The sequence below is a fragment of the Myotis yumanensis genome, unplaced genomic scaffold (assembly GCF_028538775.1).
Source record: "Myotis yumanensis isolate MYYU_CA2020_CCGP unplaced genomic scaffold, mMyoYum1.0.hap1 SCAF_16, whole genome shotgun sequence".
Classification (NCBI taxonomy): Eukaryota; Metazoa; Chordata; class Mammalia; order Chiroptera; family Vespertilionidae; genus Myotis; species Myotis yumanensis.
Genome location: NW_027223767.1, coordinates 935,014 through 1,222,284, shown reverse-complemented (window position 1 = coordinate 1,222,284; position 287,271 = coordinate 935,014). Strand labels below are relative to the sequence as shown.

Sequence of the window (287,271 nt, the reverse complement as noted above, 5' to 3'; positions counted from 1 at the left end):
TCTTACCACTTCTAGTGGCTTCAGGCGAGTCACTTGGCTTCTGAGTCCGTTTCCCTGTCTACAGAACGGGGGAATTGTGGCACCTTTCTGTAGTGGTCATAGGGCTGTTTAGTAGTATGGAAATTGAGGTATATAATTAGTATTGTTGTAAAATAATATGGTGTTAGTCTAACAAAGTTAAACCTTAACTGTTTACAAATAAACCACAGAAAGTTTTAAATGCCCAAGTGTTCATCTGTGGAGACGGATTATCCCTGGGTGATCAGGTGATTTGAGCAGCAGGCAGAGGTGGGCTTGCTGCCGAGTGGAGGACGCTCCTGGGAGCGGTGCGTTTGTATTGCTGCAGAATTCGCTGTCGTAGTGGAGGTCCACACAGCCACTCCCTCCAGCCTCCCCCCGGCTGGGTGTGAGGACGACCAGTCTCTGAGCAAGTACGAATTCGTGGTGACCAGTGGGAGTGCTGTGGCTGCAGACCGAGGTGGGTGCTTCTGGGCGGCGCCTGCACCACGAGATTGGGAGAGGGAGTGCGCCTCCCCTCCTGGGCTGACCCTCCTCCCCCGCCTCCTGTGCCCCCCCCTGTTCCCAGTGGGCCCGACCATTCTGAATAAGATGGAAGCTGCTCTGACCAACCAGAATCTGTCTGTGGATGTGGTTGACCAGTGCCTCATCTGCCTCAAAGAAGAGTGGATGAAGTAAGTACTGGCCACTGGACTCCTGGGGCGTTCATTGCTGATGAGAGGGCTGGATTGCCGGCAGCAATGTGTCTGCTAAGGAGAACCAGAAGCTGTTTTCAGAGAAAGAGGTGAGGCTGTGGCTACCGGAGAGCAGTTAAGAGCACAGGTTAAGAGTGAGTTCAATCACCAGCTCCGCTACGAATATATTAGCTGGGTGACACCATGCAAATGACCTGGTGCCAAGCTTCAGGCTGCTCCTCTATGAGACAGGGGTGACACCTGCCTCCAAGGGAAGCATTTATTTTTGCTGCTTAATTAACACTCCGGTGTGGGGTGACTTTCCCGCCAAAATATAAGATGGCGCGGGCAATTATTTAGGTTTCCCGCGCAAAATCAGGGATTTTTATGATACCTATTACCCCAATGGGTATGAAACGGTTCGCATACGCAGGTAGGTATCTTTGTGAATGGCAAACAAACAAATATTTGGTAATACGCAGTTACAATCGGCCCGAGTTTACACGTTTCCCGCACTCCACCGCAAATCTATATGAACCGAGTTAAGACGGCTCCCGCGGAGTACGCGCAATTCACGCGAGCCGACTTAACTCGTTTCCCCCACTCCAAGTGTTAACTTTAAAAATCTGAAAGTCAGATAAATAGGTATTTCTGTTTTACTGAAGCAAGTTACTTTATTTCCTCCTGCCTTCTTAGTAATTTTTTTGTCAAATTTAATTAGTAAAACATTATCCTGATTTCAAATAATACAGCGAAGCTTAGGATCAACCAAATTCTTTGATGAATTTAAGGGAAAATTTTTTTTCTCCTTTTTTCCCATTTTGATACACCAACCATATTACCCAAGGCTGTCACTGATGGGCAACTAGAGACCCTAAGGTTGCAGGTGGTCTGCGGCCCTGCTGTGCTGTCCCTTCTGAGGGTTTGAATTCCAGCTCTGCTTGCAGACCAGAGCTCAGTGATTGTGCTGTGGCATCTGAGTGTTTTGTTTGGTTTTCTGCAGCAAAGTGAAGGTCCTTTTCAAATTCACCAAGGTGGACAGTCGGCCCAAAGAGGACACGCAGAAGCTCCTGAGTATCCTCGGAGCGTCTGAGGAGGACAACGTCAAACTGCTCAAGTTCTGGATGACAGGCCTAAGCAAAACCTACAAGTCCCACCTCATGTCCACGGTCCGGAGTCCCCCGGCCACAGAGCCTCGTAATTGACCCACCATGGAAGTCAGTCTGGGATGCCTTCTGGGAAGTGGTGATGGCCGTCCTTGCCATTGCACTCCGAGATTGGGTGTCTGGTGGCCGTCATAGGCTGTCCCATCCTGCACTGCTGGCACAGAGCTGTGTCCGAGCAGGGCATGCAAACTGTTGGGGCTGACCTATGCCTGTGTGGTGAGTTCTTGGGATCATCCCACCAGCTGTTTCCATTGCTCCAGCCTGAAGAGGACCGTGGGAGACTTGTGACAAGGACAGGCCCCTGCACCAGTGCACCCCTGTGAGAGAAGACGAAGGAAACTGTGTCTCCTGTCGCTCATGGACTTAGATCTCAACTTTTATAGGGAAGACACGTCAGGCCAGTCCTGACCTGGGCATTTTAGCCACAATATCATAACTTTCTCTTGAGGTTAACAATCAAAACTTTCTGTTCTGAAATGCAGCAAGAGTTCTCCAGGTATTAAATGCACACATGTAGTATCGCTACAGTTGTGGATTTTCAAGACAGGTGCTGATCCTTAGTCATTTTTAGTAACCTGGTTTTGAGTTAGGGCTCTGGGACAGGCTTTTAGAGTAAAGAGGAGGTATTCCTCATCAGTGGGTCCTTGGGAACTCATGTTCTGAAGTCATGTGACTACCAAGTCTTCTGGCCATGCTGTCCTGGTATTGCTCTGAAATTACCCTATAGCTTGAGGTCAAGCCCCTGATCTTTGTTACACAAAGATGACACTTTGCCGAAATGTTCATGGAGCCATTTGACTTGCCCAGCTCACTGTGTGCTCTTCCACGTCACTTTGTTTTTATTGCTTCTTTACACACTCACATTTGGCTGCAGTTAATCTTCAGAGCATGGTGACTTAAGGTAAGATCATCTCATCCTCTCTGCATTTTTATAAGGGTTCATGGTTTGGAGGGATTTTCCAGTAGTTTTGCTGATTTGTTTAGTTTTTGTTTGTTTATATTTAACATGAAGACTAAGTATATGACTAGGTATCTGTATTATGTAAGAACATCGAAACAATAAATATGTATTTTTATAACATATTGACAACATGGTTTCATAACTAAAGTTTTCTTGGGATCAATCACAGAAAATATGGTTAAAATAACACCAGTAATGATATAATTATTTTGGAACTTGAGTCTGTTAAAGGCTTACAACTTCCAAGGAAAGACCGGTAAACTGGTTAATTTTGGTCAATTTCAGCTCTTGGCACAGCAGCAGCTACCCCTCCCCTACTCCCAGCTGCATGGCAGGCAGTGTTCAGCAGCTTGCACACAGCGTGGGAGCTAGGATGGTAAAAGGGACCCTGTCCTAACTATTAGAGATCTGTGCTCCCATCACTGATTGCTACTTCTGATCACAAAGGTGCAGGCAAAGAGATTGGCAGCCGTTGTTGTTGCACCTCTCCCCTTGTTGCAAGCCCCTCCTCTAGCTGAAGTGACTAGTGGGAGACTTACTGGGCTGTGCCCTCCTCCACCCACTTCAGTTTTTGCTTTTCTCCTTTCAGGAGCCAGATATGAAAGACTATGACATTCAAACATAACCACGCATATGGGGGAAATTAGAAGGTGGCTGCATACCCACTGTTTACTCAGAAAGGACATGAGAAAAACAAGTTTACACCTCTGGCCTATTCTTGACAAAGAGACAGCTGACAACAATAAGTGAAAAAAACAAAAGCAACAAAACATTGGGGAGGAGTATCTGATTTTCAGTTAATACATTACTAGATGTGTTTTAAAAAATCACAAGGCATACAAAGAAATAGGAACATATGGCCCCATTCAAATGAAAAAATAAACAGAATCTGTCCATTAAGAAAAAGACTTAATGACAAATATATTAGACAAAGATCTAAAACAATTGTCTTAAGATGCAAGAACTAAAGGAAGATGTGGAGAAAAGAAAAGAATGTGTGAACAAAATGAAAATACCAGACAAAAGAAACATAAAAATAAACCAAGAAGAAATTCTTGATCAGAAAACTACAATGAAAAATTTACTAGGATTGAAAGGCCAATTTGAACAATTAAAAGAAAGAATCAGTGAACTTGAAGATAAAACTATTGAAATTTTCAAGGCTGAGGAACAGAGAGAAAAAAGGTTGTAGAAAAACTAATAGAGCTTAAAAGACCCATGGAACACAATCAAAAGGACCAATATACATATCATGGAAGTCCCAGAAAAAGAAGAAAGAGACAGGGGAAGAGAATATTTGAAGAAATGGCTGAAAACTTCTTGAATTTGATGAAAGATACAAATATAAACATACATGAAACTGAACAAACTCCAATTAATATTTTAAAGGACCTACACCAAGAAACATAAACTTTCAAAAGAGAGCAAGTCTTGAAAGCAGGAAGAGAGAGGTGAATAATTACATACAGGGAATCCTCAATAAGATTGTCTTCAGATTTCTCATCAGAAACTTTGGAGACCAGAGGACTGGGCTAATATATTCAGAGTGCTAAAACAAAACAAAAGTCAGCCAAGAGTTGTATATCCAGCAAAACTGTCCTTAATAGTGAGGGAGAAGTCAAGACATTCCCAGATGAAAAGTGAGGTAGTTCATGACTGTTAGACATGCCCAGCAAGAACTGCTCACGGAGTACTGCAAGGTGAAATGATTCATTCACCTTGACAGCATCTCAAAGCCATGTAGACATGTAAGGTCTCAATGAAAGTAAATGCATAGGCAATTACATAAGCTAGTATTATTGTAACAGTAGTTTGTAACTACTTTTTCTACAACTTAAGAAACAAAGAAAAACTTGGTAATGTAAAAGCTAATATTACTGTAACTGATTTGTAACTGCAGGTCTTGTTTTCTACATCATTTAGGAGACTAATGCATTTAGAAGAATTAGTTTATGTTTGTGGGTTTCACTGTAGAAAGATGTAATTTTGTGACATCATCAACCAAAGGGGGATGGAACTCTATCATGAATGACACAGTAACTATCTGGTCACAGTTCATGACCAACAGACTACTTCAACAGAAACAAATGGTCCTTGATATCCTTCACCCTGGGAAGGCAACAGTACCCAAGATAGAAATTTAGGGAAAACTAGCCAAAGTATATAAGACCACTCAGATGTCATCTTTGTGTTTGGATTCAGAACCCATTTTGGTGGTGGCAAGACAACTGGCTTTGGCATGATTTATGATCCCTTGGATAATGCAAAGAAAAATGAACCCAAACATAGCCTTGCAAGACATGACCTGTATGGGAAGAAGACTCAAGAAAACAGAGAAAGGAACGCAAAAACAGAATGAAGGTATCCAGGGGGACTTCAATGGCCAACGTTGGTGCTGGCAAAGTGAGCTGGAGCTGGGACAACAGGAGTAAAGATTCTTCAGTGACTTGATCTGGGGTGATTGTGCAGATTTTTCATGAGATTAATAAACTAAGAACTTTTATGTGAGAAAAACAAAAGGCGTAGGGATGGAGCTATAAAATTTTTGTTATTGAAGTTAAGCTGCTAGAAATCAAATTAGATATTATACTTTTAGGATGTTAAATGTAATTCTTATGGCAACCACAAAGAAAATAGCTATAGAATATATACAAAAGGAAATTAAAACATTTTACTACAAAAAATTTTAACAAAAAAGAGTACAGAAAATGAGTGACAAAAAAGCTATATAGCATATAGAAAACAAAACATGACAGAAGTTTGTCCCTCCTTATCAATATTTACTTTAAATGTAAATGTATTAAACTCTTCAATTAAAAGACAGAGACTGGCATAATGATCTAACAAAATATCATCAACAAGAGATTCACTTGATATCCAAAGGCACAAATAGGTTGAACGTGAAAGGATGGAGAAAGGTATTCTCTAGAAATAGTCACCAAAAGGGAGCAGAATTGGTCATACTAATATCAGATAAAGTAGACTTTAAATCCAAAAAAAGTTACAAGAGACAAAGAAGAACTAAATATAGCAAGAAGATAAAACACTTATAAACATTTATGCACCTAAAGACAGACCATCTATATAAAAGCCTAATATGCAAATTGTCCCCACAGGAGTTCGACCAGGAGGCTGATCACTTGCAATGATATGCACTGACCACCAGGGGGCGGTGTGGAACTAGGGAAGGGCCCCAGCTGGCAGTTGGCAGCCGGGGAAGGGAGGCCCCAGCTGGCAGCCAGAAGGCCCTGATTAGCCCTGATCGGCAGCCAGGCCTAGGGACCCTACCCGTGCATGAGTTTCGTGCACCGGACCTCTAGTCAAAATATATGATGAAGCAAAAACTGACAGAATTGAAAGAGAAACAGCTCTACAATAATAATTGCCGGCTTCAATACCCCACTCACAACAATGAATAGAAGAAGCAGACAAGATAAGAAAGAAAATAGGGAGCTTAACTTAATAAATGAACTAGATCTAACAGACACATACAGAACATTCCACCCAACAGCAGCAGCATACACATTCTTCTCCAGTACACATGGGACATTTTCCAGGATAGACCATATGTTAGGTCTAGAGACCATATGTTAGACCATATGTCACAAATTAAATCTCAGTAGCTTTGAAAAGAGATACACAGTATTTTCTCTGACAATATGAAGTTAGAAGTAAATAAGACTGGAAAATTCACAAAATAGTGGAAATTATGCAACACATTTTATGTATCAAAGAAAAGTCATAAGGGAAATTAGAAAATACTTATAAGATAAATGAAAATGAAAACACAACAAACCAAAATATGGGACATAGTGAAAGTACTGAGGGTGAAATGTGTGTGTGTGTGTGTGTGTGTGTGTGTGTGTGTGTATACTAGAGGCCTGGTGCATGAAAACTAGTACACTCAGGGGGATCCCTCATTCTGGCCTGTGCCATCTCACAGTCTGGGAGCTCTAAGGGATTGTCCAACTGATGGATCGCCCCTTTGCCACCGCTGGTCACTGCCGCCCCCTGATTGCTGTCCCCTCCCTCTGCCTGCTGGCACGTGCCTTGGCTGGCCTGGCGCTGCCTGCTCACCAGACCCGCTTCCTACTGACCAGTCATTCCGCCGTTCAGTCAATTTGCATATTATGCTTTTATTATATAGGATGATCCCTTGGATTATGTAAAGAAAAATGAACCCAAACATAGACTTGGAAGACATGACCTGTATGAGAAGAAGAAGACCTCAAGAAAGGAACTCAAAAACAGAATGAAGGAATCCAGGGGGACTTCAATGAACTTCAATATATATATGCTTACATTAAAGAAAAGAAAAATCTCAAATCAACAATTTAACTTTACCATATAAGGAACTAGAAAACAAAGACAAACTAAACCTGAAGTCAACAGAAAAAAAAATTAGAGCACATTAAAAAATGATTTCTGGAACAGTTGAGGGATTGGTGCCTGGGTGACATCTGAGACAATAGCTTATTCTATACTAGAGGCCCGGTGCACAAATTTGTGTACTAATGGAGTCCCTCGGCCCGGCCTGCAGGATTGGGCCAAAACTGGCTCTCCAACACCCCCCAAGGGGTCCCGGATTGTGAGAGGGTGCAGGCCAGGCCGAGAGACCCCACCCGTGCATGATTGGGGCCGAGAGAGATGCAGGAGGTTGGCCAGCCAGGGAGGGACTGTGGGAGGGCTCCAGGGCATGTCTGGCCCATCTTGCTCAGTCCTGATCGGCCGGACCCCAGCAGCAAGCTAACATACCGGTCGGAGTGTCTGCCTCCTGGTGGTCAGTGCACATTATAGCGAGTGGTTGAGCAGCCTCAGAATATCATTAGCATATTACACTTTGATTGGTTGAATGGCTGACTGGTCAACTGGACACAGCATATTAGGCTTTTATTATATATGACTATAGGCCCAGTGCACAAAATTCATGCACTGGAGGTGTCCCTCAGCCCAGCCTGCACCCTCTCCAATCTGGGACCCCTTGGGGGATGTTCAACTGCCGGTTTCAGACACCCCTCTCACAATCCGGGACTGCTGGCTCCTAACCACTCGCCTGCCTGCCTGCCTGATTGCCCCTAACTGCTTCTGCCTGCCAGCCTGATCACCCCCTAACCGCTTCCCTGCTGGCCTGATTGACACCTAACTGTTCCCCTGCTGGCCCGATCACCCCCAACTGCCTTCCCTTGCCAGCCCGATCACCCCCAACTTCCCTCCCCTGCCAGCCATCTTGTGGCGGCCATCTTGTGATGATGCGAGGGCCATCTAGGCTTTTATTAATATAGATTCCTGTCCTTTTTTATGTAGACCACTCTTTATATCTTGCCTCTCTCCTTTCTCTTGTCATTTAATTTCTCCACTCAATATTATCAAGTACCTATTATATGCTTGGTATTGTTCTAGGGGCTAGCAATACAGTTCTCTACTCTCTTGAAACTTACCATCTTGTGAAGAATATAAGGAATAAACAATTTAGACCTGGCCAGGTGGCTCATTTGTTTGGAGTATTGTCACGTACACCAAAAGGTTGTGGGTTTGATCCCCAGTCAGGGCACATATGGGAGGCAACCAATTGATGTTTTCTCCTCCCTCTTTGTTTCTCTCTCCCTTTCTCAAAATCAATGAAAACATATTTTGTGTGAGGATTAAATAAATAAATAAACAAGTTAAGTGGAAATATTCACTATGAATAGGCCAAGACAGGGAGCATTGAGCGAGAGCAGTGCAGTGTTGTACTGGAAGGTGAGGGAAGGCAGATCACATCCTAGGGCAGATGAAACATGAATGATAAGAAAGAGCAAGCTGTTTCTCCCCTATGCCCTTTTCCCTTCACTCTAGCCCACAGGTTTAAAAAGATTAGAGCAGAGATAAACAGAATAGAGAACAGAAAAACAACAGAGAAAAATCAATGAAATGAAAAGTTCGTTCTTCAAAAAGGTCAACAAAATGGACAAAACTTTAGCTAGATGGACTAAAAAAGAAAGACAACTCAAATGACTAAACTCAGAAATGAAAGTGGGGACATTACTACCTATTCTACAGAAATAAAAAGGATCATAAGAGGGTACTGTGAGCAATTATATGCCAAAAAACTGGATAACCTAGATGAAAGGGACAAATTCCTGGAAACATAAAACCTACCAAGATTAAATCGTGAAGAAATAGACAAATTAAATAGACCTATAACTAGTAAGGAGATTGAATCAGTAACCAAAAATCTTCCAAGAAAGGCCCTGAAGCTGATGGCTTCACTGGTGAATTCTACCAAACATTTAATACCTTCTCGAACTTTTCCAAAAAATTGAAGAGAAGGGAACACTTTCTGACTTATTCTCTGAGGCCAGCATAACCCTAACTAAAGCCAGAAAAGACACTATAAGCAAAGAAAGGTACAGCCCAATAGCCCTTATGATCATTGATGCAAAAATTCTCAACAAAATATGAGCAATCAGAATTCAGCAGCATATTCAAAAGAACTGTACCCCATGACTAAGTGGGATTTATTCCTGGAATGCAAGGTGGTTCAACATACAAAATCTGTCCATGTAATACACCACATCAACAAAACAAAGAAAAACCCCCACATGGTCATCTTAATTGATGCAGAAAAAGCACTTGTTCATGATAAAAACACTCAACAAAATAGGAATAGAAGACAACTACCTCCACATAAGAGCCATAATACAGCAAACAATCTATATATATAAAAAGCCAGCGACTGGAACACCGTGATGACCAGAATCATTCTGGTCACAGTCGCTATGACGCCCACTGTGGCCAGTGAACAGGCCTGATTTGGGGGTGGGGCCAACCGGCCAACCTCCCTCGGCCCCTCCCCCCAGCCAGCCCTGCCCCTGATCAGCTTCTCCCACCATGATCGAGGGTGGGGCTGCTGGCCAACCCCCCCATGGCCCTTCCCCTCCCCCAGCCCTGCTCCTGATTGCCCCCACAACCCCAACAGGGGTAGGGCTGGTGGCCAACCTCCTGGAACCCCTCCCCTGGCCAGCCCCGCCCCTGATGGGCCCCCACCACCCCAATTGGCCTGTAGCCCCACCCCCCAGCCAGCTCTGCCCCAGATCACTCCCACACACCAATCGGGTGGGGCTGGCCATCCAACCTCCCATGGCCCCTCCCCTGGCCACTGACCCCCGATCGGCCTCCCCCACCCCAATCAGGAGCAGGGCCTGCCAGCCAATCACCCACGGCCCCTCCCCACAGCTGGCCTGGCCCTGATCTAGCCCTGATGGGGGCGGGCCGGCTGGCCAACCTCCCACTGTCTCCTCCTTCTGACTGTCCCAGCCCTGATCCGCCTAGATTGGGGCTGGACAGCCAGACCCCAAACATGCACAAATTCATGCACTGGGCCTCTAGTTTAGTAATGAAAGAATGAAACTTTTCCTTTGAGATAAAAAATACTATTCAACATAGTACTGGACATTCTAGTCAGAGCAATTAGACAAGAAAAATAAATAAAAGACATTCAAATGCAAAAAGACATAGTAAAATTATTTCTTTGAAAAAAGACATAGTAAAATTATTTCTTTGCAGATAATATGCTCTTATATGGAAGAAATCATAAAGACCCCACAAAAAGTTGTTAGATCTAATAAGTGAACCGAGCAAAATAGTATGATACAAAGTCAACATGCAAAAAAACCAATTACATTTCTAACTTAAATAATCTTAAAAGGGAATTACAAAAATGAGTCGATTCACAATAACATTAAAAATAATAAAATAATTAAGAATTAACTTAATGAGGTGAAGACTTGTAAAATCTATACTAATAAAAGGGTAATATGCAAATGGTTGGGACGCCCTCAAGCATAATGGCCGATCAGCTGGAGGCTGCATGCAGCAGGCACGGTGGGCGGGGACTTGCAGCGTCAGGGACGGGAGTGGGGCGCAGCGGAGGCCTCTGCCATGGCCTGGCCCTGGGGTCCACAGGCCTCCCCCGGCTCTGGCCTACCTCTCTGGGACAATTCATTGAGGAGCCCTGGATGGGTGGGTGGGGCCTACCTCTTTGGGGCGATGAATCTCGGGGCTCCCGCACTGTGACAGGGCACAGGCCAGGCTGGGGGATCCCCCCGCCCAAGTGCATGAATTTTGTGCACTAGGCTACTTAGTAAAGCTATAAAAGATTCATAAAAGAAATTAAAGACAAATAAATGGAAACACATCCCATGTTCATACATTCAAAAAAGTAATATTGTTAAAATGTTAATATTACCCAAAGTTATCTACAGATTCAATGCAATCCCTATCAAAATCCTAAAATTCACATGAAATCTCAAGGGACTCCACATAACCAAAACAACCTTGTGGGGGTGGGGAGGTGGAACAAAATTGGAGGACTCACACTTCCAGATTTCAAAACTTAATACAACGCTGCAGTAATTAAAACAGTGTGGTATTGGCAAAAAACAGACATATAGACCAGTGAAATAAAATAGAGCCCCAAAATAAGCCCTCCCAAATATAGTCAAATGATTTTTGACAAGCATGCCAAGACCAAATAATGGGGAACTCACAGTCTTTTCAACAAACAGTGCCAAAAATAATGAATATCCCTATGCAAAAAGGTTAGATGCTTTCTAATACCACATTAAAAAATTACTTAAAATGGATCGAGAACATAAATGTAAAACCTAAAACAATAAAACTCTTAGAATAAAACATGGTGCCAATCTTTTAAAAAAATAATTTTTATTGCTAAATTAAAAATACTTTTTCCAATTACAGTTTGTATTCAATGTTATTTGTATTAGTTTCAAATGTAACAGCATAGTAGTTAGACAATCATATACTTTACAAAGTGTTCCCCCCAATATTTCCAGTCCCCACCTGGCACCATACACAGTCATTACAATAATATTGACTTTATTCCCTAGGCGATACCTTACATCCCTGTGACTCTTCTGTAACTACCAATCTGCACATCCTAATCCCTTCACCTTTTCATCCCTCCCCCTCCCCTGTCAACTACCAGTCTGTTCTCTTTAAGTCTATTTCTGTTTTGTTTATATTGTTCTTTAGATTTCACAAATAAGTGAAATCATATGGTATTTAACACTCATTGCTGTTGCAAATGTTAAGATTTCATTCATTTTATGGCTGAGTAATATTCCATTGTGTATATGTACGACAGCTTCTTCTTTTCCCCTTTTTAAAGAAGTATTGGGGTGACATTGGTTAATATGATCATATAGGTTTCAGGTGTGGGTTTCTGTGTTAGAAGATCTATGCATTGCACTGTGTGCCCACCACTCAGAGTCAGATCTCCTGTCACCTTGTATTAGGGCTTGCTTCACCCCCACCAAATTCCCTCTGCCAACCACCACACTACTGTTTGTGTTCACGAGTTTTGATTTCATACCTCAATTATGAGTGAGATCATATGGTTCTTAACTTTTCCTGACTGACTTATTTCACTTAACATAATGTTCTCAAGGTCCATCCATGTTGTTGCAAATGGCAGTATTTCATCCTTTCTTTTAAAAAATATTTTTATTGATTTTAGAGAGGAAGGAAGAGGGAGAGAGAGATAGAAACATCAATGATGAGAGAGAATCATTGATCAGCTGCCTTCTGCATGCTCCACACTAGGGATCAAGCCCACAACTCGGGTATATGTCCTTGACTGGGAATCAAACTGACCTCCTGGTTCACAGGTCAACACTCAACCACTGAACCATGCTGGCTGGGCCATCCTTTCTTATGAGTAACACTAGTGGCCCGGTGAACAAAATTTTTTTTATTTTATTTTATTTTATTTATTTATTTATTTTTTATTTTTTTTTTAAATTAAATCTTTATTGTTCAGATTATTACATTTGTTCCTCTTTTTTCCCCCCATAACTCCCCTCCTTCCAGCTCCCACCCCACCCTCCACCCTCACTCCCCACCCACTGTGTTCATCCATAGGTGCATGATTTTTGTCCAGTCACTTCCCGCATCTCCCACACCCCTTTTTCCCCCAAGAATAGTCAGTCTATTCCCTTTCTATGTCCCTGATTCTATTATAATCACCAGTTCATTCTGTACATCAGGTTATTTATTCACTTGATTCTTAGATTCATTTGTTGATAGATGCATGTTTGTTGTTCATAATTTGTATCTTTACCTTTTTCTTCTTCTTCCTCTTCTTAAAGGATACCTTTCAGCATTTCATATAATACTGGTTTGGCGGTGATGAACTCCTTTAGCTTTTCCTTATCTGTGAAGCTCTTTATCTGACCTTCAATTCTGAATGATAGCTTTGCTGGATAAAGTAATCTTGGTTGTAGGTTCTTGGTATTCAGCACTTTGAATATTTCTTGCCATTCCCTTCTGGCCTGCAAAGTTTCTGTTGAGAAATCAGCTGACAGTCGTATGGGTATTCCCTTGTAGGTAATTGAGCCTCTTTCTCTTGCTGCTTTTAAGATTTTCTCTTTGTCTTTTGCTCTTGGCATTTTAATGATGATGTGTCTTGGTGTGGTCCTCTTTGGATTCCTTTTGTTTGGGGTTCTCTGCGCTTCTTGGACCTGTAAGTCCATTTCTTTCACCAGGTGGGGGAAGTTTTCTGCCATTATTTCTTGAAATAGGTTTTCAATATCTTGCTGTCTCTCATCTTCTGGCACTCCAATGACTCTGATATTAGACCGCTTAAAGCTGTCCCAGAGGCTCCTTACACTATCTTCACACTTTCGGATTCTTTTTTCATTTTGCTTTTCCAATTGGGTGTTTTTTGTCGAATCTTTTGTTTGATTATTGTACTCCTCTGGTCTGCTATTGGGTATAATATTCTTTATTTCAGTCCGTGTATGCTTACTTTCTAATTTCTTTATCGTAGCATCGAGGGTCTCATTAGTTTTCGTGAGGCTCTGCACAAATTTATGGCAAGCCCTCAAAATTGCGATTCTTAGCTCCATATCCTCCATTTCTGTCATGTTTTTTTGTCTCCGCATCTTTTATGCTTTCTTGGTGCACCCCCTTGTGGTCTCTGTGCGCAGTCTTGTTCTAGCCAAGCCTTAATTGTTGTAGTTAACACTAGAGGGATTTGACCCCCAGGCCCACTGGCTATAGGAATCAGCTGTAAGGAAAACGTCTGCCTTCTGGGGAGGCGCTAATCCAGCCTTTGCCTGAGGCGATCGGCAAATGGCTGTGCGCAGGCTTTGGGCGGGGCGGGATCAACAGGGCGGGCGGAGGGAGCAGTTATGGCCACGCTCAGTCCCGTTCCCAGAGGCTCTGCTTCTCAGAACCCCGGCAGCCGCTGCAAACCTCGGAGAGAAAGCTGCCCTCAGGTTCCAACTGATGCCGGATAATCCCGCTTCTCCCGTTTGAGTCTGGGTCCCTAGAGACTCGCCCGGATCTGGAGCCCAGAGTCTGAGACTCACTCCCGACAGAAAACGACAACCGCGCCCTCAGCCACCAGCCCGCTTTGCGCGCGCACCTCGGTACCTTTGTATTTTCCACACTGCGCCGCCTCTGAGCCTCGATTTGCTGTTCTCTTTCCTTCTAGTTGTAGAGTCTCTCTTCAGCCAGCCTTCCTGTGGTTCTGGGTGATGTCCGTTCAGTCTTTTAGTTGTATTTTTGAAATGGTTGTTTGCGGCAGCGGTCTCCGGTGTTTACCTACGCCGCCATCTTGGTCTCTCTCCGGTGAACAAAATTTGTGCATGGGAGCCGGGGGGGTCCCTCAGCCCGGCCTGCACCCTCTCCAATCCGGGAACCCTCAGGGGATGTCCAACTGCCTCTCACAGTCCGGAACCGCTGGCTTCTAACCACTTGCCTGCCTGCCTGATTGTACCTAACCCCTATCCCTGCCTGTCTGATTGCCCCTAACTGCTCCCCTACCGGCCTGATCACCCCTAACCGCCTCTGCCCTGCCCCACACCCAGGACCCAGGCTTCCCTCCTCCAGCCGGCCATAGGCACTCAGGACCTGGGCTGGCTTCACCCAGGCTGACTGCAGCTGCAGGGGACTGTGGGCGGGCAGCTTTGCCCAGGCCACAGCCGCAGGCGCTGGTGCCCGGGACCGCGGGGCAGGTGGTTTGTCCCTCTCCCGGGCCACAAGTGCAGCCACTGGCACCCAGGATCATGGGAACTGTGGGGCATGCGGATTGTCCCTCTCCCGAGCTGCAGGCACAGGCGCAGCCACTGGCACCTGGGACCATGGGGTGTGCAGCTTGTCCCTCTCCCCAGCCCCAGGTGCTGGCGCCTGGGACTGCAGGGCAGGCGGCTTGTCCCTCTCCCGGGCTGTAGCCTTGATGGTCCCCATTCCTCTCTCACAAGCTCATTTATGCTGGCTGGTCCCCATTCCTCTCCCCAGTATTGAGCGTCTAAGCCATTATGGCGTGAGGGCGTGACAATCATTTGCATATTAGCTCTTTATTATATAGAAGCCTGGCTGGTCCCCATTCCTCTCTGGTGAACTCATCTCTGCCTGGCTGGTCCTCACACCTCTCTCCCCAGTGTTGAGTGTCTGAGCTATTACGGCGTGAGGGTGTGACACCATTTGCATATTATCTCTTTACTAGTAGCCCAGTGCACAAAAATTTGTGCACTCGGGGGTGGGGGGCATCCCTCAGTTATTAAACATTTATCGGCACAACACTGACCACATTGGTGGTGGTGGTGGTCTTGTCAGAATGTGTTATATTATGCAGATGAAAATCTATTTAAACAGATTTGATGTAGATATTTTCAAAGATGGAAGAATTGTCCCTGTGAACTATTTTAGTTGATTCATATCTTCACTAATTGTCATCATTGCAAAGTTTTCAGTCCCCATATGGATTGCTGGATATAATAGGTCATGCGCTGTCCCTGTCCTTTGTAGCCTTTGTTACCTTAAGGACTCTAGTTTTCCGCCGAAACTGGTTTGGCTCCGTGGATAGAGCGTTGGCCTGCGGACTGAAAGGTCCCAGGTTCGATTCCGGTCAAGGGCATGTACCTTGGTTGCGGGCACATCCCCAGTGGGAGATGTGCAGGAGGCAGCTGATCGATGTTTCTCTCTCATCAATGTTTCTAACTCTCTATCTCTCTCCCTTCCTCTCTGTAAAAAATCAATAAAATATATTTTTAAAAAAAAAGGACTCTAGTTTTCCATTTATATATTTAAGTACCAACCTTACCAGCTTAAAAATGTAAGCTTTTAACACTGCTCTCTCTGTTCCATATCCTTCCGATGAAAAGTGGAGTTGGGTTGCAGCAAAGGAGAGAAATTCAGAAGGGGAATATTGAAGTAATGACTGCAGTAGGAGAAGAGGGAACCTATTTCCCTGGCCACAGGCGCTGGCGCCCTGGACCACAGGGCTGGCAGCTTCTCCAGGTGGCTGCAGCCTGGGACCTCGGGTGGGTGGCTTGTCCGTCTCCTGGGCTGCAGCCAGCCACAGGTGCTGGTGCCAGGACCAAAGGTAGGCGGCTTCTTCCTCTGGTGGCTTCTTCTTCTTCTGTGCTTCCAGGGCGGGCAGTCAGTTATGTGTATATGTGTGTGCATGCAAACATAGGCATGTACACATGTGTATGTGGAAATCTGCTGGGCAAGGCAAAACCATAGAAGAGTTGCCCCCTATCTCTTGAATCTTCCAGAGATATCCCCCACTTTTTTATTCTATCACAACTGGAGAGTCAGTATTTGCAGCCAGCCAGCCAGTGACTCTCTCAGTGTCTATTTCTGACTTCTTCTTTCCCTGTCTGTCTTCCAACCCCTAATCATATTTCCACCTGGATGCATCATTTTTACTCCCAATATGCTGTATAGAGAAGGAGTCAGGATGCTGTCTTCCCATGAATAGTACTCAGTAACAAACCAATTGCATTTTAGTTGGGCAATGCCCCTACCCACCCTTCAAATCCCTTCCACCATGCACTTCTGTTTCCCTTTTTGTTTATTGGATTGTTCTGCTGCTCCTTCTCCTCACCCCATCACCCCTGGATCATAATGTAAAATTCTTTTACCATGTCAAGAAATTATTAAAAATACAGGTACTTTGAAAAAAAATACAGGTACTTCTCTGGACACCGGTGGGGGGGGGGGGTGGGGGGTGGGGGGAGAGGCGGCTGCCAGCGGCCACCTCTTCCCTGCCCTGCCGGGCTTCTCCGATCACCAATCACCGGCCGGGGGGCACAGGGAGGAGGTGGCTGCCGGCGGCCACCTCTTCCCTGCCCCGCCAGGCTTCTCTGATCACTGATCACCAGCGGGGGGGGCGGGGGCGGGGCAAGTGGGCAGGGAAGAAGCGGCTGCCAGCGGCCACCTCTTCCCTGCCCTGCCCGGCTTCTCCCATCACCGGCCGGGGGGTAGGCAAAGGCGGCCCCGGTTCTCCGATCACGGGCTGGGGGGCCACCTTTGCCCTGCCACCCGGCTCTTGCCTGCCTCCTGGGTTTCCGATCACCGTCAGTGGCAGGTGGCTTCTTCCGTCCTTCTCCTTTTGCCTCCCAGCATTGCGCCTATGTATGCAAATTAACCACCATCTTTGTTGGCGGTTAGCCGCCATCTTTGTTGGCAGTTAATTTGCATATTGCCCTGATTAGCCAATCGGAAGTGTAGCGAAGGTATGGTCAATTACCATGTTTGTCTATTATTAGATAGGACTAGAAGCTGGGTGCACAAAAATTTGTGCACTGGCAGGGGGGGGCGGGTGTCCCTCAGCCCAACCTGTGCTCTCTCACAGTCTGGGACCCCTCGGGAGATAACCACCTGCTGGCTTAGGCCCGCTCCCCTGGTGGCAGATGGCATGCCCGATCCCGCGGTGTCTGCCCCGTCTCCCCCGGTTGCATATGGCAGGCCTGGACCCCAAGCTGGGTCGGGCAGCCACTCAAATAGTGCTGCCGCCTGCCCTGCCCACCCCAACCACCCCGCCCCACACACAGCAGGCCCAGATCTTATACTGGGGCGGGTGGAGGCTCAGGATCACACTGCCGCCCTCCCTGGGCCGCACACGGCAGGCCAGGAACTCTTTTTCAGGCAGCCAGCGGCTAGGGATCGCGCTGCCGCTAGCCCCAGGCGGGGCGGCACAGCGGGATTTGCCTGCAGTATGCCAATTAGCCATCTTTGTTGGCGGTTAATTTGCATATCACGCTTATTAGCCAATGGGAAGCGTAGTGAAGGTATGGTCAATTACCATGTTTGTCTATTATTAGATAGGATTATATAGAATTCCATTGTGTATATGTACCACATCTTCTTTATCCAGTCCTCTATTGCAGGACACTTTGGTTGTCTCCATGTCTTGGCCACTGTGACTAATGCTGCAATGAACATAGGGGTGCATAGAGCTTTGAGAAAAAGGTTTTCCAGTTTTTTGTGTATATACCCAGGAGTGGGGTTGTTGGATCATATGGTAGCTCTACTCTTCACTTTTTGAGGAATCACTAGACTGCTTTCCATAGCGGTTGTACCATCTACATTCTCTTCAGCAGTGAATGAGGGTTCCCTTTATTCCACAGCCTCTCCAACACTTGTTATTGCTTGTCTTGTTGATAATGGGCACTCTAACAGGTGTGAGGTGGTATCTCACTGTAGTTTTGATTTGCATTTCCTAATTGCCAGTGAGGTTGGACATCTTTTCATAGATCTATTGGCTGTTCATATGTCTTCCTGGGAGAGGTGTATTTTCAGGTCCTCTGCTCATTTTTTGGTTGGATTGTTTATTCATTTGATGTTAAGTCTAATGAGTTCTTTATATATTTTGGAAATTAAACCTTTGTCAGAGCTACTGTTTGCAAATATCATCTTCCATCTAGTTGGCTGCCTGTTTGTTTTGTTGTCTGTTTCTTTTTCTGTGCAGAAGCTTTTTATTTGATATAGTCCTATTCATTTATTTTTGCCTTTATCTCCCTTGCTGTCTTATGGGTACTCCTTTGTAGGTAACTAACTGTTTTTCTATTGCTGCATTTAAGATTCTCTCTTTGTCTTTTGCTCTTGGCATTTTAATTATGATGTGTCTTGGTGTGGTCCTCTTTGGATTCCTTTTGTTTGGGGTTCTCTGTGCTTCCTGGACTTGTAAATCTATTTCTTTCACCAGGTAGGGAAAGTTTTCTGTCATTAGTTCTTCAAATAGGTTTTCAATATCTTGCTCTTTCTCTTCTGTAACCCCCATAATTTGGATGTTGGTACGCTTGAAGTTGTCCCAGAGGCTCCTTACACTATCATTATATTTTTGGATTCATTTTTCTTTTTGTTTTTCCAGTTGGGTGTTTTTTGCTTCTTCGTATTTCAAATCTTTGACTTGATTCTTGCGATCCTCTAGTCTGCTGTTGGAACTCTGTATAATATTCTTTATTTCAGTCAGTGTATGCTTAATTTCTAGTTGGTCCTTTTTCATATCCTCGAGGGTCTCACTAGATTTCTTGAGGGTCTCACTAAATTCATCAGCAGTTTCTAGAAAATTCTTGAAAAACCTTATAACCGTGATTTTGAACTCTATATCCAGTAGTTTGCTTCCCTCCATTTCTGTCATTTGTGACCTGTTTCTTTGTCTTTGCATTTTGGCTGCTTCCCTGTGTTGGTAGAGTGGCTTTGTGTGCTAGGTGTCCTATAGGGCCCAGTGGCTCAGCCTCCCTAATTACCTGAGGTAGACACTCTTGGTGCACCCCTTTGTAGGCTGTGTGCACAGTCTTGTTGTAGTTAAGCCTTGATTGTTGTAGGTAACACTGGGAGGGATTGACCTCCAGACCAATTGGCTGTGAGAATCAGCTGTGTCTACGGTGGGAGAACTTCTGTGCTGGAGACACCCTTCTGGGGAAAGACTTGCTTCATTGGGGCTTTGGTGCTCACTGAGTCTGCCCCCTGAGTGTGTCCCTTATGGATCTGAGGAGTTTTAATCTGGATGGTCCCACTCTGACCACTGGGTACACTGGCACTTGGATCTCTAAGGAGGTACTAATTTAGCCTCTGCCTGAGGCTACCCAGCAGGAGCTACGGAGAGATCTGCAGATTCCTCTTCTTTGTTTGGGGTTTGGACGTGCCCAGATGAGGCCCAGATGTGAAGCACTGCAAGCTGCTGTGAGGCCTTGGGCCTTCTTTTGGATGTTCTGGATCTCTCTGATCCAACTTCAGTTTTTTAGGTAATTTTAGATTGCAGAGGGCCAGGCCATTCATATGCAAAAGCCTCTTCACCCAGCTTGGGTGGGGTGGGGTTTCAGGGAATCCACAGGGCAGAGCAAACAGCTATGGCTGATCCTCAGCCCTGCCCTAAGAGGCTCCGGGTCTCAGTGTCCCGCGGTAATCGCTACAAGCACCTCTGAGAGAAAGCCGCCCTCGAGTTCCGCCCACTGCCAGACAGCCCAGTTTCTCCCTGTAAGAGTCTGAGTCCCCAGAGACTTGCCTGGAACTGGAGTTCAGAGAAGTCGGAAGCTTGAGACTCCCTCCCGATTGAAAAAGACAACCACGTCCTCAGTTGCCAGCCCTTTCCACGTGCGCCTCTGTACCTCTGCACTTTACTTCTGCACTTCCTCTGAGTCTCAGTGTGCTTTTCTCTTTCCTTCTAGTTGTAGAATTTTCACTCAGCCAGCCTTCCTGTGGTTCTGGATGATGTCCGTTTTGTCTTTTAGTTGTATTTTTGAAGTGGTTGTGCGAGGCAGCAATTTCAGATGTTTACCTATGCCGCCATCTTGGTTTCTTGCCAACCGAAATTTTTAATACTAAAATCAGTTTAAGATAATTATAAAAATATATAATCTTTAAATCTCAAGTATATATATTTGATGGTTTTTCCACATTGAATTTCAAGGCTATAACCGAGGGATGATTTTTGAAAAGCTCCAAGGGCCCAGAGTGATTCAAAAAGTTTGTTCTCTTCTTAAAGGAAATATTTTTGAATTTAACCAATTTAATATACTTGAAATCACATGGAAAGCTTTATCAAATAAAAATTAATGAATATATTTTACTTATATACATATTTCTTAAATGTTATGAAGGTTTTAGCCTCTAAGAAAGGGCAAAACAAGTTATTTTGTTTAATGTATCTTAAAGTACATCAGTGGAATTTTAAGACAGAATTTTAATAACAAAAGCCCTAGCCACCTGCATTTTAAATTAGGCTGAAGGTAGGGCAGCGTTTGTGCCTTGTGAATCAAACGTAAATATTTACTAAATTCATTTGCTTTGCTTTATTAATAAAAATACCTACTTAAAATTACTTAATAAATTAGCTGTTAAAAATATAATCAAAGTTTCATATAAATTAAGTTATATGAGAAGCCAATATCTTTGTAAGCAATTTAATCTTAGGAAAATCTAAAAAAATTACTGAAGGCTTTCCATAATCCCTCTGTTTATGCAAATAAGCTGAAAGGGAATGCTGTTTAAAAATATTATTCTAAATTTAATAAAAAAGAAATTATAAAATTTTGAAATCTCCTTCACTAATATTTACAGAATAAACTAAAAATTGTTAAAATACCAAATATTACTGTAATAATAGTCACCATGATCATAAGGGAAGTTTAATGTGACATGGCCTGGCACTGTCAATCAACATCCAAAAAGCAACCATGTCTGTTGCTTGGTGTGAAAAAGAAAGACAAAGATTTTTCCAAGTTGAAATTCTCTAAGTGTGGCCAGAAATTACTCTGGAAGGAAATAAAGAAAGGTTTCCTTCAAACATCTGAAGAACTGTAAATAAATATATTAGGCCTAATATAGAAAGGTAAATAGTTTGTGTTTTTGCCTCCCTGAATAAAACTAATGTGAAGTTACTCAAAGACTAATAGCAGAAGTTTAATTAATGTCACTTACTGTCGATAACCTAGGACAAGTAAAGTTAAAAATAATAATGGAGGAGAAACCAAGATGGCGGCATAGGTAAACACCGGAGTTTGCTGCCTTGCACAACCACTTCAAAAATACAACTAAAAGACAGAACGGACATCACCCAGAACCACAGGAAGGCTGGCTGAGTGGAATTCTACAACTAGAAGGAAAGAGAAAAGCATACCGAGACTCAGAGGAGGCGCAGTGCGGAAGTAAAATACTAAGGTGCGGAGGTGCATGTGGAGCGGGCTGGCGGCTGAGGGCGGTGTTGTCGTTTTCAATTGGGAGGGAGTTTCAGGCTCTGAGCTCCAGATCCGGGCGAGTCTCTAGGGACCCAGACTCATACAGGAGAATCGGGACTGTCTGGCATCGGTCGGAACCCGAGGGCAGCTTTCTATCCAAGGGGCTTGCAGCGATTACCGATTACCGGGACATTGAGAAGCAAAGCCTCTGAGGGCAGGACTGAGAGCAGCCATAACTGCTAGCCCCACCCTGTTGATCCCGTGGGACCTGCCCCACCCAAGCCCTGCAGGAAGGCTTTTGCTGGATAGCCTCAGGCAAAGACTAGATTAGCACCTTTCTAGAGATCCAGGAGCCAGGAAGCCCAGAGGTCAGAGTGGGACCATCCAGTTTGCAGCTCCGTGGAACCATAAAAGACACACTCAGGGGGCAGACTCAGTGAGCACCAAAGCTGCATTGAAGCAAGTCTTGCCCCAGAGGGGTGTCTCCAGCACAGAAGTTCTCCCACTGCAGACACAGCTGATTCTCACAGCCAATTGGCCTGGAGGTCATTTCCTCCCAGTGATACCTACAACAATCAAGGCTTAACTACAACAAGACTGTGCACAAAGACCACAAGGGGGTGCACCAAAAGTGTCCTCCTCAGGTAATTGGGGAGGCTGAACCACTGGGCCCTAGAGGACACTTAGCACAGAAAACCACTGTATCAACACAGGGAAGCATAAAAAATGCGGAGACAAAGAAAAAGGACACAAATGACAGAAATGGAGGAAAGCAAACTACTGGATATAGAGTTCAAAACCGCACTTTTAAGGTCTTTAAATAATTTTCTAGAAACTGCTGATAAACTTAATGAGATCTACAAGAAATCTAATGAGACCCTTGATGTTGTGATAAAGAACCAACTAGAAATTAAGCATACACTGACTGAAATAAAGAATATTATACAGACTCCCAACAGCAGACTAGAGGATTGCAAGAATCAAGTCAACGATTTGAAATACGAAGAAGCAAAAAACACTCAACCAGAAAAGCAAAATGAAAAAAGAATCCAAAAATACGAAGATAGTGTAAGGAGCCTCTGGGACAGCTTCAAACGTACCAACATCCGAATTATAGGGGTGCCAGAAGAAGAGAGAGAGCAAGATATTGAAAATCTATTTGAAGAAATAATGACAGAAAACTTCCCCTACCTGGTGAAAGAAATAGACTTCCAAGTCCAGGAAGCGCAGAGAACCCCAAACAAAAGGAATCCAAAGAGGACCACACCAAGACACATCATAATTAAAATGCCAAGGTCAAAAGACAAAGAAAGAATCTTAAAAGCAGCAAGAGAAAGAAAGTCAGTTACCTACAAGGGAGTACCCATACGACTGTCAGCTGATTTCTCAACAGAAACTTTGCAGGCCAGAAGGGAGTGGCAAGAAATATTCAAAGTGATGAATGCCAAGAACCTACAACCAAGATTACTTTATCCAGCAAAGCTATCATTCAGAATTGGAGGTCAGATAAAGAGTTTCACAAATAAGGAAAAGCTAAAGGAGTTCATCACCACCAAACCAGTATTATATGAAAAGCTGAAAGGTATCCTTTAAGAAGAGGAAGAAGAAGAAAAAGGTAAAGATACAAATTTTGAACAACAAATACACATCTATCAACAAGTGAATCTGAAAATCAAGTGAATAATCTGATTAACAGGTGATTATAATAGAATCAGGGGCATAGATAGGGAGTGGACTGACTATTCTTGGGGGGGAGGGGTGTGGGGGATGTGGGAAGAGACTGGACAAAAATTGTGCACCTATGGATGAGGATAGTGGGTGGGGTGTGAGGGAGGAGGGTGGGGTGGGAACTGGGTGGAGGGGAGTTATGGGGGGAAAAAAGAGGAACAAATATAATAATCTGAACAATAAAGATTCAAAATATATATATATATATAAATCATAAAAAAGATAAGTCCTCCAATGATCAAAAAAAATAATGAAAATAAACTTTATTTCAGATTAAGTTAAAATTGGCTAATTGAAATAAGTGAATATTCATAAGAAAACTTAATTGTACTGGACAAAAACTGTTCCTGAAGTATTAACTAAAATTTTTTACTGATGGTTCAAAAATTGCTTAATATGCAATGAATCCAGAGCAGTCATATTTCTGTGCAGAAAAATTAAAATTAAAAAAGTTATCAAGACTGCATTGCAAAATTTCCAAAAGCCTCCTAATATTTAAATAAAAAAGGGGGGATAGTGGAATAATGCTCTATAAGTAAAAGCCTTAATTGCTTTAAAATTTTTACTTGAAAATTATTTTTCATTTGTAATGCTAATAACAAGACACCCATCAAAACACATATGGTGTCAAAATAAGCCAAAGGAAAATTGTTTGGGCAAAAATGAAAAGGATTCTAAGTCTAATTTATAGAAAATGATTCCTTTATTAACCTTTGGTCGAGAATATGTTTGTATATTTCCAGAAAACATATGGATTCCTGCAACAACGGATCCCAGAGAGGAAGTGACCGGACTGCTCCAGCCACAGAAAAGCAGTGGCCCCCCAGGAGACAAGAAAAGAAGCAGTCCAGAGATGGAGATGGTGAAGACGCCTTGCCATGCTAGCGGTCAGCAGCTGTGCATCACTGCAGGTTGCCCAGGACCAAACCAGAGAAGGTCGGACCTGCATTGCCACCATTTGTCCACCATCCAGAACTGAAATACCATTGCTGACATGTACACATAAAAAATGATTGGACATTGAAATTGGGACTCTAAGAACTGTTGGCTCAGAAAGAAATTTACTACAAACTGATTCCTTTGATGCCTGGCAGCAATTTAAAGGACATGATAGAACTCTGTCCTTTCCATTGAATTTAAAAATCTTAAAACATACATTCTTGTTAAATTTAAAAAATCAAAAAGGGTGAGATGCCGGAGACCAATTCCAGCATGACAGCAGGGCTGCATCTGGGAATGGCTGAAGGCATTTCCCCAGACCTGAAAAGGGATTGTTGCTTGGCTGCCAGACAGCTAAAAGGTATCTTAATCTACATGTTATTGCTTCCTACTGGCCAAACACATGAACAGCCATAGGCTAATTCCCCCATTCTTACAATGGACTCTGTACTGAAACCCTGACCCTTTGAAGTGTATATCTCTGCCTCGCCTCAGGACAAATCGTGTTAATAAAAAGCATAGGATCCTGAGACGAGGGGCCTTAGACTTAAGATCTGAGAATTTAGATCTTGGATCTTAGCTCCGTTAGCTAAGCTCCTCTGACCCCCAAATGCCTTTCAAAATTATATTTCAACTTTGGACTCTTTAATCTACACACAGCCTTCTCCAGATTCCTGAACCCTTCTTGATGCTGGGACAAGAACCCTGGCATTTTTTTTATCCATTCAGCTGCCCTATGTAATTTAATTGGAGCATTTAATCCATTTACATTTAAGGTTATGATTGATAGGAACTTACTTATTGCCCTTTTAATTCTGTATGCCTAGGTTTCTCTATTTCTATTTTTTCTATCTATATCTACCTATATTGATATCTATCTATCTATCTATCTATCTACCTATTTTTACTCCTCACTCAAGGATATTTTTCCATCAATTTATAGGGAGAGTGGACAGACAGTCTCTATTTCTTTTCTCATTACAGCAATCCCTTTAGCATTTCTTGCAATGCTGGCTTGGTCATGATAAACCCCTGTAGCCTTTCTTTTTGTCTGGGAAGTTCTTTATTTCACCATCTGTTTAGAATGTTAGCCTTGCTGGATATAGTAATCTTGGTTTCAGATCCTTGCTTTCCATTACCTTGAGTACTTCATACCATTCCCTTCTGGCCTGCATATTTTCTGATGAGAAATTAGATGACAGCCTATGGGAGCTCCTTTGTAGGTAACAGTTTGCTTTTCTCTTGCTGCCTTTAAGATTCTCTCTTTGTCTTTAATATTTGGCATTTTAATTATGATGTGTTTGGGCCTGTTTGGGTTCTTCTTGTTTGGGACTCTCTGTGCCTCCTGACTTGTGTGACATTTTCCTTCACCAGGTTAGGGAAGTTTCCTGCCAATATTTCTTCAAACACATTCTCTATCCCTTGCTCACTGTCCCCCCCCGCCACCACCTTTCTGGCACAGCTGTTATGCAAATATTGTTGTTTCATGTTGTCCCACAGTTCCTTTAAGCTGTCCTCTTGTTTTTTACTTGTTTTATCTTTTTGGTTTTCTGATTGAGTGATTTTTTTTCTAGCCTGTCTTTTAATTCACTGATCTGATCCTCAGCTTCCCATAGTCTGCTGTGTATTCCTTCCAATGTGTTCTTTATTTGTGCTGTGTCATTCTTTATTTCCGACTGTTCTTTTTTCATAGTTACTATATCTTTTCTCATGCTGTTGAGCATATTTACCATCATTATTCTGAACTCTGTTTCAGATAAATTTCTTATTTTCATTTCATTTATCTCTACTTCTGGAGAATTCTCTTGTTCTTTCATTTTGGAGTTATGTTTTTGTCTCCCCATCTTGGCTGCCTGTTTGGGTTTGTGACTATGCACTAGATAGGTCTGCTCTGATTCCCAATCTCTAGTGCAGGATAGTGTCAAATACTGTTTCTCACTAATTAGATCAGGTAAAGACCCAAAGCCTGCAGTGACCCGACTCTGCCTACAGACTGATTGGATTCCATCTTGATTAGTCCTCAGACTATCGTCCACAGGTGAGGTGAGAGGTTTCCAACATGGTAGGGCAATTACTTCTGCCTGGAGTTTGTTATTCTCTAGCCACTGAGCCAAACCAGCCAGGGTAGAGTTTGTTATTCTCAGTCTCCTAATGGACTTCAGAAACTCCACACCTTGGGGAAAAGGGTTTTCCAATAGGGTGGGTCAGCTGTCTTCCCCCTGGCAAAAGCTGACTGAATAGCAAAGATCTGCCTGAGAAAGATGACCTCCGCAGCCTGAGGACATGTCTCAGCACAGGAAACCAGAGTGTCTGCCTTCTGAGCTTTAACCTCTGAGCTCCTAACCCTGGCTTCTGCTCAAACAGCTCTAGTCTATTCTGCCTTCCTCTGCTAAAGCCCAAGATGAGTGGCTTCACACTAAATTTTGTGCATTTGCTTTTTAAGAATCTGCCTGCATTTCCAGCTCTCTCTCCCTGGCAGACAGCATCTGTCTGCTTTTCATAGCCAGATGTTCTGTGGGCACTTTTCTCAACTTTGGTTCTCTGTGCTGGGGAGCCAAGATTGGGGTTTAGACCCAGAGTTCTCAGTGGCAACCCCCCACAGTTGAGATATCTCTCCGGACCTTCAGCTTCTGTCTGTGGGAGCCCAGTTTGCCCTTTCGCAACTCTGCCCTTCCCACCAGTCTCTATGTGGTTTCCACTTTCCATCCTCGGTTATCAGGGTTCTCTTCAGCTAGTCTTCAGTTGATTATTCAGGGTGTTTTTTGGTGCTGAGAGGGTGTTGGTATTGCATCCACTTATTCTGCCACCTTTTTAAAATCTCCTCCATTGATTTGTTTTTTGAGTGCATTGAGCTGCCTGCCTGTATTTTCTTTCATCTCATTGCATATTTTCAGAACTGCAGTCTTGAAATCTTTGTCATTTATATCACATAATCCCATGTACCCCTACTTGCTTTCTGTGGATTTATCATTTTCTTTCTGAGCATCCTCGTTACCATGGTTATTCATGGTATTTACTGTTCTCCTTTATCTTGACATGTATATCTGTCTGTATTAATGGCCTTCTCCATGGAGTAGCTTTCTCTAAAGAGGTCTTTCTACTACTTTTCAGTAGATGGCTCTGAATCACAGGCTCCCCCCGCCCCCCCCCCTCCCAAACCTCTGTGATCTTCCAGAATTGACCTCCAGGGCTCTAAGAGAGTACAGCCACCCTGTTTGGGGGTGGGTTTGTTTTTTCCTCACCACAATGGAGACCTCTGCCCTCCATGGGGTTCCACCCCTAGTACCCCATCTGGGGATCAATCATAGAGGGAAACAGCAATTTTATTGCAGTAGCTCTTGGTTTACAGATAACATGCTCCTCAACCCTACTCCAAGGACAATGGGAGGTGAGTTTGGAAGTCCAAGTGGTTCCAGGGCTCTGTGGTTCTGTTTCTTTGTTTGAAACACCACCACCCCGTGCTCTGTCAGGTGTCTGCTGTCTTAGTCACTGTTCACTCACTTGCCCTGCTGGACTCCTCCTCCACCCCCTCCCCTGCAGCTCTCTGTACCTCCTAGCTGAAGGACGTGATTGCTTCCCCTGGCTTCCTTCCCTCTCCAGGACAAGCCCTGGCTGCAGGTCTACATCTGCAGGACATCTGCGCTTTCCTCCCTTCTCGTCCCCATTTATTCCTAGTTGCCCACCTCTAGATGTTTCAATGTGCAGGTCTCTCAGACATGCTTCTGTATTGTGCAGGGAATTCTTTGTTGAATTATAGTTGGTTAACTTGTTGAGATTTTAAGTGGGGAGGTCAAGGGGATCTCTCACACTGATTTTCCTCTGACGTTACTCTCACAACTTCTTTATTCAATCAAATATTGATGGACATAGGGTTGCTTCCATATGTTAGCTTAAGTGTACAATATAGTATTGTTAATTATAGGGACAGCATTCTACAGCAGATCTCTAGAACTTATTCATCCTGCACAATTGAGACCTTTCTCCTCCAGCAGCTCTGTTTTCTCCTCCTCCCATTCTAGTCTCTGATTCTATGAGTTCGACTCATACAACTGGAATATGTAGTTTTTGTCCTTCTGTGGTTGGCTATTTCACTAAGCATAATGCCCTCCAGGTTCATCTATGTTGTTGCATATTGCAGGATTTACTTTCTTTTTAAAGGCTAATATTCCATTTTATGCTTATACTGTAAGGATAGGAAAAGGGCCTTTCTTTTTCTTTCCTGTAGCCTTCCACAATTTATGAGAAGCACCTGGTATTTAAACACCAAGATTGTTAGCTCATCTGACTCAAACAGCCCCTCTGTTCAAACTGCAAGACAAGATAGCTACTCTCAAGACTACATTCTTGCATACCCTTCCTCCCTGTTGTTTTCAGAACTCAGGGATAATTTGCACCAAGGAGTCCCTAGTTAGTAGAAAGTTCCCTTCTCTCCCCTTCAAACAAGCCTCTTTTGAAATCTTCATAACTTTTACTCTAAGCATGTTTTATAGGCTTGGGGGAAAATACTGATAAGACACCTCCCTAAGACATCTGCTGGACTGTCTCTTGGAAAACAAAACAAGACAAAACAAAACTATAACTTTTCAAGATAGCCCCTGATGTCGGCTCAACTTCAGCCCCAAACCACCCCCCTTCCTTGCTATTTAGCAACAGCCAGGGCTTAAAAGGGGAAGTTGCCCTTTGTTTCTTGCCCTGTATGGACTAGCAGTTCTTGTCCCTTTCCCTTCGTGGAAAGTAAAATAAACACCCTCTCTGCATCTCTTCTTTTAGTTGTAAATTCTTTCACAGCCTGAATCACTGGCCAAACTCTGACATATGCCACCACATTTCCTTATCCATTCATCTCGCAGTGGATATTTAGGTTGTTTTCACGTCTTGGCTGTGAGTAGTGCTGTACTGAACACTGAAGCACAGCACAGGAGTGCCAGTATCTCTTTGAAATCCTGATTTCCGTATTTTTGGATAAATACCCATACGTGAGATTGTTGGATTAGCTGGTAGTTCTATTTTAATATTTTAAAGAACCTCTACACTTTTTTTCATAGCTGCTGAACCTTGGCATTCCCACCAACAGTGTACAAGGTTTCCAATTTCTTCACATTCTTGCCAATGTTTGCTGCCTTTTATTTTTTTTTATAATAGCCTCCTAACAGGTGTGAGATGATATGTCATTGTAGTTTTGATAGTGACATTGAGCATATTTTCATAAACATGTTGGTCAATTGTCGGTCTTCTTTGGAAAAATGTCTATTCAGGTCTTTAGCCCATTTCCCCTGCAATGTTGGCTATAGTGTACTGTGTTTCCAAAGTCACAAAAACAGATAATAAAATGCATAAGTAGAAGAGGAAATATTATTAAGTCAAATGCCTGACAGAAAATAGATTTGACTAAATCACATACAGTTCTGGTATTTTTTTTTTTTTACCAGAAAAAAAAATTGTTAATGCAATTCAAAGAGTTTCTATTGCTCATCTTAATAAGATGACATTTGGGGGCAGAAAAGGAATTCTGAGATTAAATGTCTTAATTATTTCAGAACAAAATGTATCTGCCTTAGAAATGGATAAGTTGTTGCTCTCTAAATTGCATCTGTTATGTTGGGAGAGTTTAAATCCTTTTCTTTGAAGAGGAACATCAAGTGTGAATAATTAAATTGTCACTAAGTACCAAAAAAATCCTCTAATGTATGTTTTTTAAAAATAATTTTTTAATTACAGTTGACATTCAATATTATACTAGTTTCAGGTATACAGCATAGTGATTAGACATTTATATAATTTACAAAGTGGTCTCCCCAGTGATTCTAACACCCACCTGGCAGCATACATAGTTATTACGATGTCATTGACTATATTTCCTATGCTGTACTTATACCCCCTGACTAGTTTATAACTGCCCATTTGTATGTCTTAATCCCTTCACTGTTTTTACCTATTGGCCCAATGCCCCTCCCATATGGCAACCATCAGTTTGTTATCTGTATCTCTGAGTCTGTTTCTGTTTTGTTTTTTTATACTGCACAAATAAGTGAAATCATTTGGTATTTGTACTTCTCTGTCTGGCTTACTTCATGTAGCACAATACCCTCTAGGTCCATCCATGTTGTCACAAATGTTAAGATTTTATTCTTATTAATGGCTGAGTAATATTTTATTATGTCCCACATCTTCTTTAGTCATCTATTGATGGACACTTAGGTTGCTTCCGTATATTGTAAATAATGAACATAGAAATGTATGTATATTTTTCTATCTTTTATAATTAGTGTTTTGGATTTCTTTGGATAAATACTCAGAAGTGTATTTGCTGGGTCATAAGGTAGTTCTATTTTTTAATTTTTTGAAGGATCTCCATGCTGTTTTCCATAGTGACTACACCAATCTGTATTTCCACCAACAGTACACAAGAGTTCCCTTTTCTCCTCATCCTTGCCAACATTTGTTGTTTATTGGTTTATTGATAGTAGCCATTCTTATAGGTGTGAGATAATATCTCATTGTGGTTTTAATGCATGGAGGCTAAAACAAACAGCAATTAGCATAACAGTGCAAAAGAGACATTGGAAGGCCAATGGACTTTGATATTCAGCAGGGCTGAATTTCAGCACAAGACCTGCTGTGATTGCAATGGCTCGAGGTGATTTCCCGACCTGATAATCTTTACATTGTTTACCAAACTTTACCCTTGATCTGCCTGTATGCATTGCTAAAGGGCAAATGTGTATCCAGAGTGAATAGAAAGCAGATGGGACCCAGTCTCGGTGTGCCTCTTCAGGAAAGAGGTCTCCACCTGGCCCCTGTGCCTTCTAAACTCATATTTCCTGTATAGCATTTTCATTGTGTGTCGGCCCCTCCTGCAGATCCTGAACTTCCCCGTGCAGGTTGTGGCAATTGGCTCCTCAAACAGGAGACTGAAGAAGATGCGCCTGAGCAAAAAACGAAGTGAAAAGGAAAAGTGGAGACTCAGTGGAAAGGTGGAAATTCAGTGGTGCACAAAGCCTGTGCCAGCTTCGGAGTCACGTTTGAAAGTGGACGGGGACGTTTCTGGAATCAGCAGGTTATTAGGGGGAAGAATTTGAGTAAAAGGCAAAAACATTATTGTAGACTTTTAGCTTGCATGCTCAAGGATAAAGGAATTAAAGTGTCAGAAAGCATTCTCTTACAGTTTTTGCATATTATCATGGAGTATAATCCTTGGTTCCCTGATGCTAGTCCATTAGACCTTGATCTCTGGAAACAAGTAGGTAGAAATTTAAGGAGAAATTGGGCTCAAGGAAAATGAGTGCCCTTGTCATCTTTCACTATGTGGGCTCTTGTTCGAGCTGTGTATTTCCCACTTCATATTGAGGATCAAACGCCTGCAGAACGCCAGGAGGATTTATCACCGCCCCCTCCTCCTCCTAAGGCAGAGCCTGTACGGCCCCGATCCTCAGCCTCTGGTGTGAGGAGGCTCATCGACTAGAGAAAATGGGGCTAACAGTCCGTTTACAAAAGGCTCCTTAATGCTCTGTCTGAGAATCACCATATGACGCCTCGGGACTGGCGGGTTTTAGCTAAAGTGACTTTAGACGCCAGTCAATGCGGAGCGGAATATGCTAAAACCTGTAAACAACAGGCTGTTTGTGGGTGTTCACTGGGTCCCCACCTGGGAGCCCTCTGGGCCACATCTGGCTCTAAGTCCCGGGACATGTAAAACATCGGAAAGATCCATGAAAAGAACTCTGATTTATTAAGTCTTGTCTATGTGCTATGTGTATTTGTCTATTGATTATTGTTTTATCTGTCTTTGTTGTTTGGTTTAATTTGTTTATTGTTAGTCTTTTAAGCATGCTTTTGATTTATCTTCATAGAAAAGAAACAGTAGGTGGCCAGGCCATTACTGAATTTCCTCAGAGCAAACAGGATGTGGGGTGGGGGGAGAGAATATGAGTGGTACACATGGCCGATAGCGCAGGTCCTAGAAAGATTCCCCTAGACAAAGGGAAGTAAAGGAAACTAAAAAAGGCCCAGCCCATTAATGCCTAGGTCTCTTTGTGACCCTGTAAAATGGACGCCCGCTCTCGGAGCGTTATTAAGCATCTCATTTTCACCATGTTTTTGTTTCCCAGTCTGTCATTTGAAATTTAAATGGATGAGCCATTTCTCACAATCTGTGGACACACCCAGGACTTCTATGCCCATGAAGAGAAAAAGGCTAGCTCAAGGGAAGGTGCGCCCCACCCCATGTTGGGTGGCCTTGTAGCCTAAGCCCCATCTCTTCACAGATGCTATGGAATAAGCCTGAGACTGCTTTTCTTTGGAAGGTGGTGAAAATGACACAAGGAAAATATACAGGCTGTGTTTGGGAAACAAGATTAATGTTTCCATGATAACGGGCAGTTCTTGAATAATAATAGACCACATTCCAAGGTTGCCTCCCAGGTCCTGGGGGCACTCCTGTTTTTATAAAGAAAAATAAAATAAAATAATACTTTTGTTACAGAATTTACCAGGCGACCGAAAAATACACAGGAGTACCCGGGGATACAGGAAAAACCCATTTATTTCCAGATGCACTAGTACCGTGACTCAGGGGAGCCTGTTTCCAAATCCTGAGCAAACTGATATGGAGGAAGTTTTCTCTTTATACCCTTTGGTTTCTTTGTCCCCAAATAAGGATCAGACTTCCAGACCTTTCCTGAGCTTTGCAAAAAGCCCCGGGTGTTGGGATGGGGGCCGTGAGACCACACCTAAAGGCGTGGCCTGGCGCCATTGCCGATAACCCCCTCTGGGGGTTGTGTAGGGTTCGTGGTTTACGGCCTCTGGAAAATGGGAGTCTTTAGGTAAACAGGTCTTGCAAGACCAGATAATTAAGGAAGGGGCAGGGACTAGACCGGTGATGGCGAACCTATGACATGCGTGTCAGAGGTGACACGCGAACTCATTTTTTTGGTTGATTTTTCTTTGTTAAATGGCATTTAAATATATAAAATAAATATCAAAAATATAAATCTTTGTTTTACTATGGTTGCAAATATCAAAAAATTTCTATATGTGACACGGCACCAGAGTTAAGTTAGGGTTTTTCAAAATGCTGACACGCCGAGCTCAAAAGGTTCGCCATCACTGGACTAGACTATAGGCTAACAGGAATGTGCATTAGGGATACTGATGAACTAGGTACAGGGTCAGGCTGGTGGTTTCCCCCCAAAAAATGTCTTATTTTCCTCATCACTTTAACATTAAAGCCACTGAAAGCCAGTGAATTATCTCTGTTACAAGAATTTGCCAAGGAAAATGCCTTGGCTAATAATAATTGGCTTTAAAATCTCAAAGTGGTTAAGGCAAAATATATATAACTAAAATGAAGGGTATATGGTAAATCTTTTTCAGTGGTAATTATATATGCCTAAACATAGTTTTCCAAAGTCTTTGGTAACTTAAAGCTTTGGAGTTTGCTGTATTAAATTTAAAAAGTTATTAAATATCTAGGTATTTTGAAATGACAGGATACTGAAACATTAATCTGAGTTTGCCTCGTATGAAAAATCTAGAGGATAGATTTGAATCTATTAATTGAATGTCTTGTATTTTATTTGAAATATCTCTTGAAATATGGATATATTACTAATCTGAGAAATGCTAAGTATTTAACTTGCCACCTACATCTGAGGCTTTTAAAAGTTAAAAGTTCAAACTAAGTCGGGAGAAATTATATGGTTGTGATAATAGAATACATGAAGTATGGAAATTCGTTTTTGAGGAAAATAATTATTGCTGTTTTCTCTGAAAAATTAGTAGCTCAAAATACATTATAATCTTTATGTGTATGTGTGTCTGTGTACTATGTGTGGTAAAATTTCAACTTAGGATATAATATTTTATTGGCCTGATTAAAAAAGAGGATTAATTCTATGGTCTGAATCAAATTTTTAATATTAAAACCAGTTTAAATTTAATTGATGTCTTTTAGAATAATTACAAAAAGTATGTAATATAATCTTTGGGTTATATATATTTGATAGTCTTTCCAAGTTAAATTTCAAGACTTTAACTGAGAGACAGCTTTGGGACATTTCAAGGGCCCTGGAATGATTCAAAGATTTATTCTCTCTCTCTCTCTCTCTCTCTCTCTCTCTCTCTCTATATATATATATATATATATATATAAATAAATATATATATATTTATATTTATTAGTTAAGGTATTACAAATGTGTCCTCATCCCCCCCCCCCCATTAACCCCCAACCTCCCCACCCCCGCACACTCATGCTCCCATCCCCCTGTTGTCCATGTCCATTGGTTTGGCTTATATACATGTATACAAGTCCTTCGGTTGATCTCTCCCCCTTACCCCCGCCCTCCCCTACTTTCCTTCTGGGGATTGATAGCCTGATTGCTGTTTCTCAGTCTTTGGATCTGTCCCTTTTCATCAGTCTATGTTGTTCTCTATAATCCACAAATGAGTGAGATCATGTGGTATTTATCTTTCTCTGACTGGCTTATTTCACTTAGCATAATGCTCTCCAGTTCCATCCATGCTGTTGCAAAAGGCAAGAGTTCCTTTTTTTTTTTTTTTTTTTTTTTTACCGCAGCATAGTATTCCATTGTGTAGATGTACCACAGTTTTCTAATCCACTCCTCTGCTGATGGGCACTTAGGCTGTTTCCAGATCTTAGCTATGGTGAATTGTGCTGCTATGAACATAGGGGTGCATATATCCTTTCTGATTGGTGTTTCTGGTTTCTTGGGATATATTCCTAGTAGTGGGATCACTGGGTCAAATGGGAGTTCCATTTTTAGTTTTTTGAGGTAGCTCCATACTGTTCTCCACAGTGGCTGCACCAGTCTGCATTCCCACCAGCAGTGCAGAAGGGTCCTTTTTCTCCACATCCTCTCCAGCACTTGTTTGTTGATTTAACCATTCTGGCAGGTGTGAGATGATACCACATTGTCGTTTTGATTTGCATCTCTCGTATAATTAGTGACTTTGAGCATGTTTTCATATGTCTTTCGGCCTTCTGTATGTCCTCTTTCGAAAAGTGTCTATCTAGGTCCAGTGCCCATTTTTTTATTGGATTGTTTATCTTCCTTTTGTTAAGTTTCATGAGATCCCTGTAAATGTTGGAAATTAAACCCTTATTGGTGGTATCATTGGCAAATATGTTCTCCTATGTAGTGGGTCTTCTTGTTGTTTTGTTTATGGTTTCCTTTGCTGTGCAAAAGCTTTTTATTTTGATGTAGTCCCATTTGTTTATTTTCTCTTTAGTTTCCATTGCCCTAGGAGCATTATTAGAGAAGAAATTCCTTCGGCATATGTTTGCAATTTCGCTGCCTGTGGATTCCTCTAGTATTTTTATGGTTTCCCGTCTTACGTTTAAGTCTTTTATCCATTTTGAGTTTATTTTTGTGTGTGGTGTGAGTTGGTGGTCTAGTTTCATCTTTTTGCATGTATCTGTTCAATTTTCCCAACACCATTTATTGAAGAGACTGTCTTGACTCCATTGTATGCTCTTGCCTCCTTTGTCGAATATTAATTGGGTATAGTGGTTTGGGTCGATTTCTGGGATCTCTATTCTATTCCATTGATCTATATGTCTGTTCTTGTGCCAGTACCAAGCTATTTTAAGAACAGTGGCTTTGTAATACAGTTTGATATCTGGTATTGAGATCCCACCTACTTTGTTCTTCTTTCTCAGGATTGCTGCAGCTATTCGGGGTCTTTTTTTATTCCAGATGAATTTTTGGAACGTTCGTTCTAGATTTGTGAAATATGCCGTTGGTAATTTAATGGGGATTGCATTGAATCTATAGATTGCTTTGGGTAGTATGGACATTTTGATGATGTTGATTCTACCAATCCATGAACACGGTATGTTCTTCCATCTGTTTATGTCTTCCTCTATCTCTTTTTTCAGTGTCCTGTAGTTTTTTGCATATAAGTCTTTTACGTCCTTAGTTAAGTTTATTCCTAGGTATTTTAATTTTTTTTTGGTGCAATGGTAAATGGGATTGCTTTTTTAGTTTCACTTTCTGTAAGTTCACTATTGGTGTAAAGAAATGCCATGGATTTCTTAGCATTAATTGTGTATCCTGCTACATTGCCGAATTCATTTATTAAGTCTAATAATTTTTTGACGGAGTCTTTAGGGTTCTCTATGTACAGTATCATGTCATCTGCAAATAAGGACAGTTTTACTTCTTCTTTTCCTATCTGGATGCCTTTTATTTCTTCTTCTTGTCTGATCGCAACAGCTAGTACTTCCAGTGCTATGTTGAACAGGAGTGGTGAGAGGGGGCATCCCTGCCTTGTTCCTGTTCTTAGGGGAAATGGTTTTAGTTTTTGCCCATTGATTATGATGTTGGCTGTGGGTTTGTCATATATGGCTTTTATTATGTTGAGGTATGATCCCTCAATTCCCATCTTGCTGAGAGTTTTTATCAAAAATGGGTGTTGGATTTTGTCAAATGCTTTTTTCGCATCAATTGATATGACTATGTGGTTTTTTTCTCTCAATTTGTTTATGTGATGTATCACATTTATTGATTTTCGGATATTGTACCATCCTTGCATCCCTGGGATAAATCCTACTTGGTCATAGTATATGATCTTTCTGATGTACTGCTGGATCCAATTTGCTAGGATTTTGTTGAGGATTTTGGCATCTATGTTCATGAGGGATATTGGCCTATAATTCTCTTTCATTGTATTGTCTTTATCTGGTTTTGGTATTAGGGTGATGCTGGTTTCATAGAATGAGCTGGGAAGTGTTCCTTCCTCTTGGATCTTTTGACATAGTCTGAGGAGGATAGGTTTTAGTTCTTCCTTGAATGTTTGGTAAAACTCCCCTGTGAAGCCATCTCGTCCTGGGCTTTTGTTTGCTGGAAGCTTTTTGATGACTGCTTCGATTTCCTACATAGTTATTGGCCTATTGAGATTTTTAGATTCTTCCTGATTAAATTTTGGAAGGTTGTATTTTTCTAGGAATATGTCCATTTCCTCCAGGTTGTCTAGTGTGTTGGAGTAGAGTTGTTCATAGTATTTTCTAACAATCCTTTGTATTTCTATGGGGTCTGTTGTTATTTCTCCTCTTTCATTTCTGATTTTGTTTATTTGGATCCTCTTTCTTTGTTTCTTGGTGAGCTTGGCTAGAGGTTTATCAATCTTGTTTATCCTTTCAAAGAACCAGCTCTTGGTTTTGTTGATCTTTTGTATTGTTTTTTTGGTCTCTATGTCGTTTATATCCGCTCTGATCATTGTTATTTACTTTCTTCTGCTTACACTGGGCTTTTCTTGTTGCTCTCTTTCTAACTCTTCGAGTTGTAGAGTTAGGTCATTTATTCTCATTGTTTCTTGTTTCTTGCAGTAGGCTTGTAGAGCTATGAACTTCCCTCTCATAACTGCTTTCGCTGTGTCCCATAGGTTTTGGATTGTTGTGTTTTCATTGTCGTTTGTTGCCATGATGATTTTTATTTCTTCTTTGATCTCTCTGGTAACCCAGTTGTTGTTTAATAGCATGCTATTTAGTCTCCATGTGTTTGATTTTTTTGGGATTGTTTTTGTTGTAGTTGATTTCCAGTTTTATGCCTTTGTGGTCTGAGAAGATGCTTGATATGATTTCAATTTTCTTGAATTTGAAGAGACTTTGTCTGTGATCCAATATATGGTCTATCTTTGCAGATGACAAATGTGCACTTGAGGAGAATGTATATTCTGTGGCTTTGGGGTGAAATGTTCTGAAGAGGTCAATTAATTCCATCTGATCTAGTGAGTCATTTAGGATTGATATTTCTTTGCTGAGTTTTTGTTTAGAGGATTTGTCCAGTGGTGATAATGGGGTGTTAAGGTCCCCTGCTATGATTGTATTGCTGTCAATCTCTCCCTTGATCTCCTCCAGAAGATTTCTTACATATTTGGGTGCTCCTATATTGGGTGCGTATATGTTTACCAGAGTTATTTCTTCTTGTTGGACTGCTCCCTTTAGTATTATGAAGTGGCCTTCTTTATCTCTTTTTATGTCCTTCACTTTGAGATCTAATTTGTCAGATATAAGTATTGCTACCCCGGCTTTTTTTTTTTTTCACTTCCATTGGCCTGAAAAACCTTTTTCCATCCTTTCACCACCAGTCTGTGTGCGTCTTTTTTTCTGAGGTGAGTTTCCTGTAGACAGAAGATATATGGGTCATGTTTTCTTTTCCACTCATTTACCCTATGCCTTTTGACTGGGGCATTTAATCCATTTACATTTAAAGTTATTATTGATAGAAACTTGTTAGTCGCCATTTTTGTTCTTTACTGCTGCGTTCCTTCTTTGTTTCCTATTTTTTCTTTTTACAGCAGACCCTTTAGCATTTCTTGCATTGCTGGTTTGGTTGTAATAAACTCCCGTAGACCGTTTTTGTCTGTGAAGCTCCTGATTTGACCCTCAATTTTGATTGATAGCCTTGCTGGGTACAAGTATTCTTGGATTCAGACCCTTCTTTTGCATGACTTTGTATATTTCATTCCATTCCCTTCTTGCCTGATGTGTTTCTGTTGAGAAATCAGTCGCTGGTCTGATGGGGGATCCTTTGTAGGTAACTTTCTGTCTCTCTCTGGCTGCTTTTAAGATTCTTGCTTTGTCGTTGGTGTTTGCCAGTTTAATTGTTATGTGCCTTGGCGTCGGTCTTTTCGGGTTCATTTTGTCTGGGACTCTGTGAGCTTCTTGGATTTGTGTGAGTTTTTTCTTCTCTATATCAGGGAAATTTTCTGTTATTATTTTTTCAGACAGGTTTTCTATTCATTGCTCAGTTTCCTCTCCTTCTGGCACCCCTATTATTCGGATGTTGTTTCGTTTCGTATTGTCCCAGAGTTCGCTTAGGCTCTCCTCCTGCTTTTTAATTTTTTTTTCTAGAAGCTGTTCTGCTTGGGTATTTTTTCCTACCTTGTCTTCTAGCTCGCTGATGCGGTCCTCTGCTTCTTCTAGTCTACTGTTGATGCTTTCTATTGAGTTCTTTATAGCAGTGATGTAATTTTTCATTTCTTCTTGGTTTTTCTTCATTTCCTCTTGGTTCTTACACATATTGTTGAATTTGTCTTCCATTCTTTTCATCCACCTTATGACCATTTCTCTGAATTCTTTCTCTGACAGATTGCTTGCCTCCATTGCCTCCATTTCGTTTACTTCCTTTTCTGATGATGCCTGTTTTTCTTTCATATGTGGGTTGGTTCTTTGTTTCACCATGATCTCTCTTCTCCAGGTGTTTGGTTATATAGTTCTCTCTCTGCTGCGTTGATTTAAAGGCACAAAATACAACACAACAAGGCACAACGTACAAGGCACTGAACACAAATGTAATCACGATATTAATAACCCCAAATAAAGGTGACCACCCGAGCGAAGAGAATTAGGGGATAAAGGAGAAAAAAGAGAAAAAGATTAAAGAGAAAAAGAAAAAGTGAAAAGGAGTGCAGAAATGAGATTGGGAAAAGGGAGAGAAGAAAAAAAAGTAAGAGAGAGAATGAAATAGAGGTGGGGAAGAGTTTATTTGTATGGGGCGAAAACTCTAATAGAACCGCAACTAATCCCAATGACTTCCAGCAGCATATCCCTGGAGATTAATGCAAACTACAAACAACCACTAATATCAAGTGAAGCAAGGGAAAACAGAAGCACAAAAATAACCAGAGAAAGAAAAAATAAGCAAAACAGAAAAATGAAAATGAAAAACAAAACAATCTCCCAAAAAAGCATAAAAACCCCCAATATACTCAAAATCAAGCAAACACCAGTAAAACGACAGAGAGAGAGAGAGAAAAAAAAATTGGATAGTGAAGAAAGATAAGAGAGAGGTATATATGGATTTAGAGCAAGGGATTGGAAATTAGATATATAAGTAGGGTGAAATTTAGACAGTGGGTAAAAAGAAGGAATAGGGAAAATCTAAAGCAGGAATAGAGTAAGAGAAACAGGACAACAAAAGGGGAAAAGTGAGGAAGAGAGTTTTGTCTTAAGGGTAAAGGTGAGATAGAGAAATGATGCTAAAGGAACGATGAAAATAGAGTGTAGAACACTAATCCCAAAATAAAATAAAGAAAAAGATAAAATGACACTTTAAAAATGGTAAAATGATAGCAATAATACTGGTTAAAAAATGTAGTAATTAAAAAGGTAAAATCAGGTGATGAAAAAAAATAATAAAATAGGTTCTTAATTAAATGGTGAAAAAAGAATTAAAAAAGTAAAATAAAATAAAAATGTGCAGTAGTGAAGGTGCTTCAGATCTTCTACTCTTCCTTTTGGCACGCCTTAGTCCTGCCAGGCATTCAGGAGAGTGTTGAATTTCCCTGCGATACACTGTCCCTCGGTGCTGTAAACCACAGTCCTGATTTTAAGGCAGGTTGTATTTGTTTACCAGACCGCCTTTATTTGTGTTTACAGAAGAGTCAGTTCGTGGCTCTGCCTCTGGGTGGCAGTGTGTCTGGATTGACCACTGAGGCTATAAGTCCTCTCTACCAGTAGGGTTTATTTTCTCTATTGTACTTGAAACTGGTTTGGGAAAGTCCACTGCTCAGAGCTGGTTCTTTAATCATTACTCCCCACTTTGTTTCCCAGGCTCCCCCAAAACAACTTTCCCCTATAGGCTCTGTGAATGACCCCAACTGGTGAATCCCATGCACTGGGTTTAATAATCAAACACACAGATCTGTAACAACAAGAGCCTGATACAGTGTGAGAATTTGCAAGCCTCCACCTTCCAGGTCTGCACGCAGTCTCCACGCGCCCACTCGCCCCTGGCACCAAGCAGCCAGCAGACTGGCAAAATCCGAGGCTGCTTTTTTGCATCCAGTCCAGCTATGGGCTTATTTTTAGCGTTCCCTCTGCCAGCAGCCCTGTGGGACCCCTTCCCCACTCGTGGGTCACGCTGGTCCCAAGGGCCTCGGACTCTGTTGGGCGCAGATTTCGCCCCACGCGTGGTCCTCTCTCCAACCTGAATTGCAAACCACACCTTTAAGGGAAGTCTAACCTGTCCATGAGAAGAAGCAGTGCTCCTCTGAGTTCATGCAGTCGTGCTGCTTGAGATCCCTTGTTTCCAGGTCAGTAGCTGATCTCTGGATGCCGGTAACAGCCACTCAAGTTGGCGCGGTCTCCGCGGCTGAGCGGGCGCACCGAGAGAAATTTCAGCCGCAGTCTCCAACTGCCCCCTTTTTCCGGGAGTCCTCTGTCTTTCCCAGCTGCAGACTGTCTCTCAACTGAATATCCTCTGCCTATTTGGGCTGTATGTTACCCGTTTCAGCTGCTCACCCTTATCGGCTCCAGGACAAGGCACAGGACACGTCCGTCTATACCTCCGCCATTTTCTATCCCCCTATTCTCTCTTCTTAAAATAAATATTTTTGAACTGAATTAGGCAGATCTAATATACTTGAAATCATGTGAGAAGCTTTGTCAAATAAAAATTAATAACTGTGTTCTATTTATATACATATATTTTACATGTTATAGAGGTTTCAGCCTCTAAACTTGACAGGACAAGGTTGCTGAATACTTCTTAAGCAAAACCAGAATATTCAGCAGTGGAATTTCAAAACAGGAGCATACATAATGCCTCAGACCCTCACCCAGCCTGCTCTTCAGATTGGCTAGGGGGCGGGGCGGCATCTGTACTTCATGGGTTAAATGTATAAGTCTGCTTACTTTGCTTTTTCAATAAAGGTGCCTACTTTAATTACTTAGCAAGTTAGCTTTTTACAATATAATCAAGGTCTCATATAAACTCATATGAGAAGCCAATATTTTATGAGCAACTGGTTCTAGTAAAGTCCAAAGTAAAATTTGCATACATATGCAAATAAGCACTAGCCAAAAGAAATGCTGTTTAAAAGTAAATTTAAGCTTAATAAGGAGAAATTTAAAAATCTCTTCTACTATTATTTACAAAGTAAACTAAAAGTTATTATTCAAGCATTAAATCTTACCATTACTGAAACATCATAAGGAAAAAGAAAGTTACTTTTATTTAAGATGTATGCATTGCAATATTGGCCAGCATGTCTCTCACCTACCTGTTTTTCTGAAAGGCAACCAAGTTGGTTGTTCTGTTTAAAAGAAAGTAAAAGTCTTTAATGTAGCAATCTATGGCAAGCCCACAGGAAAAGTAAACTTTAGCAATGTTTACCCAATTAGAAAAGAAAATCCCTAAATGGGACTTAAAGATTGCTCTGGAAAAGGTACAGAAAGTAACGCCCTTCAGATATCTAGAAACTGTAATGAAAATCAATGTATTAGACCTCAAAAGGTAGAAATTCAGAAGGATTGCCTTAAGACCTTAAATGACTTTTAGAAATTATTAGAGGACATTAATTAGTTAAGACCTTATCTCTAAGGGAGAAATGACAAATTTATTCAATATATTTAGGGAATCCTTAGGAAGCTTTTATTAAGTGTATGCAGGGACCTACGGAATCATTTTCTGATTTCGTGACTCGCCTCACTGGAGCAGTGAGATGGCAAATACAGCATGTAACAGCAGTTTACAACCATCTAAAAAAATATAAATGCCAAGCGGTTTGGGACCATCTAGTAAATCCTATCTTCCCTAACCTGAAGATACTTAAGAGTAAATGATTTGCATTTTGCCTCCCTACAAAGGTTAAATAGCTTATGTCAATGTACTCAGGGAGACAGATATCAGAAATCCAATTAGTGTCATTTGCTGCCCACACCTAAGGACAAATGAAGTTAGAAAATAAACCTTATTTCAGACTAATTTAAATTGGTAAATTAAAATAAGTGGACATTCAGAAGAACTTAATTGTCACCTACTAAAAACCAAATTACTACAGTTTTTATATTACACCCCTATTTTTATACCAAAAAATACTAGGCAGGAACCTATTCCTGGAGCATTAACTGTTTTTACTGACGGCTCCTCTAATGGCAAAGCTGCTTATCATACAGTAAATTCAGACTGAGTCATCCAGACTAGTCACACTTCTGTGCAAAGAATTGAATTAGAAGCTATCAAGGCTGCACTGCAGGATTTCCAAGAGCCTCTTAATATGATTTCTGATTCTGCCTAAGCTACTGGCCTGGTAAACAGAATTGAGACTGCTCGATTAAAATGGCTCAGTGATCAAAGTCTATTTGTACTATTTAAACAGGTACAGCAAATTGTACAGCAAAGACAATATCCCTTTTATATTACATCAGGGCTCATACCATCCTGCCTGGTCCTTTAACAAAAGGACATGTATATGCCGATCAGTTAGTTGCTTTATTACAACAGGCCACAGAATCTCATCAGCTTTTACATCAGCCTGCCAAAATGTTGTCTAAACAATTCTCAATCAGTCAACAGCAGGCTAAACAGATTATCAAGGAATGTCCCACTTGTATGTTACATATGCCTCAAAGGCCTAATACAGAAATTAACCCTCGAGGATTAATAAGGGACCATATCTGGCAAATGGATGTAACACATTATACTCCTTTTGAATGCATGTCTCTGTAGATACCCTTTCAAAAGTCCTTTGAGCCACTGCATCTACAGAAGAAATGGTGAAACCGGTCATTAACCATTGCCTAACTGCTTTTGCCATCGTAGGAATTTCAAAACTTATTAAAACTGATAATGGACCTGCATTCCCAAAGACAGGCAATTATAAAACATCAGTAGCTAAAATCCCAACTTGAAAAACAAAAAAGGGGGAATAGTGATGCTGAGGAAATCTCCTATAGGTAGACTACACCAAGACTTAATTACCTTAAATTTTTTCACTTGTAACACTGATGGCAAGACACCAATGAAATTACACTGTCGTCATAATAAGCCAAACGAAAAAGGTTTGGTTAGATGGAAAAACCCTGAGTCTGGTTTATGGAAGGGTCCCAACCCTTTATTAAAATTTTGTCAAGAATATGCTTGTTTATTTCCAGAAAACGCCAAGCCTGTGTGGATTCCTGCAAGGAACATCAAACTCCACATGAAGCCATGGAAGGAACTGACCAAACTAATGAGGACCTTGCACCTGAAGCCTCATCCTGTACCTGTGGTTGCAGACAGATGACTACTCTGGCCCCAAATAGCAGAAGCCCCAGGAAAACTTACAGACTAATTCCTTAGATGCCTGGCAGCAATTTAAAAAGGATATGAAAGAACTCAATCCTTTTCAATGGATCTCCCTACATTTGCCTCTTAGCATAACCACTATTGTCTATCTCATTCTTGGTCTTATATGTTTATTTATAGTCTGCACATGTGAAATAAAGAGTCTTAAAAAGACTTGAGCCCTACAGAAGACATATACCTTTCAAGATTTATTAAGAAAACAAAAAGGAGGGAATGCTGGAGGCTAAAGCAAACAGCAATTAGCATAAAAGTGCAAAAGAGACATTGGAAGGCCAATGGACTTTGATATTCAGCAGGGCTGAATTTCAGCACAAGACCTGCTGTGATTGCAATGGCTCGAGGTGATTTCCCGACCTAATAATCTTTACATTGTTTACCAAACTTTACCCTTGATCTGTCTGTATGCATTGCTAAAGGGCAAATGTGTATCCAGAGTGAATAGAAAGCAGATGGGACCCAGTCTCGGTGTGCCTCTTCAGGAAAGAGGTCTCCACCTGGCCCCCATGCCTTCTAAATTCATATTTCTTGTATAGCATTTTCATTTGTACATGGGCCTCTCTTTCAGATCTTGAACTTCACTGTGCAGGTTATGGCATTAATTTGCATATCTCTGATAATTAGTGGCATTGAACATCTTTTCATAGGTCTACTGGCCCTCTGTATGTCCTCTTCATACAAATGTCTTTTTGGATCCTCTGCCCATTTTTTAGTTGAATTATTGTATATGTGTGTGTGTTAATTTGGGTGAGTTCATTGTAAGTTTTGTATATTAACCCCGAATTGGATGCATCTTTGACTAATATCTTCTCCTATTTTGTTGGTTGTCCTTTTGTTTTGTTGATGGTTTCCTTTGTTGTGCAAAGCCTTTTTAGTTTGATGTCGTCCCATTTGTTTATTTTGTTTGTTTCCCTTGTCCAAGGAGATATATAAAAAATATTACTAAGAGCAATGTCGAAGAGTTTACTATGTTTTCTTCTGGGAGTTTTACAGTTTCAGGTCCTTCATTTAAGATTTTAGTCCATTTTAAGTTACTCTTATGTATGGTGTAAAGAAGTGGTCTAGTTTTATTTTTTTGCATACAACTGTCCAGTTTTCCCAACAACATTCATTGAAGAAACTGTCTTTATTCCATTGCATATTATTGCCTCCTTTTTCATAGTTTAATTGATCATTAGGCATGGGTTTACTTCCTGGCTTTCTTTTTTGTTCCTTGACTTATATGTTCATTTTTATGCCAGTACTATGCTGTTTTGATCATTAAAGCCTTGTAATATAGTTTAATATCAAGTAACATGATACCTCCAACTTTGTTCTTTTTCTCAAGATTGCTTGGGTTATTTGGAGTCTTCTATGGTTCTGTGTAAATTTTAGAATTATTTGTTCACATTCTGTGAAAAATGTCACTGGTATTGTGATAGAAATTCTATAGATTGCTTTGGGTAGTATGAACATTTAAAAAATGTTAATTCTTCCCATCCATGAGCATGGTATATGCTTTTATTTATTTGCATCTTCAATTTTTTCTTACTTTTTAAAAATTTTTATTCTTATTTTTTTAATGGAAGGAAGGAGAGAGAATTTATTTTTTAAAAATATATTTTTATTGATTTCAGAAAGGAAGGAAGAGGGAGAGACAGAAACATCAATGATGAGAGAGAATCATTGATTAGCTGCCTCATACATGCCCCCTACTGGGGATCAAACTTGCAACCTGGGCATGTGCCCTTGACCAGAATTGAACCCCAGACCCTTCTATCCACTGAACCAAACCAGCTAGGGCTTCTTCAATTTCTTTCTTAAATGTCTTATAATTTTCTGATTACAGTTTTTTTGTTACTAGGTGTTTTAGTTTTTTTTTATGCAATTGTAAATGGGATTGTTTTCTTAATTTCTCTTTCTGATAGTATATTATTGGTGTATAAAAATGCAACCAATTTCTGAATATTAAGTTTGTATCCTGCTACTTTACTGAATTAACTTATCAGTTATAATAGTTTTTTAAAATGAATTTTTAAGTTTCTCTATTTTGTATCATGTCATCTGCAAATAATGACAGTTTTACTTGGATGCCTTTTATTTCTTTTTTTTTTTTTGTGTCTGATTGCTTTGTCTAGGACTTCCAAAAGTATGTTGAATAAAAGTACTAAAGTGAACATTTTTGTCTTGTTTCTGATCCTAAGGAAAATGCTTTTAGCTTTTCACAGTGGAGTATGTTGTTAGCTATGGATTTATCATACATGGCCTTTATTATATTGAGGTATGTTCCCTCTATTTCCACTTTGCTGAGAATTTTTATCATAATGGGGGATAGATTTTGTCAAGTGCTTTTTCTGCATCTAATTATATAATTTTTGTTTTTCATTTTGTTTATGTGATGTACCATGTTAAGTGATTTGCAGATATTGAATCAAACTTGCATCCCAAGAATAAGTCCCACTTGATAATGGTGTATGATCTTTTTAATATATTCCTGAATTTGGTTGCAACCAAATAAGTGAGATCATGTGATATTTATCTTTCTCCGACTTGCTTATTTCACGTAGCATAATGCTTTTGAAGTCTATTTTGTCGGATATGAGTATTGCTACTCCAGCTTTTTTTTCTTTTCTATTTGCTTGGAAAATTTTTTCCAACTCTTCACTTTCATCCTGTGTGTGTCTTTTGTTCTGAGGTGGGTCTCTTGTAGACAGCATATAGTTGGGTCATGTTTTTGTATCCCTTCAGCTACCCTACACCTTTTGATTGGAGCATTTAATCCATTTACATTTAGGGTTATTATTGAGAGGTACTTATTTATAGCCATTTTAATTCTGCATGGCTAGGTTTCTCTCTCTGTTTCTTCTCCTCAGCAATCCCTACAGCAATCCTTTTAGCATTTCTTGTAATGCTGGCTTGGTGGTGATGAATTCCTTTAGCCCTTTTTTTTTTTTTTTGGTCTGGGAAGCTCTTTATTTGACTGTCTATTTTGAATGATAGCCTTGCTGGATATAGTAATCTTGGTCTCAGATCCTTGCTTTCCATTACCTTGAGTACTTCATGCCATTCCCTTCTGGCCTGTAGACTTTCTGATGAGAAATCAGGTGTCAGCCTTATGGGAGCTCCTTTGTAGATAACAGTTTTCTTTTCTCTTGTTGCCTTTAAGATTCTTCGTCTTTAATTTTTGGTATTTTAATTATGATGTGTCTGGGCGTGGGTCTGTTTGGGTTCTTCTTGTTTGGGGTTCTCTGTGTCTCCAGAACTTGTGTGATTTTTCCTTTACCAGATTAGGGAAGTTTTCTACCATTATTTCTTCAAACACCTTCTCTATTCCTTTCTCCCTTTCTGCCTCTTCTGGCACACCTACTATTCTAATATTGTTACGTTTCACATTGTCCCAGAGCTCCCTTAAGCTGTCCTCTTGTTTTTTAATTGTTTTTTCTTTTTGGTTCTCTAATTGAGTGATATTTTCTTTTCTTTTTTTTCTTTTTCTTTTATGCTACAGTCTTTTATTTACTCTGGATTTAATAATTCCCTTGCAGGTTCTTTTGCTCAGTTCTCCACATGTTCATTACTATTTCACCTCCAAATTCTTGCCCAGTTGTGTAAATCTCCCTCTGATACATTCAAATGTGGTGGATACTCTGTGAATTTCAATCTTGAATGATTCTTTCCCAGGTTCTTCTGCTCTGCTCCGATGTGAACGGGCTGCTATTTGTGCCTGATGCCACCTGGCTTCCTGGAGCTCCGCCTCCCCCTTGAGTGGCAGCCCAAGTTTCCTGGACCCCTTTTATTCTGCGATTTTGATTGAATACAGTAGCTTCCTGAGAAAGGATGCTTCAGAGGTGAACTTTTGAGATGTGTCATATCTGACCAGGCAGGGGTTCAGTTCAGAATGAATCCAGCGCTCAGTTTTGCATAAAGGTGGCTGGTCGCGAGGAATGGTGATGGTACCATTCCTCTTGGTGAGGTTGGGGTCAGTTCCTCAGTGGCCTGCACGGAGACCTATACACACAGAGCTAAATACACTGTGGGGTCACCACCTGTCAGGTTGAATTGGTCCCCCAAAGACGCTGAGGTCCTAACCCCAATACCTGTGAATGGGACCTTATTTGGAAATGGGGTCTTTGCAGGTGATGAGTTAGGATGAGGTCATGAGGGTAGCCCCAACCACTGTGACTGTGTCCTTATAAAAAGGGGAAATCAGACACAGAGACAGACAGACACGGGGGAAGAATGCCACGTGGCCATTGGTTTCTGCTGCCACAAGCTGAGGAACGGGATGTCTGGCCTCCAGGACCTCGAGACAATAGCTCTGTAGTGTAAGCCGGTCACGTTTACGGTCCTCACGCACTGCCCAAAGCATCACCTGCTTGCCTCCCACCCGCCAGGCTGCTCTGCTGGCCGGTCTGTTGGCCTGTCCTGGATGTTTCCCAGCCCAGCCATCAGCGGGCGACATCAATAAGACGGGTCAGGTCCCCCTGGCCCACAGGCAGAACGTGGAACCGTAGCTCTCTACCAACAGACCTGAACCTACCGTGCTCTCAGCACAAGAGTATCAGATGAGGCCCAGCTGGTGGGGGCCGCCCAGCCCAGGCCTGGAGAGCCAGGTCTCCTTCCAGTTCTGTCACCAGCAGGGAGGAGAGCCTCAGTAGCTGCCACCACTCAGGCTCCTCCCTGGGAGGTGAGGCCTCTGCTGGCTTTGGGGAGGGCGTTCTTGGTTGTCATGAGAACTGGGAAGCTTCTAGCATGTGGGGGGATGGAATGCTAAGCACCCTGCGGCTGCAGACACAGAGCCTGCCCTGCTGGAGTCCAAGGAGGCCTGTGAGGCTTGTGATGTGAGCTCTGACCACTTGCTTTTCTAGGAAGGGCATGTCATTTGTGTGTTCCTCAAGTCCCTGCTAATTTAATGTCATTTGCATCTGCAGCCTTTTAGGCTATTTAACTTGTAAATTTCCCTCAATAATTCCAGCTACATTACTTTCAGAGTCCTGATTGCAGCATTTAAATTTTTTAGTATTCAGTGCACCTCCCTCGAGGTATAGGCATCATCAAGGGAGTCAGAAAGGCTGGGCCCTCCAGCCCCCTGAAGGCTTGGTCCCCGGGGATTATGCACAAAGGGGTTGACCAAGGTGTCTGTAGCTGAGCAAGTCCTCAGCTGCTGGTGCAAACCCTGCCTCACAGTTCACAGGTTTCCCCTTTGTGTCCCCACAGCCCCACCCCAGGTTCATCCCGCACCCTTCCTGGTCCTGCTCTGAGTCTCCGGGCTGGCCTTGGCAGCTGGGCCCTTCCTGAGGCTACCTAAGGACCCCAGCCACCACCTCCAACCGCACCCCTCCCCCCACCCCTCACCATACCCTACACACACACACACATCCGCCATCTCATTGGCTTACAAAAAGACACTTGTCACTTCAGATAATGGACACTTTAGGAGCTTGGTAACAGAAAAAAGGGGGCAGATGCTCTAACCGGTTTGGCTCAGTGGATAGAGCGTTGGCCTGCGGACTGAAGGGTCCCAAGTTCGATTTCGGTCAAGGGCATATGCTGTGGTCCAACCCCAGCAGGTCCAGGGGTCCCCAAAGGTGTTGGTGGAGTCGGTGAAGAAGGAATGACACGGAGACAGCGTTCAGTTGATCAGCAGCCTAGCCAGGATCTCTAGCGAAGTTCTGGTCAGGATCTCCAGCAAAGTTCTGGTGTGGTTCTCCAGCCAGGTTCTGTCTTGGTTCTCCAGCCAGTTTCTCCAGGTTCTCCAGCCAGGTTTGGTCGCCATGTTCTCTAGCCAGTTTCTCCAGCCAGGTTCTATCCAGGTTCTCCTGCCATGTTCTGTCTAGGTTCTCCAGCCAAGATCTGTAGCCAGGTTCTGTCCAGGATCTTTTGCCTCGCTAGGCTCTGTCTCTAGGTTCTGTCTCTAGGTTCTGTCTCTAGGTTCTGTGTCTAGGTTCTGTGTCTAGGTTCTTCAGCCAGGTTCTCTAGGTTCTGTTTCTAGGTTCTGTGTAGGATCTCCAGCCAAGTCCTGTCTCTAGGTTCTGTGATATTTTCAACTCTGTCTTCTAATTCACTGATTTGATCCTCAGCTTCCCCTAATCTGCTGTGTATTCCTTTCAATGTGTTCTTTATTTGTGTTATGTCATTCTTTATCTCAGACTGTTCTTTTTTCATAGTTACTATATCTTTTTTCATACTGTTGAGCATTTTTAACATCATTACTCTGAATTCTGTTTCAGATAAATTTCTTATCTCTGCTTCATTTATATCTCTTCTGGAGAATTCACTAGTTCTTTCATTTGGGGGTTGTTTCTTTGTTTCATTTTGGTTGTCTGGGTTTGTGACCATGTATTAGGTAGATCCTTTATACCTCTCAATCTCTAGTGCAGGACAGTGTTAAAGGCTGTTTCTGACTAATTGGATCAGGCAAAGACTCAAAGCTTCCAGAGACTGCTTCTGTCTACAGACTGATAGGATTCCAACTTGAATTGCCCCCAGGCAGTCGTCCTCAGGTGTGGCAAGAGTTTTTTCAACAGGGTGGGGCAGTTGCTTCTGCCTGGAGGCTAAGTGTTACTTTTAATCTCTCTTTTTTTTTTTCTTAAATATATTTTATTGATTTTTTACAGAGAGGAAGGGAGAGAGATAGAGAGTTAGAAACATCGATGAGAGAGAAACATCGATCAGCTGCCTCCTGCACATCCCCTACTGGGGATGTGCCCGCAACCCAGGTACATGCCCTTGACCGGAATCGAACCTGGGACCTTTCAGTCCGCAGGCCAACGCTCTATCCACTGAGCCAAACCGGTTTCGGCTACTTTTAATCTCTTAAGTGGCCTCAGGACAAGGTGTTTTCCAATAGGGTGTGTTGACTGTCTTCCCCCCAGGAAAGTCAGATGTCTATGTGGGAAAGATGTCCTCTGCTGTGTGAGGGAATGGCTCAGCCCAGGGAACTTGGGGTGTCTGCCTTCTGAGCTCCATCCATGAGTCCCAAGTCCTGGGTTCTGCTCTCACAGCTCCAGTCCACTTCACCCTCCCTCTGCCAGAGCACAAGGTGGGTGGCTCCACAGGGAATTTTTGTGCCTTGGCCCTTTAAGAGGGTGCCCGAACTTTCAGCTGCCACTCTGTGGCAGACAGCACCCCACTGCTTTTCACAGCTAGATCCTATGTGGGTACCCTCCTCAGTTTGGTGCTCTCTGCTGGGGAACCCAGCTTCATGATTAGATCCCAGAGTTCTCAGTGGCACCCCCTCACAGCTGAGATATCTCTCTGTGACTTCAGTTGCTATCTGTGGGTGCCCAGCCAGCCCCTCCGTGCCTCCGCCTCTCCTCCCAGTCTCTATGCAGTCTCCACTTTCGGTCCTTGGTTATCAGGGTTCTCTCCTGTGAGTTTTCCATTGATTATTCAGGAAGCCCTTCCATATTTCAGTTGTAATTTAAACTTGTTCCTGGGAGCATGTCCGTGCAGCATCCTCCTACTTTGCCGCCATTTTCATTTCGATAATGAGCTCATTTAACTTTTTATTCTCTTGGAAAACTTTCAGCTTTCCTTTGATTTTAAATAATAGTCTTGCCGAATAGAGTTATCTTGGTTGTAACTCCTTGCTTTTCATCACTTTGAATATTTTGTGCTAATTCCCTCTGGCCTGAAATATTTATGTTGAGAAATCCACCAATAGTCTTATGGAAGTTCTCTTGTAGATAACTGTTTTTCTCTTGCTGTTTTTAAGATTCTGTCTTTAACCTTTGCTTTTTTAATTATGATATGTCTTAGGGTGGGCCTCTTTGGGTTCTTTTTTTAAAAATATATTTTTTTATTGACTTCAGAGAGGAAGGGAGAGGGAGAGAGAGATAGAAACATCAATGATGAGAGAGAATCATTGATCGGCTGCCTCCTGCACATCTCACACTGGGGATTGAGCCCACAACCTGGGTATGTGCCTTGACTGGGAATTGAACCAGTGACCTCCTGGTTCATTAGGTCGATGGTCAACCACTGAGCCATGTTGCTAGCTGGGCTTTGGGTTCTTTTTGTTTGAAATTCTCTGTGCTTCCTGGGCTTGTGTGTCCATTTCCTTTAACAGTTTAAGGAAGTTTTTAGTCATTAGTCGTGCTCTTTCCTTCCTCCTGGTAGCCCTATCATGTGAATGTTCTTATGCTTGGTAATGTCCCATTTGGGGTGGGATTATTTTTTTTTTTCAAATTGAGTGGGGGTTTTTTTTGCAATTGAGTTGTAAGCATTTCTTATAATATTTTCTAACCCCTTATCTGATATATGGCTTGCATAGACTTTTTAAAAAGGCTTTATTTTTTAGTGCTGTTTTAGGTTCACAGCAAAATTGACAGGAAGATAGAGATTTTCTTCCATATACTCCCTGCTCCAATACATGCATAGCCTCCCGTTATAACATTCGTATGGGGATTCCCTTGTAGGTAATTGAGTCTCTTTCTCTTGCTGCTTTTAAGGTTCTCTCTCTGTCTTTTGCTCTTGGCATTTTAATTATGATGTGTCTTGGTGTGGTCCTCTTTGGATTCCTTTTGTTTGGGGTTCTCTGTGCTTCTTGGACCTGTAAGTCCATTTCTTTCACCAGGTGGGGGAAGTTTTCTGTCATTATTTCTTCAAATAGGTTTTCAATATCTTGCTGTCTCTCATCTTCTGGTACCCCTATAATTCTGATGTTGGTGCGTTTGAAACTGTCCCAGAGGCTCCTTACACTATCTTCACATTTTCGGATTATTTTTTCATTTTGCTTTTCCGGTTGGGTGTTTTTTGCTTCTTCGCATTTCAAATCTTTGACTTGATTCTTGCGCTCCTCTGGTCTGCTGTTGGGTGTCTGTATAATATTCTTTATTTCAGTCAGTGTATGCTTAATTTCTAGTTGGTTCTTTATCACAACATCGAGGGTCTCATTAGATTTCATGAGGCTCTCATCAAGTTTATCGGCAGCTTCTAGCAAATTATTGAAAGCCCTCAAAAGTGCGTTTTTAGCTCTATATCCTCCATTTCTGTCCTGTTTTTTTGTCTCCGCATTTTTTATGCTTTCTTGGTGCACCCCCTTGTGGTCTTTGTGCGCAGTCTTGTTCTAGTTAAGCCTTGATTGTTGTAGTTAATACTAGAGGGATTTGACCACCAGGCCGACTGGCTGTGAGAATCAGCTGTGTCTGCAGTGGGAAAACTTCTGTCCTCTGGAGAGGTGCTAATCTAGCCTTTGCCTGAGGCGATCCGGCAAATGGCTCTGCACAGGGCTTGGGTGGGTCGGGTCGCATAGGATCAACAGGGCGGTCGGAGGGAGCAGTTATGGCTGCTCTCAGTCCCGTTCCCAGAGGCTCTGCTTCTCAGAACCCCAGCAACGGCTGCAAACCTCGGAGAGAAAGCTGGCCTCACGTTCTGACTGATGCCAGACAATCCCGCTTCTCCCGTTTGAGTCTGAGTCCCTAGAGACTCGCCCGGATCTGGAGCTCAGAGTCTGAGACTCCCTCCTGATTGAAAACGACAACCGCGCCCTCAGCCACCAGCTGTCTCCACACGCTCCTTTGTACCTTTATATTTTCCACACTGCGCCTCCTCTGAGCCTCGGTATGTTGTTCTCTTTCCTTCTACTTGAAGAATCTCTCCTCAGCCAGCCTTCCTGTGGTTCTGGGTGATGTCCGTTCCGTCTTTTAGTTGTATTTTTGAAGTGGTTGTTTGCGGCAGCAGTCTCCGCAGTTTACCTATGCCGCCATCTTGGTTTTTTTTTTTAGAGGAATGTATTCTTTGTTCCTCTTAATCTCTAAGGGAGAGACAGAGCAGAAGGACAAATTCTCGGTACAGCAAATCTCAGTAAATAGTTACAGACTTCTTGATAAGCCATGAAAGGCTGTTCTCATTCTACAAAAGTTGCTCTCATTCTACTGATAACCACCATCCAAACAAGTCTGGGAAAACTGTGTGGGTAAGGGTCCCAGCTTTGCTAACCCCTTCAGGTGCAAGGACCATGTCAGCTTACACCCGGTCTCCAACAGATCCCCCTTCCTTGTTTTTTAGGCGAAGTTCATGTAGTCCTATTTGCAGGGATCGGATGCTGGATCCGATGGTTCGGAAGCAGACTGGAAGTAAACAGAGAATAATGAGAGCAAGGATAACAACAATTAATAGAGACCAAATAAAAGACTGTAATCCATGAAAGGACATAAGGCTTTGAATTTCATAAAAATATTCTGTGCTACTTTGCTAGGAGGCAACAGAGCAGAACCTGCATCATTAATAGCTTGAATCTCTCCATGTAATCTACTGATATCTAAAGTAAAGTTAGTCTGTTCCCAAACTCCTAACAGGTGGTTGCGAACTCGATCCCAATGCCACATAGTACCATTATATATCTTGGGGGTGACACAAATCCAATCAAACTCAGCATGACACCGAAGGGTAGAACGCACTTTCAAGCTGTGCATTTGATCTCCTATAAGGAGCACATCTTCTTCTAGTGCATTGAGCCTTTGTTCTATTTTCTTATCTATGAGCTCTTGAGCTCCTAAGGCATCCAAAATGTTCTTCGCCAAGCCATCCACAAAATGAGCTGTGTGTATTTCTTGGGTTAAAGCTATGGCTGCAGTAGTGGCAGTAGCAATGAGGGAGACTAGAGCCACGAGGCCAGCAGTAAGCACTCCGATGAACCTCTTAGGGCGGCTTAGCAAATCATTCCGTTCTTTTAATACCTGGGAGCCTGTATCCCTGTACCAAGGTCCGGTAATATTAACTGGAGCATGACAAAGGAAGGCTGATGTAATACAACCACCTCATAACCAAAGTTGTAGTTAGACAAGTTGCAATGAGTACAAGAAATTGTATACAATTTTCCCTTAAGTACAATATCTACAATTCCAGTAAGGAGAAGGTAAGGAGTAAGACCTGTGATCACTGTAAGGTTATCATGATGCAAAGAAATGCTACCTAAAGCAGCCATAAGCTTAAATATTTCTAACTGTACTCCTCCCCGCTTGGTGGGAGTATCTCTTCTACCCAGCCTCCAGGGGTCTCTCTAGCCTTAAAACTACTTCTGCTAGATAGCGGGTTGGGATAGGACCAATCAAGTAACTGAAAGGAATTGTTAATGGGAGTATGTACCACAGCCAACTCATGACGGCAACGCCACCAAGGTGGATACTTCAGAAATAGCCTGTTTTCATTATACAAACATGGAGGCAACTTGGGCGGGATGCCCTGAGAGACAGTACGGGTGATGTTAGGCAGGATAGTAAGGAGCCATTCTCGTCGGATCCACCCCTCATGCTCTTCGGGATCTCCACCTCTGCTAATGCCATGGGTATGCCTTGGTGAAGGTTCTACAGTAAGACAGTTATTCCAATATTTAATGGCTGTAAAACATATGGGGACCCTGGTTGACCTTCTCTCATATCTATAATCTCCCACCCAATGAGGAGTAAGATAGTCTGCACTTGGGTGGCCCATGATATCTGTATCATTAACAAAAACAGGAACACTGGGGTCATCCCAAGTAATGGCCCTGAGAAAGGGCGGATCTGGAATGTATGCCCAGTATGGAGTCTGAGCACCACAGACCTGAACAGCCAAAATTGACAGCAGGGCTAGAAACAAAGTCTCAGCAGTTCGTTGTGATCAAAGTAGCACAAAACTTCTGGAATGCCGTACTTGTGTAGGCTGGACCATTGTCAGTTTTACTGGTATGGGGGATGCCTAGGAAAGTAAAAGCTTGTAAACGGTGAGCAATAACATGTTTAGCGGCTTCTCCTGTATGAGGGGATACAAAAATAAAACCAGAGAAAGTGTCAACAGAAACATGGACATAAGTTTGTTTTCCGAAAGATGGGATATGGGTTACGTCCATCTGCCATAGTTGGCCTGGTTTGTAGCCTCGCGGATTGACTCCTTCTGTGGGAAGAATGAATGTGGTTAGAGGGCATTGAGGACAGAGTTTAACAATTTGCTGAGTCTGTTCCTTTGTGATTCGAAACTGCTGACGTAGGCCAGTGGCATTTTGATGATGGAGAGAATGTGAGGCTTTGGCTGCATCTAAAGGAGATAATGTTAGATAGGCAGTTTTAGTAAGTTGATCAGCATAAGTATTTCCCGCAGAGAGAGATCCAGGTAAATCTGTGTGAGCTCCTATATGGCCAAAGAAACAAGGGTGAGAACGTTTCCTGAGTAAAGCTTGAACCTGTAGTAAGAGAATAATCACTTCGGATCGGTCAGTGTCATGTAAATTAGCAGTTTCTAAGTGAATCATAATATTTACAATAAGACGAGAGTCTGAGTAAAGGTTAAAAGATTGAGTGGAAAGTTTGCATAACACTTGATGTACTGCTTCGAGCTCCACGCGTTGTGCTGAAGTGTGGTTAGTCTGAAAAACAAAGGGTTGATTATTGATAACTAGGGCAGCTGTGCCATTACTAGAACCATCAGTAAATACCAGAACTGCATGAGAAATTGGTTGAGTCTGGACTACCTTGGGGAAAATGAAGGAATGTTCTGTAAAAAATTGTATGAGTTTATTAGATGGGTAATGAGAGTCTACTGTACCGTGATAGCCCAGGAATGAGAGAGGCCATTTATCATCCATATGAAATAGCCATTGCCTTTGTTGAGCCTTGTAGGGTACCACGATGGTATGGGGCTCTTGACCAAAAAGTTCCAGAGATCTGAGACATCCTGCAAAAATAAGATCTGCTACTGCCTCTGAGTAAGGATAAACTACCTTTTTCGGGGAGGCATGCGGATGAATCTACTCCAAGGGTCCCTGTTGCTATAAGAGGCCGGTAGTATATACTGGCGTAGCCAATACTAAATACAGCCATGGCTGTGAGTAATCAATTTTTTGTACAAATTGTTTCTTTAAGGCAGCTTCTATGTGGCAGATAGCCTTGCGGGCTGCAGGAGTAAACTAGCGAGGGGAGAACGGGTCGCTATCCCCACGAAAAATATCAAATAAAGGTTTAAGGTCATTAGTAGTTATGCCTAAAGTTGGCCTAATCCAGTTGATATCCCCTAAAATTTTTTGAAAATCATTTAAAGTCTCTAGTTTGTCTATCCTGAGTTGAATCTTTTGAGGACGAATTTTTCTTCCTTCTATGATATGTCCAAGATATAGGTAAGGGTCTCGTCTTTGAACTTTTTCAGGTGCAATAATTAACCCAGATTTAAGAAGAGCCTGTTGTAAGTCATCATACACTTGTTCTAATTGACATTCCGTATAGTGAGCTAAAAGGATGTCATCCATGTAGTGTATGATATAAGCCTGAAGATGTTTCTCTCGAACTCCGAGAATTGCCTGACTAACAAACTTTTGACACAGGGTAGGGCTATTAGCCATTCCCTGAGGCAATACCTTCCAATGATAGTGGTGCATGGGTTCCTGAAAATTAGTAGATGGGACACTGAATGCAAATCGTTTGCAATCAGAGGGATCCAGAGGAATAGTGAAAAAACAATCCTTTAAATCTAGTACTAATAGCTCCATCCCATTAGGGATTGCTACAGAGGAAGGGAGATTAGGCTGTAAAGGTCCCATAATTTCCATAGTCTTGTTTATTGCCCTTAAATCCTGTAAAAGGCGCCAATTTCCTGATTTCTTTTTTATGATAAAAATAGGAGTATTCCAAGGACTGGTAGTCTCTTCTATATGCCCTAGCTGGAGTTGTTCCTGTACCAACTCATGAGCAGCTTGTGTTTTTTCTTTGGAAAGGGGCCACTGCTCTACCCATACAGGGTCGTCTGACTTCCAAGATATCTTGTCAGCTGTGTGGATAACAGGAGAAACAATGACCCCCCCTAAAATTTTCCCTGAGCTGGGGTGGTAACAAGGGCAACACCCAGGACAGACAGAATGTCTTGTCCCCATAAATTCACAGGGGTCCCTGGCAAGACATATGGCTGAAATAACCCAGAGTGACCTTCATTGTCTTGCCACTTTAACATTTGTGAACTCTGTAAAGGAGAGTTGGTCTGACCTATCCCTTGAAGCTGTGTCATAGCTTCTCTATAGGGCCACTGTTTAGGCCAGTGGGCTAAGCTTATGACAGAAATATCTGCTCCTGTATCTAAAATCCCTATAAATCTTTTCCCTTGTATAAGTAAAGTTCTCTCAGGCCTTGTATGAGAAATAGCTTGTACCCAATATGCCTTGTCCGAGGAGCCAAAACCCCTAACCCCCAGGCAGAGGGAGCAAAATCAATTGAGCAATTTTCATGTCTGAGGTGATGGTGATGATATCTCTGGGGGCAGAGACCATAATTTTAATTTCCCCCTCATAATCTGCATCAATTACTCCTGGGAAAAATTTGTAATCCTTTTATAGTTAAGCTGCTTCTACCTAGTAAAAGGCCAAACATCCCTTTAGGAGTAGGTCCATACACTCCTGTAGGGATGGCCTGAGGTCCCAATTCTGGAGTTAATACATATCGCCCTATGGATCCAAGGTCCAACCCGGCACTTCCGGGGGTTGCTCGGAATAACTCTTGTATCCGTTTTGCTCCCTGGGGCAGGCTGGGTGCTGTGCAGCTAGCTGGCCTTGAGACGGCACAAGGACAGGAGGGTAAACAGACAATGCCCCTATTATTTGCTGGGGCTGGGCTGGCCCCTTTCAGGAGTTTTCTGACTGCCGCTGAGGCAAGGAATTTCCCTGGACATCTGTCTTAGATCTACACTCATTTGCCCAATGTTTCCCTCTTTTACATTTAGGGCACAGTCCAGGTTGTTTGGGGCCTCTCCCATTTCCTTTATTAACCCCTTTATTAGAGGGACACTGTTTTGCCATGTGTCCTGTTCCCCCACACGTAAAACACTTGTGTGTTTGACTTTTCTCTGTGCTAAACTGTTGCTGAAGAATTCCTTCAATGGTGGTTCCCATTAATGCGGCAGCAATGGCGACTCCTTGCATATATGAGGGCCAATATCTGCGCAAATGCGGATATAATCTGAGAGAGTCCCCTGTCTTTGATAGGGCCGCAGTGCAGCTTGGCAGACAGTGTTGGCGTTTTCATATGCCAACTGTTTAACTATTAACATGTCAGCCTCTCTATCCACCACTACTCGGCCAACAGCCTGTAATAGCCGAGAGACAAAATCCTGATACTTTTCATCTGGCCCTTGAATAATTTTTGAGAGCTCCTCTGTTTTCTGACCAGAGGTGGGTAACTTTTTCCAGGCTCTGATCCCAGCTCCATTAATTTGCCCATAAGCTTCCTGGGGGTATTGAATTTGATTATGGGTATTAGCATAGACTCCTTCACCTACCAGCATTTTATAAGAAATATTAATCTGGGAAGCTCAATTACGAGCAGCTTGTTCCTTAGCCTTTTCATCATATTCTGATAACCACAAGAGATAATCCCCTCCTGATAAACAAGCCTTGGCAATAGCTCTCCAATCATTAGGTGGGAGAGCCTCTGAGGCCATAGTTTCCAAGATGGTTAAAGTATAAGGGGAAGTAGGCCCATACTGAGCACAGGCGGTTTTTAACTCCTTCAGGGTTTTAAAAGGAAGCGGGTCATAAGCACGCTCACGCTGTCCCATGTGAGGGTTCACCTGTTCCATAACATGGAAGGCGTGAATGCCCAATTCCTCACCACACTTTCGTGCTTCCTGCAAAGCCATCTGGAGAGGGGAAAGTGGAACTGGTACTGCACAAGGCAGTGGAGAGCGGCGGGAATGGCCCCCGCGGCTTCTCTTTTTCTTGCCAAGAAGCATTAATGTTTCTAAAAAGTGTTCTAACACATCCTCCATATCACTGCCCTCTTCAGTTCCAGCAGAAAAATATTCTTCCTCCTCTTTTGCCTGAATAACACCTGTATCATCATCGTGATAAAGAGCAGCAGCTTCCTCAAGATCCTCCTCATCTTGAGGAGTTAAATTGCCTTTAAAAGTTACATTATTTCTTTTTAATATACTGTCTTTTTTAGACCCCTGTTTTGTGCCATCACACTGCTTCTCTTTTTTTCCTGGCTTAAGAGACGGTTGATTATGGTCATGCCTGGGATCTAAACAATCCCGTATCAAATTCCATAAGGAAAATGCATCAACCGGGGTCTTACTTGGCCCAAGGGCTTTATAATGATTGCGCATTTGTTCTCCAACTTTCTGCCATGTTTCTAAGTTAACGGTTCCTTCCTCAGGAAACCAAGGGCAGACCTCCGGAATGAATTTTTAAAAATTTTCTACTTGCTTGTCATTAACCTTAGTTCCTTTACTGTTGAGCATAGACTTTAACATTTGCCCATAAAGGGCATTTTCCCGAGATTCTAACTGTCCCATTCTTTACTCCCAACTATCAAAAAATTGCTCCTCCCTTACCTTAACGAGTGCACTCTCTATCCGGAGGAGTTCCTCACCATCTGCTTCCCAAGTCCTCAGGTCCCTGGCTTTCAGGCACCAATTTGTCAGGGCCAGCCTGACAGGTTGAACCGGGCTGAGGTAGGGAGGTGGGAATTGAGAAAAGAAAGAAAGACAGGAAAGCAGGATCGGGAGGACTACAGTTCATTTGAGGAACTTCAGCAAGTTTATTAACCACGCAATGCCTTTTATACACAAGACACTGAATAGGAGTATGCTTTGTTCCTCTTAATCTCTAAGGGAGAGACAGAGCAGAAGGACAAATTCTCGGTACAGCAAATCTCAGTAAATAATTACAGACTTCTTGATAAGCCATGAAAGGCTGTTCTCATTCTACAAAGGTTGCTCTCATTCTCCTGATAACCACCATCCAAACAAGTCTGGGAAAACTGTGTGCGTAAGGGTCCCAGCTTTGCTAGCCCCTTCAGGTGCAAGGACCGTGTCAGCTTACACCCGGTCTCCAACAATCTCTCTCCCCTGCAGTGCACAGCCTCAGCTGTGTCCTATTGGGTTTGGGTTTTTTAAATTCTTATTTTTATTTATTCCTAGGTGTCTCTCCTGTCTCTTCCTAATGTAATATTCAGCCAATGATTTCGGTAGAGGTTGAACCTAAATACTTCGAGCCTGGAAGACCAATCTGTCTGTGGGTTGGGTAACACTTACAAAGCTCTCTTGGCTTTCACTTTTCCCTGGGCTTGTCTGGTCTCTCTCACTCATGCATGGCTTCCCATTTAGCTAGGAATGTGTGAAGAGCATAGCTCAGCCTTCTATGGCTTTCTCCCAGGATCTCTCTGTCACATTTATGGCTGGTCTGCTACTCACCCCATACTCACTGCAACTTGGAGTGGAAGCTTGGACTTGGAAGACTGAAGATTTTTTTGGTCCATTCCCACCACTATTAGCTAGCAAAGAGTAGGGTTTTGCAGCCAGTCACACAGTGTTAAGCCTACCAATTTTCCAACCAACCTGGGGGGTGAGGAGATGGGAGAAGCTTTAGTCAACAGGCCACATTTCCTGCTACTCCCATCATAAGCTCTAGCAGTTTTTCAAAATTAAGGAACAATGGCCTCTGTGGGCACTTCTATCTGGGAGAAAGCTTCCCTGATGCTAGACAATCAGTTACCCCCCTTATGTCTCTGGTGCCTTTCAGGCTGCTGCCTTAGCACTGGAGCTCAGAGGGAGTGAGTCCAAGTAAGTCTGTGCACAGGCCCTTTAAGAGGAACTGCTTAGGACTCTAGCAGCCCTCCATTTCTCTCAGCCTCAATCCCCACTGCTTTTTATAGTCAGAAGTTATGGGGATGTCTCTTCCTGGCACCAGAACCCTGGGCTGGGAAGCATGGTGTAGGCTTGGGAACCCTTGCTCCTTAGGGAGGGGGGGGGGGCAGATAGCCCTCCTGATTTTTATCTGCCACACGTGGGTGTGGGATCAGCCCACTCTGCCCCTCCACCCTTCCTGCCAGTCTCAGTGTGGCTTCTTCAAATCCTTAGATGTAGGACTTCCATTCAGCTTGACTTCAGGAGTTTCTGAATGATGGCTGTTCTGTAGCTTAGTTGTAATTGTGGGAGGAGACTAGCAAAGTGTTTATCTAGTCCACCATCTTGACCAGAAGTGAAATAATTTTAGATTTACAACAAAGTTTTAAAATAGCATTAGAGTCTCCACATTCTTGTCACCCAGTTTCCCTTACTGTTAGCATCTTTTTAAAAAAAATATATTTTATTGATTTTTTACAGAGAGGAAGGAAGAGAGACAGAGAGTTAGAAACATCGATGAGAGAGAAACATCGATCAGCTGCCTCCTGCACATCCCCCACTGGGGAATGTGCCTGCAACCGAGGTACATGCCCCCGACCGGAACCGAACCCGGGACCCTTCAGTCAGCAGGCCAATGCTCTATCCCCTGAGCCAAACCGGTTTCGGCACTGTTAGCATCTTATCTTACTATCAATGGAGAAACTGACATTGGTACATTACTATTAATTAATTCTCAGACCTGATTTGAGTTGTGCCAGTTTTCCCATTAATGTCATCGTTCTGTTCCAGGATCTAGCCAGTCCAGGGCACCACATTGCATTTAGTGGTCCTATATCCCCATTCTCCTCTGGCCTGCAATAGTTTCTGAATCTTTTTTTTTCATGACCTTGGCCATCTGGGAAAATACTGGCCAGGTATCCTGTGGAATGTGATAGCATGTCGTCCAATCTGGATTTCTGAGGCCTTTTCCTCGTTACTGCACTGGGGCAATGGGACTGGGAACAATACCACAGAGGCAGGGCTCCCTTTTCATCAGTGTATCGGGTACATGACATCTACATGGCATCTCTGGTGTTGCCAGCCAGCACTTAGTTAAGGTGGCATTTACCAATTTTCTCCACGTAAAAGTTATTTTCCCACTTTCCTTACCAGTCACTAAGTCTCACCTTCCCTCAAGGAGGCGGAAGATTTGGTTCAACTTCCTGTGTGGGGCAGGAGTATTGACAGATATTATTTGAATTCTTCTGCAAAACACTTCAGTCTTCTTTTTCATTTCTTTTAATAAATATACATACATACACACACACACACACACACACACACACACACACATTTGTATTGATTTCAGGGAGGAAGGGAAAGGGCCAGAGAATTAGAAACATCAATGATGAGAGAATATCATTGATCAGCTGCCTCCTGCACACCCAACTGGGGATCAAGCCCGGCAACCCAGGCATGTGCCCTTGACTAGAATTGAACCCGGGACCCTTGAGCCAAACCAGCGAGGGCCTTTTTCATTTCTTTAGCCATTTACGTCGATCAGTATAGACTCGTGTACATTTATTTTGTACTTGGGTTAGAACCCAATACTGCAGTAGTCATTGTGCTCCTCAGATTGTTCCCGATTTGGCCTCTCGGGGTTCCTTAGGCTGGGCCCCGTGTCCTGTGGACACACTGCTCTCCTTGTTCTTTTCTGAGCAGTTCCTCACGTTTGGGAAGTACAAGGTAACTCAAGCTCATCTTATGTTTCCCCTGCCCTGTCCGAGAAGCCATCATTTCTCCCAGGAGCTCAGGTTCCTCTTACTGGAGAGCGGTGTTCAGAAACCGAGATCTGGGAGCAGGTGCTGGAGTCGCTGCTGGGTGTCACCTGCATCAACACACACAGGAAGCTACCGAGTCCCCGCCACGGGACTAACCAGCCGCCGCTACTCCTCTCTAACGACCCCCCGCCCAGCAGGGAGAGGCCGGCTCCAGCCCGCGCACCCCAGCCCTGCGGTCGGGGCTCCAGCCCTGCTCCCCTCCCCACCCCACACGCCGTGGGCAGCACAGGTTCCGTGTGTAGTTCCTTTTGTGTGTAGCCTGATAGTTTCGTTAAAACAAGTTCCCAAAGTTACTCAGGTCAGCTTCTTCCATCCAGGGGTCTGCTTTTTTAACAGATGAAGGCCATGGAGTCTCAGCCGGTTGCAGGAGATTGTAGAGGATAAATCATTTCCACGTAAAGACCAGACTCAGGAAAGAAGAAACAGAAACACACCCGTATCCTTCCTTCTCTTTCCTGTGAAAGGTGACAGCTCCTCCCAGCGACACCGGCCGTGCTTGCTGAGACCGGCCGGGACCTGCGCTCCTCTGTCCTGGCCCAGCAGAACCGCACCGTCCAGTACCGAGGGTTAGACTGTGCGGGGCTGGGAAGCACAGGGACCTCGCGCGGGCGGGGCGCACATCACGCCGCTGCTGCTGCTGCCGCTGCCGACCGACGTGCAACGTGACACCCTCCAGCTCTTTGACAGCCTCTGTTGCCAGACCTCCGCAGCTGCCCGCGCCTCCTCTAGGCGAATGGTAGGTGCGGACGGAAACCCGCACCGCTCTGCAGCCCCCAGGGTGGAGGGGCCGGGCTGCTGCGGGGCGTCGCGGACGGTGGGCGGGCTGTAAGGCTGGCCGCAGGCTGGCGGAGGACACGCAGGTGCAGGCGCGGTGGGCGGAGAGCGTGGTGGGCGGAGAGCGTGGTGGGCGGAGAGCGTGGTGGGTGGCAGCAGCACGAGGCGCTGGATGCGCAGGCGCAGGTGCGGTGGGCGGAGAGCGTGGGGGAGGCAGCAGCCCCACGAGGCGCGGGAAGCGCAGGCGCAGGTGCGGTGGGCGGAGAGCGTGGGGGAGGCAGCAGCCCCACGAGGCGCGGGAAGCGCAGGCGCAGGCGCAGGCGCGGTGGGCGGAGGGCGGGGCGGTGGCAGCACGAGGCGCGGGAAGCGCAGGCGCAGGCGCAGGCGCGGTGGGCGGAGGGCGGGGCGGTGGCAGCACGAGGCGCGGGAAGCGCAGGCGCAGGCGCAGGCACAGGCGTGGTGGGCGGAGGGCGGGGCGGCGGCGGCACGAGGCGCGGGCGCCCGAGCGTTGGGCTGCGGCCTCGGCGGGCAGGCGGGCGGCATGGCGCGGGTTCGCTGGCAGATGGTGGCGGTGGCGGCCATGGGCCTGGCGCTGGCCCTGGAGGCTCTGCCCGCTGCACTGCGCTGGTTGCGTGTCGGGCGGCGGCGGAGGCCGCGGCACGAGGTGCTCTTCTTCCCGTCGCAGGTGACCTGCACCGAGGCCCTGCTGCAGGCCGCGGGGCCCGGGCCCTCGGCGCCCCCCGCGGGCTGCCAGTGCAGCCTGCCCCACGGCGAGAGCTCGCTGAGCCGCCTGCTGCGCGCCCTGCTGGCCGCCCGCGCCAGCCTCGAGCTCTGCCTCTTCGCCTTCTCCAGCCCGCAGCTGGGCCGGGCGGTGCAGCTGCTGCACCAGCGCGGCGTGCGCGTCCGCGTTGTCACCGACTGCGACTACATGGCCCTCAAGGGCTCACAGATCGGTCTGCTCCGCAAGGCAGGTAGGCGCGGTACCCAGGCTGGCGCGGCCCGCTGGGGTCCCAAGCCCCCGGCTGGGAGGAAGGTCTGGCCTCTGGGAGCGGAGGCGGAAGGGAGAAGGTCAGAAGCGCCCATGTGGGGTCAGGGGCCTGAGTATGGGTGACACCCCATTTAGTTCCCAGGGTGGCTTTGCGAGGTCAGGCAGGCTTTAGCCGGTGAAGCTCCAGGGCCATCGGTGAAGGGCCCCTGCCCTCCCGTGGGGGTGCCTGGTGGGTGTGAGCCGCCTGTGTGTTTTCCGCCAGCGGAGGGAGTTTCTCGGGGCTCCCAGAGGCCGGGGTGCCCGGGCCACCCGGCAGGACCAGAGTCTCCGGGAACCCCCACATTCCCAGGGGACCGAGTGGGAACCCTGTGTCTGGTAGAGCTGGGGGTGTGCCCGGCCAGTGAGTGAGTGACGGCTGCCGCTGAATGAGGATGGCTCCGCCCGTGCCCTTGGGAAGGAGGGGAATGTGGGGGCCAGGCCCCGGTGCGCCCCCCGCCGAGCCGGTGCACTGGGGTTGCAGCCCGGTTGGCATTGAGGGGCTGGAGGAGGAAAAGGCGTTGCATCTTAAATACACTCGTGACTTTTGTGCGGGGGCTTCTGAAATGAATAAAAATGATATTCTAAAAAGTGGGACTCTAATTAATTTAGTTGGTGAGAAGTTAATGTCTTTGCAGCCGCAAAACACCTGGGAAGCCACATCTGGGCTCTTGCTAGGGCAGGGACAGGCGAACGGCAGGCAGTTCTTTTTTTCTCAGACCAGATCCTGGTCTCGCCTGTGAGCTCCTTGTTCCGCCCTCGGCCTGGCGCGATGGAGAGCCCTGCAGGGGCGCTCCGTCTGTGCGTGCGGGCCCCATGCATCCCCGCTTGTCTCTGGGCGACCCAGGCACGTCGTTCCTGCAGGAGCACCTTCCCACCCAGGCCTGGTCGCCCGGGAGCTGCTGCTCTGCGCTGTGTGCGCGCGAGAGTCCCCCAGGCCCCGCGGGCAGAAGCCTTTCCCGCCCGCTGCGCCTGCCTCCGCTCGGCTCTCCAGGTGGCCAGCACTGGACCCTCGGCGCCCATCCACCCTCCATCCTCCGGGCAGCCATGCGTTGTCCTCACCTGTGGGTCCTTTACGGGGGAAACGCTGGCCTGGGCCACTTTTATTTCGTTAGCTTTTGGAGAATCGTGAAATCTCAGGCTTGGAAAGGGCACTGCACCAGACTCCATCCAAGGCTGGCGGCCCTGCCATCATTCATGGTCACCTGTTCAACAGGTACCTTTGTGTCAGGATTTCTTGGATCGGTTTCAGGCGCCAGGGACGTGGGGAACGAGACAAGGCCCGGGGAGCCTAGCTGAAGCCTGAGTTCCGAAGGCGGTGAGCAGGTTGGGAATGTGTCAGCCGGGCAGGGGGTGGCCGCCAGCAGAGCTCAGCCATGTGCGGAGCGTCAGGAGCTCCTGCTTGAGGAGCAGGTGTCCCGGGGCCAGAGGTGAGGTAGGAGGAGTTGGGAGGGCGCACAGGTGTGCCAGGCACAGGCCGCCTCCTGCAGGGGCATCGGGGCCCATTCAGTGACGGAAGCCTTCCGAGGCCGGCAGCAGGGTGCTCGGAGGAGAAGGGGGTGTGGAGCGAGCCCGAGGCGGGTGGGAGAGCTGCGCAGCAGCGTTGGAGGGTCAGGAATGGCTGTTGTAACCTGTTTTGAAGGTGAATCTGACGGGGTTTGCAGGTGGGTTGCCCGTGCAGCGGGAGGAAAAGGGGTGGCCCGGTGAGCGATGCTTTTTAGTGTAGGTCTGTGTTGCATGGGACATACTTCCCTTCAAGTTATGTGTTGTTGATCTGAAGTCCCAATTTAATTTGGACATCCTGTATTTTCATTTGCTAAGTCTGACAAACCTATTGCAAAGCAGCCCATTTTAAACTTGTTTTAAATCACATTTCCAATGGCCTCATTTGCTGAGCAGATATTTAGGCACCGTTCCAGGGTTATCGCCGAGTGGGCAGGGCCGCTGAAAACGGGGAGTGGGGGGGCGGTAGGCAGTGCGCTGAGAGGAGCTGGCGGGGTGGAGAGGCAGAGAGGCACTCGTCCTGTGGGGGTGCTCAGGCTGGGCTCCCCTGGGCAGACCTGCTGCTTCGGGACCCTCAGGCCTCGCTGCCACACGCCCGGGGCTGGCTTCTTCTATGCCCCTTTCTCCTCAGGCTCAGGTCCTCTCCTACAGAGTGGGTGCAGCTCCCAGCCAGGGGGTGTTTACTGGGGTCCCGTCCCATGCAGTAGCGACTGTTCCACAGCGTGGAAAGTCCAGCAGTGACGAATGGGCAGTGCTCTGCAGGCTGGGACAGACTCCGGAGTTGTAGGTAGGGTGCAGGGTGGTTTTCAGAGGAAACAGTAGTATCTGCATGTCTGCCATGGTCCCTGCTGCCTGGAGGACTGTCTGTGTCCCCTCCTGGGCCAGAATGCCCCCGGGAGCTGGTGTGGCAGGTCACTGTCAGACTCAGCCACCATCACCTGCCCAAGTGACAAGATTTGCCCTTTTCCCATCAATTTGGCCACAGATAGCAAAGTTAGCAGCTGCTAGTAAATGGTCCCCAGAGCTGCAGTGCTTGAGGGAGAGCTGTGGGGGGAAGTGAAGGAGGAGGGAGAGCTGTGGGGGGCAGTGGAGGAGGAGGGAGAGCTGTGGGGGGCAGTGGAGGGGGAGGGAGAGCTGTGGGGGGCAGTGATGGAGGAGGGAGAGCTGTGGGGGGCAGTGATGGAGGAGGGAGAGCTGTGGGGGGCAGTGGAGGAGGAGGGAGAGCTGTGGGGGGCAGTGGAGGGGGAGGGAGAGCTGTGGGGGCAGTGGAGGGGGAGGGAGAGCTGTGGGGGGCTGTGATGGAGGAGGGAGAGCTGTGGGGGGCAGTGGAGGAGGAGGGAGAGCTGTGGGGGGCAGTGGAGGGGGAGGGAGAGCTGTGGGGGGCTGTGATGGAGGAGGGAGAGCTGTGGGGGGCAGTGGAGGAGGAGGGAGAGCTGTGAGGGGCAGTGGAGGAGGAGGGAGAGCTGTGGGGGGGCAGTGATAGAAGAGGGAGAGCTGTGGGGGGCAGTGGAGGGGGAGGGAGAGCTGTGGGGGCAGTGGAGGGGAGGGAGAGCTGTGGGGGGCAGTGGAGGAGGAGGGAGAGCTGTGGGGGCAGTGATGGAAGAGGGAGAGCTGTGGGGGGCAGTGGAGGGGGAGGGAGAGCTGTGGGGGGCAGTGGAGGAGGAGGGAGAGCTGTGGGGGGCAGTGGAGGAGGAGGGAGAGCTGTGGGGGCAGTGGAAGAGGAGGGAGAGCTGTGGGGGGCAGTGATGGAGGAGGGAGAGCTGTGGGGGGCAGTGATGGAGGAGGGAGAGCTGTGGGGGGCAGTGGAGGAGGAGGGAGAGCTGTGGGGTCAGTGGAAGAGGAGGGAGAGCTGTGGGGGGCAGTGAAGGAGGAGGGAGAGCTGTGGGAGGCAGTGGAGGCGGAGGGAGAGCTGTGGGGGGCAGTGATGGAGGAGGGAGAGCTGTGGGAGGCAGTGGAGGCGGAGGGAGAGCTGTGGGGGGCAGTGATGGAGGAGGGAGAGCTGTGGGGGGCAGTGAAGGAGGAGGGAGAGCTGTGGGGGCAGTGGAGGGGGAGGGAGAGCTGTGGGGAGCAGTGGAGGAGGAGGGAGAGCTGTGGGGGGCAGTGGAGGGGGAGGGAGAGCTGTGGGGGCAGTGGAAGAGGAGGGAGAGCTGTGGGGGGCAGTGAAGGAGGAGGGAGAGCTGTGGGGGGCAGTGGAGGAGGAGGGAGAGCTGTGGGGGGCAGTGGAGGGGGAGGGAGAGCTGTGGGGGGCAGTGATGGTGGAGGGAGAGCTGTGGGGGGCAGTGAAGGAGGAGGGAGAGCTGTGGGGGCAGTGGAGGGGGAGGGAGAGCTGTGGGGGGCAGTGAAGGAGGAGGGAGAGCTGTGGGGGGCAGTGGAGGAGGAGGGAGAGCTGTGGGGGGCAGTGGAGGGGGAGGGAGAGCTGTGGGGGGCAGTGATGGTGGAGGGAGAGCTGTGGGGGGCAGTGAAGGAGGAGGGAGAGCTGTGGGGGCAGTGGAAGAGGAGGGAGAGCTGTGGGGGGCAGTGAAGGAGGAGGGAGAGCTGTGGGGGCAGTGGAAGAGGAGGGAGAGCTGTGGGGGGCAGTGGAGGGGGAGGGAGAGCTGTGGGGGCAGTGGAGGGGGAGGGAGAGCTGTGGGGGCAGTGGAAGAGGAGGGAGAGCTGTGGGGGGCAGTGAAGGAGGAGGGAGAGCTGTGGGGGCAGTGGAAGAGGAGGGAGAGCTGTGGGGGCAGTGAAGGAGGAGGGAGAGCTGTGGGGGGCAGTGATGGAGGAGGGAGAGCTGTGGGGGCAGTGGAGGGGGAGGGAGAGCTGTGGGGGGCAGTGGAGGAGGAGGGAGAGCTGTGGGGGGCAGTGGAGGAGGAGGGAGAGCTGTGGGGGGCAGTGGAGGGAGAGGTAGAGCTGTGGGGGGCAGTGATGGAAGAGGGAGAGCTGTGGGGGGGCAGTGGAGGGGGAGGGAGAGCTGTGGGGGGCAGTGAAGGAGGAGGGAGAGCTGTGGGGGGGCAGTGATGGAAGAGGGAGAGCTGTGGGGGGCAGTGGAGGAGGAGGGAGAGCTGTGGGGGGCAGTGGAGGAGGAGGGAGAGCTGTGGGGGCAGTGGAGGGGGAGGGAGAGCTGTGGGGGGCAGTGAAGGAGGAGGGAGAGCTGTGGGGGGCAGTGGAGGAGGAGGGAGAGCTGTGGGGGCAGTGGAGGGGGAGGGAGAGCTGTGGGGACAGTGAAGGAGGAGGGAGAGCTGTGGGGGGGCAGTGATGGAAGAGGGAGAGCTGTGGGGGGCAGTGGAGGAGGAGGGAGAGCTGTGGGGGGCAGTGGAGGAGGAGGGAGAGCTGTGGGGGGCAGTGAAGGAGGAGGGAGAGCTGTGGGGGCAGTGGAGGGGGAGGGAGAGCTGTGGGGGGCAGTGGAGGAGGAGGGAGAGCTGTGGGGAGCAGTGATGGAGGAGGGAGAGCTGTGGGGGGCAGTGGAGGAGGAGGGAGAGCTGTGGGGGGCAGTGGAGGAGGAGGGAGAGCTGTGGGGGGCAGTGGAGGAGGAGGGAGAGCTGTGGGGGGCAGTGATGGAGGAGGGAGAGCTGTGGGGAGCGAGGCTGACTTGCCCTTTTGCAGGTATCCAGGTTCGACATGACCAGGACCTGGGCTACATGCACCACAAGTTTGCCATAGTGGACAAGAAGGTGCTGATCACCGGCTCCCTCAACTGGACCACTCAAGCCATTCAGAACAATCGAGAAAACGTTTTGATTATGGAGGACGAAGACTATGTGAGGCTTTTCCTGGAAGAATTTGAGCACATTTGGGAAGAGTTTAACCCTACAAAGTACACCTTTTTCCCACAAAAGAGGAGAAGTCACTGAAGCTGTGCTCTCACTGTGTCTTGGAGTCGGAGGGGAGGGTTTAATGTCAGAACTTCCGGCGCCTCTGGTTGAAACCAGACCAAACGTGCCAGGACCAGCCCCAGAGCAGCCAGTGTGCTGCCTGGAGCTGCGGCGCTGTGGTGTCCGACTCGGCGTTCTGCTTGAGATAAACCTCAATGTCAGAAAAAAATCATTCGGACTAAGTTCTCCTTCATTAAGATACTGACGGGACCTCAGTGCTCAGTGGTAGAAAGGGAGGGAGCTCCTGCCACGATGGGCCCGTGCGTGGACCGAGCTGGGGTTTCCCTCCCACCTGAGCCCGCGCAGCCACTGGACGCGCTGGCAGGAGCCTGGCTGGCACCGTGGGGCTGCTCCTCATGCCCTGAGTGGGTGCAGTGCCTGCTTCAGGGCTGCAGCCCTGGGACCCCTCTCCTGAGTCCAGGGAACCTCCTGCTCTGGCCAGCTCCGCCTGTCAGCCCTTTTGGTGTCTCCTGGAATGCTCCCTCCCCGCTTTGTACTAGCCTGGCCCCCGCAGCCCGGCCTGGCAGCACCTGCCGTCGCCAGCTCCTCCTGGCTGATGGGCCGGTGTCCGTCAGGAGAGGGAAAGGAAGTCAGGAGGGAAAGCAGATGAGCTGGGCGTGGTGGGCGCAGGGAGCGCCTCCAGGCCCCGCCCCACCCCCACCCGTGAGCATTACCTGCCCAGCACACGTGGAGGTGTTTCTGCGGGCAGCTCCCTGCGATTTCCACGTGGCCAGGTGTGTGGTCTGCCAGGAAGGGCTGTAAGGGACAGAACCTGCTTCTGCTTCCGTAGGCTGTGCTTTCAGTGTTTAATGTTCTCGCATCCGAAGCAGTTTTGTTGTGCTTAGAAGTGGCCTTTACTTTAATAACCGTGGACTTTGCCAAGTTGCATTTTTGGGTCCATGCGATCATCCACGAGTTACCCAGAGAGAAGGCAGTTTCGGGTTGTATCTGACAGATCTAGTTTATCCTCAGCGCAGGGTTTACACCCACAGGGAAGTAGGAGGCCAGGAATCTGACATACATTGTGAGATATTGCAGGTTACTTTATCAGAGCGCGTATCTTTACTGTGGGTGGCTCAGATAGCACCGGGCGGCTTGTACCACCTGTCCTCTCTGCGCTGTGCAGCCTGCGCTGAGGCTTGTGTGTGTGTGGTGTCTCCTTCCCCGTCGCTCACAGCGCCACCCAGAGACCATGGGTGCTGCACGTTTCTTCTTTTTTAAAGTTAACCTTTGACTTACGGTGTCAGGCAAGTAAATGCCAAGTTAATTTTTCTTATTTAATTGAAGCTATAAAGTATACTGTGTGGATCAGAAATCGCAAGAAATGGTCTTATGTTAAATGTGCTTTTTATCTGAGTCTGTACTCCAGCAGAGCATGTTCTGGAAAAGGGAGAAGGTGTACAGTGTCCTGGATGCCACACATTGAATAAATATGTTCTCATTTTGGAATGTTAGTTCTGTGTCTACTTTTACTCAGCCATTCAAATTGGGGCTGCTCTCTATTAAACAAGTGAAACTTGGGGGGAGGAAGCAACATGCGGCTCTTTAGAAACTGTTGGTGAGCATGACAGCCTTGCAGGGAACAAGGCCTGAAGGTGTTCCTTGGGGATGTCCCCAAGTGTTTCCAAGACACCCCCACTTCCGGTCCAACTTCCAGCTCATCTGCCGGAGCTGTGTGGTTGAAGCATCCATCTTATATAAAAACTGCTGTTTGAAATTTTAACCCTGCATTTTGGCTTCTGTAAATACTTGCTTGCTTAAATAATAAGGAAAATAAGACTACTCCCATTCCAGAGAGGCGGTAAATCTACCCCAGACGAAGTTATCAGTGCTGGCGCCAAGTCAAGCCTTTGGTTGAGGTCTCAAAGCCCCAGCACATAGGGCTCTTTAAGAACTTGCAAAGGGGACCGGAAAAACCCCATATTTGGGAGACAAAGAAGGTAAAAAGATATAAATAGGGAAGGTTCCTCCATGTTGGGGCCCAGAATTTGAAGTAGTTTTCTCTCGGCCCACGCAGAATAGTAATAAAGTGTAACTCCATCTTTCTAAGCATTGCTTGGTTCCTCTCTGGCCTTCTGTAACATGGTGGGCACCCGTGCAGCCCTCCCCTAGCTGCTGGTCTGGGAAGCATGCTAGGGTTCAAACATGGAGCACAGCTCAAGTGCATCTGTAAGGGTGTGCACAGAAAGGATTGAGCCAAGCTAATTAGACTGAGGTCTTATCCTATTTATATTGCTATCTTGTTGTTTTCATCATCTTTCCAGTGGTGGGAAGAATTTTGGATAACAGTTAACCTTTCTGAAAAGATCTTGCATGAAAGAAAATTCCCTCTGAAGGCACAGAACTGAGGAAGGACAGCACTGAAATGTACCTCCAAACGAGGCTGCTTGCTTTACACCTAGATGAGGTGTTTGCACAGAATTACTGAAGCCCCTGACCTTTGGGTTGGCCGCCCCTGCTCTGACAGGAGCGGGGTGCCCAGGGCACCAGGCCAGGCCAGGGCATGGGAGCTGACTGGTATGTCCGGTCAGTCAGATAGAGTTCACATCAGGGTCCATGAAAGCAAATTACCAAGTAGTTGATCTTTAGATGATTCAGGAGCTACATCAGGCCAAGTAAGTGGCTTTGCACTGATAGCAGTTACTGGGGGGCTAGTCCAGCAATGGGCAGTCACACTGAAGAGACCCTAGAACTTTGGGTTTGCCCTCTGTCGATGGCACAGCCTGAGTGTGGACGGAAGGCTGGGAGGGGCTTGTGTGCTGTGTGCTCTGAAGCTGTTCTGTGCCTACAAGGCCCTGTCATGGTTGCCCCTAGAAAAACTTGAAGTAATTTCCCCAGGAGGCTAGGCAGTTCCTTTTTGAGGAGTCAAGGACACCTCCCCCACCCCAGAGACTCATGTTTCAGTTCAAGGTTGTCATTAAAACTGGGGCAGCTTAACAACAACTCTGATGTTGTGCAAAGAGAATCACACATCGGCACAATTAAGTTTAAACTATTTCAAACTTTTCCAACCCTTGTGATTTAAAAGTTGTCATGGTAGTAGATACGGCCATAGAGTCTGCCAACAGCTATCACAGCAAGAGTGTTTGAATGAACCAACACAACTACATTGTATTTTATTTTTTTAAATTAAATCTATTGTTCAGATTATTACATTGGTTCCTCTTTTTTCCCCCCCATAACTCCCCTCCACCCAGTTCCCACCCCACCCTCCGCCCTCACTCCCCACCCACTGTCCTCATCCATAGGTGCACGATTATTGTCCAATCTCTTCCCGCACCCCCCACATACCTTTCCCCCCCAAGAATAGTCAGTCCATTCCCTTTCTATGCCCCTGATTCTATTATAATCACCAGTTCATTCTGTACATCAGATTATTTATTCACTTGATTTTTAGATTCACTTGTTGATAGATGTGTATTTGTTGTTCATAATTTGTATCTTCTTCTTCCTCTTCTTAAAGGATACCTTTCAGCATTTCATATAATACTGGTTTGGTGGTGATGAACTCCTTTAGCTTTTCCTTATCTGTGAAGCTCTTTATCTGACCTTCAATTCTGAATGATAGCTTTGCTGGGTAAAGTAATCTTGGTTGTAGGTTCTTGGTATTCATCACTTTGAATATTTCTTGCCACTCCCTTCTGGCCTGCAAAGTTTCTGTTGAGAAATCAGCTGACAGTCGTATGGGTACTCCCTTGTAGGTAACTGACTTTCTTTCTCTTGGCGCTTTTAGGATTCTCTTTTTGTCTTTTGCTCTTGGCATTTTAATTATGATGTGTCTTGGTGTGGTCCTCTTTGGATTCCTTTTGTTTGGGGTTCTCTGCGCTTCCTGGACTTGGAAGTCTATTTCTTTCACCAGGTAGGGGAAGTTTTCTGTCATTATTTCTTCAAATAGGTTTTCAATATCTTGCTCTCTCACTTCTTCTGGCACCCCTATAATTTGGATGTTGGTACACTTGAAGCTGTCCCAGAGGCTCCTTACACTATCTTCGTATTTTTGGATTCTTTTTTCATTTTGCTTTTCTGGTTGGGTGTTTTTTGCTTCTTCGTATTTCAAATCTTTGACTTGATTCTTGCAATCCTCTGTCTGCTGTTGGGAGTCTGTATAATATTCTTTATTTCAGTCAGTGTATGCTTAATTTCTAGTTGGACCTTTATCACAACCTCAAGGGTCTCATTAGATTTCTTGAGGGTCTCATTAAGTTTATTGGTGGTTTCTAGAAAATTCTTGAAAAACCTTATAACCGTGATTTTGAACTCTATATCCAGTAGTTTGCTTTCCTCCATTTCTGTCATTTGTGTCCTGTTTCTTTGTCTCCGCATTTTGGCTGCCTCCCTGTGTTGATAGAGTGGCTTTGTGTGCTAGGTGTCCTATAGGGCCCAGTGGCTCAGCCTCCCCAATTACCTGAGGTAGACACTCTTGGTGCACCCCCTTGTGGGCTTTGTGCACAGTCTTGTTGTAGTTAAGCCTTGATTGTTGTAGGTAACACTTGGAGGAATTGACCTCCAGGCCAATTGGCTGTGAGAATCAGCTGTGTCTGTAGTGGGAGAACTTCTGTGCTGGAGACACCCTTCTGGGGCAAGACTTGCTTCAGTGGGGCTTTGGTGGTCACTGAGTCTGTGCCCTGAGTGTGTCCCTTATGGGTCTGAGGAGTTGTAATTGGATGGTTCCACTCTGACCACTGGGTACACTTGCTCTTGGCTCTAAGGAGGTGCTAATCTAGCCTCTTCCTGAGGCTACCCAGCAGAAGCCAGCTGTAAAGCAATGCAAGTTGCCCCGGGCCTTTCATATGCAAAAGCCTCCATGCACAGCTTGGGCGAGGCGGGGTCCCAGGGGATCAACAGGGCGGGCGGAGCGAGCAGTATGGCTACTCTCAGTCCTGCCTTCAGAGGTCCTGGCAGTCGCTGTGAATGCCTCCGAGAGAAAGCTGCCCTCGAGTTCTGACCTCTGCCAGACAGTCCCGTTTCTCCCCATATGAGTCTGGGTTCCCAGAGACTCGCCCAGAACTGGAGCTCAGAGCCTGAGACTCCCTCCGGATTGAAAAAGATAATTGTGTCCTCAGCCGCCAGCCCTCTCCGCATGCACCTCTGCACCTTTGTATTTTACTTCCGCACTGCACCTCCTCTGAGTCTCGGTATGCTTTGCTCTTTCCTTCTAGTTGTAGAATTTCCACTCAGCCAGCCTTCCTGTGGTCCTGGATGATGTCCGTTATGTCTTTTAGTTGTATTTTTGAAGTGGTTTTGCGAGGCAGCAATCTCCCGTGTTTACCTATGCCGCCATCTTGGTTTCTCTCCTACGTTGTATTTTAAAACACTATAGTAGTTCTATTTTTTTTTTAAAGCAACTGATTATTTTTAAAATGACACTTCATTGAGATTCATATATTCTTCACTGAGATTCATAAAATGCATCCTTTTAAAGCATGCAATTCAGTGGTTTTTAGTATTTAACAGAGATGTGCAACTAAACACTTTCATCAACCCAGAAACTGACTCATTAGTAGTCTCTCTCCATTCCCTCTGATCCAGCCCCTGGCAACCACTGGTCTGCTTCCTGTCTCTGGGTTTACCTGCTCTGGAGATTTCACAGAAACAGAACTAACAATATGTGGCACTTTGTATCTGCCTTTCTTCGCTTACCGTGTTGTAGCATGTGTCAGTACTTCTTTTTATAGCTGAAAAATACTCAATTCTGTGGGTGTATCTTGTTTGCCCATTCATCAGTTGATGGACACTTGGGTTATTCCCACCTTTTGGCTGTTACAAATGATGTTATAAACATTCACATTTGTGGGACATATCTTCATTTCTCTTGAGTGGAATTGTTGGAGCACATAACTGTTTAACCCCTTGAGGAACTGCCAGCCTGTTTTCCAAAGCAGCTGGACCATTTTACATGCCTCCCCACCTGCACTGTGTGAGGGTTTCTTTTTCTCCGCATCCTCACCAACAAAAAGGTATCTGACTTCAATCATCACCGGCCTCTGAGGCGCTGTCTATTGTGGTTCTGACTTGCATTTTTCTGATGACTAATGATATTGAGCATCTTTTCATGTACTTACTGGTCATTTATATATTGTCTTTGGAGAAATGTCTATTTGTGCGTGTTCTCTGCCCATTTTTTCACTGGGTTGCCTTTTTATTGTTGAGTTACAAGAGTTCTTTGTATATTCTGGATACAAGTCCCTTATGGGAAATATGATTTGTAAGTATTTTCTCTGATTATTTGGATAGTTTCTTACTTTTTAAGTTTTTTGCAGCATTTTAATTTTTTAATTTAAATTTTATATTGACACTATTACAGATATCCCCAATTTGTGCCCCCTGACCCCCACCCCGCCTTGCCCACTTCCACCCAGCCCTGCTCCCCACCATGGCCCTCACCATATTATTGTCTTGTCCAATGCTATGCATATATATGTTCTTTAGCTAATCCCTTCCCCTTCCTTTCTTTAGTCCTCCCAGCCCCTTCCCCTCTGCCATCTGTCAGTCTGTTCCATGTATAATGCCTCTGGATCTATTTTGTTCATCGGTTTATTTTGTTCATTAGATTCCACATGAGTGAGATCATGTGGTGTTTGTCTTTCTCTCACTGGCTTATTTAGCTTAGCATAATGCTCTCCAGGTCCCTCATGCTGTTCCAAAGGATAAGAGATCCTTCTTTTTGATAGCAGCGTAGGATTCCATTGTGTAGATGTACCACAGCCTTTTAATCCACTTGTCTGCTGATGGGCACTTAGGCTGTTTCCAGATTTTGGCTATTGTAAATAACACTGCTATGAACATAGGGGTGCATACATTCTTTCTGATTGGTGTTTAGGGATTCTTAGCATATCTTCCCCGAAGGGGGATCACTGGGTTGAATGGGAGTTCCATTTAAAAAATTTTGAGTAAACTCCATATTGTTTTTCCACAGTGGCTGCACCAGTCTGCATTCCCACCAGCAGTGCACTACGGTTCCCTTTTTTCCACATCCTTGCCAGCACTTGTTGTTTGTTGATTTATTGATAGTAGCCATTCTGACAGGTGTAAGGTGATACCTCAGTGTAGTTTTAATTTGCATCTCTTTAATGATTAGTGACGTGTTAAGCATTTTTTTCATATGTCTATTGGCCATCTGTATGTCCTCTTTGGAGAAGTGTCTATTCATATCCTTTGCCCATTTTTAAAAATTGGATTGTTCGTCTTCCTGGTGTTGACTTATAATAGTTCTTTATATATTTTAGAGATTAACCCCTTATCAGAGGAGTCAGTGGCAGATATGTCCTTCCATACCATGGGTTCCCTTTTTGGTGTCTTTTGCTGTGCAGAAGATTTTTAGTTTGATGTAGTTCCATTTGTTTATTTTCCCATATATTTCCCTTACCTTCAGACATATTGGCAAAAATATTGCTCTGAGAGACGTCTGAGATTTTACCGCGTATGTTTTCTTCTAGGATTTTTATGGTTTTGACTTACATTTATCTTTTATCCATTTTGAGTTTATTCTTGTGTATGGTGTAAATTGGTGATCTAGTTGCATTTTTTTGCACATACTTGTCCAATTTTCCCAATACCATTTATTGAAGAGACTGTTTTTGCTTCATTGTATGCTCTTGCCTCCTTTGTCACATATTAATTTACCATAAAAGCATGGGTTGATTTCTAGGCTGTTCTGTTCATTGATCTGTATGCATTCTTGTGCCAGTAATAGGCTGTTTTGATTACAGTGGCTTTGTAGTATAGCTTAATATCCAGTATTGTGATCCCTGCAACATGTTATTAACTTTGATATAATTCAATTTATGTTTTTACTTTTGGTGCCATATCTAAGAAACCATTGCCCAACTCAAGGTCACAAATATTTGCTCCTATTTTTTCCAAAACCTAAGAATCTTAGACTCTGAGCTCTTATATTTAGATCAATTTTGAGTTAATTTTTGTGTATGGTCTGACTTAGGGAGTCCAACTCTATTCTCTCACATGTGGATAGCTAGTTGTCCCAGTACCATTTGTTGAAAAAATTATTCTTTCTCCACTGAATGTTCTTAGCAACCTTGTTGAAAATCAATTAGTCATAAATGTAAGGGCCTATTTCTGGATACTCAATTCTGTTCCATTGCCAATCCATAATCACTGTCTCAATTACTGAAACTGTAAGTTTTGAAACCCAGTAGCATGAGAGCTCTTTGTTCTTTTCCATCATTGTTTTTGCTTTTTGGATCCTCTTATATTTCCATATGAATCTTACTATCAGCTGATCAATTTCTTCAAAAGCAGCTGGGATTTTGATAGGGATTATGTTGAATCTGTAGATCAAATTAGGGAATATTGCCATTCTAACAATAATTTTGTCTTCCAATCCATGAATATGGGACGCCTTTCCATTTATTTAAATCTTTCTTTAATGTTTTGTAGTTTTCAGTGACAAGTCTTACTTAAAAAATTTTTTTTTGGTATCACAAATGGAATCGCATTCTTAATTTCATAGATCACTAGTGTATAGAAATAAATTAATTTTTGGTATGAATCTTGTATCCTGAAAACTTGTTGAACATATGAAACTGGATTTTTATATGAAATCTAACTTGCGTCTGTCTCTCCATTAAACAAAACCTCATTCACAGCATGCAAAGGGTGATGCAAAAATAGTTTATTATGATATAGTTTATGTAAAGTTAGGTAGTATTTACAAAATAGAAATGACCAGCTATATCCATAGGAATCTAGCATGTCACACAAAGGAATAAATATTTTGACAAAGTAATACTTCAGTTGTAGTGAAAGTTGATCAGAAACCTTTTTTTTAAAGCCTCAAACTAAACCATAAAATTTTGAATTGTCAAAACAGAGCAGCCTCACTGACCAGGCTCTCCTCTTCCAGACCCCACAGCCTGACAGGTGATGACCCACTCTGAGGGCGTCTGCTTCCGGGGCTGCCTCCGTCCAGGTCTCTGGTGGAGCCTCGATGTGTGTGGTCACCTGGGCTGCTTAGGCCCCTGCTCTCTTCCGCATGTGACTTTTAGTCGGGTGAACATTATCATTTAGCATTAGTACAGAAATTAAACACCAGTTAAAATTACACAAGTTTGTTCTTTAAACATGTATCACCTAACTGTTGACATAATTAACAGTGACAGAAGTGACTGCTGCGATTTATTTCCAAACTCCTTAGCTAAAAAATTATGTACAGTTTTCACTTTGTTCATGTATCAGCTCTCCCAGCAGTTTAGCATAGTATGTTTTTGTCTTTAGTAGCTGAATTGAGACATTTACCCTGATAGAAAAATCACTAATTATAATTATTGAGGAACCACTTAGAAACTTTACATTTTATAAATATTACTTAGGAAAACCATATGAATTAATTCTTATCACTTAACCGGTTTGAATCCTAACAAAAAGTCAGTAGATATGTTGTAAATACTAAAGGTAAATCCTAAAATCCATTTTAATTGAAGTTTTGTGATATAAACATAACACAATAATTTAGTGTTCTTAATCTATCCCTAGCTTTCTATAAAATAAAACTGAAATATGTGACATAACTAGTTGTAAAGGGGGAAAGAGCAAAGGGTGTGGGAACCATGAAGGCAGCAGGCAGGCTGGTGTCTGGTGGTCCTTCACTGTGCGCTCACATCCGCCTGGCAGGGCCCCTGCAAGACTGCAACTGGAGACCAGCTGTTGTTTACCTGAGACTTCAACGTTCTCCTGCACTGGACCATCTAATTTTTAAGTATTTTATGACTAAATATTCCCTTACCTATTTGACATAGATGTGTATTACAAAATATCAGTGTTATGGGTTTGCACCCTTCATGCAACCCAAGAGCTGGGAAAATCCAGGGTCCCACTCGGCAGGACCCTGCATGCAGGCCTGCTGTGTGCAGAGCCTGAGGCCAGACTGTCTCCCTGCAAGTCTGAAGTGACTGCATAGAAGGATCTGGTCAAGATGGAACTACCATGCTCTTTATTCTGATTTTCCTCCAGGATTTTAAATAGCTCTACCAAGAACAAGTATTACAGAGTTTTTTAATGAAAAACAATGTTTGGGTGCAGTGTTATCATTATTGTAGATACTGTATACAGCCTTTAAAACCACCTGTTCAATGACCAAAGCTTTGAGAAAGTCATTAAAAGCGAAATGTTGGGTGGGGTCCAATGCTGTCCAAAGCTGTGATGTTGCTTAGTTGTATACAGACATCCCTTTTTGTCACAAAAATTCCTATAGTAACTTCTGATTAGTATTTACACTGCTTGCTCTGAAGAATGCACAGGTTATTTTGAAGACAGACAGCTGCTTTAAAACAAGGAAACTGGAGCCACACTGAGCTTAGGTTGTCACACAGTCCTGCGTGAGCACCTACAGGAGAGGGGGCTCGATGGGCCCCCCACGGGGTGGTCGTGTTGAGCTATTTTTTCTGTTGAAAGACTTCAGCGAAGGTAGGCCTCTGCACTTTATAGAGAAGCAAGAATACGTGAAACTTAGGTTCTCAAAAGGGAAAAAGTTCTGCCCAGGTCTTTCCCAGAAGGCAGAACTTGATAGAAATTGACGTGTGAGTTTCCATATTGGGTTTATGTCAAGTTTCCTATGAAATAAACTTTTTATGTATAACACTACATACTTCCATCTCTTTTGTAAAACTCTGAAAATACTTAAATTCCCTTCTTCTTCCTTTGGTGATAAAGGGGTGTCACTGAACTCTGTTTTTTGAAATTGTGTCTCTAAAGGGAAATGTTAAATTCTAAGGCTCCTTAGGACAACGATGAGAACATTTTATTTTCAGGAAAAATAAATGTTGATGGGTTGCATTCTTTTCACTCTAACTGAAAACAGCTTTGAATCCCTGAAGAACTGTCTCAGACTCAGACACACTGGGGAGGGAGTGGCGGAGGATGTGGTGAGCCATGCAGGCATCACCAGGCATCAGCGGGTAGGGAACAGAAAAGACAACCCCTACACCTCCCCGCAATCAGGCCACAGGCCCTACTGTAAGCTGCGAGGCTGAAGGGCCCTGGGCTGAAGGAGCCGTTGTCACCAGCAATGAGGGAGAAAAGAAACCTTTCCTCAGAGGCACACTGCGTGCCGGGACACACTGGTGCCCGCAGCACCTTCCTCGCTGAGCGGGCAGCGACCCAGCACGCCTTGTCACGTGTAGCTGAGAAAAGGCCACAGGTGGCTCCCAGCCTCCAGGCGCTGTGGGGCAGGCTGGCACTGTGCCGCTCACCCTCGGGATGAGTCTAACACAGACTTGCTAGGGGACCACCCGGCAGCCGGGACAGGAAGGACCGTGCTCCCTCTCAGGGCTCCATCTGCCTCTGTGGTCAGAGATGGTTATTAGAAATGCATCTCCATGCAAAGTACTTTTCAGGCCCATTTTGTTTCCTGGCCTTATTTCTTTCAGGCAGACTGAGAGTCACAACTGTGTTTTTAAAAAACTGCAGTCCCCTCTTCCTGTGCGGGTCCCAGTGCCCAGATGCTGGGTCAGTGAGCGGGTGCCTAGGTCTGGACGCTGTGGCGTGACAACTTCCACGTCACCAGCCAGAGCCTGGGGCCCTTCCCGGTTCTCCCTGCCTTTCCACTTGCCGGACTCATAAGGAGGGGCTTCTGATCTTAGCTCTTGACAAACCTACACGTTCCCACCATGGTTGCCGCCTGTCACTCCAGGGCTGCCACCACTTCCTGCCACAAATTCAAACTCATTTCTGCCACGTTGGTGCACAAGCTCAGTTTCTAGTGGCAGAGTGCTCTCTGCCGCCTCAGCCCACTGCTGCCAGGAGGCCGCATGTGCTCCTGTAGTTAACGCGAGTGCTCGCACAACTGCCTGTTACAGTCACACTTTTCCCACTAATGAGCTTGTCCCACATGTTCCCGGTGCTCACAGACCACAGGTGCGGGTGCACATGGACAGGAGAATAGTTACAGCTGAGAGGGGCTGGCCCACGGTCTCCCTTTTCCTTCCTGGGAAAGTGTGGACACTCCCACTGCTTGGTTCGTGCTGGGAGCAGAAGCCCAGAGCAGCGGGCTCCCAATCCCCCACTCCCCCTCCCACAGCCCCTGTGGGCGGCCTGCCTCCACACTGCCCCTTTCCTCAGTGGTTAGGTGGCTGAACTCTTCCTGGGGGTTGGTGCCTGCAGGGAGCACACAGAGGGCATTGTACAGCGGAGCTGGCGGCAGGGCCCGGGGACACGCAGGCCGGAGTGAGGCCGCTTTGCTCCCGTCCTGCGCGCTCTCCAGCTGGAGAGCAGGACCGAGCAGCAGGAGGCTCAGGCCTGGCTCGGCCTGCCCGCAGTTGTCACTACGGACGGACACTCAGCGAGGCCAAGGCAGCTCGCACTCTCTGTGGGAGGCTACAGCGGGACCAGCTTGTGTTAGAGGAGACAGCTTCTCAGCCAGCTGAGCATTCCCAGCCTGTTTCCTGGTAACCCCAGCTCAAACCAGGCCCAGGAGAGCAAGTGGGTGAGCAGGAGGGTCCCTTACAGAGGCTGCAGTGACCAGAGGTCTTCCCTGGCCTCTGCCTTTGACTCCCAAACGCTGCACTCAACACATTTGCTTCCTAGGATTCCCGAGACCTAACCTCAAGGGACAAATGAGTAAAGTGAATGCTCTTTGGACCTATTCAAAAGCATCACAGATTTCAGACCCTCCCAGCACAGTCTGGAGGCAGATGGAGCTGGACTCCATGCGTGACCTGCCCAGAACCTCGGGGGCGAGTTCTCTGAAGGAAGGCCACGAAGCCACAGTGCCCAGACGGCCTGCAGAGCCAGGAGGTGCATGGAAACAGGGGTCCCCATAGTTCTGTGCACTCCAGGAATCCTGCACGTGACACAGAAAGTCACAATCCTTTATAGAAACACCGTGAATCTGCGTCCCAAGGGATGTCGGTAGGTAGGATTAGGAAACAGAGCTAACATTCTCTTACTTTTAAAAACATGGACAGGTTTGGGTTAAGACTCTTAAAACTGGAGAGCAGGGCAGACTCATGCCAGCAGAGAGCTCCGAGTCTATCGCGTGAGAAGACACACACGAGGGCTCTTGCCCGGGCCTTCTCAGGACTCTTCCCAGATGAGCTGGCTCACTCCTTTAATCTAGAAACTGAGCAAGATGATCCCTACAATCACCCCCAAGCTCTGTGCACCCAGAGACCGTCAGCCCCGCTCGAGCACTAAGAGAGCGAAAGCAGGCTCTTGGCCTCAGATCCCGGCCGTGAGGCAGCGCCCGGCTCCACCCCAGTGGCCCACCTTGCTCCTAAGGCAGCAGTGGTCCCGCCTGGTGTTATACTCCTCATCTTAGGGTTAATGGTTTTCATGGGTCCATAACAGAAACTCCAATTTACGATCTTTTCAAGAAGTGCTGTACAGCAGCGGGCGCCAACCAGTGGTCTGCGGGCCGCTGGGGGTCCGGGAGGTCCGAAAGGTTGGCGACCGCTGCTGTAGAGCGTTTTGTGGTAGTTAAAAAGGTCTTACTCAACTTGTTAAAAAAACAGAACTATTAGTATAGGTTTACTTTAGGTTTTCTAAATGCTAAAAGGGAACTCTTCAGACCTTAGATTAATTAAATTAGAGTTAAGAACACAAAATGGGCAATTTCCATCTGATGTGGACATCCTCTGCACTTTCTTCCTGACTTAGCAGAGGGGTCTTGTCTTCTCTTAGCCTTTTCCAAAGCTATCTGAGGTTTCTTTTCAGAGGGAATTCATCATTATTTGCAATTGCAGTCTGAAACCCCAGGCCACAGGTCCACAGCCAACTAGTTATGGAAAGACAGGGTGACTGGTGACCAAGGAAAGAGTGAGCATAGGAAGGAATGAGAGGGTGGGGTTTTGTGCCAGATTTAATAAAAAACAGACAAAACCAGGAAAAGCTGTTCCGACATCTTCAAAGTTGTGAAAAGTTTACCACAAACACCTGGGTGTGGTTCTAGCTGCATCAGTGGGACGGGTACCAAATGCTGGCCTCCTCCCAAGCTCACAGGTGGAGCCAAGGCCACACACCGCGCCCGGCTGCCCAGCTCCTGCAGTCCAGCGAGCTGTCAGGGCTGCAATCCAGCCAAACCACAACCCAGTGCTGTCCCCCACAAGCGACCAGCGTGCGGCAGAGCGGGCCACGCGCAGTGCACTCAGCTCACGAGGCAGAGCTAGCTTATCTATCGGCTGCCGGGCCTTAATACTGACATGAGGGAGGGAGGCGGGCCACAGTGGGAAGGGATTCCAACACAGAGCCAGCTGAAGCCGATGGCCCTCTCCACCCCTTGGCTTACTGTAGATCACCATGGAAACAAGCTTGGATAAAGACAACAGGAAGTTCCATCAACACAGCAGGGAACAGCGTGAACAACCCATAAACCTGTCTCTCATGCATCCATACCCACAGTTAACAATGACAATAATAACAATAATAATAAAAAGTAAAGGTACAGACGGAAAGTAGCATTCGGGTTGTGCAGCCACAAGCTGGGAAGGGTGTGTGTTCAAATTGAACGGGACACAGTCAATCTTTCTTCAAGTCCCTGGATTCAAAGAGCTTCAGGCGTTCCTGCACCGTCAGGCCTTCCTTCAGACTCTGGGTGGAGAGCAGGAGAAAACAGTTACACTCAGTCCCCGTGCTGGGTGCCAGCCGCAGCACAGGCAGGGTCGGGTGGGGAGGTCCTCAGGGATTAGTGGGGCATGCTAAGGAGAGCCCGTCTCCTGTGAGATGTGTTATCTGGATGAGAAAGGAAAAAAATCAGAAAAACAAGTCCATGAGCATAGAAGATGAATTCTGAGCTTAGGGCTCTTTAGAGAAGCAGCGATCAGACTAATTCAGCCAGGAAAAGATTGTGCCAAGAACTAGAAAACCACCCGTCTACATCCTTCTCCCGACCGTGAACCTGCCGTCTACCAAGGCCTCGTGCGGGACGACCAGAGCCTCTGGAGCACCACGGTGGAGCGCGGCTCCTCGCCCTCCCTGAGGGGAACCCTGCTGCATTTACCATCGAGGGATCTGGGAGCATGTCAACATAGCTACTAAGATTCTCAAATGTGAAACCAATACCCTTCTTGTGGGGCCCTGGGAAAGTGTCCATCTGTGGGGCCTGATGTGAGTGACACTACTCTTGGAGGCTTTCCCCAAAGATTTAATTTCTGGATGAGGAAAGGGATGGAGTTCCAGCCCCGGCGAGATGGGCTGGGCTCCTTAGCTGCCTCTGATCTTGCCGCAAACCTCATCAGGCCCAGAGCTGCCGTTTCCCAGCTCCCTGGCTGGAGGTGACAAAAGCCCAGGCCTCACAAGACAGGAGCCCAGGTGGCCCGGCGCAGGTGCAGGGGAGTGCACCAGCTTCAGCCAGAACTGGGGTGGGTCCTGGGGCCTGGAGAGTCCAGCCTGAAGCTTCAGAGCGGGTGTGGTGAGAATCTGGGGACCCAGCTTCCTCCACAGTTCGAGGGAGTGGGTGGGCCCTGCTGCCCCCAGTTTCGCCCAGAACAGCTCTGCATGCTGTGGAGCTGTGTGTGTGTGATGAGTGATTTTCCTTTAAGTGAAGGGTGCTGCTGCTGGCCTTTCTGAAACTCTCTGTCCAGACGGCCTCTGTGTGAGCAGTGGTGAGGGGCCTGCAGTGGCCGCTGAGCAGGGCAGAGGGTGAGGACCGACCCCCACCCCACCCCACCCGGGCTTCCTGCTCTCGAGGCTCTTCTCCCAAGTCAGGAGCTGCTGTGCGCAGAGCCGGTCTCAGGGCGGTGCTGTGCTGGCCACACAGCTCTGCCCCAGCTGGGACTTTCCCGTGAGGCAGCAGTGCACTGCCACTCCTCAGACCCCAGGGACAGCCCCTGCTGTGCCAGGGACAGGAAGGCAGGGAGCAGTAGCATGATGGGCAGCCTGAGGCTACAGCAGGCCCAAGGCCACGCACCGTGCACACTCCAGATGTTAAAGGTACATCTCCAACCCCAGAGGAAGGCCCTCGGGTGCTGGCTCCCTTGGGGCTCATTCTCCCACAGGGCCAATCCTTCTCGGGATACTTCCATGACCCCACACTGACACCACCAGACGGTCTCCATGAGGCCCCCTGGGGAAGGCGCTTTCTAGCTGCAATCCCAGAAAAGCTGGCTGTTCTTAAGCAACAAGCTTGCTTTGACTTTATGGTGCTGAGATGTCACACTTCTGTGTGAGGGACAATGCAGAAACAGCATGAATGAAAGATACAAATCCATACACGTCAGATCCCGTATCAGAAGCACCAGTGACAGATGCAGTTTCTAGATGACCTCATGCCCGTGGAGGTAGGGTGTCTGCAGATGCAGCGGCGGGAACCGTGGGAGAGGAGCAGCACGCCCTCGTGCCTGGGACCACAGGAGTCCTCGAGGACACCCCACGGCCCCTCCTCCCTCTTGGGCAGCAGGACTGCCTTCACACAAGGGCCTGCTTCCTATTCTGAAAACACGGCCAAGCCCCCTGTGGGCTCAGACGGGCTCTGGGAGCCCGAACAGCTAGCTCCTGGCCAGCCTGACAGGTTCCCAGTGTGCCCTGCTGCAAAGGCCTCGTGGACAAAGGCCTTGTCAGTGATTTTCTGGCCTTTTGTCCAGAGCCCAGGGGTTCCCCCACCCCACCCACCCTGCCAGGTGGGCACATGCAGAAGGGCCTGGCAGAAGCTTCTTGTTGCCCATTATTGACAGGCGCAGGGAACCTAGTAGCTGCAGTTAAGCCTCAAATGAGTAGAATCTTCAGTGAGAAAACCATAAACCAAGAACAAGTTTTCCTTTTTGCTAAAAAATGTTTTTCATGTTTAAATAAAAAAGCCCAAACTAAGTTTTCAATTAAACCTAAACTGCATTTGGTCCCAAGTGGCTCATGACTGTAGAAGAATAAACAAAAGCAAACTGAGTCTAACAGACGTGGGTTTTCCAAAGCTCTTCCTAGGAGCAGCCTCTTCCCTAGCCCGGGCGGGGCCTCTCAGCCAGCAAAGGCGCTGGCTCCAGGGCGGGGGCCTGAGGCCACACCAGTGTCCCCGTGAACCTGGCCCGACCAGGTCTTCCTGCTGCCCAGGCCTTCGCACCAGGGAGTAAGAGGTTACACCAGCCAAGCCACTGAGCACTCCAGACTAGAGCGAGGGATGTGCCCTCCTGTGAAGACCGGGTGCCCAGGCTGGGTCCACTGTCCTGGTCATCGCTAAGCAGAATACTATGTCTCCTGCCTCCCCACCTCCTCCCCGTATGGCACTGTATTTACCGGGACCCAGGGAAAAGCTTTTGCTCTGCTAGAAAGTGTGCTGGTGGAGCACCCCAGGAACACGTGGTCCTCCTGCTCCACCTGAGATCAGCTCCCCCCGCACACCCCACAGGGCCGTCTCGGCCTGGCCGTATGCCGGAGGGGGCTCTGCAGCACTGGGAGACTGTGTGGCAGTGGCTTCTGGGCAAGAGGGTTCTCCAGAGAGTGTGGAGTGCAGAGCATTCAGCATGCGTGCTGACCGGGCGCGAGCCCCCCACGGTATTGGCTCTGTGGGCCGCTCGCCACGCTGGGAGGGTAGCTCCCAGTGCCGGGGTCAACTCTCTTAGGAGGTTACAGTGCCAGTGAACTCCCAGAACAGGCCAGAGACACGCCCCTGGGACTGTGTCTGCGCTCGCTGCTGCAGCAGGAACAAAGGCACAGGGAACAAGAAGCTTGCTATGGAGGTGTGAGCCGTGCATGCAGGCAGCGCCCTCGGCAGGCGGCGGGTGGGTGGATGCTGAGAGGTGGTTTACCTACATGACAAGGGACCTGGAAGCGGGCTCGTTTCAGTTATCCCATGAGACCTGCTCAATTACGGACTGTCAGAGGAAAGAGCAAACAGTAAGACACATTCAATAAATCCCGAATGCAACATGCTCAACTCCCACCCCTGCCCGCCCTGCCCTGGAGAGGCGCACGGGGCAGGGAATGGATGCTGGGGATTTGCACTGTGAGGCTGAGGGGAGGGTGCAGGCGGCTTCCTTCTCAAAGGCAGGCAGCGTCAGCACTAAACTAGGGTGTGCAACAAACTGCAGACAGGAGGGGCCGCACCAGGAGGGGACAGGTGGGGACAGGTGGAATCTGGCCCTGGAGGTCCAAGCTGGGATTTACTCCACCCCAGGCCCTTTGACGGTCACGGTAGGAGTTGGTTCCACTGCTGCACAAAGGACCCCTGAAGCCCGAAGCCACCAGAACTGGCCCAGCAAGGGCCATCGTGGGGGCTAGGCACGTTCTGGGACCTGGGGACCCCCTGCTGCTGCCTGTCGTGGGCTCGGACTCCTGCTCCTCTTCCCAGCATCTTGAGCCCCACACACCTGGGCTGGGTCCCAGACTCACCTTGGACCTGATGTTTCTGAGTTGCCGACTGACAGAGGATCTGTCCTTTTTCAAGAAGTCAGGGTTGCTTTTAGATTTCATTATATCTGAAGGAACAAGTAGACCCATTACTTTGTTTTCTAGAGCCCTCTGGAACCAGACTAGAACTTTAAAAATTTCCCAGGCTGAGTCCTAGCCAGTCTGGCTCAGTGGATAGAGCATCGGCCTGCAAACTGAAGGGTCATGGGTTCGATTCCGGTCAAGGGCACGTACCTCGGTTGCAGGCTCCTTCCTGGCCCTGCTCCAGGCCCATGCAGGAGGCAACCAGTTGATGTGTTTCTTTCACATCAGTGTTTCTCTCTGTTTTTCTCTCTCTCTTCCACTCTCTCTAAAATGGAAAAATATCGAGTGAGGATTTAAAAAAAATTTTTTTCCCAGTGTGGGACTGACTGCAGGCGAAGCCATGCTATGTGGGGAGGGCTGGGCACACCGCACTCTGGAGCCCCTGACCCACGGAGCAGACCAACAGTCCCCATTAGTCATTTATCCCACCTTTCTTCTGAGATCCCAGGACCAACTCCTTCTCATAAGCCACTCCTCCAGGACAACCACCACTGGCAGTCTGGTGCGCAGTTCTTTAGAGTTCTTAAAAATGATGACTTAAGCCCTGGCCAGTGTTGCTCAGAGGTTAGCCCACACTCAGAAGAGTCACAGGTTTGATTCCTGGTCAACGGCGTGTACCTGGGTTGCAGGTTCGATCCCGGCCCTTGTTGGGTTACATGCAGGAGGCAACCAATTGATGTGTCTCTCTCACATCGATGTTTCTCTCTCTTTCCCTCCCCACTTCTCCTCCCTTCTACTCTCTCTAAAAAAAAAGGAAAAAATATCCTCGGGTGAAGATTAACAACAAAAAATAAATAAAATGACTACTTAAAACAGATATACATTGGGTCATACCATATGTCTTGTGTGTGTTTTTCTTTTCTTTAAAATTTTTTTTTTAATTGATTTTTTACAGAGAGGAGGGGAGAGGGATAGAGAGTTAGAAACATCAATGAGAGAGAAACATCGATCAGCTGCCTCCTGCACATCCCCTACTGGGGATGTGCCTGCAACCGAGGTACATGCCCCTAATTGGAATCGAACCCGGGACCTTTCACTCCGCAGGTCGACGCTCTATCCACTGAGCCAAACCGGCTAGGGCTTGTGTGTATTTTTCTTAAAAATATATTTATTGATCTCTGTCCATGTCAAAACAAAAGATCTGCCTGATCTTTTTATCTTTTAACTTTGGTTGATGTACATTATTGCATGTTTCAGGTGTTCAACCCAGCAGACATTCTGTAATTTATGACGTGATCAGCTCAATAAATCTAGTACCCATCTGTCACCATGCACAGTATGACAATATTATTGACTCTTCTCTATACTATATGTCACATCCCGTGACTATCCTGTAACTACCAATTTGTACTTCTTAATCCCGTCCCTTTTCACCCACCCCCAAACCCCCTCTCTCAACTGGCAACCATCAAAATGGTCTCTGTATCTATGAGTCTGTTTCTGCTAAGTTTATTCATTCCTTTATTTATTTTTTAGATTCCACATATAAGTGAAATCATATGGAATTTGACTTTCTCTGTCTGACTTATTTCATTCAGCATAATACCCTCTAGGTCCATCTATGTTGATGCAGATGGCAAGATTCCATTCTTTTTCATGGCTGAGTCATATTGCACTATGCTGGCACTACCTCTTTATCTGCTCATCCACTGATGGACACTGAGGTTGCTTCCACGGCTTGGCTACTGTAAATAATGCTGCAATAGACATCTGAATGCATGTCTTTTCGAGTTAGTGTTTTGTATTTCTTCAGATAAATACCCAGAAGTAGACTTGCTGGGTCCCTCTTTGTCTCTTGTTACAGCCTTTGTTTTAAAGTTTATTATGTCTGGTATAAGTATTGCTACCACAGCTTTTTCCTTTTTCGTTTCCATTTTCATGAATAGCTTTTCTATACCTTTATTTTCAGTTTGTATGTGTGTCATTCAATCTGAAGTTTCTTGTAGACAGAATATGTAAGGGTCTTGTTTTGTTATCCATTCAGTCACTGTATGTCTTTTGATTTAATCAATTTGTACTTAAATTATTAATAGGTACGTATTTATTGCCATTTTATTACTCACACTTTTATGTTTTATTTTCTTCTTAAAGAAGACCCTTTAACATTTCTTGTAACACTGGTTTGGTGGTGATGAACTCCTTTAGCTTTTTCTTGCCTAGGAAGCTCTTTATCTGTCCCTCAATTCCAAATGAAATGAGAGCTTTGCTGGGTAGAGTAATCTTGGTTGTAGCTTCTTGCTTTTCATCACTATGAATATTTCTTGCCTCTCCCTTCTGGCCTGGAAAGTTGCTGTTGAGAAATCAGCTGACAGTTGTATGGGAGCTTCCTTGAAAGTAACTGATTCTCTTGCTGCTTCTAGGATTCTCTTTGTCTTTAACAACTGGCATTTTAATGATGGGCGTGTCTTGATGTGGGCCTCTTTGGAGTCATCTTGTTGGGGGACTCTGTGCCTCCTGGACCTGTATGTTTGTTTCCTTCACCAGGTAGGGGGAAGCTTCCTGTCCTTTTTTTCAAGCAGGTTTTCCATTCTGTGTGCTCTCGCTCTCGCTCCCCCTCTGGCGCCCATGACGTGATGTATGCTTGACATTGTCCCAGAGGCTGCTTATACTATCCTAATTTTTTTGGATTCCTTTTTCTTTTTGCTGTTCTGATTGGGCTGTGAGGACTGGCTGGGACTACAGCAGAGGAGTTGCTGTGCAGAGGCCAACTCCACAGAGCGAGACTTGCTGCAGCAGGGTTCTGGTGCCTAATGAGTCCTCCCCTTGAGTGTGTTGCCTGTGGAGATGGTAGGGTGTTGCTCCAGTGTGGTCTTAAGAGGACTACCAGCTGCACTGGCTCTGGGGCCTCCTGGGACATGCAGGTCAAGATCAGTTGTCACCTGTGCCCTGCCGGGGCCACTTGGCAGGAGCTGTAGAGTGATGTGCAGAGAGCTACTGCTTGTGCTGGGCTGGAGGTGCCTGGAGAGACCATGCTGCACAGCTGGGCCAGCTGTTGCCAGTACCATGCATGGGGCCACTGAGCAAGAGGTATGGGGCACACTGAGGCCAGATACTGCTGTTTGGTGTTGGTGAACTTTTGAGACTCTTTAGCAAAGTCTGCATCATGAGCCAAAACAGGCCGTTTCTATGGAAAAGCTACTGGAAACAGCTAGGGTGGACTTGCAGATGGGGTGGGGTAGGGTTTCAGGGAATCACCGGGGGAGGGGAACTGCCAGATGGAGGAAGCGCAGATATGGTGCAAGCCTGCCGGCTCTGTGGAGGGAGGCCTGAGCTAAGGAACAATGGCCTCGGCCAGCAGTTCTGTGTGGAACAAAGCTGTCCCTCCAACTCTAGCCCCAAAGCCAAACAATTCAGGTCCTTCCCATATGTCCTGGCACCGTTCGAGCTGCTGCCCCAGCAATGGAGTTCAGAGTGAGTGAGTTTGAGTAAGTCTGTTTGGGCCCTTTAAGAATACTCGGGACTTTAGCAGCCTCCATCTCACTCAGCCACCATCCCCACTGGTTTTCACGGCTGAAAGTTATGAGGCTTCTCTTTCTAGCTCTGGAACCCTGGGTCCGAGAGCCTGCAGGGGCTGGGACCCCTCACTCCTCAGGGGCACCTGCAAAACTGAGATATCCCTCCCGATACTGAACCGCCACAAGTGGGTGTGGGTCCTGCCCCTTCTGCATCTCTGCCTGTCCTACCAGTCTCAATGTGGCGTCCTTATATCTTTATTTACAGGGGTTCTGTTCAGTTAGATTGCAGGCGGTTCTGAATAATGGCTGTTCTGTAGTTCAACTGTGGTTTGATATGGTTGTGGGAGGGGATCCGCAGTCACCTACGCCACCATCCTCACCAGAGGCCCCTTTACCTGACCTCCTTTAAGAACTGCATTGCATTCCATTGTGTCGTGACATCATGGCTGAAAGAACCCTGTTTGAGGACGAGAGGACTGTCCGGTGGAGTCAGGGTTTGCTCCTGTACACAGTGCTAGACATCTTGCTGGCACATGCCATGCACTTGCTTTTTCCAGAAGTTAAATTGGTAGGTCACCAAATGCACATATTCTCCCCTAGTTCTAAGTCCTCTTCTCTGTCTCCTGGCTACCTGGGGCTCCCCTGAGCAGCAGCCACTGCTACCCAGAGTCAGCCTATAGTTTGATTTTAAATTTTGCTACATATTGCTTCACTGCCTTCCAGAAAGTGCTACCTTATCCTTCCAGCAGCAATGCAAGCGACTTCTCTCCACCCATCCATCAATACTGTCGCTATCATGAATGCTTGGTAGACGAGAGGAAAAAGTTAAATTTCTTGGGTATTAGTGAGCTAGGACATCTTTTCAGCAGGGAGCACCCTCCTTGGCTCCTCCTCCCATGGCCTTCTGCAGATTTTATGGTAAAACTCCAGGATCAAGCAATTAGGGGGAGCCTCTTCCACCAAACTGTTGAGTTCGTTAGGAAAATGGAAAACACACCATGTCATTACAATAAAAATAAATGCCATGTGGCTGCCCCTCAGAGCAGTCAGCACAATGCCTGCCACCAGTGCACCTACAGGAAAAGTTTTTCCCCCAGGCACCGGCCATGTCCACGGACCAGCACCCCTCGGGCTGCACCCCGTTGCAAGGAAATATAAGTCTAAAATCAGAAAAATGAAAGCCAGTTCTCTGCTTTGACTTAAGTCCCAGTAACTCTATGAACAAAGCCCCCAAGTGACCGCGTCACAACCCAGAGCAGGAGGAGCTCACCATATCCTGCCACAGGGGTGCTCTCGGGGGACTTGTCACCCAGTGCTTCCGTGGCTGTTTTCAGCTGCTCTTTCAACCTGCTGATGTCGCAGTCGGCCTTTGCCCGCACGATGCTGAGCTCCTTGTAGATGTCCTTGTACTTGTCACTGGCATACTTCTTGTCCTTGAGAAGAAAAGGACAGACCAACGGCGGTGACAACCAGGCCAGGAGGTCTGTCTCGCTGGGGCTGGAACACTTCTGGGGACTGACTGAGGAATGTCATTGGCAGAGGAGGAGGCAGGTTGGCAGGTGGGCCCTGCCTGTTCTTCCAAAGGCAGAAACTAGACACAAACTAAAATAGGCAGGGCCGAGACTCACTCTAAACACAGCACAGGATCGCCGGGGCTGCTGTAGGTGCAGGCAGGGTGCAGGCTGCAACCTAACCCCCAAGGACCACCCTATGACATCAGCCTGGAACCCCCTCTGTCTTAGATTCCCTCAGGGATCCTGGCATCTCTTCTGATTCCAAGAATGCCCTGGAGGGGACGGCAGCTGGCCACACTCTCACTTCCCAGGATGACATCTCTCTCGGGTCTCACCGTCCCACAAAGCACAAAGAAGGCAGGGAGAACAAGGACACAGCAAGACCGGGAGGCACCTCATTTTTACGGTGCCTGCATGAAGGCTGGTTTTTCAGAGAACTCGAGTATCAGACCACATTCCTCATGAAAATAAAATCTACTCTAGAACAGCCTAAGATACTTGCTGAGCATAGGGACCTCTGTGAGACATGTGTCCCTACACCTCCCCCACCAGCCCATTCTGCAGATCCAACCCTGCGGCGGTGTGCCCATACCCGCAATGCTGTCTGTAGCTCATCCTTGAGAGAGCTGATCTCCTGTTTTAGGTACTGTATTTCTGATTCCTTGACTCGCAATAAAACCTAGAATGAGAGGGCAATTAGGGACTGACATTCAGGAGCAAGAAAGAGCAAAGACTGAAAGTTGAGCAGAGAACTCCCCTCCACACACTGAGGAGTAGACAATTTTTTTCTCATTCTCACCAATTTGCAATTGAAAATGCCAGCAAATAAAGTTGAAACACTGATAACATACAGAAATAGTAAGAAAAGAATTGCTGCAGCTCCTAGACCTGGGCCCCCTCTTCCTCAGCCCGGGGGCCACTGCGGTTTCCTGGGACTAAGCCTGCGAGGGTCCGTGAAGGGGTCCTGCTGGAACCTTGTTGAATGCACTCTGCCTCTTCCACATCATTTAGTGGGAGATATTTTCATGATGAAATTTTAATTGAATGGGAAGAAATCTAAGTGCTTTCATAAAAGGATGTCTTATACATAAAAATCAATCATTCTAGCTTAAGATGAACCTACCTGATCTTGAATAATAGTTTTACAGAGTCTCAAGCAGCTACAGTGTCCACATAGTTATTAAACATTTCATTTCAGGTGGTCACTGTTTGAGGTGTGGCAGAAACAGAGGGAGGAGGGTAGTTGAGTGAGGATGGGGTTAAAGGCCCCCTGGTCTCTCCAGGGGTCCCCCCCCCTCCCCTGGGTCCCATGCTGCCTGGAAGCTAACTGTTTTCTCCAGCTGTCCTGGGTGATTTGGATCTTTCCATGTTCTGTCCCTCTTGCTGCCTCCAGGACTCAGCCTGGAATGATTCTGTAAGCTATGGGCCACTCCTTGGTCCCCTCTTGGGGCTTCTGCAGTACAGAGCTGGGCAAAGAGGGGGCCTGGCTCTGAGCAGTACCTCTAACTCATAGGCATCCTTGCCCTGCGTGAGAGGCAAGCCAGCAGCCTCCCCACCAGCGTCCCCTGTCAGCAGTGTCCGTAACCGGGCGATCTCCGCAGCCAGGCGGTTGTTCAGCTCCTGGGGGACAGCAACAACAAAACAGGGACGCTCAGCAGAGGTTCTTAGGGGCTGCAATCACACGACACAACCAAGAGAGGTTCTTTCTCACAACACTAGGCAGCATGAGCGTGCTTGTGCACACGACTGCATGTTAGAGCTACTATGTGCAGTGTAACAGCCTGCAGCTCCCCTCCCTGTAAACGCTGTTAGGTGTGGGCTCGGCAGTGTTTTACAGAGCCGTGCAGCTGGATTTCATTGTCCCGAACCCCTTGTATCACTGTAAGGAGTGCTCATCTGTTTCATGGCTGGTCCCATTTGAGTTTCTACAAGATTAGGTCCTCCTGCTCACTTCCTGTACCTTCTTTCAATCTTAGGACACTGCAGTGACTAAGCGGAACCAGCCCAGTCCGAGTGCCCTCACAGGGTGGCCACGGGCCTGTGGAGGTCTTGAGCCTGAGCCAGGCCAACACATGGCTGCTCAGTGCCTGGGGCAGTGGTTCTCAACCTTCCTAATGCCGTGACCCTTTAACACAGTTCCTCATGTTGTGGTGACCCCCAACCATAAAATTATTTTCGTTGCTACTTCATAACTGTCATTTTGCTACTGTTATGAATCGTGATGTAAATATCTGATATGCAGGATGTATTTTCATTGTTCGCGACCCACAAGTTGAGACCCGCTGGCCTGGGGAGATGAGTGGTGAGTCAGGAGGATGGAGCCCCAGTTTGGTACTCACAGAGCTTTTGTCACACTTAACCCACCTCAAGCCTGTCCATTAGCCAGGACTTTAAATGTACCCCAATTTTCTGAGAAGCAGGCAAATTTTGAAAATACTCTGACAAAAATAAATGTGAGCAGTGTATGGTCTTGACTGGGAGACATTTAAACACAAGTCTGAGCCTTGAGGATGGGAGACCCAGATGGTGCGATAACCCTGCCAGGCCCTGCCCAGCGACGATGAAGCAGAAATTCAGACGCTCAGGAAGAGAACCTGAGCCACGGGAGGTGAGCCAGCAGCCCCACACCAGCACCCTGTGAGCAGAGTTCTAATGTAAGCAGCAGTTCCTGCAGCGGCTGGCACAGCTCCCCGCCTGCAGTGAGCGTCCCCCCACAAGCTGGAGAGGCCTGGCTCCCAGCTCGAACCTGGGATCCCTTGGCTGTGGGCTCACCTGATTATGGGCATTGAGCTCCTGGTTCTCGCGCTGGCACTGCCGCAGGGCCTGCCGCTCTGCCTCCAGCGCCTGGGCCAGGTGGGCGTTCTCCAGGCACTTCTGCGAGTACTGCTCCGAGAGCACCTCCAGCTCCCGCTGCACTGACTGCAGCTCCTCCCTGCGGAGAGGCACCCTCACTCCTCTGCCCTCCCCCAGGCCCAGGCCCCGGCCCCACAAGGGTCCGGGTCCCCACTGTGCAGCTTGAGGGATGACAAGACAACAGAAAAACTGTTGAGCAACAGAGAACCACCCTACGCATTTTTGTTGTCTCAAAAAGTTTGTACCCAGCTAAGTAAGAGAAAACTTAAAAAGTACTTCAGGTTCATAAAAATCTATTCTGTGTCCTTCTCTGGTCTTCTTTCAAATAACTCAAAAGCCCACAGAAAACACTTCTCTTGTGAAGGCAGGAGAAAGCTCATTTACTCATGTCCTACTTCTGAGCGAAGTCAGGCTTGTAATTTGTTTTCGGCAGTAACTTTTGAGGCAATCTGTGCCTAATAACCCAGTACCAGGCTCTCCTGACCCATAAAAACCAAAGCCTGGTAGTGTTATTCCCGTCACCGTGGGCTCCTCAGGAAGGACTCCATCTCCCACTCGTGGCACAAGGAGGAGCCTCAGGGCAAGTCGCCCAGCCCTGCGGACCTGTCACCTCTCTAGCCCAGACGAGTATGACCGCAGTCCACAGGGTGCCACCCCTCAACCCAGCCTGACTGCCCTGGGCCCTCTCTGCCCTGAGCAGGAGCCTGGAAGAGGCAGGGACCCTGGTTCTTTTACATCACAAAGATCCTGGCAAAGGCTAGCTCTGCAGGGCTCTCGCAGCAACCAATTCAAGGCTCCAAGTGGCGTGAGCTCCACGAGGGGAAAAATCAGAGCAGCTATGCTGCTGCAGGCCCTCCAGTCTCTTGCGTAGGCAAAGGAAGTCGGCCCACATGCTTCTCTGAAATGGAGGAGCATGGCCACCTCCCCATGCACAGCATGAAGCATCAGGCACAGGCCCTAGACCAGATTCCTCCCCCCTCGCTGCTCAGGCAGCAGCAGCTGATGGAGAGAATAAATCCCGGACAGCCTGAGATCAGTCCTGAAAAGTGGCCAGTAGTTATACAATCTCCTTTTTACACCTTATTCTTTAGTAATTCGTTTCTGTGTTTGTTTTTTAGTGACAAGACACCCACGGGGGCCACCAGAGCCAGTGGCTTGCTGAGCCTCACGGGCACTTAGCCCAGCCCCTCTGGAGAAGAGGCTCTGAGCTGCCCTCAGTGCCAGGGCCTCCACCAATGCCACCTCAGGCCCTGTCTCCGTGTGGCTCCCACAAACACACCGGAAAGGCACCGATTTCCCCCTGAAGGGCTATCCCCACCCTCCCGAGGGCAGGAAGCCGACGTACAGATACTGCCGCCGCAGGGCCTCGATGTCCGAGTTGATGCTGCTGATCTGGGACCGCTGGCTCTTCTCCAACTCACGCTCCATCTCCTCCCGGTGGGCGTTCTTCATGGCTTCGATAGCTGCAGGCAAGGGCACAGGCGTCAGCACTAAGGCTGGGTGGCCAGACAGACAGATATGACAGTTCCCCACAGCTAATGCTTCACCTATTGGCAGTCGGGCTGGCCTCTCCCAAAACCCATTCTCAGGGTGGATGCAGGTTCATTTGTTCTTTTGATGTTAAAAGAACACCAAACTGATTAAATAAGTGTTAATTCAAGCCTGAGTTTACAACCCAAGCAAGCTTCCAGGTTAGTGTATTTCTTCCTGGGTACTAGAATAATAGACCACCGTCAAGTACAATGACATAAAGAGGGCAACTCGAAACTGAGGGCACTGTGATTTCTCAGAAAGAGCGCACCGGCTCTGTGACAAAGCTCTTTGCCAGGTAGAAGCTACAAAATCTTTGTACTCTGATGTTACAGGCAACTCTGGGCAGAGGTCAAAAGGCCCTAATGGGACTGAGGAAGCTGGGATAGCTGCTCACATGTAACTGGGCGTGTTGGTGGCCACAGAGAGCTGGAGGGCTGGCTCTAGGCTTGCAAGATCTGAAAGAGCTCCTTACACCAGCCTTTTATGCAGAGAGAATTGTCAAAGAATTATTTTCTTGGGGGATCCAAGATAGTGGCAGAGTAGATGCAAGCTACTTCACATCCTCCCTGGTCCAAACTGGAATTATAATTAAATTACAGAACAATAAACCTGAATAACCAACTGAAAACTAGCTGAACAGAAGTCTCATAACCAAGGATTTACACGAGAAACCACGTCAGGCCCCCAGGAAGGGCAGAGACGCAAAAAGGGTGGTCCTGCTCACATGTGTGGCTACTGAGAATCGAAGGGCTATCTCAGCTGTAGAGGTCCCTCTGAGGAGTACCTCATGGGCACTGAGGGCAGCTCAGAGCCTTTTCCCCAGAGGGGCTGAGTGCTAGGGAGGTCAGCAACCCCATGCCAGGCTCCCCTGTACAGACCAGGAAGAGGGGCCCACATAAAACCTGGCTATGAAAATCAGTTGGGACTCTGTCTGCCAGGGAGAGAAAAGAGCCCATTAGAAACCCAGGCATCCTCTCCAAGGGCCAGTACACACAGCTTACAGAAGCCATCTTTCCTGGGTGGATACTCCCCTCCATACAGCCTGGGGGAGTGCACGAACCCATTCCCCGGACTCCCTGTCCTGCAGAGCTCATGCCTGCAGAAGAATCAGCTAGTTGTGGCCAGCCTGGCCTCGGTGCAGACTCTCCTGGTGGCCAGACTGCCCTGACATTGACCTGCAGCCGAGTCCCTCCCTGCCAAAGGCCCCAGAACAAACACACCGGACCACGCAGGGGGAGATCTTGGCAAACAAAAGATGTTGCTGCGGCAAATCCTGCTGTGTGGGGCCAGCCCACGCACAGTGGCTGGTATACTGTGGTTGGGGTGGATCCTCATAACTCCACCCATGAATGGGCCAACAATAATCCAAGACTCAACTGCAACAGGAAGGCCCACGTATTCCATAAAAGGCACATTTCTGGAGCACCTAGATCAGGTAACCAGGGAGACGATGCCACTGAGCCCCACAGGGCACCTGCTATGTAAGGCCACCATACCAACCGCAAGGCCTAGCAGATTTACCCAACACACACAAACAACATAAAACATAGAACAGCGGTCGCCAACCTTTCGGACCTCATGGACCACCAGTGGTCTGTGGACCACTGGATGGCAACCGCTGATATAGAAAACCAGCCAAAGGGGAGACAAAGAAACATGCCCCAATAAAATAACAGGAGAAATCTCCAGGCAAAAAACAAAACAAAAACAAACTATAAAGAAATGGAGATAAGCAATCTACCAGATAAAGAGTTCAAAACAATGGTTATAAAGATGCTCAAAGAACCTAGGGGAAGAATGGATGAACTCAGTGAGAACTTAAAGAGATAGCAAACATAAAAAAGGATGTAGAAATCATAAAATTGAAGCAGGCAGAAATGAAGAATATAATATCTAAAATGAAGAATATACTAGAAGGAATCAACGGCAGGTTAGATGAAGCAGAATCCCAAATCAGCAATTTGAAAGACAAGGTAGCAGAAAACATTCAAACAAAGCAACAACAAAAAATGAGGATAGTTTAAGGAACCTCTGAGACAACAACAAGCATAATAACATTTGTATCATGGGGGTACCAGAACGACAAGGGAGAGAGCAAGGCATTGAGAACCTATTTGAAGAAATAAAGATTGAAAACTTCCCTAACCTGGTGAAAGAAAATGTCACGCAAGTACAGGAAGCACAGAGTCCCAACCAAGATGAAGCCACAGAGGCCCACACCAAGACATATCATAATTAAAATGGAAAAGGTTAAGACAAAATTAGAGTTCCAAAAGCAGCAAGAGAAAGACAGTTACCTACAAGGGAGTTTCCATAAGACTGTCACCTGATTTCTCAACACAAACATTTCAGACCAGAAGGGATTAGCACAAAATATTCAAAGTGATGAAAAGAAAGGACTTACAACCAAGGCTACTCTACCCAGCAAAGCTAACATTTAAGATTGAAGCAAGATAAACAGCTTCCTAGCCCTACCTGGTTTGGCTCGGTGGATAGAGTGTCGGCCTACAGACTGAAGGGTCCCAGGTTTGAGTCTGGTCAAGGGCACATGCCCAGGTTGTGGGCTCAATCCCCAGTGGGGGGCATGATTCTCTCTCATCATTGATGTTTCTACCTCTCTCTCCCTCTTCCTTCCTCTCTGCGCCCCACGCAGCCTGCTGTTCGGTCATTTGGTCGCCCCTCACTAACCCCCCTGCTGGCCTGGTTGCCCCATGCAGCCTGCTGCTCGATCATACACACACACACACTAGAGGCCCAGTGCACAAAATTCGTGCACGGGGGGGTGGGGGTCCCCTCAGCCTAGTCTGCACCCTCTCCAATCCGGGACCCCTTGGGGGATGATATCCCTCTCACAATCTGGGACCACTGGCTCCTAACTCCTCACCTGTCTGCCTGCCTGATTGCCCCTAACTGCCCCCCCTGCTGGCCTGGTCACCCCAAACTGCCCCCACCTTGGCCTAGTGGCCCCCAACTGCCCCTACCCGCCAGCCTGGTCGCCCCTAACTGCTCCCCCCCCCCGCTGGTCTGGTCGCCCCTTACTGCCCCCCTGCTGGCCTGGTCGCCCCCCCCTACCAGCCTGGTTGCCCCCAACTGTCCCCCCCCTCCCCCCCGTGGGCCTGGTCACCCCACACAGCCTGCTGCTTAGTCGTTTGGTCGCCCCTCACTAACCCCTCTGCCGGCCTGGTCATTTTACGCAGCCTGCTGCTTGGTTATTTGGTCGCCCCTCACTAACCCCGAGCCTGGTCGCCCCACACATCCTGTTCGGTCGTCTGTTTGGTTGTGATGGTCGCTTAAGCATATATATATATATATATATATATATATATATATATATATATATACACACACACACACACACACACATACATACATACATACATACATATATATACTTCCTAGATGAGAACAAGCTAAAGGAGTTCATTAAACCGTAAGAAATGTCAAAGGGTCTTCTTTAAGAAGAAGAAGAAAAAATAAAGGAACATAGTTATACAGAATAAAATGGAAATGAATATGTACCTATCAATCATCACATTAAGATAGATTAAATGCTCCAATCAAAAGACATAGGATAGCTAAATGGATAAGAAAACAAGATCCATATATATGCTGCCTACAAGAGACTCACCTCAGAATGAAAGATACATAGAAACAAAGTAAAAAGATGAAAAAAGATATTTCATACAAATGAAAAGCTGGGATAGCAGGACTTATGAAAGACAAAATAGATTTTAAAACAAAGGCTGAAATAAGAGACAAAGAAGGACATTACATAATGATAAAGGGAGCAACCCAACAAGAGGATATAACCCTTGTAAACATGTATGCATCCAACATAGAAACACCTAAATACGTAAAGCAAATCTTGATGGACAAAAAAGGAGAGATTGACAGTAATATGGTCAGAGTAAGGGAGTTTAACACCCCATTGACATTAATGGATAGATCTTCCCGACAGAAAATCAACAAGGACAGAAACTACAAATGATACACTAGATGAAATGAATTTAATTGATAACTTCAGAGCATTTCACTCCAAAGCAGCAGAACATACATTCTTTTCAAGTACACATGGAGCATTCTCTAGGATATAAGGACTCAAATTAAGTCTCAATAAATTTAAGAAGACTGAAATAATATCAAGCATATCCTCTGATCACAATGATATAAACCTAAAAATCAATTACAAGAAAAAAACTGAAAAAACAAAAAAATCCCCAAAACACCCACAAACACTTGGAGGCTAAATAATTGGCTAATAAACAATGAACAGGTTAACAATAAGATCAAGAAAGAAATCAAAAGATACCCTGAGACAAATGAGAATGAAAACAACAACCCCAGAGCTATGGTGCACAGTGAATCCAGTTATAACGGAAATTCACAGAGCCTAAAAACAAAAAAAACCAAGCAAAACAATGCAAAAGATTGATAAATACAGATGACATATTATAGAAGTATATACTGAAAACCTGTATAACTTTTTTCTTTTAAAAAATATATTTTTATTGATTTCAGAGGAGAAGGGAGAGTAGGAGAGAGATAGAAACATCAATGATGAGATAGAATCATCGATTGGCTGTCTTATGAATGTCCCCTGGGGGACATTCCCTGGGGATTGAGACTGCAACCTGGGTACATGCTCTGATTGGGAATCAAACCCTGACCTCCTGGTTCATTGGTTGATGCTCAACCACTGAGCAACACTAGCCAGACTATATAATTTTATTAACCAACTAGAGGCCCAGTGCATGAAATTTGTGCACTGGGGCGGGGGTTGGGGGTGGGGGGTGGTGTGGTCCCCTCTGCCCGGCTTGTGCTCTCTCGCAGTCTGGGACCCCTTGGGGAATGTCCCTGGGGGGATCAGGCCTAAGCCGGCAGTCAGACATCCCTCTTGCAGTCCAGGGCTCTCGCAGTCTGGGACCCCTCGCTCCTTACTGTCCGTCTGCAGCGGAGCCACCGCTGTGCTCGCCAACCATGAGCCCAGCTTCTGGCTGAGCGGCGCTCCCCCTATGGGAGTGCACTGACCACCAGGGGGCAGCTCCTGCATTGAGTGTCTTCTCCCTGGTGGTCAGTGTGTGTTATAGTGACTGGTTGTTCCGCCAGTCATTCCGCAGCTCAATTTGCATATTAGGGTTTTATTATATGGGATGTTATCCCAATACATTCAATAATAATAAAAAAAGGATCAATGAAACCAAGAGCTGGTTCTATGAACTGATAAACAGGATTGATAAACCTTTAGCCAGATTCATCATGAAAAAAGAGACGACCCAAATAAAATCAGAAATGAAAGAGAAGTAACAAATGACACCCAAGAAATACAAAGGATTATAAAAAGATATTACAAATGAATGCATGCCAAAAAGTGGGACAATCTGGAAGAAATGGACTAATTCCTAGAAAGATACAATCTGTCAACAATGATTCAAGAAGAAACACAAAATCTGAACAGACTGATTACAACTAATGAAATGGAAGCTGTAATCAAATAAAAGCCCTGGACCGGATGGCTTCACAGATGAATTTTACCAAACAATCCAAGAAGAACTAACACCTATCCTTAAACTATTTCAAAAAATATAAGAGGAGGGTCCTGGCCGGTAAGAGCGTTGGCCCCCACACTGAAGGGTTGTGGGTTCAATTCCTGGTCAAGACACGTACCTGGGTTGCGGGTTCACTCTCATCCCTAGTCAGGTGCATATGGAAGGCAAACAGTCGATGTCTCTCTTTCAAATCGATAGAATCCCCATACCCCACCTTTCCACTCTCTGAAAAGCAATGGAAAAATATCCTCAGGTGAGGATTAACAAAAAAAAAAGGCAAGAGGAAGGAAGATTCCCAAGCTCATTTTATGAGGCTAGCATTACCCTAATTCCAAAGCCAAATAAAGACACTAAAAAGAGAGAAAATTATACACCAACATCCCTGATGAACATAGATGCAAAAATTCTCAACCAAATATGAACAAACCAGATCCAGCAACACATTAAAATGATCATACACTATGATCAAGTGTGATTTATTCCTGTGATGCAAGGTTGGTATAATATCCACAATTAACATGATATACCATATAAACAAAACAAATAAAAATCACACAATGATCTCAATAGATGAAGAAAAAGCATTTGACAAAATCCAGCATCCATTTATGATAAGAAACTCTCAGCAGGGAGAAACCAAGATGGCGGCATAGGTAAACACTGGAAATTGCTGCCTTGCACAACCACTTCAAAAATACAACTAAAAGACAAAACGGACATCATCCAGAACCACAGGAAGGCTGGCTGAGTGGAAATTCTACAACTAGACGGAAAGAGAAAAGCACACTGAGACTCAGAGGAGGTTCGGAAGTAAAGTGCAGAGGTACAGAGGCGCACGCGAAAAGGTCTGGCAACTGAGGACACGGTTGTCTTTTTCAATCGGGAGGGAGTCTCAAGCTCCCAACGGCTCTGAACTCCAGTTCCGGGTGAGTCTCTGGGGACCCAGACTCACACGGGGAGAAACTGGACTGTCTGGCATTGGTCGGAACTTGAGGGCGGCTTTCTCTCAGAGGTGCTCTCAGCGATTACCGGAACACTGAGACACGGGGCCTCTTAGGGTAGGACTGAGGATCAGCCATAGCTGTTTGCTCCGCCCTGTTGATTCCCTGAGACCCTGCCCCACCCAAGCTGTGTGCAGAGGCTTTTGCATATAAATGGCTTGGCCCTCTGCAATCTAAAATTACCTAACAAACTGCAGCTGGGCCAGAGAGACCCAGAAAATCCAAAAGAAGGCCCAAGGCCCCACAGCAGCTTGCACTGCTTCATAGCTGGGCCTCATCTGGGCACCTCCAAACCCCAAACAAAGAAGAGGAATCTGCAGATCTCTTCATAGCTCCTGCTGGGTAGCCTCAGGCAGAGGCTAAATTAGCACCTCCTTAGAGATCCAAGAGCCAGTGTACCCAGTGGTCAGAGTGGGACCATCCAGATTACAACTCCTTAGACCCATAAGGGACACACTCAGGGGCAGACTTGGTGAGCACCAAAGCCCCAATGAAGCAAGTCTTGCCCCAGAAGGGTGTCTCCAGCACAGAAGTTCTCCCACTACAGACACAGCTGATTCTCACAGCCAATTGGCCTGGAGGTCAATTCCTCCCAGTGATACCTACAACAATCAAGGCTTAACTACAAGACTGTGCACACAGCCCACAAAGGGGTGCATCAAGAGTGTCCATCTCAGGTAATTGGGGAGGCTGAGCCACTGGGCCCTATAGGACACCTAGCACACAAAGCCACTCTATCAACACAGGGAGGCAGCCAAAATGCGGAGACAAAGAAACAGGTCACAAATGACAGAAATGGAGGAAAGCAAACTACAGGATATAGAGTTCAAAACCACACTTATAAGGTTTTTCAAGAATTTTCTAGAAACCGCCGATAAATTTAGTGAGACCCTCAAGAAATCTAGTGAGACCCTCGAGGAAATGAAAAAGGACCAACTAGAAAGTAAGCATACACTGACTGAAATAAAGAATATTATACAGACTCCCAACAGCAGACCAGAGGATCGTAAGAATCAAGTCAAAGATTTGAAATACGAAGAAGCAATAAACACCCAACCGGAAAAACAAAAAGAAAAAAGGAATCCAAAAATATGAAGATAGTGTAAGGAGCCTCTGGGACAACTTCAAGTGTACCAACATCCGAATTATAGATTTTATAAATGAATTTGGCAATGTAGCAGGATACAAAATCCAACACCCAAAAATCAATGGCTTTTTTATACAGTAATTATGAATTCTCAGAAAGAGAAACTAAACAAACATTCCCATTTACCTTGGCAACCAAAAAATTAAGATACTTAGTAATAAACTTAACCCAAGGAGATAAAAGACTTGTACTCGGAAAACTAAAGGACATTGAAAAAAGAGAGAGAAGAAGATATAAACAAGTGGAAAAATATAACGTGTTTAATGATTCGTAGAATTGACATCATTAAAATGTCCATGCTACCCAAAGTAATCTACAGATTCAATGCAATTCCTATTAAAATACCAACAGCATATTTCACAGACCTAGAACAAACACTCCAAAAATTTATATGGAACCAAAAAGGACCCCGAATAGCTGCAGCAATCTGGAGAAAGAAGAACAAAGTTGGAGGAATCACAATACCAGATATCAAGTTATACTACAAAGCCACCGTAATCAAAGCAGCCTGGTACTGGCACAAGAACAGGCATACATATCAATGGAACAGAACAGAGACCCCAGATATTGACCCACACCATTATGGTCAATTAATATTTGACAAAGGAGGCAAGAGTATACAATAGAGTCAAGACAGTCTCTTCAATAAATGGTGTTGGGAAAATTGGGCAGATACATGCAAAAAAATGAAACTAGACCACCAACTTAAACCATACACAAGAATAAACTCAAAATGGATAAAAGACTTAAAATTAAGTTGTGGAACCATAAAAATCCTAGAAGAAACCATAGGAAGCAAAATCTCAGACATCTCTTATAGCAGTATGTTTATGGATACATCTTAGGGCAAAGGAAACTAATGAGAAAATAAACAAATGGGACTACATAAAAATGAAAAGCTTCTGCACAGCAAAAGAAACCATCAACAAAACAACAAGAAAGCCCACTGTATGGGAAACATATTTGGCAATGATCCATCTGATAAAGGGTTAATTTCCAAAATATATAAGGAACTCATACACCTTAACAAAAGAAAGACAAACAATCCAATTAAAAAAAATCTCCAAAGTGAACATACAGATGTCCAAGAGACGTATGAAAAAATGTTCAAAGTCACTGATAATCAGAGAGATGCAAATTAAGACAACAATGAGGCATCACCTCACACCTCTCAGAATGGCTACCATCAACAAATCCACAAATGACAAGTGCTGGCGAGGATGTGGAGAAAGGGAACCCTAGTGCACAGCTGGTGGGAATACAGACTGATGCAGCCATTATGGAAAACAGTATGGAGTTCCCTCAAAAAATTAAATATGGAACTGCCATTTGACTCAGTGATCCCACTTTTAGGAACATATCCTAAGAGACCCAAAACACCAATCAGAAAGAATGTGTGTACCCCTGTGTTCATAGCAGCACAATTTACAATAGCTAAGATCTGGAATCAGCCAAGTGCCCATCAGTAGGTGAGTGGATAAAACAGCTGTGGTACATTTACACCATGGGATACTATGCAGCAGTAAAAAAGAATCTCTTACCCTTTGAGACAGCATGGAGGGACCTGGAGGGTATCATGCTAAGTGAAATAAGTCAGTCAGAGATAGATAAGTATCACATGATCTCACTCATATGTGGAATCTAATTAACAAAATAAACTGATAAACAGAACAGATCCAGAGACATGGAAGCATGGAACAGAGTGCTGAATCTTGGAGGGAAGGTGGGGGAGTAGGGTGGGTGGGAGGTAATTAATCAAAACCTGGTATGGATATATGCATAACCCATGGACACAGACAAATAGGGTGGTGAAAGACTGGGGTGGGGGCAGGGGTGGGCTAGAGGGGGTCAATGGGGAAAAGGGAGACATACATAATACTTTCAATAATAACGATTTAATAATAAAAATTAAATACAATTAAAAAACACTGCCCTGGCCTGTGTGGAGCATCATCTGTATACCAAAAGGCTGTGTGTTTGATCTTTTTTCAGAGCATGTATGGAAGGCAACCAATTGATGTTTCTCTCTCTCTCTCTCTCTCTCTCTCAATCGATAAGCATATCCTCAGATGAGGTTAGATAGATAGATAGATAAATAAAATACTTTTTAAAAAACAAAGACAACAGAGAAAACCAAGATGGCGGCATAGGTAAACACTGGAGTTTGCTGCCTCGAACAACCACTTCAAAAATACAACTAAAAGACGGAACGGACATCATCCAGAACCGCAGGAAGGCTGGCTGAGTGGAAAGTCTACAACTAGAAGGAAAGAGAAAAGCATACCGAGACTCAGAGGAGGAGCAGTACGGAAGTAAAATACTAAGGTGCGGAGGTGCATGCGGAGCGGGCTGGCGGCTGAGGGCGGTGTTGTCGTTTTCAATCGGGAGGGAGTCTCAGGCTCGGAGCTCCAGTTCCGGGCGAGTCTCTAGGGACCCAGACTCATACGGGAGAATCGGGACTGTCTGGCATCGGTCGGAACCCGAGGGCAGCTTTCTCTCTGAGGGGCTTGCAGCGATTACCGGGACACTGAGAAGCAGAGCCTCTGAGGGCAAGACTGAAAGCAGCCATAACTGCTAGCCACACCCTGTTGATCCCGTGGGACCTGCCCTGCCCAAGCCCTGCAGGGAGGCTTTTGCTGGATAGCCTCAGGCAAAGGCTAGATTACCACCTCCCTAGAGATCCAGGAGCCAGGAAACCCAGAGGTCAGAGTGGGACCATCCAGTTTGCAGCTTCGTGGAACCATAAAGGACACACTCAGGGGGCAGACTCAGTGAGCACCAAAGCCCCATTGAAGCAAGTCTTGCCCCAGAGGGGTGTCTCCAGCACAGAAGTTCTCCCACTGCAGACACAGCTGATTCTCACAGCCAATTGGCCTGAAGGTCAATTCCTCCCAGTGATAACTACAACAATCAAGGCTTAACAACAACAAGACTGTGCACAAAGACCACAAGGGGGTGCACCAAGAGTGTCTACCTCAGGTAATTGGGACACTTAGCACAGAAAGGCACTCTAGCGACACAGCAAAGCATAAAAAATGCCAAGACAAAGAAACAGGACACAAATGACAGAAATGGAGGAAAGCAAACTGCTGGATATAGAGTTCAAAACCACACTTTTAAGGTCTTTAAAGAACTGCCTAGAAGCCGCCGATAAATTTAGTAAGATCCTCGAAAAGACTGGTGAGACCGCCGATAAATGTAGTGAGATCCTCAAGAAATCTAGTGAGACCCTCGATGTTGTGATAAAGGACCAACTAGAAATTAAGCATACACTGACTGAAATAAAGAATATTATACAGACTCCCAATAGCAGACCAGAGGATCGCAAGAATCAAGTCAAAGATTTGAAATATGAAGAAGCAAAAAACACCAAACCTGGAAAAGCAAAATGAAAAAAGAATCCCAAAATACGAAGATAGTGTAAGGAGCCTCTGGGACAGCTTCAAGCGTACCAACATCAGAATTATAGGGGTGCCAGAAGAAGAGAGAGAGCAAGATATTGAAAACCTATTTGAAGAAATAATGACAGAAAACTTCCCCTACCTGGTGAAAGAAATAGACTTCCAAGTCCAGGAAGTGCATAGAACCCCAAACAAAAGGAATCCAAAGAGGACCACACCAAGACACATCATAATTAAAATGCCAAGAGCAAAAGACAAAGAGAGTATCCTAAAAGCAGCAAGAGAAAGAAAGTCAGTTACCTACAAGGGAGTACCCATATGACTGTCAGCTGATTTCTCAACAGAAACTTTGCAGGCCAGAAGGGAATGGCAAGAAATATTCAAAGTGATGAATACCAAGTACCTACAACCAAGATTACTTTATCCAGCAACGCTATCATTCAGAAGTGAAGGTCAGATAAAGAGCTTCACAGATAAGAAAAAGCTAAAGGAGTTCATCACCACCAAACCAGTATTATATGAAAAGCTGAAAGGTATCCTTTAAGAAGAGGAAGAAGAAGAGAAAATTAAAGATACAAATTATGAACAACAAATACACATCTATCAACAAGTGAATCTAAAAATCAAGTGAATAAATAATCTGATTAACAGTATGAACTGGTGATTGTAATAGAATCAGGGACATAGAAAGGGAATGGACTGACTATTCTTGGGGGGAGGCGGGGAAAGGGGTGTGGGGTGTGCGGGAAGATATTGGACAATAATCGTGCACCTATGGATGAGGACAGTGGGTGGGGAGTGAGGCGGAGGGTGGGGTGGGAACTGGGTAGAGGGGAGTTATGGTGGGAAAAAAGAGGAACCAATGTAATAATCTGAACAATAAAGATTTAATTAAAAAAACAAACAAACAAAAAAACAAAGACAACCTACGGAATGGGAGAAGATATTTACCAAGACATATCTAATAAGGGGTTAATATTCAAAATTTTTACAATTCTGTAATATTTCAGGCAGTAAAATGTCAGATATTCCTCTTATCAATTTTTTCTGATATATCTCCTTGGGCTAGAAAAACAAAAGAAAAATAAACAAATGTGACTACATCAAACTAAAGTTTTGGCACAGCAAAGTAAACCATCAACAAAATGCAATGACAACCTACTGAAGAGAAGATATTTGCCAATGATATAAAGGGTTAACATCCAAAATTTTATAAAGAACTCATACTACTCAACACCCCAAACCAAACAATCCAATTAATAGATGGTCAGAGGACCTGAATAGACAATTCTCCAAAGAGGACATACAGATGGCCAATAGATATATGAGAACATGCTCAAAGTCACTAATCAACAGAGAAATGCAAATTAAAACCACAATGAGATATCACCTCACACTTGTCAGAATGGCTACCATCAGTAAATCAACAAACAACAAGTGTTGGCAAGTATGTGGAGAAAAGGAAACCCTTGTGTCTTGTTGGTGGGAATGTAGACTGGTGCAGTCACTATGAAAAACAGTACGGAGGGTCCTCAAAAAATTAAAAATGGCACTTCCTTATAACCCAATGATTCTACTTCTGGGTATGTATCTGAAGAAACCCAAAGCACTAATTCAAAAGAGTTTATGCACTGCTATGCTCGTTGCAGCATTATTTACAATAGCTAAGATATGGAAGCAACCCAAGTGCCCACCAACAGATGACTGGCTAAAAAGCTGGGAGATACACGCGCGTGCGCGCACACACACACACACACACACATATACATATACACATACACATACACACACACACTGGAACATTACTCGGTCATAAAAAAGAATGAAATCTTACTATCTGAGACAGCATGGATGGACTTAGAGGGTATTATGCTAAGTGAATTAAGTCAGTCAGAGAAAGAGAAATACCATGATTTCACTTATATGTGGAATCTAAGTGAACAACAAAACAGAAACACGCTTATACATATAGAGAACAGACTGATGGTTGCCAGATGGGAGGGAGTTCGGGGACAAGGTGAAAAAGGTGAAGGGATTAAGAAGTACTAATTGGTAGTTACAAAATAGTCAAGGGGATGTAAGGTATAGCATACGGAATATAGTCAATAATATTGTAATTACAGCCCTGGTCGGTTTGGCTCAGTGGATAGAGCGCCGGCCTGCGGGCTGAAGGGTCCCAGTTTCGATTCCGGTCAAGGGCATGTACCTTGGTTGCGGGCACATCCCCAGTGGGGAGTGTGCAGGAGGCAGCTGGTCGATGTTTCTCTCTCATCGATGTTTCTAACTCTCTATCCCTCTCCCTTCCTCTCTGTAAGGAATCAATAAAATATATTTAAAAAAAATATATTGTAATTACTACGTGTGGTGCCAGGTGGGGACTGGAAGTATTGGGGGAACACGTTGTAAAGTGACTGTCTAACCACTATGTTACACAGCTGAAATGAACACAAACTAATATGGAATGTAAACCGCAACTGAAAAATAAAATAAAATATCCTTGGATCAGGAAGCTTAAATCTTAACCCAATGACAGCACGAAGAGCAGTCCTAACTGCGCTGTGCCGCCAGCTCCGGGAGTCTTCCACCTGTCCTGCCCTCCGGCTAACCCACCACCTGCCAGCTCCCACCTGAGATGGTGGCTGCAGTCTCCTCAGCCAGGAGGCGGTCTTTTTCCTCTCGAAGCTTCTCCAGCTCTCGCTGGTGCTGCCTCTGGAGATCTTCAATTTTCTTCTGGTGCGTTTCTTCCATTGCTGCAAACCCTCGTTCGCAGGTGGCCTGCAAGATGCAAAGGAGCTCGATCAATTTGTTTCACCACCTCTAAGTCAGGGGTCCTGTTTGATAAGCCGGCAGCCCGCCTGCTCTCAGGCTTCCTGTTATAGAGGAATACGTGCTCTGCAGGCGAGCACTGAGCCAGCGGGGCCACCTGACAGCTGTCTGGAGACTCACTGATGCTATCAGAGCACTTAGAAAAGGGTGTTTACAACTATAAATTGTCTTATTTCTATGACTGTTCTGAATCCTGTGGAATGAGTTGGTATTGTGGCTGCAGTGGAATTCTGGGCCCTGATAGAATTACTGCCAGGTCGGACTGACAAGAGGGAGAGAGGAGAATGAATTTGCAGAGGCTGGCCGTGTCTGATTTGAGTTCATACAGTGAGTAGCACTGTGTCAGTCACAAACTGGGCATTTCAAAAATAAGTCATAGTCATGACTTTGTGAGCTGAGGGCTCCATGGGGCTAGCCCTGCACTGACGAGCTAGCCACCCTCACCTGGTCACACCTCTGCAGTGTCCACGAGGGGTTACATTAGGCTACATGCTCTCTTCCCTTCCAGCCTGTCTTCCTTCTATTTCCTTTGAAGGAGTACAGAGGGGCAGTAATTAGTGACTCCACTAACTACACTGGGACACATAATAGAAATACTGCTCTCCAACTTGTCTACACCTGTTACAGGCTGGGGCAGTTTATTACATGGGCACACAGGAGTGCAGGGGAAGGACACAGGATCTCTAAGAAGGGATCCAACCATCCCACACGCTACACCAGGAAGTCCAGGCCTGGCTTATCAGTTGTTCTTAACAGGGCAGGTGAGTGTGCCCCACAGATGTAAGGAGGTCTGTGTAGCTGTTTTGTGCACGGAGTCACACTTTCTGTCTAAATCCCTTGCAAAATCTGTTTCTGAATAGGGATCGGGCCTTCCAGTGATTTTTAAAAAGTGGAAGAATGTGGCTATGACCCATTCCAAATGCAAGTGGAGGCTCTATCTTCCCAAGAAGATACATGAATTTAAGAAAAAACAAAAAACAAACCCACCCGGGTGTCTGAGCCCCCACAGTAACTGAGGCTTTCCTGAGGGCCTCAGTTCAGTTTTTCTAAACTCATGATCAGAGTTTGGATTTCACTGCAGCAGATTTGCTGCAAAGGGGATATGGTTTTAACTGTGTTCACCATTAACTGGGCATTACTTTCCCCAGAGTCTCCTTCTGGCAGCCGGTGGTCTCCTTCCACCACCTCATACGAAAGGACGCTGGAGGAACCCTCGAGCTGTGGCACGGACTCTTGTGTGCTCGGAACCCATCGTCTTCTCTCTCCCGGGTGCTTTGGTTCACATATGGCTTCTCAGTTAACACAGAGCCAGTAGATCTCATAAGTATTAGTTTGATTTGAGTGCTTTAGAATCCTATATAATAAGAGCCTAATATGCTAAGTGTCCGGTCAACCATTCAACCAATCAAAGTGTAATATGCTAATGATATGCTAAGGCCACTCAAAGTTCGCTATGATGTGCACTGACCACCAGGGGGCAGACACTCTGACCGGTAGGTTAGCTTGCTGTTGGGGTCTGGCCAATCAGGACTGAGCGAATCAGGCTGGACATGCCCTGGAACCCTCCTGCGGTCCCTCTCCAGCTGGCCAACCTCCCAAGTTCCTCCCGGCCGCGATCGTGCACCGGTGGGGTCCCTTGGCCTGGCCTGCGCCCTTTTGCAATCCGGGACCCCTCGGGGAATGTTGGAGAGCTGGTTTCGGCCTGATTCAGCAGGCCAGGCCAAGGGACCCCACTGGTGCACAAATTTGTGCACCGGGCCTCTAGTAGCTAAATAATGGTCAAAATTCTTCCTACAGAAACTCTGAGGTGTCTTTAAAGACTGGCTGCTTCCCTGGAGAGCATGTGTTGGTAAAAAAAAAAAAAAAATCAATAAACATTTTAATTTTTAAGCCCATAATCTCTGGGATCAATGACTACTGTGCAGAATCATGAGGGAAGGCAACAGCCTATGGCTATAGTAGAGTGGCCATCAGGCACAGATCCCAATCTCCTCAACCCAGGCAAAAATCTGCACAAAGTAGTAGCATTAGCCGGGTCCCCAGGAGAGTGCTATTTGGTTGTAATTTCTGTGTGTCTCAAGGTTGTCAATGAGAATACCATGGAGCTATGTCACGACAAGGGGACACTGGGCCCCAGCACCATCTATGGCCAGTTGTCCACACAAGGCAGTGTTACCCTTCTGATGGCTTGCTAACTGGTGGTACGATGTCACCACTTTGGCCAAAGCCTTATCTACGCCCAGCTGACTGCCGTGGGAGCTGGATAGCCTCACCGTGCAGGAGGCTTTGGTGGAGCTGACAGGAAGCAGTTCACTGTGGCTCCTGTGAGCCTGAGCTGTGTATGCGCCCAGGCACCTGCTCACAGACCTGCTGGGTGCTGTGAAAAGCTGCGGGGCCCCATGAGTAGGGAAGGCACTAGGACAGTGCTGGTGCAAATTACTCTGAAAGTCCCACCTGAGCACTGTGATCACAGGCACGGACTGTCACAGGGCACTTCCGGGAAAGAGCCCTGGAAGCTCTCCCGTGATTCACGATGGTTTCCAAATGTTTGACTGACTCAGCACAAGCACAGCGAAGGCGGCCTCTTGGCCTGCGTGCTTGCTGGCCACCACACAGGCTTGCTGGGAGTGGCTGTGCTGTCACAGAGGTAAGAATGTGCTGCCAACACAGAGCACACTTACGCTTTCCTGCCGGACCTGGAGGAGTGCGCTGCTGGGAGCACAGCCGTGGCAGCTTGCTCAGCAGCATTTGCAGCCCGGAGCTAGCTCTGCGCTGCAAGGAAGGGAGTGTCACCTCACCCTGGGCCTGCCGAGACTAAGGGCTTGTGAGGGACGTAGGCATTTGTGGGGTGTAGCTCCAAGGGATGGCAAGCAGCCCAAGAGGATAACGCCGAGAAGCTTAGGGGATATGCTGGCAGCCACATGCATGCACACAGGTGCCTCTGGTTATGAAGGGGATGGGCGAGAAGCTGGACCGCTTCACAGAATCTAATGCCTGTGGGCCTGGAATTGTCACCTTTGAGTGCCAGGGCCTGGTTATTCTGCATAATGAGAAACAGGTTAGGAGTGTGGGAGACTGACAAGAAAAGGTTCTTTCTCAAAGCTCCTGAGAAGTACCAGCGCTGAAAGCTGTGCTCCCTAGTCCTTACCTAGGTGCCCAGTTCCCTACAGAGTTGGGATGGGAGCGTGAGTCTCGGCACTGTCTTGTCAATATTCCTATCTTTCAGGCTCCCCAAACTCTGCTCTCCTACAACAGTTAAGAGACATCCCTCCAAGCGTGCCTCTGGCCCATCTATCCCAGGCTTTTCTTCAGTGTAGTTTGCACCAGCCACAGGTGGGCTGTTGGGGTGGGAAGCAGGCGAGGCGGTGAGGGGTTGTGAGAAGCAGGCAGGAAGGCATGGGAGACTACACTCCCTCTCGCCAGCGATCCTGTTCCGCTAGTCCTCTTTCCTGGTGGGGGATGTGGAACAGGATGCTAGACCCTAACCAAGGCCCTGCTCTGAGGCCACGCCATTGTGAGCAAGGAGTTGAGGAAGGAACAAAATGTTGAATAAATTCTGCTTATACAGGAACTCAGGGCCAAGAACTGTCTCCCAGCTCCACCCCGAGAATCCCACACTGACTCTCAACTAGCAGGAGAGTGCCTGCCCCTCGACTGCTTTGCAAATTAAACGATGCTTCGAAACCTTAAGGTTCTCAAAGTCTTTCTGGTACTTCTCTCGCAGCGTGGCCGTGTCACCCTCCAGGTCCTTGTGCTCCAGCTCCTCCCGCATGATGTCCATCTGAGCCTCCAGCTCCTGGATGCGCTCCCTCAGTCCCACCATGGAGTCGGCCTCCCCAGTGGCTACTTGCAGACCATCCCTGGGCTGGCCAGCTGGCCAGATGGAGGAAGGGGGCTGGTGGGGGCTGCTGGCCAGCAAGGCTTCCGGCGGCTGCCCCTGATAGTGGCAGAGGGTCTCCTGCAGGCACTGTAGGTTCTGGGAGTAGTGCTCCTGCAAGGTCCTTAGCTCTTCCTCGTGGATGGTCTGTAGCTCTTTGACCTTGAGCTGGAACTTGTCCTCCAGGGTCTGCATCTGCTCCACATGGTGCCTCTCCATGTCCTGCCTGTCTCTGACTGAGGCGTCCAGCTGGCTCAGGACTCGGCTGTGCTCAGCTTGCAGTGTATTCTCGGCTCTGTTCAACTGCTCCACCACACACCGGATCTCCTCCTCGTACCTCCCTTGCAGGGCAAACATGTTCTCGTTGTGCTTGCTCTCCACTTCCTCCAGATACCTCTGCTGCTGGTCTAGCTGGGTGACCTGGGCCTTGAGCTCTGCATTTTCCCTTTGAATGATGGCAATCACTTCCAGGTACTCACTCTTCTGCTTCCGGAGAAGTTCCTTGTACTCCTCCCTCAGGGCTCCGACAGCTTGCTCGTGCTCCTGGCAGGAGGCCCCCCTGCTCTGCCAGGACTCCTTGTAGCACTGAAGCTCTTTTTCATACTCCAGCCGAATTTTGCAGGCTGCATAACACACCTGAGCCTGAATAATTGCATCTTTAACTAATAATGAAGAATACTGACCAAGGCCTCCCAAATAAGTGTTACAGGAGAGATTCCGGGACACCTGAAGAAGCTTCTGACAATCTCTTATGGATCCCACAGGGGGAAGAGAAGTTAAAGAGGCAGATATCTCTCCTAAGAGGCGGGCTTTATCTTTAAGCTGCAGGGCGAGTTCTTCCTGAATCCCAACGATGGCCCCAGAGTTCTGGTCGGAGAAGTGGAAGGGCTCCTGGAAGCCAGCTGTGTCTTGATGACTCAGTTCTTCTCTTAATGGGCTCAAGTCCCAGGGAGCCTGGACACCTTCTTCAGTGCCTGCTGGGAGCTTGAGGGCCTCTGCGACCTGCTGCATCACCCTCTCAAAGTCAGGGGTTCGGTATGCTCCCAGGATTTCTTCCAGTGCGTGCTTATGCTGCCGCAGGGCTGCCTGGGTCCCCCGGAGAGTCTCCCGAATGCTCTGCAACCGACGCTGGAATGACTCCCTCACTGACTGCACAGCAAAGCTAAGCTCCGCCCTGACCCACGTGGCGTCTGCCAGGGTGGGGACCAGGGCTGGTGGGACGCTCTGCTGCCCACCTCCTGATGCACTGGCTGCCTCTCCCCCCACTGTCCCCAGGTGCTTACTCAGGGACTCAACCTGGCTCCAGAATTCACCATCCACCAGCACCTTCTTAGCCCAGGTGTCTGCTGGGGCCCCCAGACAGACTGCACTCCCAGACTCCAGGGGCAACTTTCCTGACTGAGAAACCTCATCGAGAACGTGCGAGATATCTGATGTTGTGTTTTTTAAAGAGTCTGCTATGTGGTTTATCAGAGAGGCTTCCAGAGCTATTTGATCAGCAAGAAGCTTCAGCTGCTCCTGCTCGGTCAGCTCCGGCTGCGGAGATGGCTGCTGCAGAGTCTCCTTCCCTCTCTCCAGGAAGCTCTCTTCTTCCAGCGGAGTTTGGGACCCACTGTCTGCAGGGGCTGGCCAGTGACGCAGAGCTTGGATGGCGCTTACTAGCACGCTCTCCACGCTGGCCAGGGGGCCTGCTCCTGCCCCCGGGGCTTCCTCCTGGCCAGACCTTAGCAGAGACCGTAGCTGTTCTCGGCAATTTTCTAAGCAAGCAAGGGCCTGCGTGTTTTTTACCTGGAAATTGCCAAGCTCCCCTACGTGATTTTCAATGATCTTTGCCCTGGCCTGTTTCTCCTGCTCCAACTGGGAGGCCAGCGTGCCAACCTGGAGCAGGCTGGCGCGGAGCTGCTCGCGGAGCCGGGCCTCAGTGCCAGCCCACTGGTGGTGCAGTGTGAGCAGGGCCTCCTGGCTCTGGCCCTGCTGGCTCTCCAGCTTCACCGTCACATCTTTGAGCTTCTCTTCTGTGATGTAGAGCTTGGTCTCCAGGGAGTGTATTATGGAGAGGTAGGTATCAGAGTCGCTGGTTGCAGGGACAGAGCTGAGGGTGGCCTCTGACGACATGCTCTCCTCGGAGGGTGACCGGTCCTGACTGGTGTCGGAAGACGTGCTGCTGGTCCAGGTCTTCTCGGACCCATCGGGGTGGGTGTATTTCTGGCACTGGATCGTGGAGAACCGGATTCTTTGCCTTTTAATGCCGGGTACACACTGCTCACATTTTGCTGTGTTCCGCGAGTGCCCCTCCTTCTCAGGCACTTCTGACTTCGGGGGCATCATGTTCACTTCTCTCGTGGGGCTGCTGTGCCCATGTTTCTCCTTAAGGGCAGCTCCTGGGTCCTCATCCTCAAGCCTCAAGTGTGGGCAGCCTGGGGATGTGCCTGAGGCTGGGAGCTGCAGGCCCGAAAGCGCAAAGCCATCCTCTGCTTCTCCCAGGGAGCTCTGCGGCTCCTCCACTTCCTCTGAAGATGCTCTGGTAAATTTCCTTAAAATCTCTTCCTTTGTCTGGAGCTTCATTTCTGTTTCCTCTAAGCTGCTCCCCAAGGCAACCATTTTAACCAAAGCCTCATTGAGGGCCTGATCTTTCTTTTCCAGAACTTTCTCATGCACGTCCTTGATGTGCCTCAGCTCCTCCTCCCTCTCTCTCAGCAGGGTGTGCATGCCCTGGAGCTGGCTGGCCACCCTCTGGTAGGCATGCTCCAGGCTCTGGTAGTCGGCCTCCCTGCCCTGCAGCTTCTGCTGAAGCTCCGCAACATCCCCATCAGATAGCGCGACACGCTCCGTCAGCTCCTGGAACCGCTGCCGGACCAGGTCCCGCTCATCCCTGAGGCTTTGGACGTGCTGGGCCAGCGTCTGGAGGCTGGCCTCCTTCACCTGCAGCTGCTCCTCCAGCTGGCGCACCGCCTGGCTGCCCTCAGACCTGGCGCTTAACTTTTCCCTCTGGAGGGCCTCCACCTGCTGCTCGTGGTCCTGGAGCTGGTCCTCGTAGGCACTGGCCTTGTCCTCCACCTCCTTCAGGTTCTGCAGCAATGCCTGCTTTTCCTTCTCACAGCTCTCCAGCAGCAGCTCGTAGTTCCTCTGCAGCTTCTCCTCCATCAGCCGCTGGGCCTGCTCGCTAGCACTGAGCTGCTGGCTGAGGTCTGAGATGCGCTCCTGCAGCCTTTGCACCTCCTTCTGCCGGTCTCTCTGCAGCGTCTGCTGCATCTCCAGGTCCTGCAGCTCCCGCGTCTTCTCCAGCAGCAGGGCCTCTGCACTCTTGAGCTTCTGCTCGCTGGCCTGAAGCTGACCGCGCAGCACGGCCTTGCTGTGCTGCCACTCCTCCAAGTGCTCACGGGCCTTGTCCTTCTCCAGTTTCAGGTCCCCCTTGAGCTGGGCCAGTGCCTGTTCCTTGAAGGTGAGCTCGGCGGCAGCGGTGCTGAGCCTCGCCTGGAGGCTGCGGATTTCGGCCTCATGGTGCCGGACTGCATCCTCAGCCTCCCCGTAGCTGCACTTCAGGGCCTGGGTCTGCTGCGTAGTCAGCCCCTGGCGCCGGCACTGGACCTCCAGCTCTCTTTGTAGATCTTGATTGACTCTGTGGAGCCTCTGCCAGGCACCAGATGGGGAGGTGGCCACTTCAGTCTTAAAAAAACCGATTAAACACTGGTTAGTAACACTCGGGCTTCCTAGTTCTGAGTGTCACACCTCTGGCCAGGGTCAGTCACAGAAAAGCTCCTTGGTGGGTTTGCCTTTTATCCTTTGCACAATTTTTTTCATTAAATAAGCAATCCAACAAATCATCTTAATTATTTTGATAAGTGCTGCTTCCAGGTAAACAGAAAACATGGATAACAACATCAAAACAACTCTAACCGAATGGCTTCTAGGAGAAGTAAACCAAACACAACTGAATGATGGAACATACGGGTAAGCAAAACAGAGACTGAAGACGAGACGGGTGGGAGGAGGGGGAGCAGAGCATGGCATCTGTTTGTTTTACAAAACAAAAGGTACACAGCTCTAGACAATAAACCTTGGAAAAGCACAGGGTGAGGGTGCGGGAGAGGCCCCTTCCTTCTAGGACAGGAGAGAAGGAAGGAGGCAGCAGGTGACACCGAGCACTTTCCTTTCGGAAGTGGAGCTCGTCCTCAGTGACAGGAGGAACAAGTCTCTACCTGTAAGAAGACAAAACGAGGGGAAGCGAAACCCATGGAGTAAGATATGATACCAACAAAACACACCTTCATGGAAGTCAAAATAAGTGACGCAGCACAAAACAAAACAGAACACAAATGGAACAAACTCCCCAAACAGAAAGGCATGCAGGACAGACAGACTAATAATCAGGGGAAACATGAACAGACGTGAGAACAGCCCAGCCTGAGAACCTGACCTGCCTGTGGCCCCTTTCAGTCGGCGGGGAAGCCACAGATGTGACACTCAGTTCCGTTATTGGTTATACTCCACAGCAAGTCCAAACCATGCAAGCTCCTCCTCCCAGAACAAGCAGCGCAGCGCCCATCCCAGGCAAACTCCTTCTGACCCTCAATCCCTAAGGCCCTGTTCTTTCCCAAAGCACAAAGGGAGGGTAAGAGCAACCTGCTATCAGACTTTGTGGGAAGGTATTCAGAAGCCAGCTCTGCCCAGTGCCGACAGACAGGGACTTGGGTGCAGGCTCATGCAATCATCCAAGTTAGACACAGAGGTAGGTTCTTAGGTTAGCAATGTGCACAACCTGCTGCTACTATCTTTACCGCCTGATGAAGTAAAGAGAATCTGTGTAGGATAGGGGCCCAACCCAGGTTTAAAAAGACGCTCTCCAAATTTGGAGGTTCTGCATGAATGATCAGAATGCCCTGAGTGCGCTGTGCACAAAAGAAGAACGCCCACCATCACCAGCTCCTGGTGCCCGAGAGTCTGAACTGGGCACAGCAATAAGTACAGCTGAAAGGGCTGGGGAGGAGGGTGCAGGGCACACAGGGCGCCCAGGGCCACAGCTAAAGCTGAGGGAAAGGAGAAATGAGAGGAAGAGAAGGCAGAGGGAACATGCAACCACGGTAGTACGGACAGAGGCAGGAAGGCAGGCTCTGCCCAGAAGGTTCACGTGCTGCCCTGGAAGACCGGGACTGAGGCGGGCAAGGCATGGTGATCAGGAAATGTTGGCACAGTCACTGAGAGCTGGAAGGGCCTCGGGGACAAGGTCTCTGTCCACACAGCAGAGGCTAGTGTGGTGGGGAGGAGACACTGGCATCTGCTGGTCAGTGTCAGGGCCTGCGCTTGCAGCCAGTCCTTGGCCTTGGCAGACAGCCCATTCCGTTGTCCATTTTGCGTTTCCCAGTACTCATTTGTCAGTCGTCTCTCCCCACCAGCACATCACTCCGGGGGGGCAGGGAGTATGTTGTTTTGTGCCCCAGACCAGAACAGGGCCTCTCAACAGAACACACACCAGCCCACCCTGCCCAGCTGACCTACCTACTGCCAAGTGAGGCACCCTCAGTAGGGCCCGCTGCTCTCTGTGACTCTGCCTGCTGACCAGGGCTGTGGCCTAGAGACCTCTGGTCCTGGACACTGGGTGTGGGCTCTCAGCTTAGGACCCAAGCTCGGGGCCTCCTCTCCCCTTCTAGCCTGGCGGTGTGGGCTGGCTCAGGGCTGGGTGGCCATGTTTCCCCCTGAAACTTCAGTCTAGGTAGGAAGAAAGGAATGGGTCCACTGGGCGAGTGGTAATAGCCCAGGTCTGCCTGTAGATGTGGTACAAAGGCAGGACAGGTGATCCAGAGCTAGCTCTGCCACTAACTTGGTCTTAATGAGGCACTTGGTGGCTATATCACTCAATTTCTTCAATCTGTAATCAAAACAGGCCAAATACTGCTATTGCAAAAACTATTAGAAATGACATGCAAATATATAGTATTTATAACAAATATATTGGATTACTTTGAGAGCCCAAAGGAAAAACCACCAAAACTATTTTATTAAAAAAACAAAGAAAAAACCTTAGACACAGAAGTTTCAGGCAGATTCTCCAAAATGTAATACCAGGAGGGAAATACACATGGCCCAGTGCACTAGAGCCGCGGTCCTGTGGCAGAGCAGCCGAGGCGGCACTGGGAGGGCTGCCCTGCTCAGGCCGGTGTGCGCATTTCTAGCCTGCCAGGGCCCTTGCACTCGAGTTCCCAAGAGCATCTTGAGCACCCGCAGCCCCTCAGCCCTACCTGCAGCACATAGCCCTCCCGGGCACTCTGCTCCCGGCCCAGAGCCACCCTCAGCTGGTCCTGAAGGAGCCGGTTCTGCTCCAAAAGGTCTGAGGCCTCCTTCTGGCTCTGCTCCAACTGTTGACAAAAAGACACACATTTTAAAGCAAAATGATGGTAACAAACCATCAGCAGCACAGGAGAGGCCCCGGGGGCATTTCTGACACCAGCTGAGCTGGCACACGGACTCCTCCCTGGCCCTCCACGTGCCCATAGGTCAGGGATAAGCTGATCTGCCCTAAACTGCAGCATTTGAAACTGAAGGCTCCTGCTCAGACCGTAAATACACATACATAACACGGCAGACCGGCCACCATGAATGCCTACATAACATCCACCCCTGCTCAAGGTCCCCATTTGCAGACCCAGCAGGAAATGTGGCTCTGTGCCTGCACTAGGAGGCACCGCCCTGGTCCTTTCTGTTTCCTCAGCATGGCCACAGCCTGGCTGGCTGCCCTGGGGGGTGAGCCCTACTCCAGCCCCTGCCTTGGCTTCCACTGCAAGTCCCACTTTCCAATGGACCCTACATAACCTCCTGTTTGCGAAGAGGGTCCCATGAGATGTGGAAGGCAAGCAAGCTACTTCAAACTCTTCTTGCTTTTAGTGGCTTTGAATTCAGTCATCCATCCAGTCACTTCTTCCCCAAATATTCCCTAGGAGCCTAACTGGGTGCTGGGCCATGTGGGCCACTCTGCCTGCCCTGCCCCCAAGGCTGTGGAGCTGGGAGACAGGCAGGGCGCTGCCGGGCTATGTGAGAGGCACTGACGTTCTCCCTTGACGTTCAGACATTGCTGTTTAAAACAAGCTTACAGTCCCGTGTGGGGCCTATTGTAGCTTATAGCAATCTGAGTTTGAACTGTTATTTATTGCATCTTGCCTTTATTATCCTATTAATAGGCATAGAAAATGGAAATAAACTCAAAGTGTTCATGATAGTGGTAAACGTCAGCCTCATGAATTTAATAGACTAGGAAAAATAAGGAAAGTGAAGGTAGGCCAAAGTGACAAATCTGTAACTGTAATTAGCTACTTCTGTAAAAGAACACATTTGAAACATGACACTGTAAGGCTGTACCTCCTTGGTCAGGAACTTCCTGTTCAGATTTATAAATCCACTGCAGAAGTTTCCCAGATCTGATTTCTGGACACATGTTCATGAAGAAACGTATTATGCTGCAAATGCAGGGCTGGCACTCATCCTGTACCTGGGTGCCCAGAGGGACCTGCTCTGCAAAGTCTCCACAGTGCAGTCCTTGCCGAATGAGTGCACGGCTCACCCAGGCACCCACCTGCCTCCTGTGGTGGCCTGCACCTCCTCAGGTCCCCGGCAGTCACCAGGCTGCTGGGCAGCAGGACTCTTCTCTGCCTCCAGCTTTGGCCTGCTCCACCCAGGGTCGCCTAGTGCAGATCAAACCTAACTCTGCTTATGTTCTTCTCCCCTGAAGATCTCGAGTTCATGCTGGAAACAGGGCCCTGAAACCCTACCAGCCTCTTCTCTGGCCACTCTGACTCTAATGGCAGTGCCCCTGCCACATGGCAAACTACTCTGTCCTAGAAAGGGCTGGTGCCCCCGCCACCCTGCATGAGCCTGCACTCCCTGTACCTCTCAGTGACTACCCTGGACTCTAAGAACCTGTCCATCCATGGGTCTATCTTCCTGAACGGTCTGCAAGCCCTGGAGGGGAGACCACATCTCCCTCCGTCACGCAGCTGAACCACTCAGGCTCCTGCTGGGCACAGGGGTGGGTGCTCAGGAAGGGGCGCTGTGTGGAACCCGCCCACCTGTGGCTGCCCTGGTCGTTACCTCCTTCTCCAGCAGGGAGGTCAGCTCATGAGTAGAGAGCCGGTCACTTCTATCCTCAGAGGACAGGTGCAGAGGGGCAATGGGCACCTGCTTTTCTTCCCGGAGAGGGGTGGTCTCCACCTGATGCCACCGCTGCTCGATCTCCACATGGACATTCTGTGTCTTGAGGTCGGGGGTCACAGGTAGCCCCGGGCTCCGATCCACCTCCATCCGCAAGGACGTGTCGTCAGTGGCTGGCCCGTCCACTGTGTCGAGCATCCCGAAGCGCTTACGGCGCTCTTCCCGCCTGCGCGCCCGCTCCCGCTCCAGCTCCCCCGGCCCGGCCTCGGAGAGACTGCTGGGCAGCCCTGCGCCCGCCCTCTCCTGAGCCAGGGCCTGCTGCAGGGGGCGGAACTCAGCCCAGTCAAAGGTCTTGGAGCGCCCCTCCCGCCTACGCTCGCGAGCTCGGCTCCTCTTCGGCTCAGGGTCTGGCTCCCTGGGCTCCACCTCCGGCTTCTCACTTGGCCTTGGGCAGGTCTCGAAGGAGGAGCTGATGCGGCTTTTCTCCTCCGGCAAGGAGCTGGGCAGGGGGCAAACAGCCTGTCAGGGGTGGCTCCCGTGGGGCCCCAGCAGAGGCCCGCTCCACGCCCCCACATGACCTTTCCACCTCTGCGGCAGCTCCCTTGGGGAGCAGAGAAAGCAGAGTCCTCATTTCCTCGCAGGGAACCCAGACTGAGTTCTGAGTGGGAATGGGAGAGAAGCCACCTCAGCAGCCTAGAGGAGTCCAGCAGGAGGGTACTTTGAGGCCCAACTGAGGAGATGCTGGGGGAGCACCTGGGATGATGAAGCTCAGAGCACTGCCCTGTTTAGAGCCAAGGCTGCGAACCCTCCTGCTTCGCCAGGCACAGCCACTGTCCAAACCCTTCCGCAGGGAGGCCGCCCCTGTGGCATGCATGCACTGGGTAGTGGGGACAGAAGGAAGGAGACCCGCTGTGTCCCTTGAAGGGATCAAGCGTTTTCTATAAGCAGGGAAGCAACATGGTCAGGTCTGTGCCTCAGGAACCCCCGTGGCTGGAATGACAGATGAGCCAGTGACAGGCCCGAAAGGACCTGCGGACACATCAGATAGATGTCCCAGGTGCACCAACTCCCCACCCCATGCAGTGGCCCACTCAAGGGCACTTCTGCATGCCCAGCAGCGAGTCCAGGCCTTTTCCCAATTTGCCCCAAAGCAAAGATTCCTAAAGAGGAATAAACCTCCCGGGTAGGAGGCATCAGTCACAGCAGGTTGAGGCCGGCTCTCCAGGCTCTTTGGATGAAACCCCGAGATCCGCAGCCTGGACAGGGGCCAGGGAGCAAAAAGCACATAGGAAGCCACCTGGGCCTGCGAGGGCCAGTGGGGGGCTCTAGGGAACAACTGAGGGTAAATGGGACCAAAGAGAAAGGACCCAGTGAAAGAGGCTCCCAGGAAGAGAAGGGCCACCACCACCTCCTGGGCCACCTGTCCCGGCAGCTAACGAGGGAAAAACAAAGTGCTTCTAAGCGGCAGGACCTGCAAGCTCCCCGTTGAACACCAAAGTGCACCGGAAGGAAAGTTCTCCAGCACAGACCTTCTGACGCCCTGAGCTGAGGGGAGCAGGCGTGCAGGACGTTAGGGTGACGTGGAACTCTGGAAGCAGCAGCCACGCCAGGACCGCCAGTCTCTCCAACAGAGGAAGCCCCCAGGCAGGAAGCCCCACAACTCCTCCAGACACAGGAGCCTACCCGCCAGCACCTCTCACGTTTGTATCTGTTTCTAATACGTCCTTGGGACTTAGCCTGGTAGCACTGAAAATCCTTATTTTCCTCAAACGATAGAAGCCCACATCAAATAAGCGCAAAGGCTGAAAACAAATCGGGGGGACAAAGTACTCCACTCACGCGAAAGTAAACCCTAGCCAGAGACAACACGCCTGGTCCCTGGGCACCCAGCCCCGCAGGACGCCGAGCCGGTGTGGGAGAGAAACGTGCAATGACAGGTTCTCAGTGCCAGCCTAGGAGATGCACTCTTTTTCAATCCTCACCCGAGGATATGTCTTTGTTGATATTTCAGAGAGAGAGGAGGGGGGAGGAACATCGATATGAGAGAGAAACGTCCATCTGTTGCCTCCGTACACACCCTGATGGGGGATTGAACAGCAACCTAGGCATGTGCCCTGACCGGGAACCAAACCTGCACCCTTTTGGTGCATAGGACAACGCTCCAACCAACTGAGCCACCCGGCCCTGCCTGAGATCCCAAAGCTGACATCCCAGCCAGACCCTCAGTCTGAGGCATAGGGGCAGGCCCCATTTGAGCACCTGGGCTGGCTGGGACAGGGTGAGCAGGTGAGTGCCTGTGGCTGTGAGAGGCCCTGACCTGAGGCCACGCAGCAGCCTCCAAGGGGAGGGAGCTAGATGGAGCCAGGTGCCTCTCTTGCTTTGCTCTGGGCATCCTCGAGGGGTCAGTGTTGGCCTCTGCTCCTCAGCAGGAGAGAGCTGGGGCAGCTGCAGAGCTGCCATGGGCGCAGCCACAAGGGCGGAGTGCCTCCTGTAGGTCTGCACACAGGATGTGCTCGCGCACAGGACACCGACAGCCTGTCCCACTCACCATCTCCTGGCCTTACCAACTCAGGAACAACAGACTATCCTGTTGTTTAATAAATAAGTGAACAAACAATGCCAACAAATATGGGAAAGAACTAAAGAAAAAAGTTACTTTGGGTTCCTTTCCTTTCTTCTGGTTCAAAGAGGTACAGTGTCTTTAAAAAAAAAAGATTTGGGCCCTAACTGGTTTGCTCATTGGATAGAGAGTTGGCCTGTGGACTGAAAGGTCCCAGGTTCGATTCCAGTCAAGGGCATGTACCTTCGTTGCGGGCACATCCCCAGTAGGGAGTGTGCAGAAGGCAGCTGATCGATGTTTCTAACTCTCTATCCTTCTCCCTTCCTCTCTGTAAAAAATCAATAATATAAATATATATATGAAAAAAGACTTCGCTTAAAAAAAAAAAAAATTTGGCATGGCCATAGCTGCCCCAGCCACCAGAGGGCACACTGCAGGCACCAGGGTCACAGAACGTGACATCGGATGCAAGAAATATACTTGAGGAGTCATTCAAACTGTCTGAGAAGTATCAGTGACAGGTTCTCAGACAGGCGTAGGCTCTGAAGCCTGAGGCGAGGGCAGCAAAGTGTGGGGCATCACAGGGCCAGCTCCACACACTGAAGCCATGTCCTTTTTCTTTTAAAATGAAAACCAGCAAGTTTCTAACCTTCAGGGTTGGAGGAGGAAGGCACACAGTGAATCAGGAGATACATGAACCAAAGAGTGTTATGGGGATGAACAGTTTCCAACTTAGGCTCCAGCACTGAGAATTTCAGAGAATTTTTCCTGGTTGCAGGCCTCGACCCCTCCCACCCCCCCACAATGCGCACGCACGTGTGCGTGTGCGTGTGTGTGAGAGAGAGAGAGAGAGAGAGAGAGAGAGAGAGAGAGAGAGAGAGAGAGTAAATGCTGCAGTGTCTTATGAATGCAGCCTCCAGGGCTGCCCTCCCCCAGCGGAGCACAGCGCCAGTTCCAGGCCCACACCAGAGGGGATTAGTCCACCAAGCTCAGTTCTGACAGTGGCACAGATGATACTTATGTGGCTCTAATGCAAGAAACACTTAGAGGAGGAAAAGGTAACCCTACACAGAAAAACCAGGAGCCAGAAAGAGGAGAGCAGGGCCAGCCAGTGTGGGGCGGAGGCGGCAAGGAAGAAGGCCGCACTGGTCTCCAGCTCAGGTCCCGGGAAGCGCCAACCCCTGGGGAAGCTGGCTCCCTCAGACTTTACCTTGTCACATCTGGGGCAGAGGTCGGATGGACGTGCTTCATGATGGTCTGGATCCAGTTCCGCCGGATTCCCGACGTCATAGCCGAGAGGGTGAACTCGCCCTCCTTCGTCTACACAAAGGACAAGGCAGTATCAGGGACCATGGTCCGCCCGCCCACACTCAGAGGTCAGTCCTGCAGGGAGGATGTGGCCAGGCGGCCATCTTAGGAGCACCATGCACAGCCACTGGGAGAAATGAGACCTGAGAGCAGAGGAAACAGCACCATGCTTTCCTGGGAGTGGCTGTCGCCGGGACCTCCCTCTGTGGGACTCAGCGGGCATGTCTGGCACTGGGGGGACTCGCCTGCTCTTCAAGAAACTCACAGGCTGCAGGGAGAGTGAGCACGTGGGGAGCAGTGGGAGAGGCCCACAGCACAGGGGCTGAGCTGGACCATGAGGGTGAGGAGGGTGGCAAGCGGAAGGGGAAGAGGCGCACGTCCCGGGCAGGGGCCACAGTAAGAGCCCAGGCCTGGTGCCCTGCAGCCAGGCTCATCGGGCACAGGCAGGCAGGCGGGGACAGCAGGCGTGAGGCCGGGCAGGAGGCGTGGTAATGATGGAGCTGTGTCTCTCAGACTAAGAGGCAGGGAGGCCTGCTGGGCGGTTAGGGCAGGTGTCCAAGGAATTAGAATTCAGGTGGTGACAGAGGTGACAGAGAAGAGGGGAGGGAACACTTCTGGGACAACCCCTCGGCCCCCGACCTGGATGAGCTGATGGGTCATCAGTCAAGACAGGGGAGCCCTCCTGTAGTGGGGAGCTGTGCAGGCCGCAGGGGAGGGAAGCTAGATGGAGGAGCAGAGAAGCAGCACGCCAGCGAGGGGGGAGTGCCTCTGGGGCAGGTCCCTCCAGAGAAGGCACGATGGGAACCCAGGTGGTGGCTGCATGGAGCCCACTGCCCTGCTCCTGCAGCCACAGGCTCCTGTCTCACAGGAGGGGGGTGCGGTCCTGTTCTTTAAGCTGCACAGGCTACTCGGAAACAAACCCACGAGAGGTTAGCAAATCAGCTGATGGGAAGATGAAACCACCAAGATGGTGTGGGTTGGTACTGGCGTGGCCATGGACCAAAGCTCAAGACCACTTGCCGGCCTGGAGAGCTGCAAAGTACAGCTTGGACTTGACCTCAGCGTCCAGCTCAGCCCCCAGTCAGAGACAACCCACAACTCCTCGTTCCTTTGGTTCCCCTTGCTGTGCTCTGAAGGTGGGGCCACGGCCTTCACGCAATCCGAGTGCTGCCTCCCTAGGCCCTGGCCCTGCGTGTCCTGGGGGTCGGCTCACACTTGTCCTGGGGTCCTCTGCCGCCTCCCGCTCCTAGGTCTGGTGTCTCTGCAGGCTGATCTCGGCCATCTCCACATTCTGCCCCAGGACCTCATCTCCCACCCCCGGGCGGCTCTTTCCCAACCGTGGGCCCACACCTGGCTGCCTGTCTAATGTCCTTAGAGACTAGCCCATCACAGCCAGAATTCCAGAGGCTCTACTCCTTTTGTGAAGTCACCTCTGCTGCCCAACTTCTGCACAAGGCTTGCCATGCTCTGGGCACCCGACCTCACGCCTGCCTCCTTCCTCACCTGCCCACAACCACAGCCCATGGGTACCTCCTCCAGTGCCTCTCAACCACTTCTCTCTTTTCTGCCCACCACTGTGCCTGCTTGGTCTCCCGCCTCTACCTTCCCGTCCTTTAACCACTCGCATGTCCTGCTGGCTGTGTCTTCCTACACGAGGTAATGGTTCCAGTACCTTCCACAACAGCAGGACAAGGCTGATTTCTATCCCGGCACTGGGGCTCCCACGGTGCCCCTGCCCAGCTTCTGCACTTAGCTCCCTTGTAGGTGCCACTAGTTCTGGTGGCTGCGCCAGGGGACCTGCACACTCATTCCTTATCCTTGCCTCTCAAGATCCTGAAACTCCCCAGTGACGCGAGCGGAGAGCCACCAGGACCTGCCCTCCATGCTGAGAGTGACCTCTCGTGACCTAGACCCTCAGCCACGGGCCCAGGGAAAAGCATCAGAGCCTGGGGAAGCTCCCATCCAGGGGAAGGGAAAGGCGCCAGACTGACGGGAGAGCAAACCGCGTGGCTCAGGCCCTCGATGATGAAGTTGTAACTTGCTCAGTGAGGGGAGCTGACTTAAGTGGCAAGCCACCCTGCCCCGAGAAACCTGCTCTTTAAGATGGGGAGGGATGGGTTAGGGGGGGCCCAGCATGGCGCCTAGAAAGCCAGAAGTCACCACTGCCACCAACACCACCTGAAGACAAGAAGCTCAGACTTAGCTCACTGAGCATGTCTGCTCCTCCTGCAGGGACAGGGGCAGAAGTGCATCAGAGTGGGCTGGCTAAGACCCTGAAATCCACAACCTCATGTCCTGGCCCTCATGCCAGGCCACCTGTGCAACTCCCAGCTATGCCGTGGCACTCACAGGGGAGAAATGCCATGACCAGCGGCCCAGTGGGCTGCGGGTGGGATTTCTCCTTATAATGCACACACTGGCCTTTGGGCCCTGACCCCAGTCTCTTTTAAGTTTGGTTAATATGACTCAGTCTCAACGTGCTTGATCCACTCTGAGTCCAATGGTACAACCGAGTGTTTACACCCAACCACCTGAAGGTAAGACCCCGTAAAAGTTCCAGGTCCTGGGAGGCAGAGCCGGGGCCAGCCTGGCGGTGCAGCTGTCGGGCTGTCTGTTCGGTCACGGGCTCTGGCACCAAGTGGCCCTGGCTCCTGGGAAGCAACCTGGGAGCCTGTAATTCAGGGCGGAGCAGGCTACACTATAAAGACCAGCCATCAGTGAGGCTAGGCTAGGGGCCAGGTGAAACCAGCTGACCTCTGAGGGGAGGCCTGGAGGCTGTGCTCGACCACATGGATGTGACTCAATCCATCATGACAGTTATGAAACCTCAATAAAAACTCAGGCTTCCTGGGAAGGAGGCACTGGGTGTCACAGCCACATCAGGAGGGGATGTGTCCCCGAGGACATGGATGCTTATGTTGAGAGCCTCGCAGTGGATGTCGATGCTCAGGTGTCGCTTCCTTTGCGGCTCTAATGGTACCTTCTCCCAAAGCGAAACCACAGCCTCGGTCCAGTGCTTTCCTGCGCTCTGGCTAATTCCTGACCCTGAGGATGACTGAGGCGCCCTCGCCCTGCAGCTGGCATTAGAGGGCAATGTGGTAGGCAGGGTATGTGTCCTAACTTGAGCCCGGCTAACTCCAGGTAGCCCTGAGCCACCGACTCTCATGGAATGGCCAATGAGCGCTGTCTTAGTCATCTAACCAGGTTATTTTTGAGTTCAAGGGCAATGACTTGCTCGTCCGAGTCCCTTACAAGGTTATGGGGTGGGGGACCTCATGAATTTTCAAATTTATGACTGATGACTGGAAGAATAAAGAACAGGTGAACTGAAGCCTAATATTTTGAGGTTTAAATAGTTAACACTTTCATTCTTATTCCTTACATATCCACCCAATGTCCCAAGCTCCAGGATAAAAAAACCCAAAACTTCAGTTACAAAGCTTCTCAACAGTCTGGAAAGAAGCTAATGCCGAACTGTTTGCTGAGATCACCCACTGGGGGAGGGGTCAGGTGCCACAGGACTGAGGAAGAGCAGGACAAGGCGCCAACACTGACGGGAAGAACGCCTGCTGGCCAGGCATGTGCGTCAGGCCCGCCCACAAGTGCCCAGGACTAGGGTCAGGTTCTGAAGAAACGTCCCAGCCAGTCAAGCCTGTCTCCAAACTCCACCCCTGGGCTCACATGTATCTGAAAGCCATAATTTCTCTGCACTGGATACTCCGTGACATCATAACATGTAGACAAGTCAATTTCCCCATCCAAGTCAGCCGCCTGCAGAGAGAAATGGAAGAACATTAAGAGGTTTGGAAATAAAAGTCAAACTAGACAAGTTTTCACAGGGACTGTGTGGGCTGCCTTTCTCTGAGGGACCACAGACCTTGCCTGCGGGGATAAAACCAGGCCGACACTCCACCACTTCCCACGTGTTCCCTGCCAAAGATACCCTATGTTGATGGTTCTCACATGTGCTGTCAGATGTCTTCATGCTCTTAGAAATGGAGGTTAGCTTTATCAAAGAGTTATGTGAGCTTTACCTATTGAGATTTACTATATTAGAAATTAAACTGAAAAAATTTAAACATATCTACTCACGTAAGTTACAAATAAGCCCATTTCATTTTTAAATAAAAATATTACTTAAAAAAAGCAGTGATAAGAGTGGTATTGTTTTGAATTTTTACAAATCTCTTTAATATCTGGCTTTTCACATCTGTTTCTGCATTCAGTCTGACGGATGCATTGTTTTGGCTGAAGTACATGTTTCATGAAGTCTGACTTACACAAAAACAGAGTTGAAAGGGGAAGACGTATTTTAAGTCCTCAGATAACTGTGGTTCCTTTTTGATAAGTGGTAGTTTCTTAAAGGTTAACTATGAAGTGGAATCTGAAATCCTATCAAGGAACTTTCTGTACTTGGTTACATACAGCCAGTTTTCCCTGCCCGTGGAATGGATCTTTCACCCATGCACAATTGTGTAGCGTTATGTATTGGTCCTTTGGAAGAGGGTGAGTTACACACAGTCCTAGTGTTGACACATCTCATTTCTAAGACCAAACACTGCATTTGTTAGTATCACTACCCATTTGGTCAGGAGAGTCTGTAAGAAAAGGAGAGCTGTCAAGTTCTCGATGAATACGTTTCCCAAAGTTCCCGTTTCTGCTTGAAAGTTTATGTCGCAGCGCTGGCAATCACTCCTGTCAGTTGCTTTCCTAAAAGGAATAGGCTCACTTGGTTCATTTTGAAAAATGTCTGCTAACACCCAAAGTGAAGGAGCAGCTTGTCTGTTAGTTATCCTTTCTCCAGGGGGAGAGACGCTCAGCTGGCGAGCAGGCAGGCACGTGCCCAGGCACAGCCGCCATACTTCGGGTGGCAGCAGAAGAGACTTATGCTTACTTCCCATTTCGAATCTCAGAATATTAAAAAAGATGGCTCTTCAATGATTAAGACTTAATAAAATTAGTAACTTTCTTTTTCTTTTGTTAATCCTCACCTGAGGATATTTATTCCATTGATTTTTAGAGAGTGGAAGGGAGGAGGAGGTGGGAAGTGGGGGTGGGGAGAGAGAGAGAAACATCGCATGAGCCCTGACCAGGGCCAGGGATCCCTGCAACCCAGGCACATTCTCTTGACTAGGAATCAAACCCGTGACCCTTTGGTGTGAGGGCCAGCGCTCTAACCAGTGAGCACACTGGCCAGGGCATCAGTTTGTCTCTAACTGTATGGCAGTGAAGAATGCATGACTGCTGGCCACCCGCAGCTGCAGCCTGTGATTGGGCTGAGACACCAACAGTTTCACCTGCCACTGCTTTGGCCACCAGTGTAAATGTGAATACAATGAAAAAAGCAAACAGCATCTTAGTTTTATAACAACAGTTTTGAGTGCCCCAGCCCCGAAAGTGTCTCCAGGGCCCACACTATGAGAACTGCTGGCTTACCCAAGTGGCAGACATGCAGTGTGTGGTTAGGCACTTCATGTGCTTCCGGATCCCCTGATGTTAGGCACACCAGGGGCCAGCCCCCACCCTAGTCTACACCTACTCTGTATCACCAATATCTTTCCACTGCACTCCGTTAAAAACTTAGGTTTTTAGGTTCAGGGCATGTAAATACCAGCCCCTAATGACACATTTAGGTTCTTTTCAATTTCCTGCTATTAGAATAGTACTGAATGACTCTCCTTGGACACAGATCTTTTACTACATGTGGGAATATATCTGAAGGATTCCTGGAGTCGAACTACAAGGGAAGGTTAGAAACCATTTGCTAAACTGCTAAAAAAATAAATAAATAAAGGGTTTTCGTAGGTGAGGAAAGAGCCCCTCTGGTGGTCCTTTGACTGTGGAATCAAGACTGTCAACTGAGCCAACCACGTCCACCTGCCATGCTCTATGCTCATCCAGAGGAGAAAGGACAAGATGTTTTAGTTCAGTCTTCAAAAGACTCACTTTACCACAAACTCTTTGTAGACAAAAACAAAACTGCTCATCCTGAGTTTTAAAATAAGACATCTTTGTTTTTCAAAGAAGTTGCTCAAACCCACTATGCCCAGGTGCCTGAAGCAGTGCCTCAGGAGACCCCCGGCCCAGGCAGGAGCCCATGGTGAGCATATCCCAAACTGGCTGCACTGCACTCCCCCCCAGGTCTGGACTGGGAAGGCCAAGACGGCAATGCAGACACCCGTCCACAGTCAGAGGGGGTTTCAGCCCAGCAGCCTCGGGCTCCCAGATGCCACCTGAACCCCTTCCGCTGTCTCCCCAATGGAAGCAAAGCCGAGACACTCACCTCCTCAGCCACCGAATCCCTGTAGTATCTCAGGCTTTGATCAGCAAGGACAAACCAGTGTTTCTTCCACTAAAATGGGAGGGAAAAGACAGACTCAACTCCTATGCAGCACCTCCTGCTCCTAGGGGTCTGTGCCAAGTCCCAAAGCACCTCCCTACGCACGTGTAAAGCAGAGGGCGGGCGGCCCTGCCACAAGCAGCAGACATACACACAGAGGATCCACAAGGCCCAGCAGCCATGCACACAGGATTCCCGGGCACTTGCGAAGCCCTGGCTCCCCAATGATAGGGTAGGAGGGGGACCTGGGGTGGGCCATAGGCTACGGGCTCTTCGTAACCCAGAGGTGTGGCTGGTGAACAGCGCTTCACAGTCCTCAATCTCAACTCCAGAGGCTGCAGTCAGGGGGTTGGGCCCTTAAGAGCTGAAAGGTGGCTGTGAAATCAGCATCTTCCTTCTAAGGAGGCACCTGGGAGCCATAGCCACTGGCTGGTTACCCAGAGGGTGCACCCACTGCAGCCAGCAGTGCAAACCAACCAGCCAGATTCCCCTGCCGTCACTGTGGGGAGCAGAGAGAGACATGAGTCTCGGGCAAGGACGCGAGGACTGACAGAGAGGACGTTTGGCACAGCCACGCAGGAAGCAGGGGGAGAACGTAGGCGGGCAAGGTTCCAAGGCTTCCTGGTGTGACCTAGTAGGCTGCTCCTCAAGCCTCCTTGGAGTCTGGCCTTCTAGCCCCAACCAGGGTCAAGGGAGGGCTGGCAGGTCCAGTGGTAAGTGGCTCTTCCGGCCTGAGTCTGATGGGAAGAATGTACTACAGTGGCTCTCCCAGGACTGCAGCTGAGCTGGTATCTCTGACAGAGCCTTGCTGCCTTCAGCCGCTGTCTCCTTGGCTGCCTTGTATGCAAACACAGCCAACCCTACAACCAGAGGTTTTCCCTGTTCCTGGGGAGCCTGGTCTCCCAGGGAACTTTTAGGGAAGAATAGCAAGTGGGGAGCTAGTGCTGGAGGATGGATGTCCCCACAGCCCAAGGCCAAGATCACTGCTGGGCACAGGAGAGCAATCCACACCCTGGCAGCAGGCAGGCCTGCTGGCCCCTCTCCAGAAGCCCAGCCCACTGCAGCAATGGGGCTGTGATCCTCCACTTTTCGGAGGAGATGGGGGTCTGCCAGAGGTGGAGGCGGAGCCAGTGCTCATAGACCAGCCAGGGATAAGGCCAGCTCGGCCCTGTAGCTGCTCCCAGCCTCTCAGAAACCACAGAAGCTCTGCATACAAACCTGGCCATCCTCGTACTGCTTGGTCAGCCAGCCTTTCTTGAAATTCAGCAGGTCAGGCTGAGAAAAGAAAAAAGAACAATTCAGAGGAAACACGGTGGCATCTCAGTCATGGACAAAGGGTGACTGACAGCACACTTCTGTCCAGATCTAACGGACACCAGGAAAAGGGGTTTCTTCGCCTACCAGATAAGCCTGCATGGCCCCCCTGGCCCCGGTGGGTGCTGCCTGCTGCCCCACAGGCACGCACAGCTGTGAGGAGCGAGATGGCAGGATGGGCAGGCTACTGTGAAGGACAGCCCGCCTCCTGTCAAGACAGCAGGGCTGCCTGGTGCTCTGAGACAGGCCCTTGCTCCATCTTCCTGGGAGGCACAGAAGACTGGCCCAGACGGAGAGTCACTGAGAGTATTATGTGAAGGGGAAGGTCTGCAGTGGCAGCTAGGAGAATTCATAAGTTCTGCAGAAGCCACAGGAAAGAGAGAGAGCGAGAGAGCGAGAGCGAGAGAGAGACAGAGACAGACCACTGAGCAGAGGCCACGTCTGGTTTTCAGCCAGACGCAGCAGCTACCGTGCCAAGACCCTCAGGCCACTTATCTGTACCAGGATGAAGTTCAGTCTCCGTTTCCCTACAAGGAGCAAAACTAGGACAACAGACAATGAAGCAGGGGGTGCAGGACCACCAGTGGGGCTGGAACGAAGAGCTATCCCTGCTGGTCCCTCCTGCCCTGTGCTGTCCACACTTCCGTTGGGATCCCCTGCAGCCCACCTGGCCCCTGCCTGTGTGTTATGCCTAGTACCCTAGACAGCTGGTACCTCAGAGGGACACGGATCAGCCTTCCTTTCACCCCACCTGCTCTCTGCTTTTCTACCACCATCTTGAGCAGAAACAGGCTGTGGTGTCTTCCTGTATTCCAGGGACTGGGAGGAGTCAGAGAGAACAGATGTGCAGGGCAGGACAGTGGCCAACAACACCTGTCCCGGGAGTCTCTGCTCCACACCCTGGAGCAAAACTCAGAACTCAAGAAAAAATAAAACTTCCTCAGGTAAACCTCCTGTCCTTGCATCAAAGTTTCCTGTCAATCGGGCTGGTGGCTCGACACCCCGGTGGGAAAACGGAGACACCAGCCCTGGGCTCCTCAGGGGGCAAAGGACAAAGGCCGAGAGGAGCCCCAGGCCACCCCCAGGGCTTCAGACCTGTCAGCTGCTGGTGGGAGTGATGGTGCCACCTGGACTCCCTCTGATCACTCCCTACCTGCACCCCCACTGCTCAGCTCAACCGACCTGAGCAAGGGCCTATTCTCCCTCTGTGGGGAAACCCCAGCCAGAGGGGCTCCTGTCTCCAAAATGTCACAGAAACAAACACCCCAAATAAGAAGAACAGGGGTTCTTTGCTTTGGCCCTGATCCCTTGCAATCAAGATTCTGCTGCCCTGGCCAGGTGGCCACCTCCACGAGACCTCAGAGCTCAGGGTGTCCACAAAGCCCAGGAAAGGGAAAGAAACAGAGCAGCTGATCCCGTCAGACATGAGGGCCGTGCAGAGGGGAGCTCCAGCACAGATGCACGGACAGCAGCAGACAGTGACCTCAAGTGACAGAAGCAGCAGGAGCAGCACCTCCAGGCCATGGTGCTTGGGCGCCTGGGCTCACCGTCAGTGAGGACTCCATGGACCTCCTGTCCAGTGACTTGGCTCTTCGGTGTGGAGACAGGGGGGAGGCTGAGGCGTCCGGGAGAGGAGCTGTGGGGGCTTCACTGGGGAGGTCCTGTGGCAGAGAGTAGCCGCCAGTCAGTACTGTCAACTCGGGCAGGAAGCAGGGAGTCCGGCAGCCAGAGCTGTGGAAGGGTCAGGACTGTAGGGACCTTGTTCCCAAGTGAGGCGGCTTTTGCGGACAGAGGACAGGAGCCTGCATGCAGGCTTCCGTCCAGCGCCTTCTGCTTTGCTTCCAGCAGTGGGATCGGCGATGCCTAGGCTGGTGGAGCAACCTTGTCTTCCAGACACCAGTCGCCATCAGTCCTGGTCCCGCCCACCCCTGTTTCTTGGGGTCACAGAAGGAAGAGCCCCAAGTTACATGGCTGCCAGCAGAGCAGCAGGTCACCTCAGGGGCCCAGAGAAAATCTGAGGAGGAAGATGAAGATCAGACACGGCAAGGCCACAAGGCGGTGGGCAGCTCAGGAGGACTGGGAGCAGTCCACCCTGTGGAGTGGAGAAAGAGGGCTGTGGCTGCCACTTGAAAGAGAGACAAGAGGTGCCCGGCCTCGTGGCCGGGCCACCGCAGAGAGGAAGAGAGGCTCTTGGTCCCACCAGGGACCTCATGGCCATAGAGCGGCCTCCAGCAGAGATGGACAAGTTCTGATAGGAAGAGCAGAAGGCAGGCTCTTCTTTAAGAAGGTCACTAATTGGAGGAGACGAGAGACCCAAGCAAACGACTGTGAACGGAGAATGGGAGCCCAGCAGAAGCATGTCAGGGTGTGTGTGTGGCTCAGAGAGTGTGGGCCTGTGTCCCACCCAGAGCTCACCCGCTTCCTGGGGAACGCCCTCTTCTCACTGCGGCCCTGGCGTGTGTCGCTTGATGGCGAATGCCCCGCTGGCAAGTTGGTCTCCATGTGCTCTGCCTTCTCAATGTCCAAGGCTTCAAATTTCTCAATGACCTGAGACCTCCTGCAAGAGAGGACAGGAGGCTGCTGGGGGGAGACAGGGTCACCCCAGACCAAGGTGGGTTTGTTCTCAAGTTGCAGAGAGGCTCCTTCAGGCACCCCTCACACTGGCCCACCCCAGCCTTCCCTGGGCCTCCCTTTCTGCAAGGTGTAGGCTGTGCACAGTACACCTGGCTCTGACACCCCTCCCTGAGCTCCCTCTCTCCCCTGCAAAGGGTGGAGCTGTGCAGGGTCGGGCAGCAGCTCGCTTCCCCCACCCCCACACCGCCAACACTGGAGGTCCCTAATGATCTGTTGTGATGACACACTCGGCAACCACACAGCCCGTCAGCAGCGTCCTCTCCTGAGCAGACATGATCAGAAGGCAGTCACCACGTGGAGGGGACGGACGCCCATCCTCCCTGAGTGCCTAGCAGATCATAATGCAGCCCCCACCCCAAAGGTCCAAAATTGAGCAAGAAAAAGGCCCATGAATTAACATTGTTCTGCCAACAGTAAAAAGAATCAAAAAACAAATTAAAACAAAACAAAGCAAGTTGATTTCATGTGAAAGGGCCGGCGGCATCATCAGGCCATCTATGGCTGGAGACGGAGCTGAGATGGGAGCGAAGCAGCGGAGGAAGGGCGAGTAACGTCACACAGCGACACAGCAGGAGAAGGTGGAGAGGGGCAAGACCTGAAAGAAAATAAGGCTGAAGAATAAATAAACAGAAAGGGCTGATTTTTAAATCAAATAATGGTAAATCAAAATCAGTCAAAGAATTAAAGAAACAAAACCCGAGGTGACACTGAGGAGGGCAAACCACCTTCCTCCCGGAGTCAGGAGGAGTTTGCACCGTGGGCGTGGCAGGGAGGGCGCACCAGGGGCCTGGGAATGAACGCTGGCGGCTACAGGGCCAGAGGCCTGTCCTCCCACAGGGACCCAGGCAAGTGCCGGAGGTGCCTCTTAGGGAGGGTGTGCATTCTGGACAAGTGGCGGAGCCAAGGGGAGGGAGGAAAGGGCTCTGAGCCCAGAGACTGCAGTCACCTCTCTAGGGAAAAAGAGAGGAAGCAGCCTCAAACCTGAGACCCCGCCCTCACCCGACCAGCTTTCTTCAGGGAGGGTTTCCATTAAACATGGTATTTTAGGGTTTCTTTATCAAGGAAGGCTTAACACCAAGAGCAGCACTTGGGGCACCTGCATCCTCTGCTCCTCCCTGTGCTTCCACGATTAGAGTGGGAGCCCCAGTGCACTGAGCTTCTGTGGCGTCCCCTCCAGACACAAAACTTCTCCCTGGCCAGCCTGCCGGACCAGCAGTGCAGGAGGCTGAGGGACAGCAGCGAGAGAGGGCAGGCATCTGAGCATAGGAAGCTATGGCAGAGGCAGGAGTTCCCAGGACCATAGGAAACTCTTGCAAAGGCTCGCCTGGTCGGGGGGGTGATGCTTCCCCCATGCCTGACCACCCCGTGGGGTTGGATAAGGTTCCAGGCCCCTCCGAGGCCTCAGTGCCACCACTTGCTGAAGGAGAGCCGCACCCACTGAGGCCAAGGCCCAGGAAGCCCCAGGGAGGCCCCAGGGAGGCCCCAGGCGCAGCGCTGGGCCGAGTCATGTGACTGCCTGCTGCAGACCCGCCAGGACCGCAGGAGGAGGAGTCCATGAGAGACAGGACAGAGGCCCTGTCTGCAGCCTCTCCACATGGACAGGCTCTGAAGTCGGCCATGTTTACTTTGCACACTGGGAAGTTTTTAACTTGGGTCCCTTGAAGTGCTGCCTATGTGACAACTCCGCCCTGTGCTGGCTGACAGCACAGGAAGGGGGCGCTGCACCTCTGTCAACCTCTCTGGGCTCTCAGCCCAGGGTGCAGGACCAACTGGAGCTGGCCCTGTGTGAGTCACCAACAGTTCAGCAAGCACCACGCTCGCTCAGCAGCACCTCACTATCCAAGAAATGTTTTAAAGGCTTGGGAGCAAGTCTGAAGAGCAGAGCTGATCAGCCCAGAGGACTGCTTCAGGGCCATAACTTTTCAGGAAACCGAATCATCACCCCCCAACCTGGCCTCTGGCAGGCCTGGCTCAGTGCCCTCTGGGTAGCTGTGGCTGACACTGCCAACGTGGGGTGCTACTCACTCTACCAGGGACAGGAATCAACCAAGCACAGGCCAGCCACTCAGGACCAGAGAGCAGGTCTGGGGAAGTGACAGCAGCCAGTCAGATGCCATCAGGGCCAGTAAGAAAGTGACGTTACAGTGTTAGGGTGCAGAGCCGGTTGGGTCCCAGGGGTGCCAACACCAGGTAAAAACCCACAGTAGCAAAGAGCATGCAAAAAGCAAAGCCCCAGAGATGCTGTCAACCCCAGGCCTCTAGATCAGAATGAGTTCAAAGCCAAGCAGGTGAGCTGAATGTTAATTCTCTGGTCTGCCACTGAACCAGGGCGTGGCTGCCCCACGAGCGCCTTCCCAACTCGCAGCCTGCCCACAGGTCAGCGCGGAGCCACTCCCACCCTGGCGGTTGGCCTCCTAAACCCCTGACAAGTCCCTTCAGTTATGTATTTCCTTAACTGCTCAAAGGACAGCCCCAGGCATGCCATGGGAGCAGGGCCTTCCCAGCTCAGGTTCCAGTGGGTGTGGTCCACTGCTCCAGCTGTTCCCAGGGGAGTCACCTGCTTCTGAGCCCCTCTCTCTCCATCTACATACTGGGATGCTGGCCAGGCACCTCATGGGGTTACTAATGAAACAGGAAGCCAGCCAACTGTCTCTTGGAATTAGGAATATTCTGTTTTCTTCTCTTTCAAGACCAACCACTCTGGGTGTCTTTTCTTTATTCTGGGGGTTAACCCACAGGTGCACAGGTCCTTTCTCTCTGGTGCATGTGGAGAGTGCAGCGGTGTGAAAAAGAGAAGGGAGCACAAGAGAAAGGCACCCTATTCCGGTCCAGCCTCTTAGGGGAGCCCACTGCCACCCTGGCCTGTCCCCACAGCAGGCTTCAACTCTGAGCCTTACTTAGGCTTTGGTGGGACAGTGAGGACACTGTAAACACTTCTGGAACTTTTCTGGAAAGTGAACTTCTTTGGGAACCTAATTAAAAACTATGGGTTTTTTTCACTGGGAAACATTTTTTTCAGACTTTCAAATGGTTTAGAGCAGTGATTCCCAAAGTGGTGGGCGCTGCAGCGATCCAGGGGGGCGGTGATGGCCACAGGTGCATTTGTTTTAACTTTTTTTGTATTACCTTTCTATTCTGAGTTCAATAAATAGTTTCATAATTTCAAACTTCAATGTTTCTAATTTACACCTTTCTTTACTATATTTTACGAAAAAGGTAGAAACATTAATACATATATCTTTGTTTAATTGCTATTAAAATTTAAAAAAAATTAATTTCCAGGGGGTGCTGAGTAATATTTTTTCTGGAAAGGGGGCGGTAGGCCAAATAAGTTTGGGAACCACTGGTTTAGAGGGTCCGTGAGCACCAGCATCCTAACAGTGAACTGGGTGAGAACCCTGTTGTTGGGCAAACAGAGAGGCAGAGGCTCCTCCTTACAGACGTAAGTGGAAGCTCTTATATGGGAGGGGCACTCGGGCGCGCTGGTGCAGATAGGGGTGTGGCCTCAGAGATGGCATCAAGCAAGTGCTGCAGGGAAGAACTATGCTGCCACCCCACCCCCTGGGCATGGCCCCCTTCCCTGCCCTTCCTCCACACCTGCACCTGGGAACGGCAAGGAGAGTTCCTGCTACCACCTGCACCTCTGTGGTCTTCCTGCCTCCACTGTCTCTTTAGAGATCAGAATTGGGCCAGGAAAGAAAAGATCCAGCCACACAAGGCCTGGCAGCTGAGGACCTTCCCAGAGGCCTCAAGGTCCCAGGCTAAGCAGCACTCATGGGGAGCAGCTGGCTCCTGGCCTCAGCCTCTGGGTACCCAGAGATCCTACATTCTAACCCCCAGGAGCTGAGTTCTGGAACCAGAGCGCAGGGTCAGGAGGGAAAGGCTCCCCACATGCTCTGAGTGTGCTCAGGAAACAGGGGTGTGTATGTGGAGGGGAGGCAGGGAGGGAGAGGACATGTGAAAGAAACTGTGTGAGAAGACTGCATGAGTGCGTAAGAATATGTGAGTGTGAGACTAGGTGTTGAGGACGTGTGTAAGAGAAAATGTGAGTGTGCAGGAGAGACATGGGTCTGTGTGTGTGGGGGGGGGAGGGGGTCTGTGTGCCTCTGTGTGCACATGCATTCAGCCCTCCAATTCCCTCCTTACCTCCGCTCGTAGCCAAACAGACGGGCCACCTCTTCCCTGCCAGGGCTCCGGGCCCGAGTCCTACGCTCCAACCGCCTTCTCTCCACCTGGAAGGCTTCTCGGTGGCTGATCCTGATGGCCTTAGGGACGTCGGCCAGGGCGGCATACTGCCTGCTGGCTTTAAAGGCAAAGGTGCACCCCAGTCTCTCTGCTCCCCGCCCCCCCGGGCTGCTGGAGTCCACATGAGCGGGAGGCTGGCTGGCCACATCCAGAGAGCCGAGGGAGCTGCTGCAGACCATTCGACGCAAGGGTTGAGAACCTGGAGAAGGAAAGGGATGACCAAGCTCCTGGGAGGGCGGTCCAGGGCCACTGTACCTGTTGTTGGGGGTGCTGGGGCTGGGAGGGGAGACCGGCTGGGGCAGTGGATGCTCCTCGGCCTTCAAGTCCTGCTTGGTCTTCTCCAGGGAGAAGTAGCCACTCTCCACCCGGACTTTGCGGCCACAGTCCATGCGGTCGCTGCTCATGGCGCTCTCCTCTGGAAGCGAGGGGGTAGGAGACACACTCAGCCTGCTGCCACGCTGGGTTCCTGAGGATGTTTTCTCCAAGCCCACACAGGTCCAAACAGGGGCCTCTCTGCTTTCGCCTCCCAAGGCCCATGTGGCTCCCCAAGGAGGCGGTGGGGATACAGCTCCTTCCCGCTGTGCCTCGTCCTCCCCCTGCCTGGCTGCCTCGTGGCAGACGGCCAGGGAGGCTCTCCCCTCCAGCCTGGGAGCTTGACTGGAAGAGCAGGACCCTCCCCTTGCCCCCGGCCCCCCAAAGATGTCCCATCAACAAGGATTTCTTAGCAAATATTAAGGAGGAACCAACTAGCCATTTCGTCTTTTCGCATACTAGTATATTTGGGGAGGGAAGGGGCAAAAGGCTTGTAGAGAAACCAGAGGAGTGAAGGAATTTAGACAGACTGGGTGTGTGCTACCAAATGAGAATGGAGGCAACTTCTGCTCAGATCTGGGTCAGTCCCAACTGCCCACTTGTCTTTACTGATCAGGACAAGCACAAATAGGAAGAGCCAGCCTGCGTCCTCCAGAGCCGTCCAGGGCTTGCACAAGGAGGCAGAGACCACTGCCTTGCTTTGCTCAGGCCAAGTGCTAAGTGGAGAAAGCATGGGAGGCCAACGGCTTCTTCCCCAGCACCCTCTCCCCTGCTTCCCCGGGTCCTGGCAGCACGGGGATGGTGAGGAGGAGAAGACAGCCCTTACTGCTGCTGCTCTCAGGGACACAGTGGACTTCTGGGGTTAATTTGCCATGAAGACAAAGCAGCACAAGGGGCAGGAAATAGGCCTCCTCACATACAGACCTCCTGACAGAGCATTTTGACTCTCACAACACCCACCCGGAGCTAACGCAGCACGTGCTATCCTCCTTTACAGACAGGCCTCCCGAGCAGGATGGGCAAAGGCAAGGCTGGAGCCCAGGGCTCCCAGTCCCACACCAGGTCAGGCCCTGCCAGGGCTGATGAACATAGGAGGTGAGAGACCCTGAAGGTGGGACTCGCGGCTGAACTGAGCAGGGCCAGCGCTGTACAGAGGCCTTCCAGCACTGTGAGGAGGGCACCAGGACAGGCGGGCACTTGCGCCAACCTGGCCGCCACTTACCATCTTCACCCTCCAGCCCAGGTTCCCTCAGGGCGCTGGTAGCAGGAGGCTGGCTCTGGCTGGGACTCTGAGCTGGACTCAGGCTGCTCTCCTCTGGCTGGTCCTTGGCCCTCATTTCTTCCTGCCAGAGTGTAGACTTGGTGGTAGGGACTTTCTCGGCGCTGGGGATGCTGCTGCTGCTGGTGACAGCCATCTTGGCTGGCCCTGGCTCCTGGGGAGAGAGCACACAGCCGAGCTAGTGCAGAGGGCCTGGGGGCCTGGCTGTCTGGCTAAGGGGACACCACGACCAACGACACAATGTCAGAGGCCCAGAATTCCCAAAAGGCAAGGCTCACAAAAGAAAGGTGTCTTGGTCAGGGGAGAAGCTCTTTCTGGATGGCGATATGGCCTTTTCTCCCCAAGTGCTCGGCCGCCTGGGCCTCAGGCCAGGGTTGGCAAATGCATGGCGCAAAGGCTTAGGGTTTCTGCTCATATCCTCAACGCCAAACACATGCAAGTTCTCCCTGCCCACAGTACCAGACAGCCCAGAGCAGCGGACCAGGCATCAGGGACCAGACCCCAAGTGACTGGTTCAGCGGTCATTCCCAGACTTCCAGGTGCTCAGGGTAGAGTGAGGAGAGCTGAGGCGAGGTGAGGAAAGAACACACCGCTGAGATGGGCCCGCTGGTGAATGAAAAGCATGTGTTGACACAGCAGCCACACCAGGGCCCGCTCTTCGCCTCACCTACCTCTTCTTTTTGATCCTAGGACGCTAAAATGAACCTGGGATACCGTTTAAAGCAGCGGTTCTCAACCTGTGGGTCGCGATCCCTTTGGGGGTCGAACAACCCTTTCACAGGGGTCGCCTAAGACCATCGGAAAACACATATAATAATTACATATTGTTTTTGTGATTAATCACTATGCTTTAATTATGTTCCATTTGTAACAATGAAAATACATCCTGCATATTAGATATTTACATGATGATTCATAACAGTAGCAAAATTACAGTTATGAAGTAGCAACGAAAATAATTTTATGGTTGGGGGTCACCACAACATGAGGAACTGTATTAAAGGGTCGTGGCATTAGGAAGGTTGAGAACCACTGGTTTAAAGGAAGAAGTCATTAGATGCAAACATAAACCTGCTCACAACCTCCTGCCCAGCCCAGCCCACCGTACAAGTTTGATGGGAACCTAGAGCCCAGATGGGAACAGTCTCATCCCATCGCTCCCACGTTGGGAGTGGTGCTGCTGTGGGGGAAGGGGGGAAGCATGCGTATGGGATGCATTAGACACAGGGGGTCCATTCCAGAGCCCACAGGGAACTTCCAGGCCGCAACCAGAGCCTAGACAAGGGAGGGGGAGCCGACACAGGGACCACACAGAGAACCTTCACGCAACACTGCAAACCAGAGCTGAGACCGGGGTGGAGCTGAGACCAGGGTGGCATCCTGCAGTGCCAGCTCACATCCTGGCCACGCCCCCTTCCCAGCCCATGGTCCTGGGGGCCAGCTGCTGAAGGGTTGTTAGATGGCTTTGGGCCCTATCAAAAGTGAGGTATATCTTAACTGTTTCCCCCAAAACATGGGCAATAAAGTACAAATGGCCACTCTCCGACTCCCATGCTGGTGGCCAAGCCTCATTCTTAAAAACCTACTTCAACCCGTCTCTGACTTGGGGCTCTTGTGAGGGTTACAGATGGCTGACACGGGCTGGATGTGTGCACATGCAGCCACAGGAAACCACCAGTGGTCATTTATCCACAGCTACTTGTGTCGACTACGTGCTGGGCTCTGGCTCGGCACCGCCACATCCAGTCCACCCTAATCCCCTCACAGGGGAGGGAGAGGAGGCTTGCTCAGCCAATAAGGGAAAAGTGAGGTTCCAGGCGCCCTAGGAGCAGGAGAAAGGCCCAGGATTAGGGGCGGTGCCTTGGCTGGGTATCCTGGAGGCCCCACTGAGAAGCCTAGGCACCATCCTCACGGGAAGGATCAAGCCAGGATGGCTTTCCCCGCAGACCCAGGATGCACATGACCTCCCATTGAGTCAGAACTACCAGCAGACCCAATTCCTGGGCTGGAGATGCCAAAGACTGACTCCTTCAAAAGAAGGAAGGAGGGATGGTTTCTGACAGTTCCTGAGGCTCCACTGACCTAAGGAGACCCGACTCCAGGGCTCCCTGTCCCCTCAGCCAGCACCCAGCCCTCGCTTCATGCCCCGCAGCCCAGCTTCTCTAAAGGAGATGCCACTCTGAGTCCCCTCGCCACCACCCAGGGCCTCCTGCTGAAGGGCCGCAGGCCAGGGCTGCACCAGCGCTGACGGGCTCGGTGGAGCTAGATTCCTCCCGCAGAGCTGGGTGCGGTGAGGGGAGGGCCCTCCTTGGTGAATCGCTCCCCTCTATGGAGCGGGTGCTAGACCAGGGCAGGCAGAGATTGTCAAAAAGGGCCCAAGGGTAAGGAACAGGTGACAGTGCTCACGAGGGAAGTGGCCCTGACTGCCAGTGCCCTCGGCCCCATCCTGTGGGTGAAGTGCCTGTGACACACAGGCAGCCCTTTGATGCTTGGGGCCGTGACCCTAGCACTGGGGAGGGGGTGGAGTGGCAGGAATCCCTAAGACAGAGAAAATTCCAGGCCTGAGATATGAAGGGCCCTGTCCGGGAACTCGGGGAACATGCATTTCCCAGCACTAAGCAGCTACAGACCTGTCTCCTGGTCTGGGCCTCCCAACTTGCGCAGCGTAGGTGGCAGCTGCACTCCCTGCCCAAGCTCTCGCTTCTGGGGGCTCTCCGGGAGCACAGGGCCCTGGCAGTGGCCAAGGCCCACACGGAACTCTCTCCCTCCTTTGGCAGCAGTGCTTTCTCCTGCCTCTGTGCCGAGTGAGCAGGGACAGGGGGCAGGTGCAGCAGGCACAAAGCCACGCTGGCTTCCAAGAAAGGGTGGACGGTGGGGAAGCCCGGATTCCAGGTGAAGTCGCTTTTCTTCTTCAGAGAGTTGAGACCGTGCACAAGCTAGGCCAGGGCTGCATGGCACCAATCTCTGCTCCCCACACTGTCACCGTTGTGGCAGAGGGCACTGGGCTCACACTGACCCAGAGCCTGGCTGCCAGGACAAGAGGCAGGAGTGGAAGCACTAATTTTCCAGGTTCTGGTCCCTGTGTGGCTGGACAGCTGTGTGCTCAGGACGTCAGCACTAGGACAGTCTGTGCTGTGTACCTGGCTGCTTAGAGGGTCCCCTAGCAGGGAGGAAGGTGGGTCCAGCCAGGGCCTCTGTCTCCGCACGGCTGGGCAGACCCCTCTTTGGAGGCGGTTTCATAGAAAGCCTTCCTCTCCGCTTCCTGGGCACGGAGAGTGAGTGGGAGGAAGGGCCCTGGCTGGGGCAGGGCATAGGAGCAGGCTCCCAAGAAGAAAACAAGATGCCTAAGAAGCAGAGGTGGCAACTCACAGCACACATGTGGCCCTGGATGGGCTGGAGGGCTAGACCAAGAGGGCCATTCCTTTTGGAACATTCCATATGGTCTCTGATGGCAGGAGCAAGGACCAAGAGCCTGGGGGCTGGGGAGGTGAAGGACCAGCCTCCCAAAGCTCCACTTGACAAATCGAGCCCCGCACACCTGGCTGGGAGACGTGTCCCTTGGCCTCACAACTCTGGGACTTGGGGTGAGGGCAGTAAAATCTCCATCCTTCCTGCCCTGTCATACCCAGAGTAGATTACTGTCCCTTCTCCAGGTGTCTCAGCACCATGAGAATTCCTCTTGGAGTGAACAGGGCCCGAGTAAGAAGCAGTTCCTGGGAGCCCATGCCTATTAGGCCCCAGGCTTCGAAGGCTCTGGTCAGGGCAAGCCTGTTCCTCCTCTTGCCCTGGGCCCTGGCCAAGAGGTGTGTGCCCTTCTTGCAGCCTAATCCTCATCATCCCTCAGGGCCCGGCTTGGGCCTCTCCCTCTCTCTCCCTCTGATGTTCTCAGCTAACCCCTCGGTGCCTACATTCCATGGCCCCAACTCCCAATTGCCTGAGACCCTCTTCTTGAGGGGAGCCCTGGGCTCCTGCCTCAGTAGCCAGAGGGCAGGGTGCAGCGGAGCAATGTTTCCAGCTCCGAGCTGGTCTGACCTGAAACTATCCTGGGCCATAGAGAGAGGCCAGGCCCCTTGGTCCTTGTCTCTCTGAGGCCCTAATGGCTTAGGCTTTCCCCACAGTCCCATCTGGGTCCCTAGAATACCTTCAGCATCAGGCTGTGGAGGAAAAACCTGCCCAGAGATCCCCCAACTCTCCTCTGGAGAGGTCCCCCATCCCCCATGGAACTGCCTCCAGGGCCTGGCCCTGATGAATGTTCACAGCTTCCAGAAACCAGTGGCCTCAAAAGTGATGCTCTGGAAAGCAAGCGGCAGAAGGAAGAAATCATCCCAGTTGGCTTCTGCCAGGGCTCAAGAGGGGCTGAGTGAGAAGACTGGACCCCAGGAGCCCCAGGCTCTAAGAGATCCTCAGGAAACTGGGTCACTTCCCCAAGCTCTGATCACATGGCTCCTGCTACCAACTGAAAAGGTGAAGCTTGGCAGTATTTGGGGTGGAGATAACATTGGGGGAGGGGCGAGAAACAGCTAGGGAACAAGAACACAACTGAATTCCCAGGGCTGGGCTTAGTGTCTTCTGCACACGTAAGTGCCTTATTTGGAGGTGGCGGCTTACCTTGGGAATGCTGCAGAGCCTAGACACTTATTCTGCCTGGGATTGTTTCTCTCAAACCCGGCAGCGTTGGGGGATTTGAGTGTATACCTGCTACTCCCCAGCAGGAAGCTCCACTTTCAGTCCAGGAATGACTGATGGCATCTTGCCAATTTTTCCCCAGCAACATTACTTCCAGGGGATGCTGGCCTGGGACTCCTTGGGGAGGATGAATGGAGGGCAGGCCCCGGCGCACTCCATCAGCAGGAAGCCAGGTCATGCGTGTTCAGGGGAACCCACAAGGTGTGGGGATTATGGAGGAGAAAGGGACCCAGGCCAGCACACACCTCCTGGTCCTGCCCAGGCCCACTTCTGTCACTCGGTGAAGCAGAGAGCAGACAGTGAGGACTACTAACCTCAGGGGTAGCCTGGTTCTGCCATGGACTGGCTCTCTGCCAGGCTCTGAGCCTTGCTAGATGCCAAGGGATCCCATTCTCCATCCTGCCCACACTTAGGGTCACTGTAAGGCTCGATCAGGCAAGGCAAGAGCACTTGGTAATGGTCACGTTTGGAGCAGAGAGGAAAAGAAGAACATTTACCGAACACCTAAAATGGGCCCAGTACTTCCTTTCATGGTCACACTAACAGTCTAACTAGATTTCAACAGTCCCATGTGCAAATCCATTCACAGAGGCTCAGGAAGATGAATGTGCTGCAGCAGGGCCTAAGGAGTGTGGAGCATGGCCTGGGGCCCCCGTGGATGGGAGGGGAGAAGGAGGGCAGTGACATCTGCGGAAGGACTGGAACTGGTGAGACACCCCAGCCCCTCCCACTCTGGTCACATGGGAGTGGGGCAGGGGCACTCAAATCAAGGCTAGCATCAGTTTTTTCCATTTATGGTCAAAGCCCAGAGCAGGAGTAAGGTCCCCTGAGGGCCCCTCACTTGGCCAAGACACTCCAGGACCTCCTTGCCCAGCCCCCGTTCCCAGCCTGATGTCTTCAGGCTCCTCTCTATGTGGAAAGTGGAACTGAGCTGAGGCCCTGAGGAATGTTTTGCGGCAAGCAGCCGCTCCGAGCATGCTCTCTGTTCCCAGCAGCCGGCAGGACAGCCAGGAAAAGGGACATGCTGTGCTGCTGCTCCTCAGCACCTGCCTCCTGGCTGGAAACTCCTGGGGAAGCCCTGACCACACAACACACAAGCAGGCCGCCCTGTCCCTGTAGTGGGTCCTGCCTGTGGCTCAGAGAGGAGCCCCAAGTCATCAGAAGGAAGGAGGGAGACAGACTGGGCTGATGACTGCCTCAGCCCTGACCTGACTCCTTCCTCCACCTCCAGTTTTAGGCTGGGCTCCGAAGCCCTCTCACTTTCCAGGTGCTCTTCCTGCTCCCCAGCTCCACCGGGGAGACGCCACCTGGCAAACCCACTGCCTACCTGTGGCGTGGGAGGCTCCACTTTCCGCTTTTTCTTCTGGTTCTGTTTGTTGGTCCTGGGATAGACCATGAGCATCTCTAGCCATCTGGGGAGAAAAGAGAACAGAGCAGGTCAGATCCCTGTTCTCGGAGATTAGGACCCTGCCTTGTTGAGTGGTCCAAGCAGGTCTCATGCTTCACTCAGTGGCCAGGCCTCCGAGCACCTGAACAGGGTCAGAGCCTGCCATTGCCGGGGCAGAGAGTGCCAGCAGCGCAGCCCAGGACAAGCACAGACTGTGCAGACCAGGCTCGGGTGCTGACCCTGCAACGGCCACAGTGCAGGTGGCCCAGGGAGGACGTGAGTGCCACCGTGGCAGAGCGGCAGGCGGACCACTGGCCTCAGAGTGCAGGGCACGTCACTGTTTCCATCAGTGCCCTCCCTTCAGTGCTTAGCCTTGGCTCTATAACTACCCTCTAGAATGGATTTGGTTAGCGCCCATATTTGTTATGACTGGGGGCCACTCACGGTTCTCAAAGCGGGAAACAAGGAGTCTTGCAACCACATCAGGCCACTGACCTCCCAGACCATTCACTCACTTCTGGCCCCACCTATACAGTGAGGGCGCTGGACCCCTTGGCTTTGGGAACCCTGGCAGGGCCACCCAGGGACCCACAGCAAGATCCCCATGCTAAAAAGTCCACGCTGGATCAGCATCAAGAAAGGTAGCAGGGGAGAGTAGGAAGAGCAGAGGGCTTAGATCTGGATCTGCTACCCTCTAGCCATAACCTTGCATGGCTCCCAGCCCTCTAAGCTTCAGCCATTATCTTTGAAACCAGGGCCTAGATTAGGCCACGATATGACCAAGACTTGCCTTATTGGAGCTTTGCAACATTTGGGAGGGTTGGAGGAAGGGGGACAGGAGGAGCGGAGGTCAAGAGGAGAACTAGTGGAGATGGCACCAGAGGAAACTGGTCCACTTCCTCCCAGAACACTAGGGTCCGTGTTAAGTCTGCACTGGCAGCACCTGGCTGGAGGCTGCTGTGACGACCAGCACCCCAAGCCTGGGGCCGGGGGAAGGGCTGGTGTCTCAGCACTCGGAGGCACTTCTTTAATTTGGGGTGCGGGGAGGCTAGTCAAGTCAGTGGCCTTCTGGGAGGTGTGCTGCTGCCAGGAGAGTGGGCTTGGGCTTGGGTGTGAGGAATCCCAGCATCTGAGCTGAGGGATTCCCCTCACCCCAACTCAGCCCAGAGCAGGCAATATTTGATTTGTTGAGAGAATCCACACTTGCCTGTGCCCTCGAGCCTGAAGCACAGGCCCTGCAGGTCACTTTTCTGTGAGCTCCAAAGCAAGAAAGGAGGCCATGGCTGCATCTGCAAAGCCAGCAGAAGGGCAGACTCAAAGGGCCTCACCTGGGGAGCCTGAGCAGCTAACATGCTTGTGGGGTTTCTAGGCTGCCCGGGGGCTGAAAGCTCTTTGGGGCACTCTAAGGCCCTCTCCTAGCTGAACCTAGGAGGGAGGAGAGGCTGCTCAGAAACGTCGACTGGAGTGCAGGGAACACGGCAGGGAGGTGCAGGCCCTTTGGGGTGCCCTGAGCCCCTGCACGCTGGCCCAGCTGCTGTCAACTGGCAACACCATGGAACTGGGCAAATGTGAGTCTTGCAGGACAGGGCCTTGAGGGAAGAGGAGAGGTGGGCACTATGGTTGCACTGCTGACTAAACAGAGCGCCTGCAGCTCCTGCCAACCTGAGTGAGGCAGAGACTCAGGTGAGCACGAAGTGAGGGTGGCCAGGGCCACCAGGCACCTCAGTCCCTGGTTGGTGGTGCTGTGACTAGAGGTTAATAGATGCCTGGCCCTGAAACAAATGATGAGATATGTTCTTTGCACTCAGATTTCTCAGGGAAGCCCAGTAGGCTAATGTGTCCAACATTATCCAGATAGGTTATGAATGTTAAAATATATCCAGGGAAGAGAGATGACGGGGGAATGTGGACATGGGATTAGTGGTGGATGTGGGCACCAGGGACATAGGTGGTCCCCAACTTCGAAGGCAGAGATAGGTGAGAAGAGAAAGTCCTGACACTGCTGGAGGGCACAGAGGAACTGGATCCCTAACCCTAACCCTACCTCTGCCCCCACCTTGCCTATGCCCACCTAAATAAATCCCACCTCTAAGAGAGCTGTGTGAAACGGTGCCTCAAACACCCTGGAGGTCCCCGCCCAGCATGAGGAAGCTGGGAAAGAACGGCTACCCTCCATCCAGTCCAGGCAAGACCTGGCTGCCTCAGGTGTCCAGGAGGCCCCATCTCAGAGGAGACCAGGAAAGAAGCTGAAGGGCCATCGGCTCCTCTCACCAGCCAGAAGCAAGTGTCTGCACCTCTTTAGGGACCCAAGCACTTAGACCAGCCGTGGGCAAACTACGGCCCGCGGGCCAGATCCGGCCCGTTTGAAATGAATAAAACTAAAAAAAAAAAAAAAAAAAAAAGACCGTACCCTTTTATGTAATGATGTTTACTTTGAATTTATATTAGTTCACACAAACACTCCATCCATGCTTTTGTTCCGGCCCTCCGGTCCAGTTTAAGAACCCATTGTGGCCCTCGAGTCAAAAAGTTTGCCCACCCCTGACTTAGACCAATTGTAGGGCCCTGAGCCCATAGATGACGTTACCCAGCAGAGGAGCCCTGACAGGTTGCAAGACCCAGGAGGCCAGAGAGGAAACCAAGGGAAGAGGGTCCCTCTGGAAGGAGAGAGGCAGAGAAGGGAGAGAAGATGGGTGCCAAAGTCCATCTCCAGGCACACGCCCACCTGACTCTAAAGGAGGCCTGAGTGTCCCAGAGGGTGGGAAAGATGAAGATGCTGCCCAGAGTTACGAGGGCCTGCAGGGGCTGGGGCAGGCTCCCTTGGAGAGAGCCCTGCCCATTGGACAAGAAGGAGAGGTCAAGGCTTAGGACCAGAAGGGGCAAAGCAGTCACGAGTTATTTTGGCCCTGGATATGCCACTGAGCCACCTCCCAAGCCCCCTGCCCTTAGGACTGACCAGACTACCCAGTTAACTGCCACGATATTTTGAATTTAATTGAAAAAGGTCCACTGCTTGCATCTATAGATGCTTATGGTGTACAAATGGCTACACTGGGGACCCTGAGGGCATACACGCCTGGTGCCGTGGCCCCGATAATGACCTTGTGCATCATTGTGATTTATAACAAATATATATTTGGTCACTCAGATGATGAAAATAGATTTCTCATGTGTATTTAGTTTATGTCCACAATGCCTAGCTCACCACTCTCAAAACCTATGGGATATCCTAAGTGAAAGGGCCATAAAGGTGTCTTGTGTTATGTTAGTGGGGCGACTTTGGGCAACGCCTATGGATGGGTCTGGTTGTCAGAACCAGCCACATGATTAGCGAGTTGGCACTTTCAGTCTCACACCCCCACCTTTACGGAGGGGGGAGGGGCTGGAGGTTGAATCAATAACTAGAACAGGTCTGTGTAATAGTCTTCATAAACTCAAAAGGACAGGGTTCAGAGAGCTTGCCAGCTGGGAGCCAGAACGTGTTCCATGCTGCCATGCGGGTCCTTTGAGACCTCGCCCTACACATCTCTTCATCGGGCTGTGGGCGTGGATCCTTTACTACCCTTGGTAATAAGTATAATTTAGTGAGTCCACCATTTTTTCTGAATTCGTGAGCCATTCTAGCAAATGAACTGAACAAGGAGGGGTCGTGGGACCCTCCATGCATAGCCAGTCGTAGGAGTGTGGTGGGTGGGGAGCAGTCTTGTGGGACTGAACCCTCACCCTGTGGGATCTGATGCTATCTATCCCCAGTAGAGGTGTTTGCTGGTATGGGGCGTTCCCCCGACCATATTAGAGTTGGGTCTGGGCACCCAATTCACCTTGGCTACCCAAGCTGCATGGAAATGGCAGGCCCCGTATACACAGACAGAAGTGACCACAAGAGGGTGACTCAGGGCAGAGCCAAGGACCCCTGACCTATGCCAAGTGTCTGACAGCAGGACATAGGCTGCCTGCCAGAGACACGATCAAATGCCAAACACCGTCATCACCCCAATGCCAGGTGGCACACCACTACCTCACTGACCTGCTCCCCAAATCACACTCCCCAGCCTAACCTGGAGACCTGACAGGCCCCTTTCTTATCCTGCCTGTCACCCAGACCCGTCTCTGGAACCCAGCTCCCAAGGGGAGGGGCTAGATCTCCCAAGGAATCCAGTTGGGCAGTGGAACCCTGGCTCAGGTGTGCTTGCCAGACAAGACCAAGATAGCAAGTGTGAACCAGGAAGTGCAAACTACCCCATACTGTCACTCATACCTGGAAGGTGCCCTTAGGTTCCCTTATTCCCAGAGCCTCAGTCTCCCAACTGTAACAAGACTCTGTAAAAGCCCTTTACACCCTTAAATCGAATGGCTGTAGGGTTAAGATCAGGAAGCCGCAGAGTCAAAAGTGTCCTCCTGTTTGCCCCAGGGGTTAGAAACACAAACCTGCCTCTCTCCAGGGGAGGAGGATTTGGGGTGAGCTGGCACCCCTAGCAGAGGGCCACCTGGCCCTTCTGCTCCCCGCCTACCACATGTAGATCTGAACCTGGCTCTTGTTTCCTCAAGCAGCAGCCTTGGCCAGGGCTATAGCTGAGGTACTGAAGCCCACAGACCCTGCTCACAGAAATCGTTCAGTGGTTGAAACCAGAGGGCTTCATTTTCTAATCCCTGCTACTTTGCAGTAATCAGCCTGGTCCCCCTAAACCCCAGATTTACTCCTCCAAAAGCCTTCTCAGCCTCATCGGCTTCCTTCTTTACCTTAAAGGATGAGTGGGATTCTCCAAGACCCAGGGCCTGAGCTCCGGCCACGTGTGCTCGCTGTGCATGCACTACGTGCGGCTGGGCCTTACAGAGCGGATAGCAGATGCCCCATCAGCAGGGGCTCCTGGAAGGCAGATACTGCATGGGTTCAGGAGCAGGAGCTCAGCCCTTCTTGGCTGTCGGCTACCTGAAAACCTGGGCCCACCTTCCCCTCCTAGGGTTTCCCCTAAGCCTCTGCGCGACCCAGAGACTTTCTGTTCCTTCCACTTGGATAGAGAAGCCAGGGCACACAGCGGCCCTGGAGACCTGTGTGGGCGCGAGGAGTGAGACAGAGCCTCCACTGTTAAGAGCCCGCCATTGGCTGAGGAAGCCAGACGTCACACAGACCATCTCCATCTTCTGTAAGGGCCAGCAGAGGGAGCCCAGCACCTCCTCGGGGAGGGCTTCCTGGCAGAGGGAACACGCAGGCCTGAAGTCCAGGGGTTGTTTCAGACTAAGGGAGGGCCAGAGTGAAGGCACAGAGGTGGGGACAGCTGAGAAATGTACAGCAACCAGCACTCAGGCTCAGAGTGGTGGGAGTGAGGCTGGAAGGCTGGGAAGGAGCCCCAGGTAGCCCAAGAACTTGGACTTGACCTCCAGGTGATGGGGTTTCAGGTAGGAGAGAGGAAAGTGACAGTGCTTTGGGGACTGAGCCCTTGTGGTGGAGTGGCAGAAGGTAGGGTGTGAGAACAGAGGAGGCCAGTGAGAGGCTTTGGAAGATTTGGCAGCCCCAGAACCAGGGCAGCACCAGCAGAAGAAGGCCTCGAATCAGCAGGACTGAGGCGGGTAGCCTTGGTGAATGTGTGGACACGGGATGAAGCAAAGGCAATGGGGGGTGAAGTGGGCACATAGCGCTGTGAATGGAGAAAGGGGCTCAGAGGAGCGGACACACTTAGGGAAGAAATGATGGCAATGCTGCTCATTTATGCCAAAGGGACCCGGTCTAGGGACCTGCTTGTGGGCAGGGAGCACCAACTCCCAAAATGTACGGAGCAGACTCACCCGCTGATGATCTCCTTGGTCTCTGCCCGGATGAAATGCTCCTTCTCAGGGGTCAGAATGCACAGGGAGAACTTCTGGCCTGTCCGGCTCTCTCCGTCCACCACGTCTGTGCACTGGTTCATGTTGATGGTGCCCTGAGGGAGGGTTGTGGGCTGCAAGAAGAGGAGGTAGGGACACTCAGGGCTAGCTCTAGGGGCACAGGAAGGCAGCACAGACCATCCCCACGTCCCCAAGCCCTGTCTGACCTGTGGCTTCATGACAGGCACCTGCACCTCTGGCAGCTGCATGACCCCAGCGACAAGAGGCACAGGGGGATCTGCCTCACCCTGGCCCTCGGACCTCCACTTCCTACCTGCCTCTAACCCCCAAGGAAGAGGGTGACAGGCTGGCTCTTCTCAGAGGCTCCCCAGCTGGACATTCCTTTCTTGCTGGAAAACAATAGCCCAGCTGGCATGGGGGAGGGGGAGGCAGGAAGGAGCTCACTCCCTGAGGACACAGCTGGGATGGCAGAGGCAGCCAAGCCCTCATCTTAGAGGGGTTACTTATCCAAGAAAGCAGTGAGAAAAGCTCTAGAGCAGGTGGCTTCAAAATAGTAAGGTTATTTTTAGAGGCAAGAATGGGGCCAGAGAGAAGCCACATCCTTGAAGGTAGGTGTGGGGCTGCGAGGCCAAGGCCGCCAGAGGCACGTGCACTACCACCACATCCAGGAATGCCCGTGAGGAGCGTGGCAAGGCTGCCCAGAGCCTAACAACAAATAACAACTTCTCCTTTTCTGACAGCAAAGCTGTTAGACATTGAAATTAGGGACAGAAAACCAAAAACAAGAAAAGAAGGCTTTAAAAAATCCCCACTGAGGTGAAGGCTTAACTGAGAGGTCCTTCCAAAGATGATCTGTCAGCCCCACCCTCTGGCCTCTCACTCCCCCCACATGACGATGCTTTGGGAAAGGAGACAGGTTGCCATGGCTCAGAAACCGGAATGGATGATGGGGGGCTCCAGAGCAGCTGTCAGCTTCTCCACTGAGTGGCCCCAAGAGTCTGGCATATCCCCAGTCCAGTTCCTGGCAAGAGAGCAGTGGGAGAAAGGCAATGGCAGCCATCTGGGGTGCTGCACTGCGAGCCTCCCTCCTGGCCCACCCAGCTGGGAGCTCCCTGAGCCAGGGCCAAGGGAAGGGCCTGGTCTGAGCATCAGGATGCTGGGTCTGGCGGACTCCCTGCCATTGGAAACGGCCTCTGTGTCCTCAGAAGGAAGGGAAGTTCCCAGGCCTCTAGTCTGAGCTCAGGTGCTCTCCCTGTGGCTCCCAGGCTGCCCTAGGAGCTCCTCTGACCACTGCCACCTCCCTCATCAACTGGGGCTGGGCTGGGTTCCCAGAACTCTTGCTCCGCTGCCCGCTCTCTGGCCCTTAGGAGGTGGAAGGAGTCAGCTCCCTGGTTCCCACTGCCTTTCTTATGGGGCCCCTGGCTCAGCCAGTCGTCCTTGGGTCCAGCTCAGGATGGAGGTGGCCGGGTCCGAGGACCGGCCATGGGCTTGCAGGCAGGCCTCCACCTTCAGGTGGGGAAAGAGCTTTTACCCTCAGCTATGTGTTCAAAGAACATCCTGCCTCAGAAATGCCCCCAGGTAGGAACAGGAGGGGCAAGAGTCCCTCTTCTAAGGGTGGGCCATACCACATAAAGCAAGCGCTCTCAGGAGGGAAGCAGCCTCGCAGTACCTCTCCCAGGCATTCCTGGAGGGTGCCTTGGGCTGGAAAGAGGAGCTTGGTGGGTTGTCCTGTAACCAAACAGGGGTCTGGGAGGTCCTTAGGAGCAGAGAGCAAAGAAGGTGGCCTGGGGCCCACCCATCTGCCTTTGGCTGGGGAGAACCACATGCACCTAAGGCCTGGGCTCCCCTCCCCAGATGACGGCAGCCACGAGAACACAGCATCCAGCCCGGGGAAGGGCCTGCACGGTTCTCCCAGCATTCCCTACTCCTTGCTCTGGCTCCAGCCCCTTCTCTCTTCGCAAGTTCTAATCCCAGGCCTTCTCTGGCATCATGCTCTCTTTGGGCAAACTACGGGTGGCAGCCTCTGCCCTCTGAGAGATCCCCCCCCCCCCCCGAAGTGCACAAAGACACTGGCACTGACAAGGCTCAGTGTCTCTGAGGTGGGGCCTCTTGTAGTGAGGAAAGGCCACTGGTGCCTTGGACCATTGTGAGGATTAGGCCAGGAGCTGTGAGGTGTGGGCACGTCATGGCCTTGTTTCCAGAGTGAGCCAGGAGCAAGAGCAGAGTGGAGAGAGGGGATGGCAGAGGGGCTTTCCCAAGGCAATGTCCTCACTTGGCCTCGGTGCCCACCCTAACCCCTGGCCTGTGGTCTCACAATGCTGCTGGGATATATCACCTACGACACAGATGCCCGGGTTAGATAAGGTATCTAATTGCACCATGGAACCAATAACTTATCAACTGTAACACATGTATAACACACACAGGTGAGTTAAGTGGGGACAATAAGACATCAACAGAAATACTAATATTTTATTTTTTCGGGAGCATCTAGTGCAGTGGTCACCAACCTTTCGAACCTCACGGACCCCTAGTGGTCCACAGACCACTGGTTGGCAACCACTGATCTAGTGGGCCCCCGGGAGGCATACACTCCTCTTTAAATACTATGTTCCCGGGCTCAAACTTACCAAACTATTCACCATCCCCTCTTGCCAGTAATTGTTTTCACTGGGCACATGGCCACACTACAGACAAGATTTCCCAGCGGGCCCTGAAGCTGGAAGTGGTCATAGGACTCTGTCACCAATTGTACTGCCAGACTCCTCTGGGCCTCAGTGTCTTTGTGTGTAAATGAGGGATCTACCTTCTTCCAGAAGTGCCAATAACAGGCAAAGGCATAACAAGCCAGGACTGAAGGAATGAACGTTTATTTACTACCTAGGTGTCAGGATTTCACAATTACAGCCTCTTCGTGCCTCCTTAAATATTACTTACACAGCAGGCACCATCTAGTCCTATTACACACACAGAAAAGGGAGCAGAGAGTAAACCAGTCAGAAACGAAGGAAAAGCACTGGCACCTGCCATGGAAACGGTGCCTGAGTCTCCCAGCAGCACGCGCGATGCCTCTGCTGTGTGTGTGTGCTTCCCATGCTGTGCCCTGGCCCCTCGCATCCTCTCACTGACGACTCCCACCACCTTTGAGGCTGGCAACGCTGTCACCCACTTGCCCCTACTCCACACGTAGCTGTGTCTCCCGCACCCACAGAGCTGGGGAAGATTCCACCAGGGTCTCCAGAGAGCCCCCGGCCCCCCACCTCTGTCCAGGAGGGGCCACACCGCTCTGCATTCTCAGCACTCTGAGGAGAGAGAACTGCTCCTGAACAATCCATTTCCCAGCTATGCTGAGACCTCCTGCTGGGAGAGCCAGGGCAAATATCTAGGCTGTGACCCGAATCCAGCGAGAGGGAACCCCTCACCGCAATGCTGTCAGCAGAGAAGCCAGCTCTGTCCAACAATCTCCCTGCCCCCATTCTGCACCTCCAGAGGTTAGAAATCCAGGCCTCCTACAAGGCTGAGCATTACCTACTTTTGCTAGTTCATTTCCCAAAAAAGGGATGGCTGTCTTCAGGGCATCCAACTCTGCTATGCTGTCAGTATGGGTTCAGTCCATGCCCAGCAATGGCACCGACAGCCCTCAGCCATCTGGGGAACTCAGGTCCTCTTCTGCCTCCACCCCACCAGCTAAGACGGCAGAGCTGTTAGAGAGCTGCGGATGGTTTAAGCAGGAGGTGACCAAGCAGGAGGGCACAAGACCTGGGCCTTTTTCCAGGGATATGACCCCCCCTACTGAGAACCAGCCTTCCTACTGAGCCTCTGCCTGTTGGTCCACAAGAGGCCAAGGGAACCTCTGCCTATTGCAGGTGGCACCGTCAGAGGCCCGCTTAGGACAATCCTGCTAGGGTAGCTTCACCACCTTGGGATCCTCCATGCCCACCCAGACCCAAGGCGCTGTGCTTTAGGGAAAACCCTGGAAGCTTGAGAAGGTGAGCTTCTCTGAGCCAGGGGGAAAGAAAAGGAAAGTGGGACAGAAATACAGAGGGGCCATTTAGAGCTATCAAGGGGGTGGGGGTGGGGGAAGGCTTTCCTTCAGGCAACTGTGCTTCTAGAACTGGGGGCGGCTCATATGCAAGGCCTGGATGGAATGGGAATCGTCCATTTTGCTCCCCATTCGGTGGGAAAACAAGAGTCCCACAAAAACAAAGGCTTCCCTTGGCAAAGAAGCACTCACAAAATCTCAAGGTCAGAAAGAGCCTTTCAAGGTGAAGCCCAAGCCCATCCACTGAGTTCCTGCAATAGTTCATGTATTTCTCAAACTCATCTGACCATGACTGACAGAACTGTACATTTCATGCTGGGATGAACACACACATATGTGCATGCACACACATGTGAATTGAAAATTATGAAACAATTTTACTGCATGTATACATTTTGTATTATTCTGTCGTATTCACCAAAGCTGACTTAAAGAGTAGGAAAAACACTGGTGACAGCAGCCAGCCAGCACATCTGACACTGTTAGGGGCAGGGCTCTCCACACTCCAGGTAAGGCATGAAGAAAAATCTACCTTTCAGTGAAAGCCCTGGCAGCAAGAATAGTAGTAATTTACGGGGCTGGGCAGGGCTCTAAACAGGAGTTACAGGGATGCCTCATTTACCCTGTCGACAGCCTCAGGAGGCAGGCGCTGATAGGCCCGATTTGCAGATATCTAAGCTGGGGATCAGTGGGGAAGGGACCTGGTGCCCCGTGGAGCCACTTGGAACAAGTCTGCCCCTCCCCTCCTTATGCCTTTTCTCACTGGTCCTTGCAACCATTTGCACAGTCATGTTCAAGGTTACTGGCAGAACCAGTGGGCGGGCCACCAGGCCTAATCTAGTGATGGGCTTGCTGAGCTTGTGGTGCTCACAATGGGATCACATGAGGCCCGGGCAGGAACGAAACTTCCCTGCCCTCCCCAAAGGCCATGACAATGGTGCCCAAGAGCTCCCTTACAGACAGGCCTGGTGGGCAGCTGTGCATGAGGCTTGGTTAGGCCACTCAAGTCAGGTCCAAGGAGAGCCCACATCCTTCCTTTGGGACTGAGGAAGCTGAACCTGAGTTCTCTATGGAAGGAAGCGGCCCTTAGGGAGCATCTGCTGAGCACTGCACCCTGTTCCCGGCACCCAGAATGGGCAAATCCACAGACAGGAAACAGATTAATGGTTGCTAGGGGCTGGGTGGGAGTGGGGGTGAGGAGTGGCTGCTTAATGGGCACGGAATTTCCATCTGGAGCTTGCCCCAGGAAGATGGGAAGAAAGCGTAGGGCACAGTTCTCACCTACCCCAGGACAGAAAGGAGGCTGGCAGGGGGACGAGAGGACTGGCCTGGCGGGACTGGAAGATACTCTAGGCGTCACTGAGCCCCTGGGAGGGGAGGGAGAGCAGGTCTCCGTGCCGACACTGGAGGCCAGCTGCTGCCCTAACATGGCTAACAGTAGGCTCTTGTAAATGCCGGGTCAAACCAAGAAGCTTATCCAAGGGCAAGCAGCTGGCATACACTCTCCAGGCCTTGCTGGCTCCCCCCTCGAGACCCTGGGAAGATCAGTTTGGTCACACTCCGGCAGATGGGAAAGGCGTGAGGGGGTGTCTGTCCTCTGGAGCACCAGACTGCTCACCTGCCATGAGTCTCTGGCCCGCCTCCCACAGCTCCTGGGCACACCATGCCCAGGTCTAGGTGTGGCCATCTACTCATCCCACTCCTCCCTGATCCAAACCCACTCAGGGAGATGGGAGCCTCAACCCTGGGATCTGTTCTGCGGCAGGAGCGGCGAAGTCTGCGGATGCTAATCCCCCAGGCCCAGCGCCCGGATCCTCAGCGCCATTCAGACAGGAAGAAAACGGGGCAACGCCAGTCTTGCTTATAATGGTCTCTCTGTAGTCACCAGTAGTGGCCCCAGAAAGACCATTCACAAGTATAGATATGGCCCAGTCACACTCTGCCTCAATTGCTCCAAGGGCCTCAAGCCCAAGCTCTCTGCCCTGTGTTTGGGGCCCTCAACCACCCTGGCCTCACCTCCTGCCCCTGTTCACAGGCCTGGGAGACCCACAGCTATTTGCTAAACAGGCCGACCATCTGCCTCACTTCTCCTCCTCCTGGACGGTCACCCTGTCCTCTCTGAAGGGTATGACCCTACATGTAGCCCCTAGTCCACTTATGAGCCTGCCCATCTGTTCTCCATGCTAGACTGTGAGGTCTTTGATAAAACTATACTATATATAGATTTTACTACATATACCTATGTTGGCTCTGCCCCAAATGAACTTCAGTATATATTTTTGAATGCTATATGGAACAAACCAACCCTCTAAAATTATATGCAGGTTTATTTATAACATATAATATATATTCTATTTATAAATATGCTTTATTTATAAAATAGGAATACCCAGCCTTACCAAACCCCATGGTTGTCAAGCGAATAGTGGGTGATGCACGTGGAAAGGACGGACAGTAATAGTCTCCCACTGCTTGAGAGGCATGAGATGGAGGGCCTGAAGGAGATCTCGGGCCCAGAAAGAGACTTCCACTTCCAGGGGCTCATGGTGCTGCTCTGCAGCCACCACCCCTGGGGCCAGCACTATAGCAACTAGAAGACGATAAAGCTGAAAGGCAAGAGGTGGGTATAGCAATACGCATAATTCCAATTATATAAAATGCCCAAAATAGGTAAATCGATGGAAACAGAAAGTAGATTAATTAGTGGTTGTTTGGGGCTGATGGAGAATTGGGGGTGATAACTACGGGGTGCAGAATTTCTTTGGGGGAGGGGGAATAAAAATGTTCTAAAATTAGATGGTGGTGATGACTGTACAACCCTGTGAATACACTTAATGACTTGTACACTTAAAAATAAAACAAAATATTGCAGAGATATAGAAAATAACTAGGTGGGTGTGGCGGCCAGTGGACCAGGCCCTGCAGGAAACCTGTGCAGCTCCACTCAGATTCCTGCGGGAAGAACACTCGCTGCTGCCTCCAACCCAGGGCTGGACGGTGCTTGACACCCTCCCTCTGCCCCACACTCCAGACATGGAGACAGGCCAGAGAGGTACGAGGGCGGAGTCCAGGGATCCGACTCCCAACCCACCTGGGCACGTTACTACCCTTGGCCCAGGAGAAGGAAGAGACCACAGCAGCATGGGCAGGCCACCCCCAAGGAGCTCAGCTCTGCTAGAGACAACACTCCTGTTCCAGGAGGCCCCTCTTTCAGGATTCCGCTCGGGCCCATCCAGGAGCAGGTGGGCTTTCTGAGCAGCTGGGGCTCTATGGATTCAGCAGAAAAGACCTATGACACAGGGGAGCATTTGCTAATCCCAGGCAGCAACAGGAGCTGTGTCCAGCACAGTGCCCACGCTGGGCCTGCAACCTCAGAGCTGTGGGAAGAAGGACGAGTGGGCCGATTCGGTACATGCTGAGGTGTTCTGGTGGAGCTGGTGGGGGCTGCAGAAGGGACCCATTCAGGGTTCTGTGGATCAGCCAAACTTCCCTGCATTCCTGGGGCACTGTCAGGGTCAGCTAAACTTTTTTTTTTTAAGGAGAAAAGAACACAACAAAGACCCTTTTTACTTATTGCCAAGGCCAAGAAGTTCCTTCTCCCACCTGCTGTGTCAGACTTGCCTGCTGACCCAGGCTGCTGGCTGGGCAGCAAGATACCCAGGCTCCCACTAAATGACAAAGGGCTGTCCGCCAGGGGAGTTTCCTTGGGAAGCCATCACCACCCATGCAAGGCCTACCTCACCCTAAGACCGGGGGCGAGGAACGGAGGGAAGAATTGTTTACAACCTCCTCATTCCACCCAACCAGCATGGGAGCAGAACTCCACAAGAACCAAGTGCCCACCACAGCAATGAACTCAACTAGATCAGAAACCTAAATCTAAGAGCAAAACAATAAAACTCTTAGAAGACCAAGGGCAATGGCTTCATAACATTGGATTTGACAATGACTGGATATGACAATGTAAGCACAAGCAACAAGAAAAAGTGGGATAAACTGGACTTTGTCAAAATTAAATACTTTTGTACATTTAAAGACACTATCAACAGAGTGAAAAAGCAATCCACAGAATGGGAGAAAATATCTGCGAATCACATATGTGATAAAGGATTAATATACAGAATATAAAAAGAATTCCTACAACTCAACAGCAAAAAATAAATAAGAAAAAACAATTTAAGAGACTCAAATAAGCATTTCTCCAAAGAAGATATACAAATGGCCAATAAGCACATGAAAAGACACTTGGCATCATTAGTTATTAGGGAGATGCAGATTAAAACAACAATGAGATATGAAGCACTTCATACTTACTACGTTGGTTATAATAAAAATGCTGAAAATATGTGTTGACGAGGATATGAAGAAATTAGAACCCTGTGTATTGCTGGTAGGAAGACAAAATGGTACAGCTGCTGTGCAAAACAGTTTGGCAGTTCCTCAAAAACTTAAACATAGAATTACCGTATCATCTAGCAATGCCACTTCTAGGTATACACCCAGAAGAATTGAAATCAGGGCATCAAACAGATATTTGTACACCATGTTCACAGCAGCAAATTCACAACAGCCAAAAGGTGGAAGCAACCCAAGGGTTCACTTGGATATGACACAGAAAGGACAAAGGGCTAAATGGATAAACAAAATGTGGTCTATGCATACAATGAAATATTCCTCAGCCGTAAAAAGGAAGAAAATTCTGACATATGCTATGGATGAATCTTGAAAACATTGTGTTAAATGAAATACACCAGACACAAAAGGGCAAATATTATTGTAGAACTGCTATGGAGTTTGTTTGAGAAGACTAGAGACGGATGGTTGTGACGGCAGCACAACAATGTAAACGTACTTCATGCCATTTAACTAGACACTTAAAAATGGCTAAGATGGTAAATTTTATGTTACATATATTTGAAAACACACACACACACACACACACACGCGTGCGCGCGCGTAAAAACGCACAACCAGGGCAACTTGGGATTCTAGGCAGAAAGAAGTGCCTCATTTAGGCCAACATGCTCCTTGTGTGGAAGTGGTCATTCTACAGAGGAAGGCTGGCCAACTCTGGCCCAACTCCTTGTGGCCTGTGTGAGGTCCTCCCAGCAGGCATAGAACAGAGTCCCCAGTGGGCACCAACCCTCCCCAGCTTTCTACCTCTCCCCAGTTCCACCCTCAGCGCAAAGGTAGGAACAACATCCTGCCAGATACAGAAAAGCGTGGGAGCCCAGAGCATGAGCCCCCCCACCCCACCAATCCTGCTGCTCTCCTCTGCTATAGGATGCCAATACCCCACACCACAGCTGCACCTGAACGATAAAAGAACTGGAGACCCACGTATGAAGACTGAGGCTTGGTGGTAAAACTCATCACAGAAGCAAAATCAAAGGACTGCCTCTGCATTTGTGGTGTCCTGTCTCCATCATCAACCCAGTGTCCAAAAGTGCTTTGCCACGCTGAAGCTTAGCTCCCATCTGTCCCCATCCAGCTAGTGCAGCCTGTCCTCGGCTGGCACTGTGCCCAGGCCTGCACTTGGTCACCCCCCCAACCCCCGCCCCAGGAAGGGGGGCAGGGCGCATGTTACATAGCACGTGTCACTGAGTGTGAGAGAAAGCTTCTTTGTTAGGCTGATTATATGATCTCAGACTTGGGACAGACCAGGTGATTCTTTTAACTAATCAATCAAATTCCCAAGCTTTCCTGAGCTTCTGATGGCTCCACCCCTAACCAATCTATTCCCTAGATCTGGATGGGTTCTATGCCCCTTGTCTAATCCGATCCTTTTTCCAGGTTAGACAGGGGCCATTTTGGCTTCCGCTGCGCATGTGCATGCTTACCTCCCCCCACTCTCCCCACAATCGGAGGGTGGGGCGGTGTAGGGAGGGGTGTGCTAATCCCTTTGGCTGGGCAATGCTGCTATCCCTTGGAGTGGGTGAAGCTGTTGCTTCCTGGTTAAGCAGGCGTACGCTCCCTCATTTACTATGCTTACTAATGTCTGACTTCCTTTGCTCCCTTCCTTTATTAATATCTGGTTACCTATGCTAACAGAAGGTGTGGTGATCTCAGGTGCATGCTACATACACATGAGCACCTGTTAATAGGTGTGAGCCTCCTGCCTTAGAGAGGACTGGTTTACCCCAGACCCAGAAAGCTTATTTCCTTAGCCCCAGCCCTGGAAGTAAATTGATCTTTTTCCCCATCAGCCAAAACACTAAACCCCACCTTCATAGTTTAGCCTGTCCTGGTTTCTACCTGGCCCCGGGGCCCTTTCTTCCTCCCTGGCCCTTCAGTCCCTGGTCTCAGCCTGTGCTCCTGGTGAGTCACACATTTGAGAGCTGACCTAGAAGACTCCTGGAGGAAGTACATCTGGACCTCGAGGCTGGCTCCTTCCCCTTCACATGGATTATCACATCCACTGAAAACAGGAGGAGGAGAAGTGTTCAGGGCCCTGCCTAGAAGACCACATAATCACCTTAGGACTCCCTAGGCAATTGTTTAGGTACAGACAGGAGCCATTTACTGAGCATGTATTTTTTGGGGGTGGGGGGTGGGGGTGGTGGTGGTACTGTTCTTGGTTGGTGCTGGGAAGAGAGGTGAGAACAGGACAAAGTGCCGCCCCCTTCACCCCCAAGAAAAGCTCACTTTATTCTTATGGTGATGAAGAAAAAAATAAAAGAAAAAACAAAGAACCATCCAATTTCAGGGAGTGATAAGTGATAGGAATAAAAGGAAAGTAGGTAGGAGGCTAGAAAATGCCTGGGAGGTAGATTCACCCAGAGTCCAAGCAGAGGCCCAATGGAGAAGAAAGTTCTGAGGCCCCAGATCAGGGATGACTGGGTCTGGCCTGCAGAAGCTGGCAGGCCAACCTGCTGGTAGGATAAAGGGAGCCCTTGGAGGCCACAGCCTGCTGGGCCAGAGGGTGTAATCTGCAAAGGAGGTGAGTCAGGGAAGGAGCCTGACTGTAGCTCACAGAGCACTCTGACCCCGACAAGAGAGGGAGGCAGAGGAACATGGTTGGGCCAGAATGCTAATGGCACATGGGTGAAGAGTGGTGGGATTTGGGATATACTGAAGGTAGAGCCAAGCGGACTTCAGGTGTGTGGTGGAAGAGAAAAAGAGTAGACAGGGATGACTCCTAGGGTTTGGGTCTCAGTGACTCAGGTAGAACAGGTGCTAAACTAAAGAACTAAATTTCCTTTATTTTTTCTGTACTTGGCCTATATTCCAGCTACCATTCTCTGGCATTTCTATGCCTCTGTCTTCATAGAAAACAGATCCTTTTAGGCTAATACCACAAGCGATGGGACTTAGGCAGGACAAGAAGGAAAGCAGCAGAGACAGAAAGAGGACAGAGACAGAAGCCAGTGGCCACCTGGAAGGCAGGGTCACAAACTGGCTATGTGAAGAAAGGCAGCGGCCACCCTCAAGCCTGGGCTGCAGCTAACCCTGGTGCACCAAACAGTTCCAGCAGCAACCCTGGGATGTCCCCAAATCATGGGAGCTACAGAGACAGAGAACCTGAGATGAGACCCACTTGGTGGAGCAGAGGCGGCCTGCTGGAGATGGCTCGGGCTGAGAGGTGTGTGGGCCAGGGGAGGGGATGGTCCAGGGCAGGACAGGACAGGAGCAGTCCCACAGGGCAGAGTCTGAGGAATGAGGGAGGGTGACAGAGTGGGGATCTAGAAGGACTTGAACTCAGCGTTATTCTCGAGCATGAAACAGTGTGTTGTGCTGACGGTCTTATGTGACCTCTCAACAAAAACACTTCCTTTTTGGCCGAGAATCATGTCCATCACAACTGGAGGGCCTGAAACAGCCTCAGGTGCCCAGCAGGTAAGGAAGCAGAGCCAGAGGGGTCACAGGGCCTATGGACACACAGGCATCCATGGGCACAGGCCCCCAAGTGGCTTCCTGGAGCCAGGGAAACAAGGACATGGTGGGTTGGGAGTGGGAGGTTAGTGCTTGTGCCACCAACAGAAATGCCCAGTATTTTCTGAGGTCTGTGTCCCTCTGGGTGGGGGTGGAGCAGGTACTGGCAGCTCACACACAACCTGGAGACAGCCTCTCTCCGTTTCCTTCCAGGCTCTACCTACTGCTCTGAAGTGCCTCTCCATGAAGCCCCAACTCCAGCCCAAGGGGACCATCCTCCTCCAGCAGAAAGGGGCTTGCCACAGAGGAACACAGAAAAGGTGGCTTGGGAGAGGGCACACACAAGTCAGCACTCAATGGAGGCCAGAAATAAACAGAGCTTGGCTCACAGGAACAACAAGCAGTGGAGAGAAGGGTCCAAAATCGAGTCCTGCAGTGTGGACTGAAGGAGCCAGGGCTGTTTCCTCTTAGAATGAGGGCTGACGAACCGAGGAGGGGCTGGGGATACAAGACAAAATCACTGTCTCCAAAAATCATTCATTTAACAAACATACACTGGATGCCAGGCCCTGGGGACACAGGGATGAGTGAGACATGGCACCCACTTTGGTGCCATCAGCACTGCAGTGCAGGTATGAACATTGCTGTGGACAGCACAGCTCACAGCGGCCAGAGACAGAGACGCCAAGTGTCCTAAAGGCTCCTTGTGGCACAGGGTCAGATCTGTCTAGGGAGTTCTGGAGGGGAAGACAGTTCCACGGGAGACGGGACAGCACTTTATGAAGGGTTTCTCCATCAATAAACATCTTGCTCCCCTAAGCCTGGGGCTGGCATCTTCTCCATTGTAGACACATGAAAAACACTCAGGAAAGCAAAGTGGCTGCTACCAGCAGCACTTGTCCATTCAGCAGGTATTTACTGAGCACCTACTATGTGCTGAGCACCATCCTAGGTATTAGGAATACAGTAATGAACAAAACTGACAAAAATCTGACTTCACGAAGCTGACCTTCCAGTCTAGAGTCAGGCAAGTAACATAAATAGAGTGTACTTGTGAGGTGGTGGTGGTGGGTGCCACGGTGAAAAATGAAGCCGGAGTGGGAAATGGAGCTGGGGGTAGGAAGCCGTTTTGAACAGGTCAGGTAAGAAACACTTCCCCAGGGCCAGGTGGGCAGAAGGTAAGGGAGTGAGGTGCAGGAAGGGGAGGAGAACCCTGAAGGAGGAGGCCTAAAGCAAGCGTCTGGCCTCACATCAAGCTCAGGACAGAAGGGAGGGGGCAGTGGAAAGCTGCCAGCCCTCAAGGTGCTGATGAAACTGCTGGTGAATGGCTCATTCCTCAAGTCCCGTTTTAGTCCTGCTGCCTTGGGTTAACCAACAGAACAGTGTGACAAGGAGTCGGTAACTCCAGTATAACTAGCCCTGAGAAGAATTCTAGTTGAAGCCTCGACAGCCATCCCCTGGCCGGCCACTCACTGGCTGCATCACCCAGTCTCCTCACTGCAGAGGCAGAAGAGGAGTTTCCAGGACAACCGGCCACAGCGGCAGAGTGCCCAGGGCCTTGGAGAGGAAGTTCCTTGGTAACGTTCTGACCAGGACCCCAGGCCACACACTTTTTAGCTTCACTCCCGTGATCCCAGTTCCCCTTGTTCTGTGGCTGGCACCAGCCTGGGCTTCCTTGCCAGGGACAGGGTCCTTCCCACCCCTTCAAGGGCAACGCCAATGGCACTTCATTTCCCAGTCCTAGAACTGGCCATTTCTCCAAAGAGCCCTCGTTCCTTCTACTGGGGAACAAAAGTAGAAACCAAGATCTGGATACTAGGTGTGCTTGTTGCAGTTGGCGTTGTGCAGTCTGTAGGCCTCAGCTGACAGAACAAGGAAAATAGGTGTATATAACCCTGTATATACACATACCTCCCTCGATCTATAGCTCTTCATACTACTATGTCTCTATTAAGCTAAACATACTGTCTTCAACTCTTAATCCAGTGTCACATGGATAATCCTAGCCTCTCCCTTGCTTGCCTGTAACCTGCACTCCCACAGCACCATTAGTTACTGAACTGCCGAACCCAATACATATGCGTGGTGGCTGCCTGTTAGCCAGTGCCCGTGGGAAGGACCTGCTCAGCGGCGCAGTGCTGACTGCAGTCCTTCTGCCCTTAGTCATGCAGATTCCACTCATTTCCAAGCGCACATTTCCTTTCCCACCGATCCCTCCCCAGGAACTGCAGAGCAGCCACTGTCCCAGCTCCTGGCTCCCGGCTCCTGGCTCCCGGTTCCCAGTGCTCAGCAACAGGAGGAGTAAACAGTAGGTGACTATTTTGTACTTAAGCCTGAGTGTTTGAGCCTCCCTTTGAAGGCAGTTTGGTAGGAGGGATGGGAGAAACTGGAGGCAGTAAGAAGACGGAAGGAAGAAAAAGAAAGGGGGCTAAAGGTACTTTTTGGCAGAAGCTGTGCTTTCAGCCCCGTCAGAGCTGTCGCTTGGGAGACCAGGCCCAGGTGGGAGGAGAGCGCTGGGGAGGAGGCAGCTGGAGAGGAGGCAGCGGTGGCGGCAGGGAGTGCAGGCTGGAGCAGTCCCGGCCTTATATGGAGATTTTCACTTTCTGGCTCCCCAGGCCTTCAGCTGCTGCCACCCCTCCTAGGAGGGAGAGAGGGCTGCTGTTCCACATGAATCAACTGCTTTCCTGCCTAAAGGGCAGCAGAGAGATGAAGAAAGAACAAGCTGCTGTTGGCCTCAGTGAGACTGAAAGCAGTACAGCTGTGGGGCCATCACGCCCGCCAGCCCCGCTGCAGGCCTTCCCACTCGCCCTCCCGTCCTGGGTCTGAAGCCGGGAGGAGAGGCTTGAGGGAGACAGAGCCTCACAAGCAAGGCTGAAAGAAGGCAAGTGGTCTTCAACTAGAAGGTTTTAGAGCTTAAAGCAACGATTTTCAGCTTCTGCTGAATAATGGGATCACCGGGTGAGATTTTTAAATAGAGGTTCCATTCCCAGAGACTCTGACTCAAAGTTTCTGGGGTAGGGCTTGGCACTGAAATTACTAAAAGGCCTCCCAGTGCTGCTAAAGTCCAGGCAAGGTGGAGGACAACGGCACAGCAGGCATCTCTGACGCCTGGCTGTGGTCCCTGCCTGGCCATCAGCTGTACCAGGTCATGAACAGCTTCTGGCTGGGCTCCAGAGGCCCCAGTAACAGAGGGAGAGGAGGGCACAGCACATCTGTAAAGAGCCTGCTGTTAAGGGGGGGTGGGGGGGGCGCACAAGAGGGTACATAGAGTGGATATAACCGAAAATGTGATTTCATAAGGTGCCCCAGCACCCAGTGCTTGAATTAGCACCCCAAAGGCCCTGTCAGCCAATCAGTGAATAAAAGTAACCCCTTGGGCAGCCTGAGGGAAAGGGGAGGGAGGCAGTCCTCTCCCCTCTAGTGACACTGTGAGAACCTTGGGAAAGTGGAAAGAGAAAGACCATATCAGGCAACTGTACCACTTACAAGAGAGACGTGAGAGGTGAGGAAATATGGCCAGGGCTGCTGCATTTCTGTACGATGAGAGGGGTAAAGCCCAAGCAATGTTGGAAGCAGACTCCCACCTCGGCAGCCCTGCCCTGAGCAAGCCCTGTCCGTGCAAGCATCTGAATGGAGCACAGCATGTGTGGGGGAGCTCCTTGCCAACGCAGGGGCAGTGCTGACCCGAAGGGCACCAGTGGTTCACCAACACACTCCCTCTTCCTGGCAACTACGTACAGACCCAGAGGCAAGCAGGTCGAGCCTTACAACCTGGGCCACCACAGATCATGTTTAGCAGGGCCAGCAAGAGCTGGAAGCCCAAAGGAATTCAAATCACCCTTTGGGGGAAAACTCAGATTTATTCCAAGAATCCAAACAAGCTAGAGAAAAAGAAACTTGAGACTGAGCTTGTGAGTATCAGGAATCACTGGGCTCCCCCAGCTGTTCAGACTCTGAAGCACTGAAGGACAGAGAGGATAAGAAAAGGCAAGTGAGCCCTGGTCAGTGTGGTTCAGTTGGGTGAGAATCGTCCCATGCACCAAAGGGTTGCTAGTTTGATTCCTGGTTGGGGCACATGCCCAGGTTGCAGGCTTGAATCCTGTTTGGGGTGTGTGCAGGAGGCAGCTGATTGATATTTCTCACATCAATGTTTCTCTCCACCCCAACTTCCTTCCTCTCTCACTAAAAATCAATAAAAACATATTTTTTAAAAAGAAAAAGAAAAAGAAAAGGTAGGGGACCCCTAGGATAACCTGGGCCTGGGGCCTATATACCAAGTCTCCCTGAATATAGGCCAGGCCTTTCCCTTTGCCCCTGGAGACACCAGATTCCAGGGAAACTAGGGAACCCAGGACAGAGGAGAGAGAGAGGGAACCTGCTCCATGGGACCCAGGCGTTTACCTGCACCAACAGTGCCAGGCTCAGGGAGCACCTGCTGGGCCCCCACTCCTGTTGCCCGGCTGGAGGAAACTGGCTTGAGACTAAGAACCCCTAAACTCCTCTCAGGACAGGCCCTGTGCCAAATGCCAGGGAGACAGGAACAACCCAAACAGTGCCCAGCCCATCTGGGTTCCACTCCCCATCTGAACCACAGCTGGCAGCAGAACCGAGTCCCTGTCCTGCATGGGGTCCTAGACGCCTTCCCAAGGATCCTGGGGGTTTCTCACTGGGAGGAGCTGGAGCCCCTGGTATCAGTCTAGAGCCCTGGAAAAAGCACCCTTTTCTTCCAGACCCCAGTGTTTCTCCTAAATTTACAGTAAAAGCACCAGCAGCCTCCCTTTCAGGGCAGGGATGCTGGAGGACACCAAAACCTAATGCCCTCGGGTTAAACTTCCAAGTGGCAGGAACAGGAACGAAGAAGTAACCGAAATGCGTGGAAGATACAAAACCTCAGAGAGAAGGTGTCACGTTCCCCTGCTGCCAAAGACACCAGGGCTCCAGCGAAGAGCATGGTAAGCTCTGAGGCCCTCTGTGAGCTTTACAGGGAAGCCTGCATGTGAGGAAGAGGCCCCGCGGGTGTTCTCACTCCCTTCCCGACCGGAACACCCACACTGACACTTCCTGAGGCTCTACGCTGACACGGTGATGTTTTAAGATCCATCGGTATAATTAGCCACTCCCAACATGTCCTCCACAGCTGAGAAAACATACGAGCTGTCAGTTACAAAGCCTTCAGGAATGTCTGTGCATGCAGGGGGCACTTTTCTCATGATGCTCCTCTACCCTCATGAAGACCCAGCCTCTGAGGTAACAGAAGTCTGGCTCATAACAGAGGCTGACCTGCCTCTCAGGAAAGAGCTCTCCATCCTAAACCTCTCCAACTGGCCTGACCAAAGCCTTCAACTGGTCGGAGACACTGAAGCGCTCAGGAAGACCCAGCACTGGACCAGCACCATCCTGTGGAGGCCATGTCCAGCCCCCAAGCACCCTGCATGGGAAGAGAGAGGGCCTTTCCGGCCCTGGAGGACTTCTAACAGGCTCAGGGGAGGGGGTGGGTATTTGGGAAAGTGGGCTCCAGAAGTGTTCTTGGCACCCCCCTCTCAGAAACGGTCACATCTCAACTCCTCTGAGATCACAGGCTCTACTCACACTGGTTCCCACTGCTGCAAGTCGATCACCAAGGGCCAAGAAGCATTAATGCCCAGAAACAACCACAGGCTCAATAGGAAATACCCAGAGTGTGAGAACCAAGTTTCCTTTCACTCATCCAGCCATCAATGGACTAGTAAGTACAGTTGGTCCTCTGTTTCTACAGGTTCCACATCTGTGGATTCAACTACCATCTACACTAATAAAAGAGAAACATGGTAATTAGCGTACGACCGATACCCTTCCCATTAGCTAATCAGCATATCCTTATGCAAATCAACTGCCAACTAAGATGGCGGTTAACCAACAAAGATGGCGGCTAATTTGGATACGCCCAATGATGGGAGGCGAAAGGGGAAGGACTGAAGAATGGTGATTGGCAACCCAGGCGGCAGGCAGAGCTAGGGGGTGGGCAAAGGCCGCCTGTCCCCACCCCCCAGCCGGTGATCGCCATTGGAAAGTCGGGCAGCAAACCCGACCCCAGGGGCTGGGGTTGCCGGCTGGCCTGTGCCGAGTGATGGTGGCGATCAGAGGGCAGGAGGGCCCAGGCGCAGGCCATGGCGATTGGAGGGCAGGAGGGCCCGGGCACAGGCCAGGCGGCAAGCCCGGACCCCACTGGGGCTGCGGTTGCCGGCTGGCCTGTGCCCAGGATCGCCATGGCATTGGAGGGCGGGAGGGTCCGGGTGCAGGCCAGGCGGCAACACCGGTCCCCACTGGGGCCGGGGTTGCCAGCTGGCCTGCGTGGAGCGATCCCCATGGCGATCGGAGGGCGGGAGGGCCCGGGCGCAGGCCAGGCAGCAACCCCGGACCCCAGAGGCCGGGGTTGCCGGCTGGCCTGCGCCCAGGATCGCCATGGCGATTGGAGGGCAGAGCTGGGGCGCAGGCCCAGCGGCAACCCCGGACACCCCAGAAGTCACCTGCCCGCCGCCCGTGACCCTATCAGGTCCGGGCCACAGGCTGGCGTCCGTGTACAGCCACAGAAGCCACCTGCCCACAGCGTGTGCAGCCACAGAAGCCGCCTGCCTGCCGTCTGTGACCCGATCCGGTCCCGGGTTTCAGGCCCTGGCCCATGTGCGGCTGCGGAAGCCGCCTGCCCACAGTGTGTGCATCCGCAGAAACCTCCGGCTGGCGCCCGTGTGCAGTCTGCAGTCGCAGAAGCCGCCTGCCTGCCGCATCCCACTATGATCCACTGAGTTATGAGGCCAGAGAGCAAGGAGAACTTCAGCCCCTGAGTCAAAGTGGGGAGCGGAGGACACGGCCTCCCCTCCTAAAGTTGCCAAAGGACAGGACCTAACCTAAGCCACATCCTCTGAGACAGCCAGGCAGGCACCACTGACCCTCTCTGCAGGCCGGGCCCCCTCCCCCTTCCCCTGTCCCTGCACAGCTCCCATAGCTCCCCACTGGCTGAGTCAGGCACAACAGGTTTGCAGCCACAGGGGCGATTTAGTAGCTAATGAAAAATGCGAGAACAAACAAATGAAGCAGCTACTGCAGTGGGGAAAAGACGTTCATCAAATTCGTTGTCTCTGAGAAACTGAGGCAGCCAGCACAGGCCCCTGCACAGGATGAGGCTTCTGCTTCTAAAGAAATGTCCTGGGGTTAGAGGTGAGAGGGTGCTGCCCTTCCACTTTCTGAGCTCTCGGAGAAGTCTGTGCTCCCCCTCCTGGTATTCTTAACACCCAGAGACCCCTCCCCAGTCCAGGCAGGAATGTTCCACGCTGACCGCCTCCAGAAAGCAGAGAACAAAGAGGCACTTCTTGACTTCAAGCCTCTAAACCAGTGGTTCTCAACCTTGGCTGCACATTAGAATCACCTGGGAATCTTTTTAAAATCCTGATTTCTGGGCCTCATCCTCTGGAAATTCTGTTTCTTTGTTATGGGGTAGAGCCACAACATTAGTAACAAAGGATGAGGCGCAGAAATCAGGATTTTAAAAAGATTCCCAGGTGATTCTAATGTGTAGCCAAGGTTGAGAACCACTGCTCTAAACAGACTTGACCACTGTGGGCAAAGTCCTGCAGCTGAGAGGGGACAGGTTCTGGGTGTCGAGGTCCAGAGCATGGAAGGCCTCCTGGGGGAGCAGTGGATCTGGAAGCCTGTGTGCTGGGTCAGAGACACCCCTGCCTCCCACCCTCCCCTGCCCTGCACATAGACGTGCCTGGACTGGGGTGAGGAGGAGAAGGAGAACTAGAGGGAAGGAACACTGTGTTTGTTGGCGGCCATGTAAAAAGGACTGTGCCCTCCCCTCCCACTGAGTCACTCCCTAAGGCAGCAGGAGACGAGGGTCTGAGAGCAGCCACACAGCTTTGTGGCCGTGACCAAGGCACCAAGATGATGTCCATGCAACGGGGCTGAGGAGGTGTCAGAGAACCTCACCCCAGAAAGCCCAATAGCTCTTTGTGTGAGAGAGAGAAGGTGGCAGGGAGGGATGAAGAGAGCGAATTAGACTCAAGAGGCCTCAAGGCCCAGATGAGGAGAATATACCAGGGGTTGGCATGGACTTGAGCTCTGAGGTGAGGGTCAGGTGAGGGTCAATGGCACTGGGTGGGGGCCAGTCCAGACAGAAGACTGAGGTCCACATGTTTTTGACCCTGCTCGGCTCTTTGGCACCTCTGCCTGAGATATAAACTGTCTGACATGAAAGTACAACTCCAGAGAAGGGGGTGGGGAACCTAAGTTAAATAATATTTTGTTTTTTCACTTGGCAGAATGGGGGCTGAAGTTGAAGTTAGGTTTGGTTACTAAACAATAAAGAAAGAAACATTTCTTGCACACCTGACTGTGTGGTCCGAGTTTGCTGCTGCCTATAAACCGAGAAAAAGTTGTAAAATGAAGTACTAATCTCTAGGGTTTAGGTCAGACCAAGGAGTAGTGCCACTCAGCCAGAAGCTGGCTCATGGCTGGCCAGTGCGGAGGTGGTGGCAGGAGCCTCTCCCACCTCCGTGGCAGCACTAAGAATGTCTAACTAACAGTTTAGGCCCGATCCCTTGGGGGCCTAAGCCTTTAGTCGGACATCCCCCGAGGGCCCCCTGGCTACCAGAAGGATGTCTGACTGCAAGCTTAAGCCTGATCCCCCGGGGAGTGGGCCTAAGTCAACAGGTGGACATCCCCCAAGGGGTCCTGGACTGCAAATGGGCGCAGGCCGGGCTGAGGGACGCACCCCCCCCCCCCCCCCCACCGAGTGCACAAATTTTGTGCACCGGGCCTCTAGTCTACACTAATAAAAGAGAAACATGGTAATTGGCGTATGACCACTACCCTTCCCATTGGCTAATCAGCGTATCCTTATGCAAATTAACTGTCAGCCAAGATGGCGGCCGGCAGCCATGCACTGAAGCGAGCAGGGAGGCTTGCTCCAGTGACTGCCGACTCCAACGTTCCCCGCCGGCCTCTCAACTGCAACTCTAAGCAACTATTACTATGTTGCAAATAAGAAGCTAAACAAAACCGGCTTTCAGTCAGCCCCGGACCGCAACATTGTATCCATGTTTTCAGCAGCGAGGCCTCAGAGCTAAAGCTGGCCCAGAATAAAAAAAAAAAAAAAAAAGAAAACAAGGAGCGGTTGGGAGCTTTTAGTCAACTGCCAGCGGGAAAACAGCCCTCAACCCCTCAGCCATCCTGGCCAGGTACCCCAGTGGGGACCCCCACCCTGATCCAGGACACCCTTCAGGGCAAACCAGCCAGCCCCCACCCGTGCACCAGGCCTCTATTCTATATAGTAAAAGGGTAATATGCCTCCCAGCACCGGGATCAGTGGAGCAGCGAGGCTCCCGGCACCGGGATCAGCGTGACAGGGGGCAGCGCCCAAACCGCCTGATCAGCCCTGCTCTGTGCCTGATAGGGGAGAGCTCCCCAAACCCCCGATTGCCCTGCGGCTCTGTGTGTGACAGGGTGCAGCGCACCAACCCCCTGATCGTCCCTGCTCTGTGTGTGACAGGGTGAGACGCCCCAACCCCCCACCCCCACGGGCCCTGCTCTGTGTGTGACAGGGTAGAGCCATAACCTCTCCATCGGCCCTGCCCTGAGTGTGACAGTGGTGGCACCCCAACCCCCTGATCGGCCCTGTTCTGTGGGTAATAGAGGGTGGCGCCCCAACCCCCCTCCACGGGCCTTGCTCTGTGTGTGACAGGGTAGAGCCATAACCTCCCCATTGGCCCTGCCCTGAGTGTGACAGGGTGCAGTGCCCCAACCCCTTGATCCACCCTACTCTGTGAGTGACAGGAAGCAGCGCCCCAACCCCCCTGATGGACCCTGCTCTGTTAGTGACAGGGGGCAGCGCCCCAACCCCCTGATCGGCCCTGCTCTATGAGTGACAGGGGGCAGCGCCCCAACCCCCTGATCGGCCCTGCTCTGTGCGTGACAGGGGGTGGCGCCGCAAGCTCCCCATCAACCCTACCTTGAGTGTGACAGGGGGTGATGCCCCAACCCCCCCATCGGCCCTACCCTGAGCGTGACTGAGGGTGGCATTGCAACCTCCCGATCTGCCCTGCTCTGTGCATGACAGGGCGGCACCCCAACTCCCCAATCGGCCCTGCTCTGATCCTGACCAGGGGCTGCACTTAGGAATTGGGCCTGCCCTCTGCCACCCGGGAGCAGGCCTAAGCCAGCAGGTCGTTATCTCCCGAGGGGTCCCAGACTGCGAGAGTGCACAGGCCGGGCTGGGGGACCCCCCACGCCCGAGTGCACAAATTTTTGTGCACCGGGCCTCTAGTCCTCTATAATAAAAGGCTAATATGCAGATTGTCCCCTCGGGAGTTCGACTGGGAGTTCAACTGACCAGTTCAATTGCTCGCTATGATGTGCGCTGACCACCAGGGGGCAGCATGGAATGAAGGAAGGCCCTGATTGGCCCTGATCGTCGGCTAGGCCTAGGGACTCGAATTTCGTGTACCCGGCCTTTAGTTGAAATTAATACATGAAAAGAAGAAGTTGAATTGTTGGTGAAGTGCACTATGTAGTTAGCCTCCAATGATTATGCCTGTACTGAAGATGTATAGGCTTTTTTCTGGTCAGTATCCCCTAAAGTTCCAGTGGTTGGCAAACTGCGGCTCAAAAGCCACATGCGGCTCTTTGGCCCCTTGAGTGTGGCTCTTCCACAAAATACCGGCTTTTCCACAAAATACCGACTTCTGCACATGGGCCACGAAGTTTCAATCACACTGTACGTGCGTGCCTGCACGTGGTATTTTGTGGAAGAGTCACACTCAAGGGGCCAAAGAGCCACATGTGGCTCGCGAGCCGCAGTTTGCAGACCACGGCCCTAAACAATACAGTATAACAACTATTTCAAGGGCATTCACATTGCATTAGGCATTAGAAGTAACGTAGAGATGATTTAAAGAGTACAGGAAGATGTACATGTTATATGCAAATCCTATGCCATTTTCTATAACGGACTTGAGCACTGCAGACTTTGGTGCCTGAGGGGTGCTGGAACCAATCCCCATGGATACTGAGGAAGCTGTCCTGAGCACCTCCACTGTGTCGGCCTAAAGGAGACATGGTGGCCCAGGGTCGCACCACAGACATTTACACCCCAGACCAGCTCCCCTAAACCCACCGGGAGCTGCTGTGCTCCTGATCCAGGTGCTGGCTACACAGACAGGCTTGGTTTGGGAAAATCCATCATGCTCTGTCCTGTGGTGTATGTGCTTTTTGGCAAGTCTGGTTTACTTTAATAAAAGGTTTTTTAAAACCTCCCTTGGGTGGGAGATGTCCTGTATGGAGGCGGAATCATGGTTTTAAAAATCAAGAAATTAAAGTGTATTTAAAAGGCCCCACCAGCTGGGTGCCTCAGTTGGTTAAAGCATTGTCCTGATACACCAAGGTTGTGGGTTTGATCCCCAGTCACGGCACATACAAGAATCAAACAATTGATGCACAAATAAGTGGAATAACAAATTGTTCTCTCTCTCTCTCTCTCTCTCTCTCTCTCATATAAATAAAATTACTGAAAATAATAATAAAAAGGCCCTGACCAGGTCCCAGAGCATCTTCCCTTCTGGGAGCCGCACCTGGAGACTAGCCCGTGGCTTGAAGGCATCTCCCCTTTATAGCATTTCAGATAGAAACAGCCTCTTTCGTGTCAGGGCCACCCTCCTCCCCTCCTCCCCAAGTAACCGGCCCCTCTGCGGGGATGGAGGTGACTGAGGGAGTCTGCCAGCGGCTCTAGGGGTACAGGCTGTCCTGCTTCGGATGGGGACCTCTTCCTCCTGCCCTGTTCTCAGAAGGTCAGAGCCATCCTGCCCTAGTCAGAGTGGTACGGGGTGGGCTCCTGGGCAGTTTCAAGAGCAACCCTCCCTACCTGTGTCTGCCACAGACATCGATGCGCACCCTGAGACTCAGGAGATGGCTAGACAGGAAAGGGCAGCGGGAGGCACTGGGTGCTAGCTTGGATCTGCAGGTGAAATGGCCTGAAAGCAGCATCCTACCCACCTCGGCCCGCTCCTACTAGGAGGGCGGTCCCCGCCGTGCCCCTGGCCAGAAGGCAGCTCCGCGACACCGGGAGGAAGACGATGCCGTCTCGGTTACACAGAGAGTCATGTCCACTTGAGGGTGAACAACAGAAGTCTGTTTCTAGGCTTTGGTGTGTGAGGCTTAAGTAACCTTAAAGTGAGGAAAACCTGTATGAGATGAAATATAGAAGAAAGCACCAAAACACGTAGAAATCTGGGGCTGTTCCACAGACGGAGCTGAAAGCAACAAGCAAGGTCCCGCTCAGCGCCATATGCCAACCACTCCCCAAACCAGGCAGAGCCCCAACAGAGCCGGCTTCTCTAGAGACAGAAGACTTATTTAATGCCCCCAGCGGGGCCCTGAATGTCTCTGGGAAAGAACAGAATGAGGGCTTGGAGCTGTTCCACAGAAAGGAAAGATGACATACACAACCACTAGCAGACAGGGAACACCTTCTTGGCACATCTCCTCTACTGGGGACACGTAAGTAACTATCAGGTAAGGAAAAATAAATTCTGGCGATTCATCACCACTAGTTCACATGGTCAAAGGCTCATAAACAGCAGCAAAACCCATGAACACGTGCCCAAGCAAGATCATGCCCAGTATATCTCACTATGTGCACCTGGGAAAAAATGCTAACATGCCGGGCAATGCCAGGCACAGTGTTTGGTCATTCTTCCAACTAAGGTGGCCTCACAATGTGACCTTGGGCAAGTTACGTAAGCTCTCTAGGCCTCACTTTACTCATCTATAAAACGGAGGTTAAAATAGTGCCTACATCATAAAGGCCGCCACAGGACTAAATGAACTAATGGTTACAGAGCACTTAAGAACAGCAGCTGGCACCCAGTGCTGTAAGAATATTTGACATTCTTCATTATCACCCTAGTTTTACTCATGGTAAAACACAGTGCGAGGTTAAAAAATGTTTCCGGCCATCAAGGAAATGCAAGTCAAAATCATGAGATACCACTTCACACCCATTAGGGTTATAATGAAAAAGATGGACAGTGACAACTTTTGGGGGGGGATGTGCAGAAATTAGAACATACATTGCTGGAGGGAAGTAAAATGGTACAGCCACTTTGGAAGACAGTTTGGCAGTTCCTCAAAATGCCAAACATAGAGCTACTATGTGGCTTAGCAATCCCACTCCCAGGCACATATCCAAGAGAACTGCAAATGCAAATGTCCTCACAAAACTTGTACCAAGTTCATAGTAGCACTATTCAAAATGGCCAGAAAGTGGGAACAACCCCAAAGCCCACCAACATGTAAATGGAGAAACAAAATGTGGTTTATCCACATGATAGAATACTGTTCAGCCTTAAAAAGGAATGAAACCCTAATACATGCTACCACATGGGAGAACCTTGAAAACACTACGCTTAGTGAAAGACGTCAGACACCAAAGGCCACATATCATAAAACGCCAGTTATCTGCGATGTCCAGAACAGGCAAGCCCATAGAGCAGAGAGCTGCCTGGGGCTGGGTGGCATTAGAGGAACACGGGGTGACTGCCCTAGGGCATGGGGTTTGGTTTCTCTTTGGAGTGATGAAAATGCTCCATAATTGGCTGTGATGATGGTTGCATGACTCTGTCCATGTACTAAAAACCATTGACTTGTCTGCTTTAAATGGATAAACTGTACAAATTACATCTCAATAAAACTGCTACCAACAATGTTTTTTTTTACTTGAAGTTATACAATTAGCCAGGTGCTGAGTCAAGGTCTGGAAGTACGTCCCTGCGCACTGCACAGCCTCGGCCCCTCCTCTGTGGCCTCTCACAGGCCTCATTCCTGGGTGTATTGGGCACCGTGGCCATCACTTTTCTAATATCTCCATGCATCAGAATTGTATAAGAACTCATGCAGCCCATGCCAAAAAGAAAGTAAAAAAAATGTTATGTTTGCTACGAGGAGATTTTATATTAACAACCAAATCTACCATCCTGACCTCAAACTGCTCCATCCAATCTCATTCCTATCCCTGAAAGCTTCAGCAGAGCCATCCCATACACAAGGCCTCGGACCAGCACCCTCTCCATAAAAGCATAACCAGGTTCTCAGCTAGGGCGTGTGGCAGGAAGGAGGGAGGTGTAAGCCACACACTCACACGCCTCCACCATGAGCTGAGCCAGCAATGTCTGGGATGTGGGCAACAGGGGCGGGAAGGAGTTTCCACTTCCTTCCCCCTCACATAGACGGCGTGACCCCAAGGCTCCTAGACAGGCTAGACGCTGCACCTTGTGGAAGTGAAAGCTCTGCCTCCTCTGAGGACTTTCCTTCTCCATGCATGCCTCTCGGACCTCCCTCCTCAGGGATCCCCACAGGCTGCTTCAGCTCTCCCCATTTTGCCCCCCGGTACCTGGGAGTGGGCTGCAGCATTTCCCTTTGCAAGTGTCCATGTGCCCGTCCCTCAGCAAGGCCTGGAGCTCCCTGAGAGCAGAAAGAAGTGTCTCTCCTATTTCCTAGATTAACAGCAGAAACAAAGTAGGTGCGTATCGATCATGCAATGAAAGAACGAGCGAGCAAACAGCAAGGTATGTCCTTTCCAACAGAAAAGTGGAAGTCCTGAGGGCTCAGCTCATGGTCTATTGTAGAGTGCTGGTCAGGGCAGTTGTCAAAAAACATGGCACCAACAGAATGGCCAGAGAGTGTCACTTTCCAGACAATGCCCCTTAGGAAGAGGCTGAGCGCTAAGACACCCAGGCCAGTGTGCTAGGTCTACCCAGAGGTTCTCAACCTGTGGATCGCGACCCCTTTGGCAATCGAAAGACCCTTTCACAGGGGTCGCTTAAGACCATCCTGCAATCAGATATTTACATTACGATTCATAACAGTAGCAACATTACAGTTATGAAGTAGCAACGAAAATAATGTTATGGTTGGGTCACAACATGAGGAACTGTATTTAAAGGGCCAGAAGGTTGAAAACCACTGCAGGATCACTCATTTCTCCAAACTTCTGGGACACCCCGGCCCAAAAAGGAGCAGGTCCTTGTCACCATGATGGAGCATGCAGCCCAGCACATCACAGCAAGGAAGCTATGCCTGGAGACTTTTCAAATTCACTCCTCACAAAACCATACAGAGCGAGCACGACTCCTACGTGAGGATGAAGAGGAGCAGTCAGGACAGGCTGAACCACTGGCGGAAGCCGAGGAACCTCTCCCAGCTTGGTGCCATGGAGGTTCTTCTTGCCTCCTGATGACCCTCCCAGGCACACATGTCCAGCACTCCTCCCCAGCACGATACCTGGGCTACCTACCTCTCCTCTGAAGCGAATTAAATGCCTTGAGTTAACTTTAGTCTCAGGATTTCTGTACTTGGGATGAGCCAAGAGGCCAGAGGAATTTACTGGATGACCTCAATTATCTCTGAAACATTGGCCTACAATTCCAGATGGTGTTGGGGTCACAGGATGAAACCTTTCACTCAGGATATGAATATATTCTACATTCTTATAGCTGCCAGAGTCATCAAAAGTTCCTTTTCTGGGGGGAAAAGCTAAATGATGACTGTTCCCAAGAAAACATCGTATGAGATGTCCTGTTGCTAAAAAGGAACAAAGAAGCTTTCCTCAAAGATCTGATTCTTCAGCTTAAAATAAACGGAAGGCCTCAGAGCAAAGGGAAATGGTGAGCAAGGGCCATTGTCCGAGGCAGGATGTCAGGAGAGCACATGTGAAATCAATCTGTTTTCTGCAGAAAATTATGCTCCCATCTTTTCCAATACCCTTTCACTCCATGCTGTCCTGACACAGCAGCCGGGAGAGGGGGACCCTCCCTTACCAACAGGGGTCCCCACAGGAAGGAGCCAGCGTCAATGCTGACAGCCCACTGGAAACTACTTAAGAAACAGAGCAGAGCCAGGGAAGGGGCAGGGTTTCAACAGCAAGAGCCTTTGTTTCAAGCAAAAAACAGATTTTTATTTTGGTTGGGGATGAACATCAACTCTTTCTACATAAAATGAGGACAGACAGTTATATTGAAGCACAAGGTGAGCTGCTTAAGCTTCAGAAAGGCCTCCAATTAGGCAACTTAGCCCAAGTAGAGGCCACCCTTCCAGAACAGCCAGGGCACCTGCGAGGATGTCGCTGCTGCCCTGGGGCCGCACGTCCCCCGTCTGAGCTTCCCCGCAGGAGAGGGGTGGAGAGCACAGGCCCCAGAGCCGGCGGGGCCAAGGACAGGGCAAGGCAACTGACTGGATCAGAGGAGGCAGGGAGGCCTCCTTAGCTCTACACTTTGCCAAAACTTCTACTTTAGACTTTCACCCAAGCGTCAGGAAGTAGAAGTGAAGTGACTGCCTGGAGCAACCTGCCTTCTGCCTCTCGGTCCAGTAGTTGCTCGGCCACACCACATGCCTCAAGGGAGACAAGACCCAGGGGATGCAGGGAACAGATGAAACATCGATGGGTAGGACAAGGAGAGAGGAGGCAGTCACAGAAAGAACGGAACATGATCCCCCACAGGAAACTGAACACGAGAGGTGGCCAGACCTGGAGTTGAGCACACTCCAAACCATGGACACCCACGTGTGCACTATGGACATACGCTGCGTCAAGTGTACAAGGCCCACAGGCGGTATCAGCTCTAGGGGTGCATTCCAGGCAGAGTGGTTACAAAAGAGTAAGTAAATGAGGTCGAGCCACAGAAGAACATGGGGTTTGGGGGGATAAGGGCAGGAAGGAGATGCCCATACAATCTATATATATAAAAGGCTAATATGCTAAGTGTCCAACCATCTGACTGGTCACTATGACCGCATTGACCACCAGGGGGCAGACGCTCAACACGGGAGCTGCTATGACACGCACTGGCACTGCGGACCTAGCGTGCACACTAGGCTTCCCCTAAGTGGGACACAGGCCCCCCTCCACCCCCACCCAGAGTGACAGCCCACCAAATCGCAGCCAACGCTGCTGAGACCCCATGGTACAAACTGCAGCCCACAGCCCAGCACAGCCCAGCCCAGCCCGGAATGGTCACTGTGGGCAATGGGTAATGACGTCACGTAGCAACGCCTGGCTTCCTCTCCCTAGCAACGACTAGCCTCCCTGCAGTTTCTTCAGCCCAGAAGCAGGACTTGCTTTATAGCCAGATGCAAAAATTTCACACTTTAACCAAATGTCTGTGAAGCATTTTCCTTCATCTCATTTGATCCTCACAGAAGTCCTGGAATAGGTAGATAGGAGATTCAGTGGAATCCTATTTTCTTTTCATTAGCCGGAAAACGGAGATTTAGAAAGCTTAGAAACTTGACCCGACTGAAAAGAAGTAAGAAATGGTGGACCATGGAGCTCCAGTGGCGCAATCAGTTAGCGCACGGTACTTATAAGAAATGGTGGACCTTGAAAACTACTTCAGGTTTTCTCACTGCACAGAATATAGTCAAACACTGCTGCAGTTAAATATTTTACTCTTTGTTCTCCCTGCGTGATCTACAATAATAATGTGCTTCGTGTTGATATTTACTGCTGTGTTGCTGACAATTACCTGAAAGAGAAGCTGGGGTGCTTCACTGGGCTGGGAAAAGTTTAGCTACCTCAGAAAGCAGGTCTAATTAAGCAAGTTTATTCTATGTCTATAAAAGGCTAAGTTGACACGTGCATGCGCAATACATATTAAATTCTCACTGGCGCCAATTGTATGCACATGTTTCGATCTGTCATTGTCAATCGTGAATTTGGTTGACACTTCTATTATAGAGAAAGAGCGAATAGCGATATTAAAATATTTCTTCTAATTCATTTTCTTTCAATGTGCACGAATCCGTGCACTGGACCACTAGTTTTCCATAAAAGCCCAGAACAAACAGCACAGAAGGTTCACCCAAACAACCCTGGACAAGTTTCTCAGAGAGTTAGTGTGCCACAGCTCCCCAGGAAGAGGGGCCCGTGAGCTGGGATGGGCATGCCACCAGCAAATGCCACCTTGACAACAGAGGTGTGCACCCCAGCATGCGGGCACTCCATCCGACTATCTCATTGGCTCCTCATGACCCTGAGGTAGAGGCTGTCACAGTGCACAGATGAGAAGAGAGTGACTCGTGGAAAACTCACACCTCTTCTGCATGCCCTTCCTCCTCACCACAGGGCAGATGTGTGAGGCCTCCACCCTGGCCGTTCCCTGGCCCCAATCCTAAAGACATGGAAAAAGGAGGCAGAGCCAGATAGCCGCCTCTGGAGGCCCAGGCATTTTGGCGGCCAGCATCAGACGGTTGGTAATTCCCTGGGGTCACCTGTAATGTTGGACACACAACAGAACACAAAGCAGGTCCTTGTTAAGGTCAAAGGACAGAAGGGGCCCTTGATGGCTATCACCTTCCTACCCCAAGGCCTGATCTTAACTACAGGGCTACCTTGAACGGCAATAGCCCTTACAACAGGGAGGGGAGACCTCTCAGGTGATTATCCTCAATCAGAAGTTCGCTCCTTTGCAGCCATCATTTTCCTAAGACTGCCACTCATATCACCGGCAAACCAAGCCTTGTCGAGGCCAGGCCTCCAACCTGCTGGGGGTCAGCAGGAGAAGCACGGCCACAGGCTATCCAGGCACAGCTGTGAGAGTGCACAGCCTGGAAGGGCTCTCCCAGAAAAACCCAGACTGAACTGCCCGAGCAGTCTGCAAACTTGCAACAAAATTCTTAAGCATCCACAGCCTTTGTCATCTTAAGTTCTATTTCTAGAAGTTTATCCTCAAGAAATAATTCCAAAAAATAATATATGCACAATTGGAGTCTTTGCTGTTGTCTAAGCTATTGTCAAATTTTTCTGAAGATTTTCCTTTTAAAAAACATGAAAAATATGTATTTTTTTTAAAAAAACTGATATAATACTAACAAAATGTTAAGCTCTGCTTGTGCAGCAGCTAGCAGGCATCCCTGGGCCTGAGAGGAAGGGCCCCCCCTTCAGGGTGAAGCATGCCTCACTGCTCGAGGCTCAAGAGGAGCAGAGCTGTCCACAGCCAGGTTTCGCTCCCCTCTCCCTCGCCCTGAGACAAACTCCACTCAGTTCTCGTTCAATGTCCATAATCATCCTAAAAAGCTGTTATTACTCTCCCCATTCCACAGAGGAGCAAATTTAGGTTTGGCAAGGTTACAAAAAGTGTTCAAGGTCAGCTAGCAGTGGTCCAGTTGAAATTCAAACCTACATGTCTCAGTCCGCGTATTTTCTATAGATGATGTGAGGAAAGACTCATTCAGTTTAGTTTCCCTTTGACTGGCCCCCCAATGGGGAAGCCCAGCTTGAGCCTGTGCACACGGACTGCCCAAGCAGTGGTGCTGTCTCCCCACAACCATGTGTGCAGACTGGACTCATCCTCTCGACTCACCTGGCATTCAGGCAGGGCACAAGGCACTCTGGCTAACCTGGGTCTCAAGTCAGAGTCCCTTTGGGATGGTGAGCTGTAAGTGTGCAGGGTAACTGGTCATCACCCACACCTGTGTCCATCTATGCACCCCTCTGCCTGGGACTGCTGCTGTGCAGATGTGAGACCTGGACAGTCACCAAAGGCCTCGATTACATACTGAATGTTTGTATCTCCCCAAAATTCTTATGGTGAAACCTTACCCAGGTATTAGGAGGTGGGGCCTTAAATGAGCCGTATGAGAATTAGTGCCTTTCTAGGAGCCAGGAGAGAGTGTGCATCCTCCCTGCTTTCTGCCATGTGAGGCTACGAGTGGACCGCCTGCGACCTGGTAGAAGCCCCTCGCCAGAACTGGACCATGCGCCATCTGATTTGCGACTCCCAGACCCCCAGACTCTTAAAATAACTGCCATTGTTTATAAGCCACTCAGTCTATGGCCCTTATTATAGAAGCCCAAATGAACTAACCCAGCTTCCAAGAGTCAGCCTTCCAACCCCAGCACCCCCAGAGGAGCAGGCACGCCGCCCTCCAAGGCCCCTCCTGCAAGCCCTGCTGACTGCCCTGTGACAGGCTGATACCCGATGCCTGAAAGGATTTCTCCCTTGGGAATAACTTTAAACAAGGAAACCAAAAAAGGGCCTGTTGTCATTTAAACTATAAATGTTCACACCAGAGAGATTTCTCTGGATTGTCAGTTTATGTTTATCTTTATGCTTTCATGATTTTATAAAATTTGTACAATAAATATGTTGATTTTATAATTAGAAAAAACAGCAGTTCTCATGGCATTTGCTCTCTTGCATACAAGTGCTCCCCTTAGTTTCAAAATTCAATCCAGTATTTATGTATTTTTTATTGTCTACATTTTAGCTGCCAGTCTGCATCACTTTAAGAAACCTGAATAGGAAAATTCAAAGTTACAAGAAAAACAGATAAAGAGATGGCTTTTCACATGAGGACACGGTGCTGGCAGATGTGACTCGGTTATACTGGGAGTTCTCTCCGGAACCAGTGAGGGCCCAGTACTGGGCAGCCCATTCCTTCTCTGACTGGGCAAGAGCTTAGAAAGAGGGGCCTGGAGGGAAGGGGGAGGAGAAGAGGGGGGAGGGACTGAGAAGCAAATGGCTGTCAGCTGGATCCCCGTTTGCAAGGTTTCTGCCGTTGACATGGCTATTCTGGGTTCTGAGTGGGGGAGTCTTCCCACAGCTGCTGACTTGGCAGCTGGCTTCTCTGCCCTGGCTCCCTCTTCCTCTCCCTCCTTCCATGCTCTCCTGAAAGAAGGAAGCAGACCCTGAGTCCTCCTCTCCCCCAGCCCCCCCCCCCTCCCCGCCCCATACCCGTGGAGTATCTGCAGGCCTCACCCTAGAAAGGCTTTATACAGAGTGGGGAAATGTGGGAATAAATAAAGCCTCAATTAGGCAAGCAGCCAAGGACTGGGGGTGGAGGGCGGGGTCTGAGGCGGTCCCAAGGCAGCTTGCTGAGAAGGCTCTGGGAGCAGCCGCCCGAGGTCAGAGGCTTCCCACAGACTCTTTCTGGTCTGTGCTGAGCAGGCACACAGCCAGGGACCTAGGAGCCCAGCTTCATTCCCACACCAAGACTCACTCCAGGCCACTGCCTGAGGCAGGAGGGCCAAGTCTCCCTCAGCCACCCCACACAGAAGGAAGAGGGCTCCTCGCTCTCATCCCCCTCTCATCCTCCCTGATTCCCTTCTCAGAGTAGGAGGCCGGGCATGCAGCCCTCCAGACGGAGCAACAGCAGCCCGCTAGTAGAGGCGTTTCTGATTTACTCCATCCTGAGCCTGGAGAGAGCACTGAAAGGGAGATCTCATTTCCTCCCCCAAGCGGAGGGTGGGGAGAGAATCCAATTCTGTAGGGAGGAGACTGGGCAGGAAGTGGTTCAGATATTTTTAGAGACATGGGAATTCAGCACACAGGGACCTTCTGGGGCCAGAAATGACTGGTTCAATCCCAATTCTGAAAGGCCAAGTGGGTGGTGCGAGAGCAGGTGCCTGGGTGGCAAGGCAGGGTAAGCCTCCAGGAGGGAGGAAGCGGAGCGCCGAGCTCCCTGCAGGCCACTGCCCTCTCTGCTACTACTGTCTGGCCAGGTTCTGCCTTTAAGAAAGCTGGGCAAATGTCACTCCCTCACAGCAGCGCTGGGTGGCACTGAGTTAGAGCAAGACAGTGGGTGCAGCTCCCCACCCCCCAACCCTGTAGGGCCGGCCAGTCCTCTGCTGCCTGCTCTCAGCCTTCCCAACTCTCAGAAGTGTGGGAGGTAACAAGGCGGTGAGGGCAGGCACTGTTACCCAGACGCCTTCGCTGCTGACTCTGACTGACGGGAATGATCAAATGCAATCTAAACTACAACTTTTCTGCCACTGCCGACGAGTCAGGTTCTCTCAGTCCTTTAGGACAGTGGTCGGCAAACTGCGGCTCGCGAGCCACATGCGGCTCTTTGGCCCCTTGAGTGTGGCCACGAAATTTCAATCGCACTGTATGTGCGCGCTCACATGTGGTATTTGGTGGAAGAGCCACACTCAAGGGGCCGCAGTTTGCCGACCACGGCTTTAGAACCACAAACACGGTCTCCAATGTCTGTGGGGCCTCCCTTAAGAAGCGCCTCTCTAAGGCTGCACAACAGGGTGCGGGGCCCGAGGAAGGAGGATGGAGAGAGTGGGTGGCCTCAACGCCCTCCTTTGCTGACGGATGCAGGGCTTCTGGAACACGACCTGGCAGGAACTGTCAAATGCCTCCAAAACGAACACACCCTGGACCCAGCGATGCTACTTCTGTGGATGTCTGCTGAAGCATTACATTAAAACAAAGGAAAAACCTGAAAACAATTGTAATGACCAACAGCATGGAATAGACTAAACAGCCATTTGATGGAAGAGTATGTAGCTATTAAAGACTATGCTTCAAAGGGTGACATGGAAACTGTTGGACAGAACATTTCTATTAACACATTAAGCGCCAAGCCTGTTTTGTCTTCCGAACGGAAAGTATAGTGTCAGTCACCAATGACTGACATGGAACTTAACGTTAAAAATAACAGGTTTATTCTTTTACTAATCCCTGCCCAATGATATTTTTCCATTGATTTTTAGAGAGTGGAAGGGAGGGAGGGGGTGGGGAGAGAGAAAGAAACACTGATGTGAGAAAGACACATCGATTGGTTGCCTCCTGAATGCGCCCTGACCAGGGCCAGGGATTGAACCTGCAACCCAGGTATGTGCCCTTGACTGGAATCGAACCCAAGACCCTTGGGTGTGTGGGCTGGCACTCTAACCACTGAATCACACAGGCCAGGGCTAACAAGTTTATTTTTTAAAAATATATTTTATTGATTTTTTACAGAGAGGAAGGGAGAGGGATAGAGAGTTAGAAACATCGATGAGAGAGAAACATCGATCAGCCGCCTCCTGCACATCTCCCACTGGGGATGAGCCCGCAACCAAGGTACATGCTCTTGACCAGAATCGAACCTGGGACCCTTGAGTCCACAGGCCAACGCTCTATCCACTGAGCCAAACAAGTCAGGGCAACAGATTTATTTTTTAAATTCTTTTTTTTTAAAATATATATTTTATTGATTTTTTACAGAGAGGAAGGGAGAGGGATAGAGAGTCAGAAACATCGATGAGAGAGAAACATCGATCAGCTGCCTCCTGCACACCTCCCACTGGGGATGTGCCTGCAACCAAGGTACATGCCCTTGACCGGAATCGAACCTGGGACCTTTTAGTTCGCAGGCCGACGCTCTATTCACTGAGCCAAACCAGTTAGGGCTAAATTCTTAATTTTAGGTCTCATATAAGTATACAACACCCTAAGAAGACATATACCATGATATTAACAGATTTTTATCTCTGGGGAATATATGGGCACTTTGTTTTCTGCATGCTTTTTTGTTTCCAAAATATCCACCATGAACACACTTTATTTCTAGCATTAGGGGTGAGAAATCACTATTTCCTCAGCCCCATCTTCTACCACCACCTCAGTGCTTTGACCAACCCCACCTTCAGTATCAGACACGCTCTACCTAGAGCACCTCCCTCTCCACCTCCATATTATTCCCAACTTGCTCCTCCAGGGGGAGCCCCAGAGTTTGCCAGCCTGGTTCTGGCTCTGGTAGCTGGGTAGGGTCGGGTCGATCAGCCACTCGCGCTCGCTCGCTCTCTCTCTCTCTCTCTCTCTCTTCCCCCTCCTTCCTTCCCTTCCTCCTCCCCTCTCCCTCTCTCCCTCTCCTCCTCTCCCCCTCTACCTCTACCTCTACCTCTACCTCTACCTTTACCTCTCCCTCTCCCTCTCTCTCAGCACTTATGTACCCCATGATGGCTGACTCCTCCATTTTCCTAACTATAAGATTATTAGATCCTGGAGGGCAAGGACCTGTTTTCAACTTTATTTTCCCCAACTCCCAGCTCAGCCAGTCCATGGCACACAACAAGCAAATGAATGAATGAATGAATGAATGAATGAATTCAACCTCTCTCATGGTTTCCAAAGGTCCCCAGGAGACAGTTATGGGGAAAACATTTGGTGTGGGAAAAAGGAAAATACAATAGCACTATGTGGGCCTGCCTGTGTGGCCCTGGGATAAGGACAGGCGCAAGCCACAGATCTCCCTGATGGCATTTCTCCAGGCAGCCAGAATATCAGCTGCAGAACCTGCCCGGTCCATAACAAGGGTCTTATTGTTGGTCAAGTAGGTGACTGGGCCCCATCAGTAAATGGCCTTATTCACCAGAGGAAATTAGATAAACTGTCTCTCTCTAACCTTTTTGGAACAGCAGTTATCATGAACCCTTGGGTTCCAACCAGAAAAATCTGTAATTCCTCATAAAAGGTGTTAAAGCAAGTTACAGACAATATATTTAATTTAGGAGCTGTAAATACACACATCTCCTGGCATGCATGCATTCTCTTTCTCTCTCTCTCTCTCTCTCTCTCTCTCTCTCTCTCTCTCTCTCTCTCACACACACACACACACACACACACACACACACAGCAGCAGCAGCAGCAGCAGCAGCAGCAGCAGCAGCAGCAACAGTTACACACAAAGAGCTATACAGACCCAGAGGAACATGAACCACACAGGACAAAACAAGGACAGAGGGCAGAAGAGAACAGAGCATAAAAACGGGCGGGAAGGCAAACAGAAGACTTGCCCACACTGGAAACCCAGCACGCACCCTCAGAGTACAGACCGATTCATGAAATGCATGAAGCCGACCTCCAGGTAAGCATGGCTGAATGAACATAGCAGCATGCTCAAGTCCCTGCTAAAACCCTAATAAAAATGACCACAAATGAATTTTTAAAAGATATAAATTCTAACGGACACAAAAACTGGAGAGGAAACGGCAGCAGATATGGGAATATCGATTAAATTCTAGACCACAGAAAGTGGCTGCATGCATAGGAAGTGACCAGACAGAACAAGTAAAGCTCCCAGAGGGAAACCAGGAGGAGACAGGCTGGCACTTCCCGGAACACCAGAAAGATTAGGGTCTGGAGCCCCAGGCATCTCTGACTATTGGTCAACACCTATCAAAGGAGCATCAGCCTCCAGGGGCTCAGCTCTCCCCAAAGGCAATAAAAGGGTAGGTCTCTGGAGAGGCTCTGGACTAGGGGGCAGCAGGCACTGCTGTGGGAGGAAGGGCAGAAATTCCGTGAAAGTCCGCAACTTGGAGTTGGTCCCCCCAACTCCAAATCCTTTTGCTGCCCATAGATCTCCCTAGACTGGAGATGAGATGGCCTTATCTGGGGGAACCAGCCAGCCCAACAGAAAGACCCCTTAACTGGCATTCTCCATAGCCTAGAGGTGAGAGGATTTGTATCTGGAACAGCTGAGGGTCTCCCCAAAGTCACCAGTTCCCTGCCTGACTGTCCCTCTAAGGCAAGGCCAAGCAGTCAATACCCCCAACATACACCCTGCTCATACAGTCTCATTCTTAAATGCAAGCTCTTAGCCAAGGGTCACCACTCATTTCAGAAAGCCCAAGGCCAAATTCAGCAGAAAGGGAACTAAGAAGAAAGCAAATCATACCAGAGACAATAAAACTTCAAAATAAGTGGAATTAAAAGAGAAAGTATTGCCTGGCCGGTGTGACTCAGTTGGTTGGGGCATTGTCCCGTGCACAAAAAGGTTGCCAGTTAGATTCACATGCCCAGGTTGTGGGCTCCATCCCCAGTAGGAGGCAGCCAATCAATGTTTCTCTCTCATCAATGTTTCTCTCCCTCCCTCTCCCTTCCTCTCTTAAAAAAGAAAATTAAAAGCACTGCATCCATAAAACATCAATAGGATGCTATGAAAAGAGACACATAGAAAACAAAATATGAGCTCTAAAAAATTAAAAATATGATTACTGGCATAAGAATCGGAATAAAAATATCAAAATATGGTAGCTGGAATAAGAAACAGAGGGTTTAACGTAAGGTGAATGAAATCTCAGGCATGAAAGAACAATGCAAAAACAATAAAAATTAGAGGCTCTGTCCAAAAGAACTGACAGCCACATAATAGGAGTTGTAAGAAAATGAAGCAAAGGTAATTACCAGAGGGAAAAAATGCAAGAAAGCTTTTTTACCAGGACAGAACTTTCCACACTGGAAGATACACAGGCTTCTAGCTCAATGTAAGAAAGGAGATCCAGGCCAGGGCATATCTTCATGAAATTTCAGAACTCAATTTAAGAAGCTCCTACAAGTTTTCAGAGAAAAAATTCCATTCATTTACAAAGGATCAGGAATCAGATCTTTTGCAGATGAACTTCTCTCAACAGAGATGGTGAAAGAAAAACAAAAAATGCCTTTAGCCCTAGCCAGTTTTGCTCAGCGGTTAGAGCACTGGCCTGAGGACTGACCAGGTTCGATTTCAGTCAAGGGCACGTACCTCAGTTGCAGGCTCAATCCTCAGCCTCGGTTGGGGTGTGTGTGGGGGAAGGGGGGGAGACAACCAATCCATGTGTCTCTCTCACATCGATATTTCTCTCTTTCTCTCCCCCCCCCCCCCGCCCCCGCCCCACTCTCTCTAAAAATCAATGGGGGAAAAATACCCTCGGATGAGAATTAACATACAAACAAACAAACAAACAAACAATGGCTTTAAAATTCCAAGGAAAATTCTTTCCAATCTAACATTCTATAACCAGTCAAGAGTGTGGGGAGGAAAGGCACTTCAGTCATGCAAGGTCTCAACACCTTTTCTTCCCATGTGCCTTTGTCACTGGTTTCACCAAATGGAAACGTAAACAAACTAACAAAAATCAACCTGAGACACCCAGGAGAAGGAGAAAGGGCATTTCCAGGGCAATGGAAGGCAAACCCCAGGCCAAGAGGTGTGCAGCAGGCCTGGAGAAAAGCCAGTCCAATTGGAACAGGGGACAGAGGCTCCATGAGGGATGCTATCATGAGAAAAAGGAGCCATGCACTAGGACCTGCCCCCACGAAGAGCAGTGTTATAGTTGTCAGAAAGTTATTAGTTCAATTAAGGTGAGTTAAATACACAAACAATGAAGGGGGAGAGGTGATTGATTATTAACCGCAAGAGAAACCAAATAGGAAAATAATTATAATCATAGTTTCCTACATGCCTTGAATGTGCACACTTTCTACATTGTCATAATGATCTAAACACTACTAATTTAACCCTAATATTTAATTTGGTTTGACTATATTGGTAGGATAGAGGAAGAGTGAGAGAATATGCAGGAATATGAATGTGCCTGCACCTATGTACATGTGTTATATGGCAAAGCTGTGCAGATGAAAACTAATTCCAATCTTATGTTGTACAAGAGTATCTTTAAAAACTCAAGAAGTAGCAGTATTAACATGTGATTACAAACACAGAGAACTGGAACCTGAGCTCCAGGAGCTGGAAATGGCCTCCTCTGGGAGCAGGCTCAGGAGGAGGCAGAAGGAACAAGGCAGTGGACTCTGGTATTACAAGACTCTGGTTACATATTTGACTGTAAAATATGTACGTATATTACTTTGGGGGGCAAAAGGCCCCCAACAATGCCTTTAAAATTCCCATGTGGCCAATTTTCAGCCTTTGTGTTTGGAGAAATGAACACATATTACATCATCCTCCAAAACACTGTGCACTGTCATGCCAGTGAGGACATAAAATAACTTCCACAGTCTGAAAGACTGACCTCCTGTGCCCTCAGACAGCTAGTTATGGATGCTACTTCTCTACAGGACGTGTTCATGCATTACCTTCTTCATGGGCAAGGCCATCTATACTAATAAAAGGGTAATATGCTAATTAGACCGGACATCTTCTGGACAAAGCCATGGTGGTGGGGCCGAGGCAGAGGCAGTTAGATGCGATCAGGCAAGCAAGGGAGAGTAGTTAGGGGGATCAGGCCGGCAGGGGAGGGGAGTTAGGGGCGACCAGGCTGGCAGAGGAGGGCAGTTAGGGGCGACCAGGCTGGCAGGCAGAGGGGTTAGGGGCGACTAGGCAGGCAGAGTGGTTAGGGGAGATCAGGCAGGCAGGAAGGCAGGTGAGCGGTTAGGAGCCAGTGGTCCCGGATTGTGAGAGGGAGGTCCCAGATTGGAGAGGACGCAGGCTGGGTTGAGGGACCCCTCCCATGCACGAATTTCATGCACCGGGCCCTCTAGTCCTATATAATCAAAGCCTAATACAGTGATAGCGAACCTATGACACATTTTTTTGGTTGATTTTTCTTTGTTAAATGGCATTTAACAAAGAAAAATGACATTTAAATATAAAAAATAAATATCAAAAATATAAGTCTTTGCTTTACTATGGTTGCAAATATCAAAAAATTTCTATATGTGACACGGCTCCAGAGTTAAGTTAGGGTTTTTCAAAATGCTGACACGTCGAGCTCAAAAGGTTCGCCATCACTGGCCTAATATGCTAAGTGTCTGGTTGTCCATTCAACCAATCAAAGCGCAATATGCTAATGATATGCTAAGGCTGCTCAACCACTGGCTATGACATGCACTGACCACCAGGGGGCAGACAGTTGACCAGTCGACCAGTCACTATGACGTGCACTAACCACCAGGGGCAGACGCTCTGACTGGTAGGTTTGCTTGCTGTTGGGGTCCGGCTGATCAGGACTGAGCGAGATGGGCTGGACACGCCCTGGGGCCCTTCCATGGTCCCTTCCCGGCTGGCCAACCTTCCGCATCTCTCCCCAGCCCCGATCATGCACCGGTGGGGTCTCTTGGCCTGGCCTGTGCCCTCTCACAATCTGGGACCCCTCGGAGGATGTCGGAGAGCCAGTTTCGGCCCAATCTGTCAGGGGGAGCGCCGCTCAGCCAGAAGCTGGGCTCACGGCTGGCAACGGCAGCGGTGGTGGCGGGAGCCTCTCCCGCCTCCGCGGTAGTGCTAGGGATGTCCAACTGACGGCTTAGGCTCACTCCTCGGGGAGAGGGGGCCTAAGCTGTCAGTTGGACATCCCCTGAGGGCTCTCGAACTGTGTGAGGGTGCAGGTTGGGCTGAGGGACGCCCCCCCCCCGCCCCCAAGTGCATGAATTTCATGCACTCGGCCTCTAGTTAGAAATAAGAATGTTCCCCTCAGCCAGGAATGTTTGTGTGTTGCCTGAAGGAGTTATGAAAAGATCATTTCTAAGGTTGTTATAGTTTGAACACTTGACTTTGAGGTTCAATACAAAGTTGAAATCAAATAACTGAATGTGTTCTGAAGTTAGGCAAATGCTTTTTCCCCAGACAGGAAAAGGCTAACAATATATGGAGGAAACCAGCATGACCAAAATGGCCCCCAGGCAATCAGATGTTCATATGTACCACTCATCCACAGGCCCTCACAGTAGACCTCTCCCCTCTTCATCCTTCCAGTCGCTGCACGGGCCATCCCCATAGCGTCCTTTAGGAACAAACACCTGTGATCTCTCAAACAGTTAGCGAGTGGCTGCATGAACACACAGGTACATGTTTCCACACGCATTCCTTTCTGGGCTAATGGCCTTCCTTTCCCCTGGGCAGCGGTGACGCCCGCCCCTACACTGTGCTCACTGCACCCACAGAGGCCACAGTCATAGGAGGAGGGGTCCCTTCCAAGAACATTGCCATATCCATCAACATCACCTACATGAGCTGTGTCTTTCCCTACAGGGCCTCTGCAAAAAAAATATATGAAAATGCTCAGTGACCCCAAGAGAAACTTCTGCTCCTCTTTTCCTGCTTTAGAAAGGCAGAACTGTGTTTATTTTAGCAAAAGCAGTGGTCAGGTCCAGTGGGCCAAGAGAAGCAAATGAGAAGAATGGAGCATCACGGGAACCATCAAGAATTCCCACCAGCCATGTTCTAGCCCAGGGGTGGGCAAACTTTTTGACTCGAGGGCCACAATGGGTTCTTAAACTGGACCGGAGGGCCAGAACAAAAGCATGGATGGAGTGTTTGTGTGAACTACTATAAATTCAAAGTAAACATCATTACATAAAAGGGTACGGTCTTTTTTTTTTTAGTTTTATTCATTTCAAACGGGCCGGATCCGGCAAACTACGGCCCACGGCTGTTCTAGCCTCTCTGCCCCCACTCCCACCATGCTGGAAGTAAGCAATGAGATAATATAAGCAATTCAAAATGAGGGGAGTGGGGGGGAGGACAGGAGAGGGCAAGCATGTGCCAGACTATTTCCTGCTAAGGGCTCTCATACGAAGCTCAGCCCAGCACCTGCCCTCTTCCAGTGTGAGCCGCCATCGAGTAAACTCCATTTACAATGACACTGTGACTGCACGTCACTCTCCCAAATGTGACTGTTTACGCAGCAACCAGCAACCATGCCAGGTGCACGTGGGCCAGGCTGACTGTTTCCCTAACCCTTTCTCATAGAGCATGAGTGTGCTCTCTTCTTCATCTTGGAATGGAGGCAGCCAAAAGATAAGAAACCCGATACATTCTTGTAACACACATGCCACCTCTCCTGTCCCCGTCCACACCCACCACCACAGCCTCTCACTTTCCCCTCCATGTCTCACGCCCTCCGCTTTCCCACCGTCCTAAGCCAGAAAGAGGTCTGTGAGCCACGGGGACACGGTGAGGAGGCCCTGACGAGACAGGCTGTCTGGCACGTGCTGCAGCCACTGCTGCATGACCCCAAACAACACAGTTCTAATCCACTCACATTACTGAGTGCCTATACCAGTGATGGCGAACCTATGACACGCGTGTCAGAGGTGACACGTGAACTCATTTTTTTGGTTGATTTTTCTTTGTTAAATGGCATTTAAATATATAAAATAAATATCAAAAATATAAATCTTTGTTTTACTACGGTTGCAAATATCAAAAAATTTCTATATGTGGCACTAGAGTTAAGTTAGGGTTTTTCAAAATGCTGACACATCAAGCTCAAAAGGTTCACCATCACTGGCCTATACAGACATGAGGATCTGCTGCTACGGAAAGCAGGGGAGTGTGTTCTCAGGAACTCACAGCTCACCGAGAAAGGACACTTATATGCACACAATCCCAACACCAGGCAGAAAGCCACTGTGTAGAGAGGGAAATGTGCCTCTGAAACCTACTGGCAGATGACTGGGAGACCCCTCCTCTCCTCATCTGTCTCCAAGGACCCTCCCCACACCACACTGCATCCACCATTCCCCTGGTCCCTTCACGTGCAGCCAGGGCGGCCGCCTACATCACTGGGACCAGAATGCTAGTATGTGGCAGTACTGATTGGGTCTCCTGAGAATGCACTGGAAGTTAGCGCTGGGCATGTCCCCACACTCAGGTGTCAGTCAAACCTCACCCCACCCTCAAGGAATGAGGAAAAGAGGCGGCCTATCCCTTTAACTGCTGCTTGTCACTTCTCTGTGCCAGCGGTTATGCAATGGCCACTCTGTGGACTCAGCAGGTGTCAGCAATCCAAAAGATTGCGCACCAATCGCACCAGCAAGGTGTAAAGACTTCTGCTATGGTTTATTCCAGTAGTTCTCAACCTTGGCTGCACATTAGAATCACCTGGGAATCTTTTTAAAATCCTGATTTCTGGGCCTCATCCTCCGGAAATTCTGTTTCTTTGTTACTAATGTTGTGGCCCCACCCCATAACAAAGAAACAGAATTTCTGGAGGATGAGGCCCAGAATTCAGGATTTTAAAAAGATTCCCAGGTGATTCTCATGTGCAGCCAAGGTTGAGAACCACTGGTTTATTCCATCACATGAGAGCTCTTCAAATGTTAACCACACAAAGGCCCATTAATCCTTGAGCGAGTGGGATGCCTGAGCCCAGTGCACAGAGTGGGGCCTGAGCCCAGCAGCTCCGCCTCCAAGCCTTCAAGCCCATGGCCTGACGCCAGAAGCCAGCTCTGTGGGGAAAACCTTGCCCTTGGGCAGTTGTGCTCCCCCCACAAGGCCATTTTACAGATGGAATGGAGCCCAGTGAGAGCAGCCAGCACTATGACTGGTGCATCATTTCTTTTTACCTCTACATTTATCAAATAGGCAAGCTGGTTCCAAGCCATGTACATGGTTCCCTGGAGGACGGGAACCTCAGGTTTCTGCCCCTGCTGCAGCCACCAAAGCCTTGGACAGACGGCCTGATGTCACCACTAAGCATCTCATCCACTGCTTTCCTGCTGGGACGTGGGCACCTCAAGGCACTGCGGGGCCACCTGATCCTCACTGGCTGGCAGGGAGACAGGCACAATCCCTCTCCACGGGTTCAGAGGAAGAAAACAAATCCCTTATATCAGACTCTGACAAGCAGTCTGTCCACTGCCCTCCCATCCAGGAAGCCCAAAAGGAAGGTCCCTGAGGAGGGACGGAGCGCAGGTGCAAGAGTGCTGGAGCCCGGCCTCAGAATCGTGCCTCCAACACCCTCTCCTCTGCTCGGGAAAGGGTGTGCCGGGGCTGGAGGGGTCACAGCCGGGACTGTACCGAGTCCTTTAAAAGTTCCTGTGCTCCTCCACCTACACTGTCCTACTCATCCACCTTCGTGCCCACCAGCTCGGTAGCAACACCACTCTCACCAGGGGACAGCAGACTCCTCAGGGGCAGCATGGGCCTCTTCCTCCCTCACTCCCTGTGGGCGTGTGAAATGAAGGCAGCTGTACTACCTGCCGCTCCTTTCACTTTGAGGGGTTTGTCTCAAGGACAAGCTGACTTGAGTTGCAGTGGCGTCAGCGCTCCGTGATGCCATCTCCACGGTGCATGATGGGGGCCAACTTACTTCTCTATCACCCTGATCAGCACGAGGGTGGCCTCTCAGGCCCTTTCCCACACTGATATCCCATGACGGGCATACTCTGAAGACACAGACAGCTGTGGAAGGAGGGACAAGTGGCACCTGGTGGGATGATGCCATCAGGGACATCTCTGGTGGCCCCAGCTTCTTCCCGTCCCTCTCCTATGTACTGCTTTTCCTGTTTCTGGTGCCTACATCTCCTGCCTGGCAGTGGCATCCAGGAGCACTGCTTAACCCTCCCAGGAAGGTGGCAGGCCCTTCCCACTGATCTCCCCGTCGGTCTAAGGCAATGCCACTCTGCCCTTCAGACCTAGCCCAGCTCATGTCTCCCATGGAAACTTCTAGCAGAGTCTGCTCGCCTAGTGCACTCTGCATAGCTCCCTCTGATCATACCTCTATGTCAGCTGAAAATGGCCCCAAAGATCCCCACTCCCCAGCCCCGGAACCCGTGAGAGTGACCTTCGCTGGCAAAGGGAGTGGCAGATGTGACTAAGGTGAGGATCTGGAGATGGGAGGTTAGCCTGGCTGAGCCGGGGAAGCCCTACATGGAACACACGTGTCCTCATGAGAGAGGCAAAGGGAGAGTCGGCACAGAAGGGAAGGAGAGGCACGAGGGAGGCGAGAGGCTGCAGTGATGCTAAAAAGGGGCCACGAGGGGAGGGTGCAGGCAGCCCGACTCCACCTGCAGGCGAGGACACAGATGCTCCCGGAGCCTCCCGAGGAACCGGCCCTGCCCCTGCGGCACTGGACTCAGCCCCACCCGGGAGACTGGTTCTGCCCTCCTTCCTCCAGGCCAGCGGTCGCCAACCGGTGGTCCGCGGACTACTGGTGGCCCGTGAGGTCCGAAAGGTTGGCTGCGCTCAGACTGTCCGAGAACAGCGGTGCTGCTCCAGCCTCTGGGGGTGTAAGTTGCTGCGGCAGCCACAGGGGCGTGGACACCCACACTGTGTGTTACCAGTACGCTGCTCCCCAAATGAAGACACCCTTGAAGTTCGCCTCGGACACACTGGAGGCACTCCACAGGCGTTTGTAAATGAATGAATCATCAATGTGCATGTGTACGTGGGCAGGGTCAGCACTCCGGATAGGTCGTGAGACAGCCTCTTCCTGAGTCTCCCCGACTTGCTCACCCGTTTCTGAGATTCCACCAGTGGAACCCTTTCCTGGGCTTGGAGAGCTTTCCCACCATAAAGAACACCTCTTTCCCACCCGCTAATTAAAGGATTCTTGTGAAAACTGGTTTCTGGAGTGGAAGGAGGGCAGGAGAGATTAAGACACGAACACATTAAACTGACTATTCACAATTAATACCATAAGTGGATCGGCTTATCACACTTGGCCCGTTTAGAAGATCCAAAGCAAAAGCCGTGTCCAGAGAGGAGGAGCTCAGTGCACCAAGGGTGGGGTCCTGGGGAGGCGGTGGAGTACAAGGGCTGAGAAGCAAGGTGCAGGGACTCAGCTCCTGGAAGACTGCGGCCTGGCTTCGTGTTGCCAAGACGTGTGTGTGTGAGAGTGCGAGCACGTTATGCACACACATGAACACACCAGGTACTGGTTACTTGGCTTTGTTTTTCAGCCCAAATATTTTCCATTGCTAATTTCCATAAAATGACTTTTTCAACAGTTCTTTCCCTGCTGCTACTTAATTTGTTTTCTAACCAATTATTCCAAGCTGCTCACTTTCCTAAAACCCAAAGTCATTTCTCTCTCTGAGGGGAGGGAGCCGCCCAGCCCATTCTCACAAACACTCGCCCTGCAGCCAGAGGGGTCCACTCACAGCTCTGTAGATCTCGACAAGGGTGCACAGCAAGCGCCACAGAAACCCCGCCACCAGCCCAATGGGACTGCTGCGCCAACCACCCCTCACCTCCTTCCATCCCTGAAAGAGCTGCACACACTCCAAGCGCTAGACAGATGGCGCCCAAGTGGAAAACAACACGTAAACCATCGTCAGCCTTCCCTGTTAACTAATTGTGGGCGACCACACGCCTCCCCGCTCAGTAGCTGCAGGCGCCCAGAGAGGAGAGAAGAACAGGATCTCATCGTGGCTCAGGGCGCTGAACAGAAGCGAGCAGGTAATTACTACTTTGCTCTCCTTGACTCACCACTTATGTAACTAGGAAGAAAGGCAAGCACATGGTCCCAGTGAGACAGAAGGCACTCACCGAGTCGCCAAGTCCTCACAGTGTGGTCTGTAAGTCAAAGAAGGTGGGTTCTCGCGAGGGGGAGTCGGGGGGGAACTCCTTAAAACATTTACAACAGACTCAATCACCACAGTCAAGGACGATGGCAGACCAACTGACGCACAGAGCTTCTTCCCCACAGGGACATGTTATCCACCGTCCTGTCTAGGCAGGCCAATAGCAGGTCCTGCTCCAGGTGCTCACTGTCCTGTGCGGGAGGCCCACATGGAAAAGAGAATCCTGGCGACAGGGGCAGAGGAAGGAAACCATGTCTGACCTACGCCTTCTCTTAGTTCTTGACAATGACTGAGGGTTTCTGCAGAGCCTTCCTACCACACCTGACAGGTGTTTACTTGCCCCTTTCACCTGACCCTCTTTAGCCGCTCATTCCTGTATGTTCTCTAATTCTTTCCTCTCCAAGCTTAGGCTACCCATGTAAAAGAGCCCACCACTCTAAGTACAAATGTTTGCACCGCCCCAGACCAGGCCCCATATGTAAAACAGTGAGCCCTTCTATTCCCACCCACTCCCCAGATCGGGACCAGGCAACCAGGGAACCCAGCTATCACCCCACACTTACCAGTTGAGCCCCATTTGCCAGTCTGTGACCCCCACAGCTGCCAGTCTGTGTCTCCCCACCAATAAAACAAAGATCTAGACCGAGGTCATCTCTAGAAACCCCTCTTACTCTAACCTCCAGAAGTCTGCTCTGTTCTTCCTCCAAACAGCCCCATGATTCGCCCGATTGCTTCCATGTCCCGGCTGTTCCATGTGTGGAGCATGTCACCAGGGCCAGCATGCAGAGTTGTAAATGACAGAGAAATCTACCAGAGGCAGAATGGTGCACTTTCACACGGCTTAACAGGCCTGTGTCTCCAAGCTCCTCCCCAACTTAAGTTAAAAGTAGGGAAGGGGAGAAACTTAAAGTTCAGCTCCCAGTTTCTAGAGAACAACATCTGCACTGAAAATCCTAGAGATGCCCGGCCGGCATGGCTCAGTGGTTGAGCGTCAACCTATGAACCAGGAGGTCGTGTTCAATTCCCGGTCAGAGCACATGCCCAGGTTGCCGGCTTGATCCCCAGTGAGGGGCGTGCAGGAGGCAGCCAATCAGTGATTCTCTCTCATCACTGATGTTTCAATCTTTTTCTCCCTTCCTCTCTGAAATAAATAAAAATATCCATCGTCGTGAATAAAATTTAAGGCAAAAAGACAGGTAGCACTTGTAAGCTTCACCGCTGACCCCTGGCCTTTTGACAACAGGACTTCACTGCCAGTGGGGAAGAGTTTCCCATCCCACCTGGGTTCATCTGTGTCATACCTTGCTCGCTCTCTTTAACATTTCAAAGTAACTAAAAGTTGGCCTAAAGATGCTCCAAGGTGAAGTGGCCTGCAGGGAGCCACTGAGCACAGGGCCCCAGTCACCTCCTGCCTGCCACTGGGAGATGACACCAGCACCACAGGACTGCAAAGCACCTCGCCCTCCAGCTGGGAAGCCTGGCATGCGGAGCACAGACTTACAGATCACATGTTATCTTGAACATAAAGACTCACAAAGCGATTAATCACAACATCCCTCCCAAAGAGGTGAGAACTACTTTTACTTGTCACGATTAAGGAAGATGGGACAAGGGCCTCAGATCTAAGGCCCCAGGTCCAGAAAACTAAAGTGGGGAGGGGTAAACTCCTCAGCACACCCTGGCTGGCCGGTCCACAGCTCCTGACCACGCCCAGGTTTTGCCAACCTTGACAGCCAGTACGCTGGGCCCTGGCCCACTGAGTTGCCAGTGGCCGCCAGCCTATCTCCCCAGCTGCTCTCCACTTTTCCTCACAAACATCAGCCCCTGCACTGGCCTCAAAGTTTACCTAGAAGGATTTTTTTCACACATCCGTCCACACTGGCAAGCATTTACTACTCTTAAAAGGTTCAAAAACAAGTTAATTATTTTGAGAAAGTGAGTTAGCGGAATGATCAACAAGAAGAGGCACCTCGCCTGTGCAGGCACATGGGTGACTCGGCTGCAGGAGGGCACACCCTCACTGCAGCTGGGACAGAGGCTGCAAACATTCCACAGCTTCCACTCCAGCAGCACCAGGTTGTATCGTTTAAAAATTTGTATCAAGGTTCTGTGCAGAGCCCACTGGACAGTCCCCAGCCTGCGTGTGACAGCACCCAGAGCCCTCGGGGAGCGTGGGCACCCGCAGGGCCTGGGGGGCTGTCCCTCTTCACCAGTCCCCAACCTGCCCACGGGCTAGTGTAAGGATGACAACACTTCTAAGTTCAAAGTTAATTTTTTTTTTCTAAAAATATATTTTATTGATTTTCCACAGAGAGGAAGGGAGAGAGATAGAGAGCCAGAAACAACGATGAGAGAGAAACATCGATCAGCTGCCTCCTGCACATCCCCCACTGGGGATGTGCCCGCAACCAACCGAGGTACATGCCCTTGACCGGAATCGAACCTGGGACCCTCCAGTCCGCAGGCCGACGCTCTATCCACTGAGCCAAACCGGTTTCGGCCAAAGTTAATTTTTAAAACTACCATTATATCACAGCAAGCAAAGGGCTGGAGAAGAGCAGCTGATGAGCAGGGAAGCTCAGCGCAGGCTCAGTAACGCTGCACGGCTCCTATGGAGGGAAACCAGGCAGAGAGGAGGACCTTGCTCACGGCCACTCAGCCAGAAACAGAGGAACTGGATTAAAACCCACCTTTCTGCCCTGGCCAGGTGGCTCAGTCAGTTGGAGTGTTGTCCCATGCACCAAAATTTTGCAAGATTAATCCCCAGTTGGGGCACATAGGGGATGCAACCTATGCAAACATCTCTCTCACATCGATGTTTCTCTCTCCCCCTTCCTCCCTCTAAAATCAATAAACATATCCTTGGGTGAGAATTAAAAACAAAAAACAAAAACACAAAAAACACCCACATTTCCTGGACTCCTGAACCGACACTCTTCCTACACTCCCCGAGATGTCAGCACCTAATCCAACAGGCCTGCCTCCATCCCCTGGAGGCCGAAACCATGTGGAAAAGGCATGAAGGCCAAAGCAAGGGCCAACACATGACAGATTTTAAAGTAAACCTAAAAACATGAGTCTAACCTGTAACAGATCTCTGATCCCCATCTCGACCGCATCCTTTGAACACGAAGAGGCCCGCATCTGAGGAAGCTTCTCTGCCTCACACACAGGCACAGGGCTACTTCGTCTTACTCTGATTTCCACACACACCTCTGAATCCATGTTCAAGACCCAGACTGCAGGTATGAAGTCAGCGCAGCTCAATGTGCTTGAAGACACAGGGAGATTACTGTAACTGCCAGTCTGTGGCTACCGATAAAACCAAGGGTGGGCAAGATGCTGAGAGCCCGCCTGCCCTCAGCAGTGCCACTGTGCCCCTTTGCTCCTGTACCTGGACACAGCAAAGAACAGGACCACTGAGAAAAGACACCATCATTCTCCCAGAAGATGTCTCAAATCCAACTTCTGTCACTCATGAGTTTAACGACCCCACGACCTCGCTGGGCCTCAGTTTTCATCTGTGAAATGACGTATCATCCATCCATGTGGCTGTGAGAACCACAGTAAAGACTCTTCCTGAAGAGCCAGCACAGAGCACTGGCCGCTCCTCCTCAATCTCCATGACAAGCGGGAAGGAGGCCAAGACCCTGCCTTTCCTCCCAGAAGACACCTCTGACTCCCAGGCCACACAGTGCCTTGAATAACATGCATGTTATGGTTTTGTCTGGTAGTTAATCTTCACATGTTCACGTGGGTCTCAACAGCCTGTGAGCTTCACCACGAGAGAGGCCTTCTTTGGCCATGAGTCCTTCCCCTGCAGCGCTTTGCTATGGACACAACAGCCACCATGGTTACCAGTGAATCACATCCTCAGCCTGTCTAGGAAAGCTCCCAGTGGGGGGAAACAACGCCAGAGCTTAAAGCAGGGGTTCTCAAATATTAGCACTTCCTAAACGTCACGGGAGGTGGTTATTTAAACTGTGGATACCTGGGTCTTGCTCTCAGGAGATCCTCATGCAGGAGAATGTCTGCAAAATGATGGATGAGGGATAGAGGGCTCAGCTGCAGAGGAGCAAGAGGACCTCAGGCAGACCCTGAAAGCAGCAGGGCTGAGCTGTTAGACCCCCTACCCACTCCCCTAGACCTTGGCCATCTGTGTCCTACTCAGGGCTTTGACTCAACACCAGAAGTGGCCTAAATTTGTCAAGAGTAAAGTGGGCAAAGTTCCTGAGGTCAAAGCAGCCTCCAGGACTCTGTCCTTCAGGAAGCAAACTATAAAGGAGCCAGAAACCTAACCTGTGAGCACTTGGTGTCCTCTGAAGAGCATGCAGACCAAGCCCTGGCTTTACACACAGCACAGAATCCCAGAGTAACTTCTCTGGCTAGACCTTCGCGTCCTATGGAATTGACAAACCCACAGCTGCCCCCAGGAAAAGCAGACCCCGAGAGCTAAGTGTTTCCCTCGTATGTCTAGGGACGTGAGCTGAGCTTAAGTCCTTGGCAGCATGGCACCTGCAAAGTCATGCAGCTCCCTCCGGTCTACCCAAACTCTGAAGGACTCTAGAGGAGAAAGAGGAGCCTCGCACAGCAAGAGGTGGCCCTCACTACCACACACCTGCCACAGAGGCCTGGGTACAATCTGGTCAGTTTCCATATGGGAGAGACCAGGGCCCATTTGTTTCAGCAGACAGGGTTCAGGAGCATTAGACCCATCACTTTCATTTTTTTAAGGAAGAAGATTATGATACACGCTCCAACCTGGGTCAACCCAATCTGGCTAATTTCATACTAAGTGAAATTAGCCAGACACAGAAGAACAAATACTGTATGGTGCCACTTATATGAAGAACATAGAGAAAATATTCAGATTTAGAAAGTAGAATGGGACTGCCAGGGGCTGGGGGGAGGGGAACTGAGGAGTTAGTATTTATCAGGAACAGTATTTCCGTTTTGCAAGATGAAAAGAATTCTGCAGATGGATGGGGTGATGGTTGCACAACAATGTGAATGTGCTTAATGCCACAGAACTGTACTCTTAAAAATGGTTAAAATGGTAAATTTTGTTACAGATATTTTACCATAATTAAAAACAAACAAAGCTGAGACCACCTTTTTGCCTGTTTCCAGATGGAAAAGGAAGAGAACATGAAAGCAACAGCCAGAGCTTCACTGCTCAGTGTGCTCTGCCTAACACCCAGCCTGCTTTCCTTCTGGACTTGGTCCTTCTCCAGAAAAGCCTTCCAAAATGACCTTTGAGTTCTGATGAGGCCAGCAACTTAGCCTTACACCAGGCCCCAAAAGCCAAAAAGAAGGGGCAGCCCGGCCAGTGTGGCCCAGTGGTTGAGCGTCGACCTATGAACCAGGAGATTACGGTTCGACTCCCAGTCAGGGCACACACCTGGGTTGCAGGCTCAATTCCCAGTATGGGGCATGCAGGAGGCAGCCAATCAATGTTTCTCTCTCATCATTGATGTTTCTATCTCTCTCCCTCTCCCGCCCTCTCTTAAGTCAATAAAAATATATTATTTTTAAAAAGAAGTGGAGGATTTGGCACAATAATGGGCGAATTACAGGAGGAAAACAAAAGTGGAGGAGAGAGGCAGTAGTTTGGGGTTTCTAGATTCTTCACGGTGTCCACTCCTGAAAAACCAGAGGCCCAGCGCACCCCCCACCCCCACCCCACCCTTGTCTGTAAGGCTGCCCTGAGCCCACCTCACCTCAGCTTGCATTTGGGAACTTTCTTTTCCTTTTGGGAAGATTGCCTCCTCCACATCGAATCACAGGGTATGTGGGTGCAGTCAGAAAAAACTTCCCAAATAAGAAAAAGTGATTCCCGAAAGTTAGTCCCAACTCAGAGCCACCAGATGAAAACGGCAACAGCCAGTCCTGAGGGCCCAGCCCAGCAGAAAGGCCACTCGGAGGCCGACACCACCCAGGGACTGAGCCCTCCTCCTCTGCCTGGGACTGCTGGCAGCCACAGCGACTGCTGGGTCCCTCTTGGTCCCAGTGAGGGGCCCAGACCAGGCCTCCCCCGCTCCCCACCGTTGGTTCTCTGGAGTCCTCTGGAGGGCGTTCTTCCTTCTGCTAAGGAACCATTAAGAGCTGCACACACAACACACCTAACCCCTCTCCCAAACGCACCCCAGCTCCTACCTTCTCAAACCGAAAGCAGAAATTCTGCAACAATGCGTTTACAAAGGGGGCTAGTTCAACTCAACAAATATGTACTGGTCTCTACCATATAAACCTCAGGCCAGACAATGCAGAAAGATACCAAGAATTAGGGCCCAAGCCCAGCTGGTGTGGCTCAGTGGTTGAGACAATTTTCCCAAAAAAGTAAAAGAAATTTCCCAGGTGCAACTGAGAGGTCAGGGTTCGATTCCCGGTCAGAACACATGTCCGAGTTGTGAGCTCGATCCCCAGTGTGGGCGTGCAGGAGGCAGCCAATCAACGATTCTCTCTCATCACTGATGTTTCTATCTCTCCCTCTCCCTTCCTCTCTGAAATCAATAATAAATAAAAAGAATTAGGGCCCAACAATGAAGAAAAAAACACACACGTCACAATCTAGTTGGTAAGATAACATTTAAACAAATTAAAACAAATAGTAATATTGTATAAAAGTCAAGTGACAATTTGAAAGAGATTGTGACTAAGTGTTAAGAGAACAGCCCAGCCATAAAATGGTACAAAAGTTAATACATGCAGATTTACTATGAAGGTCTAGGGGGTCGGGGGTCTATGGAGCGAAGCTTGGCAGAAGTGGTAGCATCAATGGTGGCTACTGGCTGCTCAGAGCTGCTAGGCTTGGAGACCACACTAGTGGGGCCACTGTCCAGGCAGGAGGGCCTGAGCATGCCACAGGAAGTGGTACCTATGCTCCCTGGGTAAAAGCCACACCTATGCAGTTCTGCTAGCCCTGTGGTCACCTGATGTACAGGGACACTTCACAGAAACCCCTTCATACCAGAAACTGGCCCACCCCTATTCCTTGCCTGGCACTTACCATACCAGCCAGCAGGCTAACCCTACCCCATCACCTCTCTCATTCCCAGAAAATCTGATGGCTGAGTCCTTCCGTACCTTTTAAGAACAGGGATGACAACAATTCATGTTTTCATTTTTAAAAATTTAAGTAAGTCACTGACAAGATCTCACAGTTTCTAAGCCTTGGTTGGCACTGCTGACCTCTGGAACCAGACACTCTCTTGTGGGGGGTGCTGTTCTGTGCATCACAGCACATGGAGCAGCACCCCTGGCCTCTACCTACCAGGGCCAGTAGCAACCCCTTCTCTCCACACAGCTGTAAGAATCAAAGATGACTCCAGACAGGGGGCCCTCAGAGGCACTGTGGTCCCTGCTGAGAAGACCTCCAGCATGGCTAGAATCCATGCACACACATGCTGCCTGAAAAGCTCTGCTCCAGGTCTCAGGGCTCCTGCTGGCCGGGTGAGGCAGGGACTCCAAGCTTCAGGAAAACTGACCTCTGGGCTGGAGCTCCGAGATTCTGGATCATGTTCATCCGGCAAGTGGCCATGAAGAACAAGGCCTGATACAAACCGCGGGGGAACAGGAGCCCGCCTGGAAGCCCCATGGCAATGGCCGATGATGCTGACCCCGGGCCGCTGGCACCTGACTGCCCCTTCACTCAGCCTCTTCGTAAGTGCAACCCAGATGCTTCCTTGCAACCTTGCCCATACATAAGGGAAAATCCTTACATGTGAAATGTAGCTTTAAAGGTATTTCAAAACAACTGCCACGGCTGTTTCTTCACTCACAGAAGTAATGCCAGTTTCTTCCCTGCAGAGGCAGTGGATCTGTACCGCCCACAGTTTGGGCAGATCAGCACTACCTGGCTCACAGGGTCTTAAGCTCCAAGGTCATCTGCCAGAAAGTGGCCCATGGCCCAAAACTCTCCACTCTGGGCATTCCCCCAATGCCCTCCCTACAGTCCAAGTTTTTGCTGAGGCTTCTTTCTTTTCTCACGTCACTAGCACAGCTCCACTTCTTCCCAACCAGCATCCAGGTTGCTGGGAGACCAAATTGTACTGCAAGCTGTCAGTCCTCAGGGCTCAACAGCTCTTGGGATGCAGTATGTGCTCTGCGTTTGTGCCCACACAAAGGCATCCCCAGTAGCCACCCTCTTGGTGCCTGTGCCTCTGAGCTGCAGGGAATAATGAATTGTGCTGGACTCCAGTTAGACCCACAGGAAGAGCTCCTGACCAGAATCATCGATGTGCAAGGAAAGTCCAGGGAACTCCTTGCCCAGCCCAGTCTGAATAGAACCCAGTAACCTCTGAGGCTCCTCTCTAATTGCTAGTCTTTGCAGGGCTTCTGAACAGGTCACGGGCAGAGGGGAGGACACAGTGAACCTCCAGGCTCTTAGCAGCCCAGCTCCCGCTCCAGCGCCCCTGCAGGCACCACAGCCAAGTCGGGAGAACTCATGGGGAGCACTGGCTCTGCCTCCACACCTGCCTCCTCTCCTCAAAGGAAACGAGTGTCCAAGAGAAATCAGTTTCCCTGCTCCCTAGCGAGTCCCACCACGCCATTAACACTCACCTCCAACCCAGTCACCTCAGATCACTCTGGATCACAGATGTTTCCATGGTAAAAACCCTCTGTGGCCCATCCACAATGTACAAATATGCTCACAGAAAGAATGAGAAGGAAGAAAGTTCTTTTTAAGAAGGAACCAACGAGGTGAAGTCAATAAAGAACTAAGTGTCATACCTATTAATTCCACACTAGATATCATACCTATTAATTCATCCCAGAAACAAAATAGAGAAAACATCACAATACAAAGATTGGGACCCACATGTGGAAGTGAACCCACTTATATTCACCAGTTAGCTGTAATAACCACCCTAAAACCCAAGTGTCCACATAGTCTGAGGCCCTTGGGTAGACAGTCATTTCTGCTCACACCTCTAGACCCTGCTTTCACCCTTCCTGCAAAGGGATGGGTTAATCTATTTTACATGGTGTGACCAGATTTTCTAGGGTAATCCCAATTTTAAAATGCTGTACAAATGAATACACTCACATTCACATACTCAAATGGAACCGGAAAAGATGCTCAAATTCTCCATCTCCAACCCTTTATAAAGCTTGGCAGTCATACTTTAGTCAGGAGACCAATCTCCTTTAGAGAAAAAAAATCAGCACACAAAATGGGTAGAAAAAGGAAAGCCAGAACATTCTACCTGGTTGGTTTTCGTGTTTGCCTCTAGACCAAAAGCAATAAACACTCATCCAGACCAGGAAGCAGGAAGCAAACCAGGGGGTGACAGGGCAAGAAGGACCTGCATGCCCTGGCTTAGTGACTAGAAGAACAATGACAAACAGGAAGCTTCTGCAGATCAGTTGGATGAGCAAGACCAATTACAGCCATGGAACTGAGGGGCAGTCTTGGGACTACAGCAGGTGAACACATGTGCCCAACTTCCACATGCCTGTACAGCACAGCCAGCCTCCCATCTGCCCTGCAGGTCCACAGCCTGCTCCACTTCTACTAGGAGTGCTCTGGCCAAGTCCAACCCCTAGAAGCTGTGGATAGAAGTGACTTCCTCCCACACTACTTCCTCTCACCCGTGACCACTGAAGATGCCGCAAACCAAAGGGTCTAGGTTTTAAGGGTCAGCTCTACCGTTGCCACAAGTTCTTCAAAAATTCCAGGCTCCAAAACAGAAGCCCAAGTGAGAGCACACAGATGCTGTGCTCATAGATGATGCAAATGCAGCCACAATGAAGTGGCCTGGCGAAGCTGGAGACGAGGAATGGGCCGAGGAGGACACTCACCATCTCATCCAGGGCGTAGCGCAGGAGGCCATGCTCGTAGAGGATAAAGAACCGCCGCTGCCATTTCTGCAAAGGAACATGGAGTGGGTGTTTAGGAGGGTTCTGGCCCTGATCTCCCCTTGCTGAGCCCCGGTATCTGACAAAGCTATATTTAAAGAATGCTGCTTCCACAGCTGCCATTTCTGAGGCAGATGGCAGGAAAGGAGGGATCTCAGGTGGAAGAACAGTGATTTATTATCCAGGACCGGGCCAGAGAAGCCCAAACCACCCAGTATGCTTCCATACAAGTTACTGAGAATTAACAAGATGTCTGATTTGTTTTCATTGCAAGCTCCTCAGGAGCAGAAATGTCTTGATCACCTTTTGCATTCTCTATGTACTCAGCACAGAGCTTATCACATGGTATGTGTCAATATCTATTTTATGAATTATCTGACACGATATGGAATAACCTGAGAACACCAAGCTCTGATCCCCCACCTCTGAGAAAATATAGGAAACTGCTATAAGAGATTGTTCCAATGATCCACAGGGAATGGGAGACAGGGAAAGAGATAGCCAGCTCTAGTACTCACTAAGAAGTGAGCTAACAAAAACTGACGAGTGGGAACAACTAACGCCAATGTCCAGGGAGCATGCGACTGGCAGGGTGCCCTCTCCACTCTCCAACCAAAAGCCAGGCACTAGGGACAAGGGTGGTCCAATGGCACTGACAGTGGAATAAAAAGGACCACAAGGGTATGTGCCTCCTTCATGAGGATCCATGACCCGTTTTCAACATTTCAAAAAGCCCAACATAATTCATACTTTTACCGGCAATAAGGCCATAAGAACTAACTAAAACATCATGTCTCTTTGCTTTGGGCCAGAATTACATCATTTATATGAATGACTTCCCATTAGAAGCAGTTCTGTATGACCTCAATATAAATGGTTGCTGCAGACACTGAAGCACAGCTCTCCCGCCTGGTGGCAGAAACAGGACACTCACAGAGCCTTATAAAGAGGACCGTAGAGGACTGATCCACATTGCGTGTCCAGGGAGAATCTCCTCCCGAGAAACATTTCCAAGGCACTATTTGTAGTCTCTAAAGACAAAGCCATTCTAGAAGGAATCCCAAAGGACCCAGACACAATATGAGGTCTGTGGGGCCCACAAGCCCCGCCCTGGACTATAGCATTCAGGCTGGGGCAGCAGAGACTGAGACAGGCCAGAGGCTCTCTGAGTGAGCAGGCGATAAGAGGGAGCAGAATTGGAGAAATTTATAGGGTACAGGCAACAGCACCGGGAAAAAGCATGTGGAAAAGGAAAGAGGGTATTTTAATTGAAGTCAAATCCAATGGGGATCCCTGGCAGAGGAATAAAAACCTCTGGTCAGGGGCAAGGCTGGTCTGACCATCTCACTGCTCCAGCAGCCTGTGCACAGCAGGGACCAATGGTCTGGGCCTCCTCCCTTTCCTAGTGCCTATGTGCTGAGTCCCTGGCAAGGGAGGAAGGGAGGAGAGGAAAGGAGGGAGCTGCAGGAGGCAGGGCCTTGGCACTGAAGGAACTGGGCACCTACGTAGCAGACCTGCAAACATTGGCTGAACTGCCCTTCTGACTTTTCCTTTTCCATTGAACTATTTCTAGAATCAAAGCTGAGCTTTGACGCAAGCAGCACCATGTGAGAGCTTCTCATTGTGAAGGGAGCACCAGATTTAACTATGTGTAATTGAGATGTTTCCTGCGGGTACTCCAAGTCTGCCAAATGGGGGTTCCCTGCAGACCCTACCACCCCCTAACCTGCTGTCAATTCTGCATCCCCCTCTCCCATTCTGTCAGTATGCCCCTCTCTGGTCCCTCCCACCCCAGGAGTTCATGATTCCCTTACCCGAGACCGATGTACTGGATTGTCAAAGTCAGTCCCATCTGGAGCCAAGAGCAGCCAGCCACCATAAATGGGTTTTGCCTAGAGGAGAAAAGGGCAGGTCATCAGTGGCCTTGGACCGGGGAAGGGGGGTGGGGAGAGAGAGAGAGAGAGAAAGAAAACAAGTTTCAACAGTCAAATTAATGACAAGCACTTAGGAGAAACAGAAGTCACCTCTGCTTAGCACATTCCACATAGCTCATCCCCCAGCCACAGGCTGAGTCTCCAAGAAAGATATTTGACACAGAGGCTCATAGGAAGTCTACAGCATCGGGTATGAAGAGTGGAGCACAGCACCCAGCAGGAAGCTGAGAAAGTGCAGAGTTTAGGAACTCCTAAGAAACAGATGCCTCTCTCTAGTTCCCGATCATGCTACCAAGATCAGGAAAAAATGGCATTTTCTTCAAAAGCCATGTGAGTGCCAATGTGTGCCAGCACTAGCTATAGCTCATGAACAGCAGAGTCAAAGCCCTCACTCTGATGGTCAAACCAGGGTCTGGGAGAAGAGACACTGCTTTAGTGATCACAGCTAGCACTGGCCAAAGAGTCATCGAATTAGTGGCTGTATGACCTTGGGCTGAAAACCCTTTGAGTCTCAATTCCCCCATTTGAAATGGAGGGGGATGGGTAATAATTATATCTAGACCCCATGAAACTTATGTGAGGATGGATGAGATAATGCAAAGGAGCGTAAAATGGTGCAGCCACTGTGGAAAACAGGCTGCCAGTTCCTCAAAAGGTTAAACGTAGAATTCCATGCAACCCAGAATTCCATTCCTAAGTATACACATCCAAGAAAACTGAAAGCAGGTGCTTAAATAAAAACTTGGACATGAATATTAACAGCAGCAATACAAACAATGACCAAAAGGTAAAATCACTTTAATAACTATCAACAGATGAATGGATAAACAAACCTGGTATATCCATACACTAGAACAGGGGTCCTCAAACTTTTTAAACAGAGGGCCAGTTCACTGTCCCTCAGACCGTTGGAGGGCCGGACTATAGTTTAAAAAAAAACTATGAACAAATTCCTATGCACACTGCACATATCTTATTTTGAAGTAAAAAAACAAAACGGGAACAAATTCAATATTTGTATTTGCATGTGGCCCGCGGGCCGTAGTTTGAGGACCCCTGCAATAGAATATTATTCAGCAATAAAAAGGCACGAAGTGCTGACACACTACAACATGAAGACACTATGCTAAGTGTGAGAAGACAGACACAAAAGACCACAGACATATTGTATGATTCCATTCATATGAATAATAAGTAAATCCATAAAAACAGAAAGCAGGTGAGTGTTGCTAGGACACAGAGGAAACAAGAGATGGGAGTGAACACTAACACGTATGGGTTTCTTTCTGTGGTGATGAAAATGTTCTGGAATTAGATAGTGGAGACGATTGCATGAACTTGTGAATATGCTACAAATTACTGAATCGTACACTTTAATCTTATGGTGTGTGAATCCTATTTAAAAAAAAAAAGAAAAAATCTGAGCCTGGCTGGGCCTGGCTCAGTAGTGGAGCATCAACCTATAAACCAGGAGGTCACGGTTCTATTCCTGGTCAGGGCACATGACTGGGTTGTGGGCTCGATCCCCGGTCAGGAGAAGGAGGCATTCAGGAAGCAGCCGAGCAATGATTCTCTCTCATCGTTGATGTTACTATCTCTCTCTCCTTCTCCCTTCCTCTCTGAAAAACAAAATAAATAAATAAAACTGAGGAAAAAATACTGAATACAGTGTTTGGCCTCCAAGTGCTTAATAAATGTTAGTTATTATTATATTTTTATATTCGAAGAGTCCCCCTCATCTGAGACCCTGGCAGTAGGAGTTCAACATGAACTAAAAGGTCCAGACAGATCCTCTGGCTCTGCCTCCCGTCTTAGCCACCACAGAGAGTGAGAAGGGGTTGGAAAAGGCATGCGCAGGCCTATCTGTCTACTGCCCTTTGGAGGGCTGTAACACAAAGTAAAACCCACCTCTACTTTACATATAAGGACTGATCTCTGGGTGAGCCTTTGGGGCCCTCCTAAGATGCTTTTTATTTAATACTCTCCAAACTGGGAGGCCCTGTCACACCACCTCATCTTAGAGCTGTGGAATCTGTGACTCAGAAAGGGAAGGTCACTTGCCAGAGGTCACACAGCATCTGGATGAGACAAGAACACTCTTTTTCCTTAGCTTCTGCAGGGTCCTCAAGGCCCCCAAGGGAAACACTGGCTTTTCCCCACGGACATAAACAGAGCAGGTACAAGGGGCTTTGGGCAAGGGGTATGGAGTGGGCTGAAGGAAGGAAGTTGAGAGGCTGGCTTTGATGAAACACAGAGTGGGTGCTGGCGGGGAACCAGGGTTAGGGACACAACTCAGGAGGGCCATGACCTGGGTGAGGAAATAAATCTGCCTGGGAGAGCAGAGCACACAGCCATCCCCTAGTAGGTGAGCACACTCAGCCTTCCCCATCACTCAGGTGTGCAGCTGGCAGACCCAGGGCAGCCCGCACGAAGGATGGAGAGGTCAGCATTAGGGTGGGTCTCCTGGGCCCGGTGAATCCCCACTTTGCTCTCAGCCTACAGTTCTCTGATCTATAACATCGGAAGCTTGGACCACAGTCATATCTCCCATTTCTGCTTAGCTTTAATTGTATACCACCCTCCTAGTCTCTGGGTGCAGGGCTCTGAGGTACCTTCCCACTATCTGCTATATTTACTGGACCTGTCCCTGAAGGACTGGCACAATTCCCTCAGAACCCAGCCACTGTTTCATCCCGGCCCACCATCAGTGTCATTATTCATTCAACAAATGTCTACTCAGGCCTACTGTGTGCACAGCCCCATGTGCTGTACACCGGGGAGCCTGCCAGCATCCACTTGCTTGGCTATGACTTCCTTCTACAGAGCACCCCAAAGAGTACCTTTCCAGGTGTGCAGGTTGTCCTGAAAGATGGGAAGGCTGGGCCAATGGAGGACCAGGGCAGGAAACACCTGCTCCGGGAGGAGGAACAGGATGGGAGGCAGGTAACCTCCCATCAAGAACATGTACCAAGGCAAATCCACAGTGACAAGAGGTGGATTAGTGGGTGCCTAGGGCTGGGGGATAGAAGTTGGGGGGTGACAGCAAAAAGGTACAGGGCTTCTTTTTGGGATGATGAATATGTTCTAAAATCAATTGTGGTGATGGGTACACACCTCTGGGAATATACTGAAAATCATCAAATTGTACACTTTAAATGGGTCAGTTACACAGTACGTGAATGTTATCGCAATAAAACTGTTAAACAAAGCACTCTACCAAGGCCTGTGTCAGGTGATGGGAAAGCAGAGATAAATAAGAAACTGCTCCTATTTTTGTGGGTTCACAGTCCAAAAGAATTGTAAGTTCATGAATCCGTCTCTCGCACCTGAGAAGGCCATATCTGGGAAAGTTTTCAAGTGACCCTGTCCCCCTCCCCAACCCCGCCAGATTTGGGAAACTTAATTCAAAGAGACCCAGAACAAAGTTTCAAAAGACAGTAACAACCCAGTCCAGTCCATTGGTTTGTAGGAAGGGAGGTGGAATGACCTAGAGGCCAGAGGGGAGCAACAGGCAGCAGGCACTGGCCTGACAGAGAAGAGGTGGAGCAAGAAGCACCTAAGGGTTGACTTGGTACCCACAGCTGAGTGACAACAAGAACCACCAGGCGTCCGCTGGGCAACAGCAAGGGAGCAGATGGAGCAGATCTGACTGTGAAGGACGTAAGCCCCCCTGCCACCCCCTCCCACACACAGGAGGATGGCCTGGGACAGGAGGACTCTGCGGGCACAGGAGGACTCTGTGGCAGGAATGACTGCACGTGTGGGGAAATAGGGGAGCCAACCTAGCAGTGCAGAGCAGCCTCTACTGAGAACACCAGAGTCTGCAACCCAGTCCACAGCCAGAAGAGCCAGACACCAGGACACCCCTCTCATAGCACCTGTCATCCCGACCCGGCCACCTGGCTCGGCAAGTGCTTCTCCCTATACCTCTCAGAGTACCTAATGCCAACAGCGGAGCCCACTGTGTTGGTAGGCCTAGGATAGTGATGGCAAACCTTTTGAGCTCAGCGTGTCAGCATTTTGAAGAACCCTAACTTAACTCTGGTGCCGTGTCACATATAGAAATTTTTTGATATTTGCAACCATAGTAAAACAAAGACTTATATTTTTGATATTTATTTTATATATTTAAATGCCATTTAACAAAGAAAAATCAACCCAAAAAAATGAGTTCGCATGTCACCTCTGACACGCGTGTCATAGGTTCGCCATCACTGACCTAGGAGTACCCAGCAGAGCCTGTCCCCGCGGACTGGAGGCTCCCAGCAGTTCTGTGAGGCAGCAGTCACCCCTCTCAATCCTCACCTTCTTTCCTGGGTGAGGCCTCCGGCAGATGGAAGGCATTTCCTTCCTGAAAACCCATAACAACTTGAAATGCAGACCCCCCCAAGGAAGCTAGCCCGGGGGACATGCTCTATCACTCATGCAGCTAGTGCTGTTCTCTGGCTGGGTGGCTGGTCTTTGGTTGTTTGTGTTTTGGGGGGTGGGGAGGCGTGCAGGAGAAGCAGGTATCTGTTGTGGATAATGAGGATCCAAGCTGAGCTGTATGGAACTGAAGATGGACTGAGCTGTTTCAAGCAGGCGACCCTGGAGAAAGCACATGGCCTAACCCCCATGGAAAAGCCACCACATGAAAGCACCCCTGGCCTGCTTCCCTTCCGCTTCAACAGCTTCCCTCACCACCTCATACAGCAGAGGCTGTGCCTCTTCCCGGCTCCTCTCTGGAAAGAGTCAGGGTGGACTCAACCCAAAGCCTTTCCCAAAAAGGTTCCCTGAAACCTCTCCTTCCTGGAATATGGGAGACATAACTTCCCTATCCTTCTAAGTACAAATAAAACCGTGGGCATTGGATAGAAGACGAAACAGAGAAACCTCTGAAAGTGAAAAGAAGGCAGGCAGGATGGACACTTCAGGACCCAAGAAACGACAAGGAGGCGCATGCCCTGGTTTTCTTTTCGCCTCCCTGTCCCAGACGGGGGACTGGAGGAGCAGGCAACCTGGAAATGCCAACGGGCCAAGAGAAAAGCTTGCTTTCTCGAGCCAAAGAGCCAGGGAAGGAACAGCCTGGCAAGACAGAAACTCTCAGACAATAACCACCCTCCTCCAGCCAGACACCACAGAAGAGATGGAGCCCACCCCCACCATGCCAACAAAGGCTGCACTTCCACCCGCCCGCTAGAGGCGCCCCAGCACCCCGGCTAGGGAGGTGTCAGGAGGCCAGGCAGGGAGCTAGGACTTCTATTCCCACCCAGCAGGTAATAGGCCTCCTCGCTCTCCCTGTTGGGGCGATGTCAGAGGGGGACATATGGAAAGCTGAACTCCCCTGCACCCCACACAGGCACTTCCCACCTGAGGTGTCAATCATGGCCAAGTGGGGGGCCTGCACTTCCACCTCCACCTAAAAATAAAAGGCAGGGACTCCCCTTTTCCCACTGAAGCAGTGCCAGGAAAGTTCAACGGAAAGGGAAGGGTCACCTAAAATAACACGGCCAGCCCTGGCTGGTTTGGGTCAGTGGATAGAGCATTGGCCTGTGGACCAAAGGGTCCTGGGTTCGATTCTGGTCAAGGGTACGTGCAGGAGGCAACCAATAGATGTGTTTCTCTCACATTGATGTTTCTGTCTTTCCCTCTCTCTTCCACTCTTCCTAAAAATCAATGGAAAAATATCCTCGGGTGAGGATAAACCAAAAAAAAAAAAAAAAAAGAAGAAGAAGAAGAAAGTCACTGTCATACTAAGAATCGTGAAAGTTGTAAATGGAATAAACAAAAACATTCAACAGAGTTAACACCAATGTAGACGTATCAGAGTTATCTGATGACAATTTTAAAGCAGCCATGCTAAAATGATTCACTAAGAAATTATGAACATGTATAGAATAAACTAAACCACAGAAAGCCTCAGCAAAGAAACAGGAGATAGAAGAATCAAAAGGAAATTTTTATTTATTTTTAAATTTAAATTTTTTCCATTACCTTTTATCCCCTATATGCCCTCTACCACCTCCTCCCATCTCCCTCCACCTCCACAATAACCACACTGTTGTCCATGTCCATGATTTATCTCTTTTTTTTTTCCAAAAGGAGATTTTTAAACTGAAAAATACAATAACTGAAATAAAAACATCAACAGATAGACTCAACAGCAAAATAATGGGAACCAAGGGAAGAATCAGTGAACTGTGAGACAAAATAATAGAAACTATCCAATCAGACATCAGAGAGAAAACAGACTGAAAAAATAAGAGAAGAATAGAATCTTAGAGACCTGTGGGTCTGTAACAAAAGTTCTAACATTTGTGTCATCAGAGTCTCAGAAGGAGAGGAGGAGGATTGGGCAGAAATAGCACTTGAAGAAAGAATGGCTGAAAACTTCCCAAATTTGGCCAGAGTAACAACCCATAAATTCAAGAATTTGAGTGACTCCAAAGGATTGGAAAAAAAAAAAAATCCACAGCAAGACAAATCAAAATTAAATTCTGAAAACTAAAGACATAAAGAAAAAATCTTGAAAGCAGCCAGAGAAAAACAACAGCTATAGATAAGAGAAAAACAAATATAATGACAATGGATTTCTCATCAAGGACTATGGTGACCTAAAGAAAGTGATACAATATTTTGCAGATGCTGAAAGAAAACAATAGTCAACCCAGAATCTTATATCCAGTGAAAAAATCTTTCAGGAATAAAAGGGAATCAAGATATTCTCAGATGAAGGAAAATTCAGAGATTTGTTAACAGACCCTTTCTAAAATATGGCTAAAGAAAGTTCTCTAAACAAAAAGGAAACAATAATCAAAGAAAACCTGGATCATCATAAAGGAAGCAAGAACATAGTAAGCAAAAATACATGTCATCAGGCTTCCCTTCTTTTCAGTTTTCTAAATTATGTTTGACAACTGAAGCAAAAATTATAAATAATACTGTCAAATGTTCTAAATTATGTAGAGAAAATAGTTAAGGCACTTACATAGGGAAGGATAAAGGCATGTTATGAGAGTATTTCCTTTTAGTTGAACTGATAAAATTACACCACCAATGATAGACTGTGATAAGTTATGTATACATAATGTCATGCCTAGAGCAACCACTAAAAAAAAAAACTATACTGAAAAAAATCACTAAAAGTCATCAAATTTATCATAAAAATTAAATTATAAAAAAAGAAGTTCAAGAAGGAAGAGAAATAAAAGAGAATAGGAAACAATAATTATACCCTAACATAGCAATGATTATCCTATATAATAAATAGGTAATATGCAAATTGATCATCACTCCAACACACAAGATGGCCACCCCCATGTGGTCAAAAATGGCCTGCAGGGGAGGGCAGTTGGGGGCGACCAGGTCTGCAGGGGAGGGCAGTTGGGGGCGACCAGGCTGGCAAGGGAGGGCAGTTAGGGGTGACCAGGCCTGCAGGGGAGCAGTTAGGAATCGATCAGGCTGGCAGGGGAGTGGTTAAGGGGTGATCAGGCTGGCAGGCAGAAGCGGTTAGGGGCAATCAGGCAGGCAGGCAGGCGAGCGGTTGGGAGCCAGCATTCCTGGATTGTGAGAGGAATGTCCGACTGCCGGTTTAGGCCCAACCCCACCGGGTTCAATTCTGGGATTGGGCCTAAACAGGCAGTCGGACATCCCTCAAGGGGTCCCAGATTGGAAAGGGTGCAGGCTGGGCTGAGGGACACACACCCTCCCCCCACACAAAATTCATGCACCAGGCCTCTAGTATTATATATAAATGGTCTAAGTACACCAGTTAAAAGACAGACTGACAAAGCAGATTTTATACAAAGACCAAACTATAAGAAACTCACAGATAGGTTGAAAAGAAAAAATACATCACACAAATAATGATCAAAGGAGAGCAGAGTTGCTATATAGCATCAGATAAAATGGATTTCAAAATAAAGAAAATGACCAGAGACAGAAAGGAACATTATATAATGATAAAAGGGTCAATTTACCAAGAAGACAAAGCAATCCTAAATGAATATGCCCCAAGAAACAAAGCTGCAAGGTAATGAAGCAAAAAACAGAACTAAACAGAGAAATAAAGAAATCCACAATATGTACTCGCACAGGGACAGGTGCATGCACCATGTGGTGCGCCCTGCAGAAAGGTGGAAGGTATTCTCTGTTTATGGGAAAGCAGCATACTGTAAGACAGTGTCAAACCTGGCCAGTGTGGCTCAGTGGTTGAGCCTTGGCCCATGAACCAGGAGGTCACAGTTCAATTCCTGATCAGAGCACATGCTCTGGTTGCAGGCTTCATCCCCAGTAGGGACATGGAGGACATAGATAAATGATTCTCTTTCATCATTGATTTTTCTGTCTCTCTATCCCTCTCCCTTCCTCTCTCTAAAATCAACGAAAGTATATTTTAAAAAAAAATCTCCTTAGAAAATATATATATATTTTCTAAGATATATATATATATATATCTTTTAGATATACACACACACACACACACACACACACACGTGAGAAAGACACACACAAGAAAATGTCCACAGCACTGTGGCAAAGGCTGAGTGTGTGCCTCAGGAATTAACATTTTGAATGGGAACATTTTGAGTTGAGCTGCCTAGGAGGAATTTGTATGCTAACTAAGGAAACCATAAAGTATCTCAGTCTTTACCAAAGCAGAATGAAAACAAAACAAAACAAAGAAAAAAAAATCCACAATTACAGTTGGAGACTTCAACAGTCCTCTCTCAACAATTGATAGAATAACAACACAGCAAATCAACAAGGAAATAAAAGTAATCAACACCATCATCAACCACAGGATCTAGTTGGCAGTTAGAACAGTCCACCAAATACCAGAATATACCTCCCCCCTTTTCAGGTCCCCACAGAACATATACCATAATAGATCATATTCTGGGCCATAAAACAAACCTCAATAGATTCAAAAAATAGAAATCATAGAGTATGTTCTATGACCACAATGAAACCAAACTCTGTATCAATAAGATAAAGATAACAGGAAAATCTCCAAACATTTGGAAACTAAATAATACACTTCTAAATAATCCATGGGTCGAAGAGTAAATCGCAAAGAAAATTTTTAAAAATTAACAACATATCGAAATTTGTGGAACACAGCTAAGCAGTCCTGCGAGGAAATGTCATAGCACTAACTAAAATGCTTAGTTTAAAAAAGAGCCAAGCTTTCCCATCAATAAGCTCCCACCTCAAGAACCCAAACATGGAGTACAAAATATACCCAAAACAAGAAGGAAAAAAAGAGCAGAAATCAATTAAATTGAAATAGAAAAATAGTAAAATCAATAAAACAGAGCTGAGTCTTTCAAAAAAAAAATAATGATACTGACAAACTTCAAGCAAAACCTACAAAGAAAAAGGAATACGACACAAAATAAACTTAGGAATGAAACAGGAGCTATCACTACAGATCCTGCAGACATCAAAAAGATAACAAGAGAATATTATGAACATTTCAACAAACATGAATTTAATAACTTAGATGAAATAGGCCAATTTTTCACCAGAAAAAAAAAAAAATATATATATATATATATCATAATTTGAATGACACTATAACTATTGAAGAAATGGAACATGTAATGTTTGTTTGTTTGCTTCACCAAATGTCAGTCTATCAACCTTCCAGACGTCCAGGGCCAGAATGCTGAGTGTAAGTGAGTCTCTCTTCTCCCTGCCACCTAACCTGCAACAATTCTAGGGGCAGTGAATATTTAATTTTTAAAATTGACTTTAGAGAGGGAGGGAGGGGGAGAGAGGGACAGAAAGAGGGGGAGCGGGGAAGGGAAAGAGAAAAAGAGGGAGAGGGGGAGAGGGAGAGAGGGGGAGAGAGAGAGAGAGAGAGAGAGAGATAGAGAGAGAGATAGATGTGAGAGAGACACATCAATCAGTTGCCTCACACACACACCTCAACTGCGGATCGAACCTGCAACCTAGGTATGTGCCCTGACCAGGAATCAAACCCATGACCTTCTGGTGCATGCAACGACATTCTAACGAACTAAGCCACACCAGACAGGGCTGAATATGTAATTTTAAAATTCCCAAAAAATAAATATCCAGACCCAAATGGTTTTATTGGAGAATTCCACCAAATGTTTAAAGACAAATTAACACCAATTCTACATAGTCTTTTCTAGAAAATAGAAGAAAAAACACTTTCAATTCATTTTATGAAGCTACTATTAACCTGATATGAAAATCAGACACAGAACCAAAAAAAAGAGGAAAGAAAAGGAACTATAGATCAATATTCCTCATAAATATAAATGCAATGCAAAAATCAACGAAAAAGAATTCAACAACATCTATATATACAAAAGCCCAGCGACCAGAACGACAGAAAGACCAGAATGACCGGGGGCTATGATGCACACTGTGGTGGCCAACCAGCCCAATCGGGGCCCTGATCAGTCCCCCCATTTCTGTGTCCCCTCCCCCCTGCTGGCTGGCCTGATCAGCCCCCATCGGGGCAGGCCAGCTGAACCCCACTGTGCACAGATTCGTGCACCAGACCTCTAGTATTTAAAGAATTATATACCATGACCAAGTGAGTTTTATTCCAGGAATGCAAGGCTGGTTTAATTTTTTTTAAATCAATGTAATCCACCATATCAATAGGCTACAGAAAAAATCCTGTGATTACATCATTTAATTCAGAAAATTCACACACTCATGATTTAGAAAACAAACAAAAAACCTCAAGAAAGCAGAAATAGAAGGGGAGCTTCCTCAACTAATAATGAACATGTACAAAAAGCCTAGAGAGCTAACAATGTACATAATGGTGAGTGGTGACAGACTAAATCAGCGGTTCTCAACCTGTGGGTCGCGACCCCTTTGGGGGTCGAACGACCTTTTCACAGGGGTCGCCTAAGACCATCGGAAAACACATCTATAATTACATATTGTTTTTGTGATTAATCACTATGCTTTAATTATGTTCCATTTGTAACAATGAAAATACATCCTGCATATCAGATATTTACATTACGATTCATAACAGTAGCAAAATGACAGTTATGAAGTAGCAATGAAAATAATTTTATGGTTGGGGGTCACCACAACATGAGGAACTGTATTAAAGGGTCGCGGCATTAGGAAGGTTGAGAACCACTGGACTAAACGCTTCTCCTCTAATATCAGGAACTAGGCAATGACATCCACTCTCAGAACTCTTATTCTAGCCAGTGCAATAGGTAAGGAAAGGAAATAGAAAGCATACAGATCAGAAAGAAGAAATATGATATTTACAGATGACATGTATATCTATGTAAAAAATAACAAGGAATCTATAGAAAAAACAAACTACCTATAGAAAAAACAAACTAGTAAGTTCAGCAAGGTTACAGAATATAAGACACAACCAACATAGCTCAGTGATTGTGCGTCGGCCTATGAACTAGGAGGTCATAGTGAATTTCCTGGCCAAGGCACATGCCCAAGTTGGGGGCTCGATCCCCAGTGGGAGATATGTGCAGGAGGCAGCCAATCTATAATTCTCTCTCATCATTGATGTTACTATCTCTTTTCTCCCTTCCTCTCTGAAATCAGTAAAAATATATTTTTTTAAAAATTGACTGTAGCGCTGGCCAGTGTTTCTCAGTACTTAGAGCATCAGCTTGTGCACCAAAGGGTCATAGGTTTGATTCCCAATCCAGGGCACGTACCTGGGTTGCAGGTTTGATCTGCTGCCCGGGCCAGGGCATGTGCGAGAGGCAACCAATTAATGTGTCTCTTTCTTCCCCTCCCTTCCTCCCTCCCTTCCACTTTCTCTAAAAATTCATGGAAAACATATCCTCAGGTGAAGATTAACAAAACAAACAAGAAAAATCGACTATATTTCTATATACTAGCAATGAATATGTGGACATCAAAATTAAAAATATAATACCATTTGCAATCGCTTTTTAAAAATTAAATACGTGTAAATCTAACAAAGTATGTACAGGATTTACATGCTGAAAACTATACAATGTTGATAAAAGAAATCAAAGAAGATATAAATAAAAGCAGAAACATATTGTATTTATAGACCAGAAGATTCTTAAGATGTTAACTCTCCCCAAATTGGTATATAGGTTTAACACAATTACTATCAAAAGCTCAGCAAGACTTTTTGTATATATAAACAAGATCATTCTAAAATGCATTTGGAAAGGCAAAGAAACTAGAATAATTTTTAAAAATTAAAAAAGAAGAATAAAGCGGGAGGAATCCATCTACCCGATTACTAGATTATTATTTATCCACAGTAATCAAGACTGTGTGGTATCAGTGGAAGGTTAGACACATTAGATCAGGGGTTCTCTCAAACTATGGCCCGCGGGCCACATGCAAATACAAATATTGTATTTGTTCCCATTTTGTTTTTTTACTTCAAAATAAGATATGTGCAGTGTGCATAGGAATTTGTTCATAGTTTTTTTTTAAACTATAGTCCGGCCCTCCAATGGTCTGAGGGACAGTGAACTGGCCCCCTGTTTAGAAAGTTTGAGGACTCCTGCATTAGATCAATGGAACAGAATAGAAAACCAGAAATAGGCCCACACAAATATGCCCAACTTAATTTTTAACAAAAGTGATAAAGCAATTCAACAATGGAGATGCAGCCTTTCAACAAAGGGTCCTGAGGCAAATGGACATCCACAACCAAAAAATAAACAAATCACCTCAACCTTATACAAAAATTAATTCAAACTGGAACACGAACTTAAATTAGCAAATTAGACTTCATTAAAATTAAAAACTTTTGCTCTACCAAAGATCCTCTTAGGAGGGTGAAAAGATAAACCACAGAGTGGGGATAAAAATTTGCAAACCAAATATCTAACAAAGGACTAGTATACATACACACACACACACACACACACACACAATATATAAAACCTTTCAAAACTCAATAGTAAAAAAACAAACAATCCAATTAGAACTGGGCAAAAGACATGAAAAGACATTTCACATCATTAGATATGAAGCTTTGTACATAGCCAAGAAGCACAGGAAAATATCTTCAACATCATTACCCATTAGAGACATGCAAATTAAAACCCGTGAGATATTACTACACACCTACCAGATGGTTTAAATTAAAAAAACAAAACAGTAAGAACAGCAAATGCTGGCGAGAATGTGAAGAAAATACAATTGACCCCTGAGCATGGGTTTGAACTGCACAGGTCCACTTATACGAAGACTGTTTTCATAAATACCTGTACTGTGTTTTCAATTCACAGTTGGGAGTCCGTGGGTGTGAAGGGCCAACTGCAGGCACTGATCTGATCTAGGCCACTTTATATAGGCATCCTCGGATTTTGGTAAGGAGGGTAAGGGGGGGGGGGGGGGGGGCGGGGGCTAGAACCAACCCTCCGAGGATACTGGAGACTATAAGTCTGGGGGGAATCTAAATTACACGTGGATTTTTTAATGTGTGTGTGTTGGGGGGGGTGGGGGGGTGGCAATGCCCCTAACTCCACATTGTTCAAGGGTCATGTATCTATCTATCACTCACAACGCTGAGGGCGTGTAAAACAGGACAACCAGTCTGAAAAAGATTGGTTTAATTTTTAAAAAATTAAACACACAACTATCATACAACCTAACAACTGTACTCCTGGATATTTATTCCAGAAAGAATGAAAGCTTACATTCACACAAAAACTGCACACAAATAATTATAGCAACTTTATCTTAATAGCCAAAAACTGGAAGCAATGCAGATGTCCTTCAACGGGTGCACATAAACAGTTCAACAAACTGTGGTACATGACACCATGGGATACTAGTGAGCAATAAAGAGGAACAAACTATTGACACCTGCACCTGGATGAATCCCCGGGAATTAGGACGAGTGAACAAAGTCAATCCCCAAAGGTTACATGTTGTCTGATTCCATTTACATGTAACTTTCTCGAAATGTGGCATTTATAGAAACGGAGAACAGATTCGTGGCGACCAGGGTCCAGGAGGCAGTGGTGCTCAGAGGGCAGGAGGGGTGGCTGTGAGGGTTCCTGGGTGACGAAGGGCCCTGCATGGTGTCACTATCCTGGTTGTGACAATGTCCTGTAATTGTGTAAGACCGGGGGGAATCGGGGAAGGACACATGGGATCCCTATGTAGTATTTCTGACAACTGCATGGGAAGCTACAATTATCTCAAAAGAAAACATTTAAAAAAATAAAACCATACTTGCTACTTCCCGATATTCCCTTCACCCACACACAGGGATAATACTGGAAGGGAGACCTAGCACAGCCTGAGAGCCAGGCCTCCAGCCACAAAGGCCTCAGCAGCCCATTGAGGTCCACGGGGTCTTCCCAGGCAGGGCTTCCTGGCACGACCCTCAGCAGCATGAGCTCCCTAGCCTTTCCTACGCTTCTGGAGGCCACATGCAAGCACACGCACATCCTCTCTCGGGCCTGCCTGCCTGACCACAGCCAGGTTCTCGCCTCCTCGCCACCTTCCTCAGGCATACCTGGGTTGCATCAAGAAAAGCCCCAACTGTCTCAACTCAGGCCAAATGGGCAGGCGCAGGCAGGGAGCTGCTCACAGCACTGTCAAGCTGCCACACTCATGCTTCCCAGGAACATATAGGCTCTGGACCCAGCCACCCAACCACAACCAGCTCCTAGGCATCTAGAACATGATAGGCTTGGCTCTCAAGTCCATGTGGCCTGTCTGAGGCTCAAGGAGCAGGGAGGGGGAGTCAGCGACGGATTTCTAACAGGTGGTTAACCTCACTTTTCTGTCCCCTTGGGCTCATCTGCCCTGAGAGAGCATGTGGTGTTGAGACAGGCAGTCAGACACATCAGACAATATGGCACTAAGAGGAGAGACCCCAAACTATCAATGCAAAAAGGGTCCCACCCCTCTCTTCCCCCTGGTAACATCCCATCACCCTGAAGTCCCTCTACCATCTGGTGCCCCTCACCATCTAAGGCTCACCTCCACAAATACCTTCTACTACATGAAATGGGGTGATTCACTGTCCCCTACAGAGGATCCTCAAAATCTCAGCCAAGCCTATCATGTTCTAGACGCCTTCAAAAACAGTAAATGACCCAAAGCCAACTGTTACTGAGACTTACTGTGGCTGCTGCCACCATTAATCCAGGACACCTTACCAGCACCCCCCCCCCCCCCTCCAGGAACTGCTCTGTCACGCTTACATCTCCCACAGGAACGAAAATGTCTCAGGCCTCTGAGATCTGAAGCCGTGTTCCGTGTGGTGGGCTCTTCATCCTATCCTGCTGCAGCTCCCTCCTCACTCCCCCACACCTCTCCTCCAACCCCAGGCCATCCATGTCCCTTCTGTCTCATACCACCTCAGCTCACCGTGGACAGGAATCTCACCTCCAGCTAGTGAAATACCCAGTACCAAGCAGGGCTCCAGGAACTAAAGGAAAAAACACATGAATGACTCAATGGCCACATTTATCAGTCACTACCACACAACTGAGAACCGAACTGCTGGCAAGGCCTTCCCAGCCAAGATCTGGGTGAGCCTGGACCACACCTCAACTTCCACAGATGGAGCTCCCAGTCCCTAGGAAATACTGGTCAGCACCGAGGGACAACCAGCATGCTGAAGAGCAAGCAGACAAGCTGGACTCCAACTCCACTTCTCCCTCCTCCGAATCCAATCCCTAGCCACACCACCATGCGCGCCACACTGGCAAAGACAGAGAATCAGCACTGCGGAAAGCTGGCATTCCCAGAGAGCAGCAATGTGGCAAGAACAACGACGTTTCCATGTTCCTGCCCCATAACCTTGCAGCCAGAAACAGTCTAAAGAAATAACAGAGAGAGAAGCAAAAAATTCCAGTCAATGTCCCACAAGGAAGTGCCTAAATGAATGCTAATTTATCAACTCACCAAAACATTACACAGCCATTAATTATAAATAACTAAGGAATTCAAGAAACTCTCCAGAGTATGACCCACAGGATCCCATCAGGCCAGTGCTTCCTGCAGAGCCGGGTGGCTTCTCTCTCCTGGGTGCGGGCACCTTCTGGAGGTGTTCCGCAGAATTTCCCAGGAGCGACTCTGACTCTGGAATCACCCAGGGTTTCAGAGACAAACACAGGAAGTGCACACAGTCTCACCCTGAGAGGCTCTGGTCCAGGGAAGACCAGACATGTGAACAAACACCAGAGTAGAATGTAAAAACATGGTCTCTGTTTAAAAAATGCATACAAATGGAGAAAGACTGGGATCAACAAGACAATGGCTATTGTGTTAACTGCTAGGATCATAAACAAGTCTTGGGGTTTTTGTTTATTTTTACTGATTTTTGTAAAGTAACACTATTATAGCACTCTCTACTCCACTCTCCACCAATGACAGGACCTAACAGCTCTGAGTAGTTAAAGACCTGGCCTGGAAACCAGGAGGCCTAAGTTCAAGTGCTGGTCTATGACCTAGTCGTTATATGGCCCAGTGCAAGACATTATCCCTGTTAATTTGTTTCATCATCTACAACACAGAAAATACAAATATCCTTTCCATATGTTTAAACTACATCAGAAGCAAAAACACATGAGTAGTAATTATGCCTCAGAATCAGAGACATACATCCCAGTGCCTACATGGGGCCATGTATACATACAGCTGGTGCTCAAACCAAATTCAGGGCAGGGCAGTGTTCAAGGAAGTGAGCCTCACCATGAAGTTGATGAGTACGGGTCCGTCCCAGAACAGTGTGATGGGCAGGACTGCAGAAACCAATCCAGAGGGACCCCAGGGCTCCCGACTCTGAGGGTAGAGGCAGAGCATGTAAACCCCACACTAAGCCTGAATTCCAAGCACAGCTACTATCCTCATGAAATTTCTTAAAAAGGAAAAGTCCCACACAGTCCTGAAGAAGAATCCATACCTGTAGGCAACAGTATCCTAGCTCTAGGGAAATTCCAGGGGCAAATATTTCTCTGAGCCAAAGGTGGGGGCTGGGGAGCTGCAATCGAGCATTAAGGAAGAGCAAATGAGCAAACAGCCCTTTGGTAGAAGGGTCACTGAGAGACCTAGGGGCAGAGTGTGTGTAAATCGCAGCGAATATGCCTTCTAAGGTTTTGAGGTTAGTTCCTTGCCCTTTTCTTTTTCCCAAGAGTTTCTGTGGAAACACTTCCACACTTGTTGCAAGCAGGCTGTTTAATATTTCCTACATTCAATTCCAAAAGGAGAAACAATGCTGGGAGAGCAGCCATCGGCCATCTTTGTAAGTCTGTAAATCACAGGAGATTTCAAGGTCACCTGTCAATTCTGGGACATTTAAATATTAAGTCAATAAAATGAGATGTGAGCACATGCCAAAGTTCAGTCTCAGGTTGCACCCCTGCCAAGACCTCACTGTGTCCTGTGGCCACCCAGATGGACGGCAGGAGAACCAGACGCTTAAACCGAAGTACACTGAGGAGGGAAGTTTTCCAGCACAGCTTTGTGCCCACCTGCCTGCCCCACATCAAGGGTCAGCACATGCCTTAACCGTGCTTAGTAGGGCCACGAGCCCCATGAAAATGGGACTTCTCTTTTAGAACAAACTGGCCAGGGCCAATCAGCATTGACAAAAGCAACACTTTCCATCGCTGGATCCTCTGAAAGGCCACATACAAACTTGTCCCCACAGGCCGTATGAACCAAACCGTGCTGGACAGTCCCCTCTAAGACTCCTCCTCGGGGTTCTCAAGCCCTGCTGGCCATTCTGCTCTGAGCCCAAACTATATTCCTCAGTGCAAGCACCATCTGCTAGCACAAGCTTCCAGGGCCGGCCATCTGCCTCCAAAAGGCAGCAGAGAACAATTGGCCAAAACGAACATACTCATCACTGTGCTGCAGCCTCTGCAAGTGACTCAACATGATCAGGACCCAGGGCCACGTGACCAGGGCGAGAAGCCCAGCCTCCAGAGTAAGAAAGGCTGCTGCTCACCAGCTGGCAGGCAGGATCCGGCATGTGCGTGGAGGGCCTAAGTAAGTACACTGGGGAGTCTGTTTAAAATGCCCATTGGTTTCCTCTTAGAACATGCGTCCTGCTCCCCAGGGCTTAGGAGGCTCTAGGTATACCACATCACTTACTCCTCATTTTCGCAACAAACCTCTGAGGTAAGTACCATTACTACACCCATTTGTACATAAGAGGAGATGAAGACTCACAGGAAGGTTAAGTGACCTGTCTAAGGCCACAGAGCTAGGGTATAAGCCAAGGCCACCGACCCCATACCTGGCCCTTAACACTGACACAGCCTCTCCGGGTCCGTGAGCCACTCCTGAAGGAGAAGGCTGGAGCCACCCCAGCAGGAAGTACATTCCCAAGTGGGGTATTCTCCTGGGTAGTCTAGTCTTGACTAGCACATCACTCAGACTCCCCCAGACATCCTTGCAGCTGAGACTATGGCCTGTGTGTAGCCCCTGTTGGAATTCATCACTACAGAATGAACCAACCCTGCACCCCCTTCCACAGAGCTCCCACTCCGATGGCTTGGGCACATGGTCGTTAAGGAGCTGACAGACTGCGGGCTCTTCTCCAGGAGGAGTCTTTCCTATGTGTGCGAGCCGTGTGAGCAAGGGCTCCCACCTCCACCCCACCCAGGAAAGCAGAGCCTAAGGAGGTCATCCTGTAATTTATCATCCAAACTGGGACACTTTGGGGAATAAACAGGAACCCTAGTGATTATGTCAGCCCAGGAACTCTGAAGAAACGCAGTTTACCAACCTTTGCTGGCAAAGGCTGGCCATGTAAAGATGTCAAAGTCACTGAGAACCCACGTGAGACAAAGGCAAAAAAGTGGAGCAAGGGAAAGGGACTCCATGCAGTGGAACAGAGAGGCGAGGTCTGAGAGAGACATCGTGAGGAATGAGCAAAGGACCAACTTCAGAAATAAAGATGAGGACATGGGCCAGGGAAAAGCAACACAGCTGAGCCAGTGTAAGGTTGGCTGGTCTGTGCAGAAGTTCGAAATTCCCTCCAGAGGCAGTGGCAGAGCTTTACACACAGTGCCACCCCACCTGGCAGCATGTTATAGGGTCTGGGGTTCAAAGACATGCCAAGAGCTCCAAGAGGCCTGGTAACTTCAGGGCCTACTCCTCCAGAGCTACCACAGAAGCCCCAAATCTCAAATCAATCTGTTGACAGTCCCACCCCCTCTGCCAAAGCAAAAGCCGCATAGGGTGGAGGCAAAGACAATAAATATTTAGCGAAAAAATGACCAGAGCTCTAAGTAATGTTATCTGATGGCCTGTTGGTTTTGGCACAGAACATGTTCCACAGTGCTGCCACACATCTGACCACGCCTGAATTCCAAGCTGTGTGCATGTGTACACAAATACACAGGTAAGTGTGTGTGAGAGGGTGACTCCAAAACCATGCCCTATAGCATGCTCCTGGGGACCGAAGATAACCATGCCAGAGAGTAGAATGATGGTAGTGCCTGTGCCGTGAGCTCCACATGGGTACCAAATGTCAAACAGGAAAGGCCAGGATGGGACATAAGGATGTCAAACACAAGCTCTCTCGTAGATACTGCGGGTTTGGTTCTAGACCACTGCAGTAGAGTGAGTCCCACGAATATTCTGGTTTCCCAGCACATATAAAAGTTATGTTTACACTATACTGTACTCTATTAAGTATACAAGAAGAAAATATGGCACATACCTTAATTTAAAAATACTTTATTGCTAAATAATGCTAACCATCATCTGAGCCTTTGGTGAGTCATAATCTTTTTTGCTGGTAAAGGGTGTTGCCTCAAGTTGGTGGCTGCTGCCTAATCAGGGTGATGGCTGCCGAAAGGTAAGGTGGCTGAATCACCTCCTTCTAACTCCTGCTAATGTTGCTAGTTTCACCTCTTCCCGTGCATCATGAAATGTTCTTATGGCATCTACAATGGTGGATCCTTTCCAAAGGTTTTCAATTCACTTTGCCCGGATCCATCAGAGGAATGAATCACTGTCTATGGCACCCATAGCGTTACAAAATGTAATTCTTAATGAAAAAGGCTTGGAAGTGGAAATTACTCCTTGACCCATGGGGTGAGTGTTGTGTGAGCAGTCACGGCAGCAACACTACTAGTATCTCATTGTACATCTCATCAGGGCTCTTGGGTGACCAGGTGCATTGTCAGTGAGCAGTACTATTTTGAAAGGAGTCTTTCTTTCTGAGAGTGGGTCTCAACAGTGCACTTAAAAGACGAGTAAACCATGTTGTAAACAGATGTGCTGTGTTGTTCCATTTACAGGCAGAGTAGATTAGCATCGTTCTTAAGAGCCCCAGGATTTTGGAATGGAAAGGGAGCACTGGCTTGGACTTCAAGTCACCAGCTGCATTAGCCCCTAACAAGAGAGTCAGCCTGTCCTCTGAAGCCAGGCACTGACTTCTCCTCTCTGGTTATGAAAGTCGTAGATGACATCTTTTTTCAAAAAGGGCTCCGTTGTCTGCAATGGACTATGTTGCTTATTAATCATCTGAGCTAGATCTTCTGAATAACTTGCCGCATCTTCTGCATCTGCACTTGCTGCTTCACCGTGCCCTTCTATGACATGGAGATGCCTTCTTTCCTTAAACCTCATGACTCAACCTCTGCTACTTCCAATTTTCCTTCTGCAGCCTCCTCACCACTCTCAGCCGCCACAGAATTGAAGAGAGCAGGGCCTTGCTCTGGATTAGGCTTTGGCTGAAGGGAATGTTGTGGCTGGTTTGATCTTCTATCCAGACCAGTAAAACTGTCTCCCTGTCAGCAGTAAGGCTATTTCACTCTCTCATCATTCATGTGTTCACTGGAGTAGCTCCTTTAATTCCCTTCAAGAACTTTTCCTTTGCATTCACAGCTTGGCTAAATGTTTGGTGCAAGAGGCCTAGCTTTCAGCCTACCTTGGCTTTCAGCGCCTTCCTCACTAAGCTTAATCATTTCTAGCTTTTGCTTTAAAGTGAGACGGGCGACTCTTCCTTTCATTTGAACACGTAGGGTGCATTGTAGGGTATTAATTGACCTAATTTCAATATCATTGTGTGTTGCTTACTAAAAAAATAAAATTAAAAACCCCAATGTGTCACTTGAGACCTCTCTAATATTCCCTTGAACCCCCTTTCTATCCACAAGTTTAGAGGAAGCAGGACTGAACCATCACTCCTAGGCCGAGGGGGGCCCTGGAGAGGAAGAGAATGGGCGAACAGTGGGTCGGCAGAGCAGTCAGAACACACACAATACTGATTAAATTTACCACCTTATATGGGCATGGCTCATGGTACCTCAAAGCAATTACAATAGTAACATCACTGGTCACAGATCAATATAATAATGGTTTGAAATATTGCATGAATTACCAAAATATGACAGACATGAAATTAGCAAACGCTACTGAAAAATGGCACTGATAGACTTGCTTGATGCACACTTGCCACAAACCTTTAATTTGTAAATGAAAAACAAACAAACATGCAGTATCTGGGAAGCACAATAAAGCAAAGTGCAATAAAATGAGGTACGGATGTAACAGTTTGGCAAAATGTGGATTATAAGCACAAACCAAAGTTTGTAGGAGGTAATAACTGTTTGAGGATATAATTTTTGGAGCTATAATTCACATACAACGCACCCATTTGAAGTGTACAATTCAATAGTTTGTGGTGCATTCACCACAACAATCAATTTTAGAACATTTTGTCACTTCCCAAGCCCTCTGTTCCCTACCCAACCCAGCCCCTGGCACTACTACTCTACTTTCTGTCTCTAGAGTTGACTCTTGCGGACAGTTCCTATAAATGGGATCAGAGACTATGTGATCTTCTGCAACTGGCCTATTTCACTCAGCGTAATGTTTTCAAGGTTCACCATGTTGTAGATGTGTCAATATTTCATTCCTTTTTATAGCCAAATAATATCCCATTGCACAGATGTGCCACCGTTTTGTTTATCCATTCTCCACTTGCTGGACATGGGGGCTGTTTATACCTTTCGGTGGCCATTAACATCCTTGTATATGTTTGGTGACTGTTTGTAAATCTCCTATAAGAGACCAAAGAAGTAAACACCACTATCAATCTGAAGTTTGGACAATTAGCTCCTCAAAAGGCAAACAAGGAAAAGGGTTGAAGGGGGGTGTGGGATGGGACAGGGCTCTGAGAGAGTCTTTATAGGCAGCCTGGGGGCAGCTCAGGCCATACAGACCGGGCTCAAGCTGAAAACCTGTCAGAGGAAACCTACTCAGGCCTTTCCACAAAGACTTCCCCACCAGCAAAGACATGGAAGGGCTGGAGAGGTGGGAGCAGGGAAGGAAGCAGGGATAGGATACATGTTTTCTTTAACAAAAGTTGACATTAGACACATAAAAATTCCTATCCAGTCATCAAATCCAAGGACCAGGACTTGAGGAGCATTTTAATTCCAAAGAGAAGAGGCAATTTTCCTGAAGCAGATTCTGAGGATTGATCCAAGGTTCCCCCCCCCCCCCCCAAAAAATTTGAAAAATCCCAATGTGTCACTTGAGACCTCTCCAAGATCCCCCTGAATCCCCGCCCGATCTACATGTTAGAAGGAGCAGGACTCAGCCATCACTCCCAGACTGAGGAATCCCAATCTCCCTCTCCACCCTGACCTTCACCCTTGTCCCAATCCTGTATCTCCAGGGTGAGGGGTACTCCACCTCCATGCCTCTCACCCAAACACCAAGCTCCCAGTCAGGAATTGGGATGGGCCGGGACTTGGAAATTATCAAGCACCATTCAGTGAACAGACAAAAACACCAGGGTCACCTTGCCATTTGGCCACAAAGTAAATCAGTGGCAGCACTAGGAGGAGAACGGCCTGACCTCGCCTGTTAATCCTCAGCTGCCTCTTGTGCCCCACATGGGCAACCCAGCAGGCCATGTAGCGCTCCAGTCTCCATCCTAAAACATCCTAATCATCTCTGACTCCTCCCTTCAGAAAGCTACAGAGCAAGAGTGAAGCATACAAGCAAAGCAACTTCCTTTCCTGACTCCTCTAAGAGTCAGAAGAATAAGAGCTACCCCTCTGTTTTCACATGGAGCCCCTACCACCTTCCTAGCACTTCATTCTTCCTCAGACAGCCCTTGGCACAGGAAGTGAGGGTGAGCCAGCCCCTGAAGCACAGGCTGCAGAGAAAGCAGGCCCTCGCCTACACCTAAGGTGGCCCTTGTTACCCTGACACCTTACTGCGAGGGCTGCCTCAGGTCAGCCCAGATCTGCACCTGCATCCTCTCCATAATGACAGGAGTGCTCACTGCTGCTCCTATCAAGACATTTGGGGCTTTCATGCAAATGGCCCAAGTCCCAGAGACCCTGTTGGGAGTCCGTGAGCCAAATCTATTTTTACAAAAACACTAAGTCATCATTTGCCTTTTTCACTCTCATTCTTTCGCTTATGTATAGTAGGGTTTCCAGAGACTACAGGACTTGGTAATGCAACAGACTGAATGCGGATTATCTGAGAATCCAGCTATCTTTCATTATGACAGATATTAGAGATTTTCAAAAAAGGTAAAATAATATGACTCTTCCAGCAAAAATTTCAAAAATTTGTTTTGGAAAAGTTTCTTTTCAGAATACAACTGTTATGTATGTGAACATGAAACAGATTTAATTAATTTATTTTTTTGTTAATCCGTACCTGAGGATATTTTTTCCATTGCTTTTTTTCAGAGAGAGTGGAAAGAGGAGGAGCAGGGGGAGAGAGACAGAGGAGTGAAAGAAACATCGATGTGAGACAGATACATCCACTGGCTGCCTCCCACACCCACATACCCATCCCGACCTGCAACCCAGGTACATGCCTATCCTTGACCCAGGGAAACCAAACCTGTGACCCTTTAGTGCATGGGCCGATGCTGTAACCACTGAGCACACCATCCAGGGCTAGCAGGTTTATTTTTAAAGGAATTAAGAAATATTTTTTAATTTCTCAGTTTTAATTTCTAATAACAGTAAATACCATGGATGTAACCCACATAAACAAAAGCCTTTTGAGGGCTTCAATAATCAAGAGCATAATGGAGTCCTGAGAACAAAAAGTTTGAGACCCACTAACAAAGCCGACTGCCCCACTCCCACAGCAACACTCCTCAGATCATAATTGGCCTGTCCTCCCCCCACAACACCCCTGCTCTCGCTGTTTTATTAGCAGTGTTGCCCCATCTGATTACACTTCTCTGGCTCTCTGTCAGACCAAACACAAATGAGCCTTCAATTCGTCTCCTGTCTCGACTCAGTCCTTCCTCCTCAACAGCACAACCTTAAAAGGCCACATCTCACACCAGACTTGCCCCTGCAGCTGTGTTAGTCCATCTAGAAATGAACAGATTCCTCCACACAGCCAAGCAGGGACATCTTCCTGTCAAGGGCAAACCTCTGCCACGGCGAGGAGGTGACACCTGCTTGTGGGTCCCCTCCCCTGGATCCCAGACACTAAGGCTGAAACACCAAATACCTTGGGTGTTCTGCAGGAATACTGTATATATATTGTACAGACATGCTACTTAATGCTCTTTTGTATGCACCAAAGATTTCATTCTATTAAAAAATATTAATGCAAGGGTTAGAGTAAATTATGGTTTTTCAAACAGTGAAGACTCCCAGAGGCTGTGCCTCAAAGGCCACTACAGAGAGTGGGGTCGGCAGGGGCTGGGTGGGCTGGTCTCAGGTGTGCCTTTCCTCCTTCCAGCCTGCACATGTGTGAGCTCCACACTGTTTCTAGAGGCTCCACATTCTACATCTTCAGAAATAAAGTTTGAAAACCAGTAACAGAGTGGTGAACAGGCCAGATAAGGCCTTTTCCTTTCTCCTTCGGAGGCCCAGTATCAGACACTGTGGCCGCCCTCTAGCAGCTGCCCATGCCCCTCACCACCCTGCAGTGCCCCCAAAACCCCCTACACTGTCTGCTCTTCAAGTCCCAAGCCCCTTGGCCCCCCTCCAAACAATATTAAAGCCCCAACTTAGCTCCTTCTTGGCAGCTCAGCTAATCTTCGAGTCAGACAAAGGAAGAAGCAAAGCTCCAAGTGGCTTGGCCACCCCTTCACACAGCCACAGCTGCCACTACCTCAAGCCAGAGCCAGAGCCTGCAACCATGAGAGTTGCCCTGGGCCCAATCCCCATCTGGACTCCACCACATAAGGAGCACTGAGCTTTGGGCATCATCGTCCACATCCCACCACTCCTTCCTGCACCTTCTCCACCATCCCCACCCAACAGTCTGTAGTGCTGATGTCTGGCTTGATGCACTGATTCAAAACACGGCACTAACAGAATTACCACTGCACCCAGCAATCAGTTCTCTACCCCGAACAACTGAGAATAGGTGTTTAAGCAAAAACGTGTTCATAGCACCCTAATGACACCAGCCAAAAGGTGGAGGAAGCACCCTAAATGTCCATCAACAGGTGAAGAGATAAACAAATACCCTTATAGAATATTATCTATATCTATATAAAAGGCTAATATAATATGCTAAATGTCCCTCCGCCCGTCGACCAGTCACTATGATGCGCACTGACCACCAGGGGGTAGATGCTCAACGCAGGAGTTTCCATGACGCGCAGTGGCCATTTACACGGAAACGGCAGAGCGGACCTGGCGCCAACAAAGCAACACTAGGCTTCCCCCAAGTGGGACACACGCTCCGCCACCACCCCGGAGCGACAGCCCACCAAATTGCAGCCGACACTGCCATGGCAAAAAATGCGGCCCACAGCCCAGCCCAGCCCGGAAATGGTGTCTGTGGGCACCGGGTAATGACGTCACATAGCAACACCCAGCTTCCTCTCCCTAGCGACAGACTATATATATATATATATATATATGGCTAATATGCTAAGTGTCCGTCCGGGTAACGCCATCACGTAGCAACGCCTGGCTTCCTCTCCCTAGGACAACTAGCCTCCTTGCAGTTTCTTCAGCCCAGAAACAGGACTTGCTTTTATAGCCAGGCGCCAACATTTCACACTTTGACCAAATGTCTGTGAAGCGTTTTCCCTTGCCTCATCTCATTGATCCTCAAGAAGACCTGGAGTAGGTAGATAGGAGACCTGGGGGAATCCTATTTTCTTTTCATTAGCTGGAAAACAGAGATTTAGAAAGCTTAGAAACTTGATCCGACTAAAAAAGAAATGGTGGACCTTGAAAATGATTTCAGGTTTTCTTACTGCGCAGAATATAGTCAAACACTGCTGAAGTTAAATATTTCACCCTTTGTTCTCCCTGCGTGATCTACAATAATAATCTGCTTTGTGTTGGTATTTACTGCTGTGTTGCTGACAATTACCTGGAAGAGAAGTTGGCAGCCAACACTGCCATGGCGCAAAATGCGGCCCACAGCCCAGCCCAGCCCAGCCCGGCTACATCAGAAAGCAGGTCTAATTAAGCAAGTTTGTTCTATATATGTAAAAGGCTAAGTTGACTCGCACATGTGCGATACATATAAAGCTCTCACTAGTGTCAATCGCATGCATGTGTTTCGATCTGTCACTGTCAATTGTGAATTTGGTTGACACTTCTATTATAAAGGGCGAATAGTGATATTAAAATATTTCTTCTAATTAATTTCCTTTCAATGTGCACAAATTCATGCACCGGGCCACTAGTTCAGTCATAAAAAAAGCAATGAAGTACTGACTCATGCTACCACATGTATGAACTCTGAAAACATGCTGTGCAAGAAGCCAGACCAAAAAAAAAAAATCACATATTCTACAATTCCATTTTGATGAAATTTCCAGAATAAGTAAACCCACAGAGACAGAAAGCAGACTGATGGTTGCTAAGGACTGGGAGTGAAGTGTAGAGAACCACCATGCAATAGTTGCTGGTGTTCCTTCAGAGTGATGAAATATTTTAAACTAGAGTGGTGGTGTTTGCACAACACTAGGGATGTACTACATACAACTGAATTGTACTTTTCAAAAAATGGTTAATTTTGTCATGTGAATTTCACCTAAACATCCCCCCGCCCCAAACACATGCACGCATGAGCATGCACAGAGCTTACTAGATCCCAGGCACAGAGGGCAAGGATACACAGTTGATGGCCTGCTCTTCATTCTTCCCTCTCACTTCCCACAGATGCCCACTCACCCCTCTGCCCACACACATACCCTGCAAGTCCAGCCCAGGCTCCCTGGACTACAGTAGTTAAAGAAGGAGGGGGAAAGTGACATTTTAAAAAGCCTCTCCCCACCCTGGCTGGTATTCTCAGTGGTTAGAGTATCTGCCCACAGACCAAAGGGTCATAGGTTCGATTCCCAGTCAAGGGCACACACCTGGGTTGCAGGTTTAACCCCTGGCCCAGAAGAGGCATGTGCAGGAGGCAACCAATCAATGTGTCTCTCTCACCTCTCTCTCTTTCTCTTTCCCCCATTCTGTCTCCCCCTCCTTTCCTCCCGCCCTTCTACTCTCTAAAAATCAATGGGAAAAATATCCTGGGGAGAGGATAAAAAAAATTTTTTTGCTGCCTCTTCCATTTGGTTTTGACAAGGAGCCATGGCCATGGGATTTTTGGAACATGACACCATTTGTGGCAAAGGGAGAAAGCGTAGGGACAAATTTCTGGGGTAAGAGCTTTGCATGAAAGAGTCACCCCCATCCCTCAAAAAGCAGTGCTTACATTAAAAAACAGGTAGGAAAAAAAGAAACAAGTCTTCATGAGTTCAGCCCAAGCATCAACCTCCAGCCACACCCTTCCCAGGACACACACACCCTTCTGGCAGGACAGCCCTTCACCCCTGGCACGAGGGGCCAAGGGCCACACACAGCCAGAGACCGAGGGTCCAGAAGGCCCCACTTACGTCGCATGGGAAACAGTGGAAGGAGGAGGCCCTGCGTTAGACTGTCTGGGTCTGCACCCAGCTCTACCACCTACTGTATTACCTTGGGCAAGTTACAATAACCTCTTTCCATCTCGGTTTTCTCACCTCTCTAGTACTTCATAAGGCTGCTGTGAATATAAGTGAGTTAATAGTGGCCTGTTTACTATGAATGCCACCAGGGTCTCAATAAATATTCTCAGAGCATGTCAACTGCTCCTGTGATTTAAGTATAGGCAAACCTCTGCCATCAGAGGCTGTGTGGCCATACTTGCTGGCCCAGCTCCCCAAAGAAGAGGACTCCTAAGCTCACAGGATTTCTAGATGGGAACTGTGCCGAGATGGCGTCTGCTTGTGAGATGAGCTTGTTCACAGGCTTTCGCAAGGAGCCAGTCTACTTGTTAGGCCCCTAGAGACGGGTCCCTTGGCAAAAGGCTGCACTCCTTTTTAAAAGCTGGGAGGGCAGAGGGGTGGAGATCTCCTGCCCACCTGACCAGCAACGTGGGACTGGACCTGGCTGCTCTCTACGCTCCTCTAGCCAGTGCACCCAGGCCCCAGGGTATGAGGACTTTGATTCCCAGACAACTGCTCCCAGGGACACCAGTCGATAAGTGGCTTCTCTTAATCCCCCCTCTTTGCTGATGGCAACTCTGACACTTCCCACCAAAGTGACTTCTGAAATTGGGATCAGCCACTGCCATTCATGGGACCTGCACTGTGCACTTCTCTGGGCTTGGCAGGGGGTTGGGGGGCTGCTGTGCTGGCCATTGGCCACTGTCCCCTGGATCAGCACATGCTCTAATGTGAACTCTTGAGCTGATGGCACTTGTTCTCTTCATTTCCTGCCCACTACAAATTCTTAAAACCAATTCAATCTTTACTACTATACTTAATTGCTGAAAAATCAAACCCAAACAAGCAAAATGACTATGGCCCTTCCAGTCCCTGGGGACTAACATGAGGAAGTTGCTAGGGTGATGCCAAGCAGCTCAGTGGGAGAGGAGGCAGCCTGGGCTTTGTTATGTGGGTGTGGGGGTACATAGAAACAGAGTGGGGTCAGCCAGTCCACAAAATCACAGAGGGAGGGCCTCTCTCTGGGGTAGTGCTGGCGAAATGAACCCCATTTACTGAGCTCCCACCACATACCCAAGCATTGACAAATTTGGCACTTGCCATTTCTTTCCCCTTCCACCACCTTCATGACACCCAAAGACATGGTGTTATTATAGCCCCCGGTTTTCAGAGGAGGGACACAGACACAAACTCTGAGTAACATGCTCAATCGACATTAAAATGGAGCCAGGATGCTAATCCAAATCTGAGCTGAAAGCCCTCGCCCCTCCCCACTGTCCCCTTCACACACACGCATCGTTCCATTCCCTTGAGCACATTTCAATGGAAAGTGGAACTGGGTCACATTTCTAGGTCAGAGTGGGTCCCCAGACAGAAGACAAATAAACACCCCAACCCTACTTAGCCCAAGGCTCCCTACATCCAGGTCGCTCACCAACCTGAGTGGAAAGGCTCTAGGTGTGGCACCCAGAAGCCTGGAGATGCTGGCTCTTTCTCTGATTCAAATGAGACTCCCAGCAGCCACTGCCCACCAGCCCCTTTAGCTACGGACCAGGACTCAGGTGAGAGACCAGTCTTGAAGGTGCACATGGAGCCTTGCTGGTCTGCCCTGTGCTTTAGGACCCACAGAGATCAAGGACACAACTATTTCCTGATTCTGAATTCCTGCTTCAGGGGAAAACAGTACTTCCTGTGCAGGGCTATGCCAAAGGTGTGGTCACTGCCACAGGCCAGCAGCCTGCCTGGGGAACGTGGGATACCCCGGGGCTAAGGAGATTTCAGAACCTGCAGGAGGACCTGCACAATGTCCTGAACTGCCGACTCCCCACATATAACCCACACACCCCAGCAACTAAGAAATCCAAGTCAGGGTAAGGCCCTGTTTTTTACAGCAAAGGTTATCAGACGGGAAGGCCAAACAGAACTTTGGAAAAACCCACACTGGCCTTCCTGTGACCTAGGCAGGTCGCTGAATCTTTCTGAGCCTCGGTGGCTCCATCTGCTAACTGGGGGCAATACCTCACTTTTGCTTAATGGAGGGAGATTACCCAGCCCCTTGCGGGTCCTTGCTCTCCCCTGGCTAGGAATTAGAAGTCCATTAGCTTTGATTTATTTTGCAATACCCCAGCCTGCTACAGAAACAGCACAAGTTTACAAGCAAAGTGAGCAGGAAGACAGACTCCAGGCCACACGAACACTGGTGTGGAAGCCTCATGGAACTGAGTTCTATATCACAGCCCATGGCTAGGCAGCTTGGTGGCCTTGATCGGGCCACCCAACCTCCCTTGTGGTCATGCTGCCACCAGCCCTGCTCTCCTCCCAGCTGCCAAGGGCAGGATGAGGTCATGGTCTGTAACACTTGATTCAGCGAGTGGACTCAGGAGGGCCCATCTGCTCACTCTCATTGCAAGTTGCCCTGCGTCCAGCACAACATGCAAACACCAAACTGAGTTGGAGGAGAGGAAGCAGAGGGTTATAAGCTCCAGGCAAAAAGCTGTGGTTTCATGTGAACTACAATGAGCCTGACTAGAAAAAAAAACACAGTGAGAGGTCTGGAAGACTCCAGTGCCAGTCTACAGAGCCCAAATGCCAGCGAATCAACCACTGGCTCTCACCTCCAAAGGAAGTGGTACTGTGATGGGAGCAGTGGGGATGGGCATCCAGGGTTCCATCCCAGGGCAGCTGTGAAACCATCCTGGATGATTTCGTAGGACCCTCAACCGCTAAAAGTGGAGGAACCACACAATCTAGGGAAGTGACAGGAGGCTCCAGAGATGAGGAGCGGAGGTGGACAAGAAGCCAAGCTCCAGGCTTCTACCTAATGTATTCCAGAATTGTCACTTTTTATGTCTCATATATGGCATTTCCATATGTGATTACTTTGAGTAAAAGGATCCAAGATGTAATGAAAGTTTCAAAACCACTGACCTGGTGCAACTGTGTCATTTCAAAGGGGAAAGTGAGGCTTGGAGAGTGAGTTTTCAAGGATGAATGAAAAGCCTATTTTCTCAGGTTGAATGCTTCCAAATTAGCACTCAGTGCTCTTACACCTCTCCCTGTCCACCCACCTCCCTCCCACAGTATTAGGACGCCACAGTAGAAGTTACTTCCCTGTGTCTCTTTTCCCTGCTTTCAATGCTCTCCCCTCTCTTTTAAGGCTAAATAGCAGCTTGAGAACAATTTAACGATACTAGTAAATATTCCAAGTACAAGTTCTTTATTTCAGCTAATCAATATCAGGGTCCTAGTAATCAGGGACAGCCTAACAAAGGCTACCCCCACAGCCGTGGTCCTCAGGACACTTCCTGGAATATTACTTACCACCAAGGGGGTCCAGCCACCTCCACAGGCCTGGCCAGCATCCTCCCTTCATTCCATTAGTACACCACTCCCTGCACAGCGAATATGGGCACCCACTTTGTGAGTGGGAAACCGAGGCGCCAAGAACATAAGTGACCTTCCTGGGTCACCCTGCAGTTTGTGCCAAGAATAGAACATAGGTCTCCCATTGTAGTCCTTCTGTGCAGCAAGGGGGAAAGAATCCAGAGACAAAGGTCAGGCAGCAGCTAGAACGGGAGAGGCAGCTGGACACAGCTGCAAACACTCAGCACAGACAAAGGGCTGTGTCAGAGCGCAGCCAGCACATCCAGCGAGGAGCCTGGAGGGGCACACCAGCCTGCCCCCTGCTCGCAGGCTCTCTCCAGGGACAGGCCAACGTGGCCTCGGCCAGCACCCTCCTCCCTTTTGCCCCTGGATAGGGACTGAGGATCAGAGGCCCAACGCTCTCAACCACACTAAAAAGTCTCATCAAAGAAGATGTAATATTCAAAGCAAGAACCCCTGAAAGTTGGCCAAAAAAGACACTAAGGAGGCGAGGGGCACAGAGTCCCGAGAGAAACTGCTCTGCACAGCGCCCTCAGGGAGGACAGAAACCTACAAGCACAGCCTTCCCCCCTCTTTCTTCCCCCCGGGCCCCAAGGGCCCAGCTGCGGGCAGGGCTGCTGCAGTTCCAGCGCCTGGTCTTACACTGCAGCACCAGCCACTCATGGCTCTGGAGCCCTTGGCAAGTGGCTAGTCTGAACTGAAAGGTGCCATAAAGGTTATAACTGCACATAACTTCTTTACATGTTGAAAGGAGAATATTTTGGATATGTTAGGTCAATTAAGATTAACTTCACCTATTTCTTTTTACTTCTTGAATGTGGCAACTAGAAAATTTTAAATTACAGCTGTGGTGGGTCTAACCCAGGGGTTTGGCAAGCTAAGCCTGGTAGGCCAAATCTAACCCACTGGATTTCTTAAGGCCCGAAACCAAGAATGGCTTTTACATTCTAAATGGTTCTGAGTACCTACATAAATTCCTCCATGTAGCCAGTTAGCCTACAAAGCCTGCAATAGTATTTACTATCTGACTTTTTTTTTTTTTTAAAGGTCAATCCCTGATCTAGACTCTAGAAATAATCAGATAGTCACTCCAAATGACACAAAAAGCAGAGGGCAGGTTTGGAAAGCATGTACCTGTGTGTGCACATGCACTTGCAATTTTTGTGCATATTTTTATTGAGGTAAAATTCACATAAAATGGACCATTTTAAAGTGATCAATTCAGTGGCATTTAGTACATTCACATGCTATGCAACAGCATCTCTATCTGGTTTAGGACAGTTCATCACCCCCAAATAGAAACCTGATCCCATCAGCAGGCACTCCTCATTCCACCCTCCCCCAGAACCTTGACAACCACTAATATGCTTTGTTTCTATGGATTTACCTATTCTGGATATTTCCTATAAACAAATCATACAGTCTGTGACCCTGTGTCTGACTCTTTCACTTTACATCATGTTTTTGAGGTTCAATCATGCTGTAACATGTCTCAGTACTTCATTCCTTTTTATAACTGAACTAGAGGCCCAGCGCACGAAATTGTGCGCAAGCAGGGTCCCTAGGGCTCGCCTGTGATCAGGGCCATGTCCGACACTCCGGGACACCCAGCGACACCCCACTACGCTCCCCACCCTGCAAAGCTCCACAACGCTCGCCTCTGACACCCTGCAACGCTCCATGAAGCTCCCCACCCCCGCAACGCTCCACAACCTTCTCTGCAGCTGCCCCTCAATGCTTGCTGCTACCGGCCACCCACCGCCTGCCCTGCTCAACAGTCCCCAGTCCTGTCCCACCGCCACCCTCGCCCCCCCCCCCCCCCCCCCCGCCGTTTGCCGTGGTTCCCTGTTCGCCATGCTGCAATCGGAGCCCTGGGGGGAGTGGAGGACCGAGAGATGGTCAATGCACCTCATGGCGACTGGTCGAGCGGTCATTCAGTCGTGACACTTATGGTCCTGGCCTTTTATTATATAGGATAATATTCCAATATATGGATAAACCACAATTTGCTTATCCATTTATCCATCCATGGACACTTGGGTTGTTGCTATGTTTTGGCTACTGTGAATAGTGCTATCATGAACATATGCATAAAAGCATTTAGAAATGCTTTTATAACTTTGGAAAGAAGACCTTTGTATGCTAAGATTAAAACTACAAACTACAGCCCTGACCGGTGTTGCTCCTGTGGTTAGAGCATCAGCCCACACACCAAAAGGTCTTGGGTTCAATACCTGGTCAAGGACATGTATCTGGGTTGCAGGTTCCATCCATCACCCCGGTCAGGATGTGTGCAGGAGGCAACCAATCAATGTGTCTCTCTCACAATGATGGGTGTGTGTGTGTGTCTCCTTTCTTTCACTCTCTAAAAATATCAATGGAAAAATATCCTTGGGCGAGGGTCAACAAAATAAATAAAAAGTCACTATTTATTAAAAGGACTGCAAATTATAAAGGAAAATATGGAAATTTAACTGCATTCATATTTAAAACTACCATATGATATAGAGAAATGACCATACATAAAAATTAAAAGACAAGTGACACCCTGAGAGAAAATACCTGTGCTATATGACAGGTGTCAGATTAATACCTAGAACAGGAGTCACCAAATCCTGAAAACTGACTGGCTTTGTAAATAAAGTTTTATTGGAAACAGTCATTTCCCATTAGTTTATGCACTGTCTACAGCAGCTTTACAATGCAGTTTTTGCACTATCATAGCAAAGTTGCATAGTTGCTACAAAAACTGTATGACCTACAAGGCTAAAATATTTACTATCTGGCCTTATATAGAAAAGGTTTGTGGACCCCCTGACCTCGAGTATATACAGAAAACTCCTACAAATCAATGGGGGTGGAGAACTAACCCAATTTAAAAAAACAAAAATGAAAACACGGCAAACAACAGGAACTGGCACGCACTAAAGAAATAAAATATATTTAATAAATATTATAAAGACAGGCTTAACATCACTGGTAATTAGGGAAAATATTAAAGAATTAAATCATCTGATAATATCCAATCCTGGCAATGGTATGACACAGCCATTTTAGAAAGGCAATTTGGTGCTACCTATAAAAAAGTAATGCGCTTGATGTCAATCCTGTCATCTTTTTTAAGTATTTGCCCCAGAAAAATACTTGCATTCATGCAGGCACACATGTACCCAAAAACATTTAGAAAGCTGTTCGTGGAAGCATTCCGTTTATAACAGTAAAACCCAGAAGTAGCCTTGCTATCCATCAATACAGTAAAACTATAATACATATCTGGTGGTACACTATACACAATGACTTCTGTATATTTGTATTTAATACCATGAAGAGAGTTGTAAGACATGTTACTAACCAGAAAAAAATATGTTGCACATATGTACATTCAGTTTAGGTTAAAAAAGGTTTTAACTATGAACTTGAGTCCATATCTACGCAGGAAATGCATCGGAGAAGAACTGAAGGACAGATGCTACCCTGTGGACAGGGGCTGGGACTGGAGGATACCCTGACAGGTAACAGAGGATTGTTGCTTATTCCTTTCCCTGGATCACTCTGAATTCCAGTAGTGAGGAAAGACTACGGAACTCGTCTGCTCGAGCTAGCAATCTCAAGGTCCCTAGTGGGATACCCGAAGCCTGCTCTCCAAGGAACCTTCTGTAACAGCATCACCCTTGACCAATCCTCCTCACCACAAGTGTAAGGGAGGCCACTGGAGACCCTTTATACGAGTGGGGCAAGAACAGTGGATGAAGATTCCTCACGGTGGCCCCGAACCAGGCAAGCTGCTCCCTTCTCTGGGGTTGGTCTCCTCCTGGTTAAAAGCAGGTTAGCTGATCTTAAGGCTCTTCCAGGTCTGAGGCTACCATGCAGTCCCTAAAAGAGGTTTCTGTACCTCTCTGGGGGAAAACAAACAAAAGTCACTCAAATCAGAGGGCTGGGAGAAATGCCTGCACCGGACGAGGACATCCCAGGGCAAAAGCCAGTCTCACTGACTCCAGTGTCCTCACCTCTTACGGGGCGGGGGGGGGCGGGGGGGGGGGGGGTGGCCTCAATTATCGCTGATCTGTCTTCCAGCCTTGATGGTCTAAAATAAGCTCAGGGCAGAAAAGGGAGCAGGAAGCAAGGACTTGGTGGAGACTGATGGGAACCAATGGCTGAGGTTTTCTGAAGAAGCCAGGAGGATGAGAGTAAGAAGCTGGGGTGGTAAGGGAGGGGCCGGATGCAGAGAGGGCGGCGAAGGCTCCTGGCAGCAGCCCTGGGTCCCCCTCCTCTTTTCAAGAGCAGTTTCTTCCTGAAAGATCCCAGGAGGTGGAAGGCTGACCTAATCTCTCACAGCACAAATAGCCCCACTCATTAGTTCAGAAACTACCATTCAGGCCTGTTTTTAAATCAACAATTCAACTGTGAACACAGTGAAAGAGGAAAAGTACTTAGAATGTGTAACCCCACTCCTCTGAATCAAATTATCAACAGATTTTTTAAAATTTTTAACAGACGCAACTCAATATACATATTTCATTCTAGTTAATCTAAGCCTAAGAATCAGAAAGCAAGTCCTCTGACGACTGCCTGGAATAACAAGGAAACTCTCAGAACTCCGCCAACTCCTCGTGTACTATTCCAAAGGTGTTTTTTGTTTGTCTTTTTAAATTGTAAGAAAAAAAATCTAATAAAACATCAGTCCTTCCTTTTCACAATAGCCTGGTGATTGAGGTAAGTCAGGAATCTCTACTCCCAGTTTATAGAAAAGGAAATGAACTAGCCCTGCCAGTGTGGCTCCTTGGCTGAACGTCCACCCATGAACCAGGAGGTCAGGGTTCAATTCCCGGTCAGGGCACATGCCCCATCCCCAGTGGGGGGGGGGGGGGGGGGGGGGGGGCGGCAAGAGGCAGCCAATCAATGATTCTCTATCATCACTGATGCTTCTATCTCTCTCCCCCTCTCCCTTCCTCTCTGAAATCAATAAAAATATGTTTTAAAGGAAATGAACTGTACAGAGGCAAAGGGACTTGCTCAAGGTCATACAACTGAAAGTGACCGCCAAGACGAGAAGCAAGGTCTCCGGACTCCCGGCCAGGACCCTCATTACCTCATACTCTGCTTCCCAGAAAAAGGCACCCAGTGGAGAAAGGGAATCCCGGCACACGCCCAACCCACAGCCAGAACCTGGCCAGACCCAGCTCCACCCGGGCTGACCTGCCTGCCCTCCGTCCCAACCATCTTCCGACTCCGCAGCTTCAGGGTCTGGTTGGCTTCTGGTTCACATGAAAGGAGTCTTTTCTGGCTGTTGGGCACCTGCCCAGAGGACGGCACTGCGTCCCAGGCCATGACTCCTGCCCTGACCCAACTCCCGACTGTCCTCAGCCCGAGAGGAAGTCGGACCCTGCGAGCACTTGGCAGCAGCGCCTTCCTCCTCAGGTTCTTCCGAAAACGCAGAGGGCCAGCCGGTCTCCCAGCATGGCATGTCTCTCAGGGCAGGACAGAAAGCTCTGGGGTGGGGCAGGGGGCACAGACACCCCAAGGGGATGCAGACCAGGCTGGAAATCCAACAAATCTGAAGGCCCCAAAGCCTTCCTGTGTTCCCCGAGCTGGGGGGCAGCCAGTGCCAGGTCCCCAAAGACCAGTGGGGCTGTTCCCATACAAACCCCTCCTCCTGTCACTCCAGGGCTGGGGCCCCGGGACCTGCCTTTGCAAAGAGGCAGGTGTGGGCGCCCCGGGACCAGCCCGGAGCCCCATCTGACAGGTACAGGAGGGAGCAGGGACCCGACTTTCCCCGGACCCGTGGCGGCCTCACTCCTTGCCCAGGGCCGGCAGGAGGGCGGGAGAGGAGCCCCCGCCCCACCACCAACACCAGGCCCCCCGCTTAGTCCAAGGGAAGACCCTCCTCCCCGGACTCCAGCCCCGACAGCACAAGGACAAGAGGAAGAGGCCACAGCCCCCCAGCCCCCACCCCGGCGGCCACCCGGGGGGACAAGTCCAAGTTGGGTCCCACGACGGGGGGAGGGGGGCGGCCTGTGAAGCAGCAAGAAATCCTCGGCGCTGTGTCCGAACTAGGGAAAACCAGGCGTTTTTGAGTCACCCAAAAAGCATGAATCACCCGGCAGCGCAGGAGCGGAGAGGATGTTATTTTTCGGCATACTTGAGGATTTTCCCTTTGTCCCGGGCCCTCGGTGCACGTCCCGGCCTCTCTCCCTCTCTCCCTCTCTCTCTCTCTCTCTCTCTCTCTCTCTCTCTCTCTCTCTCTCTCTCACACACACACACACACACTCTCTCGCACTCGCACGCCAGGACTCATGCACATTTTTCCGGCTCTTTTTGCTTTCCCAGGAGCCTTCAGATGCACCCCCACCCGCGCCCGCCTCCTTTCCCTGCGGGGCCGTCTCCCGGGCGTCGGAGCGGCGAGGCGCCTGCTCCCGGGAGGCTCTCCGGGCCCCGAGCGCGGGGGCCGCCGGCGCCAGGCCCGCCTCGCCCCCGGGCCCCGCTCACCTGCGTCAGGTCCTCGTCGTTGAGCAGATGCGACTCGCGGGGCTTGAAGCAGTTCTGACACTTGCTCTTGTTGAAGATGTTGGCCTGGAATTTCCTGCACGGGTTCTCTTTGGCCGCCGACATGGTCGGCGCGGCGGCGGCGAGGCCCACAGGCCGGCCCGGCAGACGGCGGCGGCAGGGGCGGCGGCACCATGCACGGCGGCTCGGCGGTCAGCGCGGGCGCCGCGGCATGTCCCCGCCTCACACCGGCCGCGGGCCGCCGACGCAGGCCGGAGCGCGCCCCCGGCGGTCAGGGCGGCTCCGCGGGGCCGGGACGTGGGCCAGGCCCTCACAGAGCGCGCGGTCCCCGCCGCCCGCCCGTACAGCCACCGCTCGGCCGCCGCGGGCCCATGGACGCGGCCTCCTGGGCCCCTGCCTCCCCGCGCTCGGCCCGCCTCTCAGGCCCCGGGTTGCCGCGGGTCCCTGCGGTCGGTCCGGCCGCCGCTGCCCCCGCGCCCAGCGGCCGCAGCAAATGGGAGCGAAGCGCCTCGCGCACTCCCGGGGCGGGGCCGGGGGCGGGCGCGGGGGCGGAGGAAGCACGCGGGGCTGTGCGGGGCGGAGCCTCGCCCCCGACGCGATCGGCGGCCCTACCGACCAATGGCAGTGGTGGGCTTCAGCTAACAAAGAAACCTCTCGGCCAATGGGAGTCAGGGGCGGGACCAAGGGCTGCCGGCGTCAGGTAACTGGTAGGCGGGGAAGGGCGCCGCAAGGGGACGTCAGGTTTGGTGGACGGGCGCCGAGGGGGCACTGACAGCTGCGGGGGCGGAGCCCGGGGGGAAGGGGCGGGCCCGACCGCCGAGCGGGCTCCCGGCAAACCTCACACTGCCAACAGCGCCTTCCCGAGCCTGTCTCAACACCGGAGCCCAGCCTGGACCTACTATGTGCCAGCCCTACCTCCCTCCATCATAGAAATCATAGGCAGCATTCCGAGTGTTTGATAACAGGCACAGAGAAGTTATGAAATAAAAGGTAGGGTTTCAAGGGATGACTAAGAGAAGATGTCAGCCTCCCAGAGCTGTCAGTTCTATTATGGGAGACTAGTAAAGGCTGACTGTATGCCAGACACTAAACTAGGAATTCTCATCCCCATGATGTGCTTGAGGTAAGGCTCAAGCCCGACTCAATTTGTGCAGCCTCCTGGCCAAAAGACCACCTGGACGAAGAATGGGAAAGAGGCACCGGCAGAAGATGCAGGAGCCCAGAGAGGGGGAAATGCACTCCTTGGGGAAATAGGGGCCTTCAGGGAGGTAGGGAAGTTTGAGCAGATGGCCAGAGGTTGAGGAGGAAGGAGCAGGACAGACATGAGGGCCAGGCCACCCAGGACCTTGGGTCCAGGCTCAGGCGTATATATGTCATCATGCGGCAGCCGGGAGTCAACTATCTGAGTCTTCAAACAGGGGAGTGAGCTAACTCAACGCTCACAGAAGAGGTGAGACTGAAACGTGTATTAGCAGCAGGGACAGCAGCTGCTGCTTAGGGAATGGGAAGGTTCTGGGAGCGAGAAGTAGCACATGCTCCCAGAGCTGTGTACCTTTCCACTGATCATCTGGTGACGCTCGATCCTAGGGAGGGAGATTTCAATACAGTAAGAAATACTTTCCTAAAGGAAGGTGGGCCAGGGTCCCCCAGCCTTAGGGAGAACGAGCAGCTCTACCCCTCACTAGCTCTGCGGCCTTAGGTAAGTCCCTTCATGCCGACTGCCTCAGTTACCTCATCTACACAATTGGCATGATTGTATGGTTGTTGTGAGCATTACATGATTAATGCTGTAAAATATTGAGCATAATGTGGCAAAATGTTAATTTGTGAATCTAGACAAAGGGTATGTAGTGTACCATTCTTGCAACTTTCCTATTGGTTTAAATTTTTTACAAAGTAAGTGTGGGAGGGGTGGGGGAGACAGACAATTCTTGCTTGTATAGAATACCCAGAAACTGATACCAATGGTTGCCTCTGGGGAGGGGAGCTGGGTGGTTGAGAGGCGACCTACTTTTAATTTTCACTGTAAGGCCTTTTGTTCTCTTTGGATTTGATATTGTGTGAATGTACAACTTGTTTGAAAAGAATTTCTGAAAGTCCTACCATGCCTCAAGGCCAACTCCATGGCCACTTCCCTTAAGAAAATGCTTGGCATGTTCTGCTCAGGTCCGTGGACACAGGCAGCACCTGCCCTGCCAGGAGGGTCCACCACTGGGGGCACACAGAAGCATTCGAGTCACGCCTGCCTGGAAGAAGCTCACAGTTAAGGAAGTGGAGAAACAGGAGGCCGACAGACAGATGCAATCCAGGGAGCTATGGAGGTGCCTACAAAGGGACCCAGCTGCATCTGCAGCTTCAGGGACAGCTCCTTGCAGGAGGCAGGGCCTAGGCTGAGTCTTGAGCTGACTAAGACCCAGCCAGGAGGAGGTAAAGACAGAAGGAGCTCAGGATTGAAGCTCAGGGTCTTGAAAGCAATGGGTGTGTCCATGAGTACAAGCACCGTGATATTACTGGGTAGCTCAGAGAGATGAGAGTAACAGCAATGAGGATTATTGGGAGGATTAAATAGATGTGCATGCGGAGGTTTAGCATATGGGTATGAATACCTATTATGACAGATTGGAGTTCAGCCTCTTCAGGGAGATCGGTGTTGTTGTTGTATAATTATTTTTTATCTCCATTTTACAGAAAACAAACATGAGGCTCAGGGTATTTAAAGAGCTTGTTTGTGGTCAGAATATAGACCCTCTGAGTGAGGAGTCAAGCCCGGCAGGCTGACATCAGAGTTGCCTGGGCAATGGAGAGCCATTAGCTCAAAATTTTAGATAAAAATAAGGGCTGTTTGTCTGGAGGATGAATCAGAGACAGAGGACTGGAAACATTATCCATCAGGAAACTACTACATTAGCCCAGGAAGTAGAGATGGCAGGGCCAATGGGAGAAGAAGATGATGAATTTGGGAAATATTTATTTTAGGAGATAGAATAAGTATATTTAATCTCTCACTGTGCTACATTCCAAATCTTGACTGTGAGCACCATGACAGCAGGACTGGATCCGGGTCCCTGCTGCAGGTCTAGTGCCTAGTTCAGTGCCTGGCACAGGATAGGTGCTCAAAAGTGAATTAATGACCATTTACTGTTCTTTTATTGTCATATCTCCCACCCAGATTATAAAACCCAGGCAAACAGGGTTCCAGGGGCCTAGAACAGCACTAAGCACAAGGGCAAAGAGTGTAAACAGGTGAGCATCCACTGGGCTGGACACTTAAGATGTGCTCACTTTATTGCATATCTCAATGTATAATGTGCATCTCAAGGAAAAATAAACAAACATGCAAAGGCCTCTCAAGTGGGCCCCAATGCAGGTAAATTCTTCTCTGTGCACCTGGCAGCTGCCCTGGGAAGTGTCCTTGCATCCTGTGAGGGAGCAGAGCTTGCACACACACACACACACACACACACACACTCACTCACGCACACGCGCATGCGAGTGCACTCACAGATACCCACTCTCACATGCAGCTGTAGAACTCCCACACACATATACACAGGCACACTCCCACAGAAGGTAGCCACTGTTTGATCTCTATCACCACCCTGGTCCCTAAATGAGAACTCCAAATCCTTGCAGTTTGGTCCAAAAAGCACTGTCCTGGTTGGTCAAAATGGAGCCACTCTGATTGATTGGAGAAGATGCTCATGAGGCTATTAAGTAGTGCAGCTCCGATTGGACAGGGGAAATTTCAGCCCTGTTGGTTGAAATACTATCTCAGGAACTCCTTCACAAGGCTGGCTCAGACCTCCTCACGGACACAGTGCACGCCTGCAGTCCCATGCAGGCTTTCCCCTGAAGTGTGGCTTGCATGCGGAGCTGCTACGCTCTGTTTTTAAATTTGAACCCAGTCAGCCACCAGGAGCCCAATCAACTCACAGAACAGCGGTCAAGCTGCTATTTTAAGGAGGAGTGGGGTGTTTCATGCAGCAAAGCTACCTGAGAAAGGGCCTTAACGGGTACATAGATTCTTGGGGTCAACGTAAGTGTTTGTTTCAATAAATAGGAAACTGCCAAACAGTTCTCCCAACCGGAGAGCTGGCTCTCCTCTCCCCCTTTCTCTTCTAATCTATATATACCGTATACTAAAAGGCTAAGCGACCAGCCGACCGGCCGACCGGCTGACCGGCCGGTAGGTATGACGCGCACTGACCACCAGGGGGCAGACACTCAACGTAGGAGTTGCAGAGCGACAGCAACTTTGCAGAGTGCCCTCTGGCACCCTGGGACCCCTCGGGGGATGTCGGACTGCTGTTTTTGGCCCGATCCCCGTTGGCCAGGCCGAGGGACCCCACCTGCCGGAGGGACCCCCACTCACTCCACAGACGCCCTTAGAGCTGCGGCGCCACCCCAGGTGTGGCCAGCCAGGGAGGGACCTCGGGAAGTTGGCTCCAGGGTATGTCTGACCCATCTCGCTCAGTCCCACCCCGCCTGCCACACTCTAATTTCCTTTCAATGTGCATGAATCCATGCACCGGGCCTCTAATAATTAATAATAAGATTCACCTGGGGGGACGTAGACTCTACAGATTACCAGGGCCCTTCCAAGGAAATTCTGAATCAGTGTTATGTTAGGAGCTCAGGAATCTGTTTTTTGAATAAGTGTGCCAGGCAGGATTTCTTATCTTAGGTAAGTTTTAGAAACAGGGAATGGAGCCAAGGTTCTCAAATCCTGGGGGATTTAAAAAATACCTACTCCTGGCCCCCATTCCCAGATATTCTGATTTAATTGGCATCTGGAAAAGCTCCTTGGGAGATTCTAATGTCCAGTGATTAAGGGAGAGTGGAGCGGAAAAGGCTTTGAGGTCAGGCAGACCTAGGATAGTCCCAGGAGAGGCCCCTTCTCAGGTAGCTTTGCTGCATAAAACACCCCATTCCTCCTTAAAATAGCAGCTTGACCGCTGTTCTGTGAGTTAATTGGGCTCCGCTGAGCAGTTCTGCTGGTCTTGCTGGGGTTCTTTCATGCAAGTGCAATCAGAGGCTGTCCCCAGCAGAAGGTGGCAGGGCCTGCCCAGGGTGTGAATCCCAGGAGAGGGATGCACAGGGCCCATCTTTGCCACCAGCTCCCACAAATAGCATTCACTCCACAGAGTTATTATGAGGACAAATAAGTTAATATCTGTGGCGTTTTCACAATGGTATCTGAAACATAGTAATTGCTCAGGAACTATTTATTATTATGCCTATAATCCTCATGTTGGGCTTGGCAAATTTTTTTGGTAAAGAGCCATACAGTAAATACTTTAGCCTTTGCAGGTCATATAGTCTCAGTCGCAACTACTCAACTCTGCCATTGTCATAGACAATACATACATGAGTGAGTGTGGCTGTGTTCCAGTGAAATCTTATTTACAATAACAAGTAGTGGTCCAGATTTGGCCAGTACTCTTGGGTCCCCTCTTTTCCTGTTGCCTGGCCTTCCTTTCCTGGCCAGTCTCTCAGGAAGGCCATCTCCTTGTTTATAGTCGAGCCCCTGGCAGCCATGGTGGCAGCTCTTGGGGAAGGCGTGGCCCTGGAGCACTGACAGTGTGCTTGGCTCTGTAGCAGGTGCTGCATATCTGACACCTACAATCTCACTCAACCCAACGACCGCCGTGTGAAATCACCTCGGGCAGTGCCAAGTGGGGACTGATAGGGCCTTCCGACCCTCTGCTCATCTTCTACCAGCCTCCTCAAAGGCATCCCATTTTTTTAAATTCTCACCCGAGGATATTATCTCTATTGATTTTTAGAGAGAGTGGAAGGGTGGGAGGAGGGGGAGAGAGCGAGAGGGAGAGAAACATCAATTTGGGAGAGACTCATCCATTGGTTGCCTCTCACACGCACCCAGACCGGGCAGAGGATCAAACCTACAACCCAGGTTCTATTATTATTTTAAATTTAAATCTTTATTGTTGAAAGTATTACATAAACTCCCCCCCCTTTTCCCTCTCATTGACCCCTTCTAGCCCACTCCTGTTCTCCGCCCAAGGCCTTCACAACCTAGTGTCTGTGTCCATGGGTTATGCATACATGCATACGAGTACAAGTTGTTTCGTTGATCTCTTCCCTCCCACCCACCCACCTCCAACCTTCTGCCTGAGATTCCACAGTCTGTTCCATGCTTCTCTGGATCTATTATGTTCATTAGATTCCACATGAGTGAGATCGTGTGATACTTGTCTTTCTCTGACTGACTTATGTCACTTAGCATGATACTCTCCAGGTCCCTCCATGCCGTCTCAAAGGGTAAGAGATCCTTCTTTTTTACTGCTGTGTAGTATTCCATGGTATAAATGTACCACAGCTTTTTTATCCACTCATCTGCTTGACTGATTCCAGATCTTAACTATTATAAATTGTGCTGCTATGAACATAGGGGTGCACACATTCTTTCTGATTGGTGTTTCGGGTCTCTTAGGATATATTCCTACAAGTGATCACTGGGTCAGATGGCAGTTCCTTATTTAATTTGTTTGAGGAAACTCTATACTGTCTTCCACAGTGGCTGCACCAGTCTGCATTCCCACCAGCAGTGCACTAGCGTTCCCTTTTCTCCACATCCTCACCAGCAATTTGTTGATGGTAGCCATTCTGACAGGTGTGAGGTGATACCTCATTGTCGTTTTAATTTGCATCTCTCTGATGATCAGTGACTTTGAGCATTTTTTCATTTGTCTCTTGGCCATCTGTATGCCCACTTTGGAGAAGTGTGTATTTAGGTCCTTTGCCATTTTTTAATTGGGTTGTTTGTCTATCTTTTGTTAAGTTGCATGAGTTCCTTACATATTTTGGAAATTAACCCTTTATCAGATGTGTCATTGCCAAATATATTCTCCCATACAGTGGGCTCCCTTTTCGTTTTGTTGATGGTTTCTTTTGCTGTGCAGAAGCTTCTTATTTTGATGTAGTCCCATTTGTTTATTTTCTCCTTAGTTTCCTTTGCCCTTGGAGATGTATCCGTAAACATATTGCTGCGAGATGTGTCTGAGATTTTGCTGCCTGTGGTTTCCCCTAGTTTGTAATGGTTTCCTGACTTACATTTAAGTCTTTTATCCATTTTGAGTTTATTTTAGTGTATGGTGTAAGTTGGTGGTCTAGTTTCATTTTTTTTTTTGCATGTATCTGTCCAATTTCCCCAACACCTTTTATTAAAGAGACTGTCTTGACTCCATTGTATGCTCTTGCCTCCTTTGTCAAATATTAATTGAGGGTAACGTCTTGAGTCAATTTCGGGGGTCTTTTTTCTGTTCCATTGATCCATATGCCTGTTCTTGTGCCAGTACCAGGCTGTTTTGATTACGGTGGCTTTGTAGTATAACTTGATACCTGGTATTGTGATTCTTACAACTTTGTTCTTCTTTCTCAAGATTACTGTGGCTATTCAAAGTTTTTTTGGTTCCACATAGATTTTTGAAGTATTTGTTCTAGATCTGTGAAATATGCCATCGGTATTTTAATAAGGATTGCAATGAATCTGTAGATTGCTTTTGGTAGTTTGGACATTTTAATGATGTTAATTCTACCAACCCATGAAGATAGTATATTCTTTTTTTTTTTTTTAATATATTTTATTGATTTTTTACAGAGAGGAAGGGAGAGAGATAGAGAGTTAGGAACATCGATGAGAGAGAAACATCGATCAGCTGCCTCCTGCACATCTCCTACTAGGGATGTGCCCGCAACCCAGGTACATGCCCTTGACCGGAATCGAACCTGGGACCTTTCAGTCCGCAGGCCGACGCTCTATCCACTGAGCCAAACCGGTTTCGGCAAGATAGTATATTCTTCCACTTGTTTTTATCTTCCTCTATCTCTTTTTTCAACATCCTGTAATTTCTGAGTACAAGTCTTTACCTCCTTGGTTAAGTTTATTCCTAAGTATCTTAATTTTTTTGTTGCAATGGTAAGTGGGATTGTTTGTTTAGTTTCTCTTTTTGAGAATTAATTATTGGTTATAAAAATGCCATCCATTTCTGAGTATTAATTTTGTATCCTGCTACATTGCCAAATTCATTTATTAAGTCTAATAGGTTTTTGGTGGAATCTTTAGGATTATCTATGTACAATATCATGTCATTTGTGAATAATGAGAATTTTATTTCCTCCTTTTCAATTTGGATGCCTTTTATTTCTTTTTCTTGTCTGAACACTGTGGCTAGGACTTCCAGTACTCTGTTGAATAACAGTGGTGAAAGCGGGCCTAGCCAGTTTTGCTCAGTGGATAGAGCCTTGGCCGGCAGACTGTAGTGTCCCAGGTTCGATTCCGGTCAAGGATATGTACCTCCATTGCAGGCTTGATCCCAGGCCCTGGTCGGGGCACATACAGAAGGCAACCAATCAACATGTCTCTCTCACATCTATGTTTATCTCTCTCTGTCTCTCTCCCTCCCTTCCACCATCTTTAAAGTCAATGGAAAATATCCTCAGGTGAGGATTAACACACACACACACACACACACACACACACACACACACAGTAGTGAAAGAGGACATCCCTGTCTTGTTACTGTTCTTAGGGGAAATGGTTTCATTTTTTGCCCACTGAGTATAATGTTGGCTGTAGGTTTGTCATATATGGCCTTTATTATGTTGAGGTATGATCCCTCTATTCCCACTTTACTGAGATTTATTATCAAAAATGGTGTTGGACTTTGTCAAATGCTTTTTCTATGTCTGTTGACATGATCATGTGATTTTTGTCTTTGAATTTGTTTATGTGATGCATCACGTTTATTTATTTACAAATATTGTACCAGCCTTGTATCCCTGGAATAAATCCCACTTGATCATGGTGTTTTTTTTCTTTTTAATATGTTGATGGATCCGATTTGCTAATATTTTGTTGAGGATTTTAGCGTCTGTGTTCATCAGAGATATCAGCCATTCTCTTTCTTTGTAATGTCTTTATCTGGTTTTGGAATTAGGATAATGCTGGCCTCATAAAAAGAGCTTGGAAGTGTTCCTTCCTCTTGGATTTTTCTGAATGGTTAGAGGAGGATAGGTGTTAGTTCTCCTTTGAATGTTTGGTAAAACTCCCCTGTGAAACCATCCGGACCCAGGCTGTTGTATGCCGGGAGGTTTTTTTTATTACTGCTTCTATTTCATCAGTTGTTATTGTCCCTTTTCAGGTTTTCTGATTCTTCCTGATTGAGTTTTGGAACATTGTATTTTTTAAGGTTTTGTCCATTTTGTTCAGGGTGTCCAGCTTGATGGCATATAGTTGTTCATAGTATTTTCTTACAATCCTTTGTATTTCTGTAGTGTCAGTGGTTACTTCACTGCTTTTGCTTCTGGTTTTATTTATTTGGGTCCTCTCTACTTTTTGATGAGTCTGGCTAATGGTTCACCAATCATGTTTATCTTTTCAAAGAACCAGCTCTTGGTTTCATTGATCATTTGTATTGTTTTTTTTTAGTCTCTATGTCATTTACTTTAGCTCTAATTTTAATTATTTCCTTCCTTCTACTTATTCTGGGCTTTCCTTATTGTTTTCTTTGTAATTTGTTAAGTTGTAGTTACAATTTTGGGTTTATTATTAATTTTCTTGTTTTTTGAGGGTGGTGTGTGATGCTATGAACCTCCCTCTCAGGATTGCTTTTGCTGTGTCCCAGAGTTTTTAGCTTGTTGTGTGTTCATTTTCATTTGTTTCCAAGAAGTTTTTTCTTTCTTTCTTGAACTCATTGGTAGCCTATATTGGGTGCATATATGTTTAGCAGGGTTATATCCTCTTGTTGGATAGATTCCTTTAGTGTTATTTAGTGACCTTTATTGTCTCTTGTGATGGCCTTCATTGTGAAGTCTATTTTGTCAGGTATAAGTATTGCTACCCCAGCTTTTTTTCATTTCCATTACATGAAAAAATTTTTCCTATTTGTTCACTTTCATCCTGTGTGAATCTTTTGTTCTGAGGTGAGTTTCTTGTAGACAGCATATCATTGGGTCATGTTTTTGTATCCATTCAGCTACCCTATGCCTTTTGATTGGAGCATTTAATCCATTTACATTTAGGGTTATTATTGACTAGAGGCCTGGTGCACAAAATTCATGCACAGGTAGGGTCCCTAGGCCGGGCCGGCAATCAGGGCCAATTGGGACCTTTTGGCTGCTGGCTGGGGCCTTCCTTCCCTGGCTGCCGGCTGCCGGCTGGGGCCTTCCTTTGTTCTGCGCCACCTCTTGGTGGTTAGCACATGTCATAGTGAGCAATCAAACTCCTGGTCTCCCAGTCGAACTCCCGAGGGGACAGTTTGCATATTAGGCATATATATATACACACACACACACACACACACACACACACATATATAGTGGGGCCTTGACTTACGAGTGTCCCGACTAACGAGTTTTTCGAGGTACAAGCCGTCTCTCGGCCGATTTTTTGCTTTGAGTTGCGAGCTAAAATTCGGGTTAAGAGCCAGCTTCAGATACCCCACCGCTAGTTGGCGCAGCAAACATCACAGTGAATGCCACAACATCAGCCCAGCATCACGTGTCTCACTCGTTCACTGTTGATTTGACATACAAGTAATTTGAGTTACGAGCTCCATCACGGAATGAATTAAACTCGTAAGTCAAGGCCCCACTGTATAGCCACTTTAATTCTGTATGACTATTTCTCTCTATATATATTTCTTCTTCTCATTATAGCATTCCCTTTAGCATTTTTTGCAGTGCTGGTTTGATGGTGATAAAATCCTTTAGCCTTTTTTTGTCTGGATACTCTTTATTTCATTGTCTATTTGGTAATGTTAGCCTTGCTAGATATAGTAATCTTGGTTTCAGATTGTCACTTTTCATTACCTTGAATACTTCATGCCATTCCCTTCTGGCCTGTAGAGTTTCTGATGAGAAATCAGCTAACAATCTTATGGGAGCTCCTTTGTAGGTAACAAATTGCTTTTCTCTTGCTGCCTTTCAGATTCTCCATTTGCCTTTAATTGTGGCATTTTAATTATGATCGCCTGGGTGTGGGCCTGCTTGGGTTCTTCTTGCTTGGGACTCTCTGTGCCTCCTGAACTTGTGTGACTTTTTCCTTCACCAGATTAGGAAAGTTTTCTGTCATTATTTCTTCAAACATGTTCTCTATTCCTTTTTCACTTTCTTCTCCTTCTGGCACACCTATTATGTGCATTTTGTTATGTTTCATGTTGTCCCACAGCTCCCTTAAGTTGTCCTCCTGTTTTTAAATTGTTTTTTCTTTTGAGTTCTCTGATTGAATGATTTTTTCTACCCTGTTTTCTAATTCTGATGCAATCCTTGGCTTCCCCTTATCTGCTGTGTGTTCCTTCTACTGTGGTCTTTATCAGTGCTATGTCATTCTTCATAGTTACTATATCTTTTCTCATGCTGTTGAGCGTCTTTACCATCATTATTCCGAACTCTATATCTGACAAACTTCTTATCTCCATTTTCTTTATCTCTACTGGAGAATTCTCTTGTTCTGTCATTTCAGGCTTGTTTTTTTTTGCCTCCCCATTTTGGCTGCCTGTTTGGATTTGTGTCTGTGTGTCAGGTAGCTCTGCCACAACTCCCAATCTCTAGTGCAGGACAATGCCCTATGCCATCTGTGACTGGCCCTGAGTACCATATTTGGAGCTATCAGAGATCCATAGCTTGTGGCTCCCCCTGCTGGGGCTGGGTGCCTTTTAAAAAGATCAAGATGTGCACCAAGTTCTGCTTTTCCTAGCCCTGGGCCTGGGATTAGATAAGGCAAAGACTCAAAGCCTCCAGAGACCTGCCTATGCCTGCATTCCCATTGACACTCAGACTTGATTTGCCTTGGGCTATCAACCACAGAGTGGGGCAAGAGGTCTTCCAATAGGGTGGGACAACTGCATTCTCCCCCAGGCAAAAACTGCCTGGATAGCAAAGGTCTACAGCTCGAGAAAGATTTTCTTCACTGTGTGAGGTAATGACTCAGTACAGGAAACTGGAATGGCTACCCTCCAAGATCCAATCCCAGAGCCCCCATTCTTGGCTTCTGCTCACACAGCTCCAGTCCACTCTTCCCTCCCTCTGCCAGAGCCCAAGGTGAGTGGCTGCACATGAAATTATGTGCATTGGCCCTTTAAGAGGATGCCTGCATTTCCAGCGCTCTCCAGTTGGCAGACGGCAACTCTGCTGCTTTTCATGGCCAGATCTTATGTCAGTTCTGGTGCTCTGGGCTAGGAAACCCAGCTTGTGGTTTAGACCCCATGTTTCTCAGTGGGAACCCCCCACAGCTGAGATATCCCTCCAAACCTTTAGCTGTAAACTGCAGGTAATACTAATACTGGAAGGCAATCAGGGAGGGGGTCAGAACCTGGGCAGCCCTTTCATGCCTCCACACTTCCTGCCAGTCTCTATGCGGTCCATCCGTGGTTATCAGGGTCTCTCCGGCGAGTCTTCAGTTGGTTTTTCAGGGTGATTTTTCTATATTTTAGTTATATTTCCAGTTTGGTCCTGGGTGAATGTCAGTGTAGCTTCTAGAGTGCCAGCTGCAGCTCAGTGTATGGGGTCGACACCTGGTTCCACAGTTCACCTGCTGTGTGACCATGGGTAAGGCACTAGAGTGTTCTGAGCCTCAGCTTACTCCTCTTGCAATCAAGGATTCAATCAAAGGATGTCAGCCCTGCATTTTCACTTTTTGTCTCCTTTTTACAATTCTCAGTTTCAGAATTCCTTATATGCCTGCTGTTCCAAAGACAGATTTAAAGAGCTGGGCAGAAACCACTCCCAGGTTCTTGACTGGGAATCGAACCTGCGATCCGTCCATCCACTGGCCAACTCTCTAACCACTGAGCAAAACAGCCATGGCATGAATACATATTTTAATTAAAATGGCATGTGTTTTAATTAATATATGCTTAATTAATATATCCCCTCCCTGATTGCCTTCCAGTATTAGTATTACCTGCAGTTTATAGATGAGGAAACTGAGCAGAGAGGTCAAGTGCCTTATTCAAGGTTATACAATGTAAACGGTAAGCCCGGATTCAGGTATGGGCAGCATATTTATAACCACTGCTCTACACAACCTCCAGTCAAGGATGCTGCATGCCCTGCTGGGAGTGCCAGAAGCCTGGGCCCTGCCCTTCCCTGAGGCTAAGGTGGCTGCCCTAGAAACTGGAAGCAACATCAGAAGATCTCAGAGATACCTTCCTGCTCTGACTCCATGATGCTTTTCTGCTGCAGGCACCACATGTTAATAGTCCTAAGATTTATACCGTGCATTAGATGTGCAGAGTCCACGAGGAGGGCAATTTAGCCATTCTATTAAAATTTTAAATGTGCACACCTTTTGGACCAGTGATTCCACTTCTAGAAAGATAGCTTGTAGAATTGCTCAGCCAGGTGCGCAAAAGCATATTACGTACAAGTATGTTCACTGCATCATTCTTCTTAAGGGCAAAAAATGGGAGATGTGCAAGCTGTCCACCATTAGAGGATCAGATAAGTAAGTTATGGTCTTTTGATACAAGGGAGTGCCACAAAGCTATTAAAGAATGAGAGAGTGTTGAAGTGGCCAATCGTCTGCAAAATATGGTGAAGTTTAAAAGCTAGTGAGAAAATGGTGTGTCCAGTGATAGTTCATTCCTGTTGTAAGTATATATGTATCTACAATATACATAGTTAGTTTTTTTTTTTTTAAAAAGAACTGTAGGCACATACAACTGTTGTAATTAACCCTGGGAAACTGGAGTGGGCCCTCACCTAATCTATAGATTTATAGTGTGTTTAACATTTTAAACAGAGTTTTGTCTTTTTACACTCATATATAAAAAGTTGTATGATGAAGGCTGATGTCCCATTACCCAGCTTTAATAATAATCAGCCGATGACAGTCTCCTTCAGGCACACCCTACCGCCTTGTCCCCTCCCATATTATATTGAAGCACATCTCCAGCTCATGTCATTTCTTTCATAAATACTTCAGCCATGTCTCTGAAAGATAAGGACTTTTTTTCTAAAGTAGCCACAATACCATTATCACACCTAAAAAAAATAGTTCTTTAATATTATCAAATTCCAGTAAATAATTTTTAGTTATAAGAGCATTAATTATTTTTTGTAATAATAAAAAAAAGAAGAAGAAAAAGTGTCAATGAGAGGGTAGATTGGTACAGCTTTCCTGGAGGTTGGTTTAGTGATGCTTCTCAAAGGCCTGAACAATGTGCGTCTCTTTGGCCCAGCAAACCCAGCCCATGAATTTGCTCTGAGAAAACAAAATGAAAGAGTTGCACAGACACCTCGTCCCCAGAGTGTGCAGTGCCTGTTCCAGAGAAGTTGCTTGAAAAATATTTGTTGAACCTGAAGTTGAGATTCTCTGCAGGTTTGCTTGTAAAAGAAAAACCAAAGCAACAGGAATGTGTGGCGTTTGGACACTGACTGAATGAAGGCAGGTCCATAAAACAGAATATGGTTCTGGCGTTTAAAATCGGTTTGTAATGACACATGTAGACACTCCCCTCCCCGTGAGTGTGGTGTGGACTTCATGATTGGTGTCCAAAGAATATAGAACAAAAGGGCGGGAAATGGTACCTTTACGAGGGTGAGACCCAGCACATGCTCCCTACCTTAACCTCAGGAGTGACAGAGCATGTGGCTACCAGGCACCACTCGATATAATGCGGTGAGAAGGGCACCTCACCTCTGTGGTCTTCCCCCTAAACTGTAATAGACCAGAGGAGCTGAAGGAAACAAGGCGGACGGAATGCATGTGGGATCTGGATGCAATCCTGGAACGGGAAAAGAACATGTGTGGAAGAACTGGCAAAGCCCTAATAAAGCCTGTAGTTTACTTAACAATGTTTTGCTAATGTTAATTTTTTTAGTTTTGGCAAAAGTACCATGATTATGTAAAATGTTAGCATTAGTGGAAGCTGGATGAAGAGTAGGTTGAAACTCTTTGTGCTCTCTTTGCTCTACATTGAAAGTCACTAAAAAACCTAGTATTATTAAAAACAACAACAACAACAACAACAAGCCCTAGCCAGTTTTGCTCAGTGGATAGAGCGTCAGCCCAAGGACTGCAGGGTTCTGGGTTTGATTCCGGTCGAGGGCACATAAGTACTTCAGTTGCAGGCTCCATCCTGGCCCTGGTTGGGGTGAGTGCGGGAAGCAACCAATCGATGTGTCTCTCTCACATCAATGTTTCTCTCTTTCTTTGTCTCTCTCCCTCCCCATCCACTCTCTCTAAAAATCAAGAGAAAAATGTCCTCGGGTGAGGATTAAAATAAACAAACAAACAATATAGATATTGTGGACCCTGAGAAAGAAGATACCTACTAAGAAAGGCTCCTGGTCGCTAACTGGGCTTGAATTTAAAAAAAAAAGAAAAAGGGTCTAGCAGCCATTTCTACTGAGGGGCTTCTTATGCAAATTGAAATTAACGAGAAGCCAGTAGGAAACCATCTGCCTCTGCACTGAACTGCATTGTGTTTCTGCCCCGTGAAGAGCCAGCCTTTTGAAAGAGCCTGGAATCCTATTTCAACCAGTAAGACTGAGGCTTTCCCCATCCAATTGGCACTGCACAGCTATATCCCCATCAACATATATCACTGACCAATCAGAGCAGCTCCATTCTGACCAATCAGGAAAGTATCTTTTGAATCAAACTGCAAGGATTTGGATTCCTTATTTGCATGAGGACAGACCAATTAGGGCAGTGGTTCTCAACCTTCTGGCCCTTTAAATACAGTTCCTCATGTTGTGACCCAACCATAAAATTATTTTCGTTGCTACTTCATAACTGTAATGCTGCTACTGTTATGAATCGTAATGTAAATATCTGATATGCAGGATGGTCTTAGGCGACCCCTGTGAAAGGGTCGTTCGACTGCCAAAGGGGTCGCGACCCACAGGTTGAGAACCGCTGAATTAGGGGCTGGCATGAGGACTTCTTTTTTTTCCTTTTTTAGTTAATCCTCACTGGAGGATATTTTTCTGTTGATTTTTAGGGAGAGTGGAAGGGAGAGGGAAAGACAGAGAAAGACATCAATGTGAGAGAAACACATCATTTGGTTGCCTCCTGCATGAACCCCACCCACAGCCCAGGCCTGGGAAGGCCTGCAACCAAGGTACATGCCCTTGACCAGAATCAAACCCTGGACCCTTTGGTCCTCAGGCCAATGCTCTATCCACTGAGCCAAACCGGCCAGGGCAGGACTTCTATCTATATAAGCCAGCTCCCCTTCTGGCTCTGAAAGTCACTTTCCCTTTCCACAAATGACTGAAGGCGGTTTCCCTGGGAGCTGAAACACATGGGAGCAGAGCAGAGCTGACTAGCGCAGGCCAGGGCAGCACAGGCCAGTGGAGCAGGGCTGTCTGGCCAAGAGGGACCTGGTCTCCGCCTCTGCAGCCCTGTTGTTCTCACGGCCCTCCTGCATCACCATTGAGCTGTTTTGCACTGAATAGTTCCTTCTTCGCCAAATTGGGGATTCCTGTTGGCATTGAATTGGCGCCAATGACCATTGGTTGACAGTACTTATTAGCATAAAAATGTATTCATGATACATGAAGGAAAAATCTGCGTGTGGTCTCATACAGTTTTTGCTGAATTAACTCACTGTTTTGTAAAAAGTTATTAACAAGGTATGTGTATATACATGACTAGATCAACATACATGAACATACACATGCACATGCAGGAAAACAGCAGCCTGGAAACATACACTTCCGGGCTTGGGCTCAGAAGCCTCCAGGGGCAGCTGGAGAGAGCGGCAGTGACTGGGGAGCTGGAGTGTTCATGGTCCTTCTAAGATGGGCAGCAGCTGTGTGGCCCCAGCCAGTTGCTGGCCTATAGCTCTTGAACCCTGTCCTGACAGATCTCTTTTTTCCAAAACAAACTAAAAATCCTGGTGGTTACACAAATGTCCAGGGCTCACTCAGCTGGGGAAGGAGGGCCTCTGGGTCACGTGGCCAAGGAAAAGCAGGCTGGGGCTGAAAGAGGTCGGCCACTGCTGGGGTCCAATCCCAGCGGGTCCAGGGGTCCCCAAAGGTGTGGACGGAGTCGGCGAAGAAGGAATGACACGAAGACAGCCTTCAGTTGATCAGCAGCCTAGTCAGGACCTATAGCCAGAATCTCCAGCCAAAGTTCTGGTCGGTGTTCTGGTTAGGAACTGATGAGGATCTGACGAGGATCTGATGAGGATCTGATGAGGATCTCATGTTTATTGTCTTGTTACATCCGTATTTATACCAGCCGATTTTAATCCTGTCAATTTCTATTACAAAGGTTAGGGCGTTTCTTATCTCCATTCCAGGGAGTAAAGATTATGTAGCTTAACTACCCGCCTGGCACTTAATTAAGGGGTTGTATCCCCTCCCTAACCTCAGGGAAAAATCCCCACCTGGGGAAACAACCTTTCTCAGAGAGGTGACCTTGGTTAAAACACATGGCGCTAAGGAGAGCAAACATATTAAGAACAATATGCTATATATGCCAGGTCCCTTGAAACATATGCTGTGCAGATGTTTCTTTCCTGCAGCGACTGTGTCAAGCAGCAAGGATGGACCGGCTTCCGGCAGGCCACACCGGCCACCAGCGGGATTCAGCCTGCCTGGCCCCGCCGCCGGTGTCGGGGCCTGAGGGAGGGCCACTGGCCAGGCGGGGAGAGCCAGGGTGGGCAGTGGGGTTTGCTTGGACCCTGAATGCCTGGGTCTGACCTCTGGTTCCCCAGATCACTGTGAGGGGCTGTGTGTGTGTGTGATGGATATAGCATTGCTTTGGGGTTCTATGTCCGTGCATGTCCAGGTGGGTACTGACTGTCTTCCAGGGCATATATAGGTGTGACTATATTATGTGTCTACATGTGTATTGGCATGTTTACCTATGGGTCTGTGACTGAATGCACGTATGTGTGAGTTGTACAGATGCATCCACCTGTGTGTCTGTTGCATTGTGTTTGCTTGCACGCCCATTGTCCGGACAGGTGTTGTAGTTGTGTCCATGCCTCTGTGTGAGCCTCTGTCAGTGTCTGTAGCTGTGTGTGTGTGCCTGACTGAGTGTGTGTTTGTGTGAATGTGTGTGTGTGAGTATTGGGTGCTGGAGGTTAGGGTCAGGGTTCAAGTCACTCACAGTTAGCTCTGGCTTCTTGACTCCTTGTGCTGGTTCCTGTAAGTCCGCATAAGAAGCATGTGGGTCCCAGCTGCCTTGCCAGCTTTCAAGCAGGAACCACAGGGCGAGGAGGGCAGGAGTGGGCTGTGCCTGGAATCCACTCCTGGTGACAAGCACATCACAACGGCCAGCCTGCCCTGGCCTGCTCCTGGGCCCCATGACCTTGCCGGCCAGGAGTCTTTTGATCCAGGACACGGCTCCACATCATGTCACCACTTCATCAGCTCCCACTAACTACGTGAAGGCCATTTGTTTATAACCCGGCCTGATTCGACCCGTCCCCAAACAAGCTTCGGGTGTAGGAAGCCTGTCTCGTCGCCGTTCTTGTGATGTAACTGGGGAAGGCGGGGAAAGTATGGGGAACCGGGAGATGGGTAAAAGGGCCAGAGGGGCCCTTGGATAACCTCTGATCCAGTCCCCTCTCTTACAGATGAGGACACTGAGCCCAGAGAGAGCAAGATCCTGACCTGAGGCCACAGGGAATCCTGGAAAAACTAGCACTTCCTACGGCGAGCTGGGTAGCCCCAGAGTTCATGGTCACAGGCGTTAGCCACTCAGTCACTCCACAGACGTGTGCTGAGCATCTAGTGCTAAGCCCTGGGATTCTGGATGAGACAGGCACAGCCCCTACTCCCATGGAGCTTATACTCTATTCAGAGAGACAGACACTAAACAAAGGAACTAGACCATGTCAGGCCGTGCTGAGGGTTTGGAAATACAAGCACACCCTGTGACACAGGAGCGCCGCTCTGTCTAACACGGCAGCCACCAGCTGCTTAAGTTTCAGGGAAGTGAAGCGGATGTTTCTCCGTCTCATGGCCGCACTGCAGGTGCTCACTGGGCTCACGTGGGACTGGCGGGTGCGGTGCTGGCAGCACAGAGCCTGTGTCATTACTGGGAGGAGGGGCGGGACGGCCACGCTGGCGACACCCGTGCTGTCCTGAGGAGAGGGAACCAGGGTCACGATGCTGGACCGGAGGGAGCAATGGTGCAGAGTCTGTGAGTAGGACCGAGCGCACATGGGGTGCTTAGGGGACAAAGGGAAAGAGTGAGGGGAGAGGAGGGCGCGATGGGGGCTGGGGGTCAGCGAGGGCCTCTGGGGCCTTGAGAAGAGTTTCTGCTTTAAGGGCATCAGCAAGCCATAGGGGGTTAATCAGGGGCGACAAGCTTTGTAAAATATATGGAGATGGATTCATGGGGGACAAGAGTAGAAGGAGGGAGACCTAATGAGAATGCCACCGCGTCAGAGAAGCAGTTGACTGTGATTAAGGTGATGAGGGGAGAGGGAGAGGGCCACCGATCATATCCAAACTTCAGGGACCTGGGTCAAGCCATCCCTGAAGCTGATTTCACTTGATCCCCAAGCCTCCTCCTTCTTTCCTCTTGGTTCCTGGGCACTGACTTAGCCACCCAGCCGTGGCCCGTCCTCCCACAGGCTGCCTGGACACCCTCAGGCCCTGTAAGGAGCAACCACTCAGACGGTTCCCGGGCTTCTCCAGGTGCCCTGGGTCCAGTTCCTTTTCCAGGGCTTGGCCCCTCTCACTGCATCCCCGGGACTGATCAGCTAGGCCCATCTAGTTGTCTTGGGTTTGTGGGGAGATGCGTCAAGTCATTTGGTGTTTTATTAACTTTCCCCACCACGAGGACCATCTCCGAGCTGGCGAGCAGGAGACAGGAAGGCCCAGGTTGCACGGGGTCCAGGGGGCACGAGGAGAGAGGCTCAGGTTTCAGGAACTTCCTCTCTAAAGAGCTGGTGGCACAGCCATGCATTATCACCTGAAGGGACCCTCCAAGGCCCTAGGAGTGGGACAGGCAGCCCACCCCCGGAGGAGCTGCAGAGACCTGCCGTCTGTTCATCGATGCCCAGGTCTTAATTCTCTTGAGAACCTTTCCCTTGTCCTCGCTCCCAGGCCCCCGAGGATGGCTCCCTCTTCATCCTGATCGCCTGTGTTTCTCCTGCACTAGAATGCCAGCTCCCTGGCTGCTGTTGCCTTGTTCCCTTCTGCACACCCGTGGCTGAAGCTGCTTGGCACATGGGAGAGGCTCTGTGAGGTTCCAGAATGAATGTGTGGCCCAGGCGAGCATGTCAGGCGGCCCCACACCTCCCTGTGTGCAGGGCGGCCCCGCAGCACCCTGCCAGCAGCCCCTGGGGCAGGGCCTACACTCCTGTTGGTTCGGTCCAGAAACGGAGGCTGGGAGAGGTGAGGTCCCCCACCCGAGGTTGCACGGGGAGGCCGTGGGGGAGAGGCTGGGCGGGGCTGCCAGCACACGCCTTTCCACAGGACAGCTCTCCATTCACCCTCAGGCTCCGCTTCCTGCCCAGCCCCTTGGACACTCCCCCACCTGGCACCCGCCTGCCTCGCATCTGCGGGGGTGACTGCTGCTCGCTCAGGAGCACTTGCCTGTGGTGCGCCATGGCGCCCGGAGCCCAGGGCCACCGGGAATGAAAGCAGGTGAAGGCTTGCCCTCTGTGGCCTCAGCCTGGCCTGCTCATGGACCGCACCCTGGGTGTTTGGTGGCTCCACTGCCCTCCCGGGTGCACTCGCCCCGCCCGCCCAGGGCCTACCTCAGCTGGCAGGACCAGCCGCCTCCCTGCAGATGCAGCTCATTGTCAGCAACCTGCCCAGCTTCTTTCCTGAGCAGCCCCGCCCGAGCGAGCCCCTCCCACTGAGGGCGGCTGGAGAGGTGCTGGAGGAAGGCGCTGCCTCCCTGCACTGGTCTGACAGCTCCAGAACCAAGGACCAGAGTCCCCCTCACTGTCAGGTTCCAAACACACGGACTTGTGGCTTTTAAAACGAGAGAGTGAAAAGAATACATGCTATGAAAATACCATCTATAGTACCTACCCAGGTCCTGACGCTCCGGGCACTGACTCATCTAACCCTCGCACTCTGACGGAAGTGTGGCCATCAGCCATTTCAGACGGAGAACTGAGGCCTGGGCGACTTGCCACGCTCAGAGGACTAGTGAGTGGGGGAGCAGGCCTCACTCCCAGCGTCACCCCAAGCCCTTCTTGCTCTTAAACCAGCGCATCCAGCAGCTCTCGGCGACGTGGAGGACCAGACATGGCACCGGAACCCACGCAGGGCCCAGAGGTTCTCCTGACTGTGGGTGGATCACCTCCCCTGACGAGGCCTCCGTTTTCTCATCTTAGAGGGACAGGATCGGCATGCCCCCCGCAGTGCCCCAGCGGCCGGTGGTTGTGAGCGTGAACCAGCGCCGGGTGCACACGGTACCGGCTGCCCGCAGAGCAGTATCTGGTGGTTATTAGTGTGAACCTCTTCTTGATTATGTTCCTTGCGGAAGAGACCACATCAAAGTCACCTGCCCTTCCACAGAGGCTGCAACAGAATTTGCTCAAAAACCTTTTATCGACCTCGTGACACAGTGTGTGGTGACAGCTGGATGTGCCGGCTCCAGCTGTGCCAGCGCTTTGTGCGAGGAAACTGCTCGGGAGAACCTGTTAACACTGAACAGGCGCGCCCAGTGACAGAGCCACTCCTTCCTGGGCAGCGCCCCAACAGGAACGGGTGCTTGTGTCCGCCTCGGAGACACACAGGGCTGTTCAGAGTGGCCTTATCTATTTCCCAGAACTGGGAGCAGGGGAGTGCGATGTATTCACACCATGGTATGTTTCCACACATTCACACTCACATTGGAAAATAAACCGCTAATAATGCAGCCACAAGAACAAAGGTCAGAGACATAATATTGAGTGCAAGAAGCCAAACCAAAAGCCATACACAGGCCACGTGAGTCCACTCACAAAAACGTCAAGAAGAGACCAATGAGTCGTGGTGCTGTAAGCCAGATGCAGCTGCTTCTGTGGCGGAGGGCGTGGTCGGGAAGGGCACGGCCGCCCCCGAGGCTGCTGGGCCTGCTCTGGTCTCGATCTGGGCGGTGGTCACACGCGTGTGCATGTGTCCCTCAGTCTGCACCCTTCATATGTATGCGCTTCGTGGTGTGGACGTCAGTTGGGTGTTTTGTGTGTTTTTAAAAAAGAAACACAGGAGCTTGGCTTAACTCTCGCTGCTACTTCCATGCCGAGCAACCTGCTGCCCCGCCCTGCCCTGTGGGCATCGCCCTGGGCCAGGGGGTAGCATCCCTGTCACAAAGGGCCCTCAGGGGCGAGATGGGAGGAAAAGCACTGGGCACAGGCCTGCCCCGAGGAAGAATTCCATAATTGGTGGCTATAATCCATAGTGAAAACTGGGTAACACCTGTGTGAGACATTCATTCTACAAATATTTACTAAGTTCTCCGTGTGCCATGGGCCGAACTGGCTCTGCAGAGGGAGCAGGGAGCAGGACAGGCCTGGCCCTGCCGCTCCTGAGTGGACACTCTGGTCCCTTCGCTCCCTCAGCACAGCGGCACTGGGGCCTGCCCACCCGGCACAGCTGTGAAGGCTTTGGCGGGCCCCACGCCAGCCTTGCTGGCTACTCCAGAGGGCCTCCTAGGCAGCAGCCCTCTGTGCCTGTCACCACTGGAGGGGCAGATGGGAGTGAGCTCCTGAGTGAACCCCAGCTTCCTGGACTCGCTGTGGTGGAGCCAGGAGTGGCTGCCATCCCTTCAGGGCCGCCAGAGGAGAGCCAGCCCTTCCTGCCTCCTCGTCGAGACTCACTTGGCCTCCCTCTCCCATCTCCTTTCTCACCCTCCTGCTGCTGCTTCTTGGGACCATCTCCCCCCAAAACGACTTCTCCCCAAATCCTTGTCTCACAACCTGCTTTTAAGGAAACCCACCTGAGAGCTGCCATTGGCCACAGGGTGGGGGGCCGGGACCAGGGGGAGCAGGACCAGGGCTGCGGGCCCAGCTGCCCCCAGGACGGCGATCCCCACCTTTTCCATCTCACGGACACGGACTAATCACTGAGACTCTGCGGCACACCAAAACATATATTTTTTGCTGATCTGACAACAAAAAGTTGTAAAGTGGATTCATTCCCACCAGACGCTGTTGTGTTGGCCTTTCTTATCTGACGACCTGGGGAAAGGGGTCAATGCCCTGACTACAGGCCAGTCTGCGTGTTTTAAACACTCTTGCAGCACATTGTGTGCCACAGCTGCCGGCGGAGGTCACCGTTCAGGACAGCCGCCGTGGAGCTGCTCAGTTTCTGGAAGATTCTGCAGAGAGCGGGAGGCCTGGCTGTGGCCTCCGCTCGGCTCCGGCTGCCCTCCAGTCCCGAGTCCCGAACCTGAGCCCCTCGGTGGCCACAGGCACCTGGGCAGGAGGGCCGCATGCTGGTCCTGGCCCAGGAGAGGAGGCACGTGCACCAAGGGATGGAGGCAGGTCACCCCAGGGCGGCCGTCCAGAGCGCCCCTCCAATGGCCTGCTGCATTCCCCTCCCCGAGAGCCCAACACACCCTGCGCTGGCCCGACGGGGTTCTGACAGCTCACGAACACCGAGGCCAATGGCTTCCTGAAGGTCTCTGAGCTGCCGGCCTCCCTCTGCTCCCGTGGCGGCTGGGCTGTGGCCTTTGCAGGGCCGGGCGGACTGCCCCGGGTTCGGTGCTGGGACGCGGGGCCCAGGCAGTGCGGGTGGGATTGGACGTCTGGGTGCAGGGGCCGAGCCCTTGGGGGCCAGGGCAGGGCTGCCGCCTGGCTCCAGCAGCCGAGGGGCTCAGGTCTGTCCTGCGTGCTGGGTAGCCTCCAGCTCTGCATCAGCAGCCACAGGAAAGAGAACGGCTCCTAACGGGCGGGGCTGGCAGAGGGGACCAGGCCTGGTGAGGGCACGAGGGAGGGCCTACTCAAGTGACTGGGCGTGTAGAAGAGGGAGAGTTGGACGCACAGGCAGACATGCACGGAGGGAAGGTCATGTGAAGAGACCCAGGGAGAAGGCGGCCGCCTGCCAGCCCAGCAGAGAGGCCCTACCAGGTCCTCCTGTCCCGGCCTCAGGAGGAGCCATCGCCGAGGCCTTGGCTGGGCCTCCACCCAGTGAGTTCCCCACTTGCGAGCTGCAGTCTGGGATCTTCGTCCACAGCCCTGCGAGCAACACATCTTTACTGAGCCACACAGCTGAGCACTGAGCAACGCAAGCCACTTCCACACAGGTTTTTTTCAACAAACATTGGACTTTGTTTTGGAGATTTGCAATAATTTGAAAAAACTCAGACAAACTGTGTGGCCTAGAAAAAAAATTGTGAAAAGGGCATGTCATAAAATAACAAAATATATCTAGATACTAGTCTATTTTATTATTTACTACCATAAAATACACACAAATCTACTCTAAAAAGTTCAAACGTATCAATATTTCACACAAAACCGCAGACCATCCATGGCACCATCCACAGCCAAGAGCAGTGGGGACAAGCGTGGGGCTGCAGCGTTAAGCCCTAACTGCGTGCCTTCAGCCGGCCGCTGGTCCTCTCCACACGAGCGCTCCGTCTGCCCGGCAAACTGCGTGTTGCAGTAAGAAGTGGTCTCTCCAAAGTCCTGTGCACGTTCATCGTGCTGTGCGATACCATGGCCCGGGAATGGCACCGTGGGACCCAGAGGGCCACTGGGGCTGCGGGGAGTGCCCCCGCGAAGCAGAGGAGAGTCAGCACGTGACAAGGAAAGGCTGGCCTGCTCGCCAGGCACGGTGGGCTGAAGTCTGCGGCGCTGGCTGCCTGCCAGCTCAAGGTGAGTGCCTCAGCCTGGGGGCCACGGACGCGGATGGACGTGCACGGAGCCGTTGCAGCAGCTCCACAGCCGGCGCCAAAGCCTGGCGCTTTCTGCAAAACACCTTGTAATCTCATGGAAAATGCAGCCTTTATGTGGGTGCCGGGTCGCTATGAGCAAGACATACCTGTAGCTAATAAGATTTGGAAAAAAGTGAAGTCATTATATGACAACTTACAGCAAAAGGAAGGGGAGGAGCGGGAGCTGAAGAATACATGCCAGCAAAGGGTTGATTATCTTAGAAACAAAATTGGCTTAAAAGACGTCAAATAGCAGGAGAAGCAGCTTCTGCTGACCAGGAGGCAGCAGACGGCTTCCCGGATGCCATTAAAAAGCCTGAGCAGGTTGTTAATGAAAGTGCCCTGTTTGGGGGCGGGGAGACCACCTCAGACATTGGTCAGCAGAGAGCGAGCACCTGGGCTCCAGGAGGAAGGAGCCGACTAAGTCGGCTGTTTCTGCACAAGCAGTGGTGACGGCCAGGGCGGCGTGTCCACGCAGCTGCTCACCGAGCCTGCCGGGGAGGAGGCCTGGCCCGCGGGCCCTCTGCAGTGGCTCCCGCGCTGCTGTGCCCGAGTGAGGAAGCGCCTGGCCGGGAAGCGCCTGTGGAAGTTATTTGGACATTGGACAAGGCCCCACCGGCCAGAACCCCATGGGGTCCGCACCAAAGGCATGGGCGTGGGGCACGTACCCCGCACACAGTGTCTCTAGTTCAGCCTCCAGATCGGGGTCGTAAGGATCTTTCGGGCTCATCACATGGGACTCTATGGGAAGGAGGAGGACTGTCCGTGCCAGGAAAGAGAACCCCAGCAGAGAGAACATCATGGATGTCGGGCAGGATCACACACTGAAGATGCCACTGTTGTTCTAGAAAAGTCTGCGCCCAGTGCTGTGCCCGACTCACAGGATCTGCGAGGAGCGGCCAGGAAGCCATCAAAGGGGAGGGGCGAAGGCTTTGAGCTGTGAGTCTCGGAGCCCTGGGTGGTGTGGCTCAGTGGGTTAGGCGTAGTCCTGTGCACCAATTCTTGGTCCCGGGTTGTGGGCTTGATCCCTGGTAGGGGGTGTGCAGGAGGCAGCCAATCAATATTTCACTCTCATGTCAATGTTTCTCTCTCTCTCCCTTTCCCTTCAAAAATATGTTTAAATCAATAAAAAAATTAGAAAATAAAGCTATGGGTCTTGGAGAAACTCAAGAGCTAATAGATGCCACACCAGAGGGACTGCCAGAAGGCGACTTGACGGAGGTGAGTGCTTCAAACCGCTGCGGACAGTGAGGAGGGCACGGAGGACGCAGAGCCGGGAAAGAACCCGACATCGGCATCTGGCAGAAAGGCGCTGCCCACTCGAGACTTCTTCTCTGCCATGACCCCCTGCGGCACGGCCCCGCGCCTAAAGCACACGCAGCACATGGCGAGGGAGGGTGGGCACTACATGGGAACATTTCTAAAGAAGTGAAAAAGCAAAGGAGTCAGACAGCAGTTGTGATACCTTCCCATCCAGCTATACGGCACGTGCCTGCCTCTCTGCTCAGCTGCTCCACGCGGGGACGGCGAGGAGGGCCCCCACCTCGTGAATACCAGAGAGTCACCCTGCCACGCAGGGAGCAACGTGTCTGTGTGTGAAGCAGCAAGAGCGTGTGAGATGGCCCTGCATCTCGTCATCTCCGCCTAAGGATCCGTCACGGAGAGTATCGTGTGCAGGACCTGCACGGAAGGGGTAGAGTATTTCTACACAGACACATGGCGGGTGATATTTAATACAGAATTAAGAATGTGTTAATTTTCTTACTGTTTTATAACTTTGCTTTCAAAGAATTACATTACTGTATGGTCTCTCTCTCTCTCTCTCTCTCTCTCTCTCTTTCTGTTGTAACTGGAGAAACTTCGATCAGCCTGTCAGCACAGGGACATTGTTTTGAAAAGTGCCACAATGCTTTCAGGACGACTATGAATGTGCCTGAGGAGCCGTAGCCATGACAGTTACAGCCCTCCGTCCGCTAGTGCGCAGGCTGAGGCACCACCGTAAAGCATCGCTGCTGCGGCTTCCTTAGCAATGCACGAGTCGTTAATGCCTCTACATAAATTTGCATTCCTTTTCACTTTATCTTTTCATTTTTGATGTCTAATATTATAACATTTGCAGTGCTTTGAGTCATATCAGACGTTATATTGATGTAGGCACTGATGAGAAACGATTCATCTTGCAATAGTATCGATAAATACAGTGTAATACTGTAAATGTATTTTATGTTTCTTATTATTTTCTTAACATTTTCTTTTCTCTAGCTTACTTTATTGTAAGAATACAGCATATAATACATATAACATATAAAATATGTGTTAATTGATTGTTTATGTTACCGGGAGGCCGCCCAATCAATATTAGGCTAGTTAAGTTTTAGGGGGATCAAAAGTTACACTTGGATTTTTTATTGCACCAGCAGGGGTGGGGTGCATGTAGGTACATGTGTTATTCCAGCATCAGTTCGCGCATCACAAAATTCACTCGTTTAAAGTGTACAGTGCAGTGCTTTTCATTCTGTTCATGGAGCTGAGCTGTGTAGCTCACACCGTGGTCTGGACGTGGAGCGGGTTCTTCGCTGCGGCAGGAAGCCCTGTGCCGTCACGCCAGCGGCCGCCTCCTCTTCACCCGCCACCGGCACCGAGCAGCCTGCTCCCTCTCCCCGTTGCCGGCCTGTCCTGGACGTCTCGTCTACATGGATCACACCGTGTGGGCCTTGGCCACGGGCTTCTTTCACTTCGCAGAATGTGTTCAAAGTTCATCCACGTTGGAGCATGTGTTGGTATTTCGTTCCTGTTTAAGGCTGAACACATATCCCACTGCGTGGGCATGCCACATGTGGTCCATCCACTCATCTGTTGATGTGTAATTTAATTTTGTTTTAGAAAGAGGATCTGAAGTATAACCAAATGTTCACATTGATTAAATCAGAGTCCTGAGAACATGGGTATTTGCTATGTTTCTTTATATTTTTCTGGATGTTTGAGAGGTTTCATCATTTTTAATGCTAATAAATATATTTTTATTTTATTTTTAATATTTTTTAAATACATACTAGAGAATGAGTTTCCTGCCATTGAAGAAAGAAAATAGTTGTAGACATACTAAAGGGGAAAATGGGGCTAATATTAAGGAACAAGAAAAAGGTTCCAGAACCTTCTTTCCCAGCGCACTGTGCCTGTGACCGGTGCAGGGACAGCGTGGACACTCACCTGGAGGACAGAGGTCACACCCTGTGCCTGTGACCGGTGCAGGGACAGCGTGGACACTCGCCTGGAGGACAGAGGTCACACCCTGTGCCTGTGACCGGTGCAGGGACAGCGTGGACACTCGCCTGGAGGACAGAGGTCACACCCTGTGCCTGTGACCGGTGCAGGGACAGTGTGGACACTCGCCTGGGGGACAGAGGTCACACCCTGTGCCTGTGACCGGTGCAGGGACAGTGTGGACACGCGCCTGGGGGACAGAGGTCACACCCTGTGCCTGTGACCGGTGCAGGGACAGTGTGGACACGCGCCTGGGGGACAGAGGTCACACCCTGTGCCTGTGACCGGTGCAGGGACAGTGTGGACACGCGCCTGGGGGACAGAGGTCACACCCTGTGCCTGTGACCGGTGCAGGGACAGCGTGGACACGCGCCTGGGGGACAGAGGTCACACCCTGTGCCTGTGACCGGTGCAGGGACAGCGTGGACACTCGCCTGGAGAACAGAGGTCACGCCTGCGGTGCTCTCAGCTGCCTTCCTGGCAGGGCTGCGCTCGCCTGGGGTGGAAGGGGCTCCTCCTGAGAGGGGAAGAAGCCAGCTGTGCTCCTGTGGTCCGGCCGCCAGTCCCCGCCCCTCCCTACCTGAGAGCTCCCTCCAGCCAGACTGTGGGAACCCCCCTCATGCGCTGATGGGGAGCCCCCTGCCTCTGCCAACCACCAGGGCTGGGACCCCAGGGTCTCCTTCCACTAGAGAGACAGCTGGGTGGCGTGGCCCCTGTGAAGGTCTCAGAGGTCAAACTCATGGGGACCCAGGCCTGGTCTGACTCACCACCGCTGCTCATGGACACCAGCGCCCGGCTTTATGTCTACTTCACCCTCCCAGCAGCTCCGAGGAGGACCCCAACCCCCTATTTGAAAGGTGGGCCCAGGGGCCAACGCCCTGGCCAGAGGTCCATGCTGGGGAAGGCACGGCCGGGACTCAGGTTTATTCTATACCCCACACCCTCCTTGTTAACTCACATCCTCAGCGTAGATCAAAGGCCCTGGGACTCTTCAACTTAGCTGATCATGGGGTCCCAGCTCCCCTAACCTCTGGGAGCAGCCTCCAGGGCCCATCGTGGGCAGTGCCCCTGGGCCTCCCAGACCCTGCTTGCTGATAGCAGCTTTTCCTGGGTGCTGGCAGCAGCAGTGAGACCAAGCTGTCTGTGTTTTCCTGAGCCCTGAAGTTCATAGCAGGAAAATCTACATTTTTTTTTCACCCAAGGGGATGCCCTAACTGGCAACAATTGTGCCATGAGGGTGCCACATTAGGTGTGGTGACTGAAATGTGGCCTGGGTCTAGCAGAGAGGAGCTCAGCCCCCCGGGGGTTGGAAGTGAAGGGCGAGGAAGGCCTCGCCCGCCCCCGCTGGCTGAGCCCGGGAGGGACGCCAGCAGGCCCGGTCCTTCAGGGAGAAGCCCAGGAGCCGTTCTCCCGATTGAGCTTCAGAGGAAGCTGAGCTGGACTGGGAGGGGGACAGACAGGGCTGAGAGGGGGGCAGACAGGGCTGGGAGGGGGGCAGACAGAGATGGGAGGGGGACAGACAGGACTGGGAGGGGGCAGACAGGGCTGGGAGGGGACAGACAGGGCTGGGAGGGGGGCAGACAGGGCTGGGAGGGGACAGACAGGGCTGGGAGGGGACAGACAGGGCTGGGAGGGGGACAGACAGGGCTGGGAGGGGGGCAGACAGAGATGGGAGGGGGACAGACAGGACTGGGAGGGGGGCAGACAGGGCTGGGAGGGGACAGACAGGGCTGGGAGGGGGACAGACAGGGCTGGGAGGGGGGCAGACAGGGCTGGGAGGGGACAGACAGGGCTGGGAGGGGGGCAGACAGGGCTGGGAGGGGACAGACAGGGCTGGGAGGGGGACAGACAGGGCTGGGAGGGGGGCAGACAGGGCTGGGAGGGGACAGACAGGGCTGGGAGGGGGACAGACAGGGCTGGGAGGGGGGCAGACAGGGCTGGGAGGGGACAGACAGGGCTGGGAGGGGGACAGACAGGGCTGGGAGGGGGGCAGACAGGGCTGGGAGGGGACCGACAGGGCTGGGAGGGGGGCAGACAGGGCTGGGAGGGGGGCAGACAGGGCTGGGAGGGGACAGACAGGGCTGGGAGGGGGACAGACAGGGCTGGGAGGGGGGCAGACAGGGCTGGGAGGGGACAGACAGGGCTGGGAGGGGGACAGACAGGGCTGGGAGGGGGGCAGACAGGGCTGGGAGGGGACAGACAGGGCTGGGAGGGGGCAGACAGGGCTGGGAGGGGGACAGACAGGGCTGGGAGGGGACAGACAGGGCTGGGAGGGGGGCAGACAGGGCTGGGAGGGGACAGACAGGGCTGGGAGGGGACAGACAGGACTGGGAGGGGGCAGACAGGGCTGGGAGGGGACAGACAGGGCTGGGAGGGGGGCAGACAGGGCTGGGAGGGGACAGACAGGGCTGGGAGGGGGCAGACAGGGCTGGGAGGGGGACAGACAGGGCTGGGAGGGGGGCAGACAGGGCTGGGAGGGGACAGACAGGGCTGGGAGGGGGACAGACAGGGCTGGGAGGGGGGCAGACAGGGCTGGGAGGGGACAGACAGGGCTGGGAGGGGGCAGACAGGGCTGGGAGGGGGGCAGACAGGGATGGGAGGGGGACAGACAGGGCTGGGAGGGGGGCAGACAGGGCTGGGAGGGGACAGACAGGGCTGGGAGGGGGGCAGACAGAGATGGGAGGGGGACAGACAGGACTGGGAGGGGGCAGACAGGGCTGGGAGGGGACAGACAGGGCTGGGAGGGGGACAGACAGGGCTGGGAGGGGGGCAGACAGAGATGGGAGGGGGACAGACAGGACTGGGAGGGGGGCAGACAGGGCTGGGAGGGGACAGACAGGGCTGGGAGGGGGGCAGACAGAGATGGGAGGGGGACAGACAGGACTGGGAGGGGGCAGACAGGGCTGGGAGGGGACAGACAGGGCTGGGAGGGGGGCAGACAGGGCTGGGAGGGGGACAGACAGGGCTGGGAGGGGGGCAGACAGGGCTGGGAGGGGGACAGACAGGGCTGGGAGGGGGGCAGACAGGGCTGGGAGGGGACAGACAGGGCTGGGAGGGGACAGACAGGGCTGGGAGGGGGCAGACAGGGCTGGGAGGGGACAGACAGGGCTGGGAGGGGGCAGACAGGGCTGGGAGGGGGCAGACAGGGCTGGGAGGGGACAGACAGGGCTGGGAGGGGGGCAGACAGGGCTGGGAGGGGACAGACAGGGCTGGGAGGGGGCAGACAGGGCTGGGAGGGGGGCAGACAGGGCTGGGAGGGGGACAGACAGGGCTGGGAGGGGGACAGACAGGGCTGGGAGGGGGCAGACAGGGCTGGGAGGGGACAGACAGGGCTGGGAGGGGGGCAGACAGGGCTGGGAGGGGGGCAGACGGGGCTGGGAGGGGACAGACAGGGCTGGGAGGGGGCAGACAGGGCTGGGAGGGGGGCAGACAGGGATGGGAGGGGGACAGACAGGGCTGGGAGGGGGGCAGACAGAGATGGGAGGGGGGCAGACAGGGCTGGGAGGGGGGCAGACAGAGATGGGAGGGGGGCAGACAGAGATGGGAGGGGGGCAGACAGGGCTGGGAGGGGGGCAGACAGAGATGGGAGGAGGGCAGACAGGGCTGGGAGGGGGGCAGACAGAGATGGGAGGGGGGCAGACAGGGCTGGGAGGGGGGCAGACAGAGATGGGAGGGGGGCAGACAGGGCTGGGAGGGGGGCAGACAGAGATGGGAGGGGGGCAGACAGGGCTGGGAGGAGGGCAGACAGGGATGGGAGGGGGACAGACAGGGCTGGGAGGGGGGCAGACAGGGCTGGGAGGGGGACAGACAGGGCTGGGAGGGGGGCAGACAGAGATGGGAGGGGGACAGACAGGGCTGGGAGGGGGGCAGACAGAGATGGGAGGGGGGCAGACAGAGATGGGAGGGGGGCAGACAGGGCTGGGAGGGGGGCAGACAGGGATGGGAGGGGGACAGACAGGGCTGGGAGGGGGGCAGACAGGGATGGGAGGGGGACAGACAGGGCTGGGAGGGGGGCAGACAGAGATGGGAGGGGGGCAGACAGGGCTGGGAGGGGGGCAGACACAGATGGGAGGGGGACAGACAGGGCTGGGAGGGGGGCAGACAGGGCTGGGAGGGGGGCAGACAGGGCTGGGAGGGGGGCAGACAGGGCTGGGAGGGGGGCAGACATGTCCTCCCCCAGGACTGGCTTCTTTCCTTGAAACCTTGCGATGAGACTGCCTCTCTGCTGGGCCGGGCCCTGGGGGCACCGCTGACATGCTGGGCCCTGGCTCCTGTGGCCCACATGCCGGGCCCCTGGGGCCCTGAACCACCAGCGGCTGAGCTGGCCCCGCCCACCTTCCCGTCCCAAGAATGTGGACATCTGGCCGCCCACAGTCTTATCAGCTCAGCCGTCTCAGGATGGCTGGACAAAGGGCATGGGCCATGTTAGGACTCCTGGGATTCTGGGAATTTTCTCTGCTCCCAATCCAACCCTAAAATGCCAGATCTCAGAGCTGGAGGGACCTTCCTCTACCTCCTCACTGAAGGGGAAACTGAGGCCCAGAGGGGACAGGGACTTGTCTGAGGGCAGGACAGTTTTGTCCGTGCAAGGGCCCTGCCCCCGACCCCTCCCGAGAAAGAGTGTGCCCCGGAGCCCGGCCCGGGAGGCCGGCGCAGAGGCTGGTGGTGGTGGGTTCCCGTAGAGGCACCCAACGCAGGTGGGAGCTTGCGAGCTCGCCCAGACTTGCCAGGAGGATCTCAAAGGATCACCCATCCCTTTAGGAGCCTGGAGGCCAAAGGGTGAGGCAGGCTGCCGGCCGCCTCGGAATGAGGTGTGAGGAGCAGAGGCGAGGTCAGCGCGGAGGCGTCCAGGCTGGGCAGTCGCCCTGGCCGCAGGGGTGGTGCTAGGCGTGGAGCCGAGAGAGGGGACGGCCCGGCGCCTCCAGTTCTCCATGTGCCCGTGCATCTCCTCCAGCCTCGTCCTTGGGTTGTCGCCCTGGCGTGCTCTTGCCTCCTGGCCTGGGCGACGAGTGGCAAACAAAGCGAGAGCCGTGGGAGCCCAGGGAGGCCGGGCCTGGGCACCTGCTGAAACCCCAGAAACGCCAGCCACCAGGAGGTGCGGGCAAGCCCCCTCCCAGACCGAGATGCCTCCCTGCAGTGCCAGGCCGGCCGCTGCCAGGCGCCGGGTGCTGGGAAGGAGCCGCAGGGGGCACTGGCTGAGCTCACCCAGGGCCGCTGTGCCTGGGGTGCCCTTCCCTCCGTGAGCCGCAGCTCCCTCCGTGGAGACGGGCGAGGGCAGAGGTGGGCAGTGAGCGAGGCCACCCACCCGCCTCGTGCCCACCCCCTCCCCTCGCACGTGGTGAGAGTGGCCCAGCCCGGCCGAGTCGCCCGGCACAGGAGTCTGTTGACGAACAGGCTCCCTCTGGTCACCTTCCTGCTCAACCGCCTCCCCAGGCTCCTCCGCACACCCCGGCCCACGGCTGGCCCAGGCCCCGCCTCCTCCTCTCCGTCCCTGCTGGCCCCGTGCCTGCACCCGCCCGCCAGGGCTGATGTTTGCAAGCCGCCCCTCTGAGCCACCTCCCCTGCCTGTGGCCTAGGCAGGCGCCTCTGTCCTGCTCGTCCCCTGCCCGCGCTCCGGGCTTTGGGAACTCGAACTCTCACTCCACAACTGGCTCCCCTCTGGGCTGGGTGGTCCATCAGACCAGGCGGCAGGCCCCAGCCCTGCCGTGCCCTCGGCCCCAGCCCGGCGCCCACACTCAGTGTGACATGATGACAATACATTCTGAAGTCCACCCAGGGTGCTGAGTACAGCAAGGGCTGCTCTGGAGGGTGGCACTGGGGAGGGGCCCTGGCCAGGGAGGGTCTGGCAGGGGAATACTGCCCTGGCCCTTCCTGCCACCTGCCCTGAGCGGGTGGGGGCTCCCCGTCTGGTTTGGCAGGTTGCCGTGGAACAGCCCTCCTGACCCCTGTGGCCGGGTTACCTGGGGAGAGGCCTGGGAGTTCCGGGCCCAGCAGGTCTGGCTGAGCCTCTCCCTGGTCTCAGAGACATCCCTCGGGCTCCCTGGCCTTCCCTACAGGAGCCACACCCCAACAGCAGCCACCCGGTGCCTCCCCTGTGCAGACTCTGCCTGGTGGGGCGTTGGGGTGTGTGTGTGGGGGGGCAGCAGTGAGCTGCATGGGAAGAATGGGATCCCCACTTTCTGTGGCTGCCGTGGGGGGCATGTGGTCTCTGGGAAGAGTTCCGCCCTCACTGGCATCCCCAGCCTGAGACAAGGACCTAGTGCATGTGGCTG

At 49.4% G+C, this 287,271-nt stretch overlaps 3 protein-coding genes and 1 pseudogene across 11 annotated transcripts in view; 2 read left to right on the top strand and 2 right to left on the bottom strand.

The window, feature by feature from the left end:
- Positions 1-2,942, top strand: part of FLCN (folliculin) — a 19,719-nt gene extending 16,777 nt beyond the window's left edge. The window contains exons 10-12 of the mRNA XM_070395091.1: positions 347-478; positions 587-692; positions 1,696-2,942. Coding sequence (XP_070251192.1) covers positions 347-478; positions 587-692; positions 1,696-1,897 — 440 coding nt within the window. The 3' untranslated portion in view covers positions 1,898-2,942. The remainder of the gene's footprint in view (positions 1-346; positions 479-586; positions 693-1,695) is intronic.
- Positions 2,943-64,656: 61,714 nt separating this feature from the next.
- PLD6 (phospholipase D family member 6) lies at positions 64,657-71,283 on the top strand. 2 transcript variants are annotated; one of them, XR_011468461.1, is made up of 2 exons: positions 64,657-64,668; positions 70,816-70,903. XR_011468461.1 is itself a non-coding variant. In XM_070394733.1 (2 exons), exons 1-2 carry the CDS (start codon positions 65,248-65,250, stop codon positions 71,061-71,063), a joined length of 678 nt encoding a protein of 225 aa, XP_070250834.1. In that variant the 3' UTR covers positions 71,064-71,283. The 2 variants fall into 2 exon arrangements, 1 of the variants encoding a protein (XP_070250834.1); XM_070394733.1 differs by lacking the exon at positions 64,657-64,668 and adding an exon at positions 65,248-65,677 and having other exon boundaries at positions 70,816-71,283.
- An 8,416-nt stretch (positions 71,284-79,699) lies between these two features.
- MPRIP (myosin phosphatase Rho interacting protein) lies at positions 79,700-253,385 on the bottom strand. 8 transcript variants are annotated; one of them, XM_070394050.1, is made up of 25 exons: positions 252,907-253,384; positions 215,046-215,123; positions 213,175-213,240; positions 156,598-156,749; positions 150,754-150,838; positions 144,684-144,894; positions 143,405-143,564; positions 138,686-138,827; positions 137,818-137,931; positions 136,175-136,231; positions 134,900-134,968; positions 132,298-132,387; positions 128,519-128,628; positions 124,689-125,247; positions 122,846-122,962; positions 116,418-120,275; positions 112,534-112,681; positions 98,624-98,741; positions 97,198-97,357; positions 95,926-96,045; positions 95,018-95,104; positions 94,182-94,344; positions 89,355-89,440; positions 88,776-88,837; positions 79,700-85,625 (listed from the first exon to the last, which is right to left on the bottom strand). In XM_070394050.1, exons 1-24 carry the CDS (start codon positions 253,027-253,029, stop codon positions 88,805-88,807), a joined length of 6,906 nt encoding a protein of 2,301 aa, XP_070250151.1. In that variant the 5' UTR covers positions 253,030-253,384; the 3' UTR covers positions 79,700-85,625; positions 88,776-88,804. The 8 variants fall into 8 exon arrangements, with proteins under 8 accessions (XP_070250151.1, XP_070250148.1, XP_070250149.1 ...); XM_070394051.1 differs by lacking the exon at positions 79,700-85,625 and adding an exon at positions 85,680-85,766; XM_070394047.1 differs by lacking the exon at positions 88,776-88,837 and having other exon boundaries at positions 143,051-143,564; positions 252,907-253,385.
- On the bottom strand, positions 224,773-224,875 carry LOC138995254 (small nucleolar RNA SNORA17; annotated as a pseudogene).
- Positions 253,386-287,271: the final 33,886 nt, after the last annotated feature.

What these genes read in the sequence shown, in the direction of transcription:
- MPRIP (XM_070394047.1), bottom strand. Translation starts at nt 253,029, where the DNA reads ATGTCGGCGGCCAAAGAGAACCCGTGCAGGAAATTCCAGGCCAACATC. An exon ending in CCTCCCTGCTGGAGAAGGAG is followed by an intron (nt 122,963 to 124,688) that starts GTAACGACCAGG and finishes TTTTGTCAACAG; the next exon opens with TTGGAGCAGAGCCAGAAGGA. An exon ending in GCCCTGCGGCGGCAGTATCT is followed by an intron (nt 97,358 to 98,623) that starts GTACGTCGGCTT and finishes GCCTCTCCGCAG; the next exon opens with GGAGGAGCTGCAGTCAGTGC.
- PLD6 (XM_070394733.1), top strand. Translation starts at nt 65,248, where the DNA reads ATGGCGCGGGTTCGCTGGCAGATGGTGGCGGTGGCGGCCATGGGCCTG. An exon ending in CGGTCTGCTCCGCAAGGCAG is followed by an intron (nt 65,678 to 70,815) that starts GTAGGCGCGGTA and finishes GCCCTTTTGCAG; the next exon opens with GTATCCAGGTTCGACATGAC.